The 288358-nt window shown below is 46.0% G+C and overlaps 1 protein-coding gene across 3 annotated transcripts; it reads right to left on the reverse strand.

The window, feature by feature from the left end:
• Positions 1–31841: 31841 nt before the first annotated feature.
• SPATS1 (spermatogenesis associated serine rich 1) lies at positions 31842–168416 on the reverse strand. 3 transcript variants are annotated; one of them, XM_073586591.1, is made up of 7 exons: positions 168288–168416; positions 141695–141830; positions 139783–139907; positions 131789–131953; positions 89635–89752; positions 36219–36281; positions 31842–33233 (listed from the first exon to the last, which is right to left on the reverse strand). In XM_073586591.1, the coding sequence occupies exons 1-7, from the start codon at positions 168319–168321 to the stop codon at positions 33104–33106; spliced, it is 771 nt and encodes a 256-aa protein (XP_073442692.1). In that variant the 5' UTR covers positions 168322–168416; the 3' UTR covers positions 31842–33103. The 3 variants fall into 3 exon arrangements, with proteins under 3 accessions (XP_073442692.1, XP_073442693.1, XP_073442694.1); XM_073586593.1 differs by lacking the exon at positions 31842–33233 and adding an exon at positions 33240–35668; XM_073586592.1 differs by lacking the exon at positions 36219–36281.
• Positions 168417–288358: the final 119942 nt, after the last annotated feature.

Below are 288358 nucleotides of genomic sequence, written 5' to 3' on the forward strand. Positions count from 1 at the left end.
TCTTAGGGTACCGTTACACCTAGCGATGCACCAGCGATCCCGACCAGCGATATGACGCGGTCAGGATCACTGGAACATCGCTAGGTGGTCGCTAGTGAGCTGCCACACAGGCAGATCTCACTAGCGGCATCGCTGGGGACGGGGATTGCTACTTACCTATCAGACGAGGCGATTCTGCGTCCTTCCGCCCGGCTCCACGCGTCGCTCGTCGGTGCCACAGGAAGCCCCAGCAGGAAGTGGCCGACGAGAAACGGTCCAGGAGCTTCTCGCACGATCAGCGATAACCAGCGGGGGAGCCGGTCGGAGGTAAGTATCACATGTAGCGATATCGCTAGCAATATTGCTGCAACGTCACAAAGTCGGTGACTTTACAGTGATATTGCTAGCGATATCGCAGTGTGTAACGGGGGCTTTACCATCAAACTTCGACAACACCAAAGTGTGCCTTATCAGTAAGGATGGAGGAGAAACCTTATCAGCAGTATTAAGGGATCATCTGAAACTGTGCCCTGACCAGCTAAAGGAAAGGATGGGAGAACAAAACATCCTTCAACCCATAGAAAAAGAAGAAAAGGTCAACACTGTACTCGGAGAATTCGCTACAAATTGGAGCAGAGTGGATCAAGCCATCGTAGTTCCTGTCCTAATCTTTCCCCAGCCTACTGCAACTGAAGTAGTAGAGACTCAAGAGAACTCTGAAAATCAGGAAGTTCAGGCAGCGGATCCAGAAAATCCTCGCCCTGCCAGTGGTGAATCTGTCATGCCCACAGTGGGTCTAAGAGTTCGCAGATGGCTACTACCCAGTTTACCCACATCAGTAACAAGCCCACTAAACCTAAATAGGCCATTAGAAGTACCCATGCTATGCAGATCTACCCATAATACAAAAGGTGAGATCCCAGCTAGGTATAGAAATTAAAGTGCAAATAGAAAATGCAAACTGTACCTGTAAATATGCAACTTTTCAAGTTTATGTGCCTACAGAGACTCTGTAGGAACTTTTGAACAATCTCAGTTTGTTTTTGATGGACAATTGGGGTACAAGACTATGTGTGGCCAAAACTCTACTTGTACATAGTTTACCAACTGCTCAGGAAATGGACCATGGCCATTGACGCATGGACTAATCGTCAAAAGGACTGTTTTTGGAGCTTTGGTTTTTGTAATTTTTCATTTTTGAAATCTTGTAACAGTTACAAATGTTCATTTGCTTAATATTATTGCATGTTTTCTCTGTCTGGGAGTACTGAATTGCACTAGGGGGGAAGGAGGCGCCCCCAGGAGTATGGTCGCCACAGTGGCATTACCTTCCTCCTAGGGAGTGTGATGTCATGCTTGAAAGCAATGAAGGGTCTCTCTGTCAGGTAAATCCAGCACACAGCACAGTTCCCACTCCAGGCCAGCAGAGGGAGCTCTGAACCAAACTGGGGGAGGAGCTGCTTTCTGGGACCAGGAAAGGGAAGTGGAGTTCGTGTGGGAAGGCGAAGTGTGTGGACCTGGGAGAAAGGAGCTGGAGGATTGAACAAATTCAGGCTCACTTCTAGCTGTAGCGCATGGTCCGGAATCCGGTATCCGAGGTTGCATGGATCCTGATGTTCCTGCAACAGAAACCGGAGGAACAAAAGGCTGTAAATGCTCTGTTCCCACATAAGACTCGGAGGCACAGCAGTAACGTGTGTGTGAGCCAGAAAGAGGAGGCTACAGCTGCCTGCCATGCGAGAGGAGTTCTAAAAGAGAGCAAGCAAGAGGAACTTCAGCATAATTCAGTGCTGCAAGTGCCTCAGATAAGCGTTAGGAAGGACACTACACAACCCATCTGCATAGAGAGATTCCTAAGTTGCTTCCAGGCCGATCAACTCCTGTTCCATCTGTAATCTGGATCCTGGACTGCACTTACCAAGCAAAGTAAAGGTAAAGGAAACTGCACCCTGTTGTGTCATTGCCTTCTTCCTGCAACCGATTCAGCACTGCTACATCTCTGTGCCTAACACTGCACCCTCTTCCTCAACATCTATTACTACTGCCCTGGGGCTACAGCTCTACCTGTGGGGAGCTATTACATCTTGCTGCCTCATACCATCTGTCCCAGAGGATCTGCACTGCAGCGTCGGCTTAACCCCTTCATTGCCGAGCACCACAGGTGGCGTCACGTATCATCTACCTATAAACTTAATTCAGCTACGTTTCACCCCTTTTGCATGGACACCCAGGGCCACGGACCGGGTCACCGCCACTGTGACACCTCCCTCTCAGACACCGGTCCGGTACCAAGTAACCCCACTGCCCTGGCAGGCGAACCATTTTCACCGAAAACACTGAAGGTAAAATTGGACTGATGTTAAAAGAGGACACACAGATGACACACTGATGGCAAACACAGCACAAAAACATCGATGACATACTGATGGTGAAAACAGAAACACTGGGGACATAGTGACCCAAAACACTGATGACACATGGACCATATACAGTTATGGCCAAAAGTATTGACATCCCTTCATTTCTGTCAGATAATACTCAGTTACTTCCTGAAAATGATTGCAAACCAAAATTCTTTCGTATTATTATCTTCATTAAATTTGTCTTAAATTAAAAAACACAAAAAGAATTGTCCTAAAGCCAAATTGGATATAATTCCACACCAAACATAACAAAGAGGGTGGACAAAAGTATTGGCACTGTTCGAAAAATCATGTGATGCTTCTCTAATTTGTGTAATTAACAGCACCTGTAACTTACCTGTGTCACCTAACGGGTGATGGCAATAACTAAATCACACTTGCAGCCAGTTGACCAGGATTAAAGTTGACTCAACCTCTGTCCTGTGTCCTTGTGTGTACCACATTGAGCACGGAGAAAAGAAAGAAGACCAAAGAACTGTCTGAGGACTTGAGAAACCAAATTGTGAGGAAACATGAGCAATTTCAAGGCTACAAGTCCATCTCCAAAGACCTGAATGTTCCCGTGTTTACCGTGCGCAGTGTCATCAAGAAGTTTAAAGCCCATGGCACTGTGGCTAACCTCCCTAGATGTGGACGGAAAAGAAAAATTGACAAGAGATTTCAACCAAGATTGTGCGGATGTTGGATAAAGAACCTCGACTAACATCCAAACAAGTTCAAGCTGCCCTGCAGTCCGAGGGTACAAAAGTGTCAACTCGTACTATCCGTTGGCGTCTGAATGAAAAGGGACTGTATGGTAGGAGACCCAGGAAGACCCCACTTCTTACCCCGAGACATAAAAAAGCCAGGCTGGAGTTTGCCAAAACTTACCTGAAAAAGCCTAAAACATTTTGGAAAAATGTTCTCTGGTCAGATGAGACAAAAGTAGAGATTTTTGAGCAAAGGCATCAACATAGAGTTTACAGGAGAAAAAAAGAGGCATTCAAAGAAAAAAACACGGTCCCTACAGTCAAACATGGCGGAGGTTCACTGATGCTTTGGGGTTGCTTTGCTGCCTCTGGCACTGGACTGCTTGACCGTGTGCATGGCATTATGAAGTCTGAAGACTACCAACAAATTTCGCAGCATAATGTAGGGCCCAGTGTGAGAAAGCTGGGTCTCCCTCAGAGGTCATGGGTCTTCCAGCAGGACAATGACCCAAAACACACTTCAAAAAGCACTAGAAAATGGTTTGAGAGAAAGCACTGGAGACTTCTAAGGTGGCCAGCAATGAGTCCAGACCTGAATCCCATAGAACACCTGTGGAGAGATCTAAAAATGGCAGTTTGGAGAAGGCACCCTTCAAATATCAGGGACCTGGAGTAGTTTGCCAAAGAAGAATGGTCTAAAATTCCAGCAGAGCATTGTAAGAAACTCATTGATGGTTACCGGAAGCGGTAGGTCGCAGTTATTTTGGCTAAAGGTTGTGCAACCAAGCATTAGGCTGAGGGTGCCAATACTTTTGTCTGGCCCATTTTTGGAGTTTTGTGTGAAATGATCAATGTTTTGCTTTTTGCTTCATTCTCTTTTGTGTTTTTTTCATTTAAGACAAATTAAATGAAGATAATAATACCAAAGAATTTGTGTTTGCAATCATTTTCAGGAAGAAACTGAGTATTATCTGACAGAATTGCAGGGGTGTCAATACTTTTGGCCACAACTGTACTGATAACAAACTGATGCAAAACACTGATGACAATGTTTTTGTGCATATAAAAACTACTGACGTCTGAATGTGGCCTTGAGGCCTCATTAACACGTCCATATGTAAACATGTACGTGAAAAAAGTGGTACGGGTGTAGTCAGTGTTTTGCCTCAGTGTGTCATCAGTGTTTTGCACCACTGTGCGATCAGTATATGGTCCATGTGTTATCAGTGTTTTGGATCAATATGTCATCAGTGTGTCCGCATTTACCACCAGTGTGTCATCTGTGAGTCCGCTTTTACCATTAACCCCTTTCTGACATCAGATGTACTATCCCGTCCATGGGACCGGGGCCCCTATGCCCATGGACGGGATAGTATGTCTAGCGCGATCAGCAGCGCCCACGTGGTGAGCGCCGCTGATCGCGGCCGGGTGTCAGCTGATTATCACAGCTGACACCCGACACAATGTGTCAGGGGCAGTCACGGACCGCCCCCGACACGTTAACCCCTTGCACACCCCGATCAAACATGATCGCGGTGTACCGGGGGTTAAAGGGAAGCATCGGCAGGGAGGGGGCTCCCTCCGTGCTTCCCTGAGCCCCCCACAGCAGCGCAATGTGCAGCGCTGCTGCGGGGGGCTGTTTCCCTGCAGGCCCCCGAATCCAAGATGGCGACGGGGGCCTTCGGGGGCCTGCAGGGAGCTGACTTCCTCAGTGCCTGCAAAGCGCAGGCATGAGGAAGTCTCCAGCAGTCTCCAGATCGCTGATCTGTCACAGTGATCTTTGATGTGACAGATCAGCGATCTGTCACAGGACAGTGATATCCCTCCTGGGACTATTTAATAAAGTAAAAAAAAAAAAAAAAAGTGTTAAAATAATTTTTTAAAAATCGCCAAATAAATTAGAAAAAAAAAAATATTCCCCCAATAAATCCATTTTTTTAAATAAAAAAACCCAAAAACAATAAAAGTACACATATTAGGTATCGCCGCGTCCGTAACGACCCGCCCTATAAAACTGTCCCATTAGTTAACCCCTTTAGCGAACCCCTTAAAAAATAAAAATAAAAAACGAAGCAAAAAATAATGATTTATTATCATACCGCCAAACAAAAAGTGCAATAACGCGCGATCAAAAAGACGCATATAAATATCCATGGTACTGATGAATACGTCATCTTGTCCCGCAAAAAAAGAGCTGCCATACAGCATCATCAGCAAAAAAATAAAAAAGTTATAGCTCGCAGAATAAAGCGATGCAAAAATAATTATTTTTTATATAAAATAGTTTTCATTGCATAAAACACAAAAACATAAAAAAATAACCTAAATGAGGTATCGCTGTAACCGTACTGACCTGAAGAATAAAACTGCTTTATTAATTTTACCGCACGCAGAACGGTGTAAACGCACCCCCCCAAAATAAATTCATGAAACGCTGTTTTTTGTTCATTCTGCGTCACAAAAATCGGAATAAAAAGCGATCAAAAAATGTCACGCGCCCGAAAATGGTACCAATAAAAACGTCAACTCATCCCGCAAAAAATAAGACCTGAAATGACTCGGTGGGTCAAAATACGGAAAAATTATAGCTTTCAATATGTGGTGATACAAAAACTATTTTTACAATAAAAAGCGTCTTTTAGCGTATGACAGCTGCCAAAAATAAAAACCGCCATAAATAGTAAATCAAACCCCCCGTTATCACCCCCTTAGTTAGGGAAAAATAATAAAATTTAAAGAAAATGTATTTATTTCCATTTTCACATTAGGGTTAGGGCTAGGGTTAGGGCCAGGGCTAGGGTTAGCGTTAGGGCTAGGGTTAGGGTTAGGGCTAGGGTTAGGGCTGAGATTAGGGCTAGGAGTGTGTTGGGGTTCGGGTTGGAGTTAGAATTGGGGGTTTCCACTGTTTGGGCACATCAGGTGCTCTCCAAGTGCAACATGGCATCTCATCTCAATTCCAGCCAATTCTGAGTTGAAAAAGTCAAATGGTGCTCCTTCCCTTTCAAGCTCTGCCATGCACCCAAACAGTGTTTTACCCCCACATGTAGGGTATCAGCCTACTCAGGACAAATTGCAAAACAACTTTTGGGGTCCAATTTCTCCTGTTACCCTTATGAAAAAAAAAAAGGGGGCAAAAATATCATTTTTGTGGAAAAAAATGATTTTTTTATTTTCACGCCCGAGCGTTATAAACTTCTGTGAAGCACTTGGGGGTTCAAAGTGCTCACCACACATCTAGATAAGTTCCGTGGGGGGTCTAGTGTCCAGAATGGGGTCACTTGTGGGGAGTTTCAATAGTTTAGGTACATCAGGGGCTCTCCAAACGCACATGACACCCGCAGACCATTCCATCAAAGTCTGCATTCCAAAACGTCACTACTTCCCTTCCGAGCCCCGACATGTGCCCATACAGTAGTTTTCTCCCACATATGGGGTATCAGCGTACTCAGGACAAATTGGACAACAACTTTTGGAGTTCAATTTCTCCGGTTACTCTTGGGAAAATAAAAAAATTGGGGACTAATTGATCATGTTTGTGGAAAAAATATAATTTTTTGATTTTCATGCCCGTGCATTATCAACTTCTGTGAAGCCCTAGGGGGTTTAAAGTGCTCACCACACATCTAGATAAGTTCCTTAGTGGGTCTAGTTTCTAAAATGGGGTCATTTGGGGGGGTTTCCACTGTTTAGGTTCATTAGGGGCTCTCCAAAGGCAACATGACACCCGCAGACCATTCCATCAAAGTCTGCATTCCAAAATGTCACTACTTCCCTTCCGAGCCCCGACGTGTGCCCATACAGTAGTTTTCTCCCACATATGGGGTATCAGCGTACTCAGGACAAATTGGACAACAACTTTTGGGGTCCAATTTCTCCTGGTACCCTTGGGAAAATAAAAAAAATTGGTGACTAAAAGATCATGTTTGTGGAAAAAATACAAATTTTTTATTTTCACGCCCGGGCGTTATAAACTTCTGTGAAGCACTGGGGGGGGTTCAAAGTGCTCACCACACACCTAGATAAGTTCCTTGGGGGGGTCTCGTTTCCAAAATGATGTCATTTGTGGGGAGTTTCCACTGTTTTGGTACATCAGGGGTTTTCCAATCGCGACATGGTGTCCGATCTCAATTCCAGCCAAAAACGTCAAATGGCGCTGCTTCCCTTCTGAGCTCTGCCATGCGCCAAAATAGTGGTTTACCCCCATATGTGGGGTATCAGCGTACTCAGGACAAATTGCACAATAACTTTTAGGGTCCTGTTACCCTTGGGAAAATAAAAATTGGTGGTGAAAAGATCATTTTTGTGGAAAAAATATGATTTTTTAATTGTACCGCTGTACATTATAAACTTCTGAAAAGCCCTTGTGGGTTCAAAGTTCTCACCACATATCTAGATAAGTTCCTTGGGGGGTCTAGTTTCCAAAATGGGGTCACTTGTTGGGAGTTTCCACTGCTTAGGTACATCAGGGGCTCTCCAAACGTGACCTGGCGTCCGATCTGAATTCCAGCCAATTTTGCATTGAAAAAGTCAAACAGCGCTCGTTCCCTTCTGAGCTCTTCCATGCGCCGAAACAGTGGTTCCCCCCCACATATCAGGTATCAGCGTACTCAGGACAAATTGCACAATAACTTTTGCTGTCCAATTTCTCCTGTTACCCTTGGTAAAATAAAAAAAATTGAACCTGAAGTATTTTTTGGTGAAAAAAAGTTAGATGTTCATTTTTTTTTAAATATTCAAAAAAATTCCTGTGTCGCACCTAAAGGGTTAATAAACTTCTTGAATGTGGTTTTGAGCACCTTAAGGGGTGCAGTTTTTAGAATGGTGTCACTTTTGGGTATTTTTCTGTCTTATAGACACCTCAAAGTGGCTTCAAATGTGATGTGGTCCGTAAAAATAAAATGGTGTTGCAAAAACGAGAAATCGCTGGTCAAATTTTAACCCTTATAACTTCCTAACAAAAAAAATTTTGGTTCCAAAATTGTGCTAATGTAAAGTAAACATGTGGGAAATGTTATTTATCAATTTTTTTGTGTGGTATATCTCTGTGATTTAAGGGCATAAAAATTCAAAGTTGGAAAATTGTGAAATTTTCAAATTTTTCACCAAATTTCCGTTTTTTTCACAAATAAACGCAAGTTATTTGAATGAAATTTTACCACTATCATGAAGTACAATATGTCATGAGAAAACGATGTCAGAATCACCGGGATCCATGAAAGTGTTCCAGAGTTATGACCTCATAAAGGGACAGTTGTTATGAATGAGTCACCGTAAGAGGCAAAAACAGAAATGCTAGCTAAGTCCAGAAAACCAGAGAAGTTGGCAGCTATCGGATTGCAGACCCCTGAATCAACAACAATTAGCAGTAGCCGTGGGGGGTTCCTACGGTGCCCTAGACCCCTCGATCACAGCCGGAGAACTACATAGCCTAAAGACAGAAAGGGAAATCTAAACTGCCCCAGAGCAGACCCCAAAGCAATAGGCAGCCCCCCAACATATAATGACGGTGAAGCAAGATGAAAAAAACACTCACACAGATAGAAAGATAGGCTGAGCACATGATGGGGCCCAAGCTAACTAGATAGGACAGGATAGAAAAGCTGCTGTCTGTAATCTGCCAAAACCCTATCAAAACAAGAGCCAACAGCTGATAGGGAAAAAAGCCCTGAAGATGCTAGGCTTCAAAAAGACTATATCAGTACTCAGGTATTTTCTGAAGACAGAGTAAAAAGGAATTCAGCTCACCCCAGCAGGGAATGGCAGAAATCAAGGAAAACAATGCAAAACAAAACCAAAACACAAATGCAAAAAGTAGAGCAGAAAACTTAGCTTTTGAGGAGCAGGAATCAGACTGGTCTCCTAGAATCCCTCAGAGAGATCACCAGCAAGGCAGAAGGGCATCGGCTGCCTTATATCCAGTCAGTAATTCCCGTCACCCAGTCATCATCATCCTGCCCAGGTGCTTGGTAATCAGCCTCACTACCTTCCTTCACCAGAAGAGGGAGTTCATCAGACCTCAATGGTGAAGGGGAAAATGAACTCACAACAGACAGTGGTCAGAATTGTAAAAATTGGCCCGGTAATGAACGTGCAAACCACCCTTGGGGGTGAAGGGGTTAATGTCCTCTTTTACCATCAGTGTCCTCCTTTACCTTCAGTGTGTCCGCTTTTGCCATCAGTGTCCTCCTTTACCATCAGTGCGTCCGCTTTTACCATCAGTGTTTTTCATGGATGGATAAATAAATGACAGAGCTTTTCCGATTCTTTGCAACGTTAAATATGGACAGTACACTGATGCCGTCCTTGTGTTATCCATGTTTTTCACGAACCCATAGACTTGTGTTGGTACTTTTCTTCTGTAAAACAGGAAACCGCAGACAAGTCTCCGTGAGTTTTGTACGGACACACGATCACTGAAAAAACATAAACATGGGAATAGCACCATAGATTATAATGGGAGTGTGTTGTATTCATGCAAAAAACGGATAAAACACAAATGTGTGAATGAGGCTCAGAGTGTATAATATGGATGTGCGCTGTGCGTGTAAAAATCAGACAGCACTCGGACTATCGTAATTCAATAGGGCTGTTCAGAAAAAAGATTTTTCAATTGGGTTGAAAAAAAATCGCGGCACGAGTTTTTCTTTTCTGCATCTTGGAAGAGAATTCCTAAGGTCCATAATCTACAAGTGTCCAAAAAAAATTAGATCCGGTACAGAATCATGTGCAAAGAATGCCATTGTAAAGGATACATTGCCATTATTAGCAGAGGAAATATTTGGGGGTTTTTTGCTTTTAAATTAATGCGTTTTGATATCTACAAAACTTTTTTATTTTTTCTTTACCTGCACTTTTAATCATATCATGATCATTTTATTTCATTTTGTGATTGTTTCAGGGATGCAGTGGTACCCTTTTCTGAAACAAATAATGATGCAGCCCGCAGCGGTGTTATCACTAACACATGCGCAATGTGACAGGAGAGAGACTGCAGTAAAGGGAGAGCAAATAAATGGCGCATGTGTGCGTGTAGTTGAGGCCGGCGTCTGAGACGCAGACAGCGCCTACTCCAGCATGACGCGATTAACATGACGCAAGCAGTTATGATGCGGCTGACGCATGCACATGGAGGGAGTGTGCAGACACTCCAGTGTTTAATGACAGGAGACATGCGCAATAGGAATCGACTAATTAGGACCCGTTGAAGCGCAGGAGCGCGAAACGGCCGTTATCCACACTCTCCGCATTGCTCCCGAGCCTATGCATTTTTATCCGTGAATAAAGATTTCTACTTTCAGTAACGGTGAGTGCCATCCTCTTTTCTCCTTTTGCGTAACCATAGGATTTAAAATGATTATAGACGCTTCACCATTACTAAACCTTTGATGTCACCTGATAATACAAAGATGACATTAACCTCACAAATATGAACTCCACTTTCCACCGCTAGAGAGTATGTGGGAAGAGCTGGGCAAAGTGTCAAAATTGGCACATCTAATAGATGCACCTTTTTTGGGCCACTGTGGGCTGCTATTTCTAGACTGGGAAGATATCCATTACCCTTTACCAGCCTGAGAATACCAACCCTCAGCTGTCTGCTTTTGCAAGGCTGGTCGTTAAAAATTGGGGGGACCCTACGTCGCTTTTTAAATGTTTTTAAAATAATTAAAAAATACAGCATCGGGATCATCTATTCTTGATAACCAGCCTTGCTGAAGCAGACAGCTGAGGGTTGCAGCTCCCAGCTGTGAGTTTCACCTGGCTGCTTTTACAAAATACAGGGGAACTCAAGCCATTTTTTAAAAAAAATTATTTATTTACAGAGCAGGAGCCAGATGATGAATATTCCCATCAGTCGCTCCTGCTCTCGCTGTTATTAGCGGCAGATGATGGGAGCAGTAGTCCCATTAGACAACACCAATGACCAGAGGTAAACTTTATTCCTCTGATAATAGCTGTGGGCTCACGGAATCATAGCAGCTAAACCCAAACCGACTTCCTGATGAAGTCCGCGTTTGGTGTCAGTGCCCGAACAGTAGATGTTCAGTACAGACGCCAAACTTTACTGTTCGGGTTCGCCCATCTCTATTGTTCAACATTTTTCTAAATCATATATTGTAGATAAGGGAACTGAAGGTAAACTGATCAAATTTTTAGATGATGCGACATTAGGAGGGATAGTTAAAACTAGAGAAGACAGAGAAAGGGTTCAGATGGATCTAGATAAGCTTGAAAAATGGCAGAATTGGTGTAGTTGGCAGGATTGCTATGCCTTGTGCACAAAGAGCGGAGGAGAATTGAAAACGGCAAAGATGTGGCCGTTAGAGACATAAAGATGGCGCCGAACACTGACAAAGATGATGGTCAGTGGCGCGAAAGATGGGAGTGGTGCTGCCCATTGTGAGCGTCCGACACAGAAAAGGGTGGGAAGACCAGTTTGGCAAAGGCAGTGGCCTAAGCCAAGGCCACGTCCCCTAGTGATTGGTGCCCACCTGGGGTGGGCGTGGTGGCACTTTTCCTTTTCCTACTGTGTTTGTGTATATATATGCTCTTGTTATTACCTTTATATTTATATTCATTTTGACATATAACACTTCACACATGGTCACAATCCATGTGTCCCCATGGTTGTCAATATAATGACTGTATATTCTAATATCGCTTGAATATGTGTAGGTACGTGTGCCGACCGGGGGTGACCCTTTTCTTCACCGCGAACAGACTGAGACAGAGACTGAAGTGCATCCAACAGGTCCTCTTTATTGGTCGTACTTTCAATGACCCGCAGCACCACACAGCAGCTGCATGACAAACTCTGCAGCACCACACAGCAGATGCTCGACTCCTCACACAGGCCCTGGTACCTTCACTTCCTTCCTTTTGCTAATTGACGTCCCTCGCGGCTCTTTCACTGTGGCTGCCTTAGGTCTACCACCACAGCGCTTCACCAGTCCGAGTCCATCCATTTGTGGTACCCCAGGTTGTCTCTGTCTGCGGCTCTCCTGTCAGGGCCACCCCCCTGACAGTCTCTCTCACCAGTCCTTCTCTGGAGCTTCTTCCTGTCTCGTCTCTCCTTCCAGTGTTCTGCACTCCTGAGCTCCTCTCCCTGGACTGCCCTTCTAGAACTCTCTGCCTTCCTTTTAGCCCCTCTCTCACTGGGAATTCCCCTCTAGAGTTCCTGTAACCCCGCCCCCATGACTTTCCAGTTTCAAAGCCATAAGCTGATGTTAAGCCCTGCTCTCACTGCTCCCTGCTCCCATCTTGTGGCCAAATTGCAGTACTACACCTTCCTCCACTTCTGCTGTCTTTGGTCTCCCCCTAGTGGCCAAAACCCTGTACTACAACATTCTTCTCACTGTCTAGCTGTCTCCCACCTTCCTATACAGCAATCCATGTACAGCATAATGTACATTAACCCTTCTTCTGCAGACTGGTCCGTATGTCAGTCCACTTCCCCTACACGTGTAAAAAAAATTTTTGGTAAATTTATGCTCTCTACTATGTTATTCCTTTGTATGTGTGCACCTTTGTGCCACCATGTGCCCAGATATTTGTCTTAATAAAGGCTTTTTTACAATACTTACCATTTTTTGTCCTTCTACTTTAAATCTACAATGAAACCGGTAATCTTTTTTCCCCCTTTTTTATCTTTTTCCTCCTTAATCAGGCCTCATGTAGAACATTGTGTCCAGTTCTGGGCACCACATTTTAAAAAAGATATTGAAAAACTTGAGCAAGATCTACCAGGATGGTGAGTGGATTCTAAAGTATGTTCTACGAGGAACAGTTAAAGGGAATCTATTTTGCCCCTATGAGATGCGGCCACCGCCATCAGCGGCTTATCTACAGCACTCTGTAATGCTTAAGATAAGCCCCCGATGTAACTTGAATGATAAGAAAAACGAGTTTTATTATACTCACCGATGGGTGTCGCGGTCAGGGTCCGGTGCCTCCCATCTTCTAGCGATGACGTCCTCTTCCGTGCTTCTGTCGTGGCTCCTGCAGAGGCGTAATTCTCTGCCTTGTTTAGGGCAGAGCAGAGTACTGCAGTGAGCAGACACAGCGAAAGGTCAGAGAGGTCCAGCGCCTGTGCATTGCATTACTCTGCTCTGCCCTCAACAGTGATCTTGGGGTTCTTCTTTACCTCTCTCTCCAAGGCTCTTCTCCCATGATCGCTCAGTTTGGCTGGATGGCCAGGTCTATGAAGACTTCTGGTGGTCGCAAACTTCTTCCATTTAAGGATTGTGGAGGCCACTGTGCCCTAAAGAACCTTGAGTAATGCAGAAATTCTTTTGCAACCTTGGTCAGATCTGCGCCTTTCCACAATTCTGTCTCTGAGCTCCTTGGCCAGTTCCTTTGACCTCATGATTCTCATTTGGTCTGACATGCACTGTGAGCTGTGAGGTCTTATATACACAGGTGTGTGCCTTTACAGTTCATGTACTATCAGTTTAATTAAACACAGCTGGAGTAGAACCATCTCAAGGAGGATCACAAGGAAATGGACAGCATGTGACTTATACATGAGCTTAGCTCCCAACCGTCCCGATTCTCGTGGGACAGTTCCATTTTTTACACCGCCCACCCGCGACGCTATTTTTCCTGCATTCCATTGAGCCACCACGCCCCCCATGCACCGACCCCATCCTCGCCGTCCCAGAGAGCCAATGCAGCCTGCAATGATGTTGCTCAGTTGTTCTGTGGCTGTGGGCACAGGACCAGTGATGAGGTCACAGGAAGGGAGGAGTCAGGGGTCACATGATCAGGGGCCTCCGTGTCTGCACTCTGCAGGACTCTGTTGTGCTGGTTGTCATGGTGCTGAATAAGGTTAAGTTTCTGTGTGGGGTCAGGAGGGGTTTACAGGGTGGATGGAGCAGAGCCGTGTGTTTATGGAGTGGAGCCGTGGGTGTATGGAGGGGAGCCGTGGGTGTATGGAGGGGAGCCGTGTGTGTATGGAGCGGAGCCGTGTGTGTATGGAGCGGAGCCGTGTGTGTATGGAGCGGAGCCGTGTGTGTATGGAGCGAAGCCGTGTGTGTATGGAGCGGAGCCGTGTGTGTATGGAGCAAAGCTGTGTGTGTATGGAGCGGAGCCGTGTGTATGGAGCGGAGCCGTGTGTGTACGAGGTGTACGGAGCGGAGCCGTGTGTGTACGAGGTGTACAGAGTGCAGCTGTGAGTGTACGAGGTGTACGGAGCAGAGATGCGTGTGTGCGAGGTGTATGGAGCAGAGCCGTGTGTGTACGAGGTGTATGGAGCGGAGCCGCATGTGTACGAGGTGTACGGGGCAGAACCACGCGTGTACGAGGTGTACAGAGCGGAGCCGTGTGTGTATGAGGTGTACAGAGAAGAGCCGTGTGTGTATGAGGTGTACAGAGCGGAGCTGCGTGTGTACGGGGCGTACTGAGCGGAGCCACGTGTGTATGGAGCCAGCACCTGTATGAGGTTTACAGAGCAGAGCCATGTGTGTACGAAGTGGAGCCACGCGTGTACGAGGTGTACGGAGCAGAGCCGCCCATGTACGAGGTGTACGGAGCGGAGCTGTGTGTATTTGGTGTATGGACCGGAGCCGTGCGTGTGCGAGGTTTACGGAGTGGAGCCGCGTGTGTACGAGGTGTACCGAGCAGAGCCGCGTGTGTACGAGGTGTACGGAGCAGATCCTCGCGTGTACGGAGCGGAGCTGCGTGTGTGCGAGGTGTATGGAGCCACATGTGTATGAGGTGTACAGAGCGGAGCCGTGTGTGTACAAGGTGTATAGAGTGGAGCTGCATGTGTACGGGGCATACGGAGTGGAGCCACGTGTGTACGGAGCAGAGCCACGTGTACAGAGCCGCGCGTGTACGAGGTGTATGGAGTGGAGCCGCCCGTGTAGGAGGTGTATGGAGCGGAGCCACATGTATGAGGTGTACAGAGCGGAGCCGCGTGTGTATGAGGCGTACAGAGCGGAGCCGCGTGTGTATGAGGCGTACAGAGCGGAGCCGCGTGTGTATGAGGTGTAATGAGCGGAGCCATGTGTGTATGAGGTGTACAGAGCCGCGTGTGTATGAGGTGTATGGAGCGGAGCCGTGCGTGTACGAGGTGTACGGAGCGGAGCAGCGTGTGTACGGGGCATACAGAGCGGAACTACGTGTGTACGGGGTGTACGGAGAGGAGCCGCATGTGTACGGGGCGTATGGAGAGAAGCAGCGTGTGTACGGGGTGTATGGAGCAGAGCCGTGCGTGTACAAGGTGTACGGAGCTGCGTGTCTACGGGGCGTATGGAGCGGAGCCGCACGTGTACGAGGTGTGTGGAGCGGTGTGTGTACGGAGTGGAGCCATGTGTATATGGGATGTACGGAGTGGAGTCAAGTGTGTACGAGACATACAAAGCGGGCTTTTCCCACCAACACAGGAGTACACGGCAGAGCTCCGAGGAGCACTTTAAAACTTGCACATGATGGTCCACCGAAAGTGAAGTGCTAGAAGCTGACCGGAAATGAGGTAATTTCATGAGGAAATTGTGATGGAACCATGGAGGCACTTCAGGGAATGCTTCAGATCCATCACCGTGTCCTCCTCCGACAGCGTGGACAGAGGGATCGCCTTGGAATCGAGGATACCGGCCATGTGAATGGATCATGATATGTCCTGCATTGGGAGGCTCAGGTGGGCATTACATTGGGAGCCGGGCTGCTATAGTATCTTTATAGAATCTTTCTTTCTTTCTTTCTCTGTTTCTTTCTTTCTCTATTCTTTCTTTCTCACTGTTTCTTTCTCATTCTCTGTTCTGTCTTTCCGTCTCTTTTTCTTTCCCTCTCTGATCTTTCTTTTTTTCTTTCTTTCTCTCACTGTACTTTCTTTCTCTCTCTGTTCTTTCTTTCCCCTCCTTCTTTCTTTTTCTTTCCTCTCTTTCTCCCTCTGTTCTTTCTCTTTCTTTAATTCTTTCTTTCTATCTCTGTTCTTTCTCTGTCTCTCTCTGTTCTTTCTTTCTTTCCCCTCTTTCTTTTTCTCTGTCTCTCTGATCTTTCTTTCTTTCTTCCCTTCTCTCTCTCTCTCTATCGCTCTGTTCTTTCTTTCTTCCCCTCTTTCTTTCTTTCTTTCTTTCTCTGTTCTTTCTTTCATTTTCTCTTTCATTCTCTTTCTTTCTCTCTCTATTCTTTCTTTCCCCTCTTTCTTTCTCTCTCTGTTCTTTCTTTCCCCGCTTTCTTTCTTTCGCTCTCCCTCTGCTATTTTTTTCTGTATCCTCTTTTTTCTCGCTCTGTTCTTTCTTTCATCTCTTTCTCTCGCTGTTCTTTCTCTCTCTGTTCTTTCATTCCCCTTTCTTTCTCTCTCTGTTCTTTCTTTCCCCTCGTTCTTTCTCTCTCTCTGTTCTTCCTTTTTCTTTCTCTCTCTGTTCTTTCTTTCTATCTATTCTCTCTCTGTTCTTTCTTACCCCTCTTTCTTTCTCTCTCTGTTATTTCTTTCTCTTGCTCTCTGTTCTTTTTTTCTGTCCCCTCTTTCATTCTCTCTTTGTTCTTTCTTTTTTCTCTGTTCTTTCTTTATTTCCCCTCTTTCTACATTTCTGTTTCTTTTCTGTCAAGATAGGGTACAGAGTGTATATTAATGAGAAAAAAATGAACTTTTTTGAACTTACCAAATGGCTGCAATGAAGAGTAAAAAATTTAAAGGGGTCTGAATACTTTCTGTTTCCACTGTATATATACACATATACATACATATGCATACATGCACACATACATATACTATATATATATATATATATATATACACTGCTCATAAAAATAAAGGGAACACTTAAACAATAGAATATGACTCCAAGGAAATCAAACTTCTGTGAAATCAAACTGCCCACTTAGGAAGCAACACTGATTGACTCTCAATTTCACATGCTGTTGTGCAAATGTAATAAACAGATGGAAATTATTGTCAATTATCAAAACACACTCAATAAAGGAGTGGTTCTGCTGGTGGGGACCACAGACCACATCTCAGTACCAATGCTTTTTGGCTGATGTTTTGGTCACTTTTGAATGTTGGTTGTACTTTCACACTTGAAATAGCATGAGAAGGATTCTGCAACCTACACAAGAGGCTCAGGTAGTGAACCGCATCCAGGATTGAACATCAGTGCGAGCTGTAGCAAGAAGGTTTTCTGTGTCTGTCAGCATAGTGTCCAGAGGCTGGAGGCGCTACCAGGAGACAGGCCAGTACACTAGGAGATGTGTAGGGGGCCATAGGAGGGCAACAACCCAGCAGAAGGACCGATACCTCCGCCTTTGTGCAAGGAAGAACAGGAGGAGCACTGCCAGAGCCCTGCAAAATGACCTCCAGCAGGCTACAAATGTTCATGTGTCTGCACAAACGGTTAGAAACCGACTCCATGAGGATGGTCTGTGTGCCAAACGTCCACAGATAGGGGTTGTGCTCACAACTCAACACCTTGCAGCATGATTGGCATTTTCCAAAGAACACCAGGATTGGCAAATTCGCCACTGGCGCCCTGTGCTCTTCACAGATAAAAGCAGGTTCACACTGAGCACATGTGATAGATGTGACAGAGTCTGGAGATGCCGTGTAGAGCGATCTGCTGCCTGCAACATCCTTCAGCATAACCAGTTTGGGAGTGGGTTAGTAATGGTGTGGGGTGGCATTTCTTTGGAGGGCCGCACAGCTTTCCATGTGCTCCCCAGAGGTAGCTTGACTGCCATTAGGTACCAAGATGAGATCCTCAGACCCCTTGTGAGACCATATGCTGGTGTGGTTGGCCCTGAGTTCCTCCTAATGCAGGACAATGCCAGACCTCATGTGGCTGGAGTGTGTCAGTAGTTCCTGCAAGATGAAGTCATTGAAGCTATGGACTGGACCGCCCATTCCCCAGACCTGAATCCGATTGAGCACATCTGGGAAATCATGTCCCGCTCCATCCACCAACATCACGTTGCAACACAGACTGTCCAGGAGTTGGCGGATGCTTTAGTCCAGACCTGGGAGGAGAGCTCTCAGGAGAACATCTGCTGCCTCATCAGGAGCATGCCCAGGCATTGTACAGTAGGGAGGTCATACAGGCATGTGGAGGCCACACAAACTACTGAGCATCTTTTCCTTGTAATGAGGCATTTCCACTGAAGTTGAATCAGCCTGTAATTTGATTTTCCACTTTGATTTTGAGTATCATTCCAAATTCAGACCTCCATGGGATATTCATTTTGATTTACATTGATAATTGTTATGTTTTATTGCTCTGAACACATTCCACTATGCAATGAATAAAAATTTGCAACTGGAATATTTCATTAAGAGATATCTAGGCTGTGGTATTTTAGTGTTCTCTTTATTTTTTTGAGCAGTGTATATACTGTATATACAGATTTTGCTTTGGTTGTCACCAAAAAAAGGTCCATGCGCTTGGCTTTGTAATATGTATGAACTCTAAAGAAAATAGATGATTTTTAGCTAGCTTTAGCATTATTCATATTAATTTAAGCAAATAAAAAAGCAATCCACTTTGCTGTAAATCCGCCGTAAGCAGATTCGATGCCTGTCCTAAAAGTTGCGTATTTGCTAGCTTGCAGAGATTCAGTTTCACCTTTAATAAAACCATAACCCAGACAAATATTGAATTTATGTTACCTTAGCTAGTGCTGGCGAGAGGAGGGCGTTTTCCCCCAAGGCAGCAATATCGCATTTACCGTAGATAAATGTTCCTTGCAATCTTCATCAGATTCCTTTAACTCTGACGGCACCCTTTAAGACCTAGGGATTTCTAGATGTTATTTTAGCTTGAAAAAAAGATCAATTTTCAATAGATTTATTTTTTGAGTAATTATTGCTTTGATGAAAACTTTAAAAAACCTCAGGCAGTTCCAAAGCACTGAGAAAGGAGAAGTCAGTTCTAGGAGAAGAAGGATAATAAAAACAGTGCCCAAAGTGCTGGGAAAGAGTTCAATTTAGAGATTATTGCTCATCCTTCGTAAGGAGCTCAAGGAAATAAACAATTTGAAGTATTGTTCAAGACTTCATTGAGTTGTCCACAATGAGAAAAAAATTGATTAGCTCAACCCATTCAAGTGACTGGGAATAAACTGCAATATCAGAAATGGACAACGGGGGCGCTAGACATCTTCTAGCTTTGCAATCACGGTCAGTAGATGCACAGGAATCCTAAAACAGGAACAGGCTCCATTGTTATAAATAGCCAACTTATGTATATGGTCGAGCAAGATGACATAGAATTTCACAAAAATTGCTCCGAAATAGAGCAAAATTCCACCAGAGTTTTGGTATCAAATATTGGTCTTAAAGGGAATCAATCAACAGATTTTTCCTACATCATCTGAAAGAAGCATAATGTAGGAGAATAGTCACTGATTCCAACAATGTATCATTTAGTTTACTGAGAGCAGCCGTTCTGACACAACCAGAGTTTTTAGATATAGCAATGTAGTAGAGCTGAGAAAGCTAACCCCGCCCACACCAGGCTACAATGTCTATAGACAGCGAAGTGCTTATCACAGCAGGGGGTGGAGATAAGTGGCCCTGCCAGTTATTCACAGCAATGATAATGGACAAGTGATAAAACCTTCAGTGTAAGTAAACACCACCAGGCATCATGACATGTGACACATTGTTTAATTCTGTGCTTTAACCCCAACCTTACGCTTTCCTTAGATTACATAGCAAAAACCTGCTGACAGATTCCATTTAAAGAAGAAAAACACATCTGAGGTCTTTAGCAAGACAAAAACAGAATTTTCACGATTCCTCTTTCCAGTGAGTGACTGTTTTACTGCCCTATGGAATCTGGGTCATGCTTAGTTGTCAGTGTAAAAAACCGGAGTCTGAACTGAGAAAGTAAGTTAATGTGTATGCACAATGTAAGTGCATATTAACACATGACCATTAACCAGAGAAAACAAAAAGCAAAAAAAACCAATATCCTAAACTAAAAAGTAAAAAATAAACTGCAAATAATGCATAAAGGTAATAATAATAATAAGGGTATTTAGTAAACATAATTTTGATCAAAATAATGTACAAGCCATCCCGCCACGTCACGGCAACCCTTGTGGGACAGTCCCTACTCTAGTATTTAAAACCTTTTCACTTGCCAAGTGACGTGAATGTGAACAAGGATCGAGCGACTGAACCACTAGTAAAAGCTTAGGCCAGAATGGATGGTTTTCCCAGCTCAGAAAGAGGGTGGTCATACCCTTTAATGCATTATTTGCAGTTTATTTTTTACTTTTTAGTTAAGGATATTTGTGTTTTTTGCTTTTTGTTTTCTTAGTTGTCAGTGTTTAGATTGACAGCTTGGCCGGCCAGTCTTGGGATGGGCGTGCTGAGCTATTAGTACCTTGATTGACAACTCGGCCATAAAATATGTGACTGGTAGGTGCTGGGCTTTCTCCAGGTGTTCTCTGTTATGGAGATAGCCCAGTTGCTTAACTGATCAGTCTGCCTCTGATTCTCTGATCCCTGCCAGACATAGTTTGTGCTTCCTGGTGACTGCCCGATTCTGTTGTTCTGAGTTCTGATTTTCAACTTACTGACACTTTGGACCATGTTCTCTCTAACTCTTCATTTTGAACTTTTTCTTTGATCTGCTATCTTCTGGTATTTTGGCCCCATACCGTGACATGACTTATTTTGTTACTCCTTGTTTTTTACATGCTCCCTTGGTACTGAACTCGAAATGCCTCCCTTCTCTGCCTCACGGTCTGTCCTGGAGTAATAAAAGAAGAAACAGACGCACTCAAAATTATGATTTTTCATATGCAATAGGATGAATTTACTATATTCACCACAGCAATGAAAAAAAGTATAACGAGGTAACGTTTCGACCCAATTGAGGGTCTTTCTCAAACCTCACTGCAAGAAACAGATATACAGAAAATTAATAATAAAGATAAACAATGGTGGGTGCTATACACATATATATATATACAAAACACAAAACAAATATCCTAGAATAAAAAAGTAAAAAGTAAATTGCAAAAATTGCATGAAGGTAGTAATAATAAAAAGGGTATTTAGTTAACATAATTTTGATCAAAACAATATACAAGCCATCCCGCCACGTCACGGCAACCCTTGTGGGACAGTCCTAACTCTTGTATTTATACCTCTGTCCTTGTTCACATTTACGTAAATGCATACCTATGAACTATACATGGGGATCAGACAAGGAAAAGAGGGGACATGCCGTCTGTGGTGATGTGTGCATGCCCTGAATTCCTTATGAGATATGCATCTTTAGATGCTAGAGCCATTTCTTTCATTTACCCTATCAATGTGCTTCCCTTTACCAATCTCCCTCCCCTTTTTATATTTTTATTTTTCTGCATTTTTATTTTTATTTTTACCTCTTTTCACTCCACAGACCCTGTTGGGACTTCAGTCCCCTCTTTTCCTTGCCTGATCCCCATGTACAGTTCATAGGTATGCATTTACTCCCCTTTTGAATAGCGATTGCGTCATTTGTATGCATTACTATAGCTTGTTTTTCCTCTCACAGCCCCAGTTGGGACTTCTGCTCTTGCTCTGACTTTCTTCCTTATTCAATTTCTCCAACTTAAAAGGTCAGTCTTCATGTTCGCATTTACCCAATTTTTACAATGCTTACATTGCTTCTGTACGTTGGCAACCACCTCTCTCCATGTTTATGCGCGGAGTCTGCATTCTAAACGCAGTGATTTACTTTACCCCAGATACATGGGCAGCATCTTCTTTATAATGTTTATATTCTGTATATTTTGTATATTCACTTGTATATATATATGTGTATAGCACCCACCTTTGTTTATCATTATTATTAATTTTCTGTATGTCTGATTCTTGCAGTGAGATTTCAGAAAGACCCTCAGTTTTGTTGAAACGTTACCTCATTATACTTTTTTTCGTTGCTGTGGTGACTATAATAAATTCATCTTTTTGCATATGAAAAATCATAATTTTGAGTGCGGCTGCTTCTTCTTGTTTTATGATTCCCACTGGACTGGTTCCAGGTTCAGCCTGCACCTACCATATATTTTTCAGAGTCATTCATTTCTTCTGTCCTTGAGTAATGTAGTAGTGTCACAAGTATATTATCTATATATCTTTTCATTTTCTTGTGCTCTTATAGCACCAACATATTCCACAGCTCTTTACAACCATCGCCATTACTCATTATCCCCAGTAAGGTTCACTATCTAAATTCTCTATTGCTAGGTCTTTGGAGACATGATCCACCTCCAGAATAGCAAAATAAATATTCTTCTGAAACACTTTAATAGGATTGTCTTCCTTGCTTTTTTTGCTGTTTAATTGCTTCCTAAATGAAAAGCTAACAACTTTCTCACATTTCTACTATATTATTGCTGCAGTGTTTGTAAGTTCTTTATCTTGCTAAGTGATCTGCAGAAGAGACAAATCCTTCAGAGTTCCAGATCTTGATGGCTCTCTGGTAGAGATGAGTGAATTTGTTAAGGTCCCTGCTTATTCGGCAAGCTATAGCGCTTATCGATTAAGCTACAGCAGAAACCCAGATGCTGTTAGGCGTCGGGTTTCTGCAGCAGCACAGCAGGAATCCAGAGCCATGCAGCCAGTGGTCTCCCATTCCCCTCCAACCTCTCAGGGATCTGCACAGCAATCTCGGTGATCCAGACGCCCTGCTCAGACCTGCTCCCTGGGTCTAGTTGTTGCTGCCACCTTTGGACCAGCAATGGTAGCGCAGCCTGCTCTGCAGGAAACCACTCCAGAGGCTAAGTCCTCTCGCCGTGCTACTGGGCATGCTCACGAGATGATCTCCCAGTGGAGATCGGGAGTCACGTGCTCAGGTCCTTCTCCTGATCTGATTGGCCCATCTCAGAGATCTGGAAGGTCCCGGAAGCGCACGGCTATAAAAGGCCCGCATGGCCGCCCGGCCATGCGCTAGTATGGACTTTACTTGCTAGTTGTGTGAATGGTGATTGATGTATGATTCTGGTGACTGACTTATTATGATTCCCCTCCCTCTGATATTATGCATGTGGATAGGGAACTAGAGAAATAGTCAGCGCCAGTCAGGTGCAAGCCATAGGTCACTGTGCACACCGCACCTCTACACTAGCGTCTGATTGTGTCACGTCTCACGGCACTATCGTATAGCGGCTATGGTTACCACTGCGCTGCAGTTAGCAGCACTTACCGGTGTCCGCGGAAGTGATGCCGCACGCACCGTAGGTCTAGATGGACACTGACCTCAGCCTTGGGTCCGTGTCCTGTGACCGTATACTGTGTGTGCAATTTAGCTGAGACTTGTGAGGCTAACAGGCTCGGCGTTTATGTTTATGTTACAGCGCCTCTGTGAGCTAACAGTGTCTGCTCAGCGCACATCAGGTGGCGTTTAACCCGTGCATGTTATACCGCCATATAGCGCGTCTGCCATTACTCAGCAGCAGTGATATCACCTTCTGCACGGTGGACCCCGAGCGGCGAACACGCTTTATTATTTATTTATTTAGTGCGTTCCGCCATTCCTAAAATTATACTAGCGCCAGGGTCTGGCTAGTAATGGCGGACCTGCAGCAGCTACAGCGGTACATTCCGCAGCTGGAGAGCAGGTTGGCGGCTATTGAGAGCTCCACCTCAGCTGCGAATGCTACAGTGGCCGCTGCTCAGGCAGTCGCAGAGGCTGACTCACGCGTGTCCACACCCACGCCTGTTATGAATGGGTCACCGAGGAGAAAAAGGCAAAACAAGCTAAGTCACAGAAAACCTGAGAGGTTGGTAACTATGCAGATTGCAGATCCCTGATCTTACCACACAACTAGCAGTGGTCGTGGAGCATGCCTACGATGTTCCTAGACACCTTGTCACAGCCGGAGGACTAAATAAGCCTAAAGCAAGAAAAGGGAAAACTAACTGCCCCAGAGCAGACCCCAAAGGAATAGATAGCCCCCACACATGTATTGACGGTGAAACAAAATGAAGGCACAAACACAGGCAGGAAAATAGGCTGAGCAAATGATGGGGCCCAAGCTAACTAGACAGGAAAGGAAAGGAGAGACACTGTCTGCAACCTGCAAAAAACCCTACAAAAATCATGTCCAACACTTCTGATAGCAAAATTAACCCTGAAGTCACTAGACTTCTCCCACTATATCAGCACTCTGAAATATTCTGAGACCGAGCAAAAAGAGACCGAACTAGTAAGGGACAAAAAGCCAATTGACAAAATACTGATAAATAAGAGTGGAAATTCAGCACAGCCCCCAGCAGGGGCTGGCTGACCACACCAAAAAACTAAATAGACCAACAAAATCAAGTGTGAACATTAGCAGAAAAACTTAGCTTTAGATGACTGAAGCAGAGCTGAAAACCAAGAGCTGACAAGCCAGAAGGACTCACCAGCAACTGAATAGGGCGTCGGCTGTCTTAAATCCAATCTGAGACTCCTGAGATCCAATCGTCATCCTCATTCTCAGGTGGCAGATCTCCACCGATCAAATCAGCCTCTCTACCTCCTGTTACCACCAGAGGGAGTCTGGAAGGAGAACTCACAACTGGTGAACCAGAGAATGAACTCACAACACACGACTATGCCGACAACAACCCGCCTCCTATTGCCAGATAAGTTTTCCGGTGTCAGCACTGCCTGCAGGGGTTTAATGAGTCATTGCTCTATCCAGCTTGAGTTACTGGCCACGTGATTTCCCACAGAGCGGGCTAAGGTGGGGTTTATTGTTTCTCTCCTATCAGGCAGGACGTTAGAGTGGGCTATGCCATTGTGGGAGCGTGATGACCCCGTGGTTCAGGGCACTGCTCAGTTCCTCACGGCCCTGAAGCAGGTCTTTTTGGGACCACGGATCACGCAAGACACCTCTATCCAATTATTGGCCCTAACACAGGGGTCTCTCTCGGTCAGCCATTATGCCGTCCGATTCCGGACATTGGCTTCCGAACTAGAGTGGCCTGATAAAGCACTAGTCCCTGTGTTTTGGAGAGGGTTAGCGGGGCATGTCAAAGATGCTCTAGCAAGCAGAGAAGTCCCCACAAATTTGGAGGAGTTGATTGCCATCTCCATCCGCATTGATCTCCGGTTTACGGAGCGCGGGCTGGAACGTGCGCCATCCAGACGAAGGGTTAATTTGGCTCCCACCTTCTCCGAGCCACTAAGATTTCCCGCTCAGGAGCTTACACCTTCTGAACCTATGGAGGTCTCCCGTGCCAGCCCCAAGCTACGTCCGGTGCGAAGCTCCGCATGCTGTTACCAGTGCCAGCAGTTTGGTCACTCGGCTAGCACGTGTCCTCTGCAGTCAAAAAAACGATCATGACCAGTGGTCGTAGGTGGTGGTCTAACTAATATGAAACCCTTTTCTCCCAAACCAGTATTCCGAGGGACCCTAGATAGCGAGGCTTCCACCTGGGAGGTAGAGGTCACGGTGGATTCTAGGGCAGAAGTGAACTTTATGTCCTTGACCTTCGCCCTAAAGCACGCTATTCCTCAGGTGTTACTACCCCAACCCCTGACCATCAGGATGGTTAATGGTGCACCTTTACCATCTCAGGTGACCCACCAGACAGCACCACTCGGTCTCTCAATCTCACCGTCCCACCATGAGATTTTGTCCTTGTTCATTTTGCCTGATGGCATCGACCAGGTGCTCCTCGGAGTTCCCTGACTCCGTTGCCATTCCCCTCATATGGATTGGGCTTCGGGGAATATACTGGGTTGGAGCAAGGACTGTGAGGGAAGGAGCCTGAGGGGCAGTGTTCAGGTAATTTCCACTGAAGTACCCGCTGATCTCTCCGCGCTCCCCAAACCGTACCATCAGTACGCGGACGTCTTCTCTAAAAAATCTTCAGAGACGCTTCCGCCGCACCATCCTTACGATTGTCCGATTGATCTATTGCCGGGCACGGAACCTCCTAGAGGCTGCATGTATCCGCTATCACTCCCCGATATGGAGGCTATGTCTCAATATATCCGGGAGGACTTGGCAAGAGGTTTTATCAGAAAGTCGGTGTTGCCGGCTGGTGCAGGGTTCTTCTTCGTGCAGAAGAAGAGCAGAGAGTTACGTCCCTGCATTGATTACAGAGGTGTCAACGCCATAATGGTTAAAAATAAATACCCTCTCCCGTTGATCTCTGAATTATTTGACAGGTTGCGAGGGGCCCGGATCTTTACAAAAGTAGATCTACGGGGGGCGTACAATCTGATCTGCATTCGCGAAGGAGACAAGTGGAAGAGAGCATTTAACACCAGGGATGGCCATTATGAATATCTGGTCATGCCTTTCGGCTTCTGTAATGCGCCTGCTGTCTTCAAGAATTTTGTTAATGACATCTTCCGTGATATGCTCACTACCTCGGTAGTGGTCTATCTGGATGACATCCTCATCTTTTCGCCAGATTTGACCTCCCACCGGAGAGACGTCTGCAGGGTCTTCGACCGTCTGCGAGCGAACTCTCTTTTCGCCAAGCAGGAGAAGTGCCAGTTTGAGCAAGAGTCCTTGCCGTTCCTGGGCTACATCATCTCGGCCCGGGGGTTGGCTATGGATCTGGCCAAACTGCAAGCGGTAATGGACTGGCAGGAACCACATTCACTCAAAGCGGTGCAGCGCTTTTTGGGGTTCGTCAACTATTATCACCAGTTCATCCCCCACTTGTCCGCACTGGTAGCTTCTCTGGTTGCTCTCACAAAGAAAGGAGCTAATCCTAAGGCTTGATCTGAAAAAGTCTCCAAGGTCTTCTCATCTCTAAAGTCCCATTTTGCTGGTGCTCCCATCTTACACCGTCCCGATATGGATAAACCTTTTATCCTAGAGGTAGATGCTTCTACCGTCGGTGCAGGAGCAGTCCTTTTCCAGAAGGATGCTCAAGGTCGGAAGCATCCCTGCTTCTTCTTCTCAAAGACCTTCTCACCGGTGGAGGAGAACTACTCCATCGGGGACAGGGAGCTGCTGCCAATGAAGCTGGCCTTTTCCGAGTGGAGACATCTCCTGGAGGGAGCCCGGTTTCCCTTCCAGGTGTATACGGACCATAAAAATCTGGTTTATTTACAAACGGCCCAACGCTTGAACTCTCGTCAAGCTAGGTGGTCTCTCTTCTTCTCCCGCTTCACCTTGCACTATCTCTCTGGAGAGAAGAACGTCCGTGCGGATGCTCTCTCGCGCTCGGTGGTTTCAGTGGAGGAAGAGGAGGCTGAGCCTCAGCTAATTTTCCCTACTGAGAGTTTTAGAACTGTGGCTCCAGTTGCTCTCGGGTCAGTGCCGCCAGGCAAGACATTTGTTCCTTCTCAGCTACGGCTGGAGGTTCTCGCGTGGGCACACGCGTCCAGGGTGGGTGGTCACTTTGGCAATAAGCGGACCACAGAACTCTTTGCAAGGTCTTATTGGTGACCGCACATGGCTTGAGACACGAAGGAATACATACAGGCATGCGTCTCGTGTGCGCGGAACAGGTCCTCTAGACAGAGGCCGGCTGGGTTATTGTATCCTCTGCCAGTGGCAGACAGACCTTGGTAGATGGTTGGCATGGATTTTGTGGTTGGCCTGCCCGAGTCTGGTGGCAGTACGGTCATCTGGGTAGTCACCGACCATTTTTCTAAAATGGTGCATCTGGTGCCACTTGCGCGGTTGCCTTCTGCTCGTGGTCTTGCCACACTGTTCATAAAATATGTATTCCATTTGCATGGCATGCCAGACAAAATTGTTAGTGACCGAGGTCCCCAATTCGTGTCCCGGTTTTGGAGGGAGCTCTGCAGCCTACTCAGTATTGAGCTAAACCTGTCCTCAACTTATCACCCCGAGACGAATGGGTTGGTTGAGAGAGCCAACTAAACCTTAGTCATGTACCTGCGGCATTTTGTCTCTGCCAGGCAGGACTGGGCATCCTTGCTACCATGGACTGAATTTGCCCTGAATAATGCAATGGCTGATTTCACTGGTCAGACGCCGTTCTTTCTTAATTACGGCCAGCATCCACGCGTCCCTGTCCCGATGCCAGTGTCCTCCACTGATTCCAGGGTGGCAGACTGGGCAGTGGATGCTCGCGACATTTGGGATCGCACCCAGGATGCCATTCGAGCCGAGGGCGTCCGCCGACACACATCGGCATCCCGCTCCAACTTTTTCCCCCCGGCGACTTGGTGTGGCTCTCTGCCCGAAATATCAAGCTGCAGGCCGAGTCTACCAAGTTCGCGTTGCGATACATCGGACCTTTTAAAGTTCTTGAGCGAATCAGCTCGGTGGTCTACCGCCTGACTCTTCCACCACATTTGGCCATCTCTGACGTCTTCCACGTGTCCCTTCGCAAACCTGCTCACATGGCCCGCTTCTCCGAGTCATCTACAGACTCATCAGACTTGTCTTCGGATGAGTTTGAGGTTAACGCCATTGTGGGACGCAGGATTGTGCGTGGCAAAAATTCTTATTTGGTGGACTGTAAGGGTCATGGTCCAGAGGCACGGACCTGGGAGCCAGTGGAGAACATCCACACTCCGCTCCTGATCGTGGCCTTTGAGCGTAGCGAGGCTCAGAGGGGGGGGCCCAAGGAGGGGGGGTAATGTTAGGAGTCGGGTTCCTGCAGATGCACAGCAGGAATCCAGAGCGTGTAATTTAGCTGAGACCTGTGAGGCTAACAGGCTCGGCGTTTATGTTACAGCACCTCTATGAGCTAACAAAGTCCGTTCAGCGCACATCGGGTGGCGATTAACCCGTGCGCGTTATACCGCCATATAGCGCGTCTGCCATTACTCAGCACCAGTGATATCACCTTCTGCACGGTGGACCCCGAGCAGTGAACGCACTTTATTATTTGTTTATTTAGTGCGTTCCGCCGTTCCTAACAGATACATGGAGCGCACCGGCTGATCAGCGCCGCAGCTGCATGTGTCACGGCTGCGTGACAGTCACAGCACTTTCATGGAGAGCCCAACCCACAGGCTTTCCATGCATGTGACTGTGAAACAGCCGCGACACATGTAACTGCGCAGTCGAACAGCTGATCATTGGGAGCACTCCATGTATCCGGGTTCCGCTGTAGCTTATTCGATAAGCACTATAGCTTGCCGAATAAGCAGGGACCTGAACAAAGTCGTTCATCTCTACCTGTGCAAGCCGAAGATATAGATGAACTCTTTATGCATCAGATGGCCAAGTTCTCCAAAAAATATGACATAGTTGTCATGGGAGATTTCAACTATCCAGACATTTGTTGGGAAGCTCTCTCAGGCAAAACTAACAGGACAAGGAAATTCTTATCCTCTCTTGCTGACAACTTTATCTTCCAAAAGGTAAGGGAGAAAACAAGGGGAACTGCTACCTTGGATCTAATCCTTATAAACAGGGAGGAAATGGTTGAGGAGGTAAAAGTGGCTGGGACCCTAGGAGGTAGCGACCATGCTATTTTAGAATTTTGGATTACTAGAGGTGGAAGACCTGTGAAGACTCAGACGTCAAGGTTAGATTTCAGAAAGGCAGATTTTAAGGGATTCAGAAAGAGAATTGGAGGGATCCAATGGCTGGATATCCTTAAAGACAAAAATGTCCAGGAAGGATGGGAAATCTTGAAAAATGAAATTCTCAAAGCACAGTTGTTAACAATTCCGAAAAGAGGGAAGAATAGGAAGCATTTAAGGAAACCAGGATGGATGAACACAGAACTTAAGCACATGCTAAAAAGGAAGAAAAAAATGTTTATAAAATGGAAAGAGGGAGGCATATCTAAAGAAGAATATAATGCTGTCTGCAGTACCTGCAGGGCACAAATCAGATTAGCTAAAGCTGAAAATGAACTGAGGCTTGCAAGAGATGTCAAAAGCAATAATAAAGGATTTTGGGGATATGTCAAAAGTAAAAGAAAAGTCAAAGATGCTATAGGATTTTTACAGGATGAAAATGATGAAATGGTAAGACAGGATGTTGAGAAGGCTGAACTTTTAAATTCCTATTTTGCATCTGTTTTCTCTCAGAAAGGAAATGCAACATCAACTGTTATTCACTGGCCTATTAAGGGAATAGAAGAATCCAGGATATCTATAAACAGAAAGATAGTGAGGAAACACTTAGCTAACCTAAATGAATTCAAGTCTCCAGGTCCAGATGAATTACACCCCAGAGTACTGAAGGAGATAGCAGAAGAAATTTTTGAACCCCTCTCCATAATCTTTGAAAATTCTTGGAGAACAGGAGAAGTGCCAGAAGACTGGAGAAGAGCAAATGTTGTTCCTATCTTCAAAAAGGGGAAGAAGGTGGACCCAGGCAACTATAGGCCGGTGAGTCTGACTTCTATACCAGGAAAGATCTTTGAACAAATTATTAAACAACATGTATGTCAATACCTGGATAAGAATGAAGTGATTAAACAGAGTCAGCATGGGTTTCTAACTAATAAGTCATGTCAGACTAACTTAATTTCCTTCTATGACGGTATCACTGATTGGGTGGATCAAGGAAATGCTGTAGATATAGTATATCTTGACTTCAGCAAAGCATTTGACAAAGTCTCTCATACAATCCTTATTGAAAAAATGACTAAGTATGGAATGGACAAGGCAACTGTTAGGTGGATTCATAACTGGCTTAGTGATCGGACCCAAAGAGTGGTCGTAAATGGCTGCACATCCAGTTGGAAGAATGTCTCAAGTGGGGTACCACAGGGCTCTGTCCTGGGCCCTGTATTGTTCAACATCTTTATCAACGATTTAGATGAAGGAATTGAGGGTAAACTGATTAAATTTGCTGATGACACAAAGCTAGGAGGGATAGCTAATACTAGAGAAGAGAGAGAGAGGATTCAAAAAGATTTAAATAAACTGGAGAAGTGGGCAGCAACTAACAGAATGGTTTTTAACAGGGAGAAATGCAAAGTACTACATCTGGGCAATAAAAATGAAAAAAGCATATATAGAATGGGAGGAATAGGGCTAAGTGACAGCACATGTGAAAAAGACTTGGGTATACTAATAGATCACAGACTGAATATGAGTCAACAGTGTGATGCAGCAGCAAAAAAGGCAAATGCAATTCTAGGATGTATTAACAGAAGCATACAGTCTAGATCACGTGAAGTCATTATTTCCCTCTACTCCTCTTTGGTCAGACCTCATCTGGAATATTGTGTCCAGTTTTGGGCACCACATTTTAAAAAAGACATCAACAAACTGGAGCAAGTTCAGAAAAGAGCGACCAGAATGGTGACCGGTCTGCAAACCCTGTCTTATGAGGAAAGGTTGCAGGATTTGGGAATGTTTAGTTTGCAAAAGAGAAGACTGAGAGGAGACTTAATAGCTGTCTACAAATATCTAAAGGGCTGTCACATTGTAGAAGGATCAACTTTATTCTCATTTGCACAAGGAAAGACTAGAAGCAATGGGATGAAACTGAATGGGAAGAGACACAGATTAGATATTAGAAAAAACTTTTTGACAGTTAGAGTGATCAATGAGTGGAACAGGCTGCCACGAGAAGTGGTGAGTTCTCCTTCAATGGAAGTCTTCAAACAGAGGCTGGACAGACATCTGACTGGGATGATTTAGCGAATCCTGCTTTGAGCAGGGGGTTGGACCAGATGGCCCAGGAGGTCCCTTCCAACTCTACGATTCTATGATTCTATGATTCTACCCTATGGTCCCTCTCCCTTCTCTCAGTGTTAGAAATAGCAGGGTTAGGTACAGAGAGTTATACACAGGTTTGAAATGGAGAAGAGCAAGTATTTAAAGTTTTATGGAGAGTAGAGAAAATAGGGTACAAACAGTGAATAACCCACTTTGAAATAAAATATGTGCAATGCTGGACCTGTTCTTCTCATACATGAAACCTAGTGAAGACAGGCAAACTCTGGACGCACACATGCTTTTATTGTGTACAGTGCAAATCCAATCTGTATTACTTGTAGAATCACACAAAGCTCACATCCAGCCTATATTACTGGGAGAGCCACACACAGAGCTCACATCCAGCCTATATTACTGGGAGAGTCACACACAGAGCTCACATCCAGTCTATATTACTGGGGGAGTCACACACAGAGCTCACATCCAGTCTATATTACTGGGGGAGTCACACACAGAGCTCACATCCAGCCTATATTACCAGGAGAGTCACACACAGAGCTCACATCCAGCCTATATTACCGGGAGAGTGACACACAGAGCTCACAGTCAGCCTATATTACTGGGAGAAACAAACAGCGCTTACATGTAGCCTGTATTACAGAGAAAGAGAGATACAGACATCACATTCAGACTATATTACAAGGAGATATACACAGAAATCATAATCAGGATATATTTCTAAGAGAGATAAACAGACTTCACATCCAGCCTATATTACAGACAGAAACATTCCCACAAGAGAAAAATCTGAAACTTTGATCAGGGTGCCACATAAACTGCATATCAGGGTGTCTGGTAGCAAATTATGGAATTAAGATTGCAACCTGAAATTGTGCAATTTCCTCAACTAAAGGTAACCAATAACATATGTAATAATCAATTTTTCCATGTGAAAGTTGTCCACAGCCTTAAAGGCAGAGAATATTTAAAAATATTTTTTAAAAAAAGGATACTCACTGCCTCTATCTTTTGGCACAGGTGATGAAATCTAATACTTCAATCACCTAATCACTGAGGCTTGCAATTAGTTTCATTGGTGAAGTGACTGCAACTGGACATCTTTGGATGTGCCTCATATAATGTCCTACTCACAGCACCCAATAGTCAAGTGACAAAAGAATGGGTCTTCATTACTTCTTGCCCAACAAGGGCTGTGGTGCAGTGAGGAAGGTTAGTGTATTTTTTTTTTAACAAGTATTTTAGAACATTCCCTTTAAAACATTTTTTAGAGTCAGATCACCCTTTATGCGACTTGGCTTCATCTGTAACAACTAAAGTTCCTCTAAATTAGAAAGACATCCTGTGACAGCCAAGGTAGATACATTTCCCTTCTACAATTTACAAATCACCGCTTTGCTGCAATTTGCATGATGGGAATTAGATGTAATGGGTGAGTAGACTGTAAGAAGAAGGTGCTGCACAGTCCTGCAAACTGATGCCATTTTCTTTGCTTCAATTTTTATCTTTGTCCATTTCCCGGTAATTCAAATAGAAAGGAGCGCTGGGCTGGTTTCCATCTATTGAGATCTTCAACATCTCTCTTTTCTTCTTCCAGGCTTTGTATATTGACCTTGACTTTGAATGGAACACTGTGGACAACCGGAAGAAGAATACAGTATATGCTCTATCAAAAGTCTGTTTCACTTTAATAAGACATAGTGGCTGTCTAACCTACAATACCCTAGAATAAAAAAAGAAACTTTGCAAATAGTCTTTCAGAAAAATCTACTGTGCTGAGTATACAGATCCTATGAAGACCTATGTGACTCCATGGTAACAGACTACAAAAAATCTCTATGTAGTCAGATCATTCATTCATACTTCATTTTCTGATCCTTCAGTCTCCTACTTCTTAATCATGTTAATGGACTGACAGCATGTCTAGGAATTCAAAATCCCCATTATCTATCTATCTATCTATCTATCTATCTATCTATCTATCTTCTGCCCATTCATTATAGGATCCAATTCAAAGTACTTGTTCTCACCCACAAAATTTTCCACAGTGCAGCACCCCCCCTACATCTCCTCCCTCATTTCTATCGGCCTAAACGACCGCTGCGCTCTGCAAATAACTTTCGACTAACCTCTGCACTAATCCGCACCTCCCACTCCCGACTCCAAGACTTCTCCAGCGCTGTGCCAATCCTCTGGAATGCTCTACCCCAAGATATTAGGACTATAATCAATTTGCATAGTTTTTGACGCTCCCTCAAAACACATTTGTTTAGAGTGGCCTATCACGTTCACTAATCACTCATTCTATGTGTAAGGGTGCGTGTGTAGCCCATTCACTATCTCCATCTATCCCCCACTCCCTCAAGATGGCTGGACCATCATTGTAAATTCACACCTGTACTTTGTATCTCCCCCACCTCATTGTAGATTGTAAGCTCTCACGAGCAGGGGCGTCTTATTTTGCTTTAATTATTGTATTTTTAACATTGTTACTTATGACTTGTTGTCACGCTCGCGCCTTGGCTGAATGGCGCGAGACGGGGGATTGTGGCCCCACTGTACCACAAACCAGACTACCCTGGAAGGGGCGTGACTACGACAGCTACCTTGGTCTTCACTGGAGCCTCTGATGGTGAGGTCAGGCTTGTGCGGCAGGTAGCTGTCGGGTGCCACTCCAGGGTGGTGTCTGGCTGTGGCTGCTGATCCAACTCGGGGACAAGACACTTAGACAGGTGTGACTAACAGGCAGGCTGAGACACTGGGCAAGCAGGCACGGCTGAGACACAGGGCAAGCAGGCACGGCTTGGTAAGCTGGCAGGCAGACACGGCATGGAGACACAGGGCAAGCAGGCACGGCTTGGTACACTGGCAGGCAGGCACGGCTTGAAGACACAGGGCAAGCAGGCATGGCTTGCAGACACAGGGCAAGCAGGCACGGCTTGGAAACGCAAGACAGGCGGGCATGGCTTGGAAACACAGGACAGGCGGGCACGGCTCGTAAAGGAACAAGTAGGGGCCTGTTCACACAGCAGGGGCAGGTATAGGTTTAGGCAGGAAGAAGTGGAGTATGTTGGAACAGGTTAGAGGCAGAGCCGCAGAGTGCGGAGCAGGCTGGGCTGCAAAGGAGCCGAGCAGGCAGAGTGGCAAGGGAGCCAAGAAGGCAGAGCGGCAAGGGAGCCGAGCAGGCAGAGCGGCTAGGGAGCCAAGCAGGCAGAGCGGCTAGGGAGCCGAGCAGGCAGAGCGGCAAGGGAGCCGAGCAGGCAGAGCGGCAAGGGAGCCGAGCAGGCAGAGCTGCAAGGGTGCAGAGCCTCAGACAGGGAGGACACAAGGAAGACACAGCAGAGAAGGAAGCCAAAGACAAGGAGACTGACAGACAGAGGTAAGACTGAGTTCAGACAGACACACAGGGACAAAGACACAAGACCAGGATATTTTGCCTCCTGGCAGGCGGACAGAGAAGTACTAGGCAAGGTACCAAGACACAGGAATACGCAATAAAAGCCTTCAGAGAAGGCAAGACATAGGACAGGGCCTGGCTAGCTCAGCAGCAAGGAGCTAACTGAGTCTAGACATTGCACAGGCCAGGGTTAGTGGGTGTGGTGAGCCTATATAGTAAAGGGCTCCAGGTGATCGGTCGGGGACAGATTAGACCGGTGCACCCTGACTGCATAAGAAGCAGAGAGTTCAGGCGCCACCCCCCTATACACACAGGAAACATGAAGAGAGCAAGCAGGAAAACAAGAGGCATAGTGCATGGAGCTGGCAGCAGACAGAAATCACTGCATGACCTGGAGCAGCGAGTAAGTTGATGTGCGGGGATGGGAGGCTATGCAGTGATGCCAGCAGGGTTGTTACACTTGTGTTTTGAAATTGTTAAACTGTAAAGCGCTGTGGAATATGTTGGTGCTATATAAATAAAGATTATTATTATTTAATTTGTTTGGGTTGCAGATCAATTTCTATTAGGAAATATTAAAAAAGCAATAAGCCCTCATACTTAACCTTTCTCATACCCCTGTCCCGCTATCCACTTTGTCATGTGGGATATTGTCAGCAGTGGCGTTGGCTGCCGAAAGAATTGGAAACAGAAGAGTTAATCAATAAGGAGAAAGGTAATGAGCAGTAGACAGGAAATAGGTATGGCAAGGACCGAAGAAAGGTGAGTATAAGAGTTTATTGGTTTCTAACCCCATCCCACCATTTTGCTGGATCTATGCAAACCGAAACATAGATTCACCTGAATGTCTCTCTTCCTCTATTCCTATAGGTAAGCTGTGACCTATGACATTCTCTCACTATCCAAGTTCCCTATAAAATCGCTGCTGCATTCCCTGCTTTTGCTTTTATACAGACTAGGATAGTCTCTACTGATTGGCTGAGCTACACCAGGTGATGTGATAGCTGCAAAACATTATGAAGACCACCTAGTCGTGCCAGTGGTCATTTGATCCATTTCTGGTTAATGCAATCTTTTGCTATTTTTATCTATTAATCTATGTCATATATATTTCATATCTATCTATCTGCAGTATCTCTCTATCTGTAAATTATTAGGGTTGATTTTATGGCGTATTTAGGGACCTATATTAACTTACGTAAAGTGATATTGTACTTACCCTGGTTTCTTGGGCAATTTTTGAAGAGGAATGAAAGTATCAGATTTAACCTTGTAAGAGTCCCTGCAACAAAATACTATATAAAAAGGATGGAATTTCTAATATCTAGAACACAGAGCATGGACCTGTATTATTACAGTATTGTTATTATTGTCATTATTTTCTGTGCTTTTTTTTCATTTAGTGTGCGTTTTTTCCACTTGCTTTACTTTTTTGTCTTCAGGTTTTTTTTAACACATCAGTGGCTACATGCAAGACTGTCCTGCAAGAAGCAATGATATTTCAGCTGGATTGATCCTAAACACAATCACGGTGAACAAAATCATCCTGGTACAGCAAATATGTAACTACACGAACTAAATATATAAGAAATATAAAACTAACTCTAATTGTGTCTAGAACTAATTTTGGCTGGTGATCTAACCACCATCTACTTTTATAAATGCTCTCTGTGTACGGTATACAGTTGTAGGTTTTTTAAGCATATTGACCTGTTTCTATATGTTTTTTTAGACATGTCTAGCTCTTACATTCACAAAGTGGATAGTTTTTGCTACATATGCAGAAAAGTCACTTTTGTGTACAACTGCAAAACTTGACTACCATGAAAAGGAAAGCCTACAACCTGTATTTTGGCTGCAGAATAGGAGATCAGTATAATATTTTGGTAACACACATAGACTGCAATAGATGTGCATCACATCTTACCCAGTGGTTGCATGGAAGCAGAAATCTATGCCTTTTGCAGTCCCAATGATCGAGAGAGAGTCAACCAATCACACTACCAATTGCTATTTCTACATGGTGCCCCATAAAGAAAGGAGTTTCAAGGAATAAAAAGTGGACTTTACAGTATCCAAACAATTCATTTGCAATATACCCAGTACCACATACAGGACACAGCACATCCAATACAACTTTAGCTCACTTGACGCGGTACCAGCAATACATCTTCAGCTTTCCCTAGCTTATTCAACTATACCCGAATGGACCACAAAGTTACAGCAGGGTGAGGAGAGCCCGGTGAAAACGGCACTTCCATTTATCTCCCTGGAATCGACTTCAGTCCAGACAGAATTATCTACTAGGTCGTCCACCCCCTTCTGGTTATCCTGCCTGTGCACTCGCTGGTGGCCCACTTGACTAATTCATCAGCACCCAGACATTGGCTGATGCTTCCACAGTGACTCATCCACTGGCTTCTCTATTTCATCAGCACTCAGACTTTGGCTGACGCTTCCACAGTGACTCATCCACTGGCTTGTCTTACACATTCCTGAAGACAGAATACTCCACTTCTCGCGTCTGAGTGGCAGCTTCACAGCTCATTTGCAGGACTCTCTGCGCTGCACCAGGAGTCTACCCCCGACTGACTATATTTGGGAAGAACTCTCTCTCTAGTTCCCAGCTACCACTCCTCTAATTAATTTAACACAAAACACATACTTAACCCCTTCACAACCAATGATGCCACATAGGCGTCATGAAAACTGGTGCAAATCTGACCAGTGACACCTATGTGGCGTCATGAATTTAAAGCCCCCCTGCGGGTCGGGTGACCTAGGTCATTGAAAGGTCACCCGACCCGCAGATACAGGGGGCTTTGTTCTTCACCATAGGGGGCGTGGCTTTGCCCCCACGTGACTACGATCGCTCTGATTGGCTGTTAAAAGTGAAACAGCCAATCAGAGCGATAGTAATATTTCATCAATGAAAATTGATGAAATATTACATGTCCAGCTGCTGTAGCATCGGACATGGCTGGTGACAGCGATCCGACCCCCCCACCCGTTAACGGGGGCGATCTGCCCCCGCCACTGAATGACAGCGGCGATGTGCCGCCGCTGTTATCATCTCCCCCCCGCCTTCCCTCCGCTCCCTCGGCTTCCGATCACCCCCCCTCCCACCCCCCGGTACTCACCGAGTGCCGTTATGGCTCCCGGTATCCCACGGTCCCGGACCATGGGCTCCGCCATATTGGAAAATGGCGGGCGCATGTGCAGTGCGCCCGCCGGCTGCAATTTCCATTCATTCATTTTGATCTCTGTGATAAATTCTCACAGTAATCAAAATAGAATGAAAAGTAAATAACCCCCCCCCCCCCGTTTATCACCCCCCATAGGCAGGATCAACTAATAAAATAAAGAAATTATTTTTATTTTTCCATTAGGGTTAGGGTTGGAAAGAAGGTTAGGGTTAGGGTTGGAAAGAGGGTTAGGGTTGGAAAGAGGGTTAGGGCTGGAAAGAGGGTTAGGGTTAGAAAGAGGGTTAGGGTTGGAATAAGGGTTAGAATTAGGGTTAGGGTTGGAATTAGGGTTAGGCTTGTGGCTAGGGTTATGGTTAGGGTTGGGATTAGGGTTAGGGTTAGGGTTGGGGTTAGTGCTGAAGTTAGAATTGTGGGGTTTCCACTGTTTAGGCACATCAGGGGGTCTCCAAACGCGACATGGTGCAACAATTGATTCCAGCCAATTTTGCGTTCAAAAAGTTAAACGGTGCTCCCTCCCTTCCATGCCCCGACGTGTGCCCAAACAGTGGTTTACCCCAACATATGGGCTATCAGCGTACTCAGGAAAAATTGCATGACAACTTTGGGGGTCTAATTTCTCCTGGTACCCTTGGGAAAATAAAAAATTGGGGGCTAAAAAAATATTTTTGTGGAAATTTTTTTTATTTTTTATTTTCACGTCTCTGCGTTATAAACTTCTGTGAAGCACTTGGTGGTTCAAAGTGCTCACCAGGCATCTAGATAAATTCCTTGGGAGATCGTTTCCAAAATGGGGTCACTTGTGGGGGTTTCTATTGTTTAGGCACATCAGGGGCTCTGCAAACGTAACGACGACCGCAGACCATTCCATCAAAGTCTGCATTTCAAAACGTCACTACTTACATTCCGAGCCCCTACGTGTGCCCAAACAATGGTTCCCCCCCATATATGGGGCACCAGCGTACTCATGACAAACTGGACAACAACTTTTGGGGTCCAATTTATCCTGCTACCCCTGTGAAAATAAAAAATTGCTGGCTGAAAATCATTTTTTTGAGGGAAAAAAAATATTTTTTATTTTCATGGCTCTGCGTTATAAACTTCTGTGACGCGCTTGGGGGTTCAAGGTGCTCACCACACATCTAGATAAGTTCCTTGGGGGCTCTAGTTTCCAAAATGGGGTCACTTCTGGGGGGTTCCACAGTTTAGGTTCATCAGGGGCTCTGCAAATGTTACATGATGCCCGCAGACCATTCCATGAAAGTCAGCATTTCATAATGTCACTACTTCCCTTACGAGCCCCGACGTGCACCCAAACAGTGGTCCACACCCACATATGTGGTACCAGCGTACTCAGGACAAACTGGACAAAATCTTTTGGGGTACAATTTATCCTGCTACACTTGTGAAAAAAAAATTGCTGGCTAAAAATCTTTTTTTTGAGGAAAAAAAAATATTTTTTATTTTCACGGCTCTGCGTTATAAACTTCTGTGAAGTGCTTGGGGGTTCAAGGTGCTCACCACACATCTAGATAAGTTCCTTGGGGGGTCTAGTCTCCAAAATGAGGTCACTTGTGGGGGGTTCCACAGTTTAGGTACATCAGGGGCTCTGCAAATGTTACATGATGCCTGCAGACCATTCCATCAAAGTCAGCATCTCAGAATGTCACTACTTCACTTCCGAGCCCCGACGTGTGCCCAAACAGTGGTTCCCCCCCACATATGGGGTACCAGTGTACTCAGGACAAACTGGACAACAACTTTTGGGGTCTAATTTATCCTGGTTCCCTTGTGAAAATAAAAAATTGCGCACTAAAAAATCATTCTTTGAGGAAAAAAAAATATTTTTTATTTTCACGGCTCTGCGTTATAAACTTTTGTGAAGCACTTGGGGGTTCAAAGTGCTCACTATGCATCGAGATAAGTTACTTAGGGGTCTAGTTTCCAAAATGGGGTCATTTGTGGGGGAGCTCCTATGTTTAGGCACACAGGGGCTCTCCAAACACGACATGGGGTCCGCTAACGATTAGAAGTAATTTGCATTTCAAATAGTCAAATGGCGCTCCTTCCCTTCTGAGCCCTGCCGTGTGCCCAAACAGTGGTTCCCTCCCACATATGGGGTACCAGCGTACTCAGGACAAACTGGACAACAACTTTTGTGGTCCAATTTCTCCTGTTAATCCTGTGAAAATTAAAAATACTGTGCTAAAAATCATTTTTGAGGAAAAAAAATATTTTTTATTTTCACTGCTCTGTGTTATAAACTTTTGTGAAGCACTTGGGGGTTCAAAGTGCTCACTATGCATCGAGATAAGTTACTTAGGGGTCTAGTTTCCAAAATGGGGTCATTTGTGGGGGAGCTCCTATGTTTAGGCACACAGGGGCTCTCCAAACACGACAATCAAAAAATCATTTTTGAGGAAAAAAAATATTTTTTATTTTCACTGCTCTGTGTTATAAACTTTTGTGAAGCACTTGGGGGTTCAAAGTGCTCACTACACATCTAGATAAGTTCCTTAGGGGGTCTAGCTTCCAAAATGGGGTCACTTGTGGGGGAGCTCCAATGTTTAGGTACACAGGGGCTCTCCAAACGCGACATGGTGTCCGATAACGATTGGAGCTAATTTTCCATTCAAAAAGTCAAATGGTGCTCCTTCCCTTCCGGACCCTGCCGTGCGCTCAAACAGTGGTTTATGACCAAATATGAGGTATCGGTGTACTCAGGAGAAATTTTTCAACAAATTTTAGGATCCATTTTTTCAGAAAGAAACTGATTATTATCTGACAGAATTGCAGGGGTGTCAATAATTTTGGCCACAACTGTATACTTGTACATATATATTAGGTCTTCCCTAAGTCTTCTCTTTTCTAGCGTAAATAGACCTAATTTTGATAACCTTTCTGGGTATGGTAATGATCCAACTCCATTTATCATTTTAGTAGCCCACATTTGAACCCTTTCAAGTTCAGTAATGTCTTTCTTGAGCACCAGCGTCCAAAATTGCACACAATACTCCAAGTGTGGTCTGCCGAGTGATTTGCACAGAGGGAGAATTATGTTTTCATCTCGTGTCCCCAGACCTCTTCTAATGCATCCCATGACCCTATTTGCTTTGGTGGCAGCTGCCTGACACTGGGCACTCCAATTTAGCTTCTTATTGACTAAGATGCCTAAGTCTTTTTCCATGTCTGATTTCCCCAGCAGTTTCCCATTTAGTAAGTAATTGTGGCATCTGTTTCTCCTTCCCATGTGCATAACCTTACACTTATCTTTGTTAAACCTCATTTGCCATTTTTCAGCCCAATTCTCCAATTTACTCAAATCTGTAGTTGCAAGCTGTCCTCCTTTGTGTTAACTACCTTACATAGTTTTGCATCATCTGCGAATACTGATATTTTACTGTGTAAGCCATCCACTAGATCATTAATAAATATATTAAATAGTAGGGGGCCCAATACAGAACCCTGTGGTCCCCCACTAGTCACCCTGGCCCAATCTGAGTATGCACCATTGATAACTACTCTTTGTTTTCTATCACTAAGCCAGCTACCTACCCATCTACACACATTTTCCCCTAGCCCAAGCTTTCTCATCTTACTTACCAATCTTTTATGTGGGACAGTGTCAAATGCTTTAGAGAAGTTGAGATAAATGACATCCAATGATTCTCCTTGGTCCATTTGAGAGCTTACATCCTCAGAGAAGCTGATCAGGTTGGTTTGACAGGACCGATCCTTCATAAATCCATGTTGATATGGAGCTAAACATTTATTAATATTGAGATATTCCATAATGGTATCCCTTAGAAACCCTTCAAAAATTTTACCCACAACAGATGTTAAGCTTACCGGCCTATAGTTTCCAGGTTCCCTTTTACACCCCTTTTTGAATATTGGTACCACATTTGCTTGCCGCCAATCAAAAGGAACAGACCCTGTTTCTATAGAGTCTTTAAATATAAGGAATAGAGGCCTGTCTATCACATTACTTAACTCCCTTAATACCCGAGGGTGAATGCCATCAGGGCCTGGTGATTTGTCAATTTTAATCTTACTAAGGCGGTTCTGCACTTCTTCCTGGGTTATAGAAGCAACAAGGCACTCTTCAAATGAATGGTAGTAGGTGCATAAGTAGGGTCTCCAGCCCACGTAATATTATGAAAGAACTTGGCACTTCTCCACTTCAGCGGGCACACCGCGGTTTCCCTGATGTCCTCCACTTCAGCGGTCATACCGCAGGATTCTAATGGCTAGAGGAAGCAGCGCCATACAAAATAAGTGACATAGATCGCTACACCAGCGCATTACCTCTCCTTATATCAGATTCAATTCAGAGAAGTTCTGATGAAGATCTGTTTGTTGGATCGAAAACGTTTAACATATACAATTTGGATGCAAATAAAACAAAGGATTTAATCCATTTTGCCATTTGAGTGCCAAGTTCTTTCATAATCTTCCTGGGTTAGGCAGGTAATACTTAATGGGGAGTTTACATTATCACTCTGCATTTCCCCTGGTAAATCCTTTTCCTGTGTGAACACTGTTGAGAAAAAAGTATTTAAAACATTTGCTTATAGTTTGGGGTTTGTTTTACTTTCCTTAGCAATGAGTCTCTCAGTTTCCACTTTTGCTAAATGTATTTGTTTTTTGCACATTTAATTTTTTTCTCTATAACTTTTTAATGCTTCTTCATTGCCTTCTTGTTTTAGCTTCTTAAATGCCTTGTTCTTGTTATTTATTGCCCTTGCGGGCGGGTCGGAGCGTGCGGTGACCTGATCAGCTATGGGTAAGGAGTAGTGTTGAGTATTCCGATACTGCAAATATCGGGTATCGGCCGATATTCGCTGTATCGGATTTCCGATACCGAGTACCGATATTTTTACAATATCGGATACCGGAATTGGAAGTTCCCATAATGCAATGAGCCAGTGTTGTGGCTGTGATTGGCTGCTGAAATGATGTCATCACGATGCACGGTCTGTGCGCATCATGATGCGCGGTCTGTGCGGGCCTGCCGGGGGTCAGTGCGGGCTGCCGGGGGTCTGTGAGGGCCTGCCGGGGGTCTGTGTGTGTGCAAACATCGTCCGATGGGACTACAAGTCCCATCGGGCTATGCCTGCTACAATGACAGTGATTGACACATTAGCCGGATGATAGGACTACTGCTGTCCCATCATTGGCTAATGTGTTGAATGTAAAAAAAAAACAAAAACATACATACTACATATATATAACATTCATACAGCATACATACATACTGTACATACTACATATATACTACATTCATACAACATACTACATACATACTACATTCATACAACATACATACATACATAGTACATATATACTACATTCATACAACATACATACTACGTATATACTACATTCATACAACATACATACATACTACATACATACTACATTCATACAACATACATACATACAACATACATACTACATTCATACAACATACATACATACTACATTCATACAACATACATACATACTACATATATACTACATTCATACAACATACATACATACTACATTCATACAACATACATACATACATACTACATACAATACATTCATACAATACATACATATAGACATACAGTACATATAACATAGAGTACATACTCACCATTACTTGTCACTTTGTTCCCCGAAGCCAGTGTCATCTCACTGTAAAAAATATTAAAATAACAAACAAGCGATATACTCCCTGATCCGCAGAAATCCACAAGTGTCCCACGACGATCTCCTGCACTGCATCACTGAGAGGTTACTATAGTTCACTGGTCTCACTTTATGGCAAAAGCTGCGTGGGAAATTTCTCACACAGCAATGCCAAAAGTGAGACTAGGGACTATTTTTTTTACAGTGGCGGAGGAATACAGTGCGGAAGGATACCTACCTCCCATCCTTGTATTCCTGGGGCCCCTAGAGAGCGGTCGCATCAGCTGATGCTGCTGTTCTTCACGGGAGATCGTCGTGGGACACTCATGGATTTCTGCGGATCAGGGAGTATATTAGTTGTTTGTTCTTTTAATATTTTTTAAAGATGACACTGGCTTTGGGGATCAAAGTGACAAGTGATGGTGAGTATGTACTCTATGTTATATGCACTGTATGTCTATATGTATGTATTGTATGAATGTACTGTATGTAGTATGCATGTTGTATGTCTGTAGCATGTTTTATGTATGTAGTATATATGTAGAGTGTATGTAGTATGTATGTATGTATTTTGTATAATGTAGTATATATGTAGTATGTATGTAGTATGTTGTATGAATGTAGTATATATGTAGTATGTATTTTGTATGTATGTTGTATGAATGTAGTATATATGTAGTATGTAAGTAGCATGTAGTATGTATGTTGTATGAATGTAGTATACTGTATATGTAGTATGTATGTATGTTGTTTGAATGTAGTATATATGAAGTATGTATGTAGTATGTATGTATGTATGTTGTATGAATGTAGTATATATGTAGTATGTATGTAGTATATATGTTGTATGAATTTAGTATATATGTAGTATGTATGTAGCATGAATGTAGTATATATGTAGTATGTATGTAGTATGTATGTATGTTGTATGAATGTAGTATAAATGTAGTATGTATGTTGTATGAATGTAGTATATATGTAGTATGTATGTAGCATGTAGTATGTATGTTGCATGAATGTAGTATATATGAAGTATGTATGTAGTATGTATGTTGCATGAATGTAGTATATATGTAGTATGTATGTAGTATGTATGTATGTTGTATGAATGTAGTATATATGAAGTATGTATGTAGTATGTATGTATGTTGTATGAATGTAGTATATATGAAGTATGTATGTAGTATGTATGTAACATAGTAACATAGTAACATAGTTATTAAGGTTGAAGGGAGACTTTAAGTCCATCTAGTTCAACCCATATCCTATCCTAACTTGCCCTAACATGTATCTTGTATGAATGTAGTATATATGTAGTATGTACTGTATGTTTTTTTTTTTTTACATTCAACACATTAGCTGGATGATGGGACTACTACTGTCCCATCATTGGCTAATGTGTCAATCACTGTCATTGTAGCAGACATAGCCCGATGGGACTTGTAGTCCCTTCGGACGATGCCTGCACACACACACAACCCCCGGCAGGCCCAAACAGACCCCCGGCAGGCCCAAACAGACCCCCGGCAGGCCCAAACAGACCCATGGCAGGCCCGCACAGAGCCCTGACAGCCCGCACAGACCCCCGACAGCCCGCACAGACCCTCGGCAGGCCCGCACAGACCCCCGGCAGCCCGCACAGACCCCCGGCAGCCCGCACAGACCCCCAGCAGGCCCGCACAGACCCCCAGCAGGCCCGCACAGACCCCCAGCAGGCCCGCACAGACCCCCAGCAGGCCCGCACAGACCCCCGAGAGGCCCGTACAGACCCTGCCCGCACACAAAGACATGCACAGTGTCCGCCCACGCACCGCCCACACTCTTCCCCCCTCCCGAACTGGATGTATAAGTAAAGAAAGGGTTTTTTTTAATTCCGATATTTCTGTCCCATTGACTTGAATGGGGTTTCAGGTATCGGAATCGGCGATACCCGATACTTTTTCGGTATCGGTCTGATCCAATACGATCCGATACTTCACGATATCGGATGGTATCGCTCAACACTAGTAAGGAGTGATTATGGGGTTATTACCTAAGGACTGTTTAGCAAAGAATGATTTCATTGTTTTTTCACACCTCACTGGGGGATTACAATATCGATGCTAATCAGTACCTATGGGGCCTCTGAGAGATTATTGCACTTGCTAATTACTTTACCTGGCTGCCAGGCATGCAGCTTTTGTTGCACCTTTGTCTCTTGTTAATCAACACTCTGTTATATGAACAGCTACAAAATAACTGTTTACTATATTAAGTATGTGTTTTGTGATAAATAAAATACTTTTTTTTTTACCTCATTTTGGGAATAAAACTCCTTTTCTCTTTTTGAATACATATGTGTTTAATGGAGTGTTCCATGGGCTAATGCCCTTTTGGTGGTTTGGTGTGGTTGCTGTCGACCATTATTGATTATGTTCATTGCCTTTGAGATTTTGTATCACTCCTCTAATTAACCCTGAAATGTCCTACAAGTGTGCTCTATTATGAGTATGCTCAGTGCCCCCATCTTGTGTCATTTTTACTAACTGCACTGTCCCTAACTTGTAAATCACAATATGGCAATAAACACGTATATACAGCTTTACACACAATTCACAGATACAGTTGTGGCCAAAGTATTGACACCCCTGCAATTTTTTGGTATTATTATCTTCATTTAATTTGTCTTCAATGAAAAAACACAAAAGAGAATGAAGCAAAAAGCAAAACATTGATCTTTTCACACAAAACTCCAAAAATGGGCCAGACAAAAGTATTGGCACCCTCAGCCTAATACTTGGTTGCACAACCTTTAGCCAAAATAACTGTGACCAACCGCTTCCGGTAACCATCAATGAGTTTCTTACAATGCTCTGCTGGAATTTTAGACCATTCTTCTTTGGCAAACTACTCCAGGTCCCTGATATTTGAAGGGAGCCTTCTCCAAACTGCCATTTTTAGATCTCTCCACAGGTGTTCTATGGGATTCAGGTCTGGACTCATTGCTGGCCACCTTAGAAGTCTCCAGTGCTTTCTCTCAAACCATTTTCTAGTGCTTTTTGAAGTGTGTTTTGGGTCATTGTCCTGCTGGAAGACCCATGACCTCTGAGGGAGACCCAGCTTTCTCACACTGGGCCCTACATTATGCTGCAAAATTTGTTGGTAGTCTTCTGACTTCATAATGCCATGCACACAGTCAAACAGTCCAGTGCTAGAGGCAGCAAAGCAACCCCAAAACATCAGGGAACCTCTGCCATGTTTGACTGTAGGGACCGTGTTCTTTTCTTTGAATGCCTCTTTTTTTCTCCTGTAAATTCTATGTTGATGCCTTTGCCCAAAAAGCTCTACTTTTGTCTCATCTGACCAGAGAACATTCTTCCAAAACGTTTTAGGCTTTTTCAGGTAAGTTTTGGCAAACTCCAGCCTGGCTTTTTTATGTCTCAGGGTAAGAAGTGGGGTCTTCCTGGGTCTCCTACCATACAGTCTCTTTTCATTCAGACGCCGACGGATAGTACGGGTTGACACTGTTGTACCCTTGGACTGCAGGGCAGCTTGAACTTGTTTTGATGTTAGTCGAGGTTCCTTATCCAACATCCGCACAATCTTGCGTTGAAATCTCTAGTCAATTTTTCTTTTCCGTCCACATCTAGGGAGGTTAGCCACAGTGCCATGGGCTTTAAACTTCTTGATGACACTGCGCACGGTAGACACAGGAACATTCAGGTCTTTGGAGATGGACTTGTAGCCTTGAGATTGCTCATGCTTTCTCACAATTTGGTTTCTCAAGTCCTCAGACAGTTCTTTGGTCTTTTTTCTTTTCTCCATGCTCAATGTGGTACACACAAGGACACAGGACAGAGGTTGAGTCAACTTTAATCCATGTCAACTGGCTGCAAGTGTGATTTAGTTATTGCCAACACCTGTTAGGTGCCACAGGTAAGTTACAGGTGCTGTTAATTACACAAATTAGAGAAGCATCACATGATTTTTCGAACAGTGCCAATACTTTTGTCCACCCTCTTTTTTATGTTTGGTGTGGAATTATATCCAGTTTGACTTTAGGACAATTCTTTTTGTGTTTTTTCATTTAAGACAAATTAAATGAAGATAATAATACCAAAGAATTTGTGTTTGCAATCATTTTCAGGAAGAAACTGAGTATTATCTGACAGAATTGCAGGGGTGTCAATACTTTTGGCCACAACTGTACAAAAATATGGGACATTCAAATATGGCAATCATGTGCAAGCAAACAGTGGTACCAAACATTTACAGGGATAGGCCCTGACCCTCTTACAAAACCATTCCATCAAAGTTTGCATTCCAAAGTATCACTCCTTTTCTGAGCCCTGTAATGAGCCCAAACAAATTGCACAACACATTTTGGGTTCCATTTTCTCCTGTTACCTTGAGAAAATAAAAAAATTGGGTCTAAAATAACATTTTTGTGGGAAAAATGTGATTTTTTTAATTTTCATGTCTACATTTTAAGCTTCTGTGAAGGACAGTAGGGTTCAAAGTGCTTACTACACATCTAGATGCATTCCTCGAGGAGTCCATTCCATCAAAATCTGTTTCAAAACATCACCGCTTCCTTTGAGCCCTGCCGTGTGCCCAAACAGTGGTTTTTATCCACATATAGGGTATTGGCATACTCAGGAGAAATTGCACAACAAATTTTGGGATCACATTTTTCTTGTTAACTTGTGAAAATAAAATCTTTGGGACTAACAACATTTTTGTGGGAAAAATTAGATTTTTTTTAATTTTCACGGCTCTATGGTATAATTTTATAAACTTTCGTGAAGCACCTGAGGGTTCAAGGTGCTCAGCACACATCTAGATAAGTACACTGAGGGGTCTAGCATCCAAAATAGTGTCACTTTTAGGGAGTTTCACCTATTTAGGCACATCAGGGGATCTCCAAATGTGACGTGGCATCTGCTTATAATTTCTGCAAATTTTGCTTACTGAGAGTCTAATGGTGCTCCTTCCCCTTCCATGCCCTGCTGTGCACGCAAACATTAGTTTTCTTCCACATACTGGGCATTTACAAACTCAGGAGAAATTGCACAGATAGTTGAAAGGTGCAATTTCTCTTGTTACCTTAAATGCTAAATTGTGGGATAAGAAACATTCCTGTGGGAATAATGTGATTTTTCTATTTTCATGGATCAACGTTATAAACTTCTGTGAAGCATTTGGGGATTCAAGGTGTTCATTATACATCTTAATAAGTTACTTGAGGGGTCTAGTTTCCAAAATTATTTCACTTGTGGGTGTTTATACTATTTAGGCACATCAGGGGCTCTCCAAATGGGACATGACCTCTACTAAATTTTCCAGAAAATACTGCATTAAAAAGTGAAATGGTGCTCCTTCCCTTCCGAGCCCTGCCGTGCATCCAAACAGTAGTTTTCCCCCGCATACAGTATGTGGTTTCAACATGCTCAGGAGAAATTGGAAAAAAAAATTTGCAGTCCATTTTTTCCAGTTACTCTTGTGAAAATTAAAGAAAATTGAGTCCAAATTAAAATGTTTGTAAAAAAGCTAAAATGTTAAATTTTTTTTCCACATTTCAAAAATTCCTGTGAAGCACTGATGGCTTAATTAACTTCTTGAATGTGGTTGTGAGTACCCTGATGGGTGCAGTTTTTAGAATGGTGTCACTTTTGGGTATTTTCTGTCATATAGACCCCTCAAAGTCACTTCAAATGTAATGTGATCCCTAAAAAATGGTTTTCCAAATTTTCTTGCAAAAATTAGGAATCACAGATTATATTTTACCCCTTATAACTTCCTAACAAAAAAAATGTCAAAAATTGTGCTGATGTAATTAGACATGTGGAAAATGATATTTTTTAACTATTTTGGGTGACACCACTCTCTAATTTAAGGGCATAGAAATTAAAACTTTGAAAATTGCAAAATTTTCAAAACTTTTGCCAAATTTCCATTTTTTTCATGCAAGTCAAATCAAAGAAATGTTACCACTCTCATGAAGTACAATATGTTACGAATAAACAATCTCAGAATCAGTGGAATACATTGAAGTGTTCCAGAGTTGTTACCACGTAAAGCGACACTGGTCAGAATTGTAAAATTTGGCCTGGTCATGAAGGTCAAAACAGGCTTGGGGGCTGAAGGGGTTAAAGATTAATTTCTTACATTTGCATCTAGACTTTATTCAACAAAACTGCGGAGTAGTGAGTGATGATCACGGTAAGGGCTCATACTCACTTGCGACAGACTTGCAAGAAAACCTGGAACTGCTCCCGGCACTGGGACCGGAGCGTACGGCTGCATAGAAATACATGTAGCCGAACGCTCTGGTCCCAGTGCCGGCGGCAGTGCCAGGTTTTCATGGGAGAGAAAGGTGTGTACCCTTACAAATCAAGTCCTATCAGTTTAAAGAAACACAGCTGGACTCCAATGAAAGAGTAGAACCATCTCAAGGAGGATCGCAAGGAAATGGACAGCATGTGAGTTAAATATGAGTGTCTGAGCAAAGGGTTTGAATACTTATGACCATGTGATATTTCCGTTTTTCTTTTTTAATAATTTTACAAAAATTTCTACATTTCCGTTTATTTCAGTCAAGATGGGGTGCAGAGTGTACAGTAATGAGAAAAAAATGAACTTTATTGAATTTACCAAATGGCTGCAAACAAAGAGTGAAAAATTTAAAGGGGTCTGAATACTTTCCGTACCCACTGTATAATATTTTGTGGTTAGCCAATAAAGGTATCACTCCGAGAATACTTATGTCATCATTGGGCAGAACAGTATTCACGTCGATTTAGGAGGTCAAAATCAGCTGAATCTGACAAGTTTTGAAAATATATAGAACTGTGTAATCAACAAAAATAATGAAATGTAATTAATTAAAAAGAATTAATTAAGCATTATACGTTATTGTGCTATAATAATTACTGATTAGAAGTGGTAGTAGCATTAAAAGAAGTATTGAATAATGATAATAATAATATATTATTAGAAATGAACGGGTCATCACACGCAGGTCACTGCTCTCTGGCCGTGGACAGGAAGTGAGCACATTTTCTGACCTGCCGGATTCTTCATGCTGGCATTCGTTTCGCCAGCCTGGCATGATGTCATCTGTGCAGCATACAGCCCACAGGTGGCAGCCCAGCTAATCAAGCCTGGGATCCCAGAGGATAAGGAAATTTGCGCAGTTCCTGTCTACGGCAGAGAGTGCTGACCTTTGTGAGGCGATCCGGTCATCTCTAATTATCATTATGATTCACTACTACAACTGCTACTACTTTACATATGTTTTTATCACTATACATTGTAGGATAATTATAATTATTATTAGTAACAATAAACACACTGGCGCTAGTCCACTTGAAAATGTGTAGAAGATCCCAGAAGCGGCTGGCGGAAAACAGGCTTTGTGTCGGTGCCTCTTAAAAAAAGCTGAATCAGAAATTGGAAAGGATTCACCGCGCTAACTGGGAAATAAAAAATCCGATTACACGGATACTCACTTAATGGTGTGAGACGGAACCCAAGGTCAGAGGTGAATCTTGGTGTCAGGGATGCTTCACTCTGTTTGGTGATCCGTATATAGGAAAAACTGCTGGATAAAGTAGTAAGAACTTTTAGGATTGTACTGACCAATAGAAAAGGTAGCAAGCTGCTACCTGGACAGATGGTTCTCACTTGAGTATGTCCAGGTCCAAAGGTGAATGATACCGATGTCAGATTTAGGTGACTTTAGATCCAGAATAATCTGATTCTTAACTGGGGATATAGCAGTGACAGTAAGAAGTGACAATGACAAGTTTAGCCTGAGGTAGAGATAATAGTTAAGTTACTGGAAGCTGCACTTACTGTGCAATGGTATAAATTGCAGTATTAAATGATTGATTCCGTAGGCGCGCTGCTGGAAGTGAAGCGCTGAATTAAGGTTATAGATGGGTAGATGAGTAGCAGTCTGTGTCCGCTGATGGAACGAGGTGCTGGGCCAGGAGAGCCTGCTAGTGACCGCTAGTTGATCCAGAAGAAGAGCGGTTGGAGCTCAGGCCCTGTGTGGTAGATGTGAGTGAATGACAGGCTAGGCCAGCTGTGGAAATGAAGTGCTGGGTTGGTGCACTTACTTGGGGTGGCTGGTGCTCGGTGAGGTAGGCTGGGTGATGGTGCTCGGTTAGAGCGCTGGTCCTGCAGCTGCTGTACGTGGAGGACGCCAGCACCTCGCACGCTCCGGACGGAAGCTACGCAGAGGGGCACGGCGAGTGGTGGGGGCGAAGCTTGTGTGACGTCACACTGTAAGCAAGGACTGGGTCGCAGAAGAGGCACAAAACCAACGTGTTTCAAGGGAATACTTCCCTCTTCATCAGGGTTGTGCCAATTGGTGTGCATACCATCCTTTTCTAGCAGCGCTGGATCAACTAGTTCCTCCATCACCTGAACCAATTGTCTAATTGGGCTCCTGAATTAAATCAATTAGATGTGAAATGTGTATCACCTAGATGAGTGCAGGACCCTGGGATTAGTCATTTGTAAGAGGGCAAAATTAAACATACAAACACAAAATAACCCTTCTTTATCCAGGAGTTTTTAAATAGAAAAAATCACTAAGAAGATAACTAGAAAGATGCCTGAAAAGTTATCTTTACATTTAACATGCCTCCATAGGCTATTTAGTATACTGCAATTAGTATGCCCAAATGAGCTGAAAGAGTGAAAAAAATGCGAAAAGCTTCTACATTCATAAATTAGCAAGAACTCTCCTACCTAAGAGGACTTTTTTGTGGAAATATAAAACCTAACTTTTATTAGAAACCCTTGTTAAAAAAGAAAATTGACTGCGTGTAACAGATACATAAAGATGAAATTTAAAAAATACGTATTGTGGTGAGCCAGAAAAATAAATAAATGAATAAAAACCTTTTTATGGTATAGGCATAAAAATTCTCCGCTTGGTTCGGGAACAGAGTGCAATTACCCGACCTTTAAAATGCAGTGTAAATACAATAAAAAATGGCTCGAGGAAAAACGAAATACCGTTATAAGTCGAAAAGGAGCTCAAATGTCTTCAATTCTGAATTCCATTATTTAAAAATCCTTTAAAAAATGAAAGTAAATAAGTCCCTTAAACGCATGGCAAATCATGCGGGAGGGTGAAAAGGCTGGGGAAAAAAAGGGTAAAGGTGAAAAAGGATATAATTAAAAGGCATATACCGTAGCTCTATTTCATGGTTCAGGCCCCTCAGGGCCAAGCTATCCAAAGTATAAATCCACCTTGATTCTACCCGTGACATTGTCTTTAGATAATCCCCCCTTCTGGGGTTAGGCCGAACCACCTGAATTCCTAGAAATGAGACCCCCTTGCAGGATCTATTGTGATCATCCAGGAAATGTCGGGATATTGGGTGTCCCTTGTACCCTTTCTTAATGTTATCCAGATGCTCTTTTATTCTGACGTGCAAGGGTCCCTTGGTTCTTCCTACGTAAATCTTTCCGCAGGGACATTTCAGAATATAAATGACACCAGATGTATTGCAAGTGATGCTATCCCTGATGTAGAATATATTGTTATTAATTGGATCAGTAAAATCCTTACGCAATTGTCTGGGTGTTGCCATCCTAGTGCAACATGAACACCTTCCAAAAGATAGAAAACCCAAAGAATTTGGGTGAGAACGGTCTGATTGAGTAACCTGTTTAATGGAATTGAGCATTTTTGTAGTTGGCGCTAACAAGCGGCCTAGATTTTGGGCCTTCGTAGTATACACGAATCTTGGTCTTTTTGGAAGCAGATCACCTACACATTTGTCACCTTGTAGAAGTGGCCAATGTTTACATAGAATTATATTAAATGATTTGAAACTGAGTAATTATAGGTAACTGCTGAATTTGTTGCTGAATAGTAGGTGTAGTATTATCTTTAGGAACTTTATGGATTAAAGAGGATCTTGATATGGTATGTACCTCTAGATTAGTTTGTTTAATGACTCTGAATTATACCCTTTAGCTGCAAATTGTTCAGTCAAATATTGCGTTTCACTTTGATAGTCATTGATATTGGAGCAGTTCCATCTGATTCTCATGTACTGGCTCTTTGGAATGTTCACTAGCCATGCAGGTAGATGGCAGCTATTGATGTGGATGTAACTGTTTGAGTCTACGTCTTTACGATAACTCTTGGTAATTATTTACCCTTGTTCTACATCAAAGGTTAGATCAAGAAAATTCACATTCGACCTGCTAACAGTAGGAGTCAACTCAAGACCAAAGGTATTGGTATTGAGACTAGAGATAAATGAATGAAAATCAGATATTGGACCATCCCAGACGAACAAAACATCATCTATAAAACGGCACCATAGTTTTAGAGTTTTACATAAGGTGCCGTTGATATAGATGTTTTCATGCTCCCACATGCCCACATACAGATTTGCAAAACTGGACGCAAATCGTGTACCCATCGCGGTCCCGTGGGTTTGAATATAGAACTGTTTCTCATAAATAAAATAATTGTGTATCACAATAAATTCAATACTGTCTATGATGAATTGGATCTGGGATGGTTTATATTTATTCAAGGCGTCAAGAAAGAATTTAGCTGCCTCTTGACCTTTAGAGGGGTCATTGACCGTGTATAATGATTTTATATCCAAAGTCGCCAAAATATAACTGCTATTCCACTTAAGGGTTTCCAGAACTTTCAAGGTGTGAGTGGTATCTTTCAGCAGTCATGCACTTCTGGAGATGTGTATCCACATACTTAGATAAATTAGCAGTTAGACAATTGATGCCGGATATGATGGGCCTTCCCTGTGGATTGTCTGTGCTTTTATGAATTTTAGGAATATGATAAAATGCTGCTATTGAAGGTGTTTTGTTATTAATAAATTGAAATTCCTTTTTGTTCAGGATGCCTGAAGATTTGCCCCAGAGGACTAGTACATTAAGCTTGTTTAAAAATGGAATAGTTGGGTCCGATGGGATTTTTTTATATGTAACTATATCCCCCAATAACCTCATGGATTCATTGTGATATTTTTAATAGTCCTTGATTACGATTCCCCCGCCTTTGTCTGCACGGAGCGCGCGAAGTGCCGGCGTCCTCAACGTGCAGCCGCAGCAGCTGCAGGATCAGCGCTCCATCACCCAGCCTTCCTCACCGAGCACCAGCCACCCCAAGTAAGTGCACCAACCCAGCACTTCGTTTCCACAGCTGGCCTAGCCTGTCATTCACCCACATCTACAACACAGGGCCTGAGCTCCAACCGCTCTCCATCTGGATCAACTAGCGGTCACTAGCAGGCTCACCTAGCCCAGCACCTCGTTCCATCAGCGGACACAGACTGCTACTCAGCTACCCATCTATAACCTTAATTCAGCGCTTCACTTCCAGCAGTGCGCCTAAGGAATCAATAATTTAATACTGCAATTTATACCATTGCACAGCAAGTGCAGCTTCCAGTTACTTAACTATTATCTCCACCTCAGGCCAAACTTGTCATTGTCACTTCTTACTGTCACTGCTATATCCCCAGTTAAGAATCAGATTATTCTGGATCTAAAGTCACCTAAATCTGACATCGGTATCATTCACCATTGGACCTGGACATACTCGAGTACCATCTGTCCAGATAGCAGCTTGCTACCTTTTCTATTGGTCAGTACAATCCTAAAAATTCTTACTACTTTATCCAGCAGTTTTTCCTATATACGGATCACCAAACAGAGTGAAGCATCCCTGACATCAAGATTCACCTCTGACCATGGGTTCCTTCTCACACCATTAAGTGAGTATCCGTGTAATCAAATTTTTTATTTCTCAGTTAGCGCGGTGAATCCTTCCCAATTTATAATTATTATTGTTATCATCAATTTCAATTGATTAGAGCAAAAATATTCAGAATGCCCTGTGCCAGCAGGAACTTCAGTAGTCAGTGGCCACCAGACCTGAGTCCTGAAAACTGCCTCCTACCTTCTGGAATCCTCAGTGCCTCTTCTGATTAGTGGATTCAGTAAAAACTCATTATTGCCGGTCTTCTAATCAAAAGGTGTGCTGGGATACTGGCAGGCAAGAGGAGGTACTTACCTCTAAATGGCAGTAGTATATTATATTATTATTATTATTATTATTTTTATTATTATTAATTATTATTATTATTATTATTATTATTATTATTATCATCATCATCATCATCATCATTATCACTGTTTTTATTTTACTACTACAGATAATAACTAAAATAAAAAACTGGAATAATCAATTACTGCTGCTCGCATCACCTACTTTTTTGATTATTATTATTAGTAAAATTATTATACTTTGGGCGCAGTCAGGTGGTATAAGGTGGACTGAGAGATCAACGCAGTGCCAAGACTGGCTGGTGGCTTTGCCGACCCAAACGTGACACCTTCATGTATTTCCTAATATTTTTGATACTGATAATAATAATAATATTTCTTTGAATACTACGACTAATGTTACGAATAATACTAACCTGATAAATTCTTTTTTCATCTAAATGCCAGCAATTACTCCTTGTGACATAATGCGGCAGAAACTTGTATACAAATACCTGTTCTTTTGGATTCTTGCCCAAATGTTCGGGTTCATAAAACTTCTGCACCGTTAGCACTTCCCTAATAACAATGCTCTCTCCTGGAAAGTGTAGTGATCCAAAATGCTTCTGGCGACACAAATTTTCTGCTGACCCAGGTGAGTTTTCTTTTATTTACACTATGTAATGTAAGGAGCGCTGCACATGGCGTAAAGTGTGAAACAAGCTCTACGAGTAAAGATTTTTTTCTAGGCAACATGATTACAGATGAGCAAATCAATTCATAAAAAATAAAATTTGTTACAAATTTGACGCCCAACGGGGACCGTGGAAACCAGCCTATTCGGAATCCGCATGTGGGCGCTTCCTGGGAGGCTGAATATGCAGAATCCAGGCTGCAGCAGGTGAGAACATTTATTCTTACATTGATTCTGCATCTGCAGCCCCTCTAAGGATGCCTACATATCTCTGAGTAAGACTGTACAACACGGTTCAAAAGAACCCACATCACCAGTGAGTGGTGAGTATGTTCGTATGAGAGTTGAATAATAGAGTAATAAGATAATAATTGTCATCTTTATTATCTGTTAATATGTTCTGGCAATATACTAATATACTAACTGGTTGTGTACTGGTGTACTGTGTAGCACAAAGCCTGGTATAGACTGTGCAGTGTGATTTTGGATTGGCAGTAAATCATATGAGGCTGTATTTGTATAGGGCTGTGGTTTTTGGTTGGTTTGGTTTTCATTGATTCTTGTTGTTTAAGTTGGCTTTGGTGTTCTCAGAGTTCTCAGAGTGTCAGTGGACATGGCTGTAGGTTAAGGTGTCAAATCCAAAGCGCAAGATAGGCAGGCTGTGTGAATCCTTGTATGAATGTCTATGAGAACCTCTGAATGAGATGAGAGAGGAGTAATTGAGTATAAGGGATTTTTCTCTTTGTAAAATCAAATGACCACTGAAAAGTGAAAGAAAAAAATCCCTGAATGAGCACGTATGAATGAATCATCACACATCATTTTGTGTCAAGAGATTGTTACCTTTCATTTTACAGTTATCTGCTCTTACAGCGAAATCCTGGGATTTTGAGGTTTTTTTTGTAGAAATTGATTTTGATTAAGTCTAAAGAGCTACGGCATTCTGTTACTTTATGAAGGACACTACATTCTGATGGGAGGGGGGAATGATTCCGCTGCGCGATTTCCTCTTGCTCCCTGAGGAAGGAGCTGCCCAGCTCCGAAACGCGCGTCGGGGTTGGCCTGCGTGTCTGTCTCCAATTATCCAGGTAACGCTGTTTATGCTTTATATATGTCATCTATTTTTGTCCCTTATCTACTCTCCTGCAGTGAGTTCGGTCGGTCGATATGGCCAGTAATGCACACTTGTGCTTTGTATATATGTCCTATAGCTTTCTGATGACTGACAAACTAACTGCAGAGATTTGTTATTTGATGTGACAATTTCCATCATATGTCACTAGCTTCTTTATGATGGCCGTATGACTATTATTAATTGCTCTATAACCACAAAAACTTTTTGCGTCATTTAATATATGATCAATAGGGATTTTCTTCTTACTTTTTATATTATAGAGTTTTGGACTTTGCAGACAGCACGTATGGCCTATTTCTGCCATTTTGTATGCCTTGACATTCCCCCCTTTTCATGTTAATCTGTGTCAATTTTTGTGATGTATACTAATAAAATACTACTTTTTATGGGTTTTTTGACTGTGGGTCGTCTATTATTCCTTGCTGTTGGTTTTCAATTTTGACAGTTGTCCTTTATAGTCCTGCATATATATATGTGCCCTAGAGGGATATTTCTATCATGTAACGTGGTTAGTATTGGTTACATATATACACATATATATATATTATGCATATCACAATCATATTATATTATCTCTGCTGCGCTCAAGATTCTCTGTGGTTCTGAAATGCTTGCTATTAGATTTGTGCATTTTAAAGCATCGGTACTTAATTGAAGTTAAATGAAATTTGTAAGTTGAAGTTGAAAGTAGAATATGGTGCCTAATTTAGAAGGAAATCGTAAGTGATTGTTTGGGCATAAATGTGTTTGAACCTGCTTCTAGTTGTGTGATTGATTTGCATAGCAAATTGTGGATCAACAAAGGAGGTAGCCGACTGTATGGCTGATAAAGTAGGTTAGAGGCCTATCACACCTGGGCCTTCTGACTTTAGTCAGCGGGTTTTTTTGTTGTGGGTGAGAGGCGAAGGCAAGGAGCCTTCTAGATACACCTTGGCAGGCTCACTCTGACTTGCTATGTGTGGGCTGTAAGACAGAGGTCCAGACACACAGGATGGCATTTCAGAAGAAAGATGAGCTGTCTAAGTTGCAGCAGCCTTCCCACAATCCATGGAGCTGGGCTGGAAAGAAAAAGGCCTATTCCTATTCTAGCCAGCTGATCTAACGGGTGAGAGGCAGAGAGCCTTCTCGTTACATCCTGTAGGTCTACCGGGTGAGAGGCAAGGAGCCTTCCTGCTACACCTTGGCAGGCTCGCTCTGACTTGCTACGTGTGGCCACCGGTAGATAAGGTTAGGCACACTAGAGGGGCATTTCAGAATAAAGGTGAGCTGTCGGGAGAAAAAGGTTGAAGCCATGGGCAACTTTTTCTGTATATGGTCGGTGCCCCCAATGGGATCCAAGACAGCTATGCAAATTGTAAAAGACAGAGAAGGAAGCAGTAAAACAAGTGGGACCAATATTGAAAAAGGCAAAAATACCAGAGTGTGACTGTTTGGATGTACAAAAAGGCACAGACAAGGGAAGAAAATAGCAAGTGAATAAATGGTGTCTGAGAATGTGCAGCAGTATGGAAGGTGTATTATGAATGTTTTGATTGACAAAATTTAACCAGAGACCCAGACAAAACAGATGGACTTGTAAACACTGTGATCAGACTCAGACAAACCCAGACTGAATAGCTACTTGTGTGACCTGTGCTAATGACCTAAGCAAATTGCACTAAATCCTGTCCAGGCAAGATCATATGTAGTGACATAATAGTATGGTTAGTGGGTAGTGGGGACATTGACTTTTCAGGAGTAAGCTGACAGTAGACATCAGACGACCAACCGCATCAGGACCTAGAAGGGTGACTAGAATAAGAAAGATGCAGGTGTATTATCCCTGGAGCTCCTCTGACCAGCTAGCTTTGTTGAAGCAGTTGCCTGACCCTGAAGACCAACCATTCCCGTTTTACAGACACATAAAGGAAGTACAGCAGACATATAAGTGTACCTGGGCAGACCTAGAGAGGTTGGTCAGTTTAAAGGCAGGTGACGTACTAGGACATATAATTAAGACACATACAGATTTGGCAAAGAATCAGGCTTGGGGCATGGATGATAAATCTGCATGGTCTGGGGAGACGTACTGTGAGTCACTAAAACAGTGGGCTACAATGGAACAATCAGACCATTCTGTACTCCTGACTAACGTGACACAGCAAAGAGGAGTGTAGAGATGTACTTTGGACGGTTACAGCTGAAATGGGCATTCATGGGATACATTTGCATAAACCCACTCGATGTTAGAATACTGGTGAATGCATTCATTGACGGTATGAACAAAGACTTACGAGACGCAGTACAGACAGCAAGACCTGAATGGAGATATGTAGATCCGAAAGACCTCCTTAAGGTAGCTAAAGAAGTTGAGCAAGCAAGGACAATAAGACAACCTGTCATGCATGCTGGAGCACAAGGAAAAAAGTGGAGACGTAATAAGGGACCTAAGGACATAGAAACAGTGAGGTGCTGGAATTATTGGTGAGAATGGGCACTATGCCAGCCATTGCAAAAACCCTATAAAGGAGAGTAAGCACACCAATCTTCCACCTCCTCCACATACAGACTAGGAAACTGGCAACCCAGTGACAAATGTGTGCCCTGTTCTTGTCCCCTCCGGACCTGGTCCTGCCTTGATGACTACCATAACAATGTCGGGAGGAAAAGAGGCAGAATTTTTGATTGACACTGGGGCAGCCGGGACTGTGGTACACAAAGATTTGATAATGCCAGACATGATTACTAATGAGATAGTGGAATGTGTGGAGGTAGAGGGGCAAGTGACAGAAGTCCTTATGACTAAACAAATAAGACTAAAATTATGAGATAGCCAAGAGGTGCTTACAAAACTTATTGTTAGTGACAATACCCCTATGAATTTACTGGGAGCAGATGTGCTGAGTGCGATCCAGGCCACCATACAGTACTCTCCTGAGGGTATTAAGCCCCCGTTACACACTGCGATATCGCTAGCAATATCGCTGTAAAGTCACCAATTTTGTGACGTTGCAGCGATATTGCTAGCGATATCGCTGCATGTGATACTTACCTCCGACCGGCTCCCCCGCTGGTTATCGCTGATCGCGCGAGAAGCTCCTGGACTGTTTCTCATCGTCAGCTTCCTGCGGCGCTTCCTGTGGAGAGACGAGCGACGTGCGTGGAGGCGGGAGGATGCAGGATCGCCGCGTCTGACAGGTAAGTAGCGATCCCCGTCCCCAGCGATGTCGCTGGTGAGATCTGCCTATGTGGCAGCTCACTAGCGACCACCTAGCGATGCACCAGCGATCCTGACCGCGTCATATCGCTGGTCGGGATCGCTGGTGCATCGCTAGGTGTAACGGTACCCTTACAGTCACAAGTCCTCTCTCAGATAAACATTTGTGTAAGATTGCGGCAATGGTGTATATGACAAAAGCGGTGAAACTAACACCTGACACCAAAATGCCTGAGGATGAGGAAATGGGACAGGTGCCCAACACTGTTTGGGCAAGGGGAAAACTGATGTGGGTCGGCTGCACATTCCCCCTGTCATGATTAAATTGGAAAAAGAAACCACTCCTCTTTGTTTAAAGCAATACCCCTTGAGCCTAGCCAAATCAATGGCCCCGAGCAAAGATATTAGAGAGTATGTTAAGGCAGGGGTTCTAGTGCAAAGATTTTCCTCCTGCAACACCCCTTTGTATCCCATTACGGAAAAAGGACTCAAGGGTTTTCTGACACTTACTGACAGGTTCATGACTTAAGGGCTATTAATGATGATACAGTGAGTGTGACCTCAATCGTCCCTGATCCACACACAATACTGTTACAGATCCCAGTGATGTCAAAATGTTTTACAGTCAGTGATATAGCAGGTGCATTTTTCTCTGTATCCCTGCACCCTGACTGTCAGTATCTTTTTCCTTTACTCATAAAGATAAAACAATATTGTTGGAGAGTCCTCCCACAAAGGGGGAAAGAAATCCCCTGCCATCTATTCAGCAGCAATGGCAGGGATCCTTGAGTAGTGGCAATCACCTCATCCGCTGATTGTACTATTACAGTACGTGGATGACCTTTTGCTGTTCTGCCTGGACCAGAGGTCCTGCAGGGAAGCCACAGTTTCCTTGCTATGTTTTTTTTTTTTTTTTTTTTTTTTTTTAATCAGAAAAGGGTTGCAAGGTCTGACGTGACAAATTACAGTATTGCAAACAAAAGGTGACATTTTTGGGACATTATATTGCCGAAGGTACCAGACACCTGACTGAAGACAGGAAATAGGCAATTCAAAATCTCCCTCTACACAGGTCACATCAGCATCTACGCACTTTCCTATGCTTAGTGACCTACTGTAGGCCTTGGATAAGGCCTGCTTCACAAATGTTGCAACTGGGTCGCCCTTCCCTGGACTGTGGGGTACTCGGTACCGGGCCCGATGAGCTTCAATGGGAGATGTCACGGCAGCTGGGACCGGGCCCGTGGCCCTGGGCGCCCATTGTAAACAGGGGAAAGTTTATGAGTGGATGATTCGTGACACCACCTGTGGTGTTCGGCAATGTAGATGTAAGCCGACGCTGCAGACAGATCCTCTGGGACAGATGGTGTGGTGCAGCAATGATGTTATAGCCCTCCACAGGCAGGGCTGTAGTCCCAGGGCAGAGTAGGTGAAGAGACACTTAGACGGTGTAGTATCGGGCTCAATGGATGTAGCCGTGCAGGGCGTATTGGCGCAGGAATAAGTGAAGGACACCAGGGCATGTAGTTCCAAAGCTTTACTCACAGTCTGTTGCAGGTACAGGTGCCCGCATCCATGCCGTGTCCTCCAGGTCAGGAGCTCAGCCAACTTCCAGGCAAGATGAAGTACTCCTTTCCAACACTCCGCCAACATATGTGCCTTTTCTGAACGTCTCCTCTTATAGCGCCTTTGCATGAAGTACTCCTAGTACTGAGTTACACTGGAGTTCCTCCGGTCAGATGTTCCTATGAACTCTACTTATACGGCAGACAGCTGTAGCCTCCTTCGGGGACTCCTTACTACCTAGTCGCGGCTCACTATCGTTGTTGTTGTGCCCCCAAGTCTTGTGTGGGAATAAAGTGGTGACAACTTCTATTCCTCCGGTGTCTGCTGCAGGACCATTAGTATTCATACAACCTCGGGGACCGGACCCCGGGCATTACGCTTAGAACTTGGGAAGGGTTCTCTCTTCCAACCCTGATCCTTAGTCCTCCTATTCTCCTTACGTTCCGTACTAATCCTTCCCAATGGAGAATCAAGCTTCCTTTCTCTGTCTCTTTCCTGTGCCAACAGACCCAGATCACTGTGGCCTGCTGCAGCACTTCCTTCTTCCATCCCTCTCCCAGGGATCTTCTCTGTCTCACTCTCTGTCCTTCTACATCCTCACTCACTGACTGAATGCATGACTGAACGACTCACTCAACTCTTCCCGCTCTTTTATGTAAACTCCGCTCCACCCACCTCCCAGCATGTTTTGTGTTCCAAGCAGGGAGCCACCAAGGGGTGCTATGCTACACTCCTAGCAGGGAGCCACCGAATGTGCTTTGCTACACTACTTTGTGGTGTGGGGTGCAGGTGTTGGAGTGTGGTCAGGAGTCTCCACCTTACCTGAATAGTGGGGTACCACACCTCAGGAGGAGGTGTAGTACCTCTGTGGCAACTGAACCCTCAGGGGCGCCACACAACCACTTTATGACTGTTTGTCACCAGACCCCTATGATCTCACTTCATTGACAATTTATTCCCCACATGACATCCATTCCATACTCGTACAAGTTCAACCAAAACATCTGTCTATGGCCAGACAGCTCCGACTTGCATGTTCTCTACTAATTCCTGAGTATGTCACCCTCAAAAGTTGTAACGTTCTGAATCCAGCCATCCTCCTGCCTGTGGATTCAGAAAAGGGGGAATTGGTGACCGTATTAGCAAGTGAGGAAGAATACTTTGACTTTCGCATGAACATGACTGCATAGAACTGTTCCTAATGCAGATTTTGAGGTTTTTTCTTGTAGATGGCTCCAGATACTACCAGGATGAATGATTCTACACTGGATATGCAGTAGTATCCTCACATGAGGTAATCCGAGCTGAACCACTCCCTCCTCAAATGTCGGCACAGGAGGCTGAGTTGAAGGCACTCACTGAGGCATGTAGAGCCGCTGCAGGTAAAGTCGCTAATATTTTCACAGATTCGAAGCCCAATAAAAATGCAGAGCTGGTGAAACAATTAATGGAGGCATTGATGTTACCAGTCCAGGTTGGCATTGTCAAGGTAAAAGCACACACAAAAGGTGACTCCGTGGAGGTAGAGGGCAACAGAAGGGCGGACGAGGCTGCTAAAGTAGCAGCAAGGCGGCCTAGAGAGCAGTGGACGTGGCGGGGAGTCAGCGTATTCCAGCCACACTGAGCCTAGATGTCCTGAAATCTCTGCAGCAACAGGCTGCCCAAACAGAGAAGGTACACCGAGGGAGACTGGGAGCTGAGCTGAAGTCGAACGGAGTATGGGAGAATAGGAATAAGTTGTGCCTACCAAAGTCCCTGTTCCCGATTATGGTGCAAGCAACACATGGCCCCACTCACGCCTCAAAAAGTCACATGTGTACCATGGTGGATGCCTTCTGGATCGCTCCTGGCTTCAGTTACGCAGCCGCAAAACTTGTACAATCATGCCTCATCTATGCACAGCACAACCCAGGGAAAACAGTAAAAGTCCCTAAGAAAGCGACACCTAGGCCTCTCTACTCTTTTCAGAGACTGCAGATTGACGACATACAGCTACCAAGGTAGGAGTGTATGCAAATATCCTTGTATGTGTAGATCTCTTCTCTGGTTGGCCGGAAGCCTATCCAGTAAAATGTGCAAATGCTAAAACAACTGCAAACTGATGAAAGAACTGATCTGCAGGTATGGTGTCCCTAGAAACCATAGAAAGAGACACAGGATAAACTATTAAATGCTGACTGAGACAACCAACTTATTCGGCATCATGCTCTACTTATAAAGGACATGTAGGACAGAAACCGAAAGACTGTTGGATCTGTACACACAGCCCAGTATCTGCGAGGACTATGCCGTTCTTAGCCTTACCTCTGGAGCCATGGAAGGTATTAACCCCACACTGCATACATAATGAGACTTGGACTCAATCTAGGTTTTGGGTAAAAGATGTGCCCCATGATTTATCTGCCTCATTGGCTATAATCGGATGGGCCGCTAATCCCTGGTTTCAGTTTAATATAACGCGGCCTAAGGTACAAATGTGGTGGCGGGAATATGATTCAGATGTCGGAAATATGGTCGCCAGGAGGAGGACTGAAATCCCTCACTCAGACCCCATTTCCAATGATGGACTATGGTTCAGTCTTCAGCACACTGGAGCAAACACCTGTGGTGAGGACAATAATTGCTTCCGTATATACACTCATGATCAAACACAGGTTAATGAGACGGTGTACCAAGATGGTGTTGAAGGCTGTATCTACGGGTAAGATAATAAGGAAAGAAAGGGGTAAATGTACATCTGGTATAAGGGGAAAACAAATGAATAATACTTGGTGTGCCCATAAGCCTATGTCAGGACTTTTGAGTTTATACCAATGTAAACAGACCCCTGGTCACGCTTGTGTTCTCCCTGAAGGAGTATTCTTGGTTTGCGGACATCGTGCCTACAGGTGGGTGAGCCCAGACATAAGAGGGGTTTGCACTCTTGCCAAACTAACACCAGCCACTTTCATAGTTCCTCATAGTAAAATAGACACAGCAGCAGTTCCAATTCACACTTTGTATAGAAGGGCTGCAGACAATGAGCCCCGGCCAAATGGTAGGCCACATCTAGTAGAAATGGGGATAGCTAATAAAATATTCAGTAGTATGCTAATATACCCCTTCATAATGTGGGATAAATTAGTGGAAGCTACCGACTACCTGGACGATCAGATCTTCCAGATTCTTGAAGTTCTTAATGAAACTAATACAATACAGAGACAATTAATCATAGTTACTAACCAACATACTATAGTACTAGATTACCTGACAGCAAAACAAGGAGGAATGTGTCAGATAATTGTTCCCACCTGTTGTAACTATATCGACCCTGCTGGCAATCTCCAGATCAGGGCCAGTATAGACAAAATAGGTGAACGTGTAGAGACCAATGGTTAAAACAACACAGTGCAAACAGAGACTCCTGGTGAAGTAACACATTCTCTTTCCTAAATCCAGCAAATTGGTTTAATGGCCTTGCAGGATGGATTTTTGGCATTGTACAGACTTGTATGCAAATTTTGTTGTTTTGCTTATTGTTTTATGTAGCCGTAAAAGCGCTAATATATGTATTACTTAAGCTACTGAATAATGTATGTGTGGAAAAAAAGAATCTAAGGCTGAACCTTCTGCAGTGTATCATAGACCCCAGGTAGCCATTGCTGATGGGGAAAGTGAGTGTCCACACTGAGGGTGGATGGGCGAAGCAGGTAGGAAGCCCCCTTATGGGTACTAGACCCATGAGACAGTAGCTCCTTTGTGGACATCAGCTGACCCTGTGGCAAAGGTGTTGCCATTTACAAAAGGGGGAAATTGATATAGAAGAGTTAATGGTTTGCTTTTATATCCCTTTAAATGCCTTTAATTCTCCATTTGCCTTTTGCCTTTCATTCATTCTTATGACGCTGCAGTTTTGCCTGTCTCCTCTTCAAGGAGAAAATGCTTCTTATCATATATGCTCTCAAATGTCAGCCACAGCGTGTTCTGGGTACATTGTAAACATGGTATGACCCTGAAGGTGATGGTGGGGGCCACATAAGCTCCATAGAATTACATATTGTTGTAAATGGTCTAAAAGATTGCTTTGTATTTCATTACGTCAGATAAAGTGATTTGACCACGGCTCGTGTGTGTTGAGTCTCTTTGTCTCCAAGCGCTTGTCATCAGAAGGGCGAAAAACCTCATAATCCGGACTCACTGGTGATCTGGCATACCTGACGCTTGGTCAGAACAAAAAGCAGCCATGACACTCTCTTAAAATCAGATTGGTTAGTTTGCTAGATTCTGAGGGCAGGAAGAGGTTAAACCTCTTGACTCACCACTCCTTGACTCTCTTGCGCAAACAGTTGGTCTTTCGATTGGCTCCTCTGTCTTATATCTTTGAGATGCTGGCTCTGCCATTCTTGAGAAGGTGCCACGTGGTCACATGGACCATGACACAAAATAATGTTAGTGCATCGCTACCCACGAGATGACGAGATGGTATGAAGCCTAGTAAAACCTTAGGCTCGAAAACAGAAGAAGATAGTAAAGGAAAGGTAGAGTAGCCAGTTGGGAGGACCAAGAGTGGTGGCAATGTATGGGCTTGGTCAATGGAAGGTGCAATTATGATTTTATTTTTTACCTCTTCATGACAATTTAATTTAGATTGAATTTATTTGATGCAAAACAAATTTCCTGGCCGAATTTGAAATTTTGCAGATTTGTACGGAAATGGAGGTGCTGCACACACCCCCCTTTGAAATTATGTGTTGTGATATAATGCATTGCACTTTTTTAATGTAATTTTGTCTATTTAGTCCTTTGCATGCACTTAGTTGGGTACAGATAGAGTTAAGAGTTGGGACTAGCCCAAAATGGGAGGTGCTATGTGGGAAGAAAAGATGTTTTCCTGATAGTGGGCGAGATAGAACCCAGTGTTCAATAGAGACAGACCTAAGGTCTGACAGTTTTCAGACTACCGTGTTATAGTGTGTTTTGTGTAAAGAGGACAAAGGAAAGTAAAGAGGAAAAACCATAGGACTTCAGATAATACATCCTAAGGAATAAGGAAACATGAAGAGATATCTGACGGACAGAATAGAGAAGGAGGTATTTGACAGAATGGAACTCAGGCCAAATATGCCACCTAAATGGTACATTTGACGCTCAAGGACAAGCTGTGAGGCTTGGTAATCAAGATGTCTGAGGTCAAAAGCCAAGGGGGTACGTCATAGACAGAGGGGCGAGACAAATCATAGTCAGGAAACAGGTCAAAATAACAAGAAGGTAGTGGCTCACAACAAAAGGACTAGGCAAACAGATGGTCAAGAAAAATCCAAAGTTGAGCAGCATAGATCAGAATACCAGACAAGGAGCACAGCGCAAACACACTCACCTCTTGAGCAAAGCTACAATTGGCAATGACCCAACACTGTCAGCCAGTTAAATAGCCTGACAATTATCCGGAAAGGAAAACAATTGGTGGAAAAAAGAATACTACACTGACAGCACGATACACCCCTGCTATACATAGGCTGAACTGTCACTCACAGCGTCCCTAGGACACAGCGAGTGGCAGAATTGTGACAGTATGGAACTTAATCCAGGGGAAGTAGAAGGCCCACTAAAAAGAGGATTGAACGAGAAGGGATTGTATCAGCAGGACTTTAGTGAACAGTTGTCTATTGCAAAAGGAAGTTAAATTGGGTGTGTTGAAAGGAAACAATGGTCACCGTATTGGGACTACAGTGAGCAGTGGACGTTCAAGGCTCTAATAAGGAGTCATACCAATGCACCTCAAGCAGTGGTGTCCTCATTTGTCAGTTAGTAACCGAGTAGCTGGGAGCAGCTGTAGTGTTACACCTCAACCCTGCTGACACTGAAGCGATGCCCACGATTCATGCTGGCACTGATCACGGGTGTTTATCCCCTGTGATGTTGCGGTGAATAGTGACAGCGACATTGCAGGACATCACAGAGGGAGGGAGCAATAAAAAGCGTCTTTTAGTGTGGGATAGCAGCCAAACATAAAATATGCTATAAATCTGGTTTTGCTGTAATCACACCGGCCCGAAGAATAAAGTCAACTAATCATTTATACCGCACAAGGAACAACAAAAACATTAATGAAACCAATTCTCCCCTGCTGTTGATTTTTTCATTCTGCCTTCTAAAGATCGCAGTAAGGCTTGGCGCACATTTATCCTGCGCTCTGTGCTGAGCGCTTACCCCGGGGTTTCCTCGTAAATTTCTGAAAAACGTGATTCAGACTGTATCCCTGGCGAGAGATTCCCTATAATGTGGTGGTTCATATCACACTTCTCTATGCCAGCAAGACCTAGACTGTCTACAGACAGCATGCTAAAAAGTTTAATCTCTTTCACCTGAGCTGTATATGCAGACTTCTCCACTCAGGTGTCAAGACAATATCCCCAACACAGCAATATCGGAACAAGCTTGCTTAAACTCTCCTGCTTAAAACTTAAGCCAAGTGGGTGTCACTGCCATGAGCAACTGGACACAGCGCCTCCAGCAGGGCGGATTTAGATGACATGCGCGTCCCTGGATACACCGCCTCCAGTTGGGTGAATTTAAATAATGAAACGTGCAGCTGGATACGCTACCTTCAACAGGTGAATTTTGAAAATACACGTATGTCTGGAAACCCCGCCTCCAGTAAGGCGAATTTAAACAATAAAAGGGAAAACCTGGGTAACAATAACAATGGTGGCCCTGCAATAGGGAATGGGGAAGTGGAGACCTCCTGCACTCCCCTGAGTCAGTGTCTCTACACTCCTAGCTGTCAAAGACACCGCACTGAACTTGCTCACTGAGCCAGTGCACGTGTCCTGAGTAAAGCGAACAGTGCTTAAAGCTACCTGTGGAGCGGGCAGCAACCGAATAGATGCATACTTCAGAGCTGCAGGACCTAAAGCACGTGACTGCTGGGGGCGTGGCCTAAACTCCACAGAGCTAGGAGCTGCAAGACAATTCCTAGCAGAGTAACTGCGAGACAAAGTTACCAAGGGGAATAGACAGTGAGAATAGTCAGGACGTAGCCAATGAGTCACACACAGAGATAGCTGTAGGGTACCAAAGGGGGCGAGCAGAGAGTAGTCAGGTCACATGCAATGAGTCATACACAGATAGTTGCAAGGTACAAGAGGGGCGAGCAGAGAGTAGTCAGGTCACATGCAATGAGTCATACACAGATAATAACGCAGTACAAAATCAACAGGCAAACTCACAACGGGAAACAGAATCGGGTCAGAACCATATAAACAAGCTATAGCAACAAACAGGCACACGGGGGTCAGCACACTAGGCCAATGGCAAAAGAATAACTGGCAGGGATTGAAGCTACCCAGGGGTTTATGAAGCTCTCCCAGAACCAGAAAGAGGCCACAATCATTAACCCCAAGTGTGCAGGTCAAAACCTGCACAGAGCTCCAGACATTAACCCCCGGTGTGCAGCTCAAAAACCCGCACTGGGATCATAACAGTACCCCCCTCTCAACGGGGGGCCTCTGGACCCCCAGGCTTCCCCGGGTACTTGGCATGGAACGCCTGAACCAGGCGATCTGCATGTACCGAGCGAGCAGGGACCCATGAGCGCTCTTCTGGTCCATATCCCTTCCAGTGGACCAGGTACTGCAAAGAGCGGCGCACCCGCCGAGAGTCCACAATATGTCCGACCTCATACTCCAATTGACCCTCCACCAGCACTGGAGGAACAACAGTCTCAGAGTTCTCTTTGACAGATCCTGCTGGTTTCAACAGAGACTTATGGAACACATTAGATATTTTTAAGGAGGCGGGGAGACGCAACCTATATGCCACTGGGTTGACTATCCCCATAATCTCGTACGGACCAATGAACTTTGGTCCCAACTTAACTGATGGTACCTTTAAGTTGATGTTACGCGTGGAGAGCCAAACCTTCTCTCCCACCTGAAACATGTCACCCGAGGCTCTCTTTTTGTCCGCAAAATATTTGTATTTCCCCTGGGCTCGAGAGATATTACGCCGGACTTCAGCCCAGAGGTTTTTTAACCGTTGAACGGACCCCTCTGCTCCTGGACAACCGGAATCTACCCGAGAAAACTCCCCAAAATGCGGATTAAAGCCATAGTTAATCAGGAATGGGGACATGTTGGTGGACTGACTCACCCGGTTGTTAAAAGCGAATTCAGCCAACGGTAAAGCATCACACCAATCCTCCTGTCTGGCGGAGGTCAGACACCTGAGAATTTGTTCCAGGGATTGATTGGTGCGTTCTGTCTGACCATTACTCTCCGGGTGATATGCCGACGAGAAGGAGAGTGAGATGCCCAATTTCATACAGAACGCCCTCCAAAATTTGGCCACAAACTGCACACCTCTGTCAGACACAACATTCAGGGGTACCCCATGCAATCGGACCACATGCTGCACAAACAATCTTGACAACGTTTCTGCTGAAGGTAATGCTGCCAAGGGAATGAAATGGGCCTGTTTAGAAAACCTATCCACCACCACCCAGATCACGGTATTGCCTCTGGAAGGTGGAAGGCCGGTAATAAAATCCATGGAAAGATGAGTCCATGGCCTATCAGGAACCGGTAAAGGTATGAGTTCCCCAGCCGGTCGGTTATGCGAGCTTTTGGAACGGGCACATATGCCACAAGCAGAAACAAATTCCTTGACATCGGACCTTAATGAAGGCCACCAAAAACCCCTGGCTACTGCCTCTCTAGTGGCCGTGATACCTGGATGAGCACTCAGCCTAGAATCATGAAACTCCTGCAGAAGTCTAGGCCGCAATGAATCTGGAACAAACAGTTTATCGCTTGGCCTGGTTGCCGGAGCTAGGGCCTGAGCCCTTAGGATTTCTTGTTCCAACTCAGTTGAGACCCCCGCCACTACCACCCCTGGGGGAAGAATGGAGGACGGCGGCTCAGGGGGAGACACTGGATCAAAACTTCTGGACAGGGCATCCGCTTTAACATTTTTGGACCCCGGTCGAAAAGTAATTGAGAACTGAAATCGTGAAAAAAAAAGTGACCAACGGGCCTGTCTAGGAGTAAGCCTCTTAGCAGATTCAAGGTATGCCAAATTTTTGTGATCCGTGACAACCGTGATAGGGTGAGCTGCCCCTTCCAAAAAGTGCCTCCATTCCTCAAACGCCAGCTTGACCGCAAGAAGTTCTCTATTGCCTACATCATAGTTTTTCTCAGCTGAAGAGAACTTCTTGGAGAAGAAGGCACAGGGTTTGAGATTGGTAAGGGTGGCTGGACCCTGGGACAGCACAGCCCCCACCCCCACTTCAGAAGCATCCACCTCCACAATGAATGGTTTGGACGGGTCAGGTTGCACCAACACCGGGGCAGACATAAAACATTTCTTAATCGCTGAGAAGGATTCCTTAGCGAGTACAGACCAATTTTTTACATCAGCTCCCTTCTGGGTAAGATCCTTGAGTGGTTTCACCACTTGTGAGAAACCTTTAATGAATCTCCGGTAATAGTTCGCAAATCCTAAGAAACGCTGGAGCCCCTTGAGATCTCGAGGCTGAACCCAGTCAGCGATCGCCAGCACCTTCTTAGGATCCATACGAAACCCCTCACAGGACACAATCAACCCCAAAAAAGATAGCTCCTGTACAAAAAACGAACATTTTTCCAATTTGGCGAACAATTGGTTCTCCCTGAGTCTCTGGAGAACTGTCTTTAGATGTTGCAAGTGAGATTGACTGTCCGGGGAATACACCAAAATATCATCCAAATAAATAATAACAAAACGGCCTATCAGATCAGAAAACACAACATTGATGAAATTTTGGAAAATAGCGGGTGCATTAGTTAACCCAAATGGCATTACCAGGTTCTCAAAGAGTCCTTCTGATGTGAGGAATGCAGTTTTCCACTCGTCCCCTTCCCGAACCCTTATCAGATTGTAGGCCCCCCGCAGATCTAACTTGGAGAACCATTGGGCCCCAGCTAACTGGTTACATAAGTCTGGGATGAGGGGAAGCGGGTAAGAGTTCCTTACCGTTCTCTTGTTCAGTTCCCGAAAGTCGAGGCACGGCCGCAAACCACCATCTTTTTTCTTCACAAAGAAGAACCCTGCTGCCACAGGTGACACAGAAGGCCTGATATGCCCTTTGCGGAGACTCTCAGCTATGTACTCCTTCATGGCTTGGCGCTCAGGCGCTCAGGCCCAGACAAATTGAACAATCGAGCCTTAGGTAACTTGGCTCCGGGTACTAAATCAATGGCACAATCATAGGGTCTATGTGGTGGCAGCGCCTCAGCCTCACTTTCGGAAAACACGTCTTCGAAATCTTTCAGGTACTCCGGAAAACCTTCCAGATCGACAGACGACACAGACACGGATTTAACAGCGTTAACAAGATGTCCCCGGTTACCACATTTATTATTGCATCCCCATTGAGTGATTTCCCCTGTAACCCAATCAATGGTAGGATTATGGCGTTGAAGCCAAGGCATCCCCAGTACCAGTCCTGCAGGCAAGTTATCTAGCACCAGACAACTTAGTTTCTCCACATGAGTGGAACCCACTTTTAGAGAAAAAAGTTCAGACCTGCAACAGATACCATCTTGGTTAAGAGGAGATGAGTCAATTGCCACAAGTTTAACAGGATCATGAAGTCTGACTGTCCCTATCTTATTAAGAGTCATAACCTTGGTATCAATCAGGTTCACAGCCGAACCGCAGTCAATAAAAGCAGTAGTCTGAACAGGACCATAACCAAGTTCCAGTTCCACCTGCAGCACCATTTTTGCACATGAGGAAAATTGTACCTGAAGGTCTGGGTAGCCTCCTCGATTACTACCCAGACCTAGTCGTTTCCCGCCATCTTGGAGGATGACGGACAGGAGGGGCAGTCCTTTTTCCAATGTCCAGATTTCCCACAATAGAAGCACAACTGCTTTTCCCAGTGGCGTCTTCTTTCCTTTCCCTCACAGGTGACAGCGCTCACCTCCATAGCCATAGGAAGAGACTGGGTCTCATCTCCACTGAAGAATAAGGGCGATTCCCATTGCATAATGCCTCTAGCCCGCAGCCTGCGATCCATGCGAACCGCTTGGGCCATGGCATCCTCCAGGGAGTCAGGTGGAGGATGGAGTGCCAAAGCATCCTTCAGACGTTCACACAGGCCTCTGTGGAACAGCCCCCAAAGGGCGGCATCACTCCAGGAAATCTCCGCTGCCCAACGTCTGAATTCAGTACAGAACCATTCGGCCGAGTGCTCCCCCTGACAGACACTCATTACTTTGTCCTCAGCCAACCGCACTCTATCAGGCTCATCATAAATAAGCCCTAAGGCTTCAAAAAATGCATCCACAGACATTCTCTCAGGGGCAGAAGAGGAAAGCGAGAACACCCAGGCTTGTGGGGACCCCCTAAGCAGGGACATCACCACACCCACCTGCTGGAAGCCTGCGGAAAGTACCCCCTGAACTGAGTCCTCAACCCGCCGTTGGGACTGGGCCAGAGCTTGGTGTTCCAAACTAAGCTTCTGCAGTGACTGAGTCAAGCTTTTCACCTGCTCAGATAAAGCACACATTGGGTCCATGCTGCAGAAGTGAGGAGAGAAAAAAAAAATTGTAGGCCAGTTATAATGTCAAAGACACCACACTGAACTTGCTCACTGAGCCAGTGCACGTGTCCTGAGTAAAGCGAACAGTGCTCAAAGCTACCTGTGGAGCGGGCAGCAACCGAATAGATGCATACTTCAGAGCTGCAGGACCTAAAGCACGTGACTGCTAGGGGCGTGGCCTAAACTCCACAGAGCTAGGAGCTGCAAGACAATTCCTAGCAGAGTAACTGCGAGACAAAGTTACCAAGGGGAATAGACAGTGAGAATAGTCAGGACGTAGCCAATGAGTCACACACAGAGATAGCTGTAGGGTACCAAAGGGGGCGAGCAGAGAGTAGTCAGGTCACATGCAATGAGTCATACACAGATAGTTGCAAGGTACAAGAGGGGCGAGCAGAGAGTAGTCAGGTCACATGCAATGAGTCATACACAGATAATAACGCAGTACAAAATCAACAGGCAAACTCACAACGGGAAACAGAATCGGGTCAGAACCATATAAACAAGCTATAGCAACAAACAGGCACACGGGGGTCAGCACACTAGGCCAATGGCAAAAGTATAACTGGCAGGGATTGAAGCTACCCAGGGGTTTATGAAGCTCTCCCAGAACCAGAAAGAGGCCACAATCATTAACCCCAAGAGTGCAGGTCAAAACCTGCACAGAGCTCCAGACATTAACCCCCGGTGTGCAGCTCAAAAACCCGCACTGGGATCATGACACTAGCGTTCCCTAGGCCGGTTTCGCACCGGGCGACGATCAGGAACCTAAAAACCCTGACTCGTCCTGCACCTAAACCCTCACTAGTGAAGTGGACGGTGCAGAAACTAATCGCACCACTGCACTAAAACACACATAAGGAAAAGAGACAGAACAGGGGAACACCACTTAGCTTTGCTCTGTTGCTTACGCTCCCAGCAACAGAGCCCACCACCTGCGTGCATCTTTTCCTCCGACCGAATCCAGCACCATAGTGCAGCCTTGGAGCAAATAGAGTCCACCACCTGTGTGCAGCTGTCCAGAAACAGAGTCCAGCATATGAGTCCAGCTTTCCAGCAAAAGAGTCCAGCATCTTAAGTCCAGCTTTCCAGCAACCGAGTCCAGCATCCTGAGTGCAGCTCTACACCATAGCTGCCACTCCACCAAGCCATGCAAGAACTCCTTGCTGACACCATAGCTGCAACTCCACCAATCCATGCCAGCCCTCCTTGCAGACACCATAGCTGCCACTCCAGGAATCTCACTGAGCTGCCCGGGACTCTCCTTCAGCTCCATCCTTCACCCAGACTTGCTTGTAACTGAGGACTATCACCAACAGTGATTACCACACCTGACACTCTTTTATAGAGCAATCACACCTGTTTTATCATTATGTGCACAAAACTAAGGTAACCAAAGTGCAATGACGCTCACCACCACCGGGGGGGCAACTTTAGAACCAAAGACACCACAGTGCAATAATCCTAATGGCCACCGGGGGGGAAACTAGAACTGAAACACACAGCCAAAGGAAAAAAAAGGTTACTTGTGCATTTTCTCTGTCATATCCAACCTGGATCATGACAGTGGGCTTGACATGTGGTCAGAATGCCAAACAGCCGATTGCCTAAACAGCTGCTATATGGAGAACTGTGTAAGAAAAAACGAGCAGTCGGGAGACAGAATAAACAGTTGGGGGACAGATAGAAAATTAAGAGTCTCACAAAAACTTGGTAGTCGACATCAAGGAAAGGGAGAAGCTTACCCTGGACCATCCAGCTTGGTGAGGCAGCATCACCTCCAAAGCACCTGCAGCTGAAGATAGGAGAATCTTTGAGGTAAAAAGAAAATGAGCTGTGCGCAAGGTACAAGTGATAACTAGAGTTGAGCGACTTTTGGTTTTTTATGGTCGAGTTTCATTTCGTGAAACCCGACTTTTCCAAAAGTCGGGTCGAGCAAGATCGGCCGATTATAGGGAAAAGTCGGGGTCGTCCCGAAACACGAAACCCAATGTAAGTCAATGGGGAATAAAAGTCGGCAGTGAGAGGAGGACAGGAAACACACCTACAGTGCTCATTTGAATGCCAAAAGCATCAATTCTTCTTACTTAAGCTGGTCAACCTTAATTAACTTCATAATACAAGTTACGCACTGAAAAATGGGGGTTATTTGGCTAAAGTTGTGGGGGGGTAGGGCTGGCTCCAGGTTTTCATGTGCCCTGGGCGAAAGAGCGCCCCTTTAACACATAATACCACAACTCATCATGCTCCGATACGGCAGAGAAATAGCGGTATAGTACAATGAAAAATACTTCACTTTTTACATCTCACGACGAGGCCCATCTATTTCTCCATACAGAATCATTGGTCCCATATAATGTTTGAAACAGTATATGATGAGCTCCACATAATGCTACAGTATATGTTGGTCCCCATGGATGAAGCTCCACTGTCTTATGGGCCCAAATAATGCTCCAAACATAATGGGCCCCATTTCTAATGCTCTAGTGTATAATGGGCCCTGTAAATGCTGCTCCAGTGTCTGATGTCCACCTTTGGAATGTACCAGTGTATGGTGGGCCCCATCTATCATTCTCCAGAGTATAGTGCTCCCCAAAAATTGCTGTCCCAACATTGAAAACAATGAAATAAGTCTCCTCGCTAGGGAATCCCTGTACTAGTCTGGACTCCTTGTCGTCCCCATCTTCCATCTCACTGCACAGTATTTCAACCTTGCAAGTGCTGTGATCCTGAGCAAGCAGGGGGGGCCCACTCGTTGGCGACGGCACTGGCACAGGGCCCCTGATAGTATGATGGTGTGTCTGATGGCGGGTGGGCCGAACCTGCACTTTCATCTGCAGCTTCCTCTTTGTCACCGTGTAAGATGGAACTGTATATGGGAAGGGTAACCTGAGTTTCATCAGGGTCAGATTCAGGCCGGGTAGCGTGCGAGGGGAATGTAGTGGTCTGGGTCAATGTACCAGCAGATTCATCGAGCAGTGGCTGGGCATCAGTGCACTTGTGTCGCCCCCAGGAGTACGGTCGCCACAGTGGCATTACCTTCCTCCTAGGGAGTGTGATGTCATGCTTGGGAGCAACGAAGGATCTCTCTAGCAGGTTAACTGATTGGGCGGCGTTATTCCCACGAGTCATGACCCTCCAAACAGCGTTCATGAAAGCAAAGTGTTTGTTTTACGTGGGCAGTATGGTTGCAAAGCTGAACCTTAAAGGAATGTCCAGAAGGGCACCACCAGGAGTGGAGCCTACGGCGTAATTTGACTCAACACGGGCAACCTCAACCATGCCAGCTACAGAACAGATGCACACATTGCAAGCTTAATTCCGTTAACGAACGAGACTCCGTCATGCCCCGCGGTCCGAGTCCGGCTTACTAGAGGGACACGTGAGGCTCTGGCACATGAGATTGGCCAATAACTGGTGTGTCATGCCCTTACATGTCCGTGGCTGCATGTGCGCTACACTGAAAAGGCCAGCATTTGTCGCTTACAGGTGCAGATAACCCGCTGAACAACGTTAGTGATGGGGATCACTGATTACAATTATTACTCGCGAACGATGATTTCCCAGTAAGTGCAGGTCAACCGCAGTTCCGGAATTAGGCCTAACCGTCATTCCTGAAAAAAATGAAAAACTTATGTGTGCAAACCACAGGTGCTGTAGCTTGCTTAACAGCTCGCCAGCCGTTCTCACGCCCAGTATGGGTTACACGTGATTGCACAAAGGTGAGAAAGGGTACCGTATCCCCGGATAACATGTATGGATAGCGTACACATTCAAAAGATTTGTCTATACATCAGGAGGCAGGCTCAGACGGTGTCAGGCACAGTATGGCTTGCAAGCGATTGCACAAAGGTGAGAAAGGGTACCGTATCCCCGGATAACATGTATGGATAGCGTACACATTCAAAAGATATGTCTATACATCAGGAGGCAGGCTCAGATGGTGTTAGGCCCAGTATGGCTTGCACGTGATTGCACAAAGGTGAGAAAGGGTACCGTATCCCCGGATAACATGTATGGATAGCGTACATATTCAAAAGATATGTCTATACATCAGGAGGCAGGCTCAGACGGTGTAAGGCCCAGTATGGCTTGCAAGTGATTGCACAAAGGTGAGAAAGGGTACCGTATCCCCGGATAACATGTATGGATAGCGTACACATTCAAAAGATATGTCTGTACATCAGGAGGCAGGCTCAGACGGTGTAAGGCCCAGTATGGCTTGCAAGTGATTGCACAAAGGTGAGAAAGGGTACCGTATCCCCGGATAACATGTATGGATAGCGTACACATTCAAAAGATATGTCTATACATCAGGAGGCAGGCTCAGATGGTGTTAGGCCCAGTATGGCTTGCACGTGATTGCACAAAAGTGAGAAAGGGTACCGTATCCCCGGATAACATGTATGGATAGCGTACACAATCAAAAGATATGTCTATACATCAGGAGGCAGGCTCAGACGGTGTAAGGCCCAGTATGGCTTGCAAGTGATTGCACAAAGGTGAGAAAGGGTACCGTATCCCCGGATAACATGTATGGATAGCGTACACATTCAAAAGATATGTCTATACATCAGGAGGCAGGCTCAGACGGTGTAAGGCCCAGTATGGCTTGCAAGTGATTGCACAAAGGTGAGAAAGGGTACCGTATCCCCGGATAACATGTATGGATAGCGTACACATTCAAAAGATATGTCTATACATCAGGAGGCAGGCTCAGACGGTGTTAAGCCCAGTATGGCTTGCACGTGATTGCACAAAGGTGAGAAAGGGTACCGTATCCCCGGATAACATGTATGGATAGCGTACACATTCAAAAGATATGTCTATACATCAGGAGGCAGGCTCAGACGGTGTAAGGCCCAGTATGGCTTGCAAGTAATTGCACAAAGGTGAGAAAGGGTACCGTATCCCCGGATAACATGTATGGATAGCGTACACATTCAAAAGATATGTCTATACATCAGGAGGCAGGCTCAGACGGTGTAAGGCCCAGTATGGCTTGCAAGTGATTGCACAAAGGTGAGAAAGGGTACCGTATCCCCGGATAACATGTATGGATAGCGTACACATTCAAAAGATATGTCTATACATCAGGAGGCAGGCTCAGATGGTGTCAGGCACAGTATGGATTTGACGGCCCAGACTACACAGCGGAGGAGCAGGGAGAGGTAAAGATTGCAAATGCTGGGGCCCTGCCCAAGCAAGGGGGGCCCACTCGTGGGCATCGGTACTGGCACTGGGCCCCTCATAGTACGGCGGTGTGTCTGACGGCGGGTGTGCACCACCACCGTCAGAGACACTTGATTGCACTATGAGGGACCCTGTGCCAGTGCCCGCGCCCAAGAGTCGGCCTACCCACCTGTCCAGGGCAACGGCACTCGCATGGTGTCGTGCGCTAGGTGGTGACCCCGGCCATGGGGGGGAGGCAGCACAGTTAGGGAGTTTTAGAAAGTGGCATATGTTGATGTTGGACATTCAGCTGATGCAAAAGGCGAAATAGGTCAAGTCCCAGGAAGAGGTGGACCAAAGCAAGCCATTTTTCTGTCACCCTATGTGTCATCAGGGGAAGGTGGGACAAAATCCTTGGAAACCCATGCATGGTTCATTTTAATGAAGGTTAGATCATCCACATTTTGGGTTGACAGACGGGTCCTTTTTTCTGTCAGGATTGATCCAGCTGCACTGAAGACTCTTTCCGATAGCACACTTGCAGCTGGGCAAGCGAGCTCCTGTAAGGCATATTGTGCCAATTCAGGCCAGGTGTCCAGTTTAGCAGCTGACATAGTTGACAACTGCTGTCTCCTGTCACTTTCCATCGATGCAGTATTACCAGTTGTGTGAGCGGTACTTGAAAAATCAGTCTACAACATTGTCATGAAACCCCTGTCTCCAACGCCACTTCTGCTGTGTGCACCATGAACACCTCTGCCAAGCTGCCCCCGGCCCGTACAGCTCGTGTGAGAACCATCACCGCTGCTGTGTGCTGGGAATGACTCAAGCAACCGATTTACCAGAGTTGCTTGTTTATTAGCCAATATTAGGTCAAGGTTCTCCTGTGGCATGATGTTTTGTAATTTGCCTTTATAGCGTGGATCCAGGATGCTGGCCAACCAGTAGTCGTCATCGTTCATCATTTTGGCAATGCGGGGGTCCCTTTTTAGGATCCGCAAGGCATAATCTGACATGTGGGCCAATGTTCCCGGTGTCAATGATGCACTGCGAGTGTTGGTTGGAGGAGCACTTTCTGGCAAATCCACATCCCTCCAGTCACGCACAAACCCTGTACCAGACCTTGCCACGCCAACATTTTCACTTGCCCCACGAGATGCATCCTCCTCCCCTAAGTAATCATCCCCATCATCATCCTCCTCCTCCTCTTCTTCCTCCAACTCGTCCAGGAGAGGTCCCTGAGCAGACAATGGCTGAATGTCATCAAGGATTCCCTCCACCTCTTCCTCCTCGTCAACATTGGCTGCAGACGCCTGCTCCTTAAGGTGCATCAAAGTTTGCATGAGCAGACGCATAAGTGGGATGCTCCTGCTTAGGATGGCGTCGTCTGCGCTTACCAGCCGTGTGCATTCCTCAAAACACTGAAGGACTTTACAGAGGTCTTTCATCTTCGACCACTGCACACCTGTCAACTCCATGTCTCCTCTCAAAGTGCCTGGCCGTGTATCCTCCCACAAATGCATTATGGCCTGCCTCTGCTTGCACAGCCGCTCCACCAGGTGCAGGGTGGAGTTCCACCTTGTTGCAATGTCGATAATGAGGCGGTGGTTGGGAAGGTGGAGCAATCGCTGCAGCTTCTGCATACGAACGGAGTGTACAGGCGACCGGCGGATGTGCGCTCACAGTCTTCGCACCTTATGGAGCAGGGCTGTTAACTCCGGATAATTTTTGAGGAAGCACTGCACCACCAGGTTCAAGGTGTGAGCCAAGCAAGGTATGTGGCTGAGTTTTGAAAGGGCTATGGCTGCCACAAAATTACGGCTGTTATCACTAACTACCTTGCCTGCCTCAAGATGTACACTGCCCAGCCATGACTCAGTTTGTCGCTTCAAGTACTCGGCCAGCACCTCGGCGGTGTGTCTGTCGCCCAAACACATCATCTGCAACACAGCCTGCTGACGCTTTCCACTAGCTGCTCGATAGGGGGACACCTCGTGTGCAACAGTGGCAGCTGCAGATGGAGTGCTCGTACGACTGCGCTCTGTGGACGAGTTTTCGCTTCTGGAGGAGGAGGGTGGAACGCCTACAGCCAACTGTTTCCTATACCGTGGGCTAGGCAGCACTGTCCCACCACCGCTGTCCCCTGTGGACCCTGCATCCACCACATTAACCCAGTGCGCAGTGATGGACACGTAACGGCCCTGGCCATGCCGACTGGACCATGCATCAGATGTGAGGTGCACCTTTCCACTCACTGACTGCTTGAGTGCATGGACAATGCGGTCTTTCACATGATGGTGGAGGGCTGGGATGGCTTTGCGAGAGAAGAAGTGGTGACTGGGTAGGTCATAGCGTGGTACTGCATAGGCCATGAGTTCGCGGAAAGCTGCGCTTTCCACCAACCGATAGGGCATCATCTCAAACGAGATTAGTTTGGCAATGTGGGCGTTCAAACCCAGTGTACGCGGATGAGAGACTGAGTACTTTCTTGAACTACTCATAGTGTCTGGGAGGGTGAGCTGGACTTGAGAGCTGCATATGGTGGAAGTAGCGGTGGACAGGGCGGACTGAGAGAGGGTTGATGATGGTGATGGAGTTGGTGTTCTTTCTGATGGCCTAGATTCAGTATTTCGTTGATATAACAGTGGGATTCCCTGACTGCTGTGGCCTTGCAACGACACCTCAACATTTGCTGCTGTGCTAACCGGTGGGCTTACAGTGGGGGAAACAATGTAGCGTTGCTGACTACCTTCTTTGTGATCAGTTGCACATGTGGCACTTGAGGTTTGGTGTTGTGTCCACGCTTGCAAGTGCATGCTGGTTAAATGTCTAAGCATGCAACTGGTATTCAAATTTTTCAGATTTTTCCCTCGGCTAAAGGTCTTTGCGCAATTCTTACAGATAACCTTGGCCTGATCATGAGGATTTTGTTCAAAAAAGTGCCACACTGCACTCTTCCTACTTTGGCAGACATTTTGCGGCGTAGCACGCTGTGATGTTTTGACCCTCTGGACAAGCTGTCCAGCAACTCTTTTGATTTTTGGAACCTGTCTTTGGAGTGCTCTGGGCCTGCCAGATAACAGCTGTTGCGATGTTGATGTCTGCTGTGGATGCTCCTCATCTGAGCTATTGGAAGCAGCACCCTCTTCCCCCAATGGATGCCAATCTGGGTCAACAACTGGGTCATCCATCACCTCCTCTTCAATGTCATGTGCACCTTCCTCTGTGTCACCGTGTATGGTGGTATAGTGTGCGGGAAGGGGCACCTGAGTCTCATCAGGGTCAGAATCTGGCTCTGTACACTGTGAGGACAATGTAGTGCTCTGAGTGAATGTACCAGCAGAATCATCTATCAGCGGCTGTGCATCAGTGCACTCCATGTCAGATTCATCTTGGCCTGGGTAATTCACCATTTCACTTGATAATCCAGGCATGGTATGTGAAAACAGCTCCATTGAGTAATCAGTAGTATGGCCTGCGTCATCCTTCAATCTTGGTTGTGGTGAAGGACACAAGGAAAGGTGTGGTTCATGAACAGGAGCCTCCAATGACGACTCAGTGCTTTTACTTTTTACAACTTCAGAAGAGGCGGCGATAGAGCTGGAGGCTGAGTCAGCAATGTAAGACAAAACTTTTTCCTGATGCTCTGGCGTTAAAAGCGGTTTGCCAACTCCTAGAAAACTAAGCCTTCGAAGCCTTATGGAGCCAGACGATGACGCAGGCTCAACACCTCCTGCATTCGGTCCTATTTTGCTCTTGCCACTACCATCAGATCCACCACCAACACCATCATTACCAGCTGCCAACCCCCGCCCAATTCCACGGCCTCTTCCACCAGCCTTACTCATTTTTGGTAGAAATGTAGACAAAATCCTACAAACTATATAGTAATGTAAAACAAGGTACAAGGTGTCTATAGGACAGGGGAGATTTAGATTTTCTGCAGACACTTGTGGACACTGGACACTTGGATTGTGTGAGGCCCACTGAATATCACAGCGCTATGTCACAGGCTCGATGGCACAGGTGTGAAAAAAGTGACTACAGGATAAGGGAGATTTTGAATTTCTGGGAGATTTTGAATTTCTGCAGACACTTGTGGACACTGGACACTTGGATTGTGTGAGGCCCACTGAATATCACAGTGCTATGTCACAGGCTCGATGGCACAGGTGTGAAAAAAGTGACTACAGGATAAGGGAGATTTTGAATTTCTGCAGACACTTGTGGACACTGGACACTTGGATTGTGTGAGGCCCACTGAATATCACAGTGCTATGTCACAGGCTCGATGGCACAGATGTGAAAAAAGTGACTACAGGATAAGGGAGATTTTGAATTTCTGCAGACACTTGTGGACACTGGACACTTGGATTGTGTGAGGCCCACTGAATATCACAGTGCTATGTCACAGGCTCGATGGCACAGGTGTGAAAAAAGTGACTACAGGATAAAAGAGATTTTGAATTTCTGGGAGATTTTGAATTTCTGCAGACACTTGTGGACACTGGACACTTGGATTGTGTGAGGCCCACTGAATATCACAGCGCTATGTCACAGGCTCGATGGCACTGGTGTGAAAAAAGTGACTACAGGATAAGGGAGATTTTGAATTTCTGGGAGATTTTGAATTTCTGCAGACACTTGTGGACACTGGACACTTGGATTGTGTGAGGCCCACTGAATATCACAGTGCTATGTCACAGGCTCGATGGCACAGGTGTGAAAAAAGTGACTACAGGATAAGGGAGATTTTGAATTTCTGCAGACACTTGTGGACACTGGACACTTGGATTGTGTGAGGCCCACTGAATATCACAGTGCTATGTCACAGGCTCGATGGCACAGGTGTGAAAAAAGTGACTACAGGATAAGGGAGATTTTGAATTTCTGCAGACACTTGTGGACACTGGACACTTGGATTGTGTGAGGCCCACTGAATATCACAGTGCTATGTCACAGGCTCGATGGCACAGGTGTGAAAAAAGTGACAACAGGATAAGGGAGATTTTGAATTTCTGGGAGATTTTGAATTTCTGCAGACACTTGTGGACACTGGACACTTGGATTGTGTGAGGCCCACTGAATATCACAGCGCTATGTCACAGGCTCGATGGCACAGGTGTGAAAAAAGTGACTACAGGATAAGGGAGATTTTGAATTTCTGGGAGATTTTGAATTTCTGCAGACACTTGTGGACACTGGACACTTGGATTGTGTGAGGCCCACTGAATATCACAGTGCTATGTCACAGGCTCGATGGCACAGCTGTGAAAAAAGTGACTACAGGATAAGGGAGATTTTGAATTTCTGCAGACACTTGTGGACACTGGACACTTGGATTGTGTGAGGCCCACTGAATATCACAGTGCCATGTCACAGGCTCGATGGCACAGGTGTGAAAAAAGTGACTACAGGATAAGGGAGATTTTGAATTTCTGCAGACACTTGTGGACACTGGACACTTGGATTGTGTGAGGCCCACTGAATATCACAGTGCTATGTCACAGGCTCGATGGCACAGGTGTGAAAAAAGTGACTACAGGATAAGGGAGATTTTGAATTTCTGGGAGATTTTGAAATTCTGCAGACACTCGTGGACACTGGACACTTGGATTGTGTGAGGCCCACTGAATATCACAGTGCTATGTCACAGGCTCGATGGCACAGGTGTGAAAAAAGTGACTACAGGATAAGGGAGATTTTGAATTTCTGGGAGATTTTGAAATTCTGCAGACACTTGTGGACACTGGACACTTTTGGATTGTGTGAGGCCCAATGAATATCAGAGCGCTATGTCACAGGCTCGATGCAGCAGGTGTGAAAAAAGTGACTACAGGATAAGAGAGATTTTGAATTTCTGCAGACACTGGACACTTTTGGATTGTGTGAGGCCCACTGAATATCACAGTGCTATGTCACAGGCTCGATGGCACAGGTGTGAAAAAAGTGACTACAGGATAAGGGAGATTTTGAATTTCTGGGAGACACTTGTGGACACTGGACACTTTTGGATTGTGTGAGGCCCACTGAATATCAGAGCGCTATGTCACAGGCTCGATGGCACAGGTGTGAAAAAAGTGAATTGTAGAATTGGGCAGAATAGGAATCTCCCTAGAGTGTAGGTCTGTAAGAACGGAACAAGTCCTCCACTTATCCTTCCACAGTGACTCACAGATAGCTTCACTGTGGCTGTGATAACAGCCGTTACACGGTACTGTGTGAGGAGCATACACCGCTGTATGGTGTGAATAAATGCACGCTCAGTACCTTAGCAGGACAAAAAAAAAATTGGGATTGCTTTTAAAAAAGCAGTTTGCAGAGCAGTGGGGAAACAGCAATGCAGCTGTCAGTAAGCCTTAGAAGGCAGCCTAACAACCAACACCGCTGATCCACCACAATATAGCCTCCCCTAGAACTGCACACACAGTGACTGGTGTGTTGCACAGGCAAAATCGCTAGCAGCAGAAGCAGTTTTTTTGTCTTCTTCCCTGCCTAATGCTCTCCCTACAGAATCAGCAACCTCTCCCTATGCTAAGATCGGCAGAAGTAAGATGGCGGTCGGCGTGCACGCCCTTTTATAACCCCTGTGACGCCCACCAAAGCAAGCCAATCACTTGCATGCCCTTCTGAAAGATGGTGGCGACCCCTGCCTATGTCATCACGTTGCCCACAGTGTCCGTGGATCCTGATTGGCTGAAAAAGAGCGCTAAACAAACTTTTGAAACGCGACTTTGGCGCGTAAGTCGCCGACCTCGTCCTAGGGTCGGGTTTCGTTTCATGAAACCCGACTTTGCCAAAAGTCGGCGACTTTTGAAATTGTTCGACCTGTTTCGCTCAACTCTAGTGATAACTACTGTCCTGAAGACATCTAGTTACTTATGTCACATACGTGGGCAAGCATTCAGTGCTCGGACTGGCCTCAGTCACCTCCGGATCCACAGTTACTAATCCTCCTCTAAACCCTGAAGTCATGGTCATCTTTGACTATGAAGGCCGAATGGCAGTTATTGGTATAACTACGATTAGTGATGTGTGATGTGCCAGAAACGTGTCAATTTTTAACACTCTCACCATGGATTGCTTTTCATTGGCAGTTTGAGTAAAGGACTTTTTGTTTTATGGACTTACCATGGACATACTTGTTTTCATGAACTTTTGATTTGAAGGGATTTTTGTCATGATATGAGTTTGATCTGACAGATTTAATGTATATAGTGAACTTTTTTTCCTTTGTCTTGGTGCCAAAGTGGGTTGATTGCCCTCGGTGGCCATTAGGGTCATTACACGTGGTGTTGTTTGGTCTAAGTTACCCCGGTGGTGGTTAGTGGTATTACACTTTAGTTAAAGTGCACATTTATCATGCAGGTGTGATTGCTGGCTCTGCTATAAGAGTCACAGGTGTTGCAATCAGAGTGGGTGATAGTTGTTCATTTGCAACCAACCTTGGTGGAGGAAGGAGCTGGAGAGAGCTCCTTGCAGCACGGTCTGAGCCCTGTTGTGGAAGTAGTCAGAGGGGATTTCCTTGCAGCTCTGACAGAGCTTGGTAGCAGCATTTCAGGAGGAGAGCTGCATTCTGGTGGTGGACTCTGTGCTGGAGCATTAGCACAGAGAGAGCTATGTGTTTCTTTATAACTGTTTGTGACTTTCCTTGTGTGTTCTAGTACAGTGGTGGGATTAGTTTCTGCACAGACCAATTCCCTAGTGAGGGACTAAGTGCAGGGTGAGTCAGGGTTTCTAAGTTCTCGATCGGCGCCCGGTGCGGAACCGGCATAGGGACTGTTGAGGAGTGCAGGGTCACTGGCTCAGGGGAGTGCAGGAGGTCTCCACATCCCCATTCCCTAGTGCAGGGCCCACCACTGTAATTGTTCCCTGTGTTTACCCTTATTATTTAAATTCGCCAGCTGGAGGCGGGGTATCCAGTTTTACGTGTACTTCTTAAATTCGCCAGCTGGAGGCGGTGTATCCGGCTGCACGTTCCATTATTATTTAAATTCGCCTAGCTGGAGGCGGTGTATCCAGGGTCACGTGTGCCATAAATTCGCCCTGCTGGGGGCGCTATGTCCAGTCACACGTTGATCGTTACAATTTTCTATTTTATCCAGTAGTTGGGCCATACTTTTCTTCCAGACTCTCATATCCTTAGGATATGTCATTAAGAGAAAATAATCATAGAAGCATATAATGGTAGAGTTGGAAGGGACCTCCTGGGCCATCTGGTCCAACCCCTTGCTCAAAGCTAAATCATCCCAGACAGATGTCTGTCCAGTCTCTGTTTGAAGACTTCTATTGAAGGAGAACTCACTACCTCTCGTGGCAGCCTGTTCCACTCATTGATCACTCTAACTGTCAAGAAGTTTTTTCTAATATCTAATCTGTGTCTCCTCCCATTCAGTTTCATCCATTGCTTCTAATCTTTCCTTGTGCAAATGAGAATAAAAATGATCCTTCTACACTTTTCTAACATACAATGCGACACCTCCTCGTTTATCAAGACTGTTTCGTGCAAATAAGTTGTATACTTCTAGTCTTGTATTCCAATCATGTGTATCGTCCCACCAAGTTTCAGTGATTCCAATTACATCATATTTATTTTCCTGTGTTAGTAGTTCCAGTTCTCCTTGTTTGTTGCCCATGCTTTGTGCATTAGTATAGAAACATTTAAGCTTGTGATTGGTTTCTCTTTCTTCAATATTTTTATTATTTAGAATTGTTTGTCTTTGTTCTTCCCTTCCACTTCTAATAGCAGAAAAAGAGCAAATCTGGGAAATTTAATCTACATTGAAAACATTTTATGAAAGTCAAATCTAAAAATTATCTAACACTTATCTCTCCTCAGCCCTCCCTTTTACTCATCCATCGTGAGTCCGCCGATCAGCTCTTCACTTTTCTCTCTTATATCATCTTATATCCAGGACGAACAAGATGCCATTCAGTCACGTGGGGTGCAGCAGACATCATTAACATTAATGACGTCTGTCACTCCTTATGTTGTCACGTGGGCCACAGCACACAGATTAACATCAAAGACAAGCATCCCACCCCACATGGTGGCAAGGGGACTAGTATAGAATGGCAGGTAAAGGACAGAAGGTAAAAGGAGACAAAAAACAATCAAAGGACCTGCAGTGGATGTAGTATATTAAGGGCCAAGGAGAGATGTATAAGTTTTCATTAAAACCCATTCCCATTCTTAAGAATCCAGCAAAATGGCATGGCACCCAGCTGCCAATTTCTGGAAATTTGTGCAACTCAAGTCATAGAAAAATTCATATTTTAGAGAATGTGAATTTTGAAGAAAATTTGTAATGAATTTGTTTTTATAAATTGATTCACTCATCTTTATACGTCTTCCAAAAACAGATCTTTGGGGCTCCAACGGCCAACACCTCCATTAATCGATTGCTGCAGCTCTGAAAAGTACAGCTCCATACACTATGAAGTGGCCATTTTCAGGTATAGCATAGGTCATGATTAAATAATTTCTGGACAACCCTTTAATTGCTTTCTTGAAAACCCCTAACTGGTTTTATCCACTAGTATCAATTATAGATTAGCAAAATGATATGCAGGACCCTGGTTTAGGGGTCACATCGGTAGTCCAAGGTCACCAGGTCAGAGCCATATGAACCTCTTCCTACATGCCCGCATCCCCCATTCATATAGAACCTGGAGCTACCGGTTCCATGACAATTGTGTACAAGATAATTGTGTACGGACAATTGTGTACAGAAAATTGTGTACAGGCCAATTGTGTCCAAGGACAATTGTGTACAAGGACAATTGTGTACAGGGCAATCGCCTTGTACACAATTGCCTTGTACACAATTGTCATTGTACACAATTGGCCTGTACACAATTGTCTGTACACAATAGTCCGTACACAATTATCTTGTACACAATTGTCCTGTCACCGGAGCTACCTATTTGTCACAATGTTACATAGGCATGATGCCATACCAAGCCAATGAATCAGACTAGGCACAGGGGACACCAGCAGGTTGAAAAGGTTAGAAGGCCATTCATCCAACGACTACAGGCATGGCCGCTGGACCAGAGTCCTGGGGAAATTTTTTGTCTTGTTTAGTAATATTGAGTCCATTACATGTAATCTAAAGTAAAGGACAGTGAATAGTGCTATTGTTGGGGTCTGCTGGACCCCTGAATATATTCCCGGATAGCAATTTGCAAATGTAATATGGGTGCATTTTAGGGTGCAATACTTGAACCCACTGTTCTACTGAGTGGAAATAATATCAGACCTTGGAGAATGGATTCAATCATAGGGTTAGGTCTCCTGGGACCCTAAATTGCCACTGCCCTAATACCCTATGAAATGTACATTATAATATAATTTTAACAAAAATATTCTTCATGCTTTGTGAAAAAGCACCCACCTAAAAATTACCACCGGCATCGTAGAACCAAATTTGTGAAAACCAGGACTGTATTCTACTGTGCGGAAAGGTTTATCTCCAGGATGAGCCTCAGGGATTCCATTTCGAGGATCAAAAACTAGAAAGTGATAAAGAAAGAAAACTTTTTAAATATATATTCTTAAATTAATGTGAAAAACAGATCTTTTTGCCCATAGCAACCAATAGAAGGGGGGGTCTGATAAGTCGCTGTTGCCAGTTTTTCCATTACGGTAATCAGATTTTTCTTTTTTTTTAAATCAAAGTGATGAGAAAAACTGCATCTGTTGCCCATAGCAACCAATCAGAGCTCAGCTATTATTTTGTAAATGGCTCTGATAAAATGAAAGCTTCGCTTTGATTGGTTGCTTGGGGGGAAACCAAAATAACTCTTTTTTTAAGACTTTTGATGAATCTGCCCCATTTTGATTTATATCACTTAAATTGCAAGAGTTGTCAGAAAACTTTACCAGTGTCTTGGGAGAGAAAATCTGTCTATAGTAGCTATGTAATGGTAGAGTGGTCACTGACACGTTACTGAATAAAACAGCAAAACTTGTATAAGAAGGAAAGGATATGGCAGGAGCAAGCCAGACAATGGTTAAAGAAGTTGTGTAGCATTAGAAAATCATATCTACTTTTCGTAAAAACAGCCCTACACCTGTTCACGGATTGTATGTGTTATTACAGCTTATCTCTATTCATCTTGATCGAGTTGTCATACCACAAATGACCCATATACAGTTGTAGCTGAAAGAAAGAGTCCAGGTTTTTCTCATTCTACGCAAAAGTCTCAAAGTGAAAAGTGAGATGGAAGAAAGACAGGCATGGGAGTTGTTGCTAAACCTAGCGTAGGATTGGTCATTTCTGGAGTGGAGCAATCAGTGAATATTTCTCCACATAAGGGTTACAGCAGCGGTGCAGCACATACATTAAATGGCTCCAGGGCCAAGTAAGAGAGAGATTTTGAAAAAAGGAAGTAATTAAAATGGGATTAGTCCTCATGAGAGAACATACGTTGGTGGGATATGATTTGTCTATTTGGTAAACCTGCCACTCCACTTCCGCAAGTGCCGAGGCTCATTCCAAACAGCTCTGGCACCAGCTGTGTGAATTCTTTCTATGTTTTTTCCTTTTGTGAGAATAGCATTTTTTTTAATGGCCTTTGGTTCGATCTCGAGTCATGGCGACTTGATGTATGAGCAATCTGTAGAAAGATCGAAGCCTAGACAGGTCCGCCAGGGTCTTTTCCCCAGTTATCCTGACAGTATCAAGCCATCGGGTTGCTGGTCTTCTTCAACTTGTTCCTTTTATTCTTCCAAACATGATGTGCTTCTCCAGTGATTGCTCTCTTTGTCTGATGTGTCTAAATTAGGCAAGTCATAGCTTGGTGATCCTTGCTGTGAGTGACTTGTCTGGCTTGATTTGTTCCAAAATTGATCTGTTTATGCGTCATGTCATCTATTGTATTGCTAACATCCTTCTGCAGCACTATATTTTGAAGGCATAGATTCTTGTTCTGTCTTGATTCTGTCATGATCCCAGTGCGGGTTGGACCCGCACGCTTCAGGTTAATGTCTGGAACCAGTGCTGGTGGACTTCCACTTCTGGGGTTAAATGTTATGATCTCAGTGCATGCTCTTACCTGCACACCTGGGGCTTATTATTGTGGCCTCTCCTTGGTTCCGGGAAAGCTTTGTATAGCCTCAGGAACCTCCAATCCCTGTCAGTTATACATTCGCCCTTATAAGAAGGAAAGAAATCCGGCTTTCAGGATCGCGCTGTTCCAGTCCAAAGTTCACAAGGAGTTAATCCAAGGACCAAGCAGTGATTATAACTTCCTTTTTATTCCATAAACTCTACGCGTTTCGTGTATACACTGTACACTTCCTCAGGAGAAAAAGTTACACTGGCATCACATTCCATTCTCCTTATATACTAGCTTCCCCAGGAAGTGAGGTACTGTAGATGCTCATTGCACTCAAAAAATTCACACATAACTATCAACATAATATAAAATCACAAAAATCACTAAAATTCATCTATAAAAAACACACTTCTATAGAAACACACAAATGTAAAACTTCACACTAGAAAAAATGTAAAACATTATAATAAAATTATGATTATACTCAATAAAAATCTAAATTTCTTGGTGCATCATATCAATTAGCAGAACACCATTCACAAATCTCTTATATAACCGCACTTATATTTTCCTTTCAGTATTAACCCTTCATTCAACATATTATACTTTTACTTTCCTTATATTTCAGGCAGATGATCATATACTAATTAATGTATGTACTCCTATGCGGATTAGATCCTGCACAGCAGACCCATGCTCTGCACTCAAGAAACTCTTCTGTTCTCTCAGCCAAAGGCTCCACATCTCCAGAGCTGTCAGTACCTTTTCAAGGCACCAGCCAACTATTCCAATCATAGTAAAATACCGCCGATTGTATCTCTTTATATGTTAGCGATATGATCATTCCCTTGCTGTAATGTTATAGCATGGACATCACACAATTATCAGATGCCAATACTACTCCAATCCTTAGCAGACAAATATGCAGAGCACCAAAATTATTTAAAGATGTCAGATATTTCATTTAAACCGTATGGTTGCAGAGTCTGCAACCTATGAATCCAGTAAATTTCCTTTCTTCTCAGAATGACACTCCTGTTCACAGTGTCTTCTGAAACATAATCAATTGGGGCCACTTTAATACATGGTTTCTTCCCATGTCTTATAGTGCAATGTTTTGATACCCCATGGAACATAAAACCTTCAATTATATTGTGTGACGACTCCTGGAGTGGACCCTCTGGGTCGTGACACCAACCCTCCCAGGGCGAGCTGACCTAGTGAAGACCACCCCCTATACAGGGAGTGTCAGGGGCAAGCCCCAGGGGGTGAGGCACCACGACTGCTGGCACCAGGCGGCCGGCTCACAGGAGACACGAGTGGGTGAGAGTGTCTGCAGGAACGTGTAAAGTGTGGACACGGGAACACGTGGTATACAGAGACTTCGTTCGTCCGGGTGTGAGTGAAGCAGGAAGCGTGCAAGGAGCACGTCAGAGCACTGAGTCAGGCAGCAGGTGTGCCAGGAGGTGTAACAGAGTAAGAGACTGAGTACAGGATCAGAGTGTGTGCCCGGAGGCACAACTGAGTATAAGACAGAGCACGGAATCAGAGTGTGTGCCAGGAGGCACGACTGAGTATAAGACAGAGTACAGGGTAAGAGCGTGTGCCAGGAGGCACAACCGAGTATGAGACAGAGTACAGTGTCAGAGCATGTGCCAGGAGGCACAACTGAGTACGAGACAGAACACAGGGTCAGAGCGTGTGCCAGGAGGCACAACCAAGTACAAAGCAGAGTGCAGATTCAGAGCGTGTGCCAAGAGGCACAACAGAGTGCAGGCAGAGGACCTGAGTACAGCGCACAGCCAGGCAGGGACACGGCAGACCAAGCCAGGAGCACAACAATAATCAGGCACCTCCCCTAGGGGGAGGTCATCTGATATAGCACATGACTACTACTGGTTCCGGGTCAGGACCTAGCCAGAAAGCACATGACCACTACAGGTTCCGGGTCAGGTCCTCCATTACGATAGAGAGGACCGAGCTCTATACAGCACTGACAGGAGCGCGCAAGCGCAAACGTGACATGTAGGAGGAGGCCCGGGGACGGGAGCTGCGCGTGCGCACCCTACGGGACCCCCGGAGTGACCGCAGCTCCGGAAGAGATGACGTCGGGACCGAGGTCCCGCCCCCAGGTGAGCCCGGCGTGACAGTACCCCCCCTTTACGCCCCCTCTTTCTAAAACTGGAGAGGAACTTAGACAAAATCTGGGGTGCGTGGATATTCTCCCTGGGTTCCCATGACCTCTCCTCGGGGCCAAAACCCTTCCAATCGACCAGGAACATAGTTCTCCCTCTTACCTTCTTCATGGCCAAAATGTCATTCACCTCAAACTCATCCCCCAAGCCAACAGGCTGGGGTGTGTGGCCTGGAGAAGGATGAAATCGGTTAAGAACCACAGGTTTTAGGAGAGACACATGGAAGGAATTGGGAATACGGAGTGAAGGAGGCAGCTTCAATTTGTAAGCAACATCATTAATCCGCCTGAGGACCTCAAAAGGACCAATGTAACGGGGACCCAGTTTGTAAGATGGTACCTTAAGGCAGACGTATTTGGTGGAGAGCCACACCTTGTCACCAGGGAGAAATGGAGGAACGTCCAGGCGCCTCTTGTCAGCGTGTAATTTCATTCTGTCCCGTGCTTTCTCGAGAGCGGTTTTGGTCTCCTGCCATACCCTGGAGAACTCCACAGACTGAGAATCGGCAGCAGGTACCCCCGAGACAGGAAGTACCGGTAGAGGCACATTGAGATGCTGTCCAAAGACGATGAAGAAAGGAGACTTGGTAGACGATTCACTGGAGTGATTATTGTAGGCGAACTCAGCCCAAGGAAGTAGACCGACCCAGTCATTCTGATGAGCATTAGAAAAATGCCGGAGATAGGATGTAAGGATCTGGTTGGTACGTTCCACCTGCCCATTGGTTTGGGGGTGATAGGCGGAAGAGAAATCCAATGACACTTTCATGAGTCCGCATAGAGCTCTCCAGAACCGGGAGGTGAATTGGACCCCTCTATCCGACACGATGTGCTGGGGGAAGCCGTGAATCCTGAAGATATGGGAAATGAAGATCTTCGCCAAGTCAGGAGCAGAGGGTAGTCCGGGAAGAGGAATGAAGTGAGCCATCTTTGAAAATCGGTCTACAACCACCAAGACCACAGTACAACCGGAAGAACAAGGCAGATCAGTAATGAAATCCATGGCTATGTGCTGCCATGGAGCCGACGGAATGGGAAGCGGGAACAGAAGACGGGAGGGTGGTTGTCTGGGTATCTTGTTCTGGGCACAGGACGGGCAAGATGCTACAAAGTCTTTAACATCCTGGGAGAGTGAAGGCCACCAATAATGGCGAGAGATTAAGTCCAAAGTCTTTTTGACACCAACGTGGCCGGCAATCTTGGACGAATGTCCCCAATTTAGCACTCGTTTTCGGTTATTCTCAGCCACAAAGGTTCTTCCCGGAGGTAACGTGGTTAACTTGACAGGAGCCACAGTAATTACTTTGGATAAATCAATGATATGAGAGGGTTCTTCCTCTGCATCAGACGACAGGAATGATCTTGACAACGCATCCGCTCTAACGATCTTATCGCCGGGCCGAAAATGTAGCTCAAAGTCAAAGCGGGCGAAGAATAGGGACCACCTGGCTTGCCGAGGATTGAGCCTCTGTGCGGACTGGATGTACGCCAGGTTCTTATGGTCTGTGAAGATCTTGAATGGATGTATGGCACCCTCCAGTAAGTACCTCCACTCCTCCAAGGCCAACTTAATGGCCAATAGCTCTTTGTCGCCAATGGAGTAGTTCTGCTCAGTGGAGGAAAATACTTTAGAAAAGAAGCCACAGGTGACAAAACGTCCAGAAGAGGATTTCGGCAGAAGGACTGAGCCAGCCCCAGTAGAGGATGCATCTACCTCGAGAGTGAAAGGTCTACTAACCTCAGGTCGGTGAAGCGCCGGAGCAGCGGCGAAGGCTTGTTTCAACGACTGGAAGGCCTCTTCAGCCTCAGAGGGCCAAGCCTTTGGGTTAGCTCCCTTGCAGATAAGGGACGAGATGGGGTGAACCAACGAGGAAAAATGAGGAACGAACTGTCGGTAGTAGTTCGCAAAACCAAGGAAGCGTTGGATTGCCTTCACCCCATGGGGCTGTGGCCAATCGAGGACGGCGGACACTTTTGCCGGATCCATGCATAGACCTGATTCTGAGATAATATACCCCAAGAATGGCAGGGACGTTTGCTCGAAGGCACATTTCTCGAGCTTGGCATAAAGGCGGTTCTCCCTCAGGCGCTGGAGGACTTGACGCACATTCTTTCTGTGGGCGGAGAGGTCTGGAGAAAAAACGAGGATGTCATCCAGATAGACTACCACGCAGGAGTACAGCATATCCCGGAAGACGTCATTCACGAACCCCTGGAAAACCGCTGGGGCATTGCAGAGGCCGAAGGGCATGACCAAGTACTCGTAGTGACCGTCTCTGGTGTTAAAGGCGGTCTTCCACTCATCCCCGGAACGAATGCGGATCAAGTTGTAGGCCCCACGAAGATCCAGTTTGGTGAAAATTCGAGCTCCTCTAAGTCGGTCAAAGAGCTCCGGGATCAATGGCAATGGGTACTTGTTCTTGACCGTGATATTGTTCAGGCCTCGGTAGTCTATGCATGGACGGAGGGAGCCGTCCTTCTTTTTTACAAAGAAAAATCCCGCTCCCGCGGGCGAGGAGGACTTACGGATGAAACCTCTAGCAAGGTTCTCCTGGATATAGTCAGACATAGCTTGGGTCTCAGCAGGGGATAGCGGGTATATCCTACCCCTGGGTGGCGTAGAACCAGGAATGAGGTCAATCGGACAGTCATATGGCCGATGGGGGCGCAGAGTCTCGGCCTCCTTCTTGTCGAAAACATCTGCAAAGGACCAGTAAGCCGACGGCAGACCTGTAGGTGCCAGGGATGGACCGGCAGAGTTCATCAGACGGACGGGCAACAGGCACTTCTCCTGACAGAACGGTCCCCACCGGAGTATCTCGCCCGACCGCCAGTCCAGGGTTGGCTCATGAGTCCGTAGCCAAGGGAGGCCTAGAAGAAGTGCGTGAGACATGGTGGACAAGACGAGGAAGGAGATCTTCTCCAGGTGCAGGGCTCCGATCTGCAGCTCGATCTCTTCGGTGGCCTGGGTAACGGACTCCAGCACGGACGTACCATTGACCGAAACAATCGACCGATGACAGGAATCCGGTATTTTTTAACCGCCTCGAGTGTGATAAAATTCCCCTCCGCGCCAGAATCCAGGAAAGCCTCCTCAGAATAACGCTTGGCACCGAGATTCAATAATACGGACACGAGCAGGGGAGGAGAGGAATCACGTACACCTAGGGAGGCCTCTCCTATCAACCCTAGGCGGAGAAGTTTCCCGGCTTCTTGGAGCAGGAACAGAGGAGGGGAGAGGAGCTCCTCTCTCTGGCTAATTCACGGGCACGTTCCTGAAACCGCAGGTCGATGCGTGTCGCCAGTGAGATCAGATCCTCTAAAGAGGTGGGAGTATCCCGACCTGCCAGTACGTCTTTGATCCGACTGGACAGGCCACGCCAAAAGATCCATACGAGAGCCTCGTTGTTCCAACCGAGTTCGGAGGCCAAGGTACGAAAACGGATGGCATACTGTCCTACCGGTAGCGTACCCTGATGGAGGTTAAAGAGGGACTCGGTGATAGAGGCCAGCCGACCTGGCTCGTCGAACACCTTGCGGAAGGTGTCCAAAAAGGTGGAAAGCCGAGAGACGAGTGGGTCATTGCGCTCCCAGAGGGGGTTCACCCATGCTAATGCCTCCCCCTCTAAGTGTGAAACAATAAAGGCAATTTGGGCGCGCTCAGTGGGATAGTGCTGCGGCAAAAGCTCAAAATGTAACCGGCATTGGTTCAGAAATCCTCGACAAAACTTAGGGTCCCCGCTATATCGGGGTGGCTGGCCGAGGCGCGGTATCGGGTGCGGGGCCGAGGACTGGGCAGAAACGGATTGTATGGCCGACAAACGAGACTCCATGGATTTCAAAAAGTCCATAATCCTGGTCTGACTCTCCCGTAGGAACACCAGTTCCTTTTGGATGGAGGTGGTGGCACCAGCGGGGTCCATGGCCTGATTATACTGTGACGACTCCTGGAGTGGACCCTCTGGGTCGTGACACCAACCCTCCCAGGGCGAGCTGACCTAGTGAAGACCACCCCCTATACAGGGAGTGTCAGGGGCAAGCCCCAGGGGGTGAGGCACCACGACTGCTGGCACCAGGCGGCCGGCTCACAGGAGACACGAGTGGGTGAGAGTGTCTGCAGGAACGTGTAAAGTGTGGACACAGGAACACGTGGTATACAGAGACTTCGTTCGTCCGGGTGTGAGTGAAGCAGGAAGCATGCAAGGAGCACGTCAGAGCACTGAGTCAGGCAGCAGGTGTGCCAGGAGGTGTAACAGAGTAAGAGACTGAGTACAGGATCAGAGTGTGTGCCCGGAGGCACAACTGAGTATAAGACAGAGCACGGAATCAGAGTGTGTGCCAGGAGGCACGACTGAGTATAAGACAGAGTACAGGGTAAGAGCGTGTGCCAGGAGGCACAACCGAGTATGAGACAGAGTACAGTGTCAGAGCATGTGCCAGGAGGCACAACCGAGTACGAGACAGAACACAGGGTCAGAGCGTGTGCCAGGAGGCACAACCAAGTACAAAGCAGAGTGCAGATTCAGAGCGTGTGCCAAGAGGCACAACAGAGTGCAAGGCAGAGGACCTGAGTACAGCGCACAGCCAGGCAGGGACACGGCAGACCAAGCCAGGAGCACAACAATAATCAGGCACCTCCCCTAGGGGGAGTTCGTCTGATATAGCACATGACTACTACTGGTTCCGGGTCAGGACCTAGCCAGAAAGCACATGACCACTACAGGTTCCGGGTCAGGTCCTCCATTACCATAGAGAGGACCGAGCCCTATACAGCACTGACAGGAGCGCGCAAGCGCAAACGTGACATGTAGGAGGAGGCCCGGGGACGGGAGCTGTGCGTGCGCACCCTACGGGACCCCCGGAGTGACCGCAGCTCCGGAAGAGATGACGTCGGTGAGCATGGCGTGACATATTGTGCCTGTGCGAATTCATGCGGTTATGCAGTTCTTGTGTGGTTTTACCCACATACTGCAAACCACATTCGCATTCTATCAGATATATCACAAAACTACTTTAACAATTCAGGGAAAACTTTATATCAAACACCTTATTATTCTGAATTGATCTGAATGTGGTCATATTATGCATAATCATGCCACAACACAGACACCGAGCGGTATTACATTTAAAGACTCCTGGTTTTTTGCATTGTTCATCCCTAATTTTTTCTTTTTTCAGGCGACTGGGGGCCAGTATATTTCTAAGAGTAGAGGATCTTTTAAAGGTTAGTCCTGGTTTATTCGGTAGCATACTCCCCAACACTGGATCATTAAGAAGAACAGACCAATGATCCTGTAAAATGTTCCTAATTTTTTGATTTTGTTTAGTAAAATTAGTTCAAAAGTTTAAGGAGAAACTATCATTCTCTTTTTCTTTCTTCTTAGGATTTACTAGGTCCATCTGTTCCAAACCCGCGCACTCATTATATGCTTTTTCTAGCAGTTTTTTTGGGTAGTTTTTCTCAATAAACCTATTTTTCAATTCCTTGGCTTGTGATACGAAATCTGACTCTAAACTACAATTTTTCTTAATCCTTTTATACTGGTTCTTCGGGACATTGATTAACCATTTATAATAATGGCCACTATTAAAATCTAACAGACTATTTGCATCACACTTCTTAAAAAAAGTTTTAGTAAAAATCTTCCCTTCTGAATGGAAAATGGTCAGATCCAAATAATCTATACTCTCCAAATTATATACCCATGAAAAGGTGAGACCCCAATCATTCCTCTGAATGCTCTCCAGAAATTGTTCTATGTTATTACATTTATTATCAAAGACTATCATTAGATCATCTATGTACCGTTTAAAAAATATAATATGCTCTGAAAAAATGGAATTTTCTTTATAAATGAATTAAAAAATGGCCATAAATAGGTTAGCGAAAGTTGGCGCTACTTTCGAACCCATTGCGGTTCCGACTTGTTGGTGATATAGTTTTCCTTGAAAGTCAAAAAAATTATTATGCAGTATAAACTTCATGCTATCCATTAAAAAGGCTTTCTGATTCAATGGTAAACGGGCATCTTCTTTCACATATCTCCCAAAACAATACAATCCTAGATCATGTCTAATATTTGAATAGAGGTGTCAGAGACACCGCACTGCACTTGCTCATAGAGCCAGTGCACGTGTCCTGAGTACAGAAGCAGTGCTAAGAGTTACCTGGGGAGCAGGGCAGCAGAGGTGACCAGGAGTGCTTCAGGCTAATAGTGTCAGGATCCAGTCAGTGCTGGAAAGTAAAGATGCATAGGACCTGCGGACACTGAAACTGAATAGTCTGCACGGGACCTATGGTCATGTGACTGCAAGGGGGCGGGGCTTAGCGTCCTGTATTCAGATAGGACAGGACACCATACAAACAACTCAGAGTCAGGCAAAACAGAGGTCAAAGCAGTACGGGCAAACGAGGTACAGAGGGACAAACAGACGGGTAGTCAGACAGAGCCAAAGGTCATACACAAGAGGGCGACGTGGTACCAAGGGGACGAGCAGAGAGGAGTCGGGTCACAAGCAGAGAGTCATACACGAGAGGTAGCGCAGTACAAGAGGGTCAGGCAGAACTCGTAACAGGGACAGAACCAGATCACAACCGAACAAGCAAGCAAGATATCAGGCACAAGGCACACGTATACAAGAGGTCACTTAACTCAGCCGAGGGCAGGAGTATAACTGACACCGGACCCAGGTCTAGTGAGCACTAAATAGCCTCCTGCTGCCAGAGAGAGGCAGCACAATTAACCCATAGTCTAACCAGGACGGGTCAAAGCGAAATCCCGTCCTGGATCATGACAGTACCCTCCTCTCAATGGGGGGCCACCGGACCCCCAGGTCTCTCAGGGTACTTGGCGTGAAAGGCTCGGATCAACTGATCCGCATGAACTCATCGAGCAGGAACCCACGAGCGTTCCTCAGGACCATAGCCCTTCCAATGTATCAGATACTGAAGGGCGCGACGGACCAACCTGGAGTCGACAATTCGTTCCACCTCGTACTCAGCCTGCCCATCTACCAGAACCGGTGTCGGGGAAGATGATGATCCCTCCCCACTGGACCTCACAGGTTTCAAAAGGGCCTTATGGAAAACATTAGGGATCCTTAGAGATGGCGGAAGACTCAACCGAAAAGCCACCGGGTTAACTGCTTCGGTAATTACATAGGGACCTATAATCTTGGGTCCAAGCTTCGCAGAGGGGACCTTGAGCCTTATATTTTTGGTGGATAACCATACCTTATCTCCGACCTGAAACACTGGACCCACGGATCGTTTTTTGTCCGCAAAAAATTTAAATTTGTCCTGGGCCTTCGTAATGTTATTCTGGACCTCCCGCCATACCTCCCCCAACCGCTGGATCGTCTCATCCGCCCCAGGACACCCAGAGTTCAAATGGGAAAATTCTCCAAAATGAGGATGAAACCCATAGTTACAGAAAAAGGGAGATGTACCCGTAGACTGGTTAGTGCGGTTGTTAAATGCAAACTCAGCCAATGGTAACACAGAACACCAATCATCCTGTCGGGCTGAGGTCAAACAATGCAGAATTTGCTCCAGAGACTGATTGGTCCGCTCAGTCTTCCCATTAGTCTCTGGATGGTAGGCGGATGAAAAGGACAGACCAATACCCAACCTCCTACAAAAAGCTCTCCAAAATCTGGACACAAATTGCACTCCCCTATCAGACACCACATTCAGGGGTACCCCATGCAACCGCACCACATGCTCCACAAACAATCTGGACAATGTTTCCGCATTAGGTAGAGCTGCCAAAGGTACAAAATGTGCCTGCTTACTAAACCTGTCCACTACGACCCAGACCACGGTATTACCCTTGGAAGGGGGAAGGTTGGTGATGAAATCCATGGACAGATGAGTCCATGGTCTCTCAGGAATTGGCAGTGGTACCAATTCCCCGGCGGGCCGGTTATGGGGAGTTTTCGCACGGGAACAAACCTCACACGCAGACACATACTCCCCAACATCAGAGGCTAAAGAAGACCACCAGAATATTCTAGCAATGGCCTTCCGGGTCGCTGAGATCCCTGGATGTCCACCCAGAACTGAGTCATGGAACTCCTGGAGGACCTTGAGACGAAACTGAGCTGGCACAAAAAGTTTATCCAACGGCTTAGCTGGAGGTGCAAGAGCCTGGGCTTCTCGAATCTCCCGTTCCAACATATTAGAAACCTCTGCCACCACCACCCCAGGCTGAAGAATGGAGGATGGAGGTTCCGGGGGGGACACCGGATCAAGACTGCGTGACAATGCATCCGCTCTGATATTCTTGGATCCTGGTCGAAAAGTGATCGAGAAGTTGAATCGGGAAAAAAAAAGTGACCATCTAGCCTGTCTGGGAGTCAACCTTTTAGCTGACTCAATGTAAGCTAGGTTTTTGTGGTCCGTGATTACCGTTATAGGATGAACAGCCCCCTCCAAAAAATGCCTCCATTCTGCAAAAGCCAATTTTACGGCCAGAAGTTCCCGATTCCCCACATCATAGTTTCTCTCCGCAGGGGAGAACTTCTTTGAGAAAAAGGCGCAAGGTCTTAAATTGGTCAAAGTGGCGGGTCCCTGGGACAATACCGCCCCCACCCCCACCTCTGAGGCGTCTACCTCAACAATAAATGGTTCAGAGGGGTCCGGTTGGATAAGAACCGGGGCCGACATGAAACATTTTTTCAAAAACTGAAATTCCGCTACCGCTGCGGTTGACCAATTCTTGATATCGGCCCCCTTTTGAGTCATGTCTGTGAGGGGTTTAACCACCTGTGAGAACCCCCTTATGAATTTCCGATAATAATTAGCGAACCCTAGGAAACGTTGCAGACCCTTCAAATCACACGGTTGAACCCACTCGAGAATGGCCTGCACCTTATTAGGATCCATGCGATACCCTTCAGCAGACACGATGAACCCCAGAAAGGACAGTTCCTGAACAAAAAATAAACATTTTTCAAGTTTAGCAAACAGACAGTTCTCCCTGAGCCTTTGGAGAACTGCCCGAACATGACCAATGTGAGTCTGTTTATCAGGCGAGTAGATTAAAATGTCATCCAAATACACCACCATAAAACGTCCAATCAAATCGGAGAACACATGATTTATGAAATTTTGAAAGACCGCTGGAGCGTTGGTCAGGCCGAAGGGCATGACCAAATTTTCAAACAACCCTTCAGTAGTGAGAAAAGCGGTCTTCCATTCATCTCCGTCCCGGACTCGGATAAGGTTATACGCTCCCCGTAGATCTAATTTCGAAAACCACTTAGCTCCGGACAACTGATTGTATAAATCAGGAATAAGTGGAAGGGGATAAGTATTCCTCACAGTTATTTTATTTAACTCACGAAAATCGAGGCATGGGCGCAAACCACCGTCTTATTTTTTTACAAAAAAGAACCCTGCCGCCACAGGAGAAACAGAAGGACGAATATGTCCCTTACGGAGGCTCTCGGAAATATATTCCTTCATCGCAGCCCGTTCCGGACCCGAGAGGTTATACAGGCTGGCTTTGGGCAATTTAGCACCTGGAACCAGGTCAATGGCACAATCAAATGGGCGGTGTGGTGGTAAAACCTCAGCCTCTTTTTCGGAGAAAACGTCAGTATAATCTATCAGGCACTCCAGAATGCCTTCTAGACCCACGGACGACACAGACACAGAAACAAGACATTTCTCAGAGCAATAGGGACCCCATTTAACAATGTCCCGAGATTCCCAATTAATCACAGGATTATGCAGCTGTAACCAGGGGAACCCCAACACCAGTCCCGCAGGCAGGTTGTTCATTACAAAACATGAAATACGTTCCTGGTGTAAGGAACTCACTTTAAGGAGAAACTCTTCAGTACAAAACACAATGTCATTCTTAACCAGTGGTGTTTTGTCAATAGCAACAAGGTGAATCGGAGTCTCCAACCTAACTGTCCCTAACTTACACCTGGCCACCAAGTCAGAGTCAATTAAGTTCAATGATGAACCGCAATCCACGAAGGCAGAAGTGGATGTGGAGACACTCCCACAACAAAGTTCCACTTGAAAAGACATTTTAGAAAATGCAGAAAAGGGTACCTGAGAGCCTGGGTGACCTCCACGATATTCACCCGGGCTCAGTCGCTTGTTGGTTAGTGGCCGGGAGGGGCAGTCCTTTTTCCCATGTCCAGACTCGCCACTGTGAACACAGCATTTTCTCACGTGCCGTTGTCTCCTTTCTTCCTCCTTAAGGTTGATGGTTCCCATCGCCGTGATTTTCAATGAAGAACTGGCTCCCCTTCCTTGGGAGAATAATGATGTCTCGGTTTGTATCACTCCCCTTGCCCGTAACCTGCGATCCATTCGGACGGCCTGTGTCATAGCTTCCTCCAGGGCATCAGGTGGGGGGTGGAGAGCCAAGGCGTCTTTCAGATGCTCAGACAGGCCTCTACGGAACAACCCCCGGAGAGCGGCGTCGTTCCAGCAGACCTCAGCAGCCCAGCGTCTGAACTCTGAGCAAAACCACTCGGCTGAGTGTTTCCCCTGACAAACATTCATCAGCCTGTCCTCAGCCATACGCACCCGATCAGGCTCATCATAAATATGCCCCAGGGCCTCAAAACATGCATCCACAGTCAAACGCTCAGGGGCCGTGGTAGGAAGGGAGAAAGCCCAAGCTTGGGGGGCTCCCCTTAACAGAGAAATAATGACCCCCACTCTCTGACTTTCATCCCCAGAAGAGTGTGGTCTTAAGGAAAAAAAAAGCTTACAGCCCTCCTTGAAAACTCTGAAGTCATTTTTATCTCCAGAAAAGGTATCTGGTAACTTCACTGGAGACTCAGGGGAAATTAATGTAACATCCCGAGCCCCCAATGAAAGAACCCCCTGCACAGTGTCAGCGATCAGCCTCTGAGACTGAGCCAGGACTCTTTGTTCTCCAAAGAGTTTCTGAGACATCTGCGTCAGATGCTTAACCTGCTCAGAAAGAGTGTGCACAGGATCCATCACACACACAGGTGAATGGGAGCAGAGAAAAAAAAATGGTATGGGTCAGTTATAATGTCAGAGACACCGCACTGCACTAGCTCATAGAGCCAGTGCACGTGTCCTGAGTACAGAAGCAGTGCTAAGAGTTACCTGGGGAGCAGGGCAGCAGAGGTGACCAGGCATGCTTCAGGCTAATAGTGTCAGGATCCAGTCAGTGCTGGAAAGTAAAGATGCATAGGACCTGCGGATACTGAAACTGAATAGTCTGCACGGGACCTATGGTCATGTGACTGCAAGGGGGCGGGGCTTAGCATCCTGTATTCAGATAGGACAGGACCCCATACAAACAATTCAGAGTCAGGCAAAACAGAGGTCAAAGCAGTACGGGCAAACGAGGTACAGAGGGACAAACAGACGGGTAGTCAGACAGAGCCAAAGGTCATACACAAGAGGGCGACGTGGTACCAAGGGGACTAGCAGAGAGGAGTCGGGTCACAAGCAGAGAGTCATACACGAGAGGTAGCGCAGTACAAGAGGGTCAGGCAGAACTCGTAACAGGGACAGAACCAGATCACAACCGAACAAGCAAGCAAGATATCAGGCACAAGGCACACGTATACAAGAGGTCACTTAACTCAGCCGAGGGCAGGAGTATAACTGACACCGGACCCAGGTCCAATGAGCACTAAATAGCCGCCCTCTGCCAGAGAGAGGCAGAAACAATTAACCCATAGTCTAACCAGGACGGGTCAAAGCGAAATCCCGTCCTGGATCATGACAAGAGGGATGCAACATCTATAGTCAGAAACATGTATGAGTCTTTCCACACTATATCCTTCATCAAATAAATCAGCTGGGCAGAATCCCTAAGAAAACTTTTCACAGACTTCACATGGAAATACATTATATTATCTACATACGCTGCCAATCCTGACGTGAGAGAACCTATGCCAGAAATGATGGGCCTCCCTGGGGGGTGGTTTTGATCCTTATGAATCTTAGGAAGATGATAGAAAAAAGCCCTAGGGGGATTTTTCATAGTCAGAAAATTATATTCATTTTTATTTAAAATCCCCTCCTTTTTTCCAGTTGCAATTAATTTATTATATTCAGTTACCGCACTCTTATAAATATCCATTGTAACCACTTTATATGTATTCTCATCATTTAATATTCTGTATGCCTCTTTCAAATATTTCTTCCTATCTTGGATTACAACTCCCCCCCCTTATCAGCTGGTCTAATAACCACCTCTGTGTTCTCTTTCAGACTTTTAACAGCCTCCCTTTCTGCTTTAGTCAAATTTCTTTCATTTTTATAATCTGCAGGATTTATATTCTCAAAATCCTTCAGTACTAAATCAGAAAATGTTTTTAAATGGTGTCTCTGGTTCTGTATCGGGTAAAAATTAGATTTATTCCTCAATGTAGTGTGTAATATTCCATTTTCAGTCTGCTGTAATGAAACTTCCTCATCTAAAGACACTTTTTTACTATCCTGTATCAGGACGTGTCTTTTTACCGTTAATTTTCTGATAAAAGTTTGCAAATCAATAAAAAGATCCAGTTCCTGTGAATTCGTGACAGGACAAAAGGATAATCCTTTTTGCAACACAGAAATTTCTGCTGTATTTAATATGATAGATGATAAATTAAAAATATTATTTATTATTTTGTTTTCTGGTGTCGGTATCTTTATTCTGTTTTGTTGCGTTTGCCCCCCTCTGCAGCCTCTGTAACACTTTTTCTTTTTCTTGGCTGGTTTGAAAAAAAGTGCGTTATTACATTCTGCTGGTTTTTTCCTTTCACTAAAAAAGACGGTACAACATCTTGAAAGGATTGTTTGTTCTTTTGTTCACTAATGTTAAATTTTGGAAGAAAAGGGACCAAACTGCTCTGATTTTTAGAGTTATCAATAATACACATTTTGTTCAACTCTTGTAAGTTTTCACATACAATGGACTCCTTCTCTGCAACTGCAATATCTGTCGCTCCCACAATTAAATTATCATCCAACCCCACTTGGGGGAGAATATAAATATTTTGTCTATGATCATCAATTTTATCCAGGAGATTGCTCTTTATGTTATCATCTGAAAAATTAATCATATCCGGGGGTTCAATCCTCATAGGAGTCATAGGAGGTGGCAAGCTTTTATTTCCATCTTTCCTATTTACCTGTTTTTTATCCTGATTTTCCCACTTCTCTTTATTGCATCTATTTGTTCTATTATTTTCTTAATCTGCATCTGTGAGTCTATAACTTCCCCAGTAACATTAGTATTATTGGTGGTATTTATATCAACTATTTTTACTAGTTCACCCAAATCATTATTTCTTGAATTATCCGTTACATCCATTTTGTCATTGTCACTATTGTCACTAATGATCCGCGGTTCGCTTATTTCAGCTGTCATATCATTAATATTTTCATTTCCATTTTTATTTTCATTTCTATTCTTATTAGTGTAATTTTCAGTAATCACTGTTTCACATAAACCCGTCTGTTCTACTTGTGCATCAGTGTTTTTGGGGACCTCACTTACTATAGTTTCTAAAGAAGGTTTTTGTGTAATCTTCAAATTAGTCTTTGTAAAATTTGGATTATTTTCACTATTAAAAAAATTTTTATTTCCATATCTGGGTGTACGTGTAGGCACCATAGGAAATCGTGGGGTGTTTTTCTGTACACTCCCATCTCCCTTATTCACATTCCTTATATTGTTGTTCCCACTATCTAGTGTGTTTTTATCAATACTATTCGCTTTCTTATAATCATCTCTATCTCATTGGATTAACTCCTTGTGAACTTTGGACTGGAACAGCGCGATCCTGAAAGCCGGATTTCTCTCCTTCTTATATATGCAATTCTAGTGACCGGCTGATTGCTGCAGTTCATCGGATCCTACCCATTTGTGCTTATGGTTGTTGTGTTTCACACAACTGAACCAGGTGAGTGGATCCATATCTGTAAAACGTTTATATCACTGGATAAGACCCTATTGTGCGCTTCTGTCTCCCCCTTTTTTATAGTTCACATTGCAAATTGAATTTCCTCTTTGGATAGCTGCACTAGGGCTGAAATATGGAATATTTTCCTCATCGCCTTTCTTCCAGGGAACGACTTATTGCACAGACTATTGGGACTGGAGCAAATAAGACTATTAATGTGGATGATACGACACCCTTTACAGGGGAAGACACGGCTAAAATGAAAAAACTGTTTAATCAGTTAGAAGATTTTCTGAAGGATGAATTGCATTTTTACACTGATGCTAGGTTTCTCTCTATATATTTAGATGAGAATTTATGCCCAAGGGGATTGAGGGTTAATCATTCGTCCCCTTTTCCACATGATTTAAGTTTTTGTTCTGAATGGAATGAGGTTTTATTTAAATGCATGCAGGGTTTACTGCAACTACTTTTTAAAAAAAGAACGTCTTTGGCAGAGACATTAGTAGAAAGGATCTCTAAATTATCATTAGAACTCCTTCATTTTGGGACACACCCGGAATTTAATAGGATTAACACAGCTATTACATCTAGGCTCTTACAAGCTGAACAAGAAACAATTAAGAGAAAGGCACGCAAACTATATAGAGATAGAGATGATTATAAGAAAGCGAATGGTATTGATAAAAACACACTAGATAGTGGGAACAACAATATAAGGAATGTGAATAAGGGAGATGGGAGTGTACAGAAAAACACCCCACGATTTCCTATGGTGCCTATACGTACACCCAGATATGGAAATAAAAAAAATTTTAATAGTGAAAATAATCCAAATTTTACAAAGACTAATTTGAAGATTACACAAAAACCTTCTTTAGAAACTATAGTAAGTGAGGTCCCCAAAAACACTGATGCACAAGTAAAACAGACGGGTTTATGTGAAACAGTGATTACTGAAAATTACACTAATAAGAATAGAAATGAAAATAAAAATGGAAATGAAAATATTAATGATATGACATCTGAAATAAGCGAACCGCGGATCATTAGTGACAATAGTGACAATGACAAAATGGATGTAACGGATAATTCAAGAAATAATGATTTGGGTGAACTAGTAAAAATAGTTGATATAAATATCACCAATAATACTAATGTTACTGGGGAAGTTATAGACTCACAGATGCAGATTAAGAAAATAATAGAACAAATAGATGCAATAAAGAGAAGTGGGAAAATCAGGATAAAAAACAGGTAAATAGGAAAGATGGAAATAAAAGCTTGCCACCTCCTATGACTCCTATGAGGATATGATTAATTTTTCAGATGATAACATGAAGAGCAATCTCATGGATAAAATTGATGATCATAGACAAAATATTTATATTCTCCCCCAAGTGGGGTTGGATGATAATTTAATTGTGGGAGCGACAGATATTGCAGTTGCAGAGAAGGAGTCCATTGTATGTGAAAACTTACAAGAGTTGAACAAAATGTGTATTATTGATAACTCTAAAAATCAGAGCAGTTTGGTCCCTTTTCTTCCAAAATTTAACATTAGTGAACAAAAGAACAAACAATCCTTTCAAGATGTTGTACCGTCTTTTTTAGTGAAAGGAAAAAACCAGCAGAATGTAATAACGCACTTTTTTTCAAACCAGCCAAGAAAAAGAAAAAGTGTTACAGAGGCTGCAGAGGGGGGCAAACGCAACAAAACAGAATAAAGATACCGACACCAGAAAACAAAATAATAAATAATATTTTTAATTTATCATCTATCATATTAAATACAGCAGAAATTTCTGCGTTGCAAAAAGGATTATCCTTTTGTCCTGTCACGAATTCACAGGAACTGGATCTTTTTATTGATTTGCAAACTTTTATCAGAAAATTAACGGTAAAAAGACACGTCCTGATACAGGATAGTAAAAAAGTGTCTTTAGATGAGGAAGTTTCATTACAGCAGACTGAAAATGGAATATTACACACTACATTGAGGAATAAATCTAATTTTTACCCGATACAGAACCAGAGACACCATTTAAAAACATTTTCTGATTTAGTACTGAAGGATTTTGAGAATATAAATCCTGCAGATTATAAAAATGAAAGAAATTTGACTAAAGCAGAAAGGGAGGCTGTTAAAAGTCTGAAAGAGAACACAGAGGTGGTTATTAGACCAGCTGATAAGGGGGGGAGTTGTAATCCAAGATAGGAAGGAATATTTGAAAGAGGCATACAGAATATTAAATGATGAGAATACATATAAAGTGGTTACAATGGATATTTATAAGAGTGCGGTAACTGAATATAATAAATTAATTGCAACTGGAAAAAAGGAGGGGATTTTAAATAAAAATGAATATAATTTTCTCACTATGAAAAATCCCCCTAGGGCTTTTTTCTATCATCTTCCTAAGATTCATAAGGATCAAAACCACCCCCCAGGGAGGCCCATCATTTCTGGCATAGGTTCTCTCACGTCAGGATTGGCAGCGTATGTAGATAATATTATGTATTTCCATGTGATGTCTGTGAAAAGTTTTCTTAGGGATTCTGCCCAGCTGATTCATTTGATGAAGGATATAGTGTGGAAAGACTCATACATGTTTCTGACTATAGATGTTGCATCCCTCTATTCAAATATTAGACATGATCTAGGATTGTATTGTTTTGGGAGATATGTGAAAGAAGATGCCTGTTTATAATTGAATCAGAAAGCCTTTTTAATGGATAGCATGAAGTTTATACTGCACAATAATTTTTTTGACTTTCAGGGAAAACTATATCACCAACAAGTCGGAACCGCAATGGGTTCGAAAGTAGCGCCAACTTTCGCTAACCTATTTATGGCCATTTTTGAATTCATTTATATAGAAAATTCCATTTTTTCAGAGCATATTATATTTTTTAAACGGTACATAGATGATCTAATGATAGTCTTTGATAATAAATGTAATAACATAGAACAATTTCTGGAGAGCATTCAGAGGAATGATTGGGGTCTCACCTTTTCATGGGTATATAATATGGAGAGTATAGATTATTTGGATCTGACCATTTTCCATTCAGAAGGGAAGATTTTTACTAAAACTTTTTTTAAGAAGTGTGATGCAAATAGTCTGTTAGATTTTAATAGTGGCCATTATTATAAATGGTTAATCAATGTCCCGAAGAACCAGTATAAAAGGATTAAGAAAAATTGTAGTTTAGAGTCAGATTTTGTATCACAAGCCAAGGAATTGAAAAATAGGTTTATTGAGAAAAACTACCCAAAAAAACTGCTAGAAAAAGCATATAATGAGTGCGCGGGTTTGGAACAGATGGACCTAGTAAATCCTAGGAAGAAAGAAAAAGAGAATGATAGTTTCTCCTTAAACTTTTGAACTAATTTTACTAAACAAAATCAAAAAATTAGGAACATTTTACAGGATCATTGGTCTGTTCTTCTTAATGATCCAGTGTTGGGGAGTATGCTACCGAATAAACCAGGACTAACCTTTAAAAGATCCTCTACTCTTAGAAATATACTGGCTTCCAGTCGCCTGAAAAAAGAAAAAATTAGGGATGAACAATGCAAAAAACCAGGAGTCTTTAAATGTAATACCGCTCGGTGTCTGTGTTGTGGCATGATTATGCATAATATGACCACATTCAGATCAATTCAGAATAATAAGGTGTTTGATATAAAGTTTTCCCTGAATTGTAAAAGTAGTTTTGTGATATATCTGATAGAATGTGAATGTGGTTTGCAGTATGTGGGTAAAACCACACAAGAACTGCATAACCGCATGAATTCGCACAGGCACAATATAATTGAAGGTTTTATGTTCCATGGAGTATCAAAACATTGCACTATAAGACATGGGAAGAAACCATGTATTAAAGTGGCCCCAATTGATTATGTTTCAGAAAACACTGTGAACAAGAGTGTCATTCTGAGAAGAAAGGAAATTTACTGGATTCATAGGTTGCAGACTCTGCAACCATACGGTTTAAATGAAATATCTGACATCTTTAAATAATTTTGGTGCTCTGCATATTTGTCTGCTAAGGATTGGAGTAGTATTGGCATCTGATAATTGTGTGATGTCCATGCTATAACATTACAGCAAGGGAATGATCATATCGCTAACATATAAAGAGATACAATCGGCGGTATTTTACTATGATTGGAATAGTTGGCTGGTGCCTTGAAAAGGTACTGACAGCTCTGGAGATGTGGAGCCTTTGGCTGAGAGAACAGAAGAGTTTCTTGAGTGCAGAGCATGGGTCTGCTGTGCAGGATCTAATCCGCATAGGAGTACATACATTAATTAGTATATGATCATCTGCCTGAAATATAAGGAAAGTAAAAGTATAATATGTTGAATGAAGGGTTAATACTGAAAGGAAAATATAAGTGCGGTTATATAAGAGATTTGTGAATGGTGTTCTGCTAATTGATATGATGTACCAAGAAATTTAGATTTTTATTGAGTATAATCATAATTTTATTATAATGTTTTACATTTTTTCTAGTGTGAAGTTTTACATTTGTGTGTTTCTATAGAAGTGTGTTTTTTATAGATGAATTTTAGTGATTTTTGTGATTTTATATTATGTTGATAGTTATGTGTGAATTTTTTGAGTGCAATGAGCATCTACCTCACTTCCTGGGGAAGCTAGTATATAAGGAGAATGGAATGTGATGCCAGTGTAACTTTTGCTCCTGAGGAAGTGTACAGTGTATACACGAAACGCGTAGAGTTTATGGAATAAAAAGGAAGTTATAATCACTGCTTGGTCCTTGGATTAAGATTGTCATGATTTGTAGTCTTGCCCTGTCCTGTATTTTGTATAATAGGTCATTTAACTTTCCTCTGATTCATTTGCTGTAAATTAACCATGTCTCCTTCCCCCAATACTTTGCAATGTCTTGTGATGTACCTGGACCATAATCTAATTTAGGCTTGTGTCAACAGCTAGTGGAACTTTGGCTATTGTTTTCCTAAGCAGAAGATAACCTACAATACACATCCTGTAGACTCAGTGGAGCCCTTACATTTCTAGAATCTTCTGATGGACCAAACCATTGAATAGTAGGTGTGACCCCTACCCCCCTTCAGATGGACTGATCCCAGGAGCCCTGACAATACATTCTTGCTTTAAGATCAGATGTGAGTTGGATGCTAAAAGAGAAGGATGAGGCTGTCTGAGGAAGCTTCGGCCTCTGTGTGATCGTGGTGGATTTCTGGGACTCTTAAAGGACTATGGTTTTGTGATCTGGCACAAGGATTGTCGGGAGGTGCCCCCGAATCAGTTTCCTGTGGACTTATTTTGGGACTCTGCAAATTACCTTCGTGTTGTTCCTGTTTTTTGGTCAATAAATCTGTTGGATTATTCCCAGGCCTGTTGTCCCTCCTTGCTCTGGAGAATACTCCCGTCACAAACTGGTGGCAGCGGTGGGATCGGAGCAGAAGAAATGGAGGACAACGGCCCATCAACTTCTGGAACCAGAGCATCAGAGTACAAGAACTGGACTGCAAAGAACCTACAAACAAAGGCCCGTGAACTGGGAGTCAGCTGCAAGGGACTCTCCAAGGAGCAGCTGATTGAAGCTTTGGAAGCAGTTCGCCTGCAAGATGATGCTGAGGAAGGATCCTCACAGCAAAGAGAGGAAAGGCGGCAGTCGGAGGTAAATACCCAAAAAAGTCAGTGGGTTGTGTGGTACGAGGAGGAGATGGCCTTACTGGGAGAAGAGGCTACCATAGAAGATAAGAGGGAGGTCATGCGCACAGCCAAGGAGAGGCAGCGCAGGATGGAGGAGAGGGCAATGCTGGAGAGGGAGATCGCTTTGGAGGCAGCGAGAAGCTCCAGACAGACTGTACCCACAGCATCCCCCATGAGGGAACTCCCCAGAGTGTCCCGCAAAGACTTCAAGCCGTTTAATGAGGCTTCCGGTGACATTGAGGGCTTCTTCCTGGACTTTGAGCATCAGTGTCGATTAATGGAAGTCCCGGAAAGGGAGCGCGTCCGACATCTTGTGGGGCTCTTAGAGGGTGGAGCTGCCGCAGCCTATAGAGCTATGGACCCTCGGTGGAACTGTGAGTATGCAGAGATTAAACGGACTGTTCTAGAACATTATGCTGTGACCCCAGACACTTACAGGACCCAGTTTCGTACTTTAGCCTGTAATGAGGAAGTGTCTTTCAAGATGTATGCCCACAGACTCAAACAAATATGTAATCGCTGGCTGGAGGCAGAGGAGGCCTTAACCTGGAACACCTGTCTCCAGGTTATCCTAAAAGAACAATTTTTTGCCCAGTGCCCCGCTGAGATCAGGGAATGGGTGCGTGAGAGGAAACCTGCTACAGTGGAAGAAGCTGCATCTCTCGCTGATGAGGCTCTCACCATCAAGCCTCGGTGGAGAGTTCTGTTGGAGGATGGAGAGAGGCCTACCAGCTCCACAACACCGGTGGCCCCCAGTTCTTCTGTCCCCATTGTTCCCCGTTCCTCTGAGCCACCACCTCGTGTTGATACCTGTGTTAATGTGCCTCCTGTTGCTTCCACTGCGTTTTCTGGAATACGACGAGGAGAGGAAGTAGCAGAGCGCAGGTGTTATGGTTGTGGGCATCCGGGGCATCTGCAGGCCTCATGTCCAGCCAGCTCATGGAGGAATCGTCCTCAAACCCCTACAGCACCTTCAGGTGGGAGCCGACCGGCAGGTTCCCTTACTCCTCGCCCAAGAGGACGCATTGGATGGAGTGAGACACAGCACAGATGCTATCGATGTGGGCAGCCTGGGCATCTGCAAGCCTCCTGCCCAGCTGTTCAAATGAGGATTGATCCTGTACCCAATCATATTATTAATTATGTACAGCCAAGTGCCATGGAGGAAGACGTGTCACCACTAAGTGAGGACTGGCCTAGTGCCTCACCCACCCATGTTGCACCACTAGGAGTTTATGGTGTGCGACCCGCAGCTATGACGACTTCAGCTCATCGAGGTAAGCACTTGCAGGAGGTCGTGCTGGATGGACAAAGACTTGTTGGATTTTGTGACTCAGGAGCTTTCCTCACGCTGGCTGATCCCCGAGTGGTTCGGCCTGAGGCAATCCATAGAGGACCTGGAATTGTCATTGAACTGGCTGGTGGACAATGGAGGACTATTCCCACAGCCACTGTGGATCTGAACTTTGGTTTTGGGGTCAGGCGATGTTTGGTTGGGGTGATGGGTGGTCTGCCTGCAGCTGTTCTCCTGGGCAATGATGTGGGAAAGCTACGATGCCAATTCGTGGCTGCATGAAGCCACATGTAAGTTACGCCATGCCTGTGTGTACTTAACCAGTGACCTGTAGAGGTCCCTAGTACGTACACAAATTAGGAGGGGAAGGGATTGTCATGATTTGTAGTCTTGCCCTGTCCTGTATTTTGTATAATAGGTCATTTAACTTTCCTCTGATTCATTTGCTGTAAATTAACCATGTCTCCTTCCCCCAATACTTTGCAATGTCTTGTGATGTACCTGGACCATAATCTAATTTAGGCTTGTGTCAACAGCTAGTGGAACTTTGGCTATTGTTTTCCTAAGCAGAAGATAACCTACAATACACATCCTGTAGACTCAGTGGAGCCCTTACATTTCTAGAATCTTCTGATGGACCAAACCATTGAATAGTAGGTGTGACCCCTACCCCCCTTCAGATGGACTGATCCCAGGAGCCCTGACAATACATTCTTGCTTTAAGATCAGATGTGAGTTGGATGCTAAAAGAGAAGGATGAGGCTGTCTGAGGAAGCTTCGGCCTCTGTGTGATCGTGGTGGATTTCTGGGACTCTTAAAGGACTATGGTTTTGTGATCTGGCACAAGGATTGTCGGGAGGTGCCCCCGAATCAGTTTCCTGTGGACTTATTTTGGGACTCTGCAAATTACCTTCGTGTTGTTCCTGTTTTTTGGTCAATAAATCTGTTGGATTATTCCCAGGCCTGTTGTCCCTCCTTGCTCTGGAGAATACTCCCGTCACAGTGATGCCAGTGTAACTTTTGCTCCTGAGGAAGTGTACAGTGTATACACGAAACGCGTAGAGTTTATGGAATAAAAAGGAAGTTATAATCACTGCTTGGTCCTTGGATTAACTCCTTGTGAACTTTGGACTGGAACAGCGCGATCCTGAAAGCAGGATTTCTTTCCTTCTTATATATGCATTTCTAGTGACCGGCTGATTGCTGCAGTTCATCGGATCCTACCCATTTGTGCTTATGGTTGTTGTGTTTCACACAACTGAACCAGGTGAGTGGATCCATATCTGTGAAACGTTTATATCACTGGATAAGACCCTATTGTGCGCTTCTGTCTCCCCTTTTTTATACATTCGCCCTTGGCAGAGTGTGTTGACCCCTGAGTGTGTTTGTGCTGTGTTCTTGTTTACCTGATACTTTGGTTTCGACTCGGTCTGTTCTCTGGGTACTGCTTGTTGGATTCTGCTTGGTATTTTCTATGTCTGTTTGGCTTTGACCGCTGCCTGGCCCCGACTATCCGTTCTGTCTCATCCCTGGTACTGTACTGCTATCTCTGTGTATGACCCCTGTTTGTCTGACCAGAGCATTCCTGCTGGGTCTCTGGGGGCTGGGGCGAGTGATGTTGTTCTTGTGTCCCCGGAACCACCTGTTAAGCTGCCTGACTTCTTTTCTGGAAACAAAAAGGAGTTCAGGATCTTCATGGAGGGTTGCAAACTTTTTTTTAGTTTGAGACCACATTCCTCTGGGGACGAAAGCCAGAAGGTAGGGGTAATTATGTCCTTATTAAGAGGGTCCCCACAAGCTTGGGCTTTTTCCCTTCCTTCCACTGCCCCTGAGAGAGTGTCGGTGAATGCATTTTTTGAGGCCCTCGGGCACATATATGATGAGCCGGACCGAGTACGATTGGCAGAGGACATGGTGATGAGTGTGTCAGGGGAAACACTCGGCTGAGTGGTTTTGTACTGAATTCCGCCGCTGGGACGCACAGGTCTCTTGGGACAACGACGCACTTCGAGGACTCTTTCGCAGACGCTTGTCCGAGCAGCTGCAGGATGCCTTGGTGCTACATCCCCCACCTAACTCTCTCGAGGACACCATGACCCAGGCCGTCCAGATGGACCACAGGTTACGGGCCAGGGGGTGATGCAGGTGGAGACTCCATTGTTCCCCAGTGGAAAAGAGACTGTCTCTGATCTCATGGACGTAGACGCTCTCTCCCTGAAGGATAAGGAGAGAAAACGCTGGAGGGAAAAGCAGTTATGCTTCTACTGCAGTAAAACGGGACATTGGAAAAGAGAGTGTCCTGATTGCCCATCCTCGACTCGGTCGGCGGGAAATGACTAGGTCTGGGTAGTCAGTGGAGAGACTACTCAGACCCTCAGGTACCCTTTTCCTCGTTTTCTAAGGTTGTGCTTCATGTGGAACTGTTAGTCACCATTTGTTCTTTTTCCTCTACAGCTGTCAGGACTCTGAACATTTTTACCTTTTTGCATTACTGCCCTTTTCCAAGATGGTGTCCTTGGTCTCATGTGCATTGTGTCCTCCTGCTATAAAACTCCACCCCAGCCTTCAGTCTGTGCTTGAGTATTCTGCCTTGCATCCAGCTCCTGACCTCTGATTGCTCCCTGGCTATATACCGTCTCCTGTGAACCTGTGTGGTGATCCTGCTGCTCTGCTCTGAGTTCCTGCTGCATACTCCAGTTTCCAGAACTCTTCTTCCTCTGCTGCTCGTGTTTCACTTCCATCTGCATTTGCTGGACATGTAAGCTGTTCCTGCTCTGCAAGAGCCTGAGACTATTTTCCTGGTCAAGCTAAGATAAGATTTGAACTGCCTTTTAAGCTTAGCTATCTGTGTCTGGACTAAGACAAGGATTTATTCATGCCAAGTATCCTGAAGAAATAACTGTGCTTCATAGACTTTTTGCTTGATTGCATCTTCCTCTGAAGTTCCTATAGACTGCTAAGCTGCTTCTTATATTTTCTCCAAGTGTTATGGACTTGAGTTTCTTTCTGCATCTGTTGTATCACCGTGTGTTAATATGGACTTTATCACTTATAAAGCTGTGTCCTGTAGTCATCTTGTGCCACGCACAGAGTCTCCTGAGTTATCCCCTATAATTATTACAGGATACTCAAGCCATATAAAAAGGAGACTGCTGGAACAATGACTGCAGAAAGCAGACTAGAGCAGGTGTTTTCCATAATTAGATCACTGCAGAAAGATGTGGAAGGTCTACAAAAGAAGTTTGGAAGCTTTGAACAACAAGTGTTTGGACAGACTTTGCAGGACTTAAGCAACCGCATGGCAGCCCAGGAAAACAAACTTGCTGGCATAGAGTCCCAGTATGGACGGGCTTTTCAGGACATAAGCACGCAAATAGCTGCACAAGTAACTTTACCCGCTGGGCAACCGCCACCAGCTAGCCCACCCAAGTTGCCCCCATTCAGATTTAATGGTGATCGCGACAAATTTCGTGGCTTTGTGAATCAATGTATGCTATATTTTGATGTGCATGCCGACCGTTTTCCTACTGATCGATCCAAGGTATTGTGTGTAATAATGCTACTGACCTCACGAGCGCTCGCCTGGGCGAATCCAATGATTGAGTTTTGTGACCCACGGTTAAATAACTTTATGATTTCTTGGCCGCTATGGCATTAATGTTTGATGACCCTAATCGCCGTGCAACCGCCGAATCTGCTTTGTTGTCTTTAGGTCAGGCTAAAAGTTCTGTTATTGAGTATGCCACTGAATTCAGGAGATTAGCGGTAGATACCAATTGGGACAGTTATGCACAATTGCCTATTTTTAAGAGGGGTCTGTCTAGTGTTGTAAAGGATGAACTAGCTCGCTCTGAGTCACCACAAGAGCTAGAGACATTTATACAGCATTGTGTGCGCATAGACATTCGCCTTACTGAGCGTAGGCAGGAGAAATTTGCTACATATAACCGTATTTCTAACTTTTCCCTTCCTTCCAAAGAGCCTGCAGGTAAAACCTCTCGGGAGGGGGAGGAGGTGCCCATGCAAATTGATTCCGTTCAGAGGCACGAGAGTAATGAGCGCCGGGAGCATCGCCTTCGTGAGAGTCTGTTTCTACTGCGATCAGTCTGACCACTTTTTAATCAACTGTCCCAAGCGTCCCAAGCGGCCTAATAAGGTGCTAGCAGCAGTAGGAGAATATGACAACTGTGATGATGAATCTGACATCTCTGAATGTAGCCTGCCTCTAAGCGCTGTATTTCATTCACTTTCTATGACTTCACCCCCCAAGGAGCTGAAGGAGAAGAACTCTCACTGTTCTCTCCCTATTAAGATCCTGTGTTCAGGAGAGTGGATTTCCAGTGCAGCTATGATTGACTCTGGTGCAGGTGGCAATTTCATGGATATCGCATTTGCCAAGGAACATGGTATTAAAATTCAGCAAAGAGCCTCTCCACTTACCATGGAAACAGTGGATGGGTCACCTCTAATCTCTGGGCCTGTGGATCAGGAGACCGTACCCCTTGAAATTTTGTTGGAGCCTAGTCATCAGGAGCAACTTTCTTTCTTGCTAATTTCTTCTCCTCATTTTCCTGTGATTTTAGGCATTCCTTGGTTGCGTTCTCAGAACCCAAGTATCAACTGGGAAACCAAGGAGATCATCTTTCCAACAAGGAGCAACGCAGCATTAACAGAAGCTGTCCCTGAGTCCATAGCCATAGAACCACATGTACAGGTATTTACTTTACCTTCAGCATATAAAGAGTTCTCTGACATCTGTGACAAGAAGAATGCAGATCAGCTTCCTCCACACAGGCATTATGACTGTCCCATTGAGCTGCTTCCTGGGGCAGCTATTCCTTTTGGTAACGTATACCCTTTGGCGGCACCTGAGCTTCAAGCCTTAAAGGAGTATATTGATGAAAATCTGGCCAAAGGCTTCATACGTCCTTCTTCCTCACCAGCAGGGGCACCTATATTTTTTGTAAAGAAGAAGGATGGGACCCTGAGACCCTGTGTTGACTATCGGGAACTTAATAAGGTAACCATACGAAATCGTTACCCTCTGCCTCTGATTCCCGAATTACTGGAAAGAGTCCGCCATGCTAAAGTGTTCTCTAAACTAGATCTTCGTGGGGCTTATAATTTGGTGCGTATTCGTCCAGGGGATGAGTGGAAGACAGTATACAGATACAGGTATGGACACTTTGAATATCTTGTGATGCCCTTCGGCCTTTGTAACGCCCCTGCAACGTTTCAACACCTTGCTAACGACATTTTCAGAGATTTGTTGGACCAGTTTGTGGTGATCTATTTGGACGATATACTAATCTTTTCTGACTCTCTACAGGAACATGAAATACATGTCAAGACTGTTTTAAGACGTCTGAAAGAACCATCTGTATATTAAGCCGGAGAAATGCGAGTTCCATCGTTCTGAGATACAGTTCTTAGGGTATATCATCTCTCCCCAGGGGCTGAACATGGAATCCGGTAAGATTCAGGCTATCCTTGACTGGCCGGTACCCAAGAACGTTAAGGAGGTCCAACGTTTTATTGGTTCTGCAAATTTCTACAGACGCTTTATTCGAAATTTTTCTGATATTGTCCGTCCCACTACTTCCTTGACAAAGAAGGAAAAGCCCTTTAAGTGGTCATCACAGGCTCAAGAAGCTCTCGATTGGTTTAAGATCTGTTTCACCTCAGCACCACTGTTGATACACCCAGATCCAACACTTTCTTTCATTGTGGAGGTGGACACTTCCGATAATGCTTTGGGGGCGATTCTCTCCCAAAGGACTGGAGAGAAGGGTCTGCTACATCCTTGTGCTTTCTTTTCCCGTAGACTAACCTCAGCAGAGAAGAATTACGACGTGGGAGACAAGGAATTGCTGGCCATTATTGCGGCTTTCAAAGAATGGAGACATCATCTGCAAGGAGCTGCACAACAGATCATAGTGCTAACTGACCATCGCAATTTAGAGTTCCTTAGATCCGCTAGATGTCTTTCTCCTCGTCAGGCTCGTTGGAACTTATTTTTAAACCAATTTAACTTTGTTATCTCGTACCGTCCAGGTTCTCGTAATGGGAAGGCTGATGCTTTATCCCGAATCCATGCTGCGGATTCCGTACCTGGAGCCCCGCCCAAGACCATTCTATCGGATGCCAATTTCATCGGAGTTATCCACGACCAGGACTTGTGGAAGGAGTGCAGGGAGGCTTATGACGGTGATGTATTTCTGGCCAACCCACCAGTGGATTTTAATCTTGTCTTTAAGGGTGGCATGTGGTTCAGAGATCGACGTATCTACGTTCCTGAGGTCGTCCGTCTGCAGATCCTCAAGTTGGTACATGACTCCAAGTTGGCTGGTCACAGGGGGGTACAGAAGACACAAGAGTTCCTGAGCCAATTCTTCTGGTGGCCAACATGCCTGAAGGATACCAAGGACTATGTGCTCTCTTGCGAGGTATGTGCTCGTTACAAGACTCCTCATGTGGCACCTACGGGTCTTCTACAACCATTACCTGTTCCATCTCGCCCTTGGGGGTCTATATCAATGGACTTTATCGTGGAGCTGCTCACATCGGGGGGCAAGAATACAATCATGGTGGTAGTTGATCGCCTGACCAAAGCTGCCCATTTTGTTCCGTGCACCGGCCTACCCTCAGCTAAAGATACAGTGAACTTGGTTATACAGAATGTCTTTCAGTTACATGGGGTCCCGGATGAGATCATCTCTGACCGGGGAGTACAGTTCACTTCAAGATTCTGGAAGGGGTTTTGCTCTGCACTCAATATTAAGGTCTGTCTCTCTTCCGCTTACCATCCCCAGACTAATGGTCAGACTGAACGGACCAACCAGACGCTGGAACAATATCTAAGATGCTATGTCAGCCATCTCCAGGATGACTGGTTGGAGTTGCTGCCATTAGCCGAATTTTCATATAACAATTCTCAGAGCGCCTCCACTAAATTTACACCTTTCTTTGCCAATCTGGGTTATCATCCGTGTATCTTACCTAGGTCGCCAATTAATTCTCCGGTTCCGGCAGTGGAGGAAAGACTGACTGCGTTGAGGCAAAATCTGGAAGTTCTGAAGGAATCCCTGACCACAGCTCAAGAACGTTATAAGAAATCGGCTGATAGATTCCGTAAACCTGCACCCATGTTCAAGGTAGGAGATTCCGTGTGGTTAGCAACTAAGAATCTGAAGTTAAACGTTCCTTCACAGAAACTTGGACAGAAATTCATTGGCCCTTTCAAGATCAACGGTATTGTGAGCTCTGTGGCCTGCCGGCTGAAGCTGCCTAGGACTATGAAGGTACACCCAGTTTTTCATGTATCTTTACTAAAGCCTGTATCTCCTAATACCTTCCAGGGACGTGTTGTGCCACCTCCGCAGCCTGTGGTGATTGATGACCAAGAACAATTTGTGGTGGAGGAAATTATTGATTCCAGGATTCGCAGGAATTGGCTCCAATATCTGATAAGATGGCAGGGATAATTCCCCTGAGGAAGACTCTTGGGAACCTGTGGAAAACATCAATGCCCAACAGAAGATTTCTCATTTTCATCGGAGATTCCCTGAGAAACCAGGTCCAGGATCGTCCTGAGGCCGCTTCTAAGGAGGGAGTAATGTCAGGACTCTGAACATTTTTACCTTTTTGCATTACTGCCCTTTTCCAAGATGGTGTCCTTGGTCTCATGTGCATTGTGTCCTCCTGCTATAAAACTCCACCCCAGCCTTCAGTCTGTGCTTGAGTATTCTGCCTTGCATCCAGCTCCTGACCTCTGATTGCTCCCTGGCTTTATACCGTCTCCTGTGAACCTGTGTGGTGATCCTGCTGCTCTGCTCTGAGTTCCTGCTGCATACTCCAGTTTCCAGAACTCTTCTTCCTCTGCTGCTCGTGTTTCACTTCCATCTGCATTTGCTGGACATGTAAGCTGTTCCTGCTCTGCAAGAGCCTGAGACTATTTTCCTGGTCAAGCTAAGATAAGATTTGAACTGCCTTTTAAGCTTAGCTATCTGTGTCTGGACTAAGACAAGGATTTATTCATGCCAAGTGTCCTGAAGAAATAACTGTGCTTCATAGACTTTTTGCTTGATTGCATCTTCCTCTGAAGTTCCTATAGACTGCTAAGCTGCTTCTTATATTTTCTCCAAGTGTTATGGACTTGAGTTTCTTTCTGCATCCGTTGTATCACCGTGTGTTAATATAGACTTTATCACTTATAAAGCTGTGTCCTGTAGTCATCTTGTTCCACGCACAGAGTCTCTTGAGTTATCCCCTATAATTATTACAACAGCCTTCGTGGACTGCGGATCATCCATCAATCTTATTGACTCCCAATTGGTCACACGCTGCAAGATAGGAACAGCTAGGCTCAAGGTTCCGATCAAGGTGGTGGCTATTGACTCCTCCCCCTCACTAAAGAGGGAATTCTCTTTATGTCTGATTAATTTTCGCTCATAGTGGGTGCTACTCATGTGGAAAACTTAAGTTGTTTGGTTCTGGACAATCTACCAGCAGGGTTGGTGTTGGGCATGCCCTGGTTACAACGCCATAACCCACTTATTAACTGGAAAACGGGGGAGATTGTTCAATGGGGGTTTAATGATTCTAAGTTGTGTGATAAACCTGCACTGCTGGTTGAACCTGTTAAATCTGTGTCTGTGTCATCTGTCGAGCTGGAAGATATTCCGGAGTACCTGAAAGACTTCGAAGATGTATTCTCTGAAAGCGAGGCCGAGACGTTGCAGCCACATAGACCCTTTGACTGCGCTATCGAGCTAGTCCCTGGGGCTAAATTGCCTAAAGCCCGTCTGCTTAATTTAACTGGCCCTGAGCGCTTAGCTATGAAGGATTACATTGCTGAGAGTCTTTGCAAGGGACACATGCGTCCCTCAGACTCACCTGCGGCGGCAGGTTTTCTTTTTGTAAAGAAAAAAGATGGCGGTTTATGTCCCTGTCTCGATTTTCATGAGCTTAATAAGATTACTGTACGGAATACGTACCCCCTTCCGTTGATTCCTGATTTGTGTAACCAACTATCAGGGGCAAAATGGTTCTCTAAACTGGATCTTCGGGGGGCATATATAATTTGATAAGTGTCCGGGAGGGGGATGAATGGAAAACGACGTTCCTCACATCCGAGGGACGGTTTAAAAATGTAGTCAAGCCGTTTGGTCTTACCATGCCCCCGCCATATTTCAGAATTTCATCAACGTAGTATTCTCAGATTTCATTGGTCGTTTTGTTGTTATCTACTTAGATGATATTTTGATATACTACTCCGACAGTCATTCTCATCTGAAACGTGTACGAACAGTTCTCCAAAGACTGAGGGAAAATCATCTGTTTGCCAAATTGGAGAAATGTGTTTTTTGTTCAGGAATTGTCTTTTTTGGGATTAATTGTGTCCTGTGAGGGTTTTCGCATGGACCCCAAGAAGGTGCAGGCCATTGCGGATTGGGTGCAACCCCGAGATCTTAAGGGTCTTCAGCGCTTCTTGGGGTTCGCCAATTATTACCGCAAACTTATTCGGGGGTTTTCGCAGGTGGTCAAACCACTCACAGATCTAACATGCAAAGGTGCGGATGTGAGAAATTGGTCCTCGCTCGCAAAAGAGGGCTTTGTGACTCTGAAAAAATGCTTTATGTCTGCTCCTGTGTTAGTACAGCCAGATCCATCCAAACCATTTGTGTCATGATCTGCTTTGTTCATGGGATTAGGTAGTTCAGAGGTTAATCTGGACGGCCTCGCTCTGAGATTCTGGGAGGCTTTTTATAGCCTCATTGTGGACTCATTCCTCATCGCTTATACTCAGATCCTTGGCCGAGTGTTTGTGACCCTGGTGTGCTTTGTGACTGTGATACTTTATGCTTGTTTGGTTTTGACCCGGTTCTGTTCCTGTTACGAGTTCTACCTGTTCCTTTTGTACTGCGTTGCTATCTCTGTGTATGACTCATTGCTTACGTTCTGACTATTCTCTGCTTGCTCCTCTGGTACCATGCTGCCCTCTCTGTGTATGACCCCCCCGCTTGCCTGACCTGAGTTCCCCTTATCTTTACTCCAGGATTCCTGTAATAGAATCCTACAGTCATCTACTGCAGCATGACGCTAAGCCACGCCCCCGTGGCCACATGATCGTAGGTCCTTGTACTCTTTACTACCTTTTAGTTTCGCAGGTCCTGTTCTCAGAGCTTTCCCTGCAGTTTCGGACCCCGGGCCCTCCTGTAGTCTGGGTGAGTGACCCTGCTCAGCCACGGCAGTCCGCCGGCGCTGACAGGATCCTGATAATTTGTTGTGGAAGTGGACACCTCCAAGGTGGGGGTGGGGGCAGTGTTGTCCCAAGGGCCTGCCACTCTAACCAATCTCAGGCCATGTGCTTTCTTTTCCAGGAAGTTCTCTGCTGCTGAAAGAAATTACAATGTAGGCAATAGAGAGCTTCTTGCAGTCAAATTGGCATTTGAAGAATGGAGGCACTTTTTGGAGGGGGCCAGTCACCCGATTACTGTGATCACCGATCACAAAAATTTGTCATACATTGAGTCTGCTAAAAGACTAACACCCAGACAGGCCCGTTGGTCGCTTTTTTTTCCCGTTTGCAGTTTACTATTACATTTCGTCCAGGGTCAAAGAATGTCAAGGCTGACGCCTTATCTCACAGTTTTCATCCCGTGTCTTCCCCTGAGCCACCATCCTCCATTCTTCACCCCGGGGTTGTGTTAGCAGGGATCTCGTCTGAATTGGAACAGGAGATTGAGGGGGCCCAGTTGCTGGCTCCTGCGGCCAAGCCAGGGGGCAAGTTGTTTGCCCCAGAGCAACTTCGCCTTAAACTCTTGCAGGAGTTCCATGAATCAAAGCTGAGTGCTCACCCTGGTATATCAGCCACGAGTCTGGCGGTGGCTAGGATCTTTTGGTTGCCTACCCTTGGTTCTGACATAAAAAAATTAATTTCTGGTTGTGGGGTCTGCGCTCATTCTAAAAGCTCTCATAGCCAGCCGGCAGGGGAGCTGATGCCCTTGGCAGTTCCCGAAAGACCATGGACCCACCTGTCCATAGATTTTGTTACCAATTTTCCTTCATTGAGGGGTAATATGGTGGTATGGGTAGTCGTGGTCAGATTTTGAAAGCAGGCTCATTTTGTACCCCTGTCCGCACTACCTTCAGCTGAGACTTTATCCAGATTGTTTGTGCAGCATGTGGTCCGGTTGCATGGGGTACCCCTGAATGTGGTGTCTGATCGTGGTGTGCAATTTGTGGCTAAGTTTTGGCATGCTTTCTGCAAAAAATTAGGGATGTCTCTGTCCTTTTCGTCTGCATATCATCCTGAGAGCAATGGTCAGACGGAACGCACTAATCTGTCTCTGGAACAGATCCTCAGATGTCTGACTTCTGCAAGACAGAATGATTGGCGTGATGTACTACCGTTGGCTGAATTTGCCTTCAAGAGTCGGGTGAGTCAATCCACGGGTATGTCTCCTTTCTTGATCAACTATTGGTTCAGTCCTCATTTTGGTGAGTTTTCTCATCTGGATTCGGGGTGTCCCATGGCTGAAGGCTCTGTTCAGCGATTAAAAAATACATTGGCGGAAGTCCAGTGGAATATATCTAGGTCTCAAGGCAGGTATAAGTTTTTCGCAGACAGGAAACGAACACCTGGTCCCACTTTTCAGGTTGAACGGAAAGTTTGGCTCTCCACGCAAAACATTAAGTTGAAGATTCCTTCAGCCAAGTTGGGCCCCAAATTCATTGGCCCATACAAGATTGTTGAAAAAATCATTCCAGTGGCGTACAGGCTGTGCCTTCCACCCTCTTTCAAGATCCCTAACGTCTTCCATAGATCTCAACTGAAACCTTTTGAAGCAGTCCGGGGAGAGTCCGAGTCCGCTGCTCCTCCGGTTTTGGTTGAGGGATATGTGGAATATGAGATTGATCATATCATAGATTCCAGGTTGGTACGGCGGTCAGTACAGTACCTGTTTCATTGGTATGGGCCGGAGGACAGGTCCTGGGTGCCGGCCCGGTTGATGTATGCGGATGGCCTGGTTCGGGCTTTCTATGCTTGGTACCCAGGCAAGCCAGGGGGTCCAGAGGCCCCCCGTTGAGAGGGGGGTACTGTCATGATCCAAGTGCGGGTTGGACCCGCACGCTTCGGGTTAATTTCTGGAACCAGTGCTGGTGGACCTGCTCTTCTGGGGTTAAATGTTATGATCTCAGTGCAGGCTCTTACCTGCACACCTGGGGCTTATGATTGTGGCCTCTCCTTGGTTCTGAGAAAGCTTTTTATAGCCTCAGGAATCTCCAATCCCCATCAGTTATACTTTCGCCCTTGGCAGAGTGTGTTGACCCCTGAGTGTGTTTGTGCTGTGTTCTTGTTTGCCTGATACTTTGGTTTCAACTCAGTCTGCTCTCTGGGTACTGCTTGTTGGATTCTGCTTGGTACCTTCTATGTCTGTTTGGCTTTGACTGCTGCCTGGCCCCGACTATCCGTTCTGTCTCATCCTTGGTACTGTACTGCTATCTCTGTGTATGACACCCATTTGTCTGACCAGAGCATTCCTGTAGCTGTGTCCTGCCGATCTCTGGTAGCAGGACGCTAAGCCCTGCCCCTTGCTGTCACATGACCGTAGGTCCTTCACTGCTTGCTAACTTCAGCGTCTCCAGGTCCTGTTTGCCTGAGCTTCCCGGCCGTATCTGACCCCGGGCCCCCTGCAGTGTGGGTGAGTCCCTGTTCAGCGGTGGCTGCACGCCGGCATTGACAGGACCGTGACAGATTCTTTACTGTCCAGGTTTCACATCCATATAGTACCACAGAAAAGAATAAACTATGTACAAGCCTTTTGTTTGTCGCCCTTGAAATATTCCTCGATTTGAAGATCTTGCCCAGTGACTTCATTGTTCATTTGCCCATAGCTGGTCTTTTACAATTTCCAGTTTGTTGCCATCTGTATCACATGTGCAGCGCACCACAGGGGAACTCGGCACTGGACCAGTCAGTTCTACAGGGGATGTCATGGCAGCAGTGACCCGGTCCGTGGCCCTGGACGTGCAATAAAATGTAAGGGGGAAAGTTTATAGGGGATTACGTTGAGACGCCACCCGAGGTGTTCGGCAATAGATGGCCGACACTGCGATTCAGGTCCACTGGGGCAGTTGGTGGCGCAGCAGAGATGTTACAGCTCTCCTTGGGTAGAGCGGGTCCCAAGGCAGTTGTAGGATTAATAAGATGATGGTAACTGTTGTAGTGCAGGGCAGGTGACACGGTAAATAAATCTGAGGACACGACAGGGTGCAGTCTTCACACTTTACTCACAGTCTTTAAGTTACAATTACCACCAGGTGTTGTGATCTCCGGGTCAGTGGTCCTGCCAGCTCTCAGGTAGTTTGGGTGCACTTTTCCAGGACTCTCTTCTTGTTTACCTTCCCAGGTCGTCTCTCTGCACTGGCTCATGCCCTTCTGCAGTGCACCTCACACACAGTGTCCCAAGCCAGCAGCCTCAGGTCCTGTCAGGCGACGATCTCCTGGTCCTCTTGAGTCTATGTGGCTGCCTTTTTATTGATTGTGTGTGTGGTGTTATGAATGAGTCACCGTAGGAGGCAAAAACAGAAATACTAGCTAAGTCCAGAAAACCAGAGAAGTTGGCAGCTATCAGATTGCAGACCCCTAAACCTAACAACAACAACTAGCAGTAGCCGTGGGGGGTTCCTACGGTGCCCTAGACCCCTCGATCAAAGCCGGAGAACTACATAGCCTAAAGACAGAAAGGGAAATCTAAACTGCCCCAGAGCAGACCCCAAAGCAATAGGCAGCCCCCAACATATAATGACGGTGAAGCAAGATGAAAAAACACACAGATAGAAAGCTAGGCTGAGCAAATGATGGGGCCCAAGTTAACTAAATAGGACCGAATAGAAAAGCTGCTGTCTGCAATCCGCCAAAACCCTCTCAAAAACAAGAGCCAACAGACTGATAGGGAAAAAGGCCCTGAAGACGCTAGGCTTCAAAAAGACTATATCAGTACTCAGGTATTTTCTGAAGACAGAGCAAAAAGGAATTCAGCTCACCCAGCAGGGGAAGGCAGAAATCCAGAGAAACAAGGCAAAAACAAAACCAAAACACAAATGCAAAAACCAGAGCAGAAAACTTAGCTTTTGGGGAGCAGGAATCAGACTGGTCTCCTAGAATCCCTCAGAGAAATCACCCGCAAGGCAGAAGGGCGTCGGCTGCCTTATATCCAGTCAGCAATTCCAGTCACCCAGTCATCATCATTCTGCTCAGCTGTTTGGTAATCAGCCTCACTACCTTCCTTCACCAGAAGAGGGAGTTCATCAGACCTCAATGGTGAAGGGGAAAATGAACTCACAACAGTGTGGACTTGGCTGTCACACATACAGATACTACAGCCTTCGGTTCGCTAGCTGAGTCCTACAGTCTCTCCACTAGTCTGGGGCCGGTCCCTACTGAGACCTGGTCCCTCCACCCGACTACGGTCGGTGTGGATTCGGGCACCACGAGTGGATTCTTCATTTCCCTGACCCCCAGGACATCTTCTCCTTCACTCTGGAACCCCTCTCTGCCTCGTATGTCACTCCTCTCTCCTCACTTGCTCCAACTGACTCCAGTTACCATGACAACTCTCCAATACTAACTGTCAGCTTTCTCTCCAGCTGTCCTACCCTTATTTACTTCCTCCACCCACACCCTCTTCTTAGTTCCCCCTGGCCTGAATTGGTGTGGTGTTGGGTGCTAGTATGTGGGTACCAGGTAGTGCCCCCTCCTTACCCGATAGCGGGGTACATCTCTGGCTGAGGTGCAGTACTCTTTTGGGACTGGACCCTCAGGGGTGCCACAAATGTGTCCCGATTGTACCTGGCAGTAGTCAGTTAGGAGGTTGGAAATTGAGTATCCATCGCACCTCTTCCTGCAATGTAATGCCCTGGCTTGTAAAAAAAACAATGGAAATAGAAGTTCACATGACCATCCTGTTCCCAAAAATAGAAATGATGCCACTCAATTTGGCTTCATTTCAACCTGTCCGAGATCTTTTTTTTAAAATGTCAATTGCAAATCCTCTTCTGTCCCTTTCCTTCTCTCTCTATTACTAAGCCCGCTTACGGGGCGGACCATACCGAACGGTCCGACAACATCTTCAGTGCCCAGCCATACTTCAGTTGGGTGTTCCCTCATCCATTTTGCCCCCGCTTTGAAGGCGTCAGCCTATGAGATAAACTGCCACATGTTGAGTGTTGTGCCTGTACTGCCTAGTCTTCACCAGCAACTGCAGACCCACTTTAACTGCACTGCCAGCACTGCTGTTGTAACTCCTTCCTGTGATGATCCTGGTCACAAATATATGCTGGGTTCTGTGCTTGCCAAACATTACGTGGCACGATGATACCCAGGGCTAGCCAGCCCTCCTGAGCTAATGGGCGCCCTTTCCCCGGCTGTCTCCTGTCAGGAAATTCTCTCTGTCTTAACCCACCCTACCCCTCCTATTTTAACTATCTACACCACAAACATTGTTCCCTGACTACAATGCACCCATCTAGTGGCCAATCTGAGGTAATACTCCCCATTAGCATTCTTCCCCATCTAGTGGCCAACCTGGGGTAACTCACTTTCCCTAGCAAAATTAAAACCTTAGATATATATATATATATATATTAGAGTAGCAGCATCATAGCGCAAACAACTTACACGGACATGTACTTTAGATACAGCAGTATATACACGGAGATAAACGTGCAGAATGAACTTAAAGGGGTTAAAGAGAAATGCCATACTTTTCAACCCCTTACACCAGCATACCGTTCATCAATACTGGTGGAGAACATGTCAGTCTGGATTTAACAGGGACATAGCCTTTTATTATTAATCGATTAGGTGATCATTTGCACCTGGCCATGTATTTAACATCCCATGGTTACTACTAAAATAAAAAGCCTGGCATAACAGCTTAGTGACAATCCACAAGATGGGAAGTAAATTGCTGATCTCTATTATAAAACCAGATTGATCCACCAAACCAGGGTTTTTATGTCAATTTATCTACGGTTACACATGTGCACCTCTACTCTATTCATGGTCTATGGAAATCACGAAGATGCCAAAGTACAGTGCTGCGCTATCTGACAAGCCCATAGACAATGATGAAAGTGGTGGTAGAGCACACGTCCTGGCTCATAGTCAGTAAGGAATCCCACACTAGGACATCCAAAATCCGAGTTGTAGTCATTCAGCCACGTGTTGGCCACCTCTCATTATCTTATGCCTCTTTTGATTAGTATTACGCAGAACTCAAGGTCCAGCTATGGAATATAAAGTCTCAGTGATATAAATGGTACCTAACAGGAGGGGACCCGATTTTGTATCGAGTCCCAGAAGCTACAAGGTCAGCCTAATATAATTTTATCATATAATGTATCACTGAATTTGCTGACTTGTTCATTTCTTCCCAATAGCATAATCCTATTCTTTGCAATATCTTGAAGTTGGAAGTGTTTAGTAGTCCGTTCCTCTTTTTCTCTTTTTTTTTTGCTGCCCTTTTTCTCTTTTTTTTTTGCTGCCTCATTCAATTTTTCAGTTATAAAAAGAAGCCTGAAATATTCATTACGGGATGAAAAGCGCAAGTAGGCTTGAAGAAAGGTTATCAGATTTTTATTTTTTTTCTGTGTGAAATAGCCTCTTAAGAATGTGGCCATAATTTACAAACTCTTAAGCACAGGCGCCCTCTTTTGGATGATTAATGGAACTACATCTCATGAATAAGATGTTAATACAGAAAATGAGGCCTTCCTCTAGTAAATATGGTTCTGGGAAATTACTTTAAAAAAGGACATTTGGAGAATGAAAAAAGAAACAAACAAAAACAATAGTAGTCACATTTTGTTAAATTGTTAAGGAATTATATTTGGTAAAGAAGCAAAAAGCAAAATAATCACTTTCTGAGATATAGATAGATAGATGATAGATAATAGATAGATCGATAGATAACTATGAGATAGAAGATGAAGATAGCACTCCTTCTTAGAAAAAAATAGTGGTTTATTTGTCCATATGGGCTCCTGCAAGGTTTCGACTCAAGGTGTGAGAAAGGCTCACACCTTGAGCCGAAACATTGCAGGAGCCCATATGGACTAATAAACCACTATTTTTTTCTAAGAAGAGGTTCTGTCTTCATCTTTTTGTACTAGATAGATATAGATAGATAGCTAGATAATAGATAGATAATAGCTAGATAATAGATAGAGATAGATAAATAATAGATAGATATGAGATAGATTTTAAAATAAATAATCCTAATAATCGGTGTGAGGGGCCGTCTCATTATTCAGCACTTAAGCTCTCTTAAAGTTTCTTACGTTTCACTATTTACATTAATAAACAAACCTTTCTTCCTCCTTCCCGTGCTCATTGGTAGTGTGTGATCATGGGAGCCCACCTGGCTGCTCTTGTGAACACCATCTATGATGCATCGCTTTCCAACATGGTAAGTAATGGGACATCCAAAGTTAGGATAAAAACTCCATTCACTTCCAGCATCCAGTCTGCTTTCTGTAATAAATGTCAATGACATTTCATAAATTGTATTTTGCTTTGTTCTAGGCTTAAATAGTCACTGTTTCAACAAACGTAGCACAAATCAATAGTACAGGGTGGGCCATGTATACGGATACACCTAAATAAAATGGGAATGGTTGGTGATATCAACTTCCTGTTTGTGGTACATTAGTATATGGGAGTGGGGGACTTTCTAAGATGGGTGGTGACCATGGCGGCCATTTTGAAGTTGGCCATTTTGGATACAACTTTATTTTTTCCAATGGGAAGAGGGTCATGCAGCATCAAACTTATTAAGAATTTCACAAGAAAAACAATGGTGTGCTTGGTTTTAACGTAACTTTATTCTTTCATGAGTTATTTACAAGTTTCTCTTTGTTTACTGCCATTGACATGTCGCAGAGGTTAACACGTGAGGAGCGGATAGAAATTGTGTTGATGTCTGGTGAGCGCAGTACCTGGGTCATTGCAGCAAATTTCAATCCAAGACACCCTATGCAAGAAAACTCTCACTGTTCTGCCTTCTTCCATGTATGACGCTGTGTGGATTCCAGCATACAGCATAAACCACCTTCTATCTTCCAAAATAAGCATCTCTTGATCCATGATGTCCAAAAACAGTCTGTATTCTATGGACATTGCTACCTTGTTGTCTTCTCTTGTTCTGTGGAAAACTGTGCACCCTATGTGATCTTGGTCGCCGTCACATGTGTCGTCTTCACAGGAAGGATCAGGTAACGGACAAGGTAGAGGAGCATTGTGTGGCAACTCTTTTACCAGGAAGCTACTCTTACATGGCTGGAAGAGAGATGGACGTCCATTTTCAAGAGTATTGATAAGCATGCTGTCGACTAAGGCCAGCTTGTGTGCTCCTCCTAGGCAGACGTCTCCAATGATGACCCATCCAAGGTCGTGCCTCTGTGTATATGGAGCGTTCCTAGAGCCGTTTATACATTCTCTAGCCTTGCTGACAGGTAGTATTTATTTTTCCAGAAGTAGAGCTATTGGGGTTTCTGGATCCTTCTCAGATATCAGGTGGTCTATATGCTTTAGATGGGGGTGATGTATCGCCACCTCCCGTGAAGGTATTTCTGACCTGTTGTCAGGAATCTGGTTGCACTCCAGGATGGTTGGTCACGATAGGCAGGTTTGGCCATCTATGGACTCCACCTTGTATCCGTTTGCTTTTCTCCCCGCCGTCTCAGCGGTGTCAGGAACACCGCACTGCACTTGCTCACTGAGCCAATGTGCATGTCCTCAGTACAAAAACAGTGCTCAAAGATACCTGTGGAGTGGGACAGCAGCGGTGGCGATGCGTGCTTCAGACTATCAGGACCTGAAGCACGTGACTGCTGGGGGCGTGACCTAAGCTCCACAGAGCTAGGAGCTGCAGGGAAACTCCTAGAAAGGTAACTACGGGACAAGTTACCAAGGGGCATAGACAGAGACAGAAACCAGATCAAGCCGGGGTCAAAGCACAAGATAGCAGGACAGTACCAAAGGGTTAGACCGAGTGAATAGTCAGGACGTAGCAATAGATCAGAAGACCAGAATGGTCAATGGACGGTACAATAGGTATAAACTGTAATGGAGTAACAATAGCCAAGCCAGGAGGTCAGAACCGGAGAAGACAATAGTACCAAAACGAGAGACGGAGTTCAGAGTGAGGGGACAGACCGGGTCATACACGGGAAGCAAACAAGCAATGCAGTATCCACGCACACCAGGGAGGTCAGACACACAGCCAGAATAACAGTATAGCTGACAGGGAATCTTAGTCTGGAGTGAGTATAAATACCCCTCCCAGATCCAAAGAGAGGCCGGCAAAAGTTAACCCTGTGAGAACAGGACATTAACCATGTCCTAACCAAACGGTACCTGAACACGTCCTCAGGGTGTAGGGAGAACCAGGGCCTACATTGCTGAATTTGTCAAAGAAGATGGACCTGGCTAGGGACCTGTTACTTTGGTCATCCAGGATTGCGTATATCTTGAAGGCTTTGTCCTTGCGGCCTGCAGGATAGATTCAGACAAGCCGGATTTTTGAACAGGACCTTCCTCCTGTGAATCCCTTACAGATTTCCATACATTTAGAGCTGACCTCAGTGGTGCCTTCATCAGTGTCCTTCTGCTTCCCATCGTGCTCCTCTGCTTGCAACAACACGTGTGGAGGTGATCCGTGCTGCTGCATTCTGCATATTTCACGCTAGCTTCACAGTTCCTGGCGAAGTGAGAGGTTGTGGCACAACATTTGAAGCAGATGTTGTTCTCCTTGAAGAAACCCTTGCGATCCTCTAAACACTTCTCCCTGAAGGCTCTGCATTTTAGTAGAGGATGTGGCTTCTTGTGTAGAGGACAATGTTTACTGACATCCTGAGGCTTGCTCTCGTCTGGAGGAGGTTTATTCACGTTGTGAGGAGGATCTGTGGAAACAATGTTAGTTTTGTGGACTGCCACGGGTGTCCTACTGGGTTTGACATCAGGGGCAGTGGAACATGACAGAGTAAAGTCAAAACTAGGGTCATTTCTAATCCTAGATTGTTGGGTGACAAAATCAACAAATACAATGAAAGGAGGGAATGATACATTATGGTTTTGTTTATACCGTGAACCACATTTAATCCATTTTTCTTGTAGGTTGTAAGGAAGTTTCTGTACTATCGGATTGACACCCTTAACAGTGTCTAAGATTGCCAATCCAGGCAAGTCTCCCTCCTCCTGGGCAACCTGTAACTCAGTCAATAAATCACTCACTTCTCAAAGTTTTTGATAACCTTTAGGTCCTATCTTAGGAAAATCATCAATTCTTTTATATAAAGCATTACCTATGACTTCTACTGTCCCATAGCATTCATCAAGTCTTTCCCACACTTTACATAGACCTGTGCGGGGATGCTTTACATTAATGTCTCTCAGTCTTTTGGCATGTTCGACTGATTCACTTCCGAGCCACTTTACTTGGAGATCCTCACAACAAGAAAGGTCCAGACCATGAATGGTGTTCCGGAACGAGGCTCGCCATGACCTATAGTTCTTGGGTTTGTCAGTGAACTTGACAAGTCCTTTTGTAACCAGTTCTTGGCGGGCAAAGAACTTTGCAAAGTCCATGGTGGCTCCGTCAGTGCTGCTATGAGCCGGTGTGTTATAGTCATGTCTAGTGTGTGGTTTATCACCATACCTGTATGACGCTTCTGACTCCGGATAGTCTGTGCAGTACCTTCTTGGTGAAGAAGGCTGCTATTTAAAGAGGGATGGAAGCTGTACCTTCTTCTCAGTGGAACGGTACCTGTGGTCGACATCTCTGTGCTGGACGTCTCCTTGCCTATAGTAGTGAAGTTTGGGATTGGATCGCTGGTAATCGGCATAGGCTGATCGATATGATGTGTCAGGGCTGTCATCCACGCCGGAATGTTGACGGACGTACTCTGCGACGCGCTGCACTGGATCTTGCTGCTCTAGGTCTGGACCGAGAATGCTGCTGTGTCTCTCAGAATCAGGATTCTTCATAGCTTCCAAATACTCTACCTTGGCTATTGCAGCTGCTGTCTCTTTGTCTGCCACAAGTTTTTCTAGCTCTGCCTGCAAACGTAAAGCTTCCGCTTCTCTCTCTGCCTTGTGTTCTGCTTGTCTCAGCTTTAGATGCACGTAAAGGTAATGTAAAACTTGTAAGACTTTTCCGGAACATTCCAGCATCTTCCATTCTCTACACACTTCTATTCACACTCACACACACTGTAGATTTGACCCTCCTTCCTCTCCTCAGCCTGTCAGCTGCTGCTGTGTGTGTCTCCTCTGCCTGCTTGTAACCCTACACCAGGTCATTCCTGTCCCCCTCCTCCCCTCCTCACTACTTAGGAATGCTCTTTGCTTGAGCCATGCGGGGAAGTATATGAATGGGAGATATTAGAGGAGCCATAATGAGATGATAGTCTGTGCTACAAATATGAAACTGGCATATGGCAACGTACTCCGATCTGGCTTCACTACGGTGGTTCTTGCTAAGTTCTAGCCCCAACAGAAACTGAGAAATGGATTTCTTGGGACGGAGGCAAATAGACAGCTGATGTGTGGACTCATTGGAAAGTGAATTTCAATAGAAGATGAATGATGTGTCTGGGGGACCCTGCTAGGTTCTCAAGCCAAGTTACATAGCCGAGAAGGTTTCATAACACTGGAGCCTTGTGTAACTTAGAGAAGAGGGGTTGACCCCAGTAGCTCAGCCCCTTTTATGATGTCATGACCCCGAACTATAGAGTACACTCATCAGCTGGGAGGGCATTTGAGCAGGAAATTTCATGCCAAAAGGAACTCAGATGAGTGGAGACGTGTGGCTCTGCCTTCTCCCCATATGGTTAGTCTAAGACCATCTAAGCAACTGTAAGTGTTAACCTCTGTTTTTCAACCTGTTTATTTTATATTTGCATTGTACATATCTAATGTCTCAACTTTGTAACATCTTTTATCTGTGTAATCACTGCCCTTTTGGGAATAAATTCTAAAACTTATTAGCTCTGTCTCCATGCTCTAAAAACTAATTTACATGCCTTGAAGATAATTATGCTACTAATTTGGGGGTTTTCTACGGACCCTCCTAATTAACTTATTGATTAAGAGAATCATAGCTGGTGGTGGCGAAGTGTGGTCTGGGTCGCGGGTACTGCTGGCTGTGACGGAAAGGGATTTTATAAGCTAAATTGGGGTGGCTGCGGCCAGAGCATTTTATAATTCCCTCACTGCAGCATGCTGGGTGGCCATACCTCATTGAAGCAGCCGACCGGTGACCAATTATCCCAGGTGTAGGTCCCTGACTGACCTGAGGGTAAGGGGGGCGCCGGAGAGCTGCGAGTTCCAAAGTGGAACTGAAAAGTGGGATATACATAAATCCCCGCAGTTCGTGGAAGATTGTTAGCAGTGGTGGGACATCCAAAATATCCCCCCTGCGATAAATTGTTAGGTCAAGACTAGCTTGCTGTTTATATCACATGGTGCCAGCGGTGGGATAAATAAGATAAGCCCCCCATGCCTGTGATAGCCGTGTGTCGGCAGTGCATCACATTGCTCTGTCCGTGACATACCGGTGTCAGCGGCTGGAAAGTGACAATGCATCTCTCGTTTGGCGAAGGAGGATCTTGCTTTGGCTGCTTCGGCCTTGGCACAAGCGACAGCAGCGAGCTCTGCCATTGACAACCTGCCAGAACCTGCTCTTGACATCGTTTTGATTGAGGATGTGCTGTTTCGAGACATTGTGCGTTTAGCTGCGTATTACTGAGTGTACTGGCGGGAAACTTAGTCTATGCTTGGTGGGCTTCCGCATGGTGGGAAAGATGAAGCACTTGTTGGCAGACTGCACTCTAGGTACTTGTGACTGTATGGCGGCCACTGCAGTATCTGCAGGCAGCGCGGTGTGGGTACAAGCGGCTCCTTAAGTCATATTCGCTATCGCAGACGTCTAGCATCTGTTTTACTGTTCTGCCATCTTCCACGTATGACGCTGTGTGGATTCCAGCATACAGCATAAACCACCTTCCATCTTCTAAAATAAGCAGACCGTTCTCTGTAGTCTAACTTGTTTATTGGTGAAGAGTATAGAACATGTGGTAAAACTATAAAGAATACAAACGACATGGCTAGGTATTGGGCAGTTGATCACACAGCTAACATAATTACAGGAATTATACAGTGTGATGCAACCTTACATTGAATACACAGGTGTCTAATTAAATCTACTGAGCTCTGGCTGCTACACGATTAATAACATCTCTGTACAACACTGTATTGCAAGAAAAGATATTAATCTTACCAGATATGCTTTACCCGGATAACAAACTCAAGTAGGGGAGGTACAAGAGGACAAATAAACTTGTGTGTCCCTTGAAATACACAGAAGAAAATGGCATTTTCCTTATCCCAGAATACATTGCTTCAAACCCACAATGCAACACTCTGTTAAAGACAAAGGCTGTAAATGCTATTACGACACAGCCATAAATTCAGCCACCACTAGATGGTGCTAGAACTAAACCCAGCACATAACATAAACATATTTGCCCTATATTCAGAAGGCAGAACACTCATCATTCCCATTTTATGTAGGTGTATCCATATAAATGACCCACCCAAAAAAAGTTTGCCTCTTTACTGAACATAATGTTCTGTGTAAGCTGAGGGTCCTGTTCCAATTTTTGTTTTGCCCATTGCAAATTCAGCGTGCCTATCTGGGTCACCAACCATTCCCATTTTATTTAGGTGTATCCAAATAAATGGCCCACCCAGGTGTATCCATATAAATGGCCCACCCTGTGGAAGCAAATATTATAACCTTTATAATATATCTAATCTGCTTCTTTCTCTACTTATGAGCCACTTCACACTGAAAAAAAGATCAAGTCCATCATAATCAAATAATAGCTGATTTCCAGCACACTGAGGTTTCGGGTTACTCTGCCTTTTATACTCTATAGAGATGAGCGATGAAGGAGAATAGAGGAGGCTAACAAAATAGGTTGATCATGATGAAGTTAATTTGTGATTTAGTTTATTCCAGACTGAATTCACAGCCACACAGCTCAGTGCTGTTGGGACCTATTCTCTTCAACATATTTATTAACGATCTGGTAGAAGGTTTGCACAGTAAAATATCGATATTTGCAGATGATACAAAACTATGTAAAGCAGTCAATACAAGAGAAGATAGTATTCTGCTACAGATGGATCTGGATAAGTTGGGAACTTGGGCCGAAAGGTGGCAGATGCAGTTTAACAATGATAAATGTAAGGTTATACACATAGGAAGAAGGAATCAATATCACCATTACACACTGAACGGTAAACCACTGGGTAAATCTGACATGGAGAAGGACTTGGGGATCCTAGTTAATGATAAAATTACCTGGAGCAGTCAGTGCAAGGCAGCGGCTGCCAAGGCAAACAGGATCATGGGATGCATTAAAAGAGGTCTGGATACACATGATGAGAGCATTATACTGCCACTGTACAAATCTCTGGTTAGACCGCACATAGAGTACGGTGTACAGTTTTGGGCACCGGTGCTCTGGAAGGATATAATGGAACTAGAGCGGGTACAAAGGAGGGCAACAAAATTAATAAAGGGGATGGGGGAACTACAATACCCAGAGAGATTAGCAAAATTAGGATTATTTAGTCTAGAAAAAAGACGACTGAGGGGCGATCTAATAACCATGTATAAGTATATAAGGGGACAATACAAATATCTCTCCGAGGATCTGTTTATACCAAGGAAGGTGACGGTCACAAGGGGGCATTCTCTGCGCCTGGAGGAGAAAAGGTTTTCCACCAACATAGAAGAGGATTCTTTACTGTTAGGGCAGTGAGAATCTGGAATTCCCTGCCTGAGGAGGTGGTGATGGCGAACTCAGTCGAAGGGTTCCAGAGAGGCCTGGATGTCTTCCTGGAGCGTAACAATATTGTATCTTACAGTTATTGTTAGGTTCTTTAGAAGGACGTAGATCTGGGGATTTATTATGACAGAATTTTATAGGTTGAACTGGATGGACTAATGTCTTTTTTCAGCCTTACTAGCTATGTTACTATGTAAAATCTCTTCCATACTTTTGCTGCTTTTGGGCATGTGCTAAACAGAGAAAGAAGCAAGGGATCCCTCATGTCTGTGTGGGTTATGGGAGACAGCAAAACAGCGAGTCTCTTTTTAATTACTTTTACTATATTACCCCACCTTACATGCTTAAAGCTTTAGGTCTTTTCACTGTCACCTGCAGTGGTCAGATACAGAGGTCATGAGAAATGAAGAAGTTCCCTGATGCAACACTTCATGTTGTGCTCACTTGGGTATGATCTCTGAAGTCTTATTCCCTCTGGGAATTTTGCATCCTTTATATGAGGCAGTGGAGCTTCCGAATATCGAGGTGAAGGCAGCCATCTTATACAAGGCTTCCAATCTAGATCACAGCTGTGTAGGACGATAGAAAAATAGGATGTGTCATAATCTCTACTGCCTCCAAGATTTCTCCCGAACATCCCCCATCCTCTGAAATTCCACGCTTTAACACGTCCGGTTATCTACCACCCTCGGATCCTTCAAACGGAACCTGAAAACCCATCTTTTCAGGAAAGTTTACAGCCTGCAATAACCATTCTGCCGCCTCACCACCGCCCGAGCTGCTGCATCCCCGAACTTCTGTCTCTTCCCCACTATTCCGTAGAATGTAAGTCCGCAAGGACAGGGTCCCCTCCTCTGTATCACTCTGTCACTGTAAATTTATTTACTGTTAACGATATCTATAACTTTGTATGTAACCCCTGACGAAGGAGCTTTTCCGAAACGCGCGTCGGGGCGCGTTCTATTGGCATACCGCTTTCACCTCTGTCCGGTTATTTGTCTTTCAGGTAAAATACCGCGCTATATTTTATTGCATAAATTGGGCCAGCATTCTGCTGTATTAGCGCTTTGTCATCCATTGCTATACATGTCACGTTTGTGCTCAACACGGCTTATGTAATCTACACAGCATTATTTAGCATGTATGCTGTCTGGGCTCTAGCTTTGGCCCATGTCTATTACATAGCGCTTTGGCCCAATGTTTTTAGCTTTGGCCCATGTCTATTACATAGCGCTTTGGCCCAATGTTACTAAATAGCGCTTCATATGGCATTTTTTCAGTGGTACTTTTTTTAGTGGCCCCTTATATAGAGTTTACATGATACACATTAATCACCAATGTTATAAGTACATTATTACTTTGGGAAGTCATTATTTTGTGAGTTCAGTATTATTCACTCATTTTGGTTTATATATACAGTGTATATACGCACTATTTCAATAGTTATTTTCATATTCTTATTGTTTATTTTATTTTTTTATCACTTCACCATTATTGCACTTCTTATTTAGTTTTTGTTTTTTTACTGCTCTATAAAGGTACTAATATTATATATGCCCTGTCAGGTTATTATTTACCTTTTGTCTGTACAGTGGTGACACTATTACTAATATAGATACTAATTAATTGTGCGTTTTTTTTGCCAATTTTTGTATCATTTATATGTTTTTATATATATTTTTTCATTGCCGTTGCTTTTGTCCGGCCAAAATTTATAATAAAGGCTGATTTTATTATATTTATTCCTTTGTTCTTATTTTTGTGCTATATACACATTTTTATTATTCCTGGGTCTCTCAATCACATCACATGTTAGTTTTTCTCTCTATATACACCGGATGGTCTGCCATCCACTTTTAAAAGAAACACATTGGTGATTTTTTAAATTGTACTTTATTGTATATTATTTACCTATTGCATATTGTTGTTGTTTCTTTTTTCTCATCACTCTGTCACTGTAAATTTATTTACTGTTAACGATATCTATAACTTTGTATGTAACCCCTTCTCATGTACAGCACCATGGAATAAATGGCACTATATAAATAAATAATAATTATCTCTATAGGCTTCATTTACTGTACATGACTATTATATTAGACTATATTAAAAATCTACGTTTTTGTGTTTTTAGTACTTAAGGAAAACTATTTGCCTCCATATGAACAGACTCCACACATGATAGATTCTAATTCTAGTTATGATCCCTTCCATCAGACCCCAATGTCCTGGTAACCTACCAAAAAATATGTTGGGGAAATTGATATGGTCCAATTCAAGGCAAAAAGTGAAATTAATTTTCACCATTCAAAAAGTTTAAAATAAAAAAATGAAGTTTTGCAAAATCAGAACTTACTTTGGATAGGTGGGTAGTTTGTAGGGAATATTTGGAAGAAAACTTCTTTTCTCCTGTTCTTCTTCACGATTAGAAGGACATTCATAGCGGTTCTTACAGCAGTCGTGATGCAGCAAATTACAGTTTTCTGCAACATCTACAAACAAAATAATTTAGTGATAGTGATTGTAGTAGTGGTAGTATTAGTAGGTAAAGGTATATTTGCATTAGTGGCGGTAATAGTAGTGGCTGCAGTAAGGTGATAGTAGTAGTGATGCTAATAGTAATAGTGGTAGTAGCAGCAGTAGCAATGGGTTACAAATTTGTACTAAGAAAAAGCTTGTACGTTGTACTAGTAGTAGCAGTGGTAGAGATAGTAGTGGTAGTACTTGATCTGGTGGTGGTAATAGTAATAGCTGTAAAAGTACTAGTAGTGGTGGTAATAGTAGTATTAGTAGAGGCAGTAGTAATGGTAGTAGTAGTGCTCGTAGTAGTAGTTGAACTAGTAGTCTTACTGGAGGTAGTAGAGGTACTGGTAGTAGTATTAGTAGTAGCAGTAGTGGTAGATGTAATAGTAGTTACATTAGTAGTGGTAGTAAAAGTGCTAATGGTAGTTGGGTCGCCCTCCCAGGGCTGTGGGGTACACGGTACCGGGCCGGTGTCAGGGGGATGTGTCACAGCAGCAGTGACCCGGTCCGTGGCCCTGGGCGCCCAAATAATGGGGGGATGTAGTTAATGGAATAGTTCGTGACGCCACCTGTGGTGTTCGGCAAGGGAGATGATAAGCCGACGCTGCAGACAGATCCTCTGCGACAGATGGTGGGATGCAGCAATGGTGGTATAGCCCTCCACAGGCAGGGCTGTTGTCCCAGGGCAGTGTAGATGTGGGGACACCTTGATGGTGTAGTGTCCGGCGCAGGGAATGTAGCAGTGCAGGCAGACGCAAGAAGGAATGGAGGACACCAGGGCTTGCAGTTTCAACGCTTTACTCACAGTTCTTGGTAACCATTGGTGCCCGCTTCCATGCCGTGTCCTCCGGGGCAGAGACTCAATCAACCTCCCGGGCAAGTTAGGCTTCTCCTCTCCAACACTCCGCCAACATGTACCTGTCCTGAACGACTCCTCTATTGCGTCTTTTAGTGTGAAGAGCTCCAGTATCGTGGTTACTCTGAAGTTCCTCCTGTCAGATGTTCCTAACAACTCTACTTGTATGACAGACAGCTGTAGCCTGATCAGGGACCTCCTGGATCCCGGCTCTCTATCCGTGTTGCTGTTGTGTCCCTAGTCTTAGATGGGAGTAGTGCATTTACAGCCAACTACCCCACCAGTGTCTGCTGCAGAACCATACAACCTCGGGGATCGGGCCCCGGCCTTGCGCTGAGAACCTATAGACAGGGTTCCTCTTCCAACCCACAACTCCTCTCTGTTCTCCTACTCCTTCGTTCCGCGCTGTTCCTTCTCTCTCTTATGGAAGCTTAGGTTGCAGTTCTACGTCTCTCTCCTTCTGTTCCTTTCCCAGTGCCAGCTGACTCAGATCACAGAGACAGCTGCAGCACTCTCTCTTCTATCTCTCTTCTGGGGAGCTCGTTCCACCAAGACCAGTCCTCAGCCTCTCCTGACTGACTGCCTTCCTCCGCCTTGTGCTCCCCTCAGGCTGACCTCTTGTCAGCCTGCTCTCCTCCGGACTGAACTGAACTGACCTCCAATTCTAAACCTTCCCACTCTTTTATATCTAACTCCACCCACCTCCCAGCACATCTCGTGTTACGAAGCAAGGACCCACGAAAGGTGCTCTTCTACCCTCTAAGCATGGAGCCGCAATCTGGTCCATTGCTGAAATATCCTGTGTGTGGGCGCAGGTGTTGGAGTGTGGAAAGGAGTTCCCAACTTACCTAGTTGGTAGGGCACTACACCTTAGGAGAAGGTGCAGTACCTCTGTGGCGACTGAGCCTCAGGGGTGCCACAAAGTAACAGGAGCAGAAGAAGTAAAAGTGGTAACTGTTATAGTAGTACGGGTCATACTAGATGTGTGAGACGTAGTTGCTGTACTGAGTATAGTAGTAGTTGCAGTGGTTGCATTAGCAATAGTAGTAGCAATAGTAGTAGTAGTGGTAGTCTGCAGTCTGGTAGTCTGCAGTCTGCATTGTGATTCCTATAAGTGTGTTCTAGAAGTGTGAAGATTAATTTAAGAATTAAAACCAGAAGGATGTATACAGACTGTGACCTGCTACCTGCCACCATCGCACTCTAACATACATCTCTATTCTTCCGACAGGTATATCCATCCACCCAGCTCTCCTGCTCTCCTGCTGTCTGTCTATGAAGGGCACACAGTGCATCACCCAGCTTTGCACATAGACTTGCCTCTGCACCTAGCATTCACATGGTATGTCCATCCACCCAGCTCTCCTGCTCTCCTGCTGTCTGTCTATGAAGGGCACACAGTGCATCACCCAGCTTTGCACATAGACTTGCCTCTGCACCTAGCATTCACATGGTATGTCCATCCACCCAGCTCTCCTGCTCTCCTGCTGTCTGTCTATGAAGGGCACACAGTGCGTCACCCAGCTTTGCACATAGACTTGCCTCTGCACCTAGCATTCACATGGTATGCCTTTCAGCTAACCCCAGCTTACCCCAGTGTTATTTATGACCTTGTTTACTCTGGCTTGATCATATGCATCTGGTCCACTCTTAATTGTCTGACCAAGAAGAGCAGAGACCACTCCTCTCTGCTTCACACCTGACTGCACTTAGTTGTACATATATTGCAGAGCACAAGTCTGCATAGACTTCAGTCTGCATTGTGATTCCTATAAGTGTGTTCTAGAAGTGTGAAGATTAATTTAAGAATTAAAACCAGAATTGAACCAGAAGGGAACTGAAGGTAACTGTACACAGTCACTGTAAACAATGTTTCTGTTTGTTTTCACTTTCACCCCAATAATCCTTCACTTTCTGCTAATTCCCCTAATCCCTACTCCTAGTAAGGAACTGTTCATCTCTTCTTCAATCCTCCCCATCCACCTCACCTCTGCCTCAAAACTGTTCCTTAACATACAATCCTCTGTCTCCAAACACAGACAGCCCCCTCATGCCCTCTCCTGCTCCCACCTGCTAACACTTTCTCTGCTCCTTCTCACTGCTGGTGATATCTCTCCAAATCCTGGTCCTCCTCACCACATTCCCACAGTCATTTCTACCTCCCATCCACGCTCTATCACAACCTTCCGTAACCTCTCTAACCTTATACCCATTCACCCAGCCCCCGCTTCCCCAGTCCCACTAACAGGAGCTCTGTGGAACGCTCGCTCTGTCTGCAACAAGCTTTCCTACATCCATGATCTTTTTGTTACTACCAAACTTTCCTTCCTCGCCATCACCGAAACCTGGCTCACCCCTTCTGACACAGCCTCTCCTGCTGCACTTTCGTATGGCGGCTTCCACCTTTCTCACACCCCCTGCCCCAGCAGCAAATATGGCGGAGGAGTTGGTTTTCTCCTGTCAGATACCTGCTCCTTCACCCCAATCCCACTGCCACCCTCTGTTACCCTCCCTTCCTTTGAGGTGCACTCTGTGCGCATCTACTCCCCCTCCAACCTCCAACTGGCTGTCATCTACCGCCCCCCAGGGCCAGCCACCACCTTCTTTGACCACTTCACCACCTGGTTACTTCATTTCCTTTCCGCGGACATCCCTACTATCATCATGGGCGACTTCAACATCCCCATTGACACTTCCCTCTCAGCTGCCACTAAACTTCTATCTCTCACTTCCTCCTTCGGCCTCACTCAATGGTCTTCTACAGCCACCCACAAAGATGGCCACACACTGGACCTCATCTTCACCCACCTCTGCTCCCTATCTAACCTCTCTAACTCACCTCTTCCTCTCTCTGACCACAACCTGCTCACATTCTCTTCCCTCTTCACTCCATGTCTACAATCCCCACCCCACAAACTTTCACACCCTCGCAGGAATCTTAAACACCTTGACCTACACTCATTATCTGAATCCCTCCTCCCTCTTACAGATATAAGTTCCTTACACAATGCGGATGACGCTGCCGCTCTATATAACACCACAATAGCTGTAGCTTTGGAATCCGCTGCCCCACTTACACATACCAAAACTCGCAAAATCAACAGACAGCCCTGGCACACCAGCCTGACCAAAGCGCTGAGGCGAGCTTCCAGGGCTGCTGAGCGCAGATGGAAAAGATCCCACTCCAACGAGCACTTTATCGCATTCAAACAGTCCCTCACTACTTTCAAGACCACACTCGCCACAGCTAAACAAACCTACTTCTCATCTCTAATATCCTCCCTGTCTCACAACCCTAAACAGTTATTCAACACCTTCAATTCTCTCCTCCGCCCCCCAGCACCTCCTCCCTCCCCACTCATCTCAGCTGAAGACTTTGCCTCATTTTTCAAGCAGAAAATTGATAACATCAGGGACAGTTTTGGTCAACAACCCCCAGAGCCCTTTCTCCAGACTACCCAGCCCTCCACCTTCAAAACCAACTTCTCCACCATTACAGAAGATCGACTCTCCACTCTACTCTCAAGATCACATCTCATCACCTGTGCACTCGACCCGATCCCATCCCACTTCATCCCAAACCTCACCACAGTCTTCATCCCAACCCTAACCCATCTCTTCAACCTATCACTAACAACTGGTGTTTTCCCCTCAAGCTTTAAACATGCCTCCATCACACCTATCCTCAAAAAGCCCTCTCTTGACCCATCCTCTGTATCTAGCTATCGCCCTATATCACTTCTCCCAAACTTTTCGGATTTTGGCGCGCACGGCGCACCGTCAAAAGTGCGCAGCGCAGGTCAAAGCGCAACTAGTGCACGGCCTGCGCACGATCTGCGCACCCTATGCTAAAGATAGGGTGCGCCGATCGCAGACGCCGCTGTGCACTAGGAGGCGGCGCTACAAGCAAGGGGCGGGCACGCCGGGCAGAGAGCCGGCTCGGGGGCGGAGCTACCCCCGGCCGTGCGTGCGCTTAAAAAGCGCTAATGTGAAACCAGCCTAACACCAACACAACCTTAGTACTGTCATGGTGACCTCACCATAGAAACTGATGTTAAACCAGTAGTAACTAACAGCTTATTAACACAGTGATGGACTTTTCATATATTTTTTTTTTTAATTAAGAAACTATCCAAAAATTAAACTGGAGTACCCGGAGGAAACCCACAAACACAGGGAGAACATACAAACTCTTTGCAGATGTTGTCCCTTGTGGAATTTGACCCCCAAACCCCAGCGCGGCAAAGCAATAGTGTTAACCACTGATATTCCCCCTTACCAAGATATTACGCAAGAAATTAAAAACATAATTCAGTAACTTGTGACTAAAGAACACACTGTCTCTGACAGACATGGACTTCATTTTTTTTTTCAGCAAAAAATATTGTAATGACTTGCTGCTGCTTTTTCTTGCACGAAGAATGGATGAAAAAAATATGTGCTATTGGAATTTAAATGTAGGAGGATGGATTACATCTACACTATTTCACCCGTTCAATCACACTCAGTCTGTCACTGTTGTTTGCAGCTCACCAATCTATCTCCATCCCTTCATTTGAATACCGTATTTGTATTTATCAGCGACCACTTATCTCACACAATACCCTGCTATAGTGGTACAACACAATAAAGTGTGAAGTATTTTTCCAATGTTTTAGGCTTTCCCTTCCTGTCTATATTACAGAGTTGTGAGGTCTGATGTTCTCTCACTATCTTAAATCGCTCTTAAATGGCTGCTGCGTTCCTTGTCTCTGCTTTTATACAGGCTTTGATAGTACCTCTTGATTAGTTGCACCATACCATGTGATGCAATAGCTGCAAGGCATTATGGAGAAGCCTGTGCATTCATGCCTGAGAGAATTCTTGGACTTATGTGGTCTTCTACAATTTATAAAATGGGGGGGTGTGTGTGGGGGGGGCAATATTTTGACTATTTGAGCAAGTGAAATAGAAAATTGTTCACATTCGCCAGGAGTTGCAGATATCATAAAATTTGGCACAAATTGGATTCACATCAAATTGATTCATTCATCTCTAGTGACCTGGGGAACCTCAGCTGCAATGAAAATCTGGTGGCACTCTGGAATTTCATTTCTGGGAGACTGATGGGGCGTTAGATTGGTGCTTTATAATGTGCAAACGAAATGGTTTAATGACATTGATCATGGATAGTTTACCATTCATGCTGTTGCAGCAGGGACAGCACAGGAGCGCACAGTAGTTAGGGCACCACAGGGTTAAAAAAAACCCATATTTTAGTCCTTTTGCAAAAAGTTATGGTAATGGCAAAAGTTCTTTATTTTGGGGAGCTAAAATGTTTTTTTACTATTAAATTTCACTCTGATCATATTCTTTGTAAACTTTAAGATGCTAAAGTTTGCATACGTTATAGTCTGCCAAGTCAGCTGCTTAGAGTCTTCTGAAATTGCAAATTTGCAAAAAATACTGGCAAGCAAAGCAAGTTATGCTAAGATACAATCAAATGATGGTCAGACCCAAACTAGAAGAAGTATTAATCACAAAGCTCATTATTTTGGAAAAGGAATTGTCTGTTAACCAGATCATTGGAAGAAAAATATCCAACTGGAAGAATTCAACCTACCTTGCAGTTATTACTAAACCAGCATTAAATAATTTCTTTTTTAATTTGATTTGAACCTGTATATTATTGTCACGAATCTGTTGTCTGATTATGTGGGGCCAGGGGTTCCTAGCCTGTCTCTATCACTAGGGGTGCTGTTATTGATTGAGTCACCGTAGGAGGCCGACACAAAAATAGAAGCTACGTCCAGAAAACCAGAGAAGTTGGCAACTATCAGATTGCAGACCCCTGAACCTATCAACACAACTAGCAGTAGCCATGGGGGGTTCCTACGATGCCCTAGACCCCTCGATCACAGCCGGAGCGCTAAATAGCCTAAAGACAGAAAAGGAAATCTAAACTGCCCCAGAGCAGACCCCAAAGTAAAAGGCAGCCCCCAACATATAATGACGGTAAAGCAAGATAAAAAAACACTCACACAGATAGAAAGATAGGCTGAGCAAACGATGGGGCCCAAGCTAGCTAAACAGAACAGGAAAGGAAGGTTGCTGTCTGCAATCTGCCAAAACCCTATCAAAGACATAAGCCAACAAGCTGATATGAAAAAGACCCTGAAGCAGCTAGGCTTCAAAAACTAAATCAGCACTCAGGTATTTTCAGAAGACAGAGCTAAAGGAATTCAGCACACCCCAGCAGGGAATGGCAGAAATCCAGAAAAACAAAGCAAAACAAAGTCTAAGCACAAATGCAAAAGGCCGAGCAGAAAACTTAGCTTTAGAGGAGCAGGAATTCAGACTGGTCTCCAAGGATCCCACAGAGAAATCACCCGCAGGGCAGAAGGGCGTCGGCAGCCTTATATCCAGTCAGTAACTCCACTCAGCCAGTCATCATCATCAGACTCAGGTGTTTGATAATCAGGCTCACTATCTTTCTTTACCAGAAGAGGGAGTTCCTCGGGCCTCAGTAGTGAAGGGGAAAACTAACTCACAACAGTACTTCCCCATTGAGGAGGGGTCACCGAACCCTCAACCACGCCACCAGGGTGATCAGGGTGAGCCCGATGAAAGGCACGCACCAATCTTTTGGCATGAATATCAGAGGCAGAGACCCAGGAATTATCCTCCTGACCATAACCCTTCCACTTAACCAAATACTGGAGTCTCCATCTAGCCAGACGGGAATCCAGTACTTTCTCTACCTCATATTCCATGTTACCTTCAACCAATACAGGGTCTGGAGGTGCCACCCCCGGAACAACAGGTTCAACAATCCTCTTCAACAAAGATTTATGGAACACATTATGGATTTTAAATGTGACAGGAAGAGCCAAACGAAAAGAGACCGGATTAATAATCTTCAAAATCTTGTAAGGTCCAATAAATCTAGGCTTAAACTTAGGAGAAGCCACCTTCATAGCAATATTTTTTGATGATAACCACACCATATCACCAACCTTAAACTGGGGACCAATGGTCCTATGTCGGTTGGAAAACCACTGGGCCTTTTCCTGGGAGAGAGATAACTTATCCACCACTTGGTCCCAGATCTGGTGCATTCTTTCCACCACAGTGTCAACACCTGGGCAGGCAGAGGGCTCCACCTGCCCTGAAGAAAATCGAGGATGAAACCCAAAGTTACAAAAAAAAGGTGACATCAAAGTGGCAGAACTAGCTCTATTATTTAAAGCAAATTCGGCCAAGGGCAAAAATGAAACCCAATCAACCTGATCAGCAGAATTAATACATCTCAAATATGACTCCAAGGTCTGGTTTGTTCTCTCTGTCTGCCCATTGGTCTGAGGGTGAAAAGCAGAGGAGAAGGACAACTGAATTCCCAGCTTGGAACAGAAAGTTCTCCAAAATCTAGACACAAACTGGACTCCTCTGTCAGATACAATGTTCTCAGGAATCCCGTGCAAGCGAACCACCTGTTGCAAAAACAGGGGCACCAACTCAGAGGAAGATGGCAACTTAGGGAGTGGTACAAGATGAACCATCTTAGAGAACCTATCACAAATCACCCAAATAACAGTCATCCTTTGAGAGACAGGCATATCAGAGATGAAATCCATTGAAATATGGGTCCATGGCCTCTTGGGGACAGGCAAAGGCATCAACAACCTACTAGAGCGAGAACACGATTTAGACCGGGAGCACGTCCCACAGGACTGCACAAAATTCCTGACATCACGAGACAAGGAGGGCCACCAAAAAGACCGACTCACCAGATCTCTAGTACCAAAAATACCTGGATGACCAGTCAAAGCAGAGCAATGAACTTCAGACATCAGTCTCTTCTTCCACTGGTCAGGAACATACAACTTTCCACTGGGACAACGCTCAGGTTTGTCCTCCTGGAACTCTTGCAGAGCACGTCTCAAATCGGGCGAGATGGCAGAAAGAACTACCCCTTCGCCTAAGATGGTAGCAGGCTTGGTCACCACAGGAGAATCAGCAAAGAAGCTCCTAGAGAGGGCGTCTGCCTTGACATTCTTAGTTCCAGGAAGAAAAGAAACCACAAAATCAAAACGTGTAAAAAACAAGGCCCACCTAGCCTGTCTAGGGTTCAAGCGCTTAGCCGACTCTAGGTAAATAAAATTCTTGTGGTCAGTGAGGATCACGACTTGATGCTTAGCTCTCTCCAACCAATGTCTCCACTCCTCAAATGCCCATTTCATGGCCAACAGTTCCCGATTCCCCACATCATAGTTACGTTCAGATGGAGAGAACTTTCGGGAAAAGAAAGCACAGGGATTCATTTTAGATGTTACAGGATCCTTTTGGGACAAAACAGCTCCTGCACCAATCTCAGAAGCATCCACCTCTACCTGGAACGGAAGTGAGACATCAGGTTGCCGCAAAACCGGGGCGGAGGTGAATCTTCGCTTCAGCTCCTGAAAGGAAGAAACAGCCTCCGGAGACCAATTTAACACATCAGCACCCTTCTTAGTCAAATCAGTCAATGGCTTGGCAATACTAGAAAATTTTGCTATAAATTTCCGATAAAAATTAGCAAAACCCAAAAACTTCTGGAGGGCCTTCAAAGAAGTGGGCTGAACCCAATCGTAAATGGCCTGTACCTTGGCCGGGTCCATTTCAATAGTTGACTGGGACAAAATAAATCCCAAAAAAGAAATCCTCTGTACTCCAAAAAGGCATTTAGATCCTTTGACATACAGGGAATTCTCCCTCAAGATCCGGAACACAGTCCGAATATGTTCCACATGAGAATCCCAATCCTTGGAGAAAATCAAAATATCATCCAGATAGATAATCAAAAATTTATCGACAAAATCTCGGAAAATATCGTTCATAAAGCACTGGAAGACAGAAGGGGCATTAGTGAGCCCAAAAGGCATCACCAGGTACTCAAAATGTCCCTCCGGAGTATTAAACTCCATCTTCCATTCATCCCCATGCTTAATGCGAATAAGATTATACTCCCCCCTGAGGTCAAGCTTGGTAAACCAGCAAACACCTTTAACTCTGGAGAATAGATCAGAAATCGGTAACGGATACTGATATTTAACAGTAATTTTGTTGAGGGCACGATAATCAATACAAGGTCTTAATGATCCATCCTTTTTGGCTACAAAAAAAAAACCGGCACCTAAGAGTGACGAGGATGGTTTAATATGACCCTTCTCCAACGCCTCCTTAATATAGGATCGCATAGCCTCGTGCTCGGGTACAGATAGATTGAAGAGCCGACCCTTGGGAAATTTACACCCTGGGCTCAGTTCAATTGCACAGTCATAACTCCTATGAGGAGGCAGAGACGCAGACTCATTCTCACTAAATACATCATAAAAGTCCGCCAAATAATCAGGAACATCATGCGACTGAGGAGAGGTGGAAAACACCGGAGCCTCACTAAAGGCACACCGACAACCCCAACTCACCACAGGCACAGATTTCCAATCCAAAACTGGATTATGAATTTGTAACCAGGGAAACCCCAGAACAATAGTATCATGCAGATTATGCAACACCAAAAATCTGCAATTTTCTTGATGGTCTGGGGCGACCCGCGTTACCACCTGGGTCCAAAACTGAGGTTTATTTTTAGCCAAAGGAGTAGCATCAATCCCCCTCAAAGGGATAGGCGTCTGCAGAGGTGTCATCAGAAATCCACAACGTTTAGCAAAATCCAAGTCCATTAGGTTTAGGGCTGCTCCCGAATCCACAAAAGCCTTGGCAGAAAATGTGGACAGGGAGCAGATCAGAGTAATAGCCAGAAGAAACTTAGGTTGAACACCACCAACAGAAAATGTGTGTGCAAAGCGTTTCTCTCGTTTAGGACAGACAGAAATAATATGCGAGGCATCTCCACAGAAAAAGCACAACTTATTACGCCTTCTGAACTCCTGACGCTGCTCTCTGGAAAAAACTCTATCACATTGCATAGGTTCAGACATTTGTTCAACAGGTGGCAACACCTCTCGTGCAGCTTTGCGTTCGCGCAATCACCGATCAACCTGAATGGCTAATGACATAGAATCGTCAAGACCAGAGGGAACAGGAAATCCCACCATAGTATCTTTTACGGCTTCTGACAACCCCTTCCGAAAGAGAGCAGCCAAGGCATTATCATTCCAGGTAGTAAGTACTGCCCACTTTCGGAATTTTTGACAGTACAATTCTGCAGAATCACGACCCTGGTTCAATGCCAGCAAGGTCTTTTCAGCCTGATCAATTCCATTAGGTTCGTCATACAACAACCCCAAGGCCTGAAAAAATGCGTTCACATTAGTCAGAATAGGATCATCTGGTTTCAAAGAAAACGCCCAATCCTGGTGATCGCCACGCAGCAAAGAGATGACAATTTTAACCCGCTGGGCGGAGCTCCCTGACGAGTTAGGCTTCAAGGCAAAAAATAATTTACAATTATTTTTGAAATTCAAAAATTTAGACCGATCCCCAAAAAATACATTAGGTGTAGGAATCTTTGGTCCAGCAGCATGTGAATGAGCAAGGTAGGTGGAAATTCCCCGCACTTCCGCAGCGAGCTGCCTCACACGATCAGACAATTGCTTTATCTCCATTGAGAGAAAAAAAAATTCCCCCTACGGCCTCAGAGATATAGAGGAAAAAATATACACTTTTTTTTTTTCTTTTTACAATTCTTTCCTGCTATTGAGTACCCTAGGATCTGCGGTATGGCTGGTGATTCTGTTATGAATGAGTCACCGTAGGAGGCAGACACAAAAATAGAAGCTACGTCCAGAAAACCAGAGAAGTTGGCAATAGAGTTGACCGAAACGGGTCGAAAAAATTCAAAAGTCGCCGACTTTTGGCAAAGTCGGGTTTCATGAAACGAAACCCGACCCTAGGATGAGGTCGGCCACGAGGTTGGCGACTTACGCACCAAAGTCGCGTTTCAAAAGTTTGTTTTGCGCTCTTTTTCAGCCAATCAGGATCCACGGACACTGTGGGCAACGTGGTGACATAGGCACGGGTCACCACCATCTTTCAGAAGGGCATGCAAGTGATTGGCTTGCTTTGGTGGGCGTCACAGGGGGTATAAAAGGGCGTGCACGCCGACCGCCATCTTACTTCTGCCGATCTTAGTATAGGGAGAGGTTGCTGCTGATTCTGTAGGGAGAGCGTTAGGCAGGGAAGAAGACAAAAAAAACTGCTTCTGCTGCTAGAGATTTGGCCTGCACAACACACCAGTCACTGTGTGTGCAGTGCAAGGGGAGGCTATATAGTGGTGTATCAGTGGTGTTGGTTGTTGGGCTGCCTTCTAAGGCTTCCTGACATTCCTGCATTGCTGTTTACCCACTGCTCCGCAAACTGCTTTTTTAAAAGCAATCCCAATTTTTTTTTTTGTCCTGCTGAGAAGACAAAAAAACTGCTTCTGCTGCTAGCAATTTGGCCTGCACAACACACCAGTCACTGTGTGTGCAGTGCAAGGGGAGGCTATATAGTGGTGTATCAGTGGTGTTGGTTGTTGGGCTGCCTTCTAAGGCTTCCTGACATTCCTGCATTGCTGTTTACCCACTGCTCCGCAAACTGCTTTTTTAAAAGCAATCCAATCTCCCTTATCCTCTAGTCACTTTTGTCACAGCTGTGCCATCGAGCCTGTCACATAGCACTCAGATATTCATTGGGCCTCACACAATCCAAAAGTGTCCAGTGTCCAAAAGTGTGTGCAGAGATTCAAAATCTCCCTTATCCTCTAGTCACTTTGGTCACAGCTGTGCCATCGAGCCTGTCACATAGCGCTCAGATATCAGTGGGCCTCACACAATGCAAAAGTGTCCATCCAGTGTCCAAAAGTGTGTGCAGAGATTCAAAATCTCCCTTATCCTCTAGTCATTTTTGTCACAGCTGTGCCATCGAGCCTGTCACATAGCGCTCAGATATTCAGTGGGCCTCACACAATCCAAAAGTGTCCATCCAGTGTCCAAAAGTGTGTGCAGAGATTCAATATCTCCCTTATCCTCTAGTCACTTTTGTCACAGCTGTGCCATCGAGTCTGTCACATAGCGCTCAGATATCAGTGGGCCTCACACAATCCAAAAGTGTCCATTCAGTGTCCAAAAGTGTGTGCAGAGATTCAATATCTCCCTTATCCTCTAGTCACTTTGGTCACAGCTGTGCCATCGAGCCTGTCACATAGCGCTCAGATATCAGTGGGCCTCACACAATCCAAAAGTGTCCATCCAGTGTCCAAAAGTGTGTGCAGAGATTCAATATCTCCCTTATCCTCTAGTCACTTTTGTCACAGCTGTGCCATCGAGCCTGTCACATAGCGCTCAGATATTCATTGGGCCTCACACAATCCAAAAGTGTCCAGTGTCCAAAAGTGTGTGCAGAGATTCAAAATCTCCCTTATCCTCTAGTCACTTTGGTCACAGCTGTGCCATCGAGCCTGTCACATAGCGCTCAGATATCAGTGGGCCTCACACAATCCAAAAGTGTCCATCCAGTGTCCAAAAGTGTGTGCAGAGATTCAAAATCTCCCTTATCCTCTAGTCACTTTGGTCACAGCTGTGCCATCGAGCCTGTTACATAGCGCTCAGATATCAGTGGGCCTCACACAATGCAAAAGTGTCCATCCAGTGTCCAAAAGTGTGTGCAGAGATTCAAAATCTCCCTTATCCTCTAGTCACTTTTGTCACAGCTGTGCCATTGAGCCTGTCACATAGCGCTCAGATATTCATTGGGCCTCACACAATCCAAAAGTGTCCAGTGTCCAAAAGTGTGTGCAGAGATTCAAAATCTCCCTTATCCTCTAGTCACTTTGGTCACAGCTGTGCCATCGAGCCTGTCACATAGCGCTCAGATATCAGTGGGCCTCACACAATCCAAAAGTGTCCATCCAGTGTCCAAAAGTGTGTGCAGAGATTCAAAATCTCCCTTATCCTCTAGTCACTTTTGTCACAGCTGTGCCATCGAGCCTGTCACATAGCGCTCAGATATCAGTGGGCCTCACACAATCCAAAAGTGTCCATCCAGTGTCCAAAAGTGTGTGCAGAGATTCAAAATCTCCCTTATCCTCTAGTCACTTTTGTCACAGCTGTGCCATCGAGCCTGTCACATAGCTCTCAGATATTCATTGGGCCTCACACAATCCAAAAGTGTCCAGTGTCAAAAGTGTGTGCAGAGATTCAAAATCTCCCTTATCCTCTAGTCACTTTGGTCACAGCTGTGCCATCGAGCCTGTCACATAGCGCTCAGATATCAGTGGGCCTCACACAATCCAAAAGTGTCCATCCAGTGTCCAAAAGTGTGTGCAGAGATTCAAAATCTCCCTTATCCTCTAGTCACTTTGGTCACAGCTGTGCCATCGAGCCTGTCACATAGCGCTCAGATATCAGTGGGCCTCACACAATCCAAAAGTGTCCATCCAGTGTCCAAAAGTGTGTACAGAGATTCAAAATCTCCCTTATCCTCTAGTCACTTTTGTCACAGCTGTGCCATCGAGCCTGTCACATAGCGCTCAGATATTCATTGGGCCTCACACAATCCAAAAGTGTCCAGTGTCCAAAAGTGTGTGCAGAGATTCAAAATCTCCCTTATCCTCTAGTCACTTTGGTCACAGCTGTGCCATCGAGCCTGTCACATAGCGCTCAGATATCAGTGGGCCTCACACAATCCAAAAGTGTCCATCCAGTGTCCAAAAGTGTGTGCAGAGATTCAAAATCTCCTTTATCCTCTAGTCACTTTGGTCACAGCTGTGCCATCGAGCCTGTCACATAGCGCTCAGATATCAGTGGGCCTCACACAATCCAAAAGTGTCCAGTGTCCACAAGTGTCTGCAGAAATTCAAAATCTCCCCTGTCCTATAGACACCTTGTACCTTGTTTTACATTACTATATACAGTAGTTTGTTGGATTTTGTCTACATTTCTACCAAAAATGAGGAAGGCTGGTGGAAGAGGCCGTGGAATTGGGTGAGGGTTGGCAGCTGGTAATGATGGTGTTGGTGGTGGATCTGATGGTAGTGGCAAGAGCAAAATAGGACCGAATGCAGGAGGTGCTGACCCTGCGTCATCATCTGGCTACATAAGGCCTCGAACGCTTAGTTTTCTAGGAGTTGGCAAACCGCTTTTAAAGCCAGAGCATCAGGAAAAAGTTTTGTCTTACATTGCTGACTCAGCCTCCAGCTCTATCGCCTCCTCTTCTTCAGTTGTAAAAAGTAAAAGCACTGAGTCGTCATTGGAGGCTCATGTTCATGAACCACACCTTTCCTTGTGTCCTTCACCCCAACCAAGATTGAAGGATGACGCAGGCCATACTACTGATTACTCCATGGAGCTGTTTTCACATACCATGCCTGGATTATCAAGTCAAATGGTGAATTACCCAGGCCAAGATGAATCTGACATGGAGTGCACTGATGCACAGCCGCTGATGGATGATTCTGCTGGTACATTCACTCAGAGCACTACATTGTCCTCGCAGTGTACAGTGCCAGATTCTGACCCTGATGAGACTCAGGTGCCCCTTCCCGCACACTATACCACCATACACGGTGACACAGAGGAAGGTGCACATGACATAGAAGAGGAGGTGATGGATGACCCAGTTGTTGACCCAGATTGGCATCCATTGAGGGAAGAGGGTGCTGCTTCCAATAGCTCAGATGAGGAGCATCCACAGCAGACATCGACATCGCAACAGCTGTTATCTGGCAGGCCCGGAGCATTCCAAAGACAGGTTCCAAACATCAAAAGAGTTGCTGGACAGCTTGTCCAGAGGGTCAAAAGATCACAGCGTGCTAGGCCGCAAAATGTCTGCCAAAGTAGGAAGAGTGCAGTGTGGCACTTTTTTGAACAAAATCCTCATGATCAGGCCAAGGTTATCTGTAAGAAGTGCGCAAAGACCTTTAGCCGAGGGAAAAATCTGAAAAATTTGAATACCAGTTGCATGCTTAGACATTTAACCAGCATGCACTTGCAAGCGTGGACACAACACCAAACCTCAAGTGCCACATGTGCAACTGATCACAACGAAGGTAGTCAGCAACGCTACATTGTTTCCCCCACTGTAAGCCCACCGGTTAGCACAGCAGCAAATGTTGAGGTGTCGTTGCAAGACCACAGCAGTCAGGGAATCCCACTGTTATATCAACGAAAGGCTGATTCTAGGCCATCAGAAAGAACACCAACTCCATCACCATCATCAACCTTGCTTGGCTCACACCTTGAACCTGGTGGTGCAGTGCTTCCTCAAAAATTATCCGGAGTTAACAGCCCTGCTCCAGAAGGTGCGAAGACTGTGCGCGCACATCCGCCGGTCGCCTGTACACTTCGTTCGTATGCAGAAGCTGCAGCAATTGCTCCACCTTCCCAACCATCGCCTCATTATCGACATTGCAACAAGTTGGAACTCCACCCTGCACATGGTGGAGCGGCTGTGCGAGCAGAGGCAGGCCATAATGCATTTGTGGGAGGATACACGGCCAGGCACTTTGAGAGCAGACATGGAGTTGACAGGTGTGCAGTGTTCGAAGCTGAAAGACCTTTGTAAAGTCCTTCAGTGTTTTGAGGAATGCACACGGCTGGTAAGCGCAGACGACGCCATCCTAAGCATGAGCATCCCACTTATGCGTCTGCTCATGCAAACTTTGACGCACCTTAAGGAGCAGGCGTCTGCAGCCAATGTTGATGAGGAGGAAGAGGAGGAGGGAATCCTTGATGACATTCAGCCATTGTCTGCTCAGGGACCTCTCCTGGACGAGGTGGAGGAAGAAGAGGAGGAGGAGGATGATGATGGGGATGATTACTTAGGGGAGGAGGATGCATCTCGTGGGGCAAGTGAAAATGTTGGCGTGGCAAGGTCTGGTACAGGGTTTGTGCGTGACTGGAGGGATGTGGATTTGCCAGAAAGTGCTCCTCCACCCAGCACTCGCAGTGCATCATTGACACCGGGAACATTGGCCCACATGTCAGATTATGCCTTGCGGATCCTAAAAAGGGACCCCCGCATTGCCAAAATGATGAACGATGACGACTACTGGTTGGCCAGCATCCTGGATCCACGCTATAAAGGCAAATTACAAAACATCATGCCACAGGAGAACCTTGACCTAATATTGGCTAATAAACAAGCAACTCTGGTAAATCGGTTGCTTGAGGCATTCCCAGCACACAGCAGCGGTGATGGTTCTCACACGAGCCGTACAGGCCGGGGGCAGCTTGGCAGAGGTGTTCGTGGTGCACACAGCAGAAGTGGCGTTGGAGACAGGGGTTTCATGACAATGTTGTGGACTGATTTTTCAAATACCGCTCACACAACTGGTAATACTGCATCGATGGAAAGTGACAGGAGACAGCAGTTGTCAACTATGGTTACAAACTACTTTTCCTCCCATATCGATGTTCTCCCACACAGGTCATTCCCCTTTGACTATTGGGCCGCTAAACTGGACACCTGGCCTGAATTGGCCCAATATGCCTTACAGGAGCTCGCTTGCCCAGCTGCAAGTGTGCTATCGGAAAGAGTCTTCAGTGCAGCTGGATCAATCCTGACAGAAAAAAGGACCCTTCTGTCAACCCAAAATGTGGATGATCTAACCTTCATTAAAATGAACCACGCATGGGTTTCCAAGGATTTTGTCCCACCTTCCCCTGATGACACATAGGGTGACAGAAAAATGGCTTGCTTTGGTCCACCTCTTCCTGGTACTTCACCTATTTCGCCTTTTGCATCAGCTGAATGTCCAACATCAACATATGCCACTTTCTAAAACTCCCTAACTGTGCTGCCTCCCCCCCCATGGCCGGGGTCACCACCTAGCGCACGACACCGTGCAAGTGCCGTTGCCCTGGACAGGTGGGTAGGCCGACTCTTGGGCGCGGGCACTGGCACAGGGTCCCTCATAGTGCAATCAAGTGTCTCTGACGGTGGTGGTGCACACCCGCCGTCAGACACACCGCTGTACTATGAGGGGCCCAGTGCCAGTACCGACGCCCACGAGTGGGCCCCCCTTGCTTGGGCAGGGCCCCAGCATTTGCAATCTTTACCTCTCCCTGCTCCTCCGCTGTGTAATCTGGGCCGTCAAATCCATACTGTGCCTGACACCGTCTGAGCCTGCCTCCTGATGCATAGACATATATTTTGAATGTGTACGCTATCCATACATGTTATCCGGGGATACGGTACCCTTTCTAACCTTTGTGCAATCACGTGCAATCCATACTGGGCCTAACACCGTCTGAGCCTGCCTCCTGAGACATATATTTTGAATGTGTACGCTATCCATACATGTTATCTGGGGATACGGTACCCTTTCTAACCTTTGTGCAATCACGTGCAATCCATACTGGGCCTAACACCGTCTGAGCCTGACTCCTGAGACATATATTTTGAATGTGTACGCTATCCATACATGTTATCTGGGGATACGGTACCCTTTCTAACCTTTGTGCAATCACGCGCAATCCATACTGGGCCTAACACCGTCTGAGCCTGCCTCCTGAGACATATATTTTGAATGTGTACGCTATCCATACATGTTATCCGGGGATACGGTACCCTTTCTAACCTTTGTGCAATCACGTGCAATCCATACTGGGCCTAACACCGTCTGCGCCTGCCTCCTGAGACATATATTTTGAATGTGTACGCTATCCATACATGTTATCCGGGGATACGGTACCCTTTCTAACCTTTGTGCAATCACGTGCAATCCATACTGGGCCTAACACCGTCTGAGCCTGCCTCCTGAGACATATATTTTGAATGTGTACGCTATCCATACATGTTATCTGGGGATACGGTACCCTTTCTAACCTTTGTGCAATCACGTGCAATCCATACTGGGCCTAACACCGTCTGAGCCTGCCTCCTGAGACATATATTTTGAATGTGTACGCTATCCATACATGTTATCCGGGGATACGGTACCCTTTCTAACCTTTGTGCAATCACGTGCAATCCATACTGGGCCTAACACCGTCTGAGCCTGCCTCCTGAGACATATTTGAATGTGTACGCTATCCATACATGTTATCCGGGGATACGGTACCCTTTCTAACCTTTGTGCAATCACGTGCAATCCATACTGGGCCTGACACCGTCTGATCCTGCCTCCTGAGACATATATTTTGAATGTGTACGCTATCCATACATGTTATCTGGGGATACGGTACCCTTTCTAACCTTTGTGCAATCACGTGCAATCCATACTGGGCCTAACACCGTCTGAGCCTGCCTCCTGAGACATATATTTTGAATGTGCACGCTATCCATACATGTTATCTGGGGATACGGTACCCTTTCTAACCTTTGTGCAATCACGTGCAATCCATACTGGGCCTAAAACCGTCTGAGAATGATAGATGGGGCCCACCATACACTGGAACATTCCAAAGGTGGACATCAGACACTAGAGCAGCATTTACAGGGCCCATTATACACTAGAGCATTAGAAATGAGGCCCATTATGTTTGGAGCATTATTTGGGCCCATAAGACAGTAGAGCTTCATCCATGGGGACCAACATATACTGTAGCATTATGTGGAGCTCATCATATACTGTTTCAAACATTATATGGGACCAATGATTCTGTATGGAGAAATAGATGGGCCTCGTCATGAGATGTAAAAAGTGAGGTATTTTTCATTGTACTATACCGCTATTTCTCTGCCGTATCGGAGCATGATGAGTTGTGGTATGTGTTAAAGGGGCGCTCTTTCGCCCAGGGCACATGAAAACCTGGAGCCAGCCCTCCCCCCCACAGTCTGTAGCCAAATAACCCCCATTTTTCAGTGCGTAACTTGTATTATGGAGTTAATTACACCCCAGAGTACTGAAGGAGATAGCAGAAGAAATTTTTGAACCCCTCTCTATAATCTTTGAAAATTCTTGGAGAACAGGAGAAGTGCCAGAAGACTGGAGAAGAGCAAATGTTGTTCCTATCTTCAAAAAGGGGAAGAAGGTGGACCCAGGTAACTATAGGCCGGTGAGTCTGACTTCTATACCAGGAAAGATCTTTGAACAAATTATTAAACAACATGTATGTCAATACCTGGATAAGAATGAAGTGATTAAACAGAGTCAGCATGGGTTTGTAACTAATAAGTCATGTCAGACTAACTTAATTTACTTCTATGACGGTATCACTGATTGGGTGGATCAAGGAAATGCTGTAGATATAGTATATCTTGACTTCAGCAAAGCATTTGACAAAGTCTCTCATATAATCCTTATTGAAAAAATGATTAAGTATGGAATGGACAAGGCAACTGTTAGGTGGATTCATAACTGGCTTAGTGATCGGACCCAAAGAGTGGTCGTAAATGGCTGCACATCCAGTTGGAAGAATGTCTCAAGTGGGGTACCACAGGGCTCTGTCCTGGGCCCTGTATTGTTCAACATCTTTATCAACGATTTAGATGAAGGAATTGAGGGTAAACTGATTAAATTTGCTGATGACACAAAGCTAGGAGGGATAGCTAATACTAGAGAAGAGAGAGAGAGGATTCAAAAAGATTTAAATAAACTGGAGAAGTGGGCAGCAACTAACAGAATGGTTTTTAACAGGGAGAAATGCAAAGTACTACATCTGGGCAATAAAAATGGAAAAAACATATATAGAATGGGAGGAATAGGGCTAAGTGACAGCACATGTGAAAAAGACTTGGGTATACTAATAGATCACAGACTGAATATGAGTCAACAGTGTGATGCAGCAGCAAAAAAGGCAAATGCAATTCTAGGATGTATTAACAGAAGCATACAGTCTAGATCACGTGAAGTCATTATTTCCCTCTACTCCTCTTTGGTCAGACCTCATCTGGAATATTGTGTCCAGTTTTGGGCACCACATTTTAAAAAAGACATCAACAAACTGGAGCAAGTTCAGAAAAGAGCGACCAGAATGGTGACCGGTCTGCAAACCCTGTCTTATGAGGAAAGGTTGCAGGATTTGGGAATGTTTAGTTTGCAAAAGAGAAGACTGAGAGGAGACTTAATAGCTGTCTACAAATATCTAAAGGGCTGTCACATTGTAGAAGGATCAACTTTATTCTCATTTGCACAAGGAAAGACTAGAAGCAATGGGATGAAACTGAATGGGAGGAGACACAGATTAGATATTAGAAAAAACTTTTTGACAGTTAGAGTGATCAATGAGTGGAACAGGCTGCCACGAGAAGTGGTGAGTTCTCCTTCAATGGAAGTCTTCAAACAGAGGCTGGACAGACATCTGACTGGGATGATTTAGCGAATCCTGCTTTGAGCAGGGGGTTGGACCAGATGGCCCAGGAGGTCCCTTCCAACTCTACGATTCTATGATTCTATAATTAAGGTTGACAAGCTTAAGTAAGAAGAATTGATGCTTTTGGCATTCAAATGGGCACTGTTGGTGTGTTTCCTGTCCTCCTCTCACTGCCGACTTTTATTCCCCATTGACTTACATTGGGTTTCGTGTTTCGGGACGACCCCGACTTTTCCCTATAATCGGACGATCTTGCTCGACCCGACTTTTGGAAAAGTCGGGTTTCACGAAACGAAACGCGACCCTAAAAAACCAAAAGTCGCTCAACTCTAGTTGGCAACTATCAGATTGCAGACCCCTGAACCTATCAACACAACTAGCAGTAGCCGTGGGGGGTTCCTACGATGCCCTAGACCCCTCGATCACAGCCGGAGCGCTAAATAGCCTAAAGACAGAAAAGGAAATCTAAACTGCCCCAGAGCAGACCCCAAAGTAAAAGGCAGCCCCCAACAAATAATGACGGTGGAGCAAGATGAAAAAACACTCACACAGATAGAAAGATAGGCTGAGCAAACGATGGGGCCCAAGCTAGCTAAACAGAACAGGAAAGGAAGGTTGCTGTCTGCAATCTGCCAAAACCCTATCAAAGACATAAGCCAACAAGCTGATATGAAAAAGACCCTGAAGCAGCTAGGCTTCAAAAACTAAATCAGCACTCAGGTATTTTCAGAAGACAGAGCTAAAGGAATTCAGCACACCCCAGCAGGGAATGGCAGAAATCCAGAAAAACAAAGCAAAACAAAGTCTAAGCACAAATGCAAAAGGCCGAGCAGAAAACTTAGCTTTAGAGGAGCAGGAATTCAGACTGGTCTCCAAGGATCCCACAGAGAAATCACCCGCAGGGCAAAAGGGCGTTGGCAGCCTTATATCCAGTCAGTAACTCCACTCAGCCAGTCATCATCATCAGACTCAGGTGTTTGATAATCAGGCTCACTACCTTTCTTTACCAGAAGAGGGAGTTCCTCGGGCCTCAGTAGTGAAGGGGAAAATGAACTCACAACAGGGTGCCTTAGTTATCCCTCTTCCCCAGGTCACTTCTGATGGTGAAGATGCTGGGGCCATGTATCTTGCTATCTCCTGTATTGTCACTTATCTGTCCCCTCCCCCACCCAGGGAAGTGAGAAGGAATAGTGTATGTAAATACATAAACCAGACAAGCAAGGAAGGACGTACAGCAATAAATGAATATACCAATCATGCAAAATATGCACTCACAGACAACAGAGGGGAACAAGCGAGATAAAAGCAACTCTCTAAAATGCCTCTACTGAACACCGAATCCTCCACTCCTCACCAGACAGTGCAAGACTTAACAGTGACAATCCAGATTGCCAGAGGTGAGAATATATAGGAGAAGGGAGACTCCAAGCTGAACAGTTTAACCCCTGCACTGCTGAAATAAACCTGCACAATTTATTATATATAATTCTGTAGATAAGCCCCTGATGTAAAGATAAGAAAAACGAGTTAGATTATACTCACCTGGGGGTCCTGTCCGGTCCAATGGGTGTCATGGTCCGGTCCGACGTCTCCTATCTTCTAGTGATGATGTCCTCCTTCTTACTTCTGCCGTGGCTCCTGCGCAGGCGTACTTTATCTGCCCTTTTGAGGGCAGAGAAAAGTACTGCAGTGCGCAGGCGCCGGGAAAGGTCAGAGAGGTCCGGCGCCTGCGCAATGCAGTACTTTACTCTGCCCTCAACATGGCTGATAAAGTACGCCTATGCAGGAGCCGTGGCAGAAGTAAGAAGGAGGACATCAATGCTATAAGATGGGAGGCATCGGATCGCGTCACCCATCGGACTGGACCAAGCCCTCCCGTTGAGTATAATCTAACTTGTTTCTCTTATCTTTCTGGTTACATCGGGGACTTATCTACTGCATTACTGAATGCTGTAGAAAAACCCCAGATGGCTGTGGCCGCATCTCATAGGCCAAAAATGAGGTGACTAGTGTTGAGCGATACCTTCCAATATCGGGAAATATCAGATCGGATTGGATCGGACCGATACCCCAAAAATATCGGGTATCGCCGATTCCGATACCGGAAACCCATGCAAGTCAATGGGGCACAAATATCGGAATGAAAATAAACCCTTTCTTTACTTGCACATCCAGTTCGGGAGGGGGGAAGAGTGTGGGCAGTGCGTGGGCGGAGACTGTGTGTGGGCGGGGTCTGTACGGGCCTGCTGGGGGTCTGTGCGGGCCTGCCGGGGGTCTGTGCGGGCCTGCCGGGGGTCTGTGCGGGCCTGCCGGGGGTCTGTGTGGGCCTGCCGGGGGTCTGTGCGGCCCTGCCGGGGGTCTGTGCGGGCCTGCCGGGGGTCTGTGCGGGCCTGCCTGGGGTCTGTGTGGGCTGCCCCATTTGAAAGTTTGCACCGGGGCCCATAACTTTGTAGTTACGCCACTGGTCATTAAGTTATTTCTTTAGCTATCCATCTTGAACAAGACAAAAAAGGCAGCATTCCTGCCTCCAGGTGGAAAAAATGCAAAATAAGTTCATGCACTCATATAATGGGAAATGCTACCACCTAAATTAGTTATTTAATGCCATTTTACAAAAATCAGAAGAGTGCCTTGACCAGAGAAGGATCACATGACCTTGGGCATTATTTGGTGGGCTTCCTCCAAATGCATTGCAGCTATCACATCACATGTTCTAGCGTAGCCAATCCGGAAGGACCATCATAGCCTGAATAAAAGCAGAAGCAGGAACTGTAGCTGCTATTTTGCCATGAATCTGGATAGTGAGAAGACATTACAGTTCTTAGTTTAACAATAGAGATAGAGAGAGAAAGCGTCAGATGGAGTGGTGAAATCCTGCCACCTCTGGACCCTGGAGGAGACATGTTCTGTGCAGTGATGGATCGTACGTCTCTATCTAGTGTCTGATAGATGAGTCTGGGTTTGGTGAATGCCAGGATAACGTTATCCCCTGACTGCATTGTGCCCGCTGTACAGTTTGGTGGAGGAGGATAATGATCTGGGCTTGTTATCAGGTGTCAGTCTCAGCCCATTAGTTCCCATCTAGGGAAATCTTAATGTTCAGCACAAATATACAGTAAAGATATTTATCTTTGTACCGTGTTAGCTAGTAGGTAGAAAAATATTCAGAATTGAGAGTCCTCAGTGGTTGATACCTTTTAATGGCTAACTGAAAAGATGGTAACAAATTGCAAGCTTTGGAGACTACTCAGTTCTCTTCATCAGGCATATACACTAGTACAACATCTGAAGAATCACATATTCATACACAACACAGAAAGAAATAATGAAATAGATAAGACAAGTGACATGAAACAGAACTGTCATTATGGGAGAGTGATAAACAGTTATGGCCATAAATATTGGAACAATTCGTAGATAAGGAGTGAAAGTTTTTTTGTCCTCTGATTGGGGTCTGGTTCTGTGTTGTGATGACCTCACAAGGTCTGAAGAGCAAATTCCTTAATTGATGGAAAAAGACGTAAATCCATACGGCACATTCATTCAGTCCCCAACTGATGTTTTTAAAAACCTGACCATGTGTATAGTACCTGTATGAGCAGGATTCAGGCAGGTAATGTCCGATGTGGACACGCTATGGAAGAAGGCTTTTGTGTGCATGGCCCATAAGGGAGGGGTGGAAACCTCCCCAATCTTGCAAAAACAAGAAACCAATTAGACACAAACACATGGACCATGCACACAGCGAACAAGTCTGTATGACAGTGTTCACACTACGAAAAGACTGAAACACGGAAAAACACAGTAAAACAAATGTATAAAAATACTCTGTTGTAAAAAAGTAACAGTAAAGAGCAAGTGCTAGTAAAAAGATGATAATAAAACAGGGTATTTGGTTGATACGGCTTAGTTTACAATTTTTGCAAAAAGTGTATCAACCAAATACCCTGCTTTGTTATCTTTTTATTAGCACTTGCTGTTTACTGTTACTTTTGTACAGCAGAGTATTTTTATATGTTTGTTTTACTGTGTTTTTCTATGTTTCAGTCTTTTGGTGGTGTGAACACTGTCATACAGACTTGTTCACTGAGTGCATGGCCCATGTGTTTGTGTCTAATTCGATACATTTTTGTTGCAGAGATTTCTGCTGAAAAAACTTTACGTGTGCAAATACATTTATTCCAAAGGAGTGAGGGAGCAAAGAGAGCTCAATAAGGTTTTATCCAGTGACATCAATATATTGGTGCAGAGTGCATGCTCACCTGATGGGGTAGAGGATGCACAACAATCTCAAGGCATCAGTACCAGATGCCGCAAGCTCAATGGTCACAAGACCAGGAGAAATGCTGTTGCGGAAAACTACTGTATTTTTTTGTCTATAAGACGCAGTTTTTTCCAAAAAAAATTTTGGGCGGGATGGGAGTGCGTCTTATAGTCCATATTTACTTAACAGGCGCGTGGCACCAGCAGGAGTCGGGCGATTCTGCTGGCCTTGGGCTGGGAAGATGGGGTGTTTGGTGGTCCGACGCTGCAAGGCGATGATCTTACTCCTATCCCAGGCTGGTGCGGCAGGTTTGACATTTTGGGAAAGCCTGGAGATGCCGCACTTCCATTGTTGTAATTCAGGAGAAGAGACCTCGGTGCTGAGATCTCAATCTGTGCATCTGTAGCCTCCGGCTGCCATTCTCCCGGAAGTCATCGCATTGCAGTAATGCATGTGCGGGGGCTCCAGGCTTTCACAAAATGTCTCCGGAGTACACACACCACCGAGCACCGCCGAAACTGCCCACTAGCCTGGGATCGGGGTCAGATCGCCGGACCACTGAACACCTCCTGTCACCCCGCTCCATCAGCGCTGCCGATCCCAGCCCCGGTAAGCTGAATTTGGACTGTAAATATGGGGTGCGTCTTATAGTCCAAAAAATACAGTATACTGTATGGTTTTTCTGCACTGCTGCTGAAGTTGCCCGGAAAGGACCTAGGACACACAGGATGAAAGAATTGCGGTTTTAATATCTACGCATTTTGAAGTTATAGAACTTCTTCCTCACGGAATGTTATATCCTGGGAAAGAAGTTTAATAGATTGAAACACAGTTCTTTCTTCCTGTGTGTCCTGGGTCCTTTCCATGGAACTTCACCAGCAGCGCAGAAAAAACACTTATTGTTCCATAGCACATACACTTATTCTCACTATTTCACTAGAGTTAAAAAAAGCAATAAACTAAACTTTCACCTTAAAAATCTGATGTCAAGAAAACTTCCAAATTTATACCTGACACAGCTCTAGAATTGTGTCTACAATAAATTAAAATGCAATTAGATGACATCTCCCAGAAATACGATCTTTGGTACCTTTGTGAGGAAGGGGCTCCTGTAGATCCAGCATGATCGCTCCCTAGGAGGTATATACAGTAGCTGTGCACACAGGAGAGTATGGTGTCTTCCTCCCCATGGTCCTGGCCTCATTCTTGGCATGTTTAGGTAAACAGACTTTCTATTGAGTCCGGACAACAATGGCTTTGCTTAGAACAATGATATTTCCAAGGAGACAGAAGAATAAACACCAGAAGCTTTGACTATAGAATGTCTCCTACTGAGCTGTATCAGACTTCTACTGGAACAGAAGACCCCATACATATCTACTTATATATCAATGACCGTATAGTAATATATATTTGTATTTGTCTTTAAAAACAATGTGTTGTTGAGGACCAAAAAAACATTGAACATCAGAGAAGCAAAATTTGTCCTTCGGATATTCTCAAAGTCGTCAAAAATAAGAATACAGCATGGAAAATGCTATATATAAAAATTAAAAAAATCTATTTTTTTTTTATTACCAGAGGTACAAGAAAATACAAGTTAAAAATGGGAGAAAAACAATATGGATAAATAAAAGTAATGAGGGGGAAATAAGTAGCTAGAGGAAAGCTTTGCTGTGGGTTTACAAGTCTATAGGGAAATCTGCAAAGAAAATTCGGGAGTTCACGCAAGAGAAATTGACATGCTGAGGAATTGAAAAACACATCCCCGGTCAGTTTACGCAGTGGGGCGTTAAATTTCTATAAATTCCATCCACTCATGGAATTGTAAGATGTTGCGTTTCTGATGCAGTAAAAAAAAAAAAAAAAAAAAAAACCAAAGCAAAAAAAAAAGACAGCTTAAAAAATGCACAGAAGGCTCACTGCAAGACCATAGCCTTAGAGGCAGAAGTACATGAAGCTGTCACGCTCGGGTTGGGCGTGCCACCAGTCAGTCTGTACACTGTGTTCTGATCTTGGTCCGATTTATTGTATATGGCCATCGGACTACGTCCTAACACACAGCCATTATCTGCCGGGTATGGGGTGAGCTCACCCCATAAGCCCTCTCCATACACCCGCTACCGAATTGCACCGTACATGTATGGCGGATGTCAGTAAGGGGTTAAGACCTTATAAAGGACACATGGTATAAAAAAAATAAATAAGTAAAAAAAAGAAAAAGAAACTGCACTAAAATATAATATAGGCTAAGAAATAAATTAAAGATGCCACCGCAAAATAAATCTATCAGCATCTTATAAAAAGTGGCCAATATGTAAAAATATTTTCTAGGAAAAGAAAAAAAACAAGTTATGGCTTTTTGAATAAAAGAGGACGAAAAAAAAAAAGCAGAAAAAAAGAAATATGCCTGGGAGTGAAGGTGTTATTCCTAGGGCCACTTGGGTTTATATTATACATCCATCTCCTTTTAAATGGGAAGAAGGCGCTTAAAATATTTCTACAGCTAAAAATTATCCAATCATAATCTTCTGCAGCTCGACCTCACACATCTACTATATAATTGTCTAATTCTGTCTGTCTGTAATGGAAATCCTGCCTTGCTGATTGGTCGCGGCAGTTAGGCCGCGACCAATCAGCGACAGTTGCTTAGTCATCGCAGCAACACGGCTGCATTGCTTATTGTACAGGCACTTTACAGCCGTTAAAGGCATCACTGCTGCGTCGCTCATTACACAGGCACAGTCCTGTACATATTCTGGAGTACAATACATTAGGTAACAGCAGAAAAGTGACTGCAGCTCTGGGTGTAACTGGAGTACAATACATTAGGTAACAGCAGAAAAGTGACTGCAGCTCTGGGTGTAACTGGAGTACAATACATTAGGTAAGATCTGAACAGTGACTGCAGCTCTGGCTGTAACAGGAGTATAATACATTAGGTAAGAGCAGAAGGGTGACTGCAGCTCTAGGTGTAACTGGACTACAATACATTAGGTAAAAGCAGAACACTGCAGCTCTGGGAGTAACTGGAGTACAATACATTAGGTAACAGCAGAACAGTGACTGCAGCTCTGGGTGTAACTGGAGTACAATACATTAGGTAACAGCAGAAAAGTGACTGCAGTTCTGGGTGTAACTGGAGTACAATACATAAAGTAAGATCTGAACAGTGACTGCAGCTCTGGCTGTAACAGGAGTATAATACATTAGGTAAGAGTAAAAATACACGAACATCAGATATAGAATTATATATGAGATACTTATATATATACGTATAAAAAAATATTAGCGATGAATTTTATAAAAATAATTATATATACTACCACCCGTGTTCAGTGAAATTAGTGGTTTACCCACTGATTAAAGAACCAAATCCTAATCTACCGAAGGACCCCTTGACCAGAAAAGACCAAACAGGATATAATTAATTAAATAATTTTTATTATATTAGTGGTAAAAAAATGTATATTTAAAACCAATTTAAAAACAATGTGCACGTAGGGACAATTGTATTACAATAAATTGGACCCAATTATTTATATACTATATTCGCATATGTATTCCTCAGTAGATCTCCAATATCTCATTTACTGGAAAAGTGCAAAATAAAATAAAAAAATGAAAAAAGATCAAATATATCAATATTCAATGAAATATAAAGTGCATGTGCATAGAACAATCATAATCTATGAAACCAATGATTACTGCAATAAAAAGTACAGTGTGCAAGTGCAAATAGCGACCATAACATTGGACTCACATTACCATGCAAAAAAAAGAAAATCACACTGACTTGAATATAAAGTGCAGTGCTGCAGAGGAATACAGGGAATTAGCTCATGTACCTTTAAGGGTCACCACGTCCCATTAGCGTGCTCCCCGACGCACGTTTCGGAATGTTTCCTTCATCAGGGGGTTGACCAGAAAAGACCAAACAGGATATAATTCAATAATTTTTATTATATTAGTGGCAAAAAATGTATATTTAAAACCAATTTAAAAACAATGTGCACGTAGGGACCAGAAGATGCCGGGAGTGTGGTGAGAGGAAGGACAGAGTCCGGGGGCCGTCGGAAGGTGAGTATATTACTATTTTTTATTTTAACAGAGACTCTAGAATACCCAATGCGATAGAATCGGGCCACCATCTAGTGCTATATAACCTCCTACCACCACACTATACTCAGCTGTAGGCCGAGGTCACACTTGTGAGAAACACGCACGAGTCTCACGTCTCAATACCCGGCACTGCCACCGGCACCGGTATGTGCTGATACAGTACCTTTGTTCAAAATTTGTTATTACGGTATCATCCATAGTGAGTGAGCGTGTGTGGTTTATGCCTTCTATATATACGGTGAATCGGAGATACCAATTTTTACCCTATAGTCGACACAGCTTGTATCTTGTTATACAGTACCTTTGTTCGACATTTAGTATTAGGCTGGAGTCACACACAACCATTAAAAATTCGGACCGATTTTTACGGTACGAAATCGCACAAAGATTTCTTGTCCAGGGATCCATCTGTCATCCGAATTTCCGGCGATGAACTGATTTTATTTGCATCTAAGCATCAAATTGACATCCAATGCCAATGCCTGATGCTCTTTCCTGTTGACCTGGAGAAGTCTTGCGATTTTATCGCAAGTCACACTTGTGGTCCGTTTGTAATCCGATTTTTAAATCGCGCCCATAGACTTGCATTGGCGAATCGGATCCGAAAATCGGTGACAATCGCAGCATGCTGCGATTGTCTCGGTCTGAGGAAACGTTCCGAAAAAAAAAACGGATGATGGGAGCTGCCCCATAGAATAACGTTGGGCCAAATGCAATGCGATTTTTTATCACATTGCATTCGTCCGATTTTATCGCTAGTGTGACTCCAGCCTTATGGTCAAATCGGGGCAGCACGGTGGCTCAGTGGTTAGCGAATCCCACCAAGGACAACATCTGCAAGGAGTTTGTTTGTTCTCCTCGTGTTTGCGTGGGTTTCCTCCAGGTACACCGGTTTCCTCCCACATGCCAAAGACATACTGATAGGGAATTTTTATTGTGAGCCCCATCGGGGACAGTAATGTGTGCAAACTGTAAAGCGCTGCGGAATATGTTAGCGCTGTATAAAAATAAAGATTATTATTATTAATAAAGATTATTATTATTATAAATCCATACTGAGTAGGCATCTGAGAGTGACTACGGGACTATGTATACAGAGAATTCAATTGTACCCTATAATATTTATACTTGCTATATTGTTATCCAGTACCTTTTTTACAACATTTTTTATTATGGACAAACCCAGATTGAGTGAGCGTCTGAGGGTGACTCCGGAAATATATACCGAGATTTCAAATTTGGCCAACAATTTCTGATACAGTAACCTTTTTTGCTATTTAGATTCTGGTGTAATCCATAATGAGCCTGTGAATGTCTGTCTGTTACTCTGGAAATATATTTGGAGCTTAAAGATTACCCCAACACTGTATACAGCTCTACACTTGTGTTACATTACCCATTAACAGCTTTTCATATTCTTGTGTAATACATACTGGGCCTGAGAGCGTTTGTGTCTGCCTCCTGAAATGTATACAGAGATTCAGAATATTTACACTATACTATACAGTTGTGGCCAAAAGTATTGACACCCCTGCAATTCTGTCAGATAATACTCAGTTTCTTCCTGAAAATGATTGCAAACACAAATTCTTTGGTATTATTATCTTCATTTAATTTGTCTTAAATGAAAATAACACAAAAAGAATTGTCCTAAAGCCAAATTGGATATAATTCCACACCAAACATAAAAAAGAGCGTGGACAAAAGTATTGGCACTGTTCGAAAAATCATGTGATGCTTCTCTAATTTGTGTAATTAACAGCACCTGTAACTTACCTGTGGCACCTAACAGGTGTTGGCAATAACTAAATCACACTTGCAGCCAGTTGATATGGATTAAAGTTGACTCAACCTCTGTCCTGTGTCCTTGTGTGTACCACATTGAGCATGGAGAAAAGAAAGAAGACCAAAGAGCTGTCTGAGGACTTGAGAAACCAAATTGTGAGGAAACATGAGCAATCTCAAGGCTACAAGTCCATCTCCAAAGACCTGAATGTTCCTGTGTCTACCATGCGCAGTGTCATCAAGAAGCTTAAAGCCCATAGCACTGTGGCTAACCTCCCTAGATGTGGACGGAACAGAAAAATTGACAAGAGATTTCAACGCAAGATTGTGCGGATGTTGGATAAAGAACCTCGACTAACATTCAAACAAGTTCAAGCTGCCCTGCAGTCCGAGGGTACAACAGTGTCAACCCGTACTATCCGTCGGCGTCTGAATGAAATGGGACTCTATGGTAGGAGACCCAGGAAGACCCCACTTCTTACCCCGAGACATAAAAAAGCCAGGCTGGAGTTTGCCAAAACTTACCTGAAAAAGCCTTAAAACGTTTTGGAAGAATGTTCTCTGGTCAGATGAGACAAAAGTAGAGCTTTTTGGGCAAAGACATCAACATAGAGATTACAGGAGAAAAAAAGAGGCATTCAAAGAAAAGAACACAGTCCCTACAGTCAAACATGGCAGAGGTTCCCTGATGTTTTGGGGTTGCTTTGCTGCCTCTGGCACTGGACTGCTTGACCGTGTGCATGGCATTATGAAGTCAGAAGACTACCAACAAATTTTGCAGCATAATGTAGGGCCCAGTGTGAGAAAGCTGGGTCATCCTCAGAGGTCATGGGTCTTCCAGCAGGACAATGACAAAAAACACACTTCAAAAAGCACTAGAAAATGGTTTGAGAGAAAGCACTGGAGACTTCTAAGGTGGCCAGCAATGAGTCCAGACCTGAATCCCATAGAACACCTGTGGAGAGATCTAAAAAAGGCAGTTTGGAGAAGGCACCCTTCAAATATCAGGGACCTGGAACAGTTTGCCAAAGAAGAATGGTCTAAAATTCTAGCAGAGCATTGTAAGAAACTCATTGATGGTTACCGGAAGCGGTTGGTCGCAGTTATTTTGGCTAAAGGTTGTGCAACCAAGTATTAGGCTGAGGGTGCAAATACTTTTGTCTGCCCATTTTTGGAGTTTTGTGTGAAATGATCACTGTTTTGCTTTATGCTTCATTCTCTTTTGTGTTTTTTCATTTAAGACAAATTAAATGAAGATAACAATACCAAAGAATTTGTGTTTGCAATCATTTTCAGGAAGAAACTGAGTATTATCTGACAGAATTGCAGGGGTGTCAATACTTTTGGCCACAACTGTATATACCTTGTATCTGGTGATACTGTACCCTTTTTCAACTTTTTATTTTGTTGGGTAATCCATACTGAGCCTGTGAGTGTCTGTGTATGACTCATGAAATACATACGGAGATTTACTGTTATCCCTAGACTGTATAGTGCTGTACGCTTCTGCTACAGTACCATATATCTGCTGGTATTTTGGGTCTATTTTCCAAAACATGAGGAAGTATGGTGGAAGAGGACCCAGACGTGGGCGGCCACCTGGTACTGATGGTGGTGGTGGTGCATCTGCTGGTAGTGCCAAAAACACAATAGCAGCTAAGGCAGGAGGTGTTGAGCCTGCGTCATGGTATAGCTCTGGAAGGCCTGGAAGGCTCCCTTTTCAGGGAGTAGGTAGACTCTTGTTAAAGTCGGAGCATCAGGAACTGTTTTTGGCTCACATTGCTGAAACAGCCTCCAGCTCTATCGCCTCCTCTTCTGAAGTTTAAAAAAAATGTAAGTTCTGAGTCGTCAGTGCAGGCTTCTGCTCAGGAGCAACCCCTTTCCTTGTGTCCTTCACCCACACCAAAAGTGAAGGATGCGGCAGCACACACTTCAGATTACTCCATGGAGCTCTTTTCACATACCATGCATGGGTTAATTAAAATGGGGCCCATCATATACTGGAGCATTCCAGATTGGGGACATCAGACACTGGAGCAGCATCTATGGGGCACATTATACACTGGAGCATTAGAAATGGGGCCCATTATATATGGAGCATTATTTGGGCCCATCATACACTGGAGCATCATCCATGAGGCCCATCAAATACTGGAGCATTCTAAATGGGGCAGATCAGACACTGGAGCAGCATCTATGGGGCACATTATACACTGGAGCATTAGAAATGGGGCCCATTATAATGGAGCATTATTTGGGCCCATAATACACTGGAGCATCGTCCACAGGGACCATCATATACTGTAGCATTATGTGGAACTCATCATATACTGTATGGAACATTATATGTGACCAATTGTTCTGTATGGAGAAATATATGGGGCTCATTATTCTGTATTCTGTATGGCGCACAATGTGGTGGCCATAATACTGTATGGAGTAATATACTGTCCTTTTTTTGAGCTATTGTACAATTTAAAATAGATCAGTCATGTCAAGTGAGCAGTGAAGTATTTGTCATTATACTATACCGATATTTCTGTGCCGTATCGGAGCACATGAGTTGTGGTATGTGTTAAAGGGGCGCACTGACACTCTTTGGCCCAGGGCACACGAAAACCTGGAGCCAGCCCTACCCCCCCCCCCACAGCTTTAGCCAAATAACCCCCAGTTTTCAATGTGTAACTATTATTATGAACTAAATTAAGGTTGACAAGCTTCAGTAATAAGAATTGATGTTTTTGGCATTGAAATGGGCACTGTAGGTGTGTTTCCTGTCCTCCACTCCCTGCCAACTTTGCTTCCCCATTGACTTGCGTGTTTCAGTCGGACCCCGACTTTTCCCTATAGTCGGACGATTTTGTTCGACCCGACTTTTGCGAAAGTCGGGTTTCATGAAACCCGACTCGACCCTAAAAAAGGCAAAGTCGCTCATCTCTAATCACGAGAAAACAATGTCTGAATCACCGGGATCCATGGAAGCATTACCTCATCTAGGGACAGTGGTCAGAATTGTAAAAATTGGCCCAATCATTAATGTGCAAACCACCCTTGGGAGTAAAGGGGTTAAGGTTGAAGGAAGACTTTAAGTCCATCTAGTTCAACCCATATCCTATCCTAACATGTTGATCCAGAGGAAGGCAAAAAAAAACCCATGTGGCAAATAGTAAGCTTCTTATTGGGGAAAAAAATTCCTTCCCGACTCCACATGCAGCAATCAGACTAGCTCCCTGGAACAACGCAATATTAAGGAAACTAGTGTATATACCCTGTAATATTATACTTTTCAAGAAAGGCATCCAGTCCCTTCCTAAATTTTAGTAGGGAATCACTCATTACAACAACATATGGCAGAGAGTTCCATAGTCTCACTGCTCTTACAGTAAAGAATCCGCATCTGTGATTATGCTTAAACCTTCTTTCCTCCAGACGTAGAGGATGCCCCCTTGTCCCCGTCACAAGAGTAAAAAGATCATTGCAAAGGTCTTTGTATTGTCTTCGCATATACGTATTTATATATTGTAATAAGATCACCCCTAAGCCTTCGATTTTCCAAACTAAATAACCCCAAGTGTAATAACCTGTCTTGGTATTGCAGACCCGCCAGTTCCCTAATAACCTTAGTCGCTCTTCTCTGTGTGGCGCCCCTGAGGCTCAGTTGCCACAGAGGTACTGCACCTCCTCCTGAGGTGTGGTACCCCACCATCCAGGTAAGGTGGAGACTCCTGACCACACTCCAACACCTGCACCCCACACGACAAAGTAGTGTAGCAAAGCACCTTTGGCGGCTCCCTGCTTGGAGTGCAGCAAAGCACCCATTGGTGGCTCTCTGCTTGGAACACAAAACGTGCTGGGTGGTGGGTGGAGGTTAGTTTACATTAAAGAGAGCGGGAAGAGTTTAGGATAGGGTCAGTTGTTCAGTTGGTGAGTCAGTAAGGAGAGAGAGAAGAAGATCCCCGGAGAGAGGGATAGATGGATGGAAGTGCTGCAGCAGATCCCAGTGACCTGGGTCTGCTGGCACGGGAAAGGAAGAGAGATAGAGCGACATAGACTGAAAGCCTGATTTTACATAGAAAGAAGGATTAGTACGGAACGTGAGGAGTAAAAGAGAACAGAGGACGAGGGTTAGAAGAGAACCCTTCCTAGAAGTTCTAAGTGCAAGGCTGGGGCCCGGTCCCCGAGGTTGTATGGATACTAATGGTCCTGCAGCACACACCGGAGGAGTAGAAGTAGTGACCGCTTTATTCCCACACAAGACTTGGGGGCACAACAGCAACTGGATAGTGAGCCGGGACTTAGTAGCAAGGAGTCCCCGAAGCAGGCTACAGCTGTCTGCTGTACAAGTAGAGTTCATAAGAACATCGGACAGGAGGAACTCCAGTGTAACTCAGTACTGTGAGTACTTCATTTAAAGGCGCTATAAGAGGAGACGTTCAGAAAGGCACATGTTGGCGGAGTGTTGGAAAGGAGTATTCCATCTGGCCTGGAGGTTGACTGAGTCCCTGACCCCGAGGACACGGCACAGAGGCAGGCACCTGTTTGTACAATAGACTGTGAGTAAAGCTTTGGAACTACATGCCCTGGTGTCCTCCACTCATTCCTGCGCCACACACCTGGCACCACTACATCCCTGTGCCTACACTGCACCATTCCTGCAATGCTTCTCTACACTGCCCTGGGACTACAGCCCTGCATGTGGAGGGCTATAACCTCACACCATCTGTCCCAGAGGATCTGTCGGCAGCGTCGGCTTACATATTCATTGCCGAACACCACAGGTGGCGTCACAAATCACTTATAAACTTTCACACTGCAACAACTCCCTTTTACAATGGGCGCCCAGGGCTACGGGCCGGGTCCCAGCTGCCGTGACATCTCCCATTGAAGCTCATCGGGCCCGGTACCGAGTACCCCACAGCCCTGGGAGGGCGACCCATCTGCACCCGCTCTAGTTCAGCTATGTCTTTCTTATACACCGGAGACCAGAACTGTACACAGTATTCTAAGTGTGGTCGCTCGAGTGACTTGTATAGGGGTAAAATTATGTTCTCCTCATGAGCATCTCTGCCTCTCTTAATGCATCCCATCATTTTATTTGCCTTTGCAGCAGCTGCCTGACACTGGCCACTAAATGTGAGTTTGTCGTCCACCCATACACCCAGGTCTTTTTCAGTGACTGTTTTGCCCAGTGTTTTACAATTATGCACATAATTATAAATCTTGTTCGTTCTGCCCAAGTGCATGACCTTACATTTATCCCCATTAAAGCTCATTTGCCATTTATCATCCCAAGCTTCTAGTTTACATAAATCCTCCTGTAATATAAAATTGTCCTCCTTTGTATTGATTACCCTGCAGAGTTTAGTGTCATCTGCAAATATTGAAATTCTACTCTTCATGCCCCCTACAAGGTCATTAATAAATGTTAAGAAGTGGGCCCAATACTGACCCCTGTGGTACCCCACTGCTAACAAATTTCCCCCCATCAGTCCCTGTATATTACTATAGAGAAGGTCAACCTCACTGGGAGAATTTCACTACAGTGAACTCGCCTCTGCACCTTGTGACTTTCTCGTGGTGCAAGCAGGGATCTCACTGAGCTCACCGCAGTTCACCCAGGAATCCCTCCCCCAACTCTGTAATGCGCAGCCAGGGCTCACTGTAATCAGGCAGTTTTTACAATAATATGCCTTGGAGATCGCAGTCATACAGATCAACATTTGTGGACAGCGATCCTTGCTGAGTTTGAGCAGTGGCTGCCTACACTCAACCTGGAACCAAGGACGGTCTTGTGCAATAATGGTGCAAACCTGGTGGCGGCCCTACGCCGGGCCAACCTTAGGCTGGTTTCACACTTGCGTTTGGAGGTGCAGCGGATGCTCGCCGTGAAACTCCACCCCCTGCCACGCCTCCTACGGTAATTTATCCTGCATGGTTTGCATCCTTAACCTGATTGTTCAGAAATTCCTCTGCCACTGTCCCAGCCTGGGTGCGCTGCTGCAGAAACCACTGTCTTGCTGACTTCCACCATTTCACTTCAGTTGGTATAGAGATCTTTTGGACTACCGGTTAACCGGTTGATATGCGATATGACCACACCGTGGAATTAAACAGGATAACATTTTTTATAGCTTGGCACATTTGCGTACTGGATACAGATGAAGGACCTCTGCACCTTTTTGTACATTTTCTTAATGGTTAATAAAATGGTTGGTGGTGATGATGTAGTCATCAGCATCCCTATTACTGTCATCTACATACTGGAGCACACTTTAAATAGTGTGGGTGAGCATTATACCACCACCACCAACACAGTGTGGAGTTGGACCTCATGAAAGAGACCAACACATGAGCGCCTTCTTGCAGCACTATCTGCAACATCATGGTGTGCTAGGAGCACACTATTAGCAACTAAAAATAGATGTTTTACTCTACACAACCTATGCACACAGCAGAATTTTAGCGGCACAAAATTAGAAAGGTGAAATATGGCGTGATTAATCACGTTACTCACAGCAGAAAGAATGGTTTCAGTGTCTGAGGCCTATATGACAAAGATCTGCTACCAAAAATTTCAAAGTGAGATGTCCCCTACTGTATGACATTAACAGATTTTTTTTGTTTATTTGGTGTGGATGAAGCCTGTATAACACTGAAATTGTTTGGAGCATCTCGTCAAAGTGACATGGCCCCTACTGTACGACGTTAGCAAGGCTAGTTTCACACTAGCGTGCGTGGGCACAGGGCCGCCGCTAAACCTCGCCCCCTGCCGCGCCCCCTTCAGTCAGTTCCTCCTCTGATCACATGAGGCTGCATGGGATCAGCGTATCCTATATTTAGCGTTGGATACGCTGATCATGCACTGGTCTGATTTTGCTGGCGCTGCGCCCTTTTGACGCTGCACCCAGCGCACAAAAACGCACTTTGTTGCATTTTTGTGCTCTGGGCGCAGCACCAGCAAAATCAGACCAGCGCAAGGTCACTCTAAATATAGCATACGCTGTTCGCATGCAGCCTCATGCGATCAGAGGAGGAACTGACCGGAGGGGGTGCAGCCAGGGGCGGGGCTTAGAGGCGGCCCTGCACTGTGCCCACGAACGCTTGTGTGAAAATAGCCTAAGAAGAATTTTTAGGGGTGGCAATAGGCACGTACAACAGGATCAATAACAGGGCGGCTATGGGAAGTACAAAATCCAGGATCCAGCCTACAGTTACTACTTACCTACCCAACACCAATTACCAGAGAGCGTTTGATGCTCATCAGAAAGATAGGTCTAACAGAAGCAAGTCTCAAGCTAGATATAAAAGATGCCAGGGAGAAATTGGATGCCAAAGATGAACATAATCTAAAAGATGGCCTCCAAACAATTTCAAACTCAGATCTCGGCTGCTGTATAAAGTTTGTAAAAAAAATAAATAAATGTGCAACAGCTCTGCACACAGAACAATTTCAACGCTACCAAAAGTAGTGGCTGGAGCCGAGCCGAGCCTCCCCTCAGGAAAGGCGTTAGGCGGAGGCCAGCATGACGGGGGGTTTGGAGGGGTGAAGGTGGGGGGAGTGGGTTAGTTGAGGGGGTGTTGCCACTATATATGGGCGTGTAGTGGGGCCTCCCTCCTCACAGTTCCCGCTCTGCTACAATAAGCAGTTGTCCCACTCACCATGGCTGACCTGGAGCGGGCGTTGCAGTGCCTGAGGGCGGCTTCTTTGCACCAGCTGCCAGGATGGCTGGAGGCGCAGTTGGCGGCGGTCACCCCGGGGACGTCCGGGCAGCCGGTCCTGCCGACACCGAGGGAGCAGCGCCCACGGCGGGTGAGGCCGCCCGAAAGACTCTCCCCTGATGTGGCTCCTAGGGTCTCCCGTCGACGCAGGAGCCCCTCCGGGGACCCTCCAGGCCGGGCGCCCCACGCTGCTCGCTCCAGCGGGCCCCGGCTTGGGAGGAATCCTCATGCCCGGCGAGGCCCTGCGGCGGTGTCCGGGCCTCAGTCTCGCTCCGTGCAGGGGGTGGGGCGGACACGCGCCGGGCGGCGCTTGTCACAGGATCAATCGGAGGGCCGCGCTGGGGGCCCTAATCCAGCGCGTCCTGCTCCCAGCTCCTCTCCCCGGTCTGCGAGGACTGCGTCAGCGGCCTGCGCCATGGCAGGGCCTTGCCTCTCACCCTCCAGTGTGGCGGAGTCTGCGGGTCCATCGGGGGGCCGCGGCGGGGGGGTGCCCGCAATGCGGCCTGCTTCCTGCTCCGGGAACAGCGACAGGAGGCCTAGCAGCAGGGACGGGTCGGCCTGCTGCTCTGCAGGGCATTCGTCATCCACCCCCAAATCTGGCAGCAGGGGGTATGCTGTGGTCCCACGGAGCTCGCCAGCGGGGGCCACACACGCGTCAGAGCGGACGGCTGGCGCGTCATCGGGGTCTCCGGCCGTGGTGGCGCAATCAGCAACGTCGCCTGGGGATCTACAAGCGGGATCCCCCTTGGGCTTCGGGCACGATGGCCCGGTTCCCTCAGGGTGGAGTCCCGGACGACGGCGGTGGTCAAGTGGTGACGGCATCAGGAGCCAATCGGGCAGGAATGCATCTGGGGATCCTGGCGCTTCGGCTGGAGGGCTCACAGCTCCCTCGCAGCCCGGTGAGTATTCATCTGTGTCCCCTGTATGTCAGTCATTGGCGTCTCCAGGGTTAGGCGGGGTGGGTCCCTTGACGGACGGTTTGAGTAATGGGGTGGGGGTTACGTCCATGCTTGCAGAGGTCCGCAATTTGCTGTCACGTTTAGAGCGGGGCATCGTTGTATCATCCCCTTTGGCGGCCTGGGTGGGGTCTTCAGCTGGGGAACAGGTGGGGCTGAGCGGTCCAGAGCTGGCGGGTCATACTAGCGAACCAGTGTCAGTTTCAGTGCAAACTGAAAAGGAGAAGGAATGTCGTGTGCACTTGGATGACAGGGCTCACGGCGAGGTCTATGTCTGCTTTGAGGGCCCCTTGGGGGCTCATTTAAAGAAGGAAGTTAAGGAGCGCATATGGAAGGACGAATATGTGGAGATTTACTCGTTATTGCCGCTCGAAAAATTTAATCTGGATAAGAGCAAGAAGGTGGATAGCAAAAAGGAGGATGAGGAGAAACGCAGGTGGCGCTTAATTCCTCAAACGTTTGTGAAATGGCAGCAAGCGTTTGCCATTTTGGCAAGCGTTATAGGGGAAAGGGCCCCGGACAATTGCTCGGCATTGTTTTGTTACCTGGATGCGATAGGTGAAGCTTACAGGGTTTACGGGGGTCAGGCGTGGCTGAGGTACGATGAACAATTCCGGCAGAGGAAGGCTGTTCGCCCAGCCATTCATTGGGATCAGAAGGATATTGGGTTATGGATGCGCGTTATTGCTCAGAACAAGTATGGGAGCTCCTTTCATGGGGGGGCTGGCAGCACCAGCCAGAGCAGCGGTAACTCAAGTGCCACAGGCGGGAGTGGATCGGGGCAAGGGGGGCACCACAAGTTGGGGGTTTGTTGGCAGTTCAACGATGGGCAGTGCAAGTTCGGGGCGAATTGTAGATTTAAACACCTTTGTTCCGCCTGTAACGGTGCTTCCCATGGAGCATCTAAGTGTTTTAAAAAAGGGAAGTCAGGAGCTGGGGGCGGTAATTCAAAAGGGGGAGACTCCGGTGAAACTGGAAAGGATGGTCCCTTATCTAAATAGATATGCGGACCGGGAAAAAGCGGCATTGTTGTATGCGGGTTTTAGAGATGGTTTCGTGATTCTGCATCCTCCTTTTGTCATTCCGCTCGTTTTATAAAATTTGCGTTCAGCTCTGGTTCACGCGGCTGTGGTCTCGGACAAAATTGAAAAGGAAGTTTCTTTGGGCCGCATGGCTGGCCCTTTCTCGTCCCCGCCGTTTCCGGATCTGGTGGTCTCTCCCCTGGGTGTGGTCCCAAAGAAGGAGCCAAATAAGTTTCGGCTTATCCAGCATTTGTCTTTTCCTCGGGGTAGGTTGGTCAACGAATGTATTGATCCGGAGATATGTTCGGAGGTTTACTCCTCCTTCGACGAGGCGGTGCGGTGGGTGCGGAGTTGTGGTCGGGGGGCCCTTATGGCCAAGACTGACGTGGAAGCTGCTTTCCGTCTGTTACCGGTCCAACCAGACAGCATGAGGCTCTTGGGTTGTTTTTGGGACGGCAAGTTTTTTGTGGACAGGTGCTTACCCATGGGCTGCTCATTGTCTTGCGTGTATTTCGAGGCCTTTAGTTCTTTTCTTGAGTGGGTGGTGCGTGACGTCTCTGGTTTTGAGTCAGTTATCCATTATTTGGATGATTTTTTGTGCGTCGGACCGGCTGAATCGTTGCGTTGTCACAGACTATTGCAAACCATCCAGTGGGTGGCTCAGCGCTTTGGCGTTCCGCTGGCGCCTGGTAAAACCGAGGACCCAAGTACATGCTTGCGTTTTTTGGGGATTGTTATTGACACCGTTGCGTGGGAGTTTCGGATGCCGGAGGACAAGTTGGCTGATCTGCGGGCTGAGGTGGTTCGGGCGCGACGTTTGAAGAAAATATCATTGCGCGATCTCCAGTCGTTGCTGGGGAAGTTGAATTTTGCGTGTCGAGTAATGCCGATGGAGCGGGTTTTTTCACGTAGGCTGGCGAGCGCTACTGCAGGGATTCAGGCCCCCCATCATTTTGTCAGATTGTCGTCAGAGCTTAGGGCGGATTTGGCGGTTTGGGAGTCTTTTTTGGTTGGGTACAACGGTCGCTCTTTGGTGATGTCTGATGTGGTTGGCAACGACGCCCTGCAGCTGTTTACGGATGCGGCCGGGGGCATCGGTTTTGGAGCTTATTTCAGAGGACAGTGGTGCGCGTCTCGTTGGCCTGATGAGTGGATCGAGTCTGGTTTGGTGCGCAACATTGCGTTGTTGGAAATTTTTCCGATCCTGGTGGCAGTGCATTTGTGGGGTCGGGAGTTTCTGGATCAGCGTGTGCGGTTTAATTGCGACAACATGGGTGTCGTGTGCGCAATCAACGGGCTTACCGCTTCATCTCCTCCGGTAGTTCGGGTGCTGCAACAATTGGTTCTGCTATGTTTGTCTTTGAATGCGTGCGTGACCGCGTCACATGTTCCTGGAGTCAGGAACAAAATAGCTGACTCTCTTTCTCGTTCGCAGTGGGATCGTTTTCGCTCCTTGGCGTCAGAAGCAGAGGTCGAGGGTTTGGCTTGCCCGGAGGAACTGTGGAGGTTGGCTTATGGGCCGCAGAGGCGCTGATTGAGTCCTCCTTGGCGCCGAAAACCTGGGAGGCCTACCGGGCCGTATGGCGGATGTGGGAGGAAGTTGCGGCAGCCGGCCCTGTCATTGGTTTCGGGCAGGATCAGGAGGGAATGCTGCTGGCCTGGTTGGGGCGTGGTTCACTTGAGGGCTGGTCTTGCGCAAAAGTGTCACGGGTTTTGGCTGGATTGTCGTTTGGCTTTCGGTTACGCAATAGTCACGATTTGACAAAGACGTTTTTGGTCAGACAAGCGACTAAGGGTTTTCGCCGGTGCAAAAGTGGGGGTGATTTGAGGAGGCCGGTATCTTTTAATATGTTGGAACAGTTGGGCCTTGTGCTGGAGTCGGTTTGTTCTTCACGTCATGAGCTTTTGTTGTTTCGTTTAGCTTTCTCGTTCGCCTTTTTCGGAGCTTTACGGGCGGGAGAGCTTGTTTCCCCCAACACAGGTTCATTTGGTGGGTTGTTGGCTAGGGATGTTGTGTTGACATCGCGTGGTGTGGAATTTTGGTTACGACGGTCCAAGACGGATCAGTCGGGAAAAGGCCATCGGGTGGTGTTGGGCAGCGTGCCCGGCTCTTCTATGTGCCCTGTTCAGGGTTTACAGAATTTTTGGGAACTGCGACCCAGCTTGAGCGGATCGTTGTTGTGTCATGTTGATGGTAGTAGTTTGTCTCGTTATCAGTTTGGGGCCATTTTCAAAAAGTCTATTCAGTTGTTGGGCTTAGACGAATCACGTTTTGCAACTCACTCTTTTAGGATTGGGGCTGCCACGGAAGCAGCGGTTGGGGGTTTAGGTCCTGCTTGCATAATGCAGATTGGTGGCTGGAAGTCTAATCGGTACCGAAGCTATGTTCGGCCTCAATTGGAGGGGGGGGTGGCTTGAGTGGAAGTTTGTGGCGGATTGGGAGTTATTTTCGTGTACTGTGGTATGTTGTGATGTTTAGTGCCCCCTTCCCCTCTTTTTGTTTCAGATACCGCACCTTTGTTAGTTTGGATTTTTGGGCACTCCTTTGCTCATTGGGGAGCTGTGCGTGCTGACGTCCGGAACGATGGCAGACAACTCGGCTTCTCCAGGACCGTGGCGGTGGTGCGGTGGCTCGGTTTCAGGGGAATGGAGTGGAGAAGGGTATTGAAAGAAATTCATGTGTGTGCTCAGTTGGACCGCGCTCCGGACATTCTGGTTCTTCATGTTGGGGGCAATGATTTAGCGGTTCGACCTTTTCGGGTGCTGATCAAGGACATCAAGCAGGATTGCTTGCAGTTGTGGCTGTTGTATCCGGGGGTCACCATTGTCTGGTCAGAAATTGTTCCACGCAAGCGTTGGCATTACATGAGATCCTTGGTGAAGGTCGACAAGGCAAGGATTAAAGTTAACAGGGCGGTATCTTCTTTTGTGGTTAGGAATGGGGGTGTGGTCGTACGTCATTTTGATCTTGAAAAAGGGGAAGGAGATTTTTGGTTGGCTGATGGTGTTCATTTGAACGCGGTGGGATCCGACATTTGGGCTCTGGGTCTGCAGGAAGGCATTGAGAGGGCCATGGTATGGCGTTTTCAGGGGGTCTCGGGCCATTGAGGTGTTCAAGGGCCCTCGTTGTGGCGGTTCGAAAGGGGGGGGAGTCCTTGGAGTCGTTTTGAAATTGTTTTTGGAGACTCATGGTATTGGGTCTCCTATGTTCATTGATTTGGTGGTGGTGATCTGGTGAAAATTGGATGGGGAGTTTCCGTAAAGTGGGCGGATCCCCTAGTTGATTAGTGGACAATATACCTCGGTGTGGTGGTGCTCCCGAGCCTGTGGGGTAACGGCTGGGAGTAATATGTTGGTTTCGTCCACAACAGTTTAATTCACCTAGATCTTTGTGGCTTCAAGGACTCCTCCTCAGTGTTCAAGTATTGCTATATTACATTATTTATTGTTGTTTGTTAATTTAATAAAAGGCTGCTGTGGCCATACATATTCCAAAAGAAACTCTTGGTCTCTGGTGTTATTAAGCGGCATATGGGGTTAAGTTATGGGGAGTGGTATTGGTCTTCAGGATGGTCTTGTCTCCCACAAACGAGAACAACTTGACAATCCCAACGTCAAGTAGTGGCTGGAGCCTCCCCTCCCCTCCCCTCAGGAAAGGCGTTAGGCGGAGGCCAGCATGATGGGGGGTTTGGAGGGGTGAAGGTGGGGGGAGTGGGTTAGTTGAGGGGGTGTTGCCACTATTTTTGGGCGTGTAGTGGGGCCTCCCTCCTCACAGTTCCCGCTCTGCTACAATAAGCAGTTGTCCCGCCCTCCCTCCCTCTTTTTTCTAGGTTGGCGTTTGGCAAGGTCAGGATTACTCGGGTCATGGCGGTTCGAAAGGGGGGGGGGAGTCCTTGGAGTCGTTTTGAAATTGTTTTTGGAGACTCATGGTATTGGGTCTCCTATGTTCATTGATTTGGTGGTGGTGATCTGGTGAAAATTGGATGGGGAGTTTCCGTAAAGTGGGCGGATCCCCTTGTTGATTAGTGGACAATATACCTCGGTGTGGTGGTGCTCCCGAGCCTGTGGGGTAACGGCTGGGAGTAATATGTTGGTTTCGTCCACAACAGTTTAATTCACGTAGATCTTTGTGGCTTCAAGGACTCCTCCTCAGTGTTCAAGTATTGCTATATTACATTATTTATTGTTGTTTGTTAATTTAATAAAAGGCTGCTGTGGCCATACATATTCCAAAAGAAACTCTTGGTCTCTGGTGTTATTAAGCGGCGTATGGGGTTAAGTTATAGGGAGTGGTATTGGTCTTCAGGATGGTCTTGTCTCCCACAAACGAGAACAACTTGACAATCCCAACGTCATGAAAACTTTGGATATATCGGGCTGTATCACATTTATAACAGAACAAAAATATATATATTTTAATGTGCTTGAGGTCTGCAAACAGTTTCATATCACCGCAGCACTAAATAACATGCTGGGATACAGCAGGCGGTTTCACATTTAGCTATTGAAAAAATATTATTTAGAATGCTATACTCGTGCATGGAGTACAATAGCAGCAATGCACAACACACTTGTAGGACATGCGCCCTGTTGGCTTTGTCTGTGGACCTCAGAAATGGCCCCCCAAAAAAAAATTCCATTAGGTAAATTTTACAGCTATACCGGACACTCTCTAGCGACACTACATGGCTGATATACAATCGCCTAACTAGCTAAAATCTTGCTGTTAACCGCGGCAGCTTCTCTGTGCTGTAGTGTCAAAATGGTGTTAAAACAAGATGTCCACTATTTATATGGAGAGGAACATGTGATTTCAGCAGCCAATGACACAAGCCATAGTGTCAGGACATTGTGGGTGTTTCCTGCTCCCCGATTGTGCGCACATTGCGGCTAGCCAAAGTTAAGGAAAAAAAATAAGACTGCTTTGCTGTGCTTCCAAGAACGCGGAGCCTCTGAGCTCTGCAAACCCCCTCGCCTCAAACACGTGACACATACTCATGATACACCACCATTATCGTTGCTAAAGTGCTGAAAATATTTGTGGCAATGCAAATATTTTCCCGCACTTTTTACCGAAAGTTACCAATTTTATAAAATTTTGCTTGGGTTTTCGATCACAAATCCGAATGTGTCATATTCATGCCTAACTTTTGTTTGGCGATCGTCTTCCAAACAAATTTGCTCATAACTAGACAGGCCATCCGCTAATGATTCCAGAAAATTTTCCATTCAAAGAGTCAGATGACGCTCCTTTCCTTTCGAGTCCTGCCGTGCGCCCAAACAGTGGTTTTCTCCCTCATGTGGGGTATCAGTATGCTCAGGAGAAATTACACAACAAATTTTTGGGTCCATTTTTTTCCTTTTACCCCCCAAAAAAAATTAAATCTGAAGTATTTTTTTTCCCACATTCCAAAAATTCCTGCGAAGCACCTGAAGGGGTAGCAAACATCTTGAATGTGGTTTTGAGCACCTTGAGGGGTGCAGTTTTTAGAATTGAAGTCACTTTGAAGGGTCTATGAGAAAATACCCAAAAGTGACAATGTTATATGGTCCCCCCCCACAAAACAAAATAAAAAAAATTGTTCCAGATTGTGCTGATGTCAAGGGAGACATGTGGGAAATGTTGCGACACACACAATAGTTGATACATATCTGTGACTTTAGGGCATGAAAATTCAAAATTTGAAAATTACAAGATTTGCCAAACTTATATTTTTTTTCAAATAAACTCAAGTCATAGCGATTAAATTTTACTACTATCTTGAAGCACAATATGTAATGATAAAGCGATCTCAGAATCACCGGAATCTGTTGAAGCATTTCAGAATTATTACTGCAAAGTGACAGTTGTCAGCATTGTAATAATTGTTCTGGTGATTAACGTACAAACCACCTTTGGGGGTAAAGGGATTAAATTAATATGTGAAGTGGAATTGATTCTAATAGTTTGTGGTAACTGATTTTCAGCCACAGTGCAAAGCTCAGAAGGGAAGAATTGCCATATTGGAGTTCAGATTTTGCTGGAATGGTTTGAGGGTGCCATGTCACATTGGCAGAGCCCCAGAGGTGCCAGAACAACAGAAATCTTCTATATATAAGGGGATGAGTAAACATGTTTGTTTATCTTTCTTTTGGTACTGCTTAGTGTTGAGCGATACTTTCCGATATCGGGAAACATCGGACCGGATTGGATCGGACCCGATACTCCAAAAATATCGGATATCGCCGATTCCAATACCGGAAACCAATGCAAGTCAATGGGGCACAAATATCGGAATGAAAATAAACCCTTACTTTCCTTGCAGGTTAATTCTACATGAAGGAAAACAACTAAGAATAATGTAGAATGTATTGGGGGAGGTGGAGGAGACATTAAAGGCATAGAGGTTTAGCCCAATCAAATGGAATAGCAGGAATTAATTTTTTTTTAAGACGTTCGGAGTTACAAAGATATTGACTATGTTAAGCTTTTTTATATTTTGTCAGATATTTATGTTTCACTACTTCCATGCTCTTCACCTTCTTTTTTACTTCTCCCACACTTTCTCCTTCATCATCCTCTTCAGGGTCATCTTCTTGGTGTTCTTCGGGGTGGTCTTCAGGGTCGTCGTCTCCAGGGTGGTCGTCTCCAGGGTCGTCGTCTTCTTCTGGGTGGTCTTCAGGGTCGTCGTCTTTAGGGTCGTCGTCAGGGAGATCCAGAGTGATTACCAAAAACCATTTCAAAAAGCTTGAACTTGGAAATGTAGCAGAAGGTACAAGAAGGCTGAGGAACTGCTGAGAACCAGATGACGGTACTGGAACCTGGAAGGGTAGCCGAAGGTACAAGAGCCAATGGACCTACCGAGGACCAGCTGATGGTACTGGAACCCAGTTATTAAGCAGGAGGTACCTGTGCCAGAAAGCACTACCAAGGACCAGCAGACATTGGTGGAACTCGGATACCGAGAAGGAGGCACCTAAGCCAAAGGCTCTGCCTTGAACCAGCTGACGTAATTGGAACCCAGGGTACATTCAAGATTGGCTTCAAAAGAACCAGCTAATGGTACTGGAACTCAGATAGGCAGCAGATGGTACACATGAAAAAAAAAAGGTGCAAGGCCACGAGCCGGCCGGAGTTACCCAAACCAACAGTCCTACAGGGGGAGCTTGTCCTATTGGCACTACGGAACCAGCCTTCATTGCCAGATCCCGCAGCCCACATAGGAAGCACCTAAACTGCAGGCACCATAGAGTCGGCTAACCCGACCGCAACACGACAGTACAACGCATTGGAGGCAAAGTGACGTTGACACTACCTGGAAACAGCTGGCGTGCTGGAACCAGGCTGGGCAGGAGGGAGTACCCGTGCCATAGACACTTCTGAGCAGCAACTAGGGGTGTTGGAGCCCAGAGATTACAGGAGAAACAGAGTGTAGCCAGAGGACTAATTGGAGCAAGTTTAATATCTGTAGTAGTGTGAATGTGGACAGAGCAGGAGAAATTGCCGGACACACAGAAGGGGATCAGCTGACGTTACTGAACCACAATAACACTGGAGCATGTGTTGACTGTGCAGACGGCACTTCTGAGCAGCAACTGGCGTTGTTGGAGCCCAGGGTAAATAATAGAAACAGAGTGGAGGCAGAGGCCTAATTGGAGCAAGTTTAATATCTGTAGTAGTGTGAATGTGGACAGAGCAGGAGAAATTGCCGGACACACAGCAGGGGATCAGCTGACGTTACTGATCCCCAATAACACTGGAGCATGTGTTGACTGTGCAGATGGCACTTATGAGCAGCAACTGGCGGTGTTGGAGCCCAGGGATTACAGTTCAGGTGGAAGAAACATGAACACAACAGGAGACCAGGATACTGTTGCCAACCAATTATTTAATCTGGAAGAGGACTGGCAAATTCCTGCGAGATCCAGGCCTTGTTCATTTTCAGAAAAGTAAGCCGGTCAACGTTATCGGAGGATAGTCGCATGCTACGGTCTGTTAGTACAACACCTGCGGCACTAAAGACGCATTTCGATAATACACTAGCAGCAGGGCAAGCCAGCACCTCCAATGCATACTGGCTAAACTCTGGCCATGTATCCAGCTTAGAGACCCAAAACTTGAAGGGGGAAGAGCCGTGTGAGAGAACACTGAGAGGGCAAGACATGTAGTCTGTCACCATCTGACGGAAACGTTGCCTCCTGCTGACTGAAGCCGTCTGTGTTGGTGTAGACATTTGTGGCGGGGACACAATACTTTGCCACATTTGGGCCATACTGGTCTTGCCTTGTGCTGAGGCACTGCTTCTGCTCCCTCTTTGTGCAGAGCTTCCTCCACTGCCTCGACGCACTGAGCTGCTTTGTAAAGCACTAGCAGCAGTGCTCTCGGGTGGAATGGAGAACATGATGGAATGCACCAGTGTGTCTCGGTACTCCCGCATTTTACGCTCCCAGTTCAACGGTGTTATGAGGCTTTGTAAGTTGTCCCGGTAGCGAGGATCTAGAAGGGTGTACACCCAATAATCAGCCGTGTTGAGAATGTGGGCGATGCGGCGGTTGTTTCTCAGGCACTGCAGCATGAAATCAACCATGTGCTGCAGACTGCCAACTGGCCAAGAAACCCTGTCCCCTGCTTGAGGCGTCATCTCTGCCTGCTCTGCATCACCCAACCCTCGCTCTACATACTGACTAGTAGAGCATTGTTTACCTCCCTCCTCTGGACAGATGTCTTCCTCCTCCATTGACTCCTCCTCATCCTCCTCACAAAGTGTCCCCTGCCTAGGCCTTTGTGAGGAACCACGTTGCGCAGACTGTCCAGAAGCAGATGGCATTTGTGACTCCTCATCCTCCACCTCTTCCACAACCTCCTCCATTTGTGCTTGCAGTGTTTTTTCAAGCAGGCAGATAAGGGGGATAGTCGTGCTGACTCGTGCATCATCTGCACTCACCATCCGCGTGGAATCATCGAAGGCACACAAAATGTGGCAGATGTCCTTCATAGAGGCACACTCAGTGGTGGTGAAGTGTGAACGGCGCGCAGTGTGACTTGTTTGCACCTGATGCAGCTGGTACTCCATTACTTCTGCCTGCTGCTCACACAACCTCTCCAACATATGTAACGTTGAATTCCACCTGGTGTGTAGATCACATGTGATGCGATGTTCCGGAAGGTGGAATCGGCGCTGCAGAGCTGCAATGCGCGATCTTGCCATGCTGGAACGCCGCAAGTGAGCGCACTCTATGCGGACCTTGTGCAGCAGTGCATCAAGATCCGGATAGTCCCTCAAAAAACTCCGCACGACCAAGTTGATCACATGTACCAGACATGGGATGTGAGTGAGGTTGCCTAGGCCCAGAGCTGCCACCAGATTTTGGCCATTGTCACACACTACCATACCTGGCTGGAGATTCGCTGGCACAAACCACACGTCGTTCTCCTGCTTGATGGCATTCCAGAGCTCCTGCACTGTGTGGCTTCGATTCCCCAAAGAAATTAATTTTAATACGGCCTGTTGACGTTTGGTCACGGCTGTGCTCATATCGGTCGTAATAGGTAAGCGTTCACGGGTCCATGTGGAGGTAGACTGTGATGGCTCCTGCAGCGCTGAATCAGAGGAACTGGAGTATGAGGAGGAGTCAATGTGTACAGACTGGATTCCTGCAATCCTTGGAGTTGGCAGAACACATACAGCTCCACTCCCTAGATCTGTACCTGGCTCCACAACATTTACCCAATGGGCAGTGAGGGAAAGATATCGTCCCTGTGCATGGTTACTGGTCCACGCATCAGTGGTCAGGTGGACCTTGCTATTGACAGCATTTAGTAGCGCATGTTTAATTTTTCCCTCCACATGCTTTTGCAGGGCAGGGACGGCTTGCTTGCTGAAATAAAAGCGGCTGGGAACATTGTATTGTGGGACTGCTAATGCCATGAAGTTACGGAAGGTGTCAGTCTCCACCAGCCTGAATGAGAGCATTTCAAGGGACAGTAGTTTGGCAATGCCAGCATTCAGAGCCTGTGCTCGGGTGTGGTTTGCCGAGTATGGGCGCCTTTTCTCCCATGCCTGTGCTACCGATGGCTGTAGACTGGCCTGGGAGTGGGAGGATGACAGGGAACGTGGTGCTGTGGGTGGAATGACACTGTGTCTCTGTACAACAGTGCCAGAGGTTCTTCCATGGCGATCCTGTGAGGAAGCCGAACCAGCTGTGTGTGAGCTGGAGGAAGGGGCTACAACACGAGCTGAAGAGGCGGTAGGTGGCGCTGTAGGTTGGCCTAGGTCTTCAGTGTGTCTTTGTAACTCCACCACGTGCTTGGTCCGCACATGTTTCCACATATTTGTGGTATTGAGGTTGCTGACACTTTTCTCTCTTTTCACTTTCTGATTATACAGCTTGCATTTGACAAAGCAAATTTCATCTGCAACTGTGTCAGAAAAGGACCAGGCACTGCAAGTCTTGGGAGTGCCCGTTTTGGGTTTTGGAAGAGGCATGCTCCTAATGGGTGCCGAATAGGAGGCTACAGGCAACCGAGTCTGCCCCCTCCCTCTCCCTCCTTTTTTGGCCGTTCGGGGAAGCTCTTCCTCAGAGCTGCTCCCACCACCTTCCTGTACCTCACGCCATGATGGGTCAAGGACCTCATCATCTACACTACCCTCTTCAAACGACTGCTTCTCCTGGGTAGTCTCGACAGAACAGTACGCACCAGAAAGTGGCACCTGAGTCTCATCATCAGATGCGTACTGAGTAGTGTTGAGCATTCCGATACCGCAAGTATCGGGTATCGGCCGATATTAGCTGTATCGGAATTCCGATACTTAGTTCCGATACTTTTTTCATATCGAATACCGGAATCGGAAGTTCCCATAATGCTAGGAGCCCGCTCGATTTGATTCAGCCAATGGGGATCCTCAGAAGTGTGGGCACATCCTGTTAGGCATGTAGGCATGTTAACTACTGGCATGGCTGTGATTGGCTGCTGAAATGATGTCATGATGCACTATAAAAAGCGCTGCAGCCGCCATTTCTGGTCACTCTGCTGTGAATTCAGTTAGGGACAGGCTGCTGTTGAAGACTGTGAGGGACAGTTAGAAATAGCGATTCCACAAAACATATAGTGCTTAACCAAGGCTACATAAACCACCACTGTAGCTTGCTTTTCCCTAGCAGCGCTGTTTTCACAGCTGTCTGCAAGGCCTATGTGAGTGCAGACCCACGCTGTGTAGTGTGTCCTGCAGGCACGTCTGCTTGTAGGCCGCCCAGCGTGTGTCTCTGCCTCATACACATTTTTCTTTTATTGCTGCTTTTTTTTTCTCCTGTATAGTGTGCTTCCATACATATCCATATACGTTGGTTGCAAACACTAAAGGAGTGGACAGCGGAGCCTTTCAGCAGCCTTTCAGTGCTATAGCCCATTTCTCTGCACTGTTTTTGGCTGTCTGATAGGTCTCTCAGTGTGTGAGTGCAGCTCATGTTGCAGTGTGTTCTACAGCCACCGCTAGCTGTAGTCCGCTCAGCGTGCGTCACTGCCTCATACATAGTCCTTTTTTTGCAGCTAATTTAGCCAGATTTTTGCTCCTATATTAGTGTGCTTCCAACCGCATCCATTGTCATTGGTTGGTTGCAAACACTATATAGGATTAGATAGAGGAGCCTTTTTGCTGGCTTGTGCCCTTCAGGGCCAGCCAGGCTAGTATCACCCTATTTTTTGGAGCCTCATCAATTGCATTGTAGGTTAGCTTCCTGCATTGTAATCGCTCCAAAAAGTTTGTGATACTATAGCTTTCAAACTTTGATCACATCCTTTCCTTTCCCCCCAAAAAAAAAAAAGGAAATAAAGTTCACCAAACACTCCACTTTACAGTTGTCTAGGCCACATTAGATCATATTAAAGTGTAGTACACACACTCTTAGCCAAATTAGTGTTTCTTATACTGGTTAGCAGGTGTTCAGGAATAAGAACACTAAGTCATCCCTTTTTTACTTTTCTGCCTATCTTTATCAGTCTACCAAGATGAAGAAGGCAGGGAGTAAGGCACGTGGTCGTGGCCGTGGAGTTTCAGCAGGGAGAGGACGGGGGGATTCAGCAGGGAGAGGACGTGGGGATTCGGTGTCTGCTGCGGCCACCAGTGACCCGGCATCCCCCACTTTTACCAGGCAACAGTCCTTCATGCGCAGCTTTGTAGGACCTCGCCGTACCCCACTGCTGCGTGATGAACAAATTGAAGCCGTTGTCGGATGTATGGCAGCTAACGCATCCACTTCAATGACTTCCGCATCCTCCCAAGGCCAGAGCACTGAAGAGCAACCATCTGTCTCTTCACCACCTGCCAAATTGCCCAGGCAGTCTGAGAGCCCTGGACAGGAGCCATCTCAATCTTTACTTCTGTTGTCAGAATCTGTTGGCTTGGAAAGAGGTGGCCAGCCAAGCAGCATTCTAGAGCGTGAAGAAGAGGGAGTATGCAGTGATGCGCAACTTCTTTGTCCCTCTGAATCTGAAGAGGCGGGTGGGCCAGTGCCTATGGTCAGCACACCTCAGTATGCATCAGATGATGATGAGACTCAGTTGCCAATTTCTGGTGCGTACAGTGCTGGCGAGACAACCCAGGACCAGCCGGTGCTTGAAGAGGGGAGTGGAGATGATGAGGTCCTTGACCCATCATGGCGTCAGCCACAGGAAGGGGGTGGGAGCAGCTCTGAGGAAGAGATTCCCCGAACGGCCAAAAGAGGAGGGAGAGGGCGGGGGCAGACTTGGTTGCCTGTAGCCTCCACTTTGACACCCGTGAGGAGCAATCCTCTTCCAAAACACAAAACGGGCGCTCCCAGGACTTGCAGTGCGTGGTCTTTTTTTGACACAGTTGCAGATGACATTTGCTTTGTCAAATGCAAGCTGCGTCATCAGAAAGTGAAACGAGGGAAAAATGTGACCAACCTCAATACCACAAATATGTGGAAACATGTGCGTACCAAGCACGAGGTGGAGTTACACAGACACACTAAAGATGTAGGCCAACCTTCAGCAGCACCTACCACCTCTTCAGCTCGTGTTGGGGCCTCTTCCTCCAGCTCACACACAGCTGGTTCGGCTTCCTCACTGGAACACCATAGAAGAACCACTGCCACTGTTGTCCAGAGACCCAGTGAAATTCCACCCACTGAACCACGTTCGCAGTCATCAGCACACTCCCAGGCCACTCACCAGCAATCGGTAGCACAGGCATGGGAGAAAAAGCGGCCATACTCGGCAAACCATACCCGAGCACTGGCTCTGAATGCCGGCATTGCCAAACTACTGGCCCTTGAGATGCTGTCATTCAGGCTGGTGGAGAGTGACACCTTCCGGAACTTTATGTCATTGGCAGTTCCACAATACAATGTGCCCAGCCGCTTTTATTTCAGCAGGCAAGCTGTCCCTGCCCTGCAAAAGCATGTGGAGGGAAAAATTAAAAATGCGCTACTAAATGCCATCAGTAGCAAGGTCCACCTGACCACCGATGCGTGGACCAGTAGCCATGGACAGGGACGATACCTTTCCCTCACTGCCCATTGGGTCAATGTTGTGGAGCCGGGTACAGATCTGGAGAGTGGCTCTGTACGTATTCTGCCAACTCCAAGGATTGCAGGAATGCAGTCTGTACATGTTGAGTCCTCCTCCTACTCTAGTTCCTCGGAATCAGCACTGCGTGAGCCTGTTAGGCCAGATATGAGCACAGGTGTGGCCAAACGTCAACAGGCCATCCTTAAATTAATTTCTTTGGGGAATCGGAGCCACACAGCACAGGAGCTCTGGAATGCCATCAAGCAGGAGAGCGATGTGTGGTTTGTGCCAGCGAATCTCCAGCCAGGTTTGGTAGTGAGTGACAATGGCCGAAATCTAGTGGCAGCTCTGGGCCTAGGCAACCTCACTCACATACCATGTCTGGCACACGTGCTCAATTTGGTCGTGCAGAGCTTTCTGAGGGACTATCCGGATCTTGATGCACTGCTGCACAAGGTTCGCCTAGAGTGTGCTCACTTGCGGCGTTCCAGCATGGCAAGATCACGCATTGCATCTCTGCAACGCCGATTCCACCTGCCAGAACATCGCATCATATGTGACCTCCCCACCAGGTGGAACTCAACGTTACATATGTTTGAGCGGTTGTGTGAGCAGCAGGCAGCAGTAATGGAGTACCAGCTGCATCAGGCGCAAACAAGTCGCACTGTGCGCCGGACACACTTCACCACCACTGAGTGGGCCACTATGAGGGACATCTGCCAAGTTTTGCGTGCCTTCGAAGACTCCACGCGGAAGGCCAGTGCAGATGATGCACTAATCAGCATGACTGTCCCCCTCATCTGTCTGCTTCAAAAAACCTTACAAGCACTAAGTGAGGAGGTTTTTGAAGAGGTCGAGGATGAGCAGTCAGAAATGCCATCTGCTTCTGGCAAGTCTGCGCAACGTGTTTCCACACAAAGGCCCAGGCAGGGGACACTTAGTGAGGAGGATGACGAGGAGTCAATGGAGGAGGAGGAACACATCTCTCCAGAGGAGGGAGGTACACAAGGCTCTAGTAGTCAGTGTGTACAGCGAGGGTGGGGTGATGCTGAGCAGGCAGAGATGCTGCCTCAAGCTGGGGACAGCGTTTCCGGTCCAGTTGGCAGTCTGCAGCACATGGTTGATTTCATGCTGCAGTGCTTGTTAAATGACCGCCGCATCGCCAACATTCTCCACACGGCTGATTATTGGGTGTACACCCTCCTAGATCCTCGCTACCGGGACAACTTACAAAGCCTCATACCACAGTTGAACCGGGAGCGAAAAATGCGGGAGTACCAAGAAACACTTGTGCAGGCCATCATGTTCTCCATTCCCCCCACAAGTGTTGCTGGTAGTGCTTTTCAAAGCAGCCATATGGGTAGAGGCAGTGGAGGAAGCTCTGCACAAAGAGGTAGCAGAGGCAGTGCCGCAGGACAAGGCAAGGCCAGTATGGCCCAAATGTGGAAAAGTTTTGTGGGACCTCCACAAACGGCTACACCATCACAGACGGCTCCAGTCAGCAGGAGGCAACGTTTCCGTCAGATGGTGACAGACTACTTGTCGTGCCCTGTTAGTGTTCTCCCAGACGGCTCTTCCCCGTTCAAGTATTGGGTCTCTAAGCTGGATACATGGCCAGAGCTTAGCCAGTATGCATTGGAGGTGCTGGCTTGCCCTGCTGCCAGTGTATTATCGGAACGTGTCTTTAGTGCTGCAGGTGGTGTGGTAACAGACCGTCGCACGCGACTATCCGCCGATAATGTTGACCGGCTTACTTTTGTGAAAATGAACAAGGCCTGGATCTCACCTGAATTTGCCAGTCCTCTTCCAGAATAAATAATTGGCTGGCAACAGGATCCAGGTCTCCTGTTGTGTTCATGTTTCTATGACCTGAACTTTATTTCCTGGGCTACAGCAACGCCCGTTGTTGCTCAGAAGTGCTGTCCACACAGACAAAACACTCGCTCATGTGTAAGTGGGGTTCGGTAATGTCAGCTGATCCCCTGCTGTGTGTATGACAAAGTGTCCTGCTCCCTCCACAGTCAAACAACCTCAGATTTACACCTGGCTCCAAGTAGGCCTCAGCCTACTACCTGATTTTCCCTGGGCTCCGACACCGCCAGTTGGTGCTCAGAAGTGCTGTCCGCACAGACAAAACACTCGCTCATGTGTAAGTGGGGTTCGGTAACGTCAGCTGATCCCCTGCTGTGTGTACGGCAAACTCTCCTGCTGCCTACAACTTCTGACTACCTCTGATTTAATATGTTCTCTGATTTGCCCTCTGTCTCCACTCTGTTTTGAGTATTTCCTCCGGCCTACAACACCGCCTGTTTCTGCTCTCAAGTGCCGTCTGCACAATCCACACTTGTTCCTGTGGTACCTGGGTCCTGTAACATCTGCTCATCTCCAGAGTTGAGCACGGCAATGTCTCCTGCTTTGTCTACATTCCCACTACTTGTAGTGGAAATGTGGACAGAGCAGGAGACATTGCCTGACTCACCTCTAGGGAGAAGCTGCTGTTACAGAACCCCAGTAACACAGGAACAAGTGTGGGTTGTGCAGACGGCATTTCAGAGCAGCAACTGGCGTGGTTGGAAGCCAGAGGAAATACTCGAAACAGAGTGAAGACAGAGGCCTAATTGGAGTACGTTGACAGTTAGTAGTAGTCTAGAAACAATCGCAAACTGCCACCAAGTAGGCCTCGGCCTACTACCTGATTTTCCCTGGGCTCCGACACCACCAGTTGGTGCTCAGAAGTGCTGTCCGCACAGACAAAACACTCGCTCATGTGTAAGTGGGGTTCGGTAACGTCAGCTGATCCCCTGCTGTGTGTATGGCAAAGTGTCCTGCTCCCTCCACAGTCAAACAAACTCAGATTTACACCTGGCTCCAAGTAGGCCTCGGCCTACTACCTGATTTTCCCTGGGCTCCGACACCGCCAGTTGGTGCTCAGAAGTGCTGTCCGCACAGACAAAACACTCGCTCATGTGTAAGTGGGGTTCGGTAACGTCAGCTGATCCCCTGCTGTGTGTACGGCAAACTCTCCTGCTGCCTACAACTTCTGACTACCTCTGATTTAATATGTTCTCTGATTTGCCCTCTGTCTCCTCTCTGTTTTGAGTATTTCCTCCGGCCTACATCACCGCCTGTTTCTGCTCTCAAGTGCCGTCTGCACAATCCACACTTGTTCCTGTGGTACCTGGGTCCTGTAACATCTGCTCATCTCCAGAGTTGAGCACGGCAATGTCTCCTGCTTTGTCTACATTCCCACTACTTGTAGTGGAAATGTGGACAGAGCAGGAGACATTGCCTGACTCACCTCTAGGGAGAAGCTGCTGTTACAGAACCCCAGTAACACAGAAACAAGTGTGGGTTGTGCAGACGGCATTTCAGAGCAGCAACTGGCGTGGTTGGAAGCCAGAGGAAATACTCGAAACAGAGTGAAGACAGAGGCCTAATTGGAGTACGTTGACAGTTAGTAGTAGTCTAGAAACAATCACAAACTGCCACCAAGTAGGCCTCGGCCTACTACCTGATTTTCCCTGGGCTCCGACACCGCCAGTTGGTGCTCAGAAGTGCTGTCCGCACAGACAAAACACTCGCTCATGTGTAAGTGGGGTTCGGTAACGTCAGCTGATCCCCTGCTGTGTATGGCAAAGTGTCCTGCTCCCTCCACAGTCAAACAAACTCAGATTTACACCTGGCTCCAAGTAGGCCTCGGCCTACTACCTGATTTTCCCTGGGCTCCGACACTGCCAGTTGGTGCTCGGAAGTGCTGTCCACACAGAAAAACACACTCGTTCATGTGAAAGTGGGGTTCGGTAACGTCAGCTGATCCCCTGCTGTGTGGAGGGCAAAATGCTGCCTCCTAATTGTAATTACTTCAGATTTAAACATTCTCTGATTTGGCCTATGTCTCCACTCTGTCTCTAGTATTTCCCCTGACCTCCAACACCGCCAGTTCCTGCTCACAGTTGCCGTCCACACATTCCACACTTGTTCCTGTGTTCCTGGTGTTCTGTAATGTGAGCTGATCCCCCAATGTGTGTCCGGCACTGTCTCCTGCGCTGTCCACCTTCCCACTGCAAGTGGTGGGAATGTGGACAGAGCAGGAGACATTGGCAGACAAACATCAGGGGATCTGCTGACATTACAGAACACCAGTAACACAGGAACATGTGTGGATTGGGCAGACGGCTACTGTACGCATAAACTGGCGGTGTTGGTGGTCACGTGAAATCCTGGAAACAGAGTGGAGACAGATGCCTAATTGGAGCACGTTGACAGTCTGTTGTAGCCTACAAACAATCTAAAACTGCCACCAAGTAGGCCTCGGCCTGCACCCTGGTTCTCCCTGGGCTCCAACAACGCTAGTTGGTGCTCGGAAGTGCTGTCCACACAGAAAAACACACTCGTTCATGTGAAAGTGGGGGTCAGTAATGTCAGCTGATCGCCTGCTGTGTGGAGGGCAAACTGCTGCTGCCTCCAAATTCAAACAACGTCTTATCTTAAACTGCCTCCAAGTAGGCCTCAGCCTACAAAATGACTATCCCTGGGCTCCAACATCGTCAGTTGTTGCTCGGAAGTGCTGTCCACACAGAAAAACACACTCGTTCATGTGAAAGTGGGGTTCGGTAACGTCAGCTGATCCCCTGCTGTGTGGAGGGCAAAGTGTCCTGCTCCCTCCAAAGTCAAAATACCTCAGCTTTATACCTGGCTCCTAGTAGGCCTCGGCCTGCACCATGATTGTCCCTGGGCTCCAACAACGCCAGTTGGTGCTCGGAAGTGTTGTCCACACCGAAAAACACACTCGTTCATGTGAAAGTGTGGTTCGGTAACGTCAGCTGATCCCCTGCTGTGTGGAGGGCAAACTGCTGCTGCCTCCAAATTGCAACAACTTCAGATTTAAACATTCTCTGATTTGGCCTCTGTCTCCACTCTGTCTCTAGTATTTCCCCTGACCTCCAACACCGCCAGTTCCTGCTCACAGTTGCCGTCCACGCATTCCACACGTGTTCCTGTGTTACTGGGGTTCTGTAACGTCAGCAGATCCCCCAATATGTGTCCGCCACTGTCTCCTGCGCTGTCCACCTTCCCACTGCAAGCGGTGGGAATGTGGACAGAGCAGGAGACAGTGGCAGACACACATCAGGGGATCTGCTGACATTACAGAATCCCAGTAACACAGGAACATGTGTGGATTGGGCAGACGGCTGCTGTACGCATAAACTGGCGGTGTTGGTGGTCACGTGAAATCCTGGAAACAGAGTGGAGACAGATGCCTAATTGGAGCACGTTGACAGTCTGTTGTAGCCTACAAACAATCTAAAACTACCACCAAGTAGGCCTCGGCCTACACCATGATTGTCCCTGGGCTCCAACAACACCAGTTGGTGCTCGGTAGTGTCTTTGGCACGGGGACTCCCTGTTGCCCAGCCTGGTTCCAGCACGCCTGCTGTTTCCAGGTAGTGTCAAGGTCACTATGCCACCAATCCGTTGTCCTGTCGTCTTGCGGCCGGGTTAGCCGACTCTACGGTGCCTGCAGTTTAGGTGACTCCTATATGGGCTGCGGGAACTGGCACTGAAGGCTGGATCCGTAGTGCCAATGGGACATGGACCCCCTGTAGGACTGTGGGTTTCGGTAACTGCGGCCGGCTTGCGGCCTGGCTACTTTGCTTTGAATGGGTACCTTCTGCTACCCACCCGGGTTCCAGCACTGTCTGCTGGTTCTCGCCAGAGCCTTTGGCCTAGGTGCCTCCATCTCGGTATCCGAGGTCCAGCACCGTCAGCTGGTCCTTGGTAGTGCTTTCTAGCACAGGTACCTCCTGCCTAGTAACCGTGGTCCAGCACCGTCAGCTGTTCCTCGGTAGTGCCATTGGCTCTTGTAGCTTTTGCTACCCATCTGGGTTCCAGCACCATCAGCTGGTTCTCGGCAGTGTCTTTGGCACGGGTACTCCCTGTTGCCCAGCCTGGTTCCAGCACGCCTGCTGTTTCCGGGTAGTGTCAAGGTCACTATGCCACCAATCCGTTGTCCTGTCGTCTTGCGGCCGGGTTAGCCGACTCTACGGTGCCTGCAGTTTAGGTGACTCCTATGTGGGCTGCGGGAACTGGCACTGAAGGCTGGATCCGTAGTGCCAATGGGACATGGACCCCCTGTAGGACTGTGGGTTTCGGTAACTGCGGCTGGCTTGCGGCCTGGCTACTTTGCTTTGAATGGGTACCTTCTGCTACCCACCCGGGTTCCAGCACTGTCTGCTGGTTCTCGCCAGAGCCTTTGGCCTAGGTGCCTCCATCTCGGTATCCGAGGTCCAGCACCGTCAGCTGGTCCTTGGTAGTGCTTTCTAGCACAGGTACCTTCTGCTTAGTAACCGTGGTCCAGCACCGTCAGTTGGTCCTCAGAATTGCCATTGGCTCTTGTTCCTTCTGCTACCCATCCGGGTGCCAGCACTGTCTGCTGGTTCTCGCCACAGCCTTTTGCCTAGGTGCCTCCATCTCGGTATCCGAGGTCCAGCACCGTCAGCTGGTCCTTGGTAGTGCTTTTTAGCACAGGTACCTTCTGCTTAGTAACCGTGGTCCAGCACCGTCAGTTGGTCCTCAGAATTGCCATTGGCTCTTGTTCCTTCTGCTACCCATCCGGGTGCCAGCACTGTCTGCTGGTTCTCGCCACAGCCTTTAGCCTAGGTGCCTCCATCTCGGCATCCGAGGTCCAGCACCGTCAGCTGGTCCTTGGTAGTGCTTTTTAGCACAGGTACCTTCTGCTTAGTAACCGTGGTCCAGCACCGTCAGTTGGTCCTCGGTAGTGCCATTGGCTCTTGTTCCTTCTGCTACCCATCCGGGTGCCAGCACTGTCTGCTGGTTCTCGCCAGTTTCTCAGCCTTCTTGTACCTTCTGCTACATTTCCAAGATCAAGCTTTTTGAAATTGTCTTTGGTAATCCTTATTGATCTCCGTGACGACGACCCTGATGACGACGACCCTGAAGACCACACCAAAGAAGACCAGAAATATGACCCTAAATAATAAGACCAAGAGGACAAAGAACATGAAGACAACCACCAAGATACAGAACAAAAGACAGAAGAACAAGAAGCAGAAGAAGCAAAAGCAGAAGAACAGAAAGCAGAAGAACATTAAGCATAAGACTAAAAATCAGCATAGAAGAAATCAAAATTATAAGCAGAAGAAGACTAAGCAGAAAATGGGGGTGAGTCCGTTCCTCCTCGTGGTGCCCCTGGAAAATGCCTGCTGCTGCAGGCCAAACTGAACGCGGACAAATCCTGTTGTAAATCTTTAGTGACAGGCAGAACGTAAGGTGTAATCTTATAACTTTTATAGATACGTACTACAGGAATGCCTGTCACCATAAGAAAATGAAGACAAAGAAGAATAGGAAGAAGATGAAGAAATAGCATATTAAAATTGATAATAGCTGAATAAGAAGAATATGAAGAATGGAAAAAAAAATTAATGGGAAGAAGATGAAGAAGAAGAAGATGAATAAGGTGAAGAAAAAGTTGATGAAAAAAATGCTACTGCTGCGGATCATGAAGGAGAAAGTGTGGGAGAAGTACAAAAGAACGTGAAGAGCATGGAAGTTGTGAAACATACATATCTGACAAAATATAAAAAAGGTTAACATAGTCAATATCTTTTTAACTCCGAACGTACTGAAAAAAAAAATTGGAATTAATGCTATGCCATGTGATTTGAATAAACCACTATGCTTTTAATGTCTCCTCCACCTCCCACAATTCATTCTACATGATTCTTATTTGTTTTCAATTATGTCGAATTAGCCAACAAGGAAATAAAGGGCTTTTTTTAATTCCGATACCGGAAGTCCCATTGACTTGAATGGGACTTCCGGTATCGGAATCGGCGATACCCGATATTTTTTTCGTATCGGTCGATACCATCCGATACGATATTTTTGGGTATCGAACGGTATCGCTCAACACTAGTACTGAGGTGTGCTGACTATAGGCACTGGCCCACCAGCCTCTTCAGATTCAGAGAGTCAAAGCTGTTGCGCATCACTGCATACTACCTCTTCTTCAAATTCTCGAATGCTGCTTGGCTGTCCCCCTCTTTCCAAACCACCAGATTCAGAGAACAGAAGTAGAGATGGCTCCTGTCCAGGGTTCTCTGACTGCCTTGGCAATTTGGCAGGTGGTGAAGAGACAGATGGTTGCTCTTCAGTGCTCTGGACCTGAGAGGATCTGGAACTAATTGAAGTCGATGCATTAGCTGCCATCCATCCGACAAGGGCTTCAATTTGTTCATCCCGCAGCAGTGGGGTACGGCGAGCTCCTACAAAGCTGCGCATAAAGGACTGTTCCCTGGGAAAACTGGGGGATGCTGAGTCACTGGTTCCCGCAGCAGGCACAGAATCCCCACGTCCTTTCCCTGCAGAAACTCCACGACCACGTGCCTTACTCCCTGCCTTCTTGGTAGACTGATAAAGATAGGCAGAAAAGTACTAAGGGCTTAGTGTGCTTATTCCTGAACAGCTGCTGACGGGTATAAGAAACACTAATTTTATCAAGTGTGGACTAGACTTTAATATAAGCTAATGTGGCCTACACAACTGTAAAGTGGAGTGTTTGGTGAACTTTATTAACTTTTTTTTTCACAAAAAGACACTCGATGTGCCCAAAGATGTAAAAGCGATAGCTACAAAAAGTTTGTGATACTATTACAATGCAGGAAGATAACCTACAATGCAATAGATGAGGCTCCAAAAAAATAGGCTAATACTAATCTGGCTGGGGCTGCAGGGCACAATCCAGCAGAAAGGCTCCTCTATCTACTCCTATATAGTTTTTGCAAACATTCTAGCTGGATACGGATGGAACCACACTAATAGGAGACATTTGGAAAAATGAGCAGCACTAATGCAAAAAATGACAATGTATGAGGCAGTGACGCACGCTGAGCGGACTACAACCGGAGGTAGCTGACTGCAGAACACACTACAGCGTGAGCTGCACTCACACACAGAGACCTCGCAGACAGCCGTGAATAGCGCTGTAAGGCAAAAGAAAGCTACAGCGGTTGATAAAGTAGCCTGGATAAAGCACAATACAGTATAGCAAATTGCCAAGTCACACTTTCCCTCAGAACAGCAGCGTCCTATCCCTAACTGAATTCACAGCAGAGTGAACCCAAAATGGCGGTGACGGCTTTTATAGTGCATCATGACATCATTTCAGCAGCCAATCACAGCCATGCCAGTAGTTACATGCCTAACATGCTCTAACAGGATGTGCCCACACTTAGGATCCTCATTGGCTGAATAAAATCAAACTGGCTCATTGCATTATGCGAACTTCCGATTCCGGTATTCGATATACTAAAAGTATCAGAACTCAGTATCGGAATTCCGATACCGCGAATATCGGCCGATACCTGATATTGCAGTATCGGAATGCTCAACACTAGTACTGCTACACCACTAGGTATATTACCATTGGTTGTTATACGGTTACTGCTAGACAGTTAAAGTGTATTACCATTATTGCTGAATGTATAAAGGAAGATGTTTACGCCATTTTTGTCTTGTCTATGTGATATGTTTGACATTGTTAGATAGGGAAAGTGCAGTGCATTCATTTGCCACTAGATGGGGGGGCATGTTAGGGCACATTGTTTCTAGCTAGTGTGTAGTACAGTACATAGTTAATTGTAGGATAGTCCATGAGCCAAGAGCCAATTTTGACAATATCGGTACCACCCGGAGTGACTAATTCTCTTTGGTGTTTTTAGGTAGATGCATGTCTGTAGTTTATGTTTTGATATGATAGCCCTTGCACATCAGTAGCTTAACCCCTTCAGGCCTATTTATACCCAAATGAATAGGCCATTTTTTGTAAATCTGACCTGTCACTTCATGCGGTAATAACTTTGGGACGCTATCACCTACCCATGCCATTCTGAGATTGTTTTCTCGTGACATATTGTACTTCATGGTAGTGCTAATTGTGAGTCAATAGATTTTACCTTTCTGCATAAAAAATTACAAAATACACGAAAATTTGGGAAAAATTCGCTATTTTTGAACTTTGAAATTCTCTACTTTTCACAAAAATGCTGATACCCCCCATAACAGTTATTAGTTTACATTCTCCACATGTCTACTTCACATTGGCATCATTTTGGAAATGAAATTTTATATTTTTCGGATGTGATAAGGCTCATAGTTTTATACGCAATTTTTAAAGTTTACGACTAAATTTCCAAAACCCATTTTTCCAAGGACCAAGTCAGTTCAGACGTCACTTTATGGGTCTTGAATAACAGAACCCACCCATACATTACCCCATTTTGCAAACTACACCCCTCAAGGTATCCAAAACGGATTTTCAAAACTTTGTTAACCCCTTAGGTGTTGCACAGGAATTCAAGCAAAATGACAGTGAAATATCAAAATTTCAATTTTTTTGGCAGATATTCCATTGTAATCCAATTTTACCTGCAACCCAGCAAGGGTTAACAGCAAACCCAAACTTGGTTACCCCAATTCCGCAGTTTATAGAAACACCCCACATGTACACGTAAACTAAATTATGGGCGCGCAAGAGGGCTCAGCACAGAAGGAGAGCTAGGCGGTTTTTGGGATAATAGATTACACTGGAAGAAATCCAGTGGGCCATGTCGTATTGGAGAGACCCTGAGGTACCCCAAGAGTGGAAACCCCCAAAAGGTTACCGCATTTTGGAAACTACACCCCCTTAGGAATGTTTTAGGGGGTATAGTAACCACTTTGACCCAACAAGCGCTCCATTGGAGTTTCATGCACTTGGTTGAGGAAATTGAAAAGTACGTTTTTTTACCGGAAAAAGTCGCTTTAGTCCCACATTTTTCATTTTGAAAAGGGGGACCAGGAAAAGTACACCCCACTTTTTATTCCCCATTGTCTCCCGAACACGGCAATACCACAAGTGTTGTCTAAAACCACAGTATTGGCGCATATGGGAGGGGGAGGGGGGGATGTGTAGTGTAGTGCTTTTGTTTTTTTTACTTTCTTTTACACTTTTTGCCTGCCTGCCCAGACTTGCTGGGACTTGTGGTACCACAAGTTCCAGCGAGTGCAGGCAGGTCCGGCCAGCCTGCACAGTGCAGCGATCGTCCCTGTATGAGACCCTGTGCTGACAGGATCTCATACAGGCAGAGGCGACACTGTGTCGGCCCTGCTACATCGCTGCTATGTCTAGAACGATGTTCTAGCCAATCGCAGCACAGGGGGAGGAGATCAGACACTGACATCCTCCCCCTGGCCTGTGGAGTGACTGGTAAATGCACCAATCGCTCCACAGGCACGAACTACTGCAGCGAATCACGCCATGTTTTACAAGGCATGCTGCGATTCGCTGGGCTATATAGCCCAGCGAATCACTGTGATTCTAGCTGCAGGGGGTCGGCGTGATGGCCACACACGGCGAGGGGACAAGCCCTGCTGCCGGTAAGTGCGGCCATCTACCCCCGATCCCCGCGCGATTAGCGGCGGGGACGCTAAAGGGGTTGTGCCGTACTAGTACTGCTCTTGTCCTTTGGTCCAGGACGAGAGAGCAGTACTCGTACGGCGCTCGGTGCCAAGGGTTTTAATGTTTTTCTTTGTGTTTGCTAGTGTTTACTGACATATCTAATGGCATGACGGAAGTACCAGCGAGGAAGAAATCACGGATCGACTGTATCATACACTGCTCTAATGATGACAGTGATGATCTGGCGTCCCTACAGGATTTGGACTCCTGGAAAACATTGCTTAGGGCTGCAGAGATCAGACAGCATGAATCTGTCCTGGAAGCAGCTAAGGGCCTTGAAGAACGAGAAATACCACACATACAATATCACCGTAAATGTCGTAGTCTCTTTACAATTAAGAAGTCACTGGATTCTATCCTTGCCAAGGGTGTCAATGTCAAAACAGCAAGCGAAATCCCCAGGAGGAGGCTACCGAGGGGTACCCCCAGTGATAGCAGGGTGTATGCCAAAGTATGTATGTTCTGCGAGAAGTCAAGCAAGTATCTCAAAGGAGAAAAAACAAGGGAGCCAATCGTCCAGTGTGTTGAGCTACGAGCAGATGAGACGATCCGCAGAGCAGCGATAAGGAAAGGCACACAGAGAATCCTTGGTTTACTTAGCAGAGACCTTGTTGCTTCAGAGGGGCACTACCACAAGTCATGCTACAAACTATTCAAAAAAGATGATTCCCAAGTGGCCTGTAGGTCTGGTGCAGCAGAAAATCAGGAAGAAAGCAAGGAAGTACGCTACGGAGAGGCAGAGAGAGAAGCCCTTGAGGAACTCTTCTTGTATATAAGGACTGAATTGTTCCCAAACCCAGAAGTACTGCCTATGATAAACCTCACATCTAGGCTTCAGAGATGCATGATGTCCCGTGGTATCATCAAACTGAAACCATCAACAAAGAAACATGTTCGCCGAAAACTTGAAACAGAGTTTGGTGAATCACTCCGCTTTCTCTCCAATGAGAAAGGTAAGCTTCTAGTCTATCCATATAGCCTATCAATGGACGACCTTGCCCGGCAAGCACACAGCATGACAAAAGATCTGCAAGAAGCAAGAGCCGCTAACTCTGGAGATGTCGTAACCAAAGCAGCAATGCAGCTGAGGAATGAGATCAAGAAGCAAGATGTGAGTCAGCCATGGCCTCCCGATACAGATCAGAATGTCGTTCCTGCATTAGTCACTCAATTCCTGCAAACCCTGCTTACAGGAGATTGTGAGTGCCAAACTCCCTCAGAGGGAATGACTGATGCAAGTCACAGGATAATTAAATTGACTGGGACTCTTCAATGTTGTTACAAAATGTGTGAATGTGCACCATGTTCCTCTCATGTAGTGTATGCTCCATTAGTAGCCCCATTATTTCTCACCCCCTTTCTTCTTTTTTAGGTTAGCCCCTTATAGACGTTCCCATTTGTCCCCTCTGATCCCCATACCTTTACATCATGCTATATCAAATGCCATGGAAGTGTGACTTGTACAGCCTTTTTCATCCTGTAGGACAACAGTTCATATAGTATGTTTGGACACTATTTGAATACTCTGGGCTGTATTGTATGCTTAAATATGTGCATAGTTTTTCTCATAGTTTGGTGTCGCACCACTTTACAGCACTCTCCCTAGTGCAGGTATCCATCTGCACTATTTTTTACTCTCCTGGTAAACCCCGTGACACATACGTTCGCAGTCGTTGCCGACTTGGCATCCCTGTCCTGACACGCCGGACAGGGTGCCGACTGGCAGTCTGTGACGACATGGCATGGTGTCGCGCGTTGCCCCTGATATGCGTTCCCCCTGGTATGCTCGAGCCTCCTCCTTACCATGACGTTTCTGGTGGGGGAGTAGCTGGGTATCAGGGATGGCGCACTCGGGGTTGGCGCTGCATGCCAGGTTACGTCGCACTTTGCCCATACTGTGAGCTTGGCCCACTTATTATGAGCTTCGATACTGTATAGGGATGCAACCCAACTATTGAGATAGCACAACGCTGGTCATCACCCTGGTAACACACCTCTCCTGGGTGTCCTGACCGCCTCCTCCTCGTTGCCCGCTGTATGGGGTGGTGGCTGTGCGGCGCGAGCTGAGGTGACGTTGGCCTAATGTTGATTGTTACCTTGGTTACGTGTCTTTCCTGGTGCACCCTAGCTGCCTCCCCATTGTGACGTGCTGGATGGGGGAGTGGCCGGACGGCTGGGGGGGCGAGACCGGGAGTGACGTCACATGCTGGGAGCTGCGGCTCCGATCGTGCACAGGTGCAGGGGACATATGTATTAGGGACATCCTATATAAGGTCAGGTTGTTCACATAATCAGATACACTTACCCCCCAGGACGAAGCTCACGCGAAACGCGCGTCGGGGATCACAACACCTCCAGGTCGTATGCTCTATTCCTATATCGCCCTCCTGGGCTGCTATCTTTCATGCTAGCATGGAGTTTACTCTGAATACTTTAGTTCGATATGTATACAGCAATCTCATCTAACAGTTCAGCTTCTTTACTTATCAATTATACATTTGTTACTTTTTGTAGGAGCAATTTTGCTTCACTATGGAGCTATTTCTGTATTATACAGGGACATGTGTTGCTGATTTGGGAATTCGCCTTATGTATTAGATTTTTCTCATGATTTATTACCATTCAAGCATTAATGCACGAAAGCAAACATCTCTCAGCATTTTAATATTGCTCTAGTTTAAGTGTGAACTATACCAGCCCTGCCCACCCACTTTTTGGTGGAGACATGTAAAATTATACTATATGGGCTTTGCATTGGCATAATCTAGCTGTATTTGTAGTCACTCTTTGAATAACTTTGATATGGAATGTCTCTTAGGTGACGTGTATGGTGTTAGCACTTAGTATACCACTTTTTGCATATGTACCTTGCGGTGTCAAATTGGATATGCATCTCCTTTTATCTTGTACATGTTTGTGTCTTGTGTATTGTCTCTAATAAAATGATAGTATTTTATGGCTATACGCTTCCATAATCTTTTTGGATGACAGTTGTGTTGGAAGAGCCATTTATCTAGGCCTCAATCTCTTTGAATTCCACATGGGCAATAAGCCCAGGAATCGTCAGCAGTCTCGCAACGTTACAAGTGAAAAGCCCAGCCTTCTTCTACACCAGCACAGTACAGCAATGGGCTAGTACAGCAGAATGTGGCAACTAATTGCTTGCTCACACACCTTTAAGACCGGGGTGAAACGGTCAGGGGAACACAAAGAAGCAGTAAGTACAGATGGAGACGAAGCGAGGCCAGTACATCAGATCAGGGCTCATCCTCAGTGGCTACTGACTGTGGCGACTTGATCTTATGTCTGGGGCGCAACAGACCGAGGGATGCTTGGCCGTGGCACAGCTGAACAGAGAAGAAACTGAGAAATAATCAGGGATGGTCTGACCCGGACTCGTGCAGAGTAACCATGGAAACAATGCAGGGAAAGAGAAGGAACCTCGTTATGTGAAGCCTCTTGTAAACACTATGAAGTCTTTGGAAATGCTGTGTACTGAACCAAATAAAGATGTCTTTGTTGAAGTTATGATGGACTGTGACTCAGTTGATGTGAATTTTTCTTGGAAACTGTCCTCCCACTGGAGAAGCTGAATCCGGAGACACAGGTATGCTGACTAGCGAGCATGAGTGTTCTGTGAGGAGAGGCCAGGACACCAGAGGCCCGGTGTCCTGAGCTACGACTACTGTCCTGAACCTCCCTTACATATGTGGGGAGGTTGAACTGACGGACAGGTCTGCCTGTGGAGAAAGGCAGAGGGATAGCGCAGTGTAGGCTGAGATACAAAGGGGTGTCATGTGGTAGTTTGACCATTAGAGGGCAGTGGGGAGTGTAGGAGAAAGTGACTGTGTAACTGCCATGAGTCAAAGGTAACTGTCAGGTGATAGTGGGCGGAGCTACCAGGACTGGGAGTATAAAGGCTGAGGGAAGGTTCTGGAAAGTCCAGTCAGCCAGGGGAGCTCACTAGAGAGCAGGATCTGCCGTAGGGAGAAAGTCAGTAAAAGCCTTCAGAGAGTAACTGACAGTGGAGACGGTCACGGGGGGGGGGGTGACCCAAAAGGACAGTAGCTGCAGACAGACAGTCAGGTGGTACCAAGTGGACAGTATACTTTGAAGGGTGAAGCGCTGTGGTGGAAGTGTCTAGGGCAGCCACGGTGGGAAGAGCCACAAAGGATGCCACAACGGTGAAACTAAAAAGTGAAGGTACCCGGGTCTGTGAGCAAGAGAACAGTGAAATTCCTGTGATGAAGTGCGGCGGTCGTCAGAGAGGCGGCCAATAAAAACGGACCTGTTGAATATATCTCCTGTCTCTGTCTGTTGGCGGCAAGAAGTGGGTCACCCCCCATTCCTGTTGGATCAGCACTCCCCCCTAACCTATCCTACATTTGGTGTAGTCAGCAGGATAATTGCCGCAAATACAACACCTTCAGCGGCAAGCCTGCCACCAAGTATCAGAGGCCCCCAAACTGTACAGAGTGAAGAATCTTTTTTTTTTTTTTCTTCTGTGGATTACAATTTGGGGCTGTGCTTCAGATTGCTGGCTGCAAAAAAGTAAAATCGGAGCAGAAAAGTGTACTGTTAACATGGCTGTGGCATTTCAGCATCAGAAAAAGACACAGGAGTTTGCAGCCGTAATGGACAATCTTGGACTGTGTCGCATCCGCTCCTGGGGGAGTGGCTTATATCAGGAGACAGCCGCCCTCCCATGCTGGACCTTGGAAGATGGGTGGAGGGGCCGACCAATGCCCCACCCCCGAGTGGGAGTGGTCCTGCTGAAGAGAGTGTAGCTGCTTGGTGCCATTTCGTCTCGGGAACTCGGGCGATATGCGACGCTGCAGTTGCCGTGGCCTCGGACTCCAGGAGTGGAAATGGCATCAGGAAGTTGAAACCCGCCGGGAGACCTGCCCCTGGGAGCTATTCTCGGTGCCCCGTACCCCGATGCAACCGCCGATGGAAGAAGCTGGAAAAGTATCTCCCGCGTAGCCATCGGGCTTGGAAGCCGACCCTGCCGGACGGCAGAGTAAAGATCCATGGCGACTGGAGGAGCTGCGGGAAAGCCTGCTGGGAGCCGCAATGCTGGGGAAGGTGAGCATTCCCCCGGTCCAGCTGGCGGCACTACAGACAGATCCCGCCCCCACGTCCAGTGCACCAGACAGGTCTCCGGGCCCTGACGCCAGCCAGCGGCACCCTCAGCTGACCTCCCACTCTCCAGCAACTACAGCCCTGGATGACGTTACTCCTCCTGACCAACATCCCGAGTCACCCCGCCGGGCGACGCCGGTGTGGAGCCAACCTGCGGCTGCCCCTGCCGTAATCTGACTTCCAGCCGCGGCCTATTCACCAGAGCCTGCTGTCACTTCAGGCAGCCTACTTGCCAACACCCACAGCCGCCGCTGTCCCATCCGCAGCCTTGGTTGCGACCTATTCATCGGAGCCCACAACCGCCTTGATTTCGGCTGTGGCCGACTACACAGCCTGCCCAATGACACCCGTGGCCGTTTCTGCCCAGTCCGCTACTCCAGTTGCAGCCTGTTGCCCAATGTCTGTGGCCACCTCTGCTCCACTCGGCTGCGGCCCGCCCATCAGACTCTGCGGCCTATACCGGACCCTCTGCTTGGGTTGTGGAGATCATTGAAAGGAAGAAGGCCAAAGAACGGGAGGTGTGGGCGTTGCTCCATGAAAAGGGGGAGGCCGCCATGTCTGTTCCTCGGTCATACGGGCAGCTGGTGTATATGGACACCGGCAAAGGCTACGGTTTTATTAGAGATCACCACCAGCTACAAAATTTATTTAAACGTGGCCTCCATCAAACACGGCCGGGTTCCGCGGGAGGGAGACTTAGTCTCCTATTACAAAGAATATTGGCCCCGTGGCTACTATGCAGTGGCCGTCATCGCCTACTCTGAGGGGTACAAGCCCCTATAAATAAACGAGAACTCCTGTGTCTCCAGCATCAGGGAGACTCGAGGCCCAGGGAGACTGCAAGCACCCCAGAGACCCCACGGCTGTGGAGTCACCTGTATTGGCCGCCAGGAGGGGGCCCGGAGCACCTATTACAATGGACTGCAGTGCACTCTTGCACAATAAGGGGACTGTTCCGTGTCCTCATGAGAAAGAAGATCCTCCTCTTGGTGTAGTGGGAATGCCTAAAGGAAGTGTTTTTCTCAAAGGAATGGGGAGCACCCCTGTCCTCATCTGGTTAAATTTTATTTTATTTATTTATTTTTTTTTAAGAGTGATTTTTTTTTTTTGGTTGGGAAAAAAAAAAAAAAAAAAAAAAAGTGTTTTGATGAAAGATGTATTGCAATAAATATGGTAAAGTGTGTAGTAAATTTGACATGTCAAAATGTTATAAAAAAAAAAAAGTGTGTGTCTAACAGATCCCGAGTACTTGGAGTATGCCGACCATGGCGTATTCAAGTTCACAGGACGACGAGACAGGAAGAAGGTAGACAGACAGTGGTCCTTGAGTCAGACCCCCAGAAGAAGTAGTACAAGATTGTTGAGGACGACAATGGACAAAGGAAGGAGCAATGTGGGGAGGTTGAAATGCAGAGGGATAGCGCAGTGTACAGTAGGCTGAGATACAGAGAAAGGGGTGTCATGTGGTAGTTTGACCATTATAGGGCAGTGGGGAGTGTAGGAGAAAGGGACTGTGTAACTGCCATGGGTCAAAGCTAACTGTCACGTGATAGTGGGCGGAGCTACCAGGACTGGGAGTATAAAGGCTGAGGGAAGGTTCTGGAAAGTCCCGTCAGCTAGGGGAGCTCACTAGAGAGGAGGATCTGCCGTAGGGAGAAAGTCGGTAAAAGCCTTCAGAGAGTAACTGACAGTGGAGACGGTCGGGGGGGGTGTGACCCAGAATGACAGTAGCCGCAGACAGACGGTCTGGGGGTGCCAAGTGGATGGTGTACTTTGAAGGGTGAAACACTGTGGTGGAAGTGCCTAGGGCAGCCACAGTGGGAAGAGCCACAAAAGATGCCACAACAGTGAAACTAAAAAGTGAAGGTACCTGGGTCTGTGAGCAAGAGAACAGTGAAATTCCTGTGATGAAGTGCGTTGGTCGTCAAAGAGGCAGCCAATAAAAATGGACCTGTTGAATATAACTCCTGTCTCTGTCTCGTGTCTGTCGGTGGCAAGGAGTGGGTCACCCCCCAATTCCTGTTGGATCAGCACTCCCCCCTCACCTATCCTACACATATACGTGAACTTATTTTACAACCTACACTCCTCAATTAATTCATTTAGGGGTGCATTGATATTGACTCCTCATGTGCCTCAGTTTCATACACTGAGCCGTATAGAAAAAGTAACTACATTTTTAAAAAAAATAAATAAATAAGTGTTTTAGCCCAAGATTTTAAATTTTTCCACAGTAAGTGAAAATTTAATCAAAATTTGTCACACACTCTCTGCTGAAAGTGGAAATATCCCAAATACCCCATACATGGCTGTACAGTACAGCTCAACTATACACAGACTCAGAAGTCAAGGATCAATATGCTACCAGGAGCACAGATTTTCCTAGAATAGTTTTTGGACTCCTCTTCTAGCACAGTATATGCAGTATCCTCCCTCAATTGAACCCTTTTTGGAGATTATACCTATGGCAAACATGTGGATGCTAAATCTGGTTTAGGCATACTGTGGGGCTCAAGAGGGGGGGGGCATTTGAATTCGGGAGTGCAGAATTTACCAAATTTCTTTTGGGGTGCGAGTAGCCATAGCGCTTTTCCAGAATATTCTATCAGTAACATGGAAGCCCCCTACATTTCCATTTACAGACTCAAGTGGGGACCAAGTTGAAGCTGTTATTGGAAACATTTTACATAACATTAGGCATCACATTTATCCTGCGCTCTATGCTGAGCACTTACTTTGGGGTTTCCATCTAAGTTGCTGAATGGCGCGATTCAGATGAAATCCCTGAGTGATACATTCACTATAGTGAGGCAGCAGAGTTACTCTGGACTTCATCTGGCCTCTGCTCAGAGTTGCCTTTCGGAATGGCACAAAACTGGTCAACTGCACTTTTATGCATGCCAAAAAAAAAAAACAAAAAAAAAAAAACCAGACCCCTCCAGATCACAGGTCAGACTGTGTGCACAGTGCTTCCATCTGCCACATTATAGGGAATCTTCCGCCTGGGGTTCAGGCTGAATCACGTATTTCAGAGAATTTTACGGATACCCTAGTGTAAGCATTCAGCCGAGCCTGTATGGTGGCTTGTTTTTTTGTGGGACAAGATTTTATAAATACCATTTTTAGCTATATTAGTCTTTTTGATAGTGTTTTATTCCACTCTTTCCCCCCCCCCCCCAATAGTATGATGAAAATCCATAGCTTGCCTCGCCCCCATATTGGTCACTGAAGAGGTCAACGGGTGTGATGGTTTTATAGATCTGGTTGTTCTGGACACTCAATACCATTGCAATACATTATACCTGCACAGAAGCTTCTTAGACCACACTCTGAGCTTGGCTAAACAGCTTTCTGTAGATTGGCGATTGATGACCGGTGGGTGGGGGTGGGTCACCATGGCAATGATTTATCCCCACGATGATGTATCAGGGACACTCCTAAATGTTGCGATCGTTCTAGATTGCAACATTTAGTGGGTTAAACAGCCAGGGGCAGTGCTGTGAGTGCAGGAGCTTTGACCACTAACAGTGCCAATCTCCTGCTGAGATCGGGCAGGAGGCGCAGATGCTTCAGCACCTCCTGCGCGATCGTGCTGTGAGCGGTCAGTAAACCGAATGACGTAATTCCAAACTATAAGAGATGAAAGTATGTGTGTGTTGTTGGTTTTACTTTTACAGTGTTCATTGCATTATTCAACAGATGAAGGAAAATACTGCTTTGATCACATTGACATGCTTCTCATATAGAACTGTGAGGACCTCTTTAACTTGAAGGAAGGCTATAAACTATTGCGCCAGTCACCAAGGCAGCACTGAAGGGCTAGAGTCCTTCTGCCTTGATAGACTTGCTGTTTGGTATGTGACATAGGTATGAATGAGACATCAGCTAAGGCTACTTTCACACATCAGTTTTTTGCCGTCAGGCTGGATCCGGCTATTTTTAGAAAAAACGGATCCGGCATAAATTTTGGAGAACTGTAGAAACGGATCCGTTTTTTTGCTGGATCCGTCTAGCAGGTTATATCTGTTTCCTGGGGGCTGGCCAATTGGATCTGAGCATGCGCAGACTTAAAAAAACGGATCCGGTGGCTGGATCCGTCTTTTTCTGGATCCGGCGCATTCCGGCGCCCATAGACTTTCATTGTAGCAAAAAGCTGGAAGCGCCGGATCCGGCGCTTCCGGCTTTTTCGCCGGAGACAAAAAACGTTACAATGCACAGGCTCACAGCCCTCACACCTGGATGGCTCGGAACTCCAGCACCACCCAGATGACTCTCGGGAGTTCTAGAATGTTTCATTTCTGGTAGGATGTAACAAGGCAATAATAAGTACAGTGTTATCAAGTGATATGGCAGCATGTCAGTGGTTTAATCGCAAAAGCTTTGCAACAGGTTTCTTTTAAATGACAAGAGAAAAAAGTAGAAGAGTTTGTCATCTGTTGCTTTATTATATTGAATAGATAAACATCTTTAGGCAAAGGCTCCCATCATTGGACCGTGCTCAGTCCTGGCTGTTCTACTTGCACAAATCAAGATGTATAACGTGATCAGACGTCCATTGGCCCATCTTTTTGATGACTCTTAGCTGATGTCCTATGTCCTGGGCTTGGAAAATGGTGATTCTGACTGCTTAGACAAGAGAGACCCAATATTACTCGATAGGATAATGTAGAATACTTCCATTAGTTATACAAAAACTTGAAAATAAATGTTAAAAAAAAAAAAAAAAAAAAAAAATCTCTGCCAATTATAGTATTACTAGAAAGGACATGGATCATTGTATGGACATAGGGAAAAGACCCTAAATCTATTATAACTAAAACATTTCCATATTTTGGTAATTGAGTAGTTTTTTTTCAAGTTCACCTAAAAGCCAACCCAAGCTAATTGGGTTCTGATCCAAGATGTTAAATGCCGCTTTATGGGTAGAGAACTTTTGGGTTTGGACAGAGATACCATTTACAGAATTTTCATAGAGATACACATTGGTCATCATAAAGCTACAAATTGTGACGAGTGAAACCGAATGGTAAAGTTAGGGGTCCGTACCGAACGCCTATTGTATGTGCACAGACCCTGGACTTCTCCAGGAAGTCCATATTACTGTTCGGATTCCGCAGTCTAAACATCAGGTGTTTCCCATGCAGTCATCTGTGTGACAGTACAAAATACACTGTCTCTGATCATCATAACGCTGTGGTTACAACACTGTCATAGAGATGACAGCTTGTGATCCAGCAGCTGTGACCAGCGGTAAAAAGGTTACTGTCAGTCACAGGCATCGGCTGATGACTTACTATCATAGTGTGCTGCTCTCACTGATGGCAACGAGAGCAGACGTGCGACAATGAGTAATCAGCTGGCACATGTGCAATAAAAAAAAAAAAAAAAAAAAATATGGAGCTGTCTCCCCCCTATTTTGGACAAGCAGACAAGCTGTGGCTGATATTTTCAGACTGGTAAGGGGCCATGGATATTGACTCCCTCCAGCTTAAAAATAGCAGCCCACAGCTACCCCAGAGAAGGCACATCTATTTGATGCGTCAATTTTAGCACCTTGCTTGGCTCTTCTTGTTTGCCATATTACATTGGCAAGTGGGGTAATATTTTTGGGGGTTGATGTCAGCTGTTATGGTAACATCAAGCCCACAGGTTAGTAATGAAAAGGTGTCTGTAAGACATCCATTACTAACCCCATAATCAAATTGTAATAAAGGGCTTTATTTTTACCATTTAAAATAAAAGCTCTCACCCTATTTTTACCCATTTAATTTCCAAAATTGAAAAAAAATTATATATAAATATATATTATATATACTCCTCACGTGTCTGATGAGGAGACAATCCATATCTGTCCCATGATGATGCTGATAGTTTGGCAGTGACATTATCTGCTTGCCAGTCACAGGCAAGAAGTACTTCTTATGCTTTGCTCAGTGTGTTCTGGATTGTATGAGCAGCGGTTGCATCACTGATGTGACTGCTCTCCAAACCATCTGCATCATCGTAGGAAAGATATGGATTTTGTTCTCATTGTACAAGTTAAGAATGTTTTTTTATTTTACATCTTGGAAAGTAAATGTGCAAGAGTGGAGTTTTGTTTTTTAATCTCAAATAAAGGACTTTATTCGTGCTGTGTTTTTATTACAATCTGACTATGGACTGAGTAATGAGGGTGTCTTCTTGATACCTCTCCATTTCTTTCAAGCTTTATGTCAATGGCAATAAAACAGCGGACCTCAATCCCAGTTGCCACCAAACCAGGGCAAGTGGGAAGAGTCCGGTAAAGCGCCACAATTGGCACATAGAAAATGGTGTGGGATCCCAGAAAAGGAGAATCTATTCTATTTTTTATTTTATTGCATAGTCACCAGCTGATGAATACGCTAGTCATCGTACACCTGCTCTTGCTGCTTAAAGAGTTACCGACATCTGTATAAAAGCATGAGAAACACCCAATGTTCGGGCCCCCCCAATCATTTTAATGGGGTCAAGGTTAGAGTACTGTTCTGGTACCTTAACTTTTTTCTAAAGAGTTTGGCTGAACCCACCAGACCCAAAACATCCATGGGTTTGCCCATTACTACTGCTAATATAACAGAGGGTAAAAGCCATTCATGTTACCTGGTTCATGTTCATCTAAAGATTGCTCCCTGCAATTCAGTTTCTCTGTGCAGGGATAACAGATACTAAGACCTGTCCACATCTCTCAATAAGCTTTTAAAACAAAGAGGCAAAGCATATATTTATAGCCTTGGAAAAAAAAGCATGGTGACAATTGTTAATTGCTCCCTGCCGTGAACTGTCCTCCAGCCCCCTTCTCCTCCTCCCTCTCACCTGGCTTCATTTCATGGACATTTGAATGGTATAAGTTGAACAGAGCAGGTCAGATATGACATCATTTGAAGTGTGAAATCTTTTAAAGTGTTACATCAGAAATATACCAGAAGTTGGCAAGCAATCGGTAAGAAGTTAATAACCAGTGCTTTCTCATTTTACTAGCCTATTTTCTTACCTTGCTCTTTCACCATGCTCACATTTGCCATCACCATTTTTGCTCCACTAATCTTCACTGTCCCCAAACCCCTGCACCCTTGAACAAAAAAAACACACACACACACACACACACACACACACACACACACACACACACACACACACACACCTCCCCCTCTCTCTTACCCCCCACCTCGCTTCATCTGCAGACATATTCCTTAAACCTCAGACCTCTCCTACTAAAATACAATACAAGACAAATCACTCTCCTTCACTCACCTTTCCCTGCTTCTCATTGCTGGTGACATATCCCCCAAACCTGCCTCATACATGCCACTAATCCTCACCCCTATCTTTCTCACAGTAAGAGAAACTACAGCAATCCCTCACACTTAAAACCTGTGCCACTGACCCCCACCCTCTCTCTGGAGCACTTTGGAATGTTCGCTCCATCTGCAACAAGCTCCATGTGATTCACGACCGCTTTACCTCCCGCAACCTTTCCTTCCTGGCCCTCACTGAGACCTGGCTGACACCCCCTGACACAGCCTCCCTTGCCGCACTGAGTTATGGCGGCCTCCACTTACCCACACTCCTTGCCCTGGCAACAGACATGGTGGAGGAGTGGGTTTCCTCCTTTCAAAAAACTGCTCCTTCAAACCCTATCCAATGACCAGCTTCCCTTATCCTCCCTTCTTTCAAGGTGCACTCTGTCCATATCTACTCTCCCTCTAATCTCCAAATGGCTGTCATATACCGACCACCGGGCTCAGCCACTGCCTTCATTGACCAATTCTCCACCTGGCTTCTCCACTTTCTCTCTGCTGACATCCCCACCATCATCATAGGGGACTTCAACATCCCCATTGACACCCAAAGCCTTCAAACTCCTGTCACTTACCTCATCCTTTGGACTTACTCCGTAGTCTGCCACAGCCACCCACACAGATGGACATACATTAGATCTCATCTTCACCTGCCTCTGTTCCCTACCCAATCTCACAACCTCTCCCTTTCCGCTATCTGACCAACATCTACTCACTTTCTCATCCTTGTCACCTTCCCCCCCCCTCCCATGTCCAGCCACAAGCATATCCTCGCAGAAACCTCGCACACCTAGACATTCACAGACTCTCAGACTCTTCTACCTCTGTCCTCTATATCTTCACTCAACATGGACACTGCCTCTGCTTTCTACAATGCCACCCTCACATCAGCCATAGACTCAGTCGCACCTCTCATGCATGGCAAAGTGCGAAAAATCACTAGGTATCCCTGGCACAACAACCTCACCCAAAAACTTTGACATCCATCCAGGGTCGCAGAGAGGCATTGGAAGAAAACACGCCTGCCAGATGACTTCCCTGCCTTCAAATCAGCCCTCACCTCTGCTAAACAGACCTATTTCACAAATCTTGTATCGTCATTATCCCACAACAACTGTTCAGCACATTTAACTCTCTCCTCTGCCTGCCACCTCCAACTCGCCTCATCTCTGCTGAGGACTTTGTCACCTACTTCAAATACAAGATCGACCAAACAAGGCAAACCTTTAGTGTTCCACCACCCCACCTACCAGACCTCTGCCCTTCCCTAATAACCTCCCTCTCCAACATCACTGAAGGAGAGATTACGCATCTCCTTTCCAAATCACACCTCACCACCCATGCACTTGACCCCATCTCTTCCCACCTGCTCCCCAACTACACTAACAGGATCATTCCAGCCCTAACCCATCTCTTCAACCTATCCTTATCTTCTGGTACCTTCCCCTCTGCTTTCAAACATGCCACCATAACACCCATCCTCCAAAAATCCAACTGCTATACCAAGCTATCACCCCATATCACGGCTCCCATTTGCGGTCAAACTCCTCGAACAGCATGTCCATGCTCAACTTTCCTCCCACCTCTCATCTAACTCCCTCTTTGACATCCTCCAATCTGGCTTCCACCCCCACCACTCCACTGAAACTGCCCTGACCAAAATTACTAATGACTTACAGCCAAAGCTAGCAGACAGTTCTCCATCCTCCTCCTTCTCGACCTGTTCTCTGCCTTCGACACAGTCGACCATTGCCTACTGCTACAGATTCTTTCTTCCCTTGGCATCAAAGACCTTGCCCTGTCCTGGATTGCCTCATACCTTTCTGACCGCACATTCAGTGTTTCTCACTCCCACACTACCTCCTCATCCTGCCCGCTCTCTGTTGGAGTCCCCCAGGCTCTGTGCTGGGGCCCCTACTTTTTTGCATCTATACTCTTGGCCTAGGATAATGCAAAGTCCCATGGCTTCCAGTACCACCTGTATGCGGACGACACTCAGATCTACCTCTCTGGCCAGATGTCACCTCTCTGCTGTCCTGAATCCCGGAGTGTTAATCTGCCATATCCTCCTTCAACTCTCACTTCCTAAAACTCAATATGGACAAAACTGAACTCATCACTTTTCTCCATCTCTGGTATCTTCCCTACCCGATCTATCTATTATAAACAGCATCACGCACTCTCCCGCACCAGAAATCCGCTGACTCGGAGTAACTCTCGACTCTGCCCTGTCCTTCAAAAACTGCACATCCAAACTCTTGCCACCTCCTGTCGCCTCCAGCTCAAAAATATTTCCAGAATCCATCCCTTCCTCAGCCCTCAATCTACTAAAACTCTTGTACATGCCTTCATCATCTCCCGCCTTGACTTCTGCAACACTCTTCTGTGGCCTCCCTGCTAACTCTCTTGCACCACTCCAGTCTGTCCTCAACTCTGCTGCCTGACTAATCCACCTCTCTCCTCCCCTGTCTCTTCCCTCTGCAAATCCCTCCACTGGCTCCCAATTCACCAACGAATCCAGTTCTAACTACTAACACTGACCTACAAAGCCATCCACAACCTTTCCACTCTCTATCTCTGAACTAATCTCCCAACATCTTCCCTCATGTAATCTTTGATCCTCCCAAGACCTCCTACTCTCCTCCACACTTATTCGTTCCTCAAACAACCGCCTCCAAAGATTCCTCCCAAATATCCCCTATCCTCTGGAATTCCATGCCTCAACACGTCCGATTATCCAACACCCTCGGATCCTTCAAACGGAACCTGAAAACCCATCTCTTCAGGAAAGCTTACAGCCTGCAATAACCATTCTGCCGCCTCACCACCGCCAGAGCCGCCGTCTCAAAACCACCAGAGCTGCTGCACCCCCGACCTTCTGTCTCTTCCCCACCATCACATAGAATGTAAGTCAGCAAAGACAGGGTCCTCTCCCCTCTGTACCAGTCTGTCATTGTAAATTTGTTTACCGTTAATGATATCTATAACTTTGTATGTAACCCCTTCTCATGTAGCGCACCATGGAATTAATGGCACTAAATAAATAAGAATAATTGCACTTAGGATCAGCTATAATCTTTGAATACAAAAGTCAATACAAATTAATAAGTGACATGCAAGAGTTTGAACTCACCCCAACTTTACCTCATAAGTCGTAAATGATTTCCACTTCAAAACCCAAATCATGGTTGGTGTTGTCTGCCAAAATTAGCAGTAGGTCACTGGAGCTAGTAATGGCTTCCTCAGCGTGCATCATCAGCGATGTCTCAATGTCCCTTCAGCTCTCACAATATATTCAGCTTCTTTGATGACTATGAATTTGCTCTCCTAATGTTTCATGTCTATGTTATTTACAACATCATCTTGGGAACGTTCAGGTACGTAGTCTTCACATGAGAAATCAAGATAGGAGTCCAGTGAATATAGTCATGATGAACTGACGCTGGAGTCTTCAGAGAGCAGGCCATTAAATAATTCATGAGCATTAATGGAAAATCTGGTACAGCATCCTTGAGGTGCAGCATGGTATTCAAAATATTGCCAGTAGATAGTTTTTGGGCAATGCATTAATGCTGGGTTTTAAGACTAGAGTTTCATGGTGTCAATAGATAGAACTCTTGGGACATGAGGGGAATGATGGGCGACATTCATGCTACCAATAGTATGTGTCAAGCCGCAATCACTCAGTTTAACGTTCGAACAGTATTTGTCCATGAGCAGCACGTTGTCTGGTCAACTGTAATGCCCAACGCTTCACCACCTCTTCTGGAATTCCAACCTGGAAAAGTAAAGGAATCCATCAGATACACATGTATTAGATTAAGGGAAAAAAAAAAAAAAAAAAAAAAAATTTTAATCGCCTTCCCCACGTTTTCTGTCTACATCACTGTGGGAAGAAGGGCCCCCGGGCCAGAACCAAGGGGACCTAGGTTCCGGAGGTTCCGGGGGACAGAGTTCAGGGATGGACTGTTGAGATGGACAGATGAGCTGGGGGAGGAGTCAGTATAAAAGGGGCAGGAAAAGCTAATCACGGTGACTCAGCAGACCGGCACAGAAGCACCAGGAGACCGTGGGAGCGACTGGGAGCCAAAGCGACCTACCAGAGCCAGGAGAGACGTTCCCCTAGGATATCAGAGGGACGGCACCCAGACGACCGTCTGTGAGCAGCTGTCCCGCTTCAACTAGCGTCCATTGCCACCTCATCCCTGCCCGCGGCCATTGCCTCCTCATCCCTGTCCGCGGTCACTCGCGGCCGATGCCGTCTCATCCCAGCCCGCGGCCTGTCTCTTGCCACCCGCAGCCACCCTGCACTCACCCGTGGCAAGTCCAGTGCCGTCGGCAGCCACCACTGTTCCGCTCCGGACCCCGGCAAAGGCTGGGCCGTTGCTCGCCGTGGATTCCCCGTCGCCGCTGTTAGCTGCACAGGTGGCCTGCCAATCGCCACCCCACATCGCTGCCACTTGCCCCAGTCCGGGGGCTGCGGCCCATCTGTCCAAGGACTCCTCCGGGGTCTGTGGTGCCCCAGTGTCACCAGAGCGTCGGAACGCTCGAAGACTACGTCAACTGATCGGGTTGACAGATTACTGGGAGGGGCTGGTGAGGATCCAGCGGTCATGGTGCACATTGGCACAAATGACAAAGTTAGAGGTAGGTGGAAGGTCCTTAAAGATGATTTCAGGGAATTAGTCTGTAAGCTTAAAGCAAGGACCTCCAAGGTGGTATTTTTGGAAATACTTCCTGTACCACGTGCCATGCCAGAGAGGTTAATAAGTGGCTCAGGAATTGGTGTAGGAAGGAGGGGTTTGGGTTCCTGCAGAACTGGGCCGACTTCTCAGTTGGCTACAGGTTCTACGCTAGGGACGGGCTGCACCTCAATGGGGAGGGTGCAGCTGTGCTGGGGGAGAAAATGGCTAGAAGGTTGGAGGAGTGTTTAAACTAGGGATGGGGGGGGGAGGGTATTCCTTTTATAGGATGGGAAGACAGTGCAGATAGAGACCTGCGCTCAAATAATGAAATTGGGGGTGGGGTTAGAACAGTTAATAATTTAAGAAAGAATAGAGGTACCGAGAGATACATAAAGTGCATGTATACTAATGCCAGAAGCCTCGCAAACAAAATGGAGGAATTGGAGTTAATGTTGTTGGAACATAATTATGACATGGTGGGGATATCTGAGACATGCCTGGACGAGAGCCATTACTGGGCAGTTAATTTACAGGGCTATAGTCTGTTCAGAAATGACCGAACAAATAAGCGAGGGGGAGGCGTGTGTTTATATGTAAAATCATCCTTAAAACCCATCCTTCGTGATAATATATATGAATCTAATGAAAATGTAGAGTCCCTGTGGGTAGAGATAAGGGGAGGGGGGAAAAAATAATAAATTACTGATAGGGGTTTGTTATAAGTCTCCAAAAATAATGGAAGCTACAGAGAATATCCTCATCAAGCAAATAGATGAAGCAGCGACTCAAGGAGAAGTCATTATTATGGGGGACTTCAACTACCCTGAAATACATTGGGGAACCGAAACCTGCAGTTCCAGCAAAGGTAATAGGTTTTTGACAACTATGAGAGACAATTACCTTTCATAATTGGTTCAGGACCCAACAAGAGGGGGGCACTGCTAGACCTAATATTAACCAACAGGCCAGACCGCATATCAAATGTAAGGGTTGGGGGTCACTTGGGTAATAGTGATCACAAATTAATAAGTTTTCATGTATCCTTAACCCCTTTCCTTCATTGGACGTAATATTCCATCCATGTGCCCTGGGCCCAAGTTCCCATGGACGGAATATTACGTCATAGCGATAAGCGGCGCCCACGTGGTGAGCGCCGCTTATCGCGGCCGGGTGTCAGCTAATCATAGCTGACACCCGGCACAATGTGTCAGGGGAGGTCACGGACCACCCCCGACATGTTAACCCCTTGTACACTGCGGTGTACCGGGGGTTAAAGGGAAGCATCGGCAGGGAGGGGGCTCCCTCCGTGCTTCCGTAAGCCCCACACAGCAGCGTAATGTGCAGCGCTGCTGCGGGGGGGGGGGTCTCCCTTCCTGCAGGTCCCCGGATCCAATATGACGGCGGGGACCTCCGGGGGCCTGCAGGAAGCTGGCTTCCTCAGTGCCTGCAAAGCGCAGGCAAGGAGGAAACCTGCACACTGCCTGTGACAGATTGCTGATCTGTCTCAGCGATCTGTGATGTGACAGATCAGCGATCTGTCACAGGACAGTTATGTCCCCTCTGGGACATTGTAATAAAGTAAAAAAAAAAAAAAAATAAAAAAAATAAATATTCCCCAATAAATTCATTTTTTGGAAAAAAATAAAAGTACACATATTTGGTATCGCCACGTCCATAACGACCCACTCTATAAAACTGTCCCATTAGTTAACCCCTTAAAAAATAAAAAACGAAGCAAAAAATAATGATTTATTATCATACCGCCGAACAAAAAGACGCATATAAATATCTATGGTACCGCTGAAAACGTAATCTTGTCCCGCAAAAAACGAGCTGCGACACAGCATCATCAGCAAAAAAATAAAAAAAGTTATAGCTCGCAGAATAAAGCAATGCAAAAATTATTTTTTATATAAAATGGTTTTCATTGCATAAAAGCGCCAAAACAAAAATAAAAAAAAAAAAAACATAAATGGGGTATCACTGTAACTGTACTGACCCGAAGAAAAAAAACGCTTTATCAATTTTACCGCACGCGGAACAGCGTAAACGCACCACCCAAAAGAAATTCATGAAACGCTGGTTTTTGTAAATTCTGCGTCCCAAAAAACAAAATAAAAAGCGATCAAAAAATGTCACGTGCCGGAAAATGTTACCAATAAAAACGTCAACTCGTCCTGCAAAAATAAGACCTCACATGACTCAGTGGGTCAAAATATGGACAAATTATAGCTCTCAATATGTGGTGATGCAAAAACTATTTTTACAATAAAAAGCGTCTTAGCGTGTGACAGCTGCCAAATATAAATACCACCATAAATAGTAAATCAAACCCCCCCGTATTGGGAAAAATAATAAAACTAAAAAAAAAAAAATGTATTTATTTCCATTTTCCCATTAGGGTTAGGGCTGGAATTAGAATTGGGGGGTTTCCACTATTTACGCACATCAGGTGCTCTCCAAACGCAACATGGCGTCTGATCTCAATTCCAGCCAATTCTGCGTTGAAAAAGTCAAATAGTGCTCCTTCCCTTCCAAGCTCTGCCATGCGCCCAAACAGTGTTTTACCCCCACATATGGGGTATCAGCCTACTCAGGACAATTTGCAAAACAACTTTTGGGGTCCAAGTTCTCCTGTTGCCCTTAGGAAAATAAAAAATTGGGGCAAAAATATCATTTTTGTTGAAAAAAAATGATTTTTTTATTTTCACGCCTGGGCGTTATAAACTTCTGTGAGGCCCTTGGGGGTTCAAAGTGCACACCACACATCTAGATAAGTTCCTTGGGGGGGGGGGGGGTCTAGTTTCCAAAATGGTGTCATTTGTGGGTGGATTCCACTGTTTTGGTACATCAGGGGCTTTCCAAACGCGACATGGTGTCCGATCTCAATTCCAGCCAAAAAAAAATCAAATGGAGCTGCTTCCCTTCCGAGCTCTTCCATGCGCCCAAATAGTCGTTTACACCAACATATGGGGTATCAGCGTACTCAGGACAAATTGCACAACAACGTTTAGGGTCCTGTTACCCTTGGGAAATTAAAAATTGGGGGTGAATGAAAAGATCATTTTCATGGAAAAAATATGATTTTATAATTGCACGGCTGTACAGTATAAACTTCTGTGAAGCCCTTGTGGGTTCAAAGTTCTCACCACATATCTAGATAAGTTCCTTGGGGATGGGGGGGGGTCTAGTTTCCAAAATGGGGTCACTTGTGGGGGGTTTCCACTGTTTAGGTACATCAGGGGCTCTCCAAACGTGACATGGCGTCCGATCAGAATTCCAGCCAATTTTGCATTGAAAAAGTCAAACGGCGCTCCTTCCCTTCTGAGCTCTGCCATGCACCGAAACAGTGGTTCCCCCCCACATATCAGATATCATCGTACTCAGGATAAATTGCACAATAACTTTTCCAGTCCAATTTCTCCCTTTACCATTGGAAAAAATTGAACTCGAATTATTTTTTTTGTGAAAAAAAGTTAAATGTTCATGTTTTTTATTTTTTTAAATATTCAAAAAATTCCTGTGAAGCACCTGAAGGGTTAATAAACTTCTTGAATGTGGTTTTGAGCACCTTCAGGGGTGCAGTTTTTAGAATGGTGTCACTTTTGGGTATTTTCTATTATATAGACCCCTCAAAGTGGCTTCAAATGTGATGTGGTCCGTAAAAATAAAATGGTGTTGTAAAAATGAGAAATCGCTGGTCAAATTTTAACCCTTATAACTTCCTAACAAAAAAAAAACTTTGGTTCCAAAATTGCGCTGATGTAAAGTAAACATGTGGGAAATGTTATTAAGTTTTTTGTGTGCCGTATCTCTGTGATTTAAGGGCATAAAAAATTCAAAGTTGGAAAATTGCGAAATTTTCAAAATCTTCGCCAAATTATATGAATGAAATTTTACCACCAACATGAAGTACAATATGTCACGAGAAAACGATGTCAGAATCACCGGGATCCATGGAAGCTTTCCAGAGTTATTACCTCATAAAGGGACAGTGGTCAGAATTGTAAAAATTGACCCGGGAGTTCACGTGCAAACCACCCTTGTTAGTGAAGGGGTTAATATATTAGCTTTTTCCTCGTCATCTACAACCATTCTTTCCTCACAATTTAAGGGGCCTACACTTTCACTTTTGATATAGTTGAAGAATAGTTTGGGATGAGTTTTACTCTACTTTGCAATGTGCTTCTCTGCTTTTTTTTTTTTTTTTTTTTTTTTTTTTTTTTTTTTTTAAGAGCTTCAACGGTGCCATTCTGCTTTAGTAGTTTTAAATGCATTTTACTGCTAATTGTCCATTTTACTTCTTTGTTTAGCCACATTGGGTTTTTCCCCTATTTCTTGTCCTTTTATTCCCACAAGGTATAAACCGCTTAGGCTACTTTCACACATCCGGTTTGTGCCATCAGGCACAATCCGGCATGTGTGTAAAAAAACGGATCCTTTTTTTGTTTAACGCCGGATGCGTTTTTTGTCATCGAGAAGCACATGCGCCGGATGTGCTTCCGTTTGTTCCGGTTTTTACCGGATCCGGCAGAATTCTCCCGTCCGGCGGCCGGACAGGACGCATGCTGCAGCGTTTTTTGGTCCGGCGCAAAGAGCCGGACATGACCGGATGCGGCCCTCCCGGCTCTGCGGGACAATGTTACTCTATGGCACATTCCGGCCGCCGGATCACGCTTACACCTGATCCGGCCGCCGCATGCACCATTTGACCCTGTGCGCATGCCTGGAGCGCTCTCGCCCCCCCCCCTCCTCACCGGCGCCTTCTTTACAGCATCCGGCGCCGTAAGTTGCGCCGCATACCTTTCCGATCCCTGCGTTCCCAGCCGCATCCGGTTCTCCTTTTCACCGCAGCATACCGGATTTGCAACGCCGGATGTGTGAAAGAGGCCTTACAGTGCCTATTTAGGATGTTATTAAACACTAGCTGAAGAGCCCGACGCTGCCCGGGCATAGTAACTGTGGTTAGTTATAGAAAATTGTAATTATCCTCCATCCCATAGTCCCATGCCCATATACCCATCATACATATCCACGATCCCATAGTCCAGTGCCCATATACCCATCACACATCCTCCATCCCATAGTCCCATGCCCATATACCCATCATACATATTCTCCATCCCATAGTCGAGTGTCCATATACCCATCACATCCTCCATCCCATAGTCCCGTGCCCATATACCCATCATACATATCCACGATCCCATAGTCCAGTGCCCATATACCCATCACACATCCTCCATCCCATAGTCCCATGCCCATATACCCATCATACATATTCTCCATCCCATAGTCGAGTGTCCATATACCCATCACATCCTCCATCCCATAGTCCCGTGCCCATATACCCATCATACATATCCACGATCCCATAGTCCAGTGCCCATATACCCATCACACATCCTCCATCCCATAGTCCCATGCCCATATACCCATCATACATATTCTCCATCCCATAGTCGAGTGTCCATATACCCATCACATCCTCCATCCCATAGTCCCGTGCCCATATACCCATCATACATATCCACGATCCCATAGTCCAGTGCCCATATACCCATCACACATCCTCCATCCCATAGTCCCATGCCCATATACCCATCATACATATTCTCCATCCCATAGTAGAGTGTCCATATACCCATCACATCCTCCATCCCATAGTCCCGTGCCCATATACCCATCATACATATCCACGATCCCATAGTCCAGTGCCCATATACCCATCACACATCCTCCATCCCATAGTCCCATGCCCATATACCCATCATACATATTCTCCATCCCATAGTCGAGTGTCCATATACCCATCACATCCTCCATCCCATAGTCCCGTGCCCATATACCCATCATACATATCCTCCATCCCATAGTCCCGTGCCCATATACATATCCGCCATCCATAAACCCGTCAAACATATCCTCCATCCCATAGTCCGGTGCCCATATACCCATCACACATCCTCCATCCCATATGCCCATATACCCATCATACATATTCTCCATCCCATAGTCGAGTGTCCATATACCCATCACATCCTCCATCCCATAGTCCCGTGCCCATACACCCATCATACATATCCTCCATCCCATAGTCCCGTGCCCATATACATATCCGCCATCCATAAACCCGTCAAACATATCCTCCATCCCATAGTCCGGTGCCCATATACCCATCACACATCCTCCATCCCATAGTCTCGTGCCCATATACCCATCATACATATCCGCCATCCCATAGTCCCGTGCCCATATACCCATCATACATATCCGCCATCCCATAGTCCCATGCCCATACACCCATCATACATATCCTCCATCCCATAGTCCCGTGCCCATATACATATCCGCCATCCATAAACCCGTCAAACATATCCTCCATCCCATAGTCCGGTGCCCATATACTCATCACACATCCTCCATCCCATAGTCAACCATTATGACATCATAATGAGCGGCGGCAGGGCTTGCAACCTATGACGACATCAGCATCGCCATGGCAACCATTGTGACATCATAATGAGGGGCGGGGCTTGATACACACTGTTTCCCCAGTATGCAAATAGGGGCATTATGACATAATGAGGGGCGGGCTTGACACTTTTTCCCCCCAGTATGTAGATAGGGGCAAAATTGTTAGGTGAATTGGAACGCACAGGGTTAAAATTTCGCCTCACAACATAGCTTAGGACGCTCTCGGGGTCCAGACGTGTGACTGTGCCAAATTTTGTGGCTGTAGCTGCGACGGTGCGGATGCCTATCCCGGGCATACACGCATACTTTGAGCTTTATATATTAGATTTTCCATTCATTATCTGTACTAGAAATAAGCCTGATGCTATTGCATCAGAACTGCGATGAAATGAACATCTGTGTATCCTTAGTGGCGGGGGATTCAAATCCCACGCGGCACCGCTCATTGGCTCAGCCGGCAGGCAGCTCAGCCAATGAGCAGTGCCACGTGGCTTTGAGCGGCGCGGAATTCAAATCCCTTGCCCCGCTGGCTGAGTCAATGAGCGCCCCTGGCATGGCCCCGTCATCCCTATAATGGTATGCATGGCCCTCTCATTCCCATTCTGGTATGTATGGTCCCCTCACCCCCCCATTAAACTGCACAAATAAATATATATATATATATACACACACACACACACACACACACACACACACACACACATCTTTCCTGTGTTGCAGCACTGTCCTGTTCTGTCAGAGGCCGGGGGTGGAGTCTGGCACCGGAGTACACGCATGCCCATGCCGCGCTATACGACCCCATATTGCTGAAGACACACTGCTAATGTGTCTTCAGTAAAGTGGCGCTGGATAGCGCTATGCGCATGTGCGATTCTCACGTGCACTCCAGCCCCGGTCTCCAGAAGAGAAGCGCCGCGGCAACTTGGGTGTTCCAATATGGCGGTCGGCTCTGTCACAGCTTCCGGTCGTGGTGCATTGTGGAAGCGACACAAGTGCCGGAAGTGTGTGACAGAGTTCATTGGTAATTATATATTAGATTCTTATTTCTCAGGACATTGTCCCAGTCAGCCAGATTAAGGGCATCTCTAAGCTGGTCAAACTTTGCTTTCCTAAAGTTTAGTGTTTTTGTGACTCCCTGACAAGTCACCTTAGCGAAAGACAAGGGAAACTGTACAATATTGTGGACACTATCTCCTAGATGCCTGACGATCTGCAGAATTGCTATTCTCTCAGGTCTATTAGGTCTAAAAGTGCTGCTCCTCTGGTTGGATTCTGCACCAATTGTGAAAGATAATTTTCCTTGGTTATTAGCAGAAACCTGTTGCCTTTATGGGTTTACCAGGTCTCCATTTCCCAGTTAATATCTGAGTAGGTAAAGTCCCCATAACAAGTGTCACAATCAGGTGTGTCTTGACGCAGCGAGTACCGCAAGGCGAACCCATATGACACGCGTGATCCTGGATACACCGCCTCCAGTTGGGCGAATTTAAATAGGACGTGCAGCTGGATACGCCGCCTCCAACTGGTGAATTTAGGTATTACACATTATACATACAGTAGTCTTGAAACCCCACCTCCAGTAAGGCGAATTTAAATAAAGGGGGAACCTGAGTAACATTAACAATGGTGGGCCCTGCAATAGGGAATAGGGAAGTGGAGACCTCCTGAACTCCCCTGAGCCAGTGTCCGTGCACTCCTAACGTTCCCTATGCCAGTTCCGCACCGGGCAATACACAGGAACCTAAAAACCCTAGCTCGCCCTGAACCTAAACCCTCACTAGGGAATTGGTCGGTGCGGAAACTAATCCCATCACTGCACTAAACACACGAGGGAAAATGACAATACAGGGGAACCACCACTTAGCTTTGCTCTGTTGCGTACGCTCCTAGCAACAGAGCCCACCACCTGTATGCATCTTCTCCTCCACTCGGATCCATCACCATAACTGGATCCTTCACCATAGTGCAGCCTTGGAGCAGAGTTCACCACCAATTGCAGAAGTCCAGTAACAGAGTCCCAAAGATGAGTTCAGCTCCTGCTCAAAAAGCCAAGCATGCTTGAGTCCAGCTCTCAGCAACCAAGTCCCACATGCTGAGTGCAACTCTCTCCATAGTCATCACTCCACCAAGCCATGCAAGCTCTTCCAGTCAACACCATAAACTGACTCCACCACGCCAGGCCAGCCCTTCTTGCAGACCACATAGCTGCCACTCGTCCCCTCTGGCTGGGCTGCGCAGGACTCATGTTCAGCTCCTTCCTCACCCAGGCTTGCTTCCCAAATGACAAACACAATATCACCAACAGTGATTAAAAGTGAGCCAGGTGTGTTCATACAGCCTCACACCTGATTTATAATTGCGTGCACTAAACCAAAGTGCACTAAAACTCACCACCACAGGGGCAACTTAGAATGAACGACACCACGTGTAACAATTCCAATGGCCACCAGGGGCAATCACATAACTTTGGCACCTAGCCAAAGGGAAAAAAAGTTCACTTATGTGGCGCCCCTAAGGCTTCAGTCGCCACAGAGGTACTGCACCTTCTCCTAAGGTGTAGTGCCCGACCATCCAGGTAGGCTGGGAACTCCTTTCCGCATTCCAACACCTGCACCCCACACACAGGATAGTTCAGCAGGGACCCATCCATGCTTTATGCTGGAAAGGTCATAAAGTGCCATTTGTGAGTGTGAGAGAGATATGACAGCAGGTCAGCCTGAGGAGCTCAAGGCGGAGGAAGGCAGTCAGGAGAGGCTGAGGACTGGTCTTAGTGGAATGAGCTCCCTGGGGAAGTAAGAGAAGGAGAAAGACGTAGCCTGGAGACTACAGATTCCATAAGAGAGATAGAACAGATCGGAACGAAGGAGAATAGGAGGACGGTGGGAAGCAGGTTGAGAAAGAGAGAACCCTTCCAGTCCAGAGAGCGCAAAGGCCGGGGCCCGATCCCTGAGGTTGATTGGATCTTTATGTCCGGCAATAGACACCGGAGTAATAGTGAGCCGCTAACGCCTTGCTCCCATCATAGACTTGGAACACAACAGCAACTGAATAGAGAGCCGGGATGCAGTGAGGAGTCCCCGAAGCAGGCAACAGCTGTCTGTCATACAAGTAAAGACTAGGAACACCTAGAGAGAGGCATTCCAGGGTAACTAAGTACTGGAGTGCTTCGCACCTAAAGGCGCATTGGAGGAGTCGTTCAGTAAGGTACGTGTTGGCGGAGTGTGGAAGGGAGAATCCTATCCTGCCTGGAGGTTGGCTGGAGCCCTGACCTGGAGAACACGGTACAGAGGCGGGCAGTTGTGTGAACTGCAAACAGTGAGTAAAGCTTTGGAACCGCACACCCTGGTGTCCTCCAGTTATTCCAGCACCACTACACCTGGGTACCAGCCTCCATACCATTCTGCGCCTCTCCTCATCCATTGCACCTACACTGCCCTGGGACTACAGCTCCACCTGTGGGGAGCTATACCATCTCTGCTGCACCACACCATCAGTCCCAGCAGATCTGTATGCAGCATTGGCTTAACATCTTACTTGCCAAACACCACGGGTGGCGTCACGAACTATTCATATAAACTTCAACATCATTAACATCACCACCATTGATATTGGACGCCCAGGGCCACGGACTGGGTCACCGCTGCTGTGACACATTCCCGCCTTGACACTGGCCCGGGACAGAGTACCCCGCTGCCCTGGGTGTGCGAGGGCAACCCATAAACAGACTGTAACCCTGTAAGTTAACTGCCCAGTCATAGCTTTCATCTAACCATGTCTCGGTTATTCCCACTATGTCATAGTTACCTGTAGATATTGCTGCTTCTAGTTCGTCAGGCTTCTGGCGTTTGCAAGCATACAGTTTAAAGGATTTTGTTTTTTCTAATCTCCTCCCTGTGGATTGTTTAGAAATTTTCTTACCTCCCTCCCGAGTATGTTGTCTTGGGTCTTCTTTGCCGCACCTCATATCCTTCATCAGTATAATTTCTGGCTTCATGTTCCGAGTCTTATGTTTTTCTTCCTGTCCCTTCTTCTAGTTTAACGCCCACTTGATGAGTGTAGCGAGTCTTCTGGTGAATGTGCGTTTCCCAGGTTTGTTGAGGTGTAGTCCATCTCTGGCAAAGAGTCCGTCATACAGGTAATTTACACAGTGGTCCAGGAATCCAAATCCTTGTTGACTGCACCATCGTCTCAGCCAGTTGTTCGCATCAAGGATCCTTTTCCATCTCCTGGTGCCATGCCCCTCTTCTGGAAGGATAGAAGAAAAACTACCTGTGCATCCAGTATAGATAAGCTTTCAAAAAAAAAAAAAAAAGAGCAACACCATTCCTGACTGCACGTCTTCGGAGCATCCTCCAAAAAAAAAAAAACGCCCAAAATTTTATATAATTAAATATATTCAAAAGCATCCAGTGATTCTAAAATACTTACACAGCGTTCTATCAGAGAGTGACAAGTTCCTGCAGGGACCAAATCTTGGGTGAAAGAAGTAGTAGTTATTCGTATCTGTGTAGATTGGGTGGGTGCAGATTATGCCTTCGTGACCTGATGGATGGACACAGCTCATGAAGGAAATTCTCAAGCTATGTCCATATCTTCTTAATCAGGGCAACATGGTTTCCTAATTAAGAAAAAAGAAAATACATGACAATACCAAGAAAAGACACGAAAAAGTAAAAAGCACTACAAGGTCAATGCTTATCTGAGTCTGCAGTCAGACAGCCATAGATCCACTCATCCAAGAGAATTGGGCTGATTATGATAATTACATTCCTATTGAGCTCTGGTCAGAATCTGGGCAGAGTGTCAGCACACACACTGAAGATGATGGAGCTATATGGTCCTCCATCTCCTTTAGGCTGGTTTCACATATCCTGATTTCTCCGGTACTGGAGGTATCCATGGCCATGTGTGTAATACTTACGGAACATGTAAACTAGAAGCTTGGGCTGATGAATGGCAAATGAGCTTTAATGGGGATAAATGTAAGGTCATGCACTTGGGTAGAACGAACAAGATGTATAATTATGTGCTTAATTGTAAAACACTGGGCAAAACGCTCACTGAAAAAGACCTGGGTGTATGAGTGGACGACAAACTCACATTTAGTGGCCAGTGTCAGGCAGCTGCTGCAAAGGCAAATAAAATAATGGGATGCATTGAAAGAGGCATAGATGCTCATGAGGAGAACATAATGTTACCTCTATATAAGTCACTAGTGCGACCACACTTAGAATACTGTGTACTGTTCTGGTCTCCGGTGTATAAGAAAGACACAGCTGAACTGGAGCGGGTGCAGAGAAAAGGTTATTAGACAACTGGGGGGGGGGTCGGCAATACCAAGACAGGTTATTACACTTGGGGTTATTTAATTTGGAGAATCGAAGGCTTAGGGTACCGTTACACTTAGCTATGCACCAGCGATTCCAACAACGATATGGATCGCTGGTGCATCGCTAAGTGGTCGCTAGTGAGCTGCCACACAGGCAGATCTCACCAGTGACATCGCAGGGGTCGGGGGTCGCTACTTACCTGTCAGACGTGGCGATCCTGATGTCCTCCCGCCCGCGTCCATGCGTCACTCGTCAGCGCCACAGGAAGCCCAGCAGGAAGTGCCCGACGAGAAATGGTCCAGGACGTTCTCACGCGACCAGCAGCGGGGGAGCCGGTCAGAGGTAAGTATCAGACATAGTGCTATCGCTAGCAATATCGCTATAACGTAACAAAATCAGTGACTTTACAGCGATATCGCTATGGGTAACAGGGCATTAGGGGTGATCTTATTACAATGTATAATTATTTGCGGGGACAGTACAAAGACCTTTCTAATGATCTTTTTACTTTTAGACCTGTGACGTGGACAAAGGGGCATCCTCTACGGCTGGAGGAAAGAAGGTTTAAGCATACTCACAGACGCGGATTCTTTACTGTAAGAGCAGTGAGACTATGGAACTCTGCCATATGATGTTGTAATGAGTGATTTCCTACTAAAATTTAAGAAGGGACTGGATGCCTTTCTTGATAATTATAATATTACAGGTTATATACACTAGTTTCCCTGATATTGCGTTGATCCAGGGAGCTAGTCTGATGGCCATTTATGGAGTCGGGAAGGAATTTTTTTCCCCAATGTGAAGCTTACCATTTGCCACATGTTTTTTTTTTTGCCTTCCTCTGGATCAACATGTTAGGGCAGGTTAGGACAGGATATGGGTTGAACTATATAGACTTAAAGTCTCCCTTCAACCTTAATAACCATGTTACTATGTGGCACATGGTTGCCACACATACCGGCACCTGGGAGACAGCAGTACAGTTAACGATGCATCATTCTCCCCTAAAAAACAAACAAACCACCACATTTTTTTTTTTTAATCCAAAAAAAAAAAAAAAAAGTGAAAGCCATCCCACCCATCTGCAGTGACCGTAATTGGGTCAGTCATAACGCTAAATATTAAAAATCTGTTTGTCAAGTGACATGCATGTAGATAAGGGCTGAGAATGACTGGGCCCAACTGATGGACACACAGCAAAATGAGACCACATTAATATATAATGCCCAGCTCAAAGGAGAGGCAGGCCACACCTTTATATGCAGATGATGCACACAGACTGAAAAAAAAAAAAAAGCCCAAAAAGGTATGAACTGGGATATAGACTAGTGTGCATGTAGCAGTTCAGCTAGTTCACTGCAGATTTCTCACGGTACTGAGGTCACCACAGTTCAGCCCTGCTGGGAACGCAGCCCGAGTTGCTCACTGATGCTGCGCACACAGCAGCTCATTCATCATTAGTTCTCAGCCTGAATGGTCACATCTTGGCACCGTCCAGGTTGAAAACTATTTATCCCCAGACATGGATTACAGCTAGGGATGAGCGAGTACTGTAGTATTCGGACTCTCTGTACTCGTTACGAGTACCTCTTAATACTCTGGTACTTGTAACGAGTCTATGGGAAATGCAATTAATGGGCAGGGACTATGCGAAGACTGTGCAGGGCTGTTGCGAATATTGCGAGGCGAGTAGTGAAATAGTCGATGATTCGAGTACCGCATCCTCACGAGTATACTTGCTCATCCCTAATTACAGCGTGGGACACAACATCAGACAGGTGAGGGATTAATGTTTTATTACAGGAGACAAAGGCTTCAATAGAATATATGAGTATAACTTATTTTTAAGTAAAAATGGAAAAGTGTGTTTTGTTTTACTTCTAATAAAGGACTTTATTCTTGCTGTGTCTTTATTTACCATTTAACTATAGGATTAGTAATGGATAGGCATCTCATAGATCTTATAGGCGCCACTCTATTAGTAATCCATTGGCTTGATGTTACCAGACAATACAAAAGTGACACCAACCCCTCTTGCCATCACTACAGGACAAGTGGGAAGAGCGCGGCGAAGCGTCAGAATTGGCACATCTAGTAGATGTGCATTTTCTGGGCGGCAGCAGGTTGCTTTTTTTTTAGGCTGGGGGAGGGGTCAATATCCATGGCCCCTTATTAGCCTGAGAATACCAGCCCCTAGCTGTCTGGTTTAGAAAGGTTGGTTGTCAAAAATATGGAGGAAAAATTTCTCTTTTTTCCTCTGTCTCTTACAAAAAAAAAAAAAAGAAAAACCCACGACATGAGGAGCCCATTGTTACACCCTCTGGGATACTTACCTGGGCTCCTCTACCCCCCTGGTGCAACACTGTTTGGGCCCCGCGCTGTGTCTCGCTGGAACTTCATGATCTTCGGAGGGCCCACTGCTCGCGCATGCACCTTGGGTCCCGGCCACGAGCTACTTCAGCGCTTTTTGCTGCGGGAGGGTCATGACAGGGAAGCACCACCCTGTCATAGCAGCCACCAATGAGTATTTCAGGCTGCCTCCTGCTTGGGTTAAGCACCTGATTATCATTTGTGCCTACTCTGTTACAAACTCTCGTGACGATCTATATTCAGGTCCCTGTTTTGACTCCTTGCGCACTTCATACTAGTGCTTACCCTGCTCTGATTTTTATTTGTAGTGCCTGTCTCTTCTGCGGCTCCTGTCAGTCCTTGGATCCTGATCTGACTGACCCCGGGTCCACGGATCCTGTCCTGGTATCCCCGTCCCTCTCTACCAACCCCGCATTCCTGCTAGTTCCTAGCACATCGTCCAGGTGCACGGTGCCCTCTTTCATCTTTCAGCCCTACACTGTATGTTCTTTAGTCCCTTAAGAGCTGCCCCTTTAGTACCAGCCATTGAGATATTAACCCCTTTGGGCCTGCCCCTGATTGCTCCCTGTATAGGGGGTGATTTCACTAGGACAGCTCACTCAGGTGGCTCTGATATCCCGACCCAGAGGGTCCACTCTAGGTGACGCTTCAGTGTTGTCATGAGAAATGAGGATGATTGACCTCATGGAGATCAACATCCAACACTGCGGAGACACCATCACATGTTTCTCAACGCAGTGATTCTAGAGCACTGCCCCCATCCCTTATGGGAAATATGCGAAGCATGCAAAGCAGAAGCCGCGGAGACACCATCACATGTTTCTCAACGCAAGCAATGACTAGCCAGGTCTTAAACCGGGAAGGAACAACAACGGGAAGGGCAGTCTCCAATGAAGGAAACCACCTATGCCAAAACATGGTATCCATCCACAGACAGCTGTTTCAGGGTATTTGCCCCTCATCAGTGTGTAGTAGGAAACTGGCTAGTAGGAGCAATGCCTAGTAGAAGACTGAGAAATGAGGATGATTGACCTCATGGAGATCAACATCCAACACTGCGGAGACACCATCACATGTTTCTCAACGCAGTGATTCTAGAGCACTTCAGTGTTGTTACACCCATGCTCATTGGCAAAAGGAGGGGACTCTGCTTTCTTTTGCATATGCGCCGGCTGATTATTATTATCATGTCTGCTCTTGTTGCCGGAGAAAGCAGCGTACTATGATAATAACAGAACTCTCATCAGCCGATGCCTGTGACTGGCAGTAACCTTTTACCGCTCGTCACAACTGCTGGCTCAAAGGCTGTCAACTGTATGACAATGTGGGAACTGCAGCGCTGTGACCAGAAGTAACCTGAAAAGGTTACTGCTGATCAGAGCCAGTGTGTCTCGCACTGTCACACAGATGACAGTGTGGGAAATGCCCAATGTTTGAGCTGCGGAATCTGATCAGTAATATAGGACTTCCTGGAGAAGTTCGGGGTCTGTGCACATACAATAGGTTTGGTACGGACCCCGACCTTTACCGTTCGGTTTTGCCCATCACCATCGCAGCTTTATGAACGTAAAGGTGTACATCTCTATGAAAATTGTGTAGACGATATCCCTTTCCAAATGAGGGGTTCTCATGCCGTAAAGCAGAAATTAACATCTTGGATCACAACCCAATTAACTTGGTTTGGGTTTTTTGGTGAACTTGATAAAAACTACTCCTCAATTACATTTCCATTAATTTTAGCTAGAGCAAGAATACCCTAAACCTATTATATGTCAATACAATGAGCAATGCCCTTTCTACACTATACAGTTGGTACAGAATGTATTCAGACCCCTTATGATTTTTTTTTTGTTTCGTAAATTTGCAGAAATTTCTACAGAGTGTACATTAATGAGAAAATAAATTAACTTTTTTGAATTTACCAAATGGCTGCAATGAGAGTGAAAAATTTTAAGGGGTTTGAATTAGTGATGAGCGAGCATACTCGGTACTCGCCCGAGCATTGCTGTACCCGCGGTGCTTGGCGAGCATTTCCGGAATTATTCGATGGGAGCTCGGGTCCCTGCCCTGCATGTTTGGCACTATTTAGAGCATTGTAATGCCACAGCCATCAGCTGGCCACACAGCATCATCAGGTTTATATCAGACCTGGCGCCGCCCAGCTCTGGAATCACAGTGTAGGGATAGCTGCTGCAGCGATAGGGACAGAATAGGTGGGATATACATTTACTGTGGGTATACCATAATGGCATACTCAAATCCAGCTAAATCAACAGGCCTTCTAAGGACTAATTAAGGAGTATAGATGGCAGTGCTAGGTAGGCAGGGAGTGTATGTGGGTATATAGATATCACTGCATACATCAAGAGGGTCCATTCCATCATTGTCTGCTGCTGCCCATTACATATATTGACCGTCTATATGTAACCCCAAGTATCAGTGGCCAGGAATAATTTTTTGCACCTTAGCCAGATTATTTTATTCCAAAGCAATCCAGAGCATGTTCTTTTTCCTCCATTTGTTTGTTGACACTGCAGAATACAGCCAGATTCTTTTCATAATACAACGTGAAAATCCAGCCATTTTAAATGGGTTGCAAAAGAATTCTGCCATTTTTGTGGTACTTTAAAAAAAAAAAAAAAAAAAAAAGAAATTTGGGAGTGCCACAAAAAAAAAAAAAGAAAAAAAAAAAATATATATATAGCTACAGGGCAGATATTTTCCACAGAGTTTTGTCCTCCATACAGATCGCATATCTTAGTCACACACCTAATCTTACTGTGGGCTACAAATTGTGGCATTTGAGGCCTCCATTCAACTGTTTTTCCCTGTGTGTCACACTATCTGCGGCTGACACCACTGCTTCTTCCACCGTTGTGTGTGGAAGCCAATCCCCTGTTCATGGTGCCTGCGAAGATGCCTCCTGCCCTGCACCTGTCGTTGCACACACTAAACTAGCACCATCAGCAAGCACGTCCTTGTCCCAGTGCACCCTTCAGTTGTCCATACCCCGGTCATAGGAATACAAATGTAAATATGCAGCCAATGTCCCACAGGCCACAGAACTAAATGCACACATTTCTTGTCTACTTGGTCTTAAAATGTTGTCTTTTAGGTTCGTGGAGACAGAAGCTTTCCGCAACCTGATGGCGGCGGCCGGCCCAAGGTACTCAGTCCCCAGCCACCACAACTTCTCCCTTTGTGCCATCCCGGCATTACACAAGCACATGTCCCACAACATTACCCCTGCCCTCAACAATGCTATTAATGGAAAAGTCCACCTAACCACGGACACGTGGACAAGTGCTTGCGGGCAGGGATGGTACATCTCGCTGATGGCACACTGGGTTAACATAGTGGAAGCAGGGACCCAGTCGGACTTTGGGATGGAACACATCCTCCCGACGTCGAGGATTACGGGCCCTATGTCAATCAGGGTTGCCCCCACAGTCTACAGCCTGCACTTCCTCCTTTCAGCCTCCATCTCTGAAATGAACACGTCATTCACAAGCTGGAAGCACTGCCTCAGCCAAGTGGCAACAGGCTGTGTTGAAGCTAATATGCTTAGGTGACAAATCACACAATGCTGAAGAGTTGTGGACAGATCTGTGGCTGACATCGCTGAACCTACAGTCAGGCATGGTCATGTGTGACAATGACCGGAACCTGGTGGTGGCTCTGAGGCAAGCTCACACACATACCATGCCTGGCCCATGTGCTTAACCTCGTTGCTCAACGGTTTCTCAAGAGCTTCTGGATCTGCTTGTGAAGGTACTCTGCCTGTGTGCCCATTTTTGATAGTCAGTGACAGCTTCCGCCGCCCTTGCCATGTTTCAGCAGCATTTGCAGATTCCGGCTCATTAACTGGTGTGTAATGTTCCCATGCATCGGAACTCTACACTGCATATGTTGGAAGAGCTTTTTAAGGAGAAGATAGCAGTTGTTGACTACCAGCAAGGCAGTGGGTATTCAGTTCAGACTCCACACATAATATCTCAGGAGTAGTCATGTCGTCAGACATATGTACCATCCTCCCAAACTTTGGAGAATCCACCAAGATGGTGAGCAGCGATGGAGCCATAATTAGCATCACCATCCCGCTTCTCTGTATTCTAAAAAAACTCTTTGCTCACAATGAAATAGGATGCATTGCAGGCTGAGCAAGGAACCATACAGGGCGATTACCCACAGCCCATCCTCATGTCATCCCAATGTGGATTGGTGGAGGAGGAGGAGGAGGAGGAGGGGAAAAGGAGCTAGTTTCATGCGCTATAGACAGTACTGCAAGCACAACCATCATACAGTCTGTTCAGCGTGGATGGCCTGAGGACAGGGAGGAGGAGAGCAGCATGATCAGTCGTCCTCTTGGTGAGGACACGGAAGTCTTGCCTGTTACCAGTCTGCCACACTGCCTTTCCCATAACCCTCGCATTCTCCAAATTTTGGGTGGCAGTCATTACTGGTTGGTGACACTTCTAGACCCATGCTACAAGGACAACTTTCAATCTCTTCTTCCAGAGGCAGGCAGGTGTACTAAGATGCTGCAGTACCAGTAGGTCATTGTTGCGGAATTATTAAAAAAAAATTCCCCATCTGAAAATGCTGTTGGCTAAAGTCACAGTTCATTGGACAACCAAGGTGTACAGGCAAGAGAGAACTCCAATCCAGCAGAGGAACACTGGCAAAGTTCTGAGAGAGTTTTCTCAAACCCTCCCATTGCACTGGCCCTGAGGCTTGGGGTACTTTCACAAGGAGTGCAAAGTTTTGGAAGACGCTGAGGGGGTACCTTGCAGACCGTACCAACGTCCTCCGTTATTCCTCAGTGCCTTTTAATTGTTGGGTATCCAAGCTGGACACATGGCATGAACTGGCTCTCTACGCCTTGGAGGTCCTGGCATGCCGCCAGCATTTTGTCAGAGCAGGTTTTTCGTCATGCTGGTGAAATTATAACTGATAAGCACATCTGCCTGTTAACTGAAAATGCTGACAGGCTGGCTCTTATAAATATGAATGAGGGATGGATTGCGCCAGACTTCTCAACACCACCGAATGATAACAGCAAAACACAACCTCCAATACAGTGTCATTTTTTGGGAGGTATATTCCCATGCAACTCTTCACACCACACATGGGTGTACGCTAACCGATTTTGCCTATTTGCTGTTATCCTCCTCCACCACTAAATCACCATGATGACCGTGGTCCATGATGCAACAGCCATGTTATTGTGTTAAAAGGGTGATGCCCATAAAAAAAAAAATATATGTTTACACATAATGTTGATGTGTACCCCCCCAGGGGGAAATATTTGTCAGCCCATTTACTTAGCATATGGGCATTACAAGAATAGGAGATCCGCTGCCCTAAACTGGGAAAACGTTTTTCGTAGGCCATCGTCCACGTTTATTCCAAGGGGGATTGTGGTGCGTGCAAATATGGGGCAGACCTTGCATTCACATCATGGGCAAACATTATGGGAGTACCAAATGACTAATAATGGGAACTTTGGTTGCATGTGGCCATCCAGCACGTTAGTTCAAAGGGTTATTGGGGTGCATCCAAATTTTGGGCAGCCCTGCCACTCACTACATATGCATTAACAGTATAAGACACACACTGTTTAATAGGAACAACAAAGGATAACCGGGTGATGGCTCTAAGAATACTGAGGGCCGCCTGCTGGCCCTATAAAAATAGGTTTGGTGACTTTCCGAGTCCCTCCTTCGTAGATCAAACAGGATGTGTCACACACCACTTGACCAGCTAATGTTGCAAAATGTTCAAATGACATTTCCCAGTGAATGCATTTCTCTTGGTTGAAGCAATGCTAAAGTTGAAAAACGCATCAAAAACACTACCAACATAGCCCCAGTGGTGGAGGAACATTTTGGTTTTGGGTTATTTGTTTTGCCTTAGAACATACAAATTACCCTGGAAAAAGTGTTCCTTAACATATTTCCCAGGAAAATCCATTTTGGTTTTTTAAGCTTTAGTTTGCGCTTGTAAAAGTGACGCATGACTGACATCATCGTTCTCAGTTATGACCTGGGTGTCAGGAATGCTTCCAAGGGGATTTAACCATGATGTTCCCATGTCATTTGGAGCAGTGTTCCCATCGATTTCAGACCCTAAAAATGGACCCCCAGGGCCAGGGGGGAATGTTCGGTTTTCCCATAGACTTACATTGGGCTCGTTGCTCTGATCGAGCTTCCGAGCATTCCAATTTGCTCAACCCGAGCATTTTAGTGTGTGCCCATCACTAGTCTGAATACTCTCCATTCCCACTGTTAATAGAAATCTCTGCCTTTTTTTAATTTTTTTTCTGCACCTTCATATTCTTAAATAACCAATTGGAAGTATGCTACGTTTTCCTATTGAGTAATATTCAGTCTCTCTCTTGTCTAAGCATCAGAATCACCATTTTCCAAGCCAAGGGCAGAGAAGACATCAGCTCAGTATAAAAAAAAAAAAAAAAAAGTGGGCCGTTGGACATCTGATCATGTTATACATCTTGATTTGTGCAAGTTCAACAGCCTGGACAAAGAAAGCGCCTGTGCATAAGAGACATGCTCATTTTATATAATATATACAGCCACAGCTCCGGTCCTGAGTGCCGGCGGCAGTGCCGGGTGTTGATGCGAGAGACTCATGTGAGTTTCTCGCATCACACACTGTAGTGTGAACCCAGCCTAAATCTGCGGGTCTGCAGCCTGATGGCACACACCCATTCAAGTGGAACCGATCTAATTCCTCTCAGTGAGAAGAAAAAAAAAAAAGTCAAAAGTAAAAAAAATAAAAACACCCTCCCCAAACAGGTTTTAATGTTGAAAAAATAAACAGTTAAAAAAAATAATCCTGTTCTGATATTGCCACATCCACAAACTATAACACTAAAGCCATGTTTATCCACATAGGAGGAAGAGAAAAAAAAAAAAAAAACCCATAAAATTTGCTATTTTAGTTCTTCATGCCTCACAAAAAAAAAAAAAAAAAAAAAAAAAAAAAATTATAATAGATATATATCACACATGCATACATACACACCCTGCTTCCCCGGTATCACATTACCAAGGCTAGGCTCCTCGGTAACACACACTCCATCTATGATGTGTCTGGGTGAAACCATGCAGTGCCATTAATATAGGGAGTTATGAAACAAACAAGCTCTCGTACAGCTCTATAGACAGATATGGCACTCAGCCTGATGAGAAGAAATATACTCCTATTAAATGGGGTTTTCCTATGAACAAAGTACACTTTTGGAATTAAAATAAGTTTTCACAATTGGATGTGTTAAATAAAAGGTTCCTGTGCTGAGACAATCTTGTAAATATGTATGTCCCTGCTGTGTACTCTGCCCAGGAGCTGTGGTAGGATCAGACCATGTTCCTGTACGGTCATACACAGCCATTACACAGTACACAGCAGGGGCACATTTATAAGACTCGCACGATTCTCTCGCATGAAAACCCAGCACTGCCGCCGGCCCTCGTACCAGAGCATGCAGCCGCATAGTAATACATGTAGCCGCACGTTCCGGTCCCAGCTTTTCATGCCAGAGAATCGTGCGAATCTTATAAAAAGTATCCCTGCTGCGTAGTGTGTAATGGCGGTGTATGACCGTACAGGAACATGGTCTGATCATACCACAGCTCCTGGGCAGAGTAAACAGCATGGACATACGTATTTACAAGATTGTAAGATTGTCTCAGCACAGGAACATTATTTTAACAAATCCAGTTGAGGAATTACTTTAATTAATAGATCTTAGGCTGGTTTCACATTTGCGTTTTTTAGCGCTGGAAAAAAACGCATATGTGCGCATGCGTTTTTTCCCCTATATTTAACATGGGTGCGCATACCTGCGCGCTTGTAAGCGCATGTATGCGATTTTCATGCGCTGCGTTTTTTTGGGGTGTGCGTTTGTATTTTCCAGACGCAGCATGTTGCATTTTTTGGCCCTGCAAAAAAGCGCATGCGCACATATGCGCACGTTTTGCGCTAAAAATGGCCATTATAGCCTATGGATGCGCATATGTGCGCACTGGCATGCTCATGTATGCGTTTTTTTGCATATGCGTTTTTTTTTTTTAACCATGGAATTTAGGGGTTTGGGTTAGAGTTAGGGTTAGTTAAGGGGGTTTAGGGTTAGGGTTAGGGTCAGGGTTAGGGTTGGGGTTTGGGTCAGGGTTAGGGTTAAGTATGGTTTGGTTAAGGGTTAGGGTCAGGGTTAGGGTCAAGTATGGTTTGGTTAAGGGTTAGGGTTAGGGTTAGGGTCAGGGTCAGGGTTAGGGTTAAGGTTAAGTATGGTTTTGTTAAGGGTTAGGGTCAGGGTTAGGGTTAGGGTCAGGGTTAAGTATGGTTTTGTTAAGGGTTAGGGTCAGGGTTAGGGTTAGGGTTAGTTAGGGTTTAGGGTTTGGGTCAGGGTTAGAGTTAAGTACGATTTGGTTAAGGGTTAGGGTCAGGGTTAGGGTTAGGGTCAGGGTTAGGGTTAGTAAAGTCATGGTTTGGGTTAGTGTGAGGGGCCACCTAATGTTGGAAAAAAACGCAAACGCGGTAAAAACGCACTAAAAACGCATACAAACGCATAAAAACGCTGCGTTTTTTTCATGCATGCTCATAAAAATGCTTGAAAAAAACGCAGCAGTTGTATGCTTTTGTATGCGTTTTTTCAATGCGTTTTTTTGCGGGAAAAACGCGCTGCAAAAAAAAGCAAGTGTGAAACTAGCCTTACAATATTTTTTTGGTGGGACTATCAATTTAGGAAACTTTTTTTTCCCCCCCCTGTACAAAAGTAGCAAAAAAAAAAAAAAAAAAAGGGAGGGGGATCTTTCTCCTGAAGCCCCAGAAAGACTTTCAAGTGTGTTTTTTTTATTTTATTTTGTTCATCAAGTTCTTGTAACAGTAGAGACAGTTATATGAAAAATATATAGATAGAAAAAAAAATATACATTTTTATCTTAAGTAGATGAGCCTTTTTAAATTTGGGTAAATCTAATTATAATGGTCTGGTGATGTGAGGTCATCCCATTATAGTGAGTTCTAGGACATCTAAGATGTCTAATCACAACTAATTCGCAGACTATGCGACTCTGGGAAGATGGGATTTTAAACTTTCCAAAAAAATTTTACTTTAATGAAAAATATAGCAAACATTCCTGAAGGCAATAAACCCATTAAGTGTAGCAACATTTTATGGAATAATCCATATAAAATAACTAACACTTGTAACGTTTGGCCTTACCGGTCTTCTCTGTAGGCACGACCACTCTGCCGTAGGTTCCGCTGCCCAGAGCCTTCAAAAACTAGTAATCCTTCTCACTATTGTGGGTGAGCTCAAATGTTTGAGTTGCTTCCACATTGTAGCTTATGATGAAAAAAATGCAGTTGGGTTTTCGCAACTAGATTGTGATCGGATGGACCATGTGAGTTGCAATTTCACAATTAGTGAAGCCACTCATCTAGAAGTTGAGTGTAAAGAAAACCTTGTTGTAGAGATGCATGTCACAAATGGCTACAATGATTAAACAGTCTTATATGCACACCATGGCCAAGAGATTGATCTTGTTCCTCCTCCTTCCATAGACACGTGCATGGGTGTTCCACCTGAAGTCATTAGCTCCCTTCTCCAGCCAATTGGAGAGCACCACACCCTACTTAGTCTTCAAGGCTGCCGGAAGCTGCCAGATAGTTTACAGGTTCCTTGACTGTGTGAGGTTGTTGGTTCTGTTTGGGTTAGTATAGTTCTGGGTTGACCCAAGCTTGTTTTCTGACTAGTCTTATGGCTCCTGATTTTATTCTTTATATGACCTCTTGTCTCTGATATAACTTGGCAACCATTCCTACCTCTGGACAGCAGCCCTTCTATGATAGCATTCCACGGGGTCCTATTGTAAAACTACATCCTTGTAGAGGGGTTAAAGGGTATTTGGATTTCTCTGGCATTTGCCACATGGAGTGGCTTGTGTCAAGACTGTCTGAAGCAACCTTGAAGACTGTGGCTTCAGTCAGACTTTGCATGGGCCTCTTCCAAACAGTGGTGGATCAAGTGCAATACCTGGCCCATTTAGTCCAAGGTCTGGCAGAGTGGATTCAGTATCTGGAGTCTGTCCAAGCTGTTGCAGCACCTACCTTGATTTACTCAAGCTAAACCTTCTGACTGATTTTCAGGTTACCATAAACATGTTTTTTTTTTTTTCTTTAACTCTTTTCTGACATATGATGTACTATCCCGTCCAGGTGCCATGGGCACGCATGCCAAAGGACGGGATAGTATGTCATACGCGATCAGCCATGCTCACAGCCGGGTGTCAGCTGATTATCACAGCTGACACCAGGAAATAAGTGCCAGGAGCGGTCACAGACTGCTCCCAGCAGTTTAACCCTCGGCACACTGCAATCAAACATGATCGCAGTGTTTCGGTGGCAAAGGGAAGCATCGCGCAGGGAGGGGGCTCCCTGTGTGCTTCCCTGAGACCCTCAGAACAACGCAATGTGATCGCCTTGTTCCTAGGGTGTCCTTCCTACAGGACTCCAGATCCAAGATGACTGCGGGGTCTTGCCGGGAGGAGGCTTGTCAATGCCTGCTGAGAGCAAGCACTGGCATGCCTCCAGCACTGCCTGTCAGATCGCTAATCTGAAACAGTGCTCTGCAAAGTGTCAGATCAGCGATCTGATATAATACAGTGATGTCTCATCCTGGGACAAAGTAAAAAAGTGTAAAAATATTTTAAAAAACTTCCTAAATAAAGAAAAAAAAAATCCCCAATAAATATATTTCTTATGCAAAAAAAACAGTAAAAATACTCATATATAGTATCGCCGCGTCTGTAACGACCCGCCCTATAAAACTGTTCGACTAGTTAACCCTTTTAATGAACCCTTTAAAAAAACGCAAAAAAAACCATCATCATACCGCCGAACAAAAAGTAGAATAACATCGCGATCAAAAAGACGGATATAAATAAACATGGTACAGCTGAAAACGTCATCTTGTCTCGCAAAAAACGAGCCGCCATACAGTGTCACCAGCGAAAAATGAAAAAGTTATAGCTCGCAGAATAAAGGGATGCAAAAATAATTTTTTATGCAAAATTGTTTTTATTGTATAAAAGCGTCAAAACATATAAAAATATATAAATGAGGTATCGTTGTAATCGTACTGACCCGAAGAATAAAACCGCTTTATCAATTTTACCACACGTGGAATGGTATAAACGCCCCCCCCCCAAAAAAAAAAGAAATTCATGAATTGCTGGTTTTTGTTCATTCTGCCTCCTAAAAATCGTAATAGAGAGCGATCAAAAAATGGCATGTGTCTGAAAATGGTACCAATAAAAACGTCAACTTGTCCCGCAAAAAACAAGACCTCACAAGCTCTCAAAATGTGTTAATGCAAAAACTATTTTTTGCAAAAAAAAGCATCTTTTAGTGTGTGACAGCTGCCAAACATAAAAGCCCTCTATAAATAGTAAATCAAACCCCCCTTAATCATCCCCCTAGTTAAGGAAAAATAATAAAATAAAAAAAGTATTTATTTCCATTTTCCCATTTTTCCATTAGGGTTAGGGGTGTGTTGGGGTTAGGGTTGGAGTTAGAATTGTGGGGGTGCCACTGTTTAGGCACATCAGGGGCTCTCCAAATGCGACATGGCATCTGATCTCATTTCCAGCCAATTTTGCGTTGAAGATGTCAACCGGTGCTCCTTTTCTTCCGAGCTCTGCCATGCGCCAAAAAAGTGGTTTACCCCCACATATTGGGTATCAGCATACTCAGGACAAATTGCACAATATCTCTTGATGTCCAATTTCTTCTTATACTCTTTGGAAAATAAAAAAAATCAGGGTGAAAATATGATTTTATATTTTTATGGCTCAATGTTATAAACTTCTGTGAAGCACTTGGGGTTCAAAGTTCTCACCACACATCTAGATTAGTTCATTGGGGACTCTAGTTTCCAAAATGGCATCACTTGCGGGGGGTTTCCACTGTTTAAGCACATTAGGAGCTCCCCACACACGACATGGCATCCGATCTCAATTTCAGCCAATTTTGCGTTGAAAAAGTCAAACGGCGCTCCTTCCCTTCTGTGCTCTGCCATGCCCCGAAACAGCGGTTCCCCCACATATGGGGTATCAGCATACTCATAACAAATTGCACATTAATTTTTGGGGTCCAATTTCTCCTGTTACCCTTGGGAAAATAAAAAAATTGAACATGAAATAATTTTTTGGTGAAAAAAATTTAAATATTCATTTTTTTTTAAACATTCAAAAAATTCTTGTGAAGCACCTGAAGGGTTATTAAACTTCTTGAATGTGGGTTTGAGCACCTTGAGGGGTGCCGTTTTTAGAATGGTATTAGTTTTGGGTATTTTCTATCATATAGACCCCTCGAAGTGACTTCAAATGTGATGTGGTCCCTAAAAAAATGGTATTGTAAAAATGAGAAATCGCTGGTCAACTTTTATCCCTTATAACTTCCTTACAAAAAAAAAATTTGGTTCCAAAATTGGGCTTATGTGGGAAATATTACTTAAGTATTTTGTGTGCCTTATCTCTGTGATTTAAGGGCATGATAATTCAAAGTTGAAAAATTGCAAAATTTTCACCAAATTTCCATTTTTTTCACAAATAAACGCAAGTTGTATAAAAGAAGTTTTACCACTAACATGAAGTACAATATGTCACGAGAAAACAATGTCAGAATCACTGAGATCCATGGAAGCGTTCCATAGTTATTACCTCATAAAGGGACAGTGGTCAGAATTGTAAAAATTGGCCCAGTCATTAACATGCAAATTACCCTTGGGGGTAAAGGGGTTAAGGAAAGCTGTTGCCTGTATTGCTTTGTGTGACTGCAGACTGGGAAGCAATGCTGACTCTGTATCGTCTAATCTAAGACTTGTGCACCCACTACCCTCACTGTGGAACCAATGTTGCTTGGTGTGACTCGCTCCTATCAACTTCAATGGATCATGCAACACAAGCTAGGTTTTGGTTATCACTGTGGAGAGTCTAAGGTCTTCCTGTCCAAGAGAACTGCCAATGGTAAAACGTTAGTGCCTGGGTGGGCCTGAGGATGCCCACTTAGGTGCACAGGTATTTCATTTGATTCTCCAAATTGTTACCTATTTCTACTGTGGCACCCCATGAGTCCGGTTGCCAGAGTGGCATTGCCTCAGTCCTGGGGAGGGGTGATGACATGCCTGGAAGCAGAGAGGAGTTCCCTGATTAGGTAATCACTACACACAACAATTTCCCTACTCCAGACCAGAAGGGGGAGCTCTAAACCCTGTTTTAGGGGAGCTTCCAGCAAGCTCTGGGCTGGAGGAGGAGTTAGTTTGTGGAGTCTGGGAGTGAGAAGGAGCCAGAAGCATGAAGGAGCTGCTCCCCAGACAAAAGTAGAGAGAGTAAAGGAAAAAGAGCTAATAAAAGCTTGGGGAAGTGGAGCTGTAAGGAAGCTCACCCAAGGTCAGTGAGCTGGACACTGGCGTCCATGGCTGTCTGGGAACGACAGTCTCAGTAGCCAAATCCAGAGAGAAGGAGACTGCACGCCTCCGGACCTCACCAAAAACCCAGAGGCATAGCAGCATATGAGAGCCTGGAGTTGCCACAGAGGAAGAGACTCGAGCTGCCTGCCATAAGGGCAAGTACTAAGGACTGTAGAGAACAGACGACCGAGTATAGCTTCAAGATACAAGGACCTCAGACACTAGTGCAGAAAGGAGTCCTCCAACAACACTTTGTTCAGTGGACCCTGCTCTGTTTTCAGGCTGCTGGAATTCCATTTCCATCTGTACCAGTGCTCCGGTCTGCACCTCAAGCCTTCAGTAAAAAGTAAAAGGAACAGTAACTCTTGTATCTGCAGTTATTGATCATACACGCAGCCCTGCACTACTGTTATCCACCATCCTACACTTACAACTGCCCTGGGGTTAAGCTCTGCCTGTGGGGAGCTTAATCAACTCTGCTGCATCACCACCAGCCACAGCGGTCTGTACAAGAAGCGTCGGCTAACTGTCACGTCGCAGCCAGACTCAGGGCCTGCTGTTCCGGCGTCGGCCACTAGGAGGCGCCGGACGTCACTGCCAGACTCAGGGCCTGCAGTTCCGGTCTCGGCCACTCGGGGGCGCCGGACCGTCACGTCGCCGTTGGACTCAGGGCCTGCTGTTCCGGCGTCGGCCACTAGGAGGCGCCGGACGTCACTGCCAGACTCAGGGCCTGCAGTTCCAGTCTCGGCCACTCGGGGGCGCCGGACCATCACGTCGCCGTCGGACTCAGGGACGGCTATTCCTGCCTCAGCCACTGGGAGGCGCCGTGGTTTGCTCCAGGGTGAGGGTGGTGGCAGAGAGGGGGCTCCTGCACAGGCATCTGGTGGGCGCAGGCTCCGCCCCTCTGTCAGTCATGTAGGGCTTACTGCATGTCCATCTGGCCTGGTCCGGGGGCGGTCCTGGTTACATCATCGGGCCGGGAACCTGTGAGGGAGGACCTGATCCCTCAAATACCTGGGGACTGGTCTTGCAAGCCGCCGGATATATTCTTGGTTCCCCTGCGTGTTACTGTGTGAATTGCTATAGTGTATACTCTGACCTCAGCCTGGATTCTTGACCATTCTATTGCCTGCCGTTTTTGTACCTCCGCCTCTCTTCCGACTTTTTGACGCTGACCTTTGCTTGGATTCCTGACTCTCCTTCTGCCTGCTGATTCTGTACCTCGCTGCCCTCCTGGTTTTACTGACCCTGGCCTGGACTTTTGACTCTCCTTCTGTCTGCTGATTTCGTGCCTCTGCGGCGCCCTGGTCTCAGACTCCTGCATCCTGACCTTGATTACGGGTTTTAGTTTTGACCCCTTGGTGGCCGTCCTGCTCTGGTCCACTGCTAATCTAGACAGCTACCTCCTGGGCCTTGCTACAATTCCAGATCCCTGTATAGGGGTTAAGGGTCTCAGGGTTACTCGGGGTGCTGTCCCCACTGCAGCCCAGATTCGCAGACGGCCGTCACATTATATCCGGCCCAAAAAAGAACTGCTTTTTGTGTATATTTCCATCTTATATAAAAGCAGTCTCCTGATTTTTTTTTTTTTTTTTTTTTTTTTTTTTTTTTTCCCCTGAGCTGATTACCTGGCCTACACCTGCTCCAGTGCACAGTCTGAAGGAATACTCCCATCTTCCTATACCATCATGCTGCAGCCTGGAGGCTTCAAGGGAAATGCTGAGCGTCAGAAATCCACATTCCTGGGACCTCTGCCTCTGGGCAGCTCTGGTCGTGCTGTCCCAGAGGCTCAGGTATTGCCCGCAAATGCGGCTAAACTTTTGTTACCCGTTTCTCTCTTATTTTCAAAGAAATCTTTGTGTGTGAAGGCCTATGTGGATTGTGGTTCCGCAGGCAACTTCATAGATTTTTTGCTTGCAAGGAAACTCGGTGTACCTCTTTTAAGGCTTAATGCCCCTATTCAAACCACGGCGATTAATGGTACATCCATTATCCAGGGTGGAGTGGAATTTGTTACTACAGAGATTATGTCAGTGGGGGCATTACACACAGAACATATATCATTTTTTTGTTATTTCCAATTTATCACATGCAGTTGTGTTAGGTATGCCATGGTTGCGCCAGCATAATCCTATTATTGACTGGCACCAAGGGGATATCGTGCGCTGGAGTCCACAATGTCAGAATCACTGTATGTCGCTGTCAGTGAACCAAATTAAAATTAAAACACCCTTTATACCATACGCATTAAGGGACTATGAGGACGTCTTTTCCATAGTGGAGTCTGAGAAATTACCGCCTCATAGAGAGTATGACTGTCCTATAGACTTGGTTCCAAGTGCTCGTCTCCCTTAGGCCTGTTTCACACTTCCGTTTTTGTGTCCGCCAAACGGATCCGTTTCCGTTTTTTTGACGGAAACTGATGCAGACGGATCCGTTTTTAAAAAAACGGATCCGTTTTTTTGACGGATCCGCGGTAACCACTAATGTAAGTCTATGGGACAAAAAACGGATCCTGCAAAAAAATAGCGGATCCGTTTTTTTACGGAAACCAACGGATTTTGACGGATTTGAAAAAACGGAAGTGTGAAACAGGCCTAAGGGGAGAATATTTAACCTCTCTGGTCCTGAGCGTGTAGCCATGAAGGACTACATAGCGGACAGCTTGCAAAAAGGTTTTATTAGACCCTCCACTTCACCTGTAGGGGCTGGGTTTTTCTTTGTAGAAAAAAAAGATGGTGGACTCAGACCGTGTATTGATTATCGGGAGCTGAACGCGATTACTGTGAAAAATCAGTATCCGCTTCCACTCATCCCTGATCTGTTTAATCAGCTACTAGGAGCCCGTTGGTTCACTAAGCTTGATCTCCGGGGGGCTTACAATCTGGTTCGCATAAGAAATGGGGATGAGTGGAAAACAGCCTTTAACACACCTCTTGGTCATTTTGAGTACCTTGTGATGCCGTTTGGATTGAGTAACGCACCCGCCGTGTTCCAACACTTTGTGAATGATATATTCAGGGATATTTGTGGGGTATATGTAGTGGTTTATTTGGATGACATCCTGATTTACTCCGCTGATGTTCTTACACACGTGCAACATGTCCGTTCTGTACTCCAGAGACTTAGAGAACATTCTCTATATGCCAAGTTGGAGAAATGTGTTTTTATGGCTGAGGAGGTACAATTTTTGGGGTACATGATTTCTGCTAAGGGGTTTCGCATGGATCCTGCCAAGATCCGACCCATTAGAGAATGGGTACAACCTAAAACTCTAAAAGCACTGCAGCGATTCTTGGGATTTACTAATTACTACCGTAGATTCATCAAAGGCTTCTCTGAGATCGCCAAACCGCTCACGGATCTGACCCGGAAGGGGGCTGACGTGGTTAATTGGAAGCCAGAGGCACTTCAGGCATTTTCTGTTTTTAAAGGAGTGTTTTTCTGCCAACCCAATATTAATTCAGCCTGATCTAGATCGCCCCTTTGTGGTAGAGGTTGATGCCTCTGAGGTTGGGGTAGGGGCAGTGCTTTCCCAAGGCACTGCCTCTCTCTCAACTCCGCCCATGTGCCTTCTTTTCCCGAAAATTCTCCCCTACTGAGAAAAACAATGATATAGGGAATCGGGAATTGTTGGCCATAAAGTGGGCCTTCGAAGAATGGCGCCACTTTCTCGAAGGTGCTAAACACAAGGTTACCGTGATCACAGATCACAAGAACCTGACCTACTTGGAGTCAGCTAAAAGACTGAATCCTAGGCAGGCCAGGTGGGCCTTATTTTTCTCAAGGTTTAACTTTGTGATCACGTTTCGTCCAGGGACGAAAAATGTAAGGGCTGATGCCCTCTCTCGAAGTTTCTGCCCCTCACAGGCTGAGGACTCGGAACCAGTCCCAATACTGGCCAATGGGATCGTCGTGTCGGCCGTCTCTCTGGACCTTCTGGAGGAGATCCGTAGATCCTCAGAACAAGTCCCGGACACGACGCCCCCCCAGAAATTGTTCGTTCCGGCCCCGTTGCGTCTACAAGTTATGAAAGAGTCGCATGACTCTGTCCTGGCAGGCCATCCTGGTGTTAATAATACAGCCAGACTAGTGACCAGGAATTTTTGGTGGCCGACGGTGGTTAAGGACTGCAAGGATTACGTACTGGCTTGCGAAACTTGTGCTCGTGCTAAGTCCCCCCATAATCGGCCTGCCGGCTGGCTCCAGTCCTTGCCTGCCCCAGAGAGTCCATGGACCCACATCTCCATGGACTTCATTACTGACCTGCCACCCTCAGAAGGGAAGACATGTATCTGGGTGGTGGTAGACAGGTTCAGTAAGCAGTGCCATTTTGTTCCGCTGTCTGGACTACCTAATGCAGAAACGCTGAGTAAATTGTTCATTATTCATGTAATACGACTGCATGGCGCCCCGGTGAATATAGTGTCCGACCGAGGAACCCAGTTCGTTTCTAAATTCTGGAGGGCGTTCTGCAAACGGATTGGCGTTGAATTATCCTTCTCCTCCGCTTACCACCCTGAGACCAATGGTCAAACTGAGCGCACTAACCAGGGCCTAGAGCAGTATCTCCGCTGTTATGTTTCGGAACATCAATCTGATTGGGTGGAACATCTCCCGTTAGCCGAATTCGCCCTAAATAACCAATATCAAGAATCCATCAAAACCACCCCGTTCTTCTGTAATCTTGGTTTACACCCACGTTTTGGTTCATTTTCGGCTAAGATGTCGGACCTCCCGGGGGTAGAGAAATCCATACATCACTTAAGGACCATCTGGTCAGAGGTGAACTCAAACTTGAAAGGCTCCCAAGTCAGACAGGCTTCGGCGGCAAATAAACAGCGGTCCAAGGGGCCGCACCTGGGAGTTGGGGACAAAGTTTGGCTGTCTACCAAGAACATTAAACTTAAGGTACCGTCTGCCAAACTGGGCCCCAGATTTATTGGTCCCTATGAGATTTTGGAGGTAATTAACCCGGTAGCCTTTCGCTTAAAGCTCCCTCAGTCCTTCAAAATACCCAACGTTTTCCACAAATCCCTCCTAAAAACGTACCGCTCCCCAATTCAACCTGTCTAGTCCCCTCCTCCTCCAGTTTTGGTCAAGGGTACCTTGGAGTACGAAGTCCAAGGTATCCTTGATTCCCGTTTAGTGAGAGGGTCCGTGCAATACTTAGTGCATTGGAAGGGCTACGGCCCAGAGGAGAGGTCCTGGGTCTCCGCTGGTGACATCCATGCCAAGGGGTTAATTAGAAGATTTCACCTCCTTCACCCTGACAAACCGGGTTTTGAGGGTCCGGAGGCCCCTCTTAGAAGGGGGGGTACTGTCACGTCGCAGCCAGACTCAGGGCCTGCTGTTCCGGCGTCGGCCACTAGGAGGCGCCGGACGTCACTGCCAGACTCAGGGCCTGCTGTTCCGGTCTCGGCCACTCGGGGGCGCCGGACCGTCACGTCGCCGTTGGACTCAGGGCCTGCTGTTCCGGCGTCGGCCACTAGGAGGCGCCGGACGTCACTGCCAGACTCAGGGCCTGCAGTTCCAGTCTCGGCCACTCGGGGGCGCCGGACCATCACGTCGCCGTCGGACTCAGGGACGGCTATTCCTGCCTCAGCCACTGGGAGGCGCCGTGGTTCGCTCCAGGGTGAGGGTGGTGGCAGAGAGGGGGCTCCTGCACAGGCATCTGGTGGGCGCAGGCTCCGCCCCTCTGTCAGTCATGTAGGGCTTACTGCATGTCCATCTGGCCTGGTCCGGGGGCGGTCCTGGTTACATCATCGGGCCGGGAACCTGTGAGGGAGGACCTGATCCCTCAAATACCTGGGGACTGGTCTTGCAAGCCGCCGGATATATTCTTGGTTCCCCTGCGTGTTACTGTGTGAATTGCTATAGTGTATACTCTGACCTCAGCCTGGATTCTTGACCATTCTATTGCCTGCCGTTTTTGTACCTCCGCCTCTCTTCCGACTTTTTGACGCTGACCTTTGCTTGGATTCCTGACTCTCCTTCTGCCTGCTGATTCTGTACCTCGCTGCCCTCCTGGTTTTACTGACCCTGGCCTGGACTTTTGACTCTCCTTCTGTCTGCTGATTTCGTGCCTCTGCGGCGCCCTGGTCTCAGACTCCTGCATCCTGACCTTGATTACGGGTTTTAGTTTTGACCCCTTGGTGGCCGTCCTGCTCTGGTCCACTGCTAATCTAGACAGCTACCTCCTGGGCCTTGTTACAATTCCAGATCCCTGTATAGGGGTTAAGGGTCTCGGGGTTACTCGGGGTGCTGTCCCCACTGCAGCCCAGATTCGCAGACGGCCGTCACACTAACACCTTTATTGCCGAGTACCCCAGGTGGCGTCACAAACTTATCTACACATAGACTTTATTCCTCATCAATCCTTATTTTTTCATGGACACTCAAGGCCACAGACCTGGTCACTGCTGCTATTACAGGGTGTTTAAAGGGTTAAAACACCGGCCCGGTACCAAGTAACCCACGGCCCTGAGGGGGTGTTCTACTGGCACAAGAAGTGCAATGTTTGGGAAGATGCTGAACTTCCTTGCAGATCATACAAATGGCCTCTGGGATTCCTCTGTGCCTTTTAATTATTGGGCATCCAAGCTGGTCATATGGCATCAACGGGCTCTCTACGCCTTGTAGGTCCTGGCCTGCCCTTCTGCTAGCGTTCTGTCAGAGGGGGTTTTTAGTTCCGCTGGTGGAATTATAACAGATAAGCACATCCGCCTGTCAACTGACAATGCTGACAAGCTGACTTTTATAAAAATGAACAAGGCCTGGATTGGTAAAGACTTCTGTACACCACGGAATGAAAACAGCAAAACTGACCTCAAATACATTGTCTTTTTTGTGTTGGTGTATTCTCATGCACCGCTTCACAAACACACATGGCTGTCCGCTTCCTGATTTGGTCTGTTTGGTGTTATCCTCCTCCTTATCCTCATCCTCATCATTCACAACCAGTAGAACACCAGGGTGAACGTATTCCGTGATGCAAAAGTCACTCAATTTTTGTACAAGGGTGTTTTTATGATGTTAATAATTTGAAACCAAAACAAATGTTACTCCTCCAGGGGGGAACTGTCATAAAAATGAGATGTGCGTATATTCTTCCCATTTATTCTTATATTTTCCAGTTTTACTATGACTGGACCATCCTCTTAGGACCTAGTGTATATCTCTTCAATACAAATATATTGAAATACTATTATATTATATTTTAATTTATATCCCTGTCTCTGAGCTGTTGATAGGGACAAACATATCTCGTTGGACACATTATGGCTTCATATCTATGAACCTCTTCGCCCCTCCCTTTTGTTTTTTGTTCATAAGTGGATTCACATTTTTTATTGAATTGTTTCATTTCGGTATGATTTATCATTATGTCTCCTCATTCTCCGCCACTAAATCACCAGGGTTAATGGATCACCGCCAGGGCTGTGGGATATTCGGTACCGGGCTGGTGTCTCAGAGGGATGTGTCATGGTGGCGGTGACCCGGTCTGTGGCCCTGAGCGTGCAATGTAAAAGGTCGGTTGAATGGAATAAAGATTATTTGTAGATAGTTCGTGACGCCACCTGTGGTGCTCAGCAAGGAAGGTGTTAAGCCGACGCTGCGGTGCAGATCCTCTGGGACAGAAGGTGTGGCGCAGCAAATATGTAATAGCTCTCCACAGGTAGAGCTGTAGTCCCAGGGCAGTAGTAGAGTAGATGTTGAGGTAGATGGTGTAATGTGAGGCACAGAGATGTAGCAGTGCTGAGTGGGTTGACGCAGGAGAAAGGCCATGACACAACTGAATGCAGTTCCAATTCTTTTACTCACAGTTCCGGCACAGACAGGTGCCCGCTTCAATGCTACAACTTCCAGGTCAGGGACTCAGCCAACTCCCAGGCATATGGAATTAACCCTTCCAGCACTCCCTTTCATGTGACTGTTCTGAATGTCTCCTTTCTAGCGCTAATCTGAAGCACTTGCAGTTCTGAATTACACTCAAGTGCCTCTTTCTCGATGTTACTTAAACTCCACTTGTATGACAGATGGCTGTAGCCTGCTTCGGGAACTCCATACACTCGCGTCCTGGCTCACACATAGGTTGCCACTGTGTCTTCGAGTCTTTGGTGGGAATAAAGCGAATTGCACACATATATTCATACCTAGACCAAAAAAAACATTTATTTATTGCCACAATAATGACAGCATTTAGAGTAGGAGGATTCATGTCTCTCGAGTTACATTATAGCACTATGGCACTTTATAACAAGTCAGTCCCCTGAAGAATTACTTGGATAAAACACATTGGGACACCCCTTTAAGGGAAAGTGCAGGGCATGTGCAATATAGGGTGAGCTGTGGACTGCCCTTGTCAGGGCGGGAGTTTGGGGATCAGATAATGGTTAGCCTTTTAGGGATTTGACAGGGTATTGTCTTCCCATCGCTACCTTCCTGTGATTATGGTCTAGGTATGAATATATGTGTGCAATTGGCTACGGCATTATGTGCTGATCTGTTAACTAACAGTTAGGGTTCAAGGTAGGAACCCGAGAGTGGACCCTCTGGGTCGTGGCTCCAGAGCCCCCAAGGGCGAGCGGACCAGGTGATGACCACCCCCTATACAGGGAGTGTTAGGGGCAAGCCCAAGGGAGATGGATCCACGACAGCCGGAACCAAAGGGACGACCCGGGGTTTTTACAGGAGAGAAGATCAGAGTGCAGGAGAGCATACGAGAGAGGGTATGGACCCGAGGCAGGAGGAGACAGGCTGAGGGGTCCGGGATGGATCAGGACAAGCAAAGACCAATAGCTGAAATAGAAGGGGGACACACGGAGACTAGGAGACAATGGACCAAGGGGTACTGGCAGGACACAAGATAAGATGGAAGAGGTGAAATGCACAGACAACTACAGAGGCAGTGGTACAGGCGAGGAAACAGGTATGGTAGTAATATAGGATGGCTAGCGGAGGAACAGGAGAGGGAGGTAGGACAAGAGGACGGAGGGGGGAGCGAGAGCAGGGAGACACAGGACGGGGAAGCCAGGCGAGAAACAAGGCAGAAAGCTGACCGCAGCACAGAGGGTGCACAGGGACCTGAGAGTCGGGAGTGACGCTGCGCAAAGAATGCTTAGCGCCACAGAGATAGACAAATAGGCGTCTTACCTGCCAAGACGCCAAGCAGAAATACCCAGTGGGCGCCGCCATGATGGGGCGGAGCCACCGGGTCATGAGCTCCCAGGATGCCTGGCGGTCGGGGAAAAGTGAGCGCGCATGCGCGGACCTCTGACATGCCGTGACCCTGCAAAGCCAGACGAGGAACGGCGTGAGAGCGGAATGGGAGGGCGCTGGGAGGAGGCGGTCGCCAGGTGAGAGTCTGGGGGTGTAACAGTACCCCCTCTCTTACTCCCCTCCTTCTTAAGGCGGGACAGAAACCTTCTCATGATGTGAGGGGCATTGATGTTCTCCCGGGGCTCCCATGACCTCTCCTCAGGACCAAACCCTTTCCAATCAATAAAGAAAAAGGTCCTACCCCTGACGGTCTTCTTCGCCAAGATGTCCTTGGCATCAAAGATGTCTTCAGCGGTACTAGGTTGAGGAGCGTGGGACGAAGCTGAGTGAAAGCGATTAAACACCGTAGGTTTGAGGAGCGAGACGTGGAAGTTATTGGGACTCCGCAGAGAGGCAGGTAGTTTTAGTTTATAAGCCACGTCATTGATGCGACTCAAAACCTCAAAGGGACCAATATAACGTGGGCCCAACTTATAAGAGGAAATCTTAAGTCGGATGAAGCGCGAGGATAGCCAGACCCTGTCGCCCGGATGATAAGGAGGGGCGTCAAGGCATTCCTTGTCTGCGTACCTCTTCAACCAATCGCTAGCTCTCTCAAGGGCCCCTTTTGTCTCCTCCCAAATTTTAGAGAATTCTGAGGACAGCCGCCGACACGTCCGAGGCTGGGGAAACGGGAAGAGGAATGCCCGGATGCTGCCCAAAAACCACAAAAAAGGGAGACTTGGAAGAGGATTCATTGGAGTGGTTGTTGTAGGCGAATTTGGCCCAAGGAAGCAGCGAGACCCAATTGCTCTGGTGAGCGTTAGAAAAATGCCAAAGATAGGAGGTTAACACTTGATTGACTCGCTCCACTTGGCCATTGGATTGCGGGTGGTAGGCAGAGGAGAAATCCAGGGTTACCGTCATTAAGCCGCAGAGGGCTCTCCAGAAACGAGAGGAGAACTCAACACCGCGGTCTGACCCAATGTGCCGGGGAAAACCATGAAGTCGGAAGATATGGGGCAAGAAGATCTTCGCCAACTCGGGAGTAGAAGGCAGACCAGACAGAGGGATGAAGTGGGCCATTTTGGAAAAACGATCCACCACCACCAAAATGACGGTACAGCTGGAAGATGGAGGTAGATCCGTGATAAAATCCATGGCGATATGGCTCCAAGGGACCGAAGGTACAGGCAACGGATGCAAGAGACCAGAGGGCAATTGTCTCGGGACCTTGTTTCAGGCGCAGGACGAGCAAGAAGCGGTGAACTCTAAGACGTCCTGGCGGAGCGAGGGCCACCAATAATGGCGGGAGATGAGGGATAGAGTCTTCTTGGCTCCGGCATGCCTGGCGACTTTAGAGGAGTGTCCCCAACGCAGAACCCTTACTCTGTCATGGTCCAAAACCAAGGTCTTGCCAGGTGGTGGATTGACCAGACTTAGAGGAGCTAAGGTGACGATCTTGGCTGGATCGATGTGGGCAGGACTCTCCTCTTCATCGGCAGGAAGAAATGACCTCGATAGAGCATCTGCTTTAGTATTCTTATTACCCGGCCGAAAGTGGAGCTCGAAGTCAAAGTGTCCAAAGAATAAGGACCATCTGGCTTGCCGAGGGTTGAGCCTTTGAGCAGACTGAACGTAGGCTAAATTCTTGTGGTCGGTAAATATGGTGAAGGGATGGACGGCTCCTTCAAGAAGGTAACGCCACTCCTATAAAGCCAGTTTTATTGCAAGTAGTTCCTTGTCCCCGATGGAATAATTGCGTTCGGGAGGAGAAAAGGCTTTAGAGAAGAATCCACATGTGACAGCCCGACCAGTGGAGGTTCTTTGCAGAAGAACTGCTCCTGCTCCAACAGATGATGCGTCGACCTCGAGAATGAAAGGCCTATCGGCATCTGGACGGTGGAGAACAGGCGCTGTAGAGAATTCCTTCTTCAGAGTTTGGAAGGCGTCCTCTGCCTCAGGGGACCAGAGGTTGGGATTTGCCCCTTTGCGTACGAGAGCAGAGATAGGCTTGGTTAAGGTGGAGAAATGAGGGATGAATTGCCTATAATAATTGGCAAAGCCGAGGAAGCGTTGAATGGCTTTGAGTCCAAGGGGACGAGGCCAGTTAAGGACAGCGGACACTTTCTCGGGATCCATCTTCAGACCAGACTTCGAGACGATGTAACCTAGAAAAGGCAGGGACGGTTGCTCGAAGACGCATTTCTCCAACTTTGCAAAAAGGTGGTTCTCTCTTAGACATTGTAAAACTTGCCGTACATCTCGCCGATGGGTAGAGAGATCCGGAGAAAAGACAAGGATGTCGTCTAGATAAACCACAACACAAGAGTAGAGGAGATCCCAAAAAATATCGTTGACGAGCTCCTGAAATACTGCTGGTGCGTTACAGAGGCCAAAAGGCATAACAAGGTACTCATAGTGACCGTCACGAGTGTTGAACGCAGTCTTCCACTCATCCCCAGCACGAATTCGGACCAAGTTATAAGCTCCTTGAAGATCAAGTTTGGTAAATATTTGTGCTCCTCTCAGGCGATCAAAGATTTCGGGGATGAGGGGTAACGGGTACTTGTTCTTTATTGTAATGCTGTTTAAACCTCTGTAGTCGATGCACGGACGGAGCGAGCCGTCCTTCTTCTTGACAAAAAAGAAACTTGCGCCCGCAGGAGAGGAAGACTTTCGTATGAAACCCTTGGCCAAATTCTCTTGAACACACTCCGACATGGCTTGCGTCTCTGCCAGCGAGAGCGGGTAAATCCTAGCCCTCGGAGGGATGGCTCCAGGGACGAGATCGATGGGGCAATCGTAGGGTCGGTGCGGCGGGAGGTTCTCGGCTTCCTTCTTGTTAAAGACGTCCGAAAAAACTGTAAGCGATGGGCAACCCGGGGGAAAGGGAACGGGGACCACCCACCGGACGCACCGGCAGCAGACACCTCGCCCCACAGGACTCCCCCAGCGCAAAATATTGCCCTTATGCCAGTCTAAGGTAGGCTCGTGTGCCTGTAACCAGGGAAGGCCAAGAAGATTAGGATGAGAGATGCCCACTAAGACATAAAAGGCGATTCTCTCCTTGTGCAAGGCCCCTACCTGGAGTTCTACCTCATGGGTGACTAGGGTAATGGCCTCTTGAAGGGGTTTGCCGTCCACAGAAGCGAGGATCCGTGGAGTCTCTAAAGTCTTAACCGGGACCGAAAATTTAAGGACCTCCTCGAGCCTAATAAAATTTCCTGCTGCGCCGGAATCCACATAGGCTGCCAAAGAAAAACGTTTACCACCAATGTGCAACAGGACAAACAGAGTGAGGGGTAGAGAGGTATCAGACATACCTAGGGAGGTCTCTCTTACCTGACCTTGGCGGAGGAGTTTTCCGGACGTTCCGGGCAGGCACGGACCAAATGAGAGGCACTGCCACAGTAGAAACAGAGACCCTGGGTGCGCCTCTCCTCACGGCGTTGTCCAGAAAGTCTGAGCCAGTCCACTTGCATGGGTTCTGGCATAGAAGCTGAAGCGGATGTCCCGGACCGAGGACAGGGCGGTCCATGGATGCCTGGGGAAGAACGGGGAAAACTCCTCTCACGAGCACGTTCTTGGAATCAAAGATCGATACGTGTGGCCAGCGAAATCAGATTTTCTAAGGCAGTGGGGGTGTCGCGACCAGCCAAATCATCCTTAATTCAACCCGCGAGACCTCGCCAGATGGCCCCTACCAATGCTTCGTTGTTCCATCCCAAATCAGAGGACAGGGTACAAAATCGGATGGCGTACTGACCCACGGTTTGGGATCCCTGGTGAAGGTTAAATAAAGATTCCTTGGTAGAGGCCAGGCGACCCGGCTCGTCGAACACTCGACGAAATGTCTCAAAAAAGGTACTTAGCTGGGATACCACAGGATCGTCACGCTCCCAGAGAGGGTTAACCCATGCCAAAGCATCTCCCTCAAGGTGGGAGACAATAAAAGCCACCTTGGCACTCTCAGTGGGATACTGCTGAGGCAGGAGTTCAAAGTGGAGGCGGCACTGGTTCAGGAAACCCCGACACAGCTTGGGGTCCCCGTTGTAACGAGATGGCTTAGCTAGGTGGGGCGGTGGGTGAGGAGCCAAAGCTGGGGCGGGGGATGTGGCGGCCGACTGCAGGGAGCGTAAGCGGTCGTCAACTGAGGCCATATAGCTGAGGATATGGGTCTGGGTATCTCTCTGCAGAACCAGCTCTTGCTGCAGTCCAGCCAATTGGGAGGCGTTCCCTGGATCGGAGGCCTGGAGCATGGAGAGACGGGAGTCCATAGACTTCATGAAAGCCATAATACGGGTTTGATTCTCCCGCAAATAGACTAGCTCTTTCTGAGCCGCAGCGGCTCCAGCGGGGACAATGGCCTGTTTGTTCTGTTAGGGTTCTAGGTAGGAACCTGAGAGTGGACCCTCTGGGTCGGGGCTCCAGAGCCCCCAAGGGCGAGCGGACCAGGTGATGACCACCCCCTATACAGGGAGTGTTAGGTGCAAGCCCAAGTGAGATAAACCACGACAGCCGGAATCAAAGGGACGACCCGGGGTGTTTACAGGAGAGAAGATCAGAGTGCAGGAGAGCATACGAGAGAGGGTATGGACCCGAGGCAGGAGGAGACAGGCTGAGGTGTCCGGGATGGATCAGGACGAGCACAGACCAATAGCTGAAATAGAAGGGGGACACAAGGAGACTAGGAGACAATGGACCAAGGGGTACTGGCACAAGATAAAATGGAAGAGGCGAAATACACAGACAACTACCGAGGCAGCGGTACAGGCGAGGAAACAGGCACGGTAGTAATACAGGATGGCTAGCAGAGGAACAGGAGAGGGAGATAGGACAAGAGAACGGAGGAGGGAGCGAGAGCAGGGAGACACAGGTCGGGGAAGCCAGGCGAGAAACAAGGCAGAAAGCTGACCGCAGCACAGATGATGCACAGGGACCTGAGAGTCGGGAGTGACGCTGCACAAAGAATGCTTAGCGCCACAGAGATAGACAAACAGGCGTCTTACCTGCCAAGACGCCAAGCAGAAATACCAGGTGGGCGCCGCCATGATGGGGTGGAGCCACCGGGTCACGAGCTCCCAGGATGCCTGGCGGCCGGGGAAAAGCGAGCGCGCATGCGCGGACCTCTGACGCGCCGTGACCCTGCAAAGCCAGATGAGGAACGGCATGAGAGCGGACTGGGAGGGCGCCGGGAGGAGGCGGTCGCCAGGTGAGAGTCTGGGGGTGTAACACTAATGCTGTATCCTTTAGATAATTTGTTGCCTGTTATATACCATTAGGTAACACTTTATATCCTGTTTGATGCATTTTGGTGGTCTCTTTTCCTTTGAGGGATTAACCACGAAACTAGCATTTTTTATTGATATCTTAAATCACATCTGGGTGACACATGTTATTTAGTCCTTTTAATTTACATATTAAAAGTTATGTTTTAATTCCACCAATTGCTATATATATATATATATATATATATATATATATATATATATATATATATATATACTGTATATATATATTGGGGTGAGATTTGAATTGTGTCAATTTTGACAGAAATTGTCCTTTGCTTTATTGGTAATAGAGCGGCCACAACTCCTATTCCTCCGGTTTCTGTTGCAGGATCGTTAGTATCACAAACTGCCTCGGATACTGGCGCCCAGCCTTGGCGCAATGAACTTAGGGAAAGGCTCTAATCTAGCCCTCGTCCCCAGTCTCTCTCCTCCTCACGTTCCGTTCTTATCTGTCTTCCTTCTGAACAACTGATCTTTCTTTCTTCTATTTCCTTGCTAACAGCTCCAACTTACAGGAGGCTGCTGCAAACACCTTCTCTCTCTATCCCTCCGCCGGGGATTATCACAGTCGAGAGTTCTCCTCTCCGCTCCCCCCTGCGGGGAACTTCTGCCTTCCTCCCCCTCTCAGGGAATTCTGCTCCCACTTCCTATCAGCTTTCCCCTCTAGTGTTTCTAAACTCCACCCACCACCCAGCACCCTTCATGAACCAAAGCAGCTGCCATAAAGGGCGCTCTGCTGTTCTAAGGTGTCTGTGCTGGATGTAGGTGTTGGAGTCAGGTCAGGTGTTACCATCTTACCTGGTAAGTGGGATACTACACCTCAAGAGGAAGTGCAGTACCTCTGTGGCGACTGAACCCTCATGGGCGCCACATAAACGTGTTCTGCGCTGCTACCGGCAGTCCAATTTTTGGCAAATGTGTCTATGATGCCCATAGTATATTTTTTAAAAATGTACCCCCCAAGAGGAAATGTTTGTCAGCCCAGGCACTGCGTGTATATAATGAGAGTGAAAGACTGGCCAAAAAAGGGAATTTAGGCTTAAAATGCCTCAATTTATGGCACACGTATGTATGAGGCATGGCAGAAATAGACCCCACTCTAAAATGTGGCCTGTTTTTTAAAATAATTCATCGTAGTGCTGTATATAAGTACTTTCACACAGGAAAAATAAAGAAAAGCACCGTAAACTGTCAAAACTTTGAGCACGCACAGATATGAGCCGACACGGAGATACCACACCAAAAAAATGTGTGGCCTGTATTCCAATTACACCCGAGGCTAGCTATATATGGCTAATATATCCCCCAGGTAGCAGCAGCAGCATCAGCAGCAGCATCAGAACACAGGAAGGGAATGGACCCTCTTGATGTATACAATGATATCTATATACACACATACAGTGCCTGCAGGCCTTGCACTGATGTGTATAGAGCGACTTACACTACCCTGCCTGCCTAACACTGGAACCTATAAACTCTGGAATTAGTCCTTAAAAGGACTGTTGGTTTAGCTGGATGTGAGTATTTAGGATGATAGACCCCACACTATCTTAGAAATCACCAATTCCGACCCTATCAAGGCAGCCGCTCTCCCTACACTCTCTCAATCCGGAGCTGAATACGCCGAGCAGGGCAGCGTCCGGTCTCTTATACCCCTGATGATGCTGTGTGGCCAGGCAATCACTGCACAACCACAACAAAGATGGCTGCGGCGTTTCATAGCCTGGCAGGCAATCCCTGCAGCGTGATTGGGTCTCTAAAGTCCGCCAAAAGTGCTGGGTGGAGATCCGAGTTCCCGCCGAGTAATCCCAGAAATGCTCGGTGCTCGCCGAGTACACCGAGTACAGTGATACTCGGACGAGTACCGATTAGTGGTGAGCACATTCGCTCATCACTACATGGAAGCAGCCTTTGTCCAAGATTAACACATTGTCTGGTTTTGTCTCTATGCACCAGTGCTTTTGTGCATATATTCCAGCACTCTGGCCAACTATAGCGCACAATGCTTCACCATTACTTCTGGAATTCCAACCTTGAAAAGTAGAGTAAACCATTACATGCTCACTTAACTATAAAATGTGCATGATCTTAGAAAAAACAGAGTACCGTATATACTCGAATATAAGACGACCCGTGTATAAGCCGAGGCCCCTAATTTTGACACGGGAAACTGGCTAAGCTTAATGACTCGAGTATAAGCCGGGGCCGGGTGTACATTTTCCCCTCATCCCTGTCCTGCTCTGTGTGGCTCTCCCCACTCCCAGTACGCGTGGCTCGGCTCCCCCTTCTATGTATGGCTCAGCTCCCTGTCCTCCCCCGTGCTCCTCCGCGCTTCCAATGCCCTCTGTGCAGCCCCGTCCTCCTCTGTGCTGCCACCGTCCTCCATACTGCCCCATCCTCCTCTGTGCTGCACCCCTCCTCCTCCATGCTGCACCCATCCTCCGTGCTTCCAATGCCCTCTGTGCAGCCCCCGTCCTGCTCCGTGCTTCCAATGCCCTCTGTGCAGCCCCTATCCTCCTCCATGCTTCCCTTGTCCTTCCCCAGTCCTCCTCTGTGCTGCCCTTGTCCTCCTCCGTGCATCCCCCATCCTCCCCTGTGCTGCCCCAGTCCTCCCCCATGCTGCCCCCATCCTCCTCCTTCACACTCACCCTGCTGTGCCGTCGCTGAACGTCCCTGCATCCTCCGTTGTCCAGCGCTGATATTTTCTTCCTGCCTTCAGCGGTCACATGGTACCGCTCATTAAGCTCATGAGCGTCCATATTCATGAGCTTAATGAGCGGTACCATGTGACTGCTGAAGGCAGGAAGCTGCTGTCAGCACTGGGTCAAGGAGGATGCAGGGGACGTTTAGCGAGGCACAGGAGGGGTGAGTATGACTTCCCAGCCACCGACTCCTGCCGCCGCTCCCCCTCCCCCGCTGGTTTCTGCTGAATGACTCCTGTATAAGCCGAGAGGGCATTTTCAGCACAAAAAAAATGTGCTGAAAATCTCAGCTTATACACGAGTATATACGGTAATACTTTTATCCTCATATTTTTCTTTTTACTTCAGCATGAGATAGATATTGGTAAAATACTGTAACTACTACTGTACTACACACAGAAAACGCATGTTTGGTGGAATTCTCCTGTTTCTGGGACTGCTCTGGTCCCTCTCCTTTTCAATCTCCTTCAGATCTCACAGTCACTAAGTTTCTTGATGCAAGTCGGAGAGCCTCATTCTGAATCTTCTACTGTTAGCATGGGTGGTCATGAGCCGGAATCTCCAGGAGTGGACCCTCTTGACAGTGGCACCGAGGGGCCCCGGGCGAGCTGCCAGATGGAACCGACCCCTATACAGGGACTGGAGTAGGACAGTGGGACTGTGTAGATGACAGAACAGGGCTGGCACACAGGAGACAGGAATGGAGTATGACTATAGACTGGAACATGGAGGAACTGAAGTGTAGATGACAGGACAGAGTTAGGAGACAGGAATAAAGGAGGACGGAAGGACTGGAGCAGGATGGAACTGGAACACCGGAGGCAGGACTGGAGTAGGACGGCAGGACTGGAACAGGATGGAACAGGAACACCAGAGGCAGGAGAGGAGTAGGACAGCAGGACTGGAACAGGAACACCGGAGGCAGGACTGGAGTAGGACGGCAGGACTGGAACAGGATGGAACAGGAACACCGGAGGCAGGACTGGAGTAGGACGGCAGGACTGGAGCAGGATGGATCAGGAACACCGGAGGCAGGAGACGGAGGAAACAGGAACACTGGAGCAGGACTGAGAATTACTGTTAGCAAACACGGAAGACAGGCTGCGAGGCTGCTGCAGGAAACACTGAGGACGGCACCGAGAGACTTGTAGAAAGCACAGGAGGAAGCAGGGCCCAGTGTGCAAGGTAACATAACGATCAGGCGCCTCCCTCAGGGGGAAGCGGACTGATATAGCCCCGTCTGGTCTGCCATTGGTCCGAAGGTGCTTCCGGGTCAGGGCACAGGCGGAGCACAAGAAGCGGCAGGGAGGCGCGGCCACGGCCTATGGCGCATGCGCATTGCATGCAGGGATGGTGTCGGCCGCGAGCCCGACAGAGGTGACCGCCGTGTCCATCAGGTGGAGAGAGACTGTGGAGTGGGAGTGGAGGCCGGCTGCGGTGTGAGAGCAGAGGCCGGGTGAGTATGACAGAGCGGTGTAACATCTACACTTGCATTGACATGTGACTTCCGGATAGATCTGGTGTTTGGAAGAACCGAAAGTCACAACCTTGGTAACAACATTCAGAAAAGCAAAGATGGTAACTGGGAAGTATCTTTCTACACAAACATACATTGCTGATAACCATCTGGGGGTGAAATAAAGACCCTCTACTGGTACTTTAATCTAGGATATGAATTTTCAATCTGACTTTCTGGTCAATATAAAAACAAAAATACTAATGTGCCAAATGGGAGCAAGTAAGGAGTTTTACAACTAGTGAGCCACAGGTTGAACTTTGTAAGAGGGGGCCACAGGAAAACTTCTAACTTCTTCCAGCATACCTGTTTGGGGTGCTGGTCCATGGACAGGGATTCCACTGTGGTGCGACACAGCTCCTGCACACTTGGTTTCAGTGCTTAAGGTTGAAATAATGGACACAGATACTGATTCAGAAGTCAACTCAATGATTTTCCTGTTCTCTTCAACTGTCCCAGACACATCAGTTACATTACAGTCCACACAGCATTCCTCCTGTACTTTCCCTTTCTTACTTTCTGTATCCTCATGCTCATTATGAGGTAGTAGTGCTCTTGGTGCTACGGCAGCATCACTCCTGTAGGATCTCAAGATATAGGGGATCCCGTTCATCCACTTTGCCCTGAATTTGCAAGCTTCAGCCTTATTTAAGATATGCCACATGATGAATACTCTGCGCCCTGCATGACTTTTGGACCACTTCTTCCTTTCTGTTCCTGCTGCTGTCATAAACTTCAATTTTCCCTGGGTGCTCCGGTCTTATCCAGTACCCATTTGACTGTGCCTGTGCTTTTTCTTTTCAACAACGTTGCGCAGCTGCTATGGCGTCCTGGGCTTAGAGCCCTTATGGACTTGTTGGGCATGCTCGCCCTTCTGCCTAAATCCTATAGCTTACACTTAACCCATAGCAACTTCTCCTACACTTAACCAATATGTGAACTTCCTATCAGCTATACTTAACAAGGCCCACTAGTATACCCCCATCTAGTGGCGACAACATAACTATGCTTATCCATATCTATGAACTCTATACCAATAGTGCCCTCCACTATTGAACCCCAAGGAAGCACTAGCTTACCCTAAACTTATACATGAATATGACAGCATAATACTATATGTACTACATGGTAACACATATAATGTGGCAGTACCAATAAAAACGGTGGCAATACACAATAGTATAGCAATACCGGAGCATAATTATATCTGTACAACATTTTCAAAATATTAATATTAGAATTTCTTAAAGGGGAGGCGGCATTAAAGGGCTATTCTACTTCAATTCCCTACAAATTTTCTTGGTGTAGATAGGCTTTGAAAATAAGACCTTCTTCCTGACCGTACTTCTTTAGAGCATCTTCAAAATATATGGCCACAATTTTACATAATTAAATATACAAAAAAATTTAGTGATACTGAAATACTTACACTAGGTTCTATTAGTGAGTGAAGAGTTCCTGCAGGACGTAGAAGTCATCCGACTCCATGTATATGGGTTGGGTGAAGCTGATCCCTTCGTGACCTGATAGATGGATAGACGCACACAGCTCATGGATGAACTTTTCATGCTTTGTCCAGGTCTTCATGAGTTTCCTTAATGAAAGGAGAAAAAAATGATTAAAATACTTTGCAAAAAGAATGGGTCTTGCGCTAAATATTGGTCTTTAACCCCTTAATACCTTATGATGTGTGCATCTATCAAGGGCTCAGGGCGTACATACTAGAGGCATATGGGTTGACAGAATTTTTTTTTTTCCCTTGGCCTAGTCATTGGCAGTCTTGTGGTACGATCACTGATACTGAGGTGTTGCTATTTTATATTGTCGCGTCCATGAACTATAACATTTTATCCCACACTACGAACGCCGCAAGAAAAGAAAAAAAGCCAAAATACATGGTTTTTTTTTTCTACTGTTCTAACAAAATTTAAGTGATTTTTCATTTTTTTTATAGAGACAAGAAGTAATTCAGGATATCAAAAGCAAGTCCTCGAACGGCTCTAGAGGTGGGTTTGGCTCTCAGAACCTGATGTAAGCAAATATTTCCTCAAACATGTTGTCTGATCTAGAATAAGGCTGGAGTCACACTTAACTTATAAAAATACGGTCCATATTGTGCGGCCGTAATACGGAGAAATGGTCCCTAAATAGTGATCCGTATGTCATCCGTTTTCAAGGTGTGGCTGCGTATTTTACGGATGTAAGCATCCGTAAGTAATCCGTATTTGATCCGTATAGCGTATTTTTATTGCAACCTTGTAAAATTGACATTTAATGGTTTTGAGTCCTGCACATAATTTAAGACCTCATCACCAACCGTTTTAAAGGACTCCACAACAGGTTTCCGCCTCAAATTTGGCCATTTTGGTGCTGTGTTTGTCTGGTCGTCTTTGTGGTTGTTTGCCAACATGTCAGACACACTTCAGTTCACCCCAACTGACCGTGTCCTGTTCAACTGGGTTTTGTCCCGCCGCTTTGGCCAGCCATACCCAGTCATTATGGATCCGAGGAGGAGGAGACAAATGTGGGTGCATCCACATTTGAGACAACGCCTCACTAAAGGCCATTTTCACAGGCTAATTTATGCAGCTCTGACGACTCATCCTGACAAGTTTTTCCTCTATTGTCGAATGTCCATTTCTACCTTTGATGTTTTGCTGGAGACAGTGCGCCCAGGGATCACCTTCCAGGACACCCGGATGCGCAAAGCTATATGTGCCGAGGAGCGACTTCTCCTTATGTTACGGTATGTATTCCTCAGCTACAGAATGTATGTAGATGATTTTTTTTTTTGCACATACTGAGCTTACTCTGCGACACCCTTTCGGCTCAGTGACCTTCTTAATATATACAAAATCTCTTGGCTAAGTGAAGAATACTGTGCTGCTTTAGTACACATTACATAGCCGTGTAATGTAACGTGTGTATATGTAGTGTAAGCCTAGCTTCTTAGTTACACACTGTTCTGATGATCTATATGTAATGTTTGCAGCCATTGCCATGTAGTAATGTATATAATATCTACCTTTGTTTAATTGTAGGTTCCTCACAACTGGGCTTTCTTATGCCGCACTCCATCTGGAGTTTTTGATAGGCAGATCGACAATGTAGAATGACCTAGGCCACATGTGCTCCCTTTACAGGGTCATCTCTCAGGAATCAAAGTCCTTGATGTGTTCACCCAGTATTTTATTTCACCTCAGGGTGCTACTACCTGGCAAGATCAGGCTGTATCTATGTTGTGATGTTCTTATGTGTGTCTAGATAAATTTTGTTATTTGTGATAAAATCTTGTGTGTGTTCTTTTATTTTTGCATTACCATCTTTAACAAGTTAGATTAGTGACATTAATGACACCAGATACAAACGTAAGAAAAAGGAACAGCATCCGTCTCCAGGTGAAAAAATTCCGTAGCTTTATTTTGCCATCATCAGATACAACGTTTCGACCTCAATGAGGCCTTTATCAAGTACCTTTGGAACGTGCATCCTACGCATCTGTGTGCTGTCGGCTGCTTTTCTTATTGATTAATGACACAGAGTCAAAGCTTTGCATTGTGAACTGTTTTACAAATGCAAAAGGTAACTTGTGATCTTTCTTAGGCCTCTTTCACACATCAGGTTTTCGCCGTCAGGCGCGATCCGGCGCTTTTGACAAAAACCGGATCCGGCGAAATGCAATGCCGGATCCGGTTTCCCCCCCATTGACTTGCATTAGAGCCGGATCGAGCCGGATGGCCATGCGTTTCATCCGATTTTCGCCGAATCCGGCAATGTGACGCGATCCGGCGTCTGGAAAAAACGGCTACTGTAACATTTTTTGTCTCCGGCGAAAAAGCCGGACACGCCGGATCCGGCGTGTCCGGCTTTTTCATACAATGAAAGCCTATGAGCGCCGCAATGCGCCTGATCCGGCGACAGCCGGATCCAGTGGCCGGATACGGTTTTTTTGGTCTGAGCATGCTCAGTAGCTCTGCCCACAAGACATATATAAAAGCAAGACAGTGGGACCCTCAGCCACACCCAACATGCCACCCAAGCCAAGAACCAGGAGCAGGAGAAGGCAGCAGACATCTGCAGCAGCACCATCAGCACCACCCCAAATGGAGCAGCATGCTGAACAACGGGAGGGGAGTCCAGCAGCAGATGAGAGACGGTAATTATCAAATCCCCCATTCCTCCAAACTAGGGCTATGGAATATCAAGATATTCATTGGCCCTTTGTTTCTCTTTATTCAACAGCCGCCCAATAGATGCAGCAGCAGCAGCAATGGCAGCAGCAGGAACACCACCCACAGCCATGGAGTCTGGCCATGAGGAAGACAGCACATCTTCTTCTGGGAGCCCTCACTCGCATCGTCAGCGTTTGACGGTAAGTTTTTATTTCCAAAATCCATCATCTCTGTAATATATGTCTATTCATTGCCTTTTATTTCAAAACAGGAATCACAAGATGAAGAGGAGCTCCCAGAAGAAGAAGGAAGGTGTGGACAGATACCCAGAGTGGGCTCACAATTGGTAAGTTTTTTGCATCAAACGCAGAAACACAACATCACACTACACACAACACATAGAAAACAATGTTCTGCAGACCACACACAGCAAACAAATGCCTACATCCAAAGACATAACATTTTTTGTTTTCTTCTCTAGTCTTCACAATCTGGTGCTCGGCCAAGAGGTCCTCGCAGTGCCTCCCAGGGTCGTCGGCGACAGCAATGCGGCGGTCACCAGCGTGTAAGTATAAATATTTTTGCTTTGTTTTTTTGCACTTTTTATTTCATTTCTTTTGTGAAGGTTAATTATGTTATTTTTGTCTTTTTCTTTAACAGCCTTCACAGCGTGCTCCCGACTCTGACGGTGAGGATGGAGGAATCGATGTGGACCACCTCATCGATCTCGTCAGAGAAAGGGAGCCGCTCTGGAATATGGCTGACCGCCACCACGCTGACCTTATCGTTACCTGACGACTCTGGGAGGAAATCTGTTCGCTCCTTGTGGACCGCTGGGAGGACCTCGAAGCTCGGGCCCAGATTAAAGAGCGTAAGTATATACAGTATCGGTTGCTTGATTTAAACCAGTGTTTCCCGAACTCCAGTCCTCGTGGTCCCCACGGATCATGTGTTCAGGATTTCTATTTACTTTGGAAATCCTGAAAACATGACCCCTGGGGACCATGAGGACTGGAGTTTGGGAAACACTGATGTTGTATACTAACCACTTTGTCCTTTCTCGTTTCAGGGGAGAGAATTGTGAAGCGGTGGCGGTCTGTGAGGGATCGTTTCAAGAAGGAGTTCAATAAAGAGATGCGGGCCCCGAGTGGATCTGGAGGACGCAGGAGCAAGTACAAGTACGCACGAGCCCTGTCGTTCCTCCGGGAGACAATGCTCACCAGAAGGTAAATATTACACACCACATGTGACAAAAAAATGTTTAGATGTAACTTTTTTTTTTCAGCCAGGGCCATACCATGTCACTATTTTAATTGTTTTTTTTTCTCTTTATTCCACAGCACGGTGAGCAGCACTCGGGAGCCTGCACGATTGGACCCTTCTGAGGTGATCCCTGAGGAGACCGGCACCGAGGGACACTTCGACCGCCCCGGTACATCTGCACCTTCCCAGCCTTCCCACACATTCGACCCATCTGTCCCATCCACCAGCACAGGAGCATCGTGGCCGCCTACATTACATGAAGCTGCTGGTGAGGAGATCGCTTTCCCTTTACCCCACCCTTCTGCCCCTGCCACCTCTAGTACACCTGCGGGTACTGGGCGGCAGCGGCAGAGGGGTCAGGAAAAGAGTTATGCGCCAGAGTTCTTGCATCTGAATGCATCTTTCCAGAACTGTCAAAAGTCTTGTCAGAGCAAATCTCCGCAGGCTTTCAGCAGATCAACTCCAGCATTCTGGAGGTGAAGACACTTCTGCAAACCATGCATTCAGAAGCAAGATCTTCGCCAAACCACACCTTTTTCAGGTCTGTTGTGGAGCGCATGGAAACGCTATCTCCTACCCAGCAGATGCATGTAATGCATTCGTGCCACGGTGCTCTACAGCAGGTTACCTCCCAACCTCCACCTCCCACCACTGTAGTTCCTCCACCTGCACCCCCTCCAGCCACTTTCCATCCTCCCCCTCCTATTACATCTGCACCCCCTCCAGCCACTTTCCATCCTCCCCCTCCTATTACATACCAGCAACCTCCCCAGTACCAGCAACCTCCCCAGTACCAGACATCTCCCCACTTCCAGCAACCTGCCCCGTACCAAACTCCTTCCCCGTACCAAACTCCTTCCCCGTACCAAACTCCTTCCCCGTACCAAACTCCTTCCCCGTACCAAACTCCTTCCCCGTACCAAACTCCTTCCCCGTACCAAACTCCTTCCCCGTACCAAACTCCTTCCCCGTACCAAACTCCTTCCCCGTACCAAACTCCTTCCCCATACAACTTTCCATCAACATCATCTGCTCCTACAGTCCCTGCCCAACCCTCCACTCCACCGCCCACCACCTCTTCTGCCTCCCACATGTCCACCCATTCTGTAGCTTTTTCCACACCATCACCTCTAACTGTTCCTTCCCCACCACGATCCCAGTCCTGTCTCCACACTCCCATTGTCTAAGTGTCCCGCAGCCCCTCCAGCAGTATTTCCACCCCACACTACACAGATTTATGATGTGTTTTGTAATAAAAATGCCCAGTTGGTTTCAAACCTTTATTAAAAAAGTTTTTTTAACTTTAAAAACAGTTTACAAAAAAAAAATATTTTAAATAAAAGTTAAATTATTGTTTACACTGGTTGTCTGTCATTTCTTTCTGCGGCGAAATATGTTTAAAAAAAAGGTTAAATACAGGGTATTTAAAAGGTAAAAAGGTATTCAAAACCAGGTATATAACTGTGGGTAAATTTTAGCTTTTTGCCACAGTTGTGTTCCTGGTTGTGTTTGAAGCAAAGTATTTCACCTGAAAAGTTGTGTTTATTGTTGGTGATTTCCTAACAATGTACACAACTTTTGTTAAAAGGTGAAATACTTTGCATAAAACACAACCAGGTACACACCTGTGGCCTAAAGCTAAAAATAGAGACCATGACAAGATAGCCAACTTTGGTTGGCAAAGGTACATACTGTTGGTACAGAAGGTACACAAGTTTGGTTAGGGCACAAATCTTTCACACTCTGTCATCCTGCCAGTGTACTCTGCCTTGAGGTGACATAAAGTATAGTGCAAAATTGTCCCTCATTACTGAAACCATCACAGAACTTCTAGTGGTAAAGTTCTGGTAATCTTGCAAGGTGGTTTCTTCAGAGGTGTCCTCAATGGAAATGGGTTCCTTGCAGATAACAAAATTGTGGAGTACCACGCAAGCTTTGATCACCTCGTCAACAGTTTCTGTCTTGAGGTTGATCGCAGTCAATAGGACCCGCCATTTGGCTGTCAGAATACCAAAGGTACATTCAACCATTCTTCTTGCTCTTGTGAGGCGGTAATTAAAAATGCGTTTTGGTCTTGTCAATCCTCTGCTAGAGTACGGTTTCAAAAGGTGTTCTGACAGCTGGAAGGCTTCATCCCCTACACAGACAAATGGCATAGGTGGACCAGATGTTTGCGGCATCGGTCTAGGTGGTGGGAACTGGAAGGTGTTTCCATACAGTTTACGCCCCATGGCAGACAGTTTGAAAACTTGAGAGTCATTGGAGCGGCCATAGGCCCCAATATCAACAGCAATAAATTTGTATTCCGCGTCAGCGATGGCCATGAGGACAATTGAAAAATATTTCTTGTAATTGAAATATTCCGATCCCGATCCGGCTGGCTTTACAATGCGGATATGTTTCCCGTCCACAGCGCCCAAGCAGTTGGGAAACTGACATATCTGTTGAAACTTGTCAACAATTTCAATCCACCTCTCTGTTGTGGGCTCTGGTAAAAATTCTTCAGCTAAGGAGTCCCACAGTGCACGGCATGTGTACTTCACTATTCCAGATATGGTGGAAATCCCGAGTCTGTACTGGAAATGCAGTGACGAAAGGGATTCTCCAGTTGCAAGAAATCTGTGGGGAATTAAAAAACAATAAATTAGTTTTAAATCACAGCATTACATACCAAAACTCAGCTATAACACTTGGAGATACAAACTACCACAAACAAGATTGCAGTGAAAGTGTGCTCTGATGCGATCACATCCAATAAATGTGGCTTACCTTAAAGTCACCATCAGACGCTCTGCGGGTGAAACAGAGAAGCGGCAATAGGTGTCCGCTTTTCTTATGAGGTGTGCAATGCGCTCCACCAAGTAATCAAAATTCTCCATTTTCATCCGAACATATCCAAAAAATTTATCCGGGTTTCATCGAAGGTCCATGCAGAGTGTAGAATAGACCCCACGTGTCATTGTCTTGGCTGTGATGGGGTGGATCCACAAACGTCGTCTACGATGCCTGATGCGCTGCTGTCTCGCTCTCTCCTTCTCCAGAACAATCACCCTCAAACGATTCGCCTCTGCTATAAAATCCACCAAATTCTTCAAAATATTTCCAATCACAACATCCATCTTCGCCAGTAACTTGCTCTTCTCTCCAACCTGCACTTTCTCCTCTACAACCTGTCAAAGAAGGGCTGTAGGAACACGCTATATATAGTTTTCCAGTAGCCAATCCCATTCGGAAGGCCACAAGGGTCAATTTTAAAAACCGGATCAGGCGTAATCCGTCGAAAAACGGATAGAAAAACGGATGAACCAGATGAGACGGATCCGGTTTTGTCTGTCAAGAACAAGACGGATCCGGCAGAAAACCGTATCCGGCACATCAGGTTTTACAAAACATTTGCCGGATCCGGCGTTCCGGCACGACGCCGGATCGCGCCTGACGCCGAAAACCTGATGTGTGAAAGTAGCCTTACCATATTTTTTTCATATGGCATATATTGCTCTTCAAATGTGGGCATTTACGTTTGAAACATAATTTGTGCAACCATATATCTGGAAAACACAAAAAAATTTGCCAAAGCAAAACCAAAGACAACAATTTGACATTATAACTGCTGGTATGTGGGTGGAGGTGAGGGTGGAAGGCCTTCAGCTCTTTGTTGTTGGGTGGTGTTCCCAGCTTGACCATCACCATGTTGGGGTGGATACTCTTGGCCCTGTGGTAATATGTGGGCATGGTCATGTAGCTGCTCGCCTAAATGACCATACGAGAAATGAAGATTTTACTCCTGGGTCTGATTGTAGGCCTGTCCATCATACCCCCCAATATAACCATGTCGAGAAAATCCGGGTGGGGCCAGCCTCCAACACTGGATCTGTACGAGTGGCCATATTGGGCAGGATGATTACAGGCTGAAATTTGTGCCTGTTGGGGCCAAGGTTGGTTTGGGGGGGTGTTGTGAGGTGTAGGCGTACATGCTGGAGGAAAGTCAGATCCAGTTGAGCAGGCACATCTGGGGGTGGTGCAAGGCGGAGACGGTTACGGGGTGAGAGCTGTCGCCTCTCAAGATACTCAAACACCTCATATGGGGTATTGGGGTGTGTGCATGCATCAATTAGGATCTGAATAGATCCTCAGACACGTAGCCTCACCTCACGGTCTAGGAGACGGAGGTACCAGGCCAGGCTTCTTGAATAAGCCTCTTCACCCTCATCCAGGGCAGCCCTGGCCAAGTAATTGAGAACACCATTGTCTACATGCCTCCGGGTATCTGAGGCAGTGTTGTCTCTTCGACATCTCCACCGGCAGGATATGGCAGCAGGCTGGGGAGAGCCCTCCACAGGTACAGTAGGGCTGCTGCTTCCTGGTTCCTCATTGCGGCAGGGTGCTGGTGCAGCTGCAGGGTCATGTTCTGTTAAAGGAACTGATGCAGATCCTGGTGCTGTTGCTGGTTGGGGTTGGGGGTTGTAGCTGGAAGGCTCCGAGGATGGGCCAGCCACCTCTTCACCTTCCCCGACTGGGTCTATAATGGGCTCTGTATCTGACCCTGTTTCCCTCTCTGTGAGGTTGGACAGGGTTCTGTTTTTTAAATGTGAAATTAAACAAAATTTAGCTCTGACCCTAAACAGCATATGTGTAATTTGGTGTGATGTCTGTACTTACAGTCTGAGATCCATAATTGGTGCCAAAAATGCCAGGCGATCAAAATATATATATTTGCGCTTGGTCAGTGCTGATGCCCCACTCCTGGCCCTGTGCTGTCTTTCCCTCCAGTACTGATCGCAGATGCTCCGCCAGCGTCGTATCACATCCTCAACTGCAATGTGAATGAAATATGTACATTTAACTTTGTGAATTTGGACATTAATAAACTTTAAAAACATTTCTCGTAGGCATGTGGCCTAGTAGGGTGTGCTGAATTTCATCACTATACGATTCCATATATTGCTAACTACATACACAGTATAGGATTTTAGGGACTCTATATAAAAATGCTGAGCTATGGCCTTGAAGATGGTTGGGTAAAAAGGCGCAAACTTACTCATTTGTTGCTGCTCATCACGTGGCCGTTCCCCAAAATCTGTGAACATTTGCCCACAGACGCGTCTCCATGCCGCCTCTTTTCGGGCCGGGTCAAAATAATGGGCATCCCATTGGTCCCAAATCTCTGGCCTTTCCTGGACCAAAACAATTAACATCTCCACATTGATGTGTGGTGGAGATTCTGCTGGACTCCGTGGAGGCGTTCTTCCGGGATGTCTGGAGCGCTTTTTGAGCTAATTAGTATGTCTAAGCTTCTTGATAATGGATTGGCCCATTTCCTGTCACCTGGAGAAGTCTTGCGTATTTCTCGCAAGTCACACGTCTGGTCCGTGTGTAATCTGTATTTTTTGCGCACTGTGGCTAATATATATATATATATATATATATATATATATATATATATATATATATATATATATATATATATATATATATAAAGCTCAGCTGGAATCTTTGCTTTGGCACAAGCGGGTGGCTATGGAGTCACAACAGCAGTCTAGCGAGTTCCACACGGATATGGGCACGGCGTATTTTATTGTGCACATTGGTCATTCAATTCTACACATGCCATACATAAAATAAAATGTGTGAGGCACTCTGGCCACTGACTAACAATAGAAGGCTAACTACAAAATAAAGCTATACAACAACAAAGAAGTCCATGTACTCTTAGGGTACCGTTACACTTAGCGATGCACCAGCGATCCCGACAACGATGTGGATCGCTGGTGCATCGCTAAGTGGTCGCTAGTGAGCTGACACACAGGCAGATCTCACCAACGACATAGCAGCGGTCGGGGGTCGCTACTTACCTGTCAGACGAGGCGATCCTGACGTCCTCCCCCCCTTCGTCCACGCGTCGCTCGTCGGCTCCACAGGAAGCCCAGCAGGAAGCTGACGACGAGAAATGGCCCAGGCCTCGCCATTCACTTCTCGAGACAACACTGCGCCGAGGCCCACACCAGAGGCATCCGTTTGGACAATAAACTCCCTTTTAAAGTCTGGCGCAACCAACACTGGTGGGTCACGGAGGACCGTTTGCAATCATTGAAAGGCCTCCTCTGCTTCTGCATTCCACTTTATTGTGACAGATTTCGACCCCTTAGTAAGATCTGTGATAGGGGCTGCGATGGTCGCAAAATGGTTGATGAACCGCCTGTAATAACCAACGATCCCTAAAAAAGCTCCAACCTGTTTTTTGGTTACCGGTTGTAGCCAATTCAGAATAGCATCCACTTTATTGACCTGAGGCTTTACAACCCCTCTCCCTATACTATATCCCAGATATCGAGCCATTTCAAATCCCACCGTACATTTTTTGGGATTGGCAGTCAACCCAGCTGTTTTTAGAGAGTCCAAGACGGCTTGTACTTTTGACACATGCGTGTCCCAGTCATCACTAAAGATAATGATATCGTCCAAGTATGCAGACGCATACTGGACATGGGGTTTTAGAACAATATCCAATAGACGTTGGAAGGTGGCTGCAGCACCATGCAACCCAAAGAGCATATCTCGGTCCTGGAACAATCCCTGGGGCGTAACAAAGGCAGTTTTCTCTTTGGCTGACTCCGTGAGGGGAATCTGCCAATAACCTTTTGTTAAGTCAATAGTGGATATGTACCTGGCCGAACCCAGTCTCTCTATCAGTTCATCAACTCTTGGCATCGGGTACGCATCGAATTTCGATACTTCATTTAATTTCCAAAAATCATTACAAAACCGGATAGTCCCATCGGGTTTTGGTACCAGTATGATAGGGCTAGCCCTATCACTCCGGGACTCCTCAATGACTCCGAGCTCTAACATTTTTTTAACTTCCTGGGTAATGGCTTGTCTCCGAGCCTCTGGAATTTGATATGGTTTCAGCCGTACCCGCGCCTGTGGATCAGTAACAATGTCATGTTTAATTAGGTGAGTACAGCCAGGAAGTTCTGAGAAAACATCTGCGTTCCTCTGTATGAACTCCCTGGTCTCTTGTTTTTGGATTTTGGATAGTGTGTCTGCAATACCCACTTCTGGCGGAGCTAGCTGGGGGTCATTTACCTTAGATGGTGGTGCCCCTCGGGGCCCATCCTCAAGGGCAGCTCCTGCCACCAGACTCTCCCTGTCCCGCCAGGCCTTAAGTAAGTTTATGTGGTATATTTGTTCGGGTTTTCTCTTGTCTGGTTGGTGTATCTTATAATTTACTTCACCTATTCTGTCCAGTACTTCGTATGGGCCCTGCCATTTCGCAATAAATTTATTTTCTACCGTATGTACCAACACTAACATCCTGTCTCCAGGTTGAAAGACTCGTGTTTTAGCTGGTCGGTTGTATACCGTGCTTTGGGCATGTTGTGCGCGCTCTAAACATTCTTTAACTATTGGCAAAACTGCCTCAATTCTGTCCTGCATAAGGGTTATGTGTTCAATTACACTGCGATAAGGAGTCACCTCTTGTTCCCAAGTCTCCTTGGCAATATCTAACAGGCCTCTGGGACACTGCCCATAAACCAACTCAAAAGGCGAAAAGCCTGTGGAGGATTGGGGTACTTCACGTATAGCGAACGGGAGATATGGTAGGAGGGCATCACAATCTCTCCAGTCCCTTTTCAACATTCCCTTTAGGGTTTTATTAAAGCGCACCACCAATCCGTCAGTCTGAGGGTGATATACTGAGGTACGCAAGTGGGAGATTTTTAGTAGTTTACATAAGTCCTAAAGTATGCGAGACATAAAGACCCCCCTTGATCTGTAAGTATCTCTTTCGGAATGCCGGTGCGAGAAAACATATTAACTAGCTCCTTTGAAATTGATTTCGCATTGGCATTCTGCAAGGGTACTGCTTCAGGATAGCGAGTGGCATAATCTAGTACTACTAAAATGTACTGATGACCCCTGGCAGATTTAACTAATGGACCAACTATATCCATTGCTATCCTCTCGAAGGGCTCCTCTATTATTGGCAAGGGCACTAAGGGGTTTCTAAAATGTAACGTAGGTGCGGTCAATTGACACGTAGGAAATGACCGACAGTACTGGGTCACGTCTCCCACTAGACCTGGCCAAAAGAAACATTGCAGAATACGGTGTTTTGTTTTTTTTCTTCCGCCAGGTGTCCTTCCCAGGGATGTTTATGTGCCAAGTCCAAAACTATCTGGCAAAAGGACTTCGGTACCACTAGTTGTTCTACCACCACTCCTCGCACCTTGTCTATATGATACAGCATACCCTGTTGCACCGCCACGTGTGGGAACTCGTTTTGAGCCCCCAGGTACAATGGTCTTCCCTCAGAGACCTTTAAATTTTCCCATGCCCTTGCTAGAGTAGGATCCTGGTGCTGAGCGGTCCCGAACTTACCACGGGCCACCTCAAGACCTGGCATTTCTAAAACATCCTCTAGGTCGTCTGCCTCGCCTGCATACACAGCCAGAGGAGAGTCTACAGATTCTGGTGCTTCCTCTGAGATTGGTTCCCCGTCGTCTTGCCGCAATGGCCCAGGGGCTAGCCCCAGAGCACCGTCCTCCACTAGAGTGTTTATGCCATTTTTAAAGCTCCACAAGTCCCAAAATAAGGGAAAGTCTCTCCCCAGGATTACGTTATGTCCTATAGACTTTACGACTGCCGCCTGATGTCTTTTGGTCCCTACTGGCGTGGCAAGGGTAACCCAGGCAGTGGGGTAGTTCTTAGTATCACCATGGATGCAACTAATGCCCACGGTTAAGTTCGTTAGGGCCCTAGGGTCCACCAAACTGGCATGTACCAAAGTTACTTGACTGCCGGAATCCAAGACGGCATTTACACTATAGCTGTCGACCTCCACGCCACACACGTGTTGTTCCTTTCCCGTGAGGGTCTCCGCCACACAGACTGACTGTGCATATAACGAAAGATGCCTCATAGCGTTACAGTCCATTGGCACTGTAGTCATTGGGCAGTTAGCTGCTACATGGCCAAGCCCGCGATATCGCCAACACTGTATAGGCCCTTGCCTCCTCGATGGGGATCCCAGATGGGGTCTACTGGCTTGCTGTGAGACCATACCACCTCCATAGTCCTTTGTAGGTCTGCTACCTTTCATTGCGACGTTCTCTTCTTTTGAAGATGAAGTAGGTTTCGCAGGACTCTCCGACAATTTCTTGGGGACCCAGCGGGGTGATAACGTCCCCTGGAGTAGGCTTTCAGAAGCATTGTAACGCTCGACCATACTCATCAACTGGTCAGCGGTAGTTCGGTCACCCTGTCCAACCCACCTCTGGATCTTAGCGGGTAAGGATCGCAGGTACTTGTCTAGAACAACACGTTCCACCATCTGTGCTGACGTCAAAGTCTCTGGCTGCAACAATTTTTTTACTAGATGGATGAGATCACGCATTTCTGAGCGGGCTGGCTGATGTTCCACAAAAGTCCATAAATGCACCATCTGTGCCCATATATATGTGTTTACTCCCAGCCTCGCCAGGATTTCGCCTTTGCGTTTGATATAGTCCATAGCATCTGCTCTACTTAGATCGTAATAGGCCTTTTGTGGATCTCCGCTCAGAAATGGAGCAACTACTTCAGACTATCTGTCCAGCGGTAAGTGCGCACATTCTGCAATACGTTCGAACATGGTGAGATATGCTTCCACATCATCGTCCGCAGTCATTTTAAGTAAAGTCTTCTGTACGGCTTTCTGCACACCAGCAACGCTTTGTGCACGGTCCCCCTCATCTCGGGGTTGCCGAGCCAAGGCCTGCTTTATTGCCTCCAACTGCTCTTGCTGAATCTGGTGCTGCTGCTCCATAGCCTTCTGGAAGAAAGTATTAGTCTGCTGTTGTTGAACATTTGCTTGCAATAACTGTTTCACTAGTTCCTCCATTTTACTGGACTCTTGGCTCTTCAAAAGCATCGGAGCTTTCAACCAGGACATACACAGAGCGTTTTCTCCGCAGTTACAGTCCAACAGCAACAATTGTCCGCATTTGAAACACCATTTGTGGGGAATAGATATATAAAACTCAGCTGGGATCTTTGCTTTGGCACAAGCGGGTGGCTATGGAGTCACAACAGTAGTCTAGTGAGTTCCACACGGATATGGGCACGGCGTATTTTATTGTGCACATTGGTCATTCAATGTTACACATGCCAAACATGATACAAAATGTCTAAGGCCGTCTGGCCACTGAATAACAATAGAAGCCTAACTATAAAATTAACCTATACAACAACAAAGAAGTCCATGTACTCTTAGGATACCGTTACACTTAACGATGTCCCAGCGATCCCACCAACGATCCGACGTGGATGGGATCGCTGGAACATTGTTAGCTGATCGCTGGTGAGCTGTCACATAGACAGCCCCTCCAACGATCAGGACCAGCGAGCACGCTGGTTACCAACGTAAACATCGGGTTTCTAAGGGCCACGGGGCCAGTAGAAACCTGATGTTTACCCTAGATACCAGCGTGCACTTCAGGCAGGGCAGGAGGTGGAGGCCGAGACAGACCGGCGTAGCTCTGCTATCTGCTACTCCGATCTGACATACTGGAGTAGCAGATAGCAGAGCTACTCCGGTCTGTGCTCTGCTCTGCCTCCACCTCCCACCCTACCTGCAGTGCACGCTAGTATCTAGGGTAAACATCGGGTTTCTAAGGGCCCCGCAGCCCTTAGAAACCCGATGTTTGCGTTGGTAACCAGCGTGCAGTGTCGCTCATCGCTGGCTCCCACTGCCACACGCAGCGATACATACTGGCCAGCGGGAGACCAGCAATGAGAAAACGGGCCAGGATGATCCAGCATGATCAGCGATACCCCGCGGGGGGGGGCGATCGCTGCTGGATGTCACACACAGCGTTCTCGCTGGAGAGATCGCTGATGTGTCACAAAATCAGCGATCTCACCAGTGAGCTCGCTGTGTGTAACGGGCCCTTTACTGTGTCAGCTACCAGCCCAGCAGACGAGAGAGAGAGATCCCAGCACCTCCTGATTATATCAACTTGACCCGTCAGGAATCAAAACCTGGATCAAACGTGTGGATGGGGAACCACCAGTCTTTTCCACGCTGATCACTAAAGAAACCAGGACAAGATTACAGTGAAATAAACCGGCTTCACTATCAGTACAGGGAGACATATGAAATGAAATGGGGGGGAAATATATCTATTTTCTAGTACCTCTCCCTTTGGCACCTCACAGCACCCATAGACTTGCATTGGCGTATTGCCGCCGTAGTACGCTGACAATCGCAGCATGCTGCGATTGTCTCGGCCCGTATCATACGGCTGAGAAATATACGCCTATTGGGAGCTGCCCCATAGAGAATCATTGGTCCGTGTGCAATGCGTGCTTTCTACGCCTCTCACTTGTCCGTATTTCTCTCTAGTGTGACGCCGGCCTATGTCTTTGGTCATTGTTACAGTGGACTTGTGTATCCTCCCAGCACATGCACTATTCGCTGTGAGAATTCAGCGGGAATGACTGTCAAATATGCGATATGCTG

The sequence above is a fragment of the Dendrobates tinctorius genome, unplaced genomic scaffold (genome assembly GCF_039654945.1).
Source record: "Dendrobates tinctorius isolate UK_male_01 unplaced genomic scaffold, ASM3965494v1 ptg000093l, whole genome shotgun sequence".
NCBI classification, from domain to species: Eukaryota; Metazoa; Chordata; class Amphibia; order Anura; family Dendrobatidae; genus Dendrobates; species Dendrobates tinctorius.

Bases quoted from the DNA above. Each gene is read 5' to 3' on its own strand.
- SPATS1 (XM_073586591.1), bottom strand. From the start codon at position 168,321: ATGCTGGATCTACAGGAGCCCCTTCCTCACAAAG. The intron at 139,908-141,694 runs GTAAGTTCTGAT...CGTCCTACACAG, and splicing joins AAACTACCCACCTATCCAAA to CTGTGATCTAGATTGGAAGC. The intron at 33,234-36,218 runs GTAAGTACAATA...GGTTGTCCACAG, and splicing joins AAATTGCCCAAGAAACCAGG to TGTTCCATTCAAAGTCAAGG.